The following is a 228,995-nucleotide window of genomic DNA, read 5'->3' as shown; positions in this document are numbered from 1 at the left end:
GCTACTGTTAGCTGGGAGGCTAGGAAGAGTTACTATTAGTTGGGAGGCTAGGAAGCTAGGAGGAGCTACTGTTAGCTGGGAGGCTAGGAAGCTAGGAAGAGCTTTATGTGGAATCATTTCATTTAATCCAGTTATCCTTTTGAGAACCTGCCACTCCAGCCTAAGCATTAGCATTAGCATCTAGTTCTTGGTCAGTCTACTGTTGATTTGAACGTTCATTTCATGTTTTTTGTTTTTTTATTTTTGTCACTTCCTGTTTCTCTTCTTGTGCTCCGGTTCTTTGAGCTGATCAGCCAATCAGAGCACAGTACATGTAGCATGTGAACGAATTAGCTTTGTTACTCCACTGATTGATTTGTTGCTCTGAACTAAAACACTGAACTCAGCGACCTTGGAAAGACTCCAGCGCCCGCTCACATCCACCCTGACATGCTAACGTAGCTAACCCAATAGCCTGGCTCTCTCCTCGAGTTTCATTTTCCACTGTAGCCGACAGACATCGCTGTATTCATACCGAGCCGAGTGTCTGGCTTCAAAACAAAAAGCCAGACGGGCCGAGAACACGGAGTACAAATGGTTATTGGGTTTCATGTCTTCCTGTCTGGGTCCATATGGGCCCTCGGCAGGAGGAGACCTGGGCTCAGGAAGTGATCAGCGGCTCAGGTGTAAATAAAAAACAATGAGTTTGGACTTTCTCTCTGCTCCTCACGCTGGACGCTGGAGTTCCTCAGAGTGTTCGGTTCCCTTCATGGATCGTATTAAGTTATAAAATATTCACATTTTCTTGAGAGCGGTGCCACTGTTATAGCGATGGGTCCGTAAGACGAGACGAGGACGATCTAAAGATCTCCAGGGTTTAACAGCTGGAGGAGACCAAAGCAGAGCTGCAAGACTTTCATAAGTCAGGGAATCAAAACTAAATCAGTCACAGAGAAGAAAGGGATTCATCAGGGAAAAAATGGTATTTATTCACCTCAAATGTGTATGTTTGTATATATTCAGGTTCATTCATCTCTACCCCCCAGTGCTTCAGTTATTACTTAAACATGATCAAAAATGTTTGAATGTGCTTTTATTTGTTAAAAATATTTTAATAATGTGGACATATTATAAATAAATACCATAGCATCGTTTCTTCCCCATATGACATGAATTATAACTATGGAAACCAATGCAGTTCCTCTATTGTCCACTAGAGGCTCCATAGATGTTAAACCAACATGTTTACAGGCTCATACTGATTCTTATTCACATGTTTAAATCAAATCAAGACTTAAAGTCCTACTTTGACCTTCCTCATGACCTCCCTCCATGTCTCCAGAGTCTTTGTGCTGCTCCCTGTCAGACTGGAGCCTTTTTTCCTGGTTGTCCTCCCTGATTAGTGGTTTTCTGTTTGGTCCCAGTCCCTTGAGTTCCCTTCACATTGACCAAACGTTTCTCCATCAATCAGGATTTCATCAGTTGGTCTTAAAGAACTTATTGAAGATGATCACCATGAACTAATGATCCACCAGGAGGCGCTGGACTATGAGCTTAGTTAAATGTAAAGTGAATAAAAGCCTTTCGGGTTCCGTCCTCCATCCTTTCGCTGGTGTCACCTCGGTGGTCAGTCTTTGGGTTTTTCGCCCTCCCTCTTCTCACATTAGATTAGTGCAGCTGAGAGGGGATTTGGGACGCTGCACTTCGTTAAGGCGACCCATTGACAGCACATCGCGCTTATCACCAGGGGTAATGTAAAAACGTGTCATCTGCATCGCTATTTTAAGGCCTCGCCACACAAATATTTATCCACACGCAGGAGGGGAACATGAGTGGAGAGCGTGGAACTGGAGCGTTTTTAAAAAGGCAGCAACAAATCTGAGGAGAGGAGATAAAAGTCAGAGGGAAAGAAATAATGAATTAATGGAAGAGACAGAAAACTGTCTATTTAAAGCTGGAATCACAACGTTTCTAATATTCACCAGAAAAAAAGTTGTTGGAGGATTTAACATTTTAAATCTCAGAAGTTCAAATATTTCCTCAACAACAAGATGATCCTGAATAAATAAAGTGGAGTTCAACTAACGAGATGATTCAGGAGAGACCAGCTCTTCCTAGCCTCCGGCTAATAGTAGCTCCTCCTAGCCTCCGGCTAATAGTAGCTCTTCATAGAATTCAAGCTAATAGTAGCCCTTCCTAGCCTCCCAGCTAATAGTAGCACTTCCTAACCTCGCAGCTAACATTTGCTCTTCCTAGCCTCTCAGCTAATAGTAGCACTTCCTAGCCTGATAGCTAATGGTAGCATTTCCAAACTTGTGAGCTAAAAGTTGCACTTCCGAGCCTACCAGATAATACTAGCATTTCTTAGCGTCCCAGCTAACAGCGTCTCTTCCTGTTTCTCATTTTAAATGATGAATCCAGACTACTGCCCCCTGCTGGTATGAAGGGTCCTTGGATTTAGTCTTTGTGGCACGTTCAAGTGTGACTCTTTGGTCCAGACACAGGAAACATCTCAATCTGCATCTGTTTTCACGTTTTGTTTTATCTCTGATCAGACGTTCATGTTCCTCTGCAGATGTTCCTACGTACATGTCCTTTTCTTTTAGTTTTTAGTTCAGTACTTTTCTCTCAGCAGCAGAACCTGAAGAACGTGTTGTTGTTGTCGAACGTAGGTCATGGTTTTAGTCCGGCAGGGATTTCCTGGTGTCAGCCGTCCTCCGTCCTCTGGCATGAGGACAACACGACTAAATGATTGATACCAAACAAAGCTCTCTAAAGCAGCCCTCTAAATGATGGATGATACAGAGCTGCAGAGAGGACTCTTCAGTTACAAGGTGCAAAGTGCTAAAGCCGACAGCTGATTCAGTCACCTGAGCCTGTGAGTGTGTTCAAGTGCACTTAAAAAAAACAAACAGGAAAACGAATCCAACAAACACACGGACGCAGAGGAACAAACAGTGGTTGGTAGGCAGTGATTATCAGGTCTGGAGTCATATCAATCCTGTTAAAGATACATAAATACATACATATATTTTATATTATATTTTATTTCTTCTTTCTGGAAAACACACCAAAGTCCAGGAAAGTGCAGTTCCTCTATTGTCCACTGGAGGCTCCAAAAGTCATTCCCCCATAGACATCCATGTTAAATCTTCCTCCATTCATGATGTTTGTGTCTAGAAGTCACCTGTTTAAATTAGGTCAGTAATTAGAGTTGTAATAATATAACTAGACTGCTAGCGTCTTTAGCATTAGCTCCACTCATGCTCCACCTCTCTGACATATTTCTGAATGAGCTGCCAAGATGGAGACGGCCGTGAACGTCACACTGAGCTTCAGATCCTCTCTCCATGATGGAGGAGGCTTCATCCGTCTTTTTAATTAAGGAATAATTGGGACGAACCAAACATCAGCAGCAATAACAGAGACAACAGAGACTCATCTCCTCATAATGGATTCATACTCTGAGGACATCATGGAGTATCTGATACATTCATGTAACTCCATCTCTCCTCTTTCCTCAAATAGAAATCCTATCAGTGTTTGGTTGTCTACCACCTCCTCCACCTCCTCCTCCACCTCCTCCTCCACCTCCTCCTGTTCAGCCTCCTTCTGTTTCTCTGGTGTTTGTTCCTCCTCTGGATCTCCCTCTGCATCCACCCACACTAACCTAACATGCACTCTGCCCCAGGCTTCCTCTCCGTCTCCATACATCTCCTCCTCGTTTTCAACACTCCATCGTGTGCTGTATGCCGCAGTGGTCTCCAGCTTCATTATGATTCATGCCGAGAAAACCAAAAAATAAAACGCAGCGTGTTATAAAAACAGGAATTAGTTCAGGATTTAACTTTCAGGATTTAAATCCACAGTCATGTAGCTGCTACTGTTTGTCTCACTGCAGACAGGACATGTGTCTGTCGGTCACATAGTCAGGATGTTCTGGTTTTGTTTTTTTAGCTTAGCATAGCTTAGCACAGAGACTGGAAATAAGTGGAAACTGTTAGCAAAGCTACATCAGAGCAGGAGGAAGATGTTTTTGAAAAAAATCAACCAATGATTTCCAGCATTTTCCTTCATGATACAAGAAAATTAGATGGGAAACATTATGCTAACTCCGTAGCTAACAGAGCTAGCTAGCTACACAGATTTGAGAAGGACAAGAAGAAAAAGAAAGGAAGTAAATGGAAAAGGAGTTGGAGAGAGTTCAGGAAGGACATGACAGAAATGTAAAGAAATTGAGAAAGACGACAAAAGAAAGTAAAAAGAAAAGAAAAACAATGGAAGTTGAGGACAAGAAAGAAAAACTAAGTAAAAGAACTAAGTGAAAACCAAGTAAAGAGGAGAGACAATGGGAGACAATAGTAATAGAAATGTAGAGAAATTAAGCAAAACGTGGGGAAGAAAAATATGATGGAAGTCAAGGTCAAAAAAAAGAGAAAGTGATTGGAAAGAAAAAGAAACACAACCTAACGAGAGACGCTAACACGACGGAGACTTTCTGGGGCTGGATGACGCAGGGTTTGACTCACGAGTCCTTTAGTCGACCTCGATGCTGAAGTCCACACGTGTCCACCAGAGTGGACGGTATGGACTCCATACTGTCCTCGGAGTATCTGCTCCGTGGGCTGCAGCCAACAATCTGAGTCAGAGAGGAGCTATTCTTACCGAGCTAAGAATACGACACAAACACTCTGTGGTGTAGCTACTACACAAACACTGAGGCTGAGCCACTGAACACGTCAAAACACAGAGGAAACGTTTAAGAAGTAGAAGAGACGCTGATCCCTCGTCCTCACGTCCTCTTTTCCTGTGTCACCTTTACTTTCTTTCCCATTTCTACAAAACCAGCTGCATTTTTAAAATGCTTTTTGGACTTTTACTTCCTCCTCTTCCTCCTGTTTCATAAATCACCTCAGTAGTTGTGGTTATGGTTTTCAGGCGCTGACAGAAACAGCTCAGGAAGCCGGTGACACTTCGACCAGCGTTGACCTTGGTTTCATTTTCATTGACTTGGGTCTGATGTAACGTGATGTACGTTAATGTTGTTCAGTGGGATCACTGTGTTCGGACTCTCTGACGACACTCTGAGCTGCTTCACATGCCCGACTATTTTAGAGCGCTCTGGGCCACATGTGCTGCTGCCCAACGCCAACATTTGTTTGCTCCTGAAGTTTGACTTTGCTCGTGCTAATCCTGTTCTCAAGCGTTATTTTCTCCCGGCCATTAAAAGGATATTCAGTTACAACCTCTCTTTACTCTACATGTAGTATCTACCTTATCAACTGGAGCGTCTCCAACTTTACATTTTCTTTTTAGTGAATGAATCATTTCTATGCAAAGAATAACATGCTGAGGTTACACATGTATTCCTGCTGCAGCTTCACAAAAATGCTTTTAAAATACTAGAAAACTGTTAAAAGACAACAAACACAACCAGAAGGACGATGTAGGTCACTGGTCTCTGGCCCGGGGGTTAAAATAGAACAATACAATAATAAACGTCCAGTTAAAGGTTATGGAACGGTCAAATGATTCAAGTGTCCAATGCCCTGTCGTCCCATCTATCAACCCAAACCTCCTCCTATAACATGGACCCTTGAACCTTTTGTTTAATTCGGTCTCTGTTATGAAGCTGACGTCTGTGGACTTTTATTATTATAAATAAAAATGCAAAAAAATGTCACAATGTGACGTCAGCAGCACAAATATCCTTTTGATTTGTTCATGGACAAATTTAACTCTAATCTACGTCCTCTTTACTTTAAACCACCAACAGTGACTCTGTGATGTTGTTCAGCATTAAACAGGAACGAGACGTAAAGCTGTGAATCATCTGCAGAGATGATTCACAGAAGCTGTTAAATAAACGCAGTGAGGAAAAAAGATGGAAATACTGAAGTAAACAACATGTGATGTCAGCAGCAACAATAAATAAAAGAGCCGTCTGTCATCTTTCAAAATTTATTGAATCTGTTGTAATATGATGAAATCAGAATGGACATAAACGTCGGACTAACCTTGCATAGGTTACAGACTATGCTTCACCAACTAAATGACAAACACTGCTAACTGCAGCAAGAGAAACCGTTAAAAAAATAACAAACCAAGAAAATTAAAGCTGACATACTGCAACGCTAATGACGCCGGGGTTCAGCGGAGCTCATCAGCCCAGAGGACGGGGATCTCGTTTATTTTAATGCTGAGTCCTGTCGGGACCAGACTTTGGCTTCTGACTCAGAGGGAACAGACGTATTAAAGCTAAACGGCAAAATGAACCTAATTCATCCTAAAACAACCAGCTGGAAACGTTTTCTAGTGACTTCCTGAAAGCAAAACAGAGTTAATAATAATTAATAATGATCAGCGTTAGTTTGGTTTGATGGTCATGAACCTTGTGGTCGCTCTGCGGCGCCACACGGTGACACTGTTCCAGAAATACATCAAACAAACTCTTCAATGCATCATCATCATCATCACCAACTATGATGCTCCAATGAAACACTGAAGCAGAGTTTCTCGACCTCAATAGTTTGATTTTATTTGGATTAGATGTCGTCTTTTATTTAGTCGTTTATTTATCTGAGTCTGTAAAACAAACACCTCATTTAGTCACTGAAAATGACTGAGAAGCTATTTAACTTGAAATCTGCTTCATCTACAATTTCCAAATTAAACACGGTCCAAGTTTTTGATTTTGGCAGCCGTTTCCAAAATGGCCGTCTTCAGGGACTTGATTGGAGAAACATGTGGTTACTGCATTTCAGTAAAATCAAATATGATGCAGCAACTATCTGTTCACTGAATTTTTTATTTAATAACATGAAATAAAAGATACATTTTAAAATATGCAATAACTTGTGGAAATGTCTTTAACTGTTTTTGTCTAAAGCTCTTAGAAGCAGTTACACTATATTTTAAATAAAAAAAACAGATTTTTCTGATTAATATTTCATACGTCAGACTTCACAGGGTTTAACAAACATCAGTATATTTAAATTTTTTAACTCTCCTCAAGGTTGAGAAAGTCTGCGTCTGTGGTTTGAGTTGATGGAAGCTGAATGAATAAGTTTTAAAACAGATGTGAAGACGCTGAGCGTTGAGCTCAGTCCTGTGGTCCTCTGCAGATGAATCTCTGATCAGTCTGGACTTGGCAGTTGGAAGCTTGTAAACTAAATCCTATGTACTGCGGTTCTAATAACTGGACTTTAGTCTGAAAGTCATCGGCCGTCGCTCTATAAAACCTCTCGTCCGACGTTGAGCTGCTCTGATGATAGAAAACTGGATTTGGTCCCTTCGGTGGTGTCTGGTGCAGATATGTCTCAAACTTTGGCAAAAACTACAAATATGGACGACAGAATAAACCACGAGAAGACGACCGACGATCCTGATGTTTGATTTCACTCTTAAACTGCTGAAAATAGACGTTCCTTTGAGATTTAATGTGGTTCAAAAAAGGAGAAAAGTAGCATTCGTTATTTTTGCTCCCTAAGACCTACTGCATGTTTAACACGTAGCACCTTCGTAGCGTTTCTTCATTTATCCGTCAGACTGAAACGTGGAGTTAAAGGGATTCTTTTTACTTGGTGAAACGGGCTTTAAACCAACGGGGCGACGACAAACAGCTGGAACACAACTGAACACAACTCATGGTTTATCTGAGACGGAGGCAGTGATTTAAACGCTGTTAGAGTCTGAGAGGTTTGAGGGAATAATTATTGTCCTGCACCAAAAAAAAGCTGCTTTGCTCCAGAAAACAATCTTCAATCAGCACCTTGAACGTAACATGACGAAGATTTATTCAATTAGTTTGGTACGAAACTTAAATAAAATTTTGAGCTCGAAACTTTTCAGTCAAGTTTTAAATTTGACTCCAGAAAAAGTCTCTTTTATCTGCAACTCTTTGTCTCAACAAACTCATTTTAATACGAATCGTCTTCTATCTCAATCAGTAAAAGATAATTTGCATAAAAGTGTAGAAGTTATTACCTGTAACCCTGTGAGAACAACAAATGAATCTTTAATCTCAAAATTAAAACTTATTTTTAGCACATTACGTTTTCCACTGACTGAAACTTTCAACTTAAACCTTGTGCAAATCATCATTAGAAGAATTATTGTGCGAACATGAACAATAATCTCGGTCACACAAGTGACTGATTATTAACTGGTCTCCAGTGGACATGAACGTTTGGACGTTTGGACGTTAGGACTGTGGCTTTCTGACACTAAATGTAAAGACTGTTTTAGACCAGAATACTGCAGTAACACTGGAGCCTGATCTAAATTTAAAGCCCCTCTGAATTTAAAGTAGGAGCCACAGGGTCGAGATGTTAACGTCACATTTCTGCTGTTGTCAGTTTTCAAAGCCGTGATAAAAATAGTTTTCTTTATTCCAAACGATAAAAGCTTCATTTATTCTTATATTTGAGTCACAGACACTTGAAGCTTCTCTGCTGTCAGAATAAAAACGGCTGCTACTGATGCTGACATTTGTTCAACTCGACTTCAGCGGAAAGTTTCAGTCTCTGTTTGTCGAAACTGAAGCAGGAAGTAGAAGCAAAAATTAACCCGAGTGGTAAAAAAGACACAGCGCCGCCTGGTGGTTACGGAGTGAACCAGACTGACGGGGTCTAAGTAGAAATGGTTCATATGTAGGTTACGTATGATACGTAGGTTACGTATGAACCACAGAACTACGCTGCAGCTTCAACAGAAACATTTATCTGTTATAAATACCTTCAATTAAACTGATGCTTTTTATTCTTAGAGATGCATTTGTATGAAAAACACAAACTGTAGGCGCTGGTGTCTGCCCTGCAGGGGGCGCTGGAAAGAGTAAAGACCAACTCTGATCTTCTTCTCTTCCTTAAACCTCCTGAGACCCGAGTTGTTGTTTGGGATCAGTACAACCTAAGAAAAAAAAAAAAACTAAGCGTCTGTATATTATATAATACAGTCACTAATAACTAATAAAACGTAAAACTGTTAATTCTCATGTCTGAACACTGTTGTGCAAAAACAGAATTGCAAATAATTAAGTCCCAACGTTGCTAATTATTGACGTTGTGACTTGTTACTATTGATAGAAGTTGTGTCATGTTCAACTAGAAAAGTTAATAATCAGAAATAATCAAGTTTCAACTGTAAAACTGAGGTTTTGTACCTGATCCACTTTTGTTACATGACCACTATGATGTTTTCAGACCAACTAGTATCTAGTCATGAGGATAAAAGTTTAAATGAAGCAGAGTAAGAAGCTGCCTAAAACCTTAAATTTAACGTCCCCGTACGAGGACGGAGGGTCTCAGGAGGTTAAAGTGTCAAACTCTCCTCATTAACACGTACGATGATCAACTACCTGCAGCCGTCACTGTCACTGTCACTGAAGTTTCTCTAGATGTTTGAGCTCAATAATTTAATAAAGATCTGAAGCATAATGCAGAAAAACACCTCCCTCACTCGGCCATGTGCTTGGCTCAGTAGCATCACTAGCATCAGTAGCATCACTAGCATCAGTAGCATCAGTAGCATCACTAGCGCCATTTTGCTGGCGTGCAGAGTGACTAATGCCTGTGGTAACGTTCAGACTGAGGCAGCTCTGCAGTGGAAACACTGAGTGCCTGCGCTGAGGTCAAATCCATCAGAGTCTCTCGCCACAAACGGCCTCGACGAAGCCCTGGATGGCAGCTTCATGTTCTCCCTGGTTTCTTAAACGTCTGAGAGCGAAGGCAGAGCAGGTTGTAGGAAACGCAGCGTTTCTCAGTTTTAAAAGAAGCTGCTGTCACATCCAGCAGAAGTTATTTTGGTCCTCGATATAAAAGTGTCGGCAGTGATTTTGCTGTAACGCTCTGGACGCAGACTTTGAGAGTTTGTGCTGCAGACCAGACCTTTATGATCTAAAAACTGAATGTAGCTCTCACAAACTACAGATTTCTGCTACAAACAGTGGGAAATTTGTTTGTTTCTCTGTGGTTTGCTAAATATTTTTATTCTGAAAGTAGCTCCCTTGCTTTTTAACTTCACATTTGTACAGTAACTCACTTCGGTCCTGTGTAGCTAGCTACAGTTAGCCTGGAAGTCAAGCTAATGCTAATTCTTTAGCTGACCTGTTGAACCAATCGGATCATCATCTTAAGGTTTTATTATTTTCATGCTAATAAAATAAATCTGAACCAACCTTAGCATGGAAGCTAGGTAGACGCTAACTTCTTTGGAGAGGAAAGTTGGTGTGGAGTTTCTAAGTAAGGAGCTAGCTAGTTAAAAAAACAGACAGCTACGTTTTGTTAGCAAACGATTAATGTTCATGTCGAGCTCCACTGGTGAATCCTAGAGGCTACTATCTATGTTGCATTAGCTTGGTTAGCTGGAAATAGCCGCATCAGTACATTTCCACACAGATAGCGTTTATAAATAACTGAGTATCTTTTTTAAATACAGACGTTTGAAAAGCTAATTAACGTTTTGTTTGCTGATTTATGGAGCAACTTTTGGTGTTTTCTTTCATTTGGACCCTGAAAATATATATGTCCCAAACGTTGTAGTTTCCCGTCGTTGGCAGTTTTGTGGCTCAAACAATCCGTGTCGTGTTTTTCTAGTTGTGTTCTACAGCCGCGTGTCATCGTCCCGAACAAACGTGTTTTCTTTTCTTTTTTTTTTGTTTTGTTTTAAAAGGCCCGATAGAATAAATTGGTGTCTCCGTCTGAACGTATTGGTCTGTCGGCCTCGTCAGATCCAGATGTGCAGGAGCTGCTGTGCGTCTCTATGGCAGGAAGTTAAGCTGCACATCGTTAACAATGAGCTCTTCGTTGTTTCTGTTGTAAAGGGGGGGGAGGCACTTCAGTCAATTCCAGAACGGGACGGGGTTCAAGGCACTAGAAACTAATTGTAGATATCTCTGTGAAATTTGTTAAATATTACTGCTTTCCTTCTGGTTTAAAAGACAAATGCAGAAAAATAAAACGGGGTCACAAATCACATAGAATGATCCCATGCACTTCCATCGTCAAAGATCAGAGCTTCAACGGATGAAAAACGAGGATGTCGTTTTTTAAAAAAAGAGAATATTTGAACTTCTCTTAGGACTTTTTCTCAGTTAGTTCGTATTTTTTGTTTTTTTTTCTAGCAGATTTGTCCCTTCTGGCAGTTTGCTCCGTCATGCACCGTTATCCTGAAGTTATCATCATCATCATCATCATCATCCTCCAGCTCCCGAGGTCCCGCCACAACTGCAAGCAATTTAATACTGACGTCATGCATTGAGTATATGTAGCTATACCGTAGCTAATTAGGCCATAATGCTTTAGTAGTTTTTTCTTTTTTTTTGACATGCCGTGATCTTCGTAAAAGAAGTGTTCCTGTTCCCTTAAACATTCAACACGTAAATGCTCCGAAAAACAACTGAAACCATAAGAAACAGCCAGTGCACTTTTGGTGAAAAACAAATGAGAGAAAAAATCCCAGGAGGAGGAGAAAGATGAGAGAAGAAGAAATAAAATGAGGTAACGTCTTGTGCATGCTGATATAAGAGAGAAGAGAGTCTCCACATGCTTTTATATAAAGGAGTGTTGCATGGCGTCGTACAGGGAACCTGCAGCAGATAATCCTCCACCAGCCTCCGCTTCCTTTCCTCTTTCTGATTCCTGGACGGAAAAAAAAAAAACTTTTATCTGGCGTTTGCTTCTTTTACTGATGTATTTTTCCCCAAACTTTCTCTGGAGGTGCTGCAGAAAAACTGTAATCCACTCAGAAATGTGTAGCTCCAGGTGGAACGTCGTCCTCGGGTCATTTCATCTCTTTTTTGGGCTTTATTGTTTCATTTTTTATTTGTTTTATCCTCAGAGTTGAGTCTATTGCACAAAGCCTGGCAGGTATCAGCTCCTTTTAACGAACCGGGACTTAAAATTCAAAACGTCTGTTGTGATTCTGTCAAGTTTCTCAAATCCTGCTTTTTTTCTTTTTTTTCTAAATCTGGTTTGAATGTGTTTAGGTGTCGGATGTAAAGTGCTGCGAATCGTCTCCTCATTGAAAAGTGCTGCACAAATAATCGTAAAATAACTTAAAGTGCCGTAAAATAACGATGGATAGTTAAACCTGAAGCCGGGGGACGGCTCTTAAAGGGACTCCGTCTATATTCTACGTCCTAAATGTCGGGGCACGGGGTTAAAAATTAATGCAGCACAAACTGAAAATATGCAGACTCTTCTTTTTTTCTTTTTTTAACTTTGAGGCAAATCTAAAACACTACATTTCCCAGAGTTCCCTTGATTGCCTCTCCTCTCCTGCCTCTTAGATATTTAAAACTTACTCTTTAAGTTGTTCAAATGTTAAGAATAATTTATCAAAAAACAACGTTTCACCAACACCTGCTCTTTTCACTATTGCCCAAAAGATCTGTGTTTTATTTATTTATCTCTTTTAATTTTAAATATATAACTATCTGAGTGTGTGTGTGTGTGTGTGTGTGTTAAAGTCTTTGAATAAGGAGAAGAAGAAGAAGAAGATTAAAATGCACCAATGGAGATAAAGCATCCAGACGTTTGTACATTATTTACAGCGGTGCATCGCGGCCTCACACGTCCGTCAGCAGCTTGGCCTTGATCACACAGTTCTGACTCGGCGCCGTGCAGTTGGCAGTCCTAAGGTTCGCCTCCCGGAAGTTGTCGATGCTGTTGTTCATGTCCTCGTCTATCTCCATGTACTCCGACTTGCTGACCACGGAGGAGCTGCGCCGGCTGGAGTTGGTGTCCGACGCCAGGTTCTGGTTGCTGACGTTGAGGAGCTGGGCCTGCTCCTCGCCCTCCGTCTCCCGGTGGTAGAAGTAGTTGAAGTTGGAGACGATGACCGGCACCGGCAGCGCGATGGTGAGGACGCCGGCGATGGCGCACAGCGAGCCCACGATCTTCCCCCCGATGGTGACGGGGTACATGTCCCCGTAGCCCACGGTGGTCATGGACACCACGGCCCACCAGAAGGCGTCCGGGATGCTGGTGAAGAAAGACTCCTTCTCCTCGGCCTCGGCGAAGTAGACGGCGCTGGAGAACAAAATCACTCCGATGAAGAGGAAGAAGATGAGCAGGCCCAGCTCGCGCATGCTCGCCTTCAGAGTCTGGCCCAGGATCTGGAGCCCCTTGGAGTGACGGGACAGTTTAAAGATCCTGAACACCCGGACCAGACGGATTACCCTGAGAATGGCCAGCGAGGTGGCCTGCTCCCCGCCCCCCTTCCCCTCCTTGCTGTCCGGGTCGTCGGCCAGCTCCGTGCCCAGCGTGATGAAGTACGGGATGATGGCCACGATGTCGATGGAGTTCATCATGTTCTTGAAGAACGCCGCCTTGCTGGGGCAGGCGAAGAAACGGACGATCAGCTCGAAGGAGAACCAGATGATGCAGAGCGTCTCCACCACGAAGAAGGGGTCGGTGAGGACGTTGGGTTTGTAGAAGGTGGTCGTGTTCCCGATCACCTGGACGCGGTAGTTGGGATCCTCCTTCAGCTCCGGCAACGTCTCCAGGCAGAAGATGACGATGGAGATGAGGATGACCATGACGGAGACGATGGCGATGCCCCGGGCCGGTCCAGAACTCTCCGGGTGCTCGAACAGGAGCCAGATCTGCCGCTGGAACTCCTTCTCCGGCAGCGGCCGCTCCTCCTCCCGAATGAAGCCCTCGTCCTCCCGGAACTTCTCCATGGCCTCGGCGCCCAGCTCGTAAAACTTTATCTCCTCCGAGAACATGTCCAGGGGCACGTTGACGGGTCTCCGGAGCCGACCCCCGGACTGGTAGTAGTAGAGGATGGCGTCGAAGCTGGGCCGGTTCCGGTCGAAGAAGTACTCGTTCCTGAGGGGGTCGAAGTAGCGCATCCTCTTCTTGGGGTTCCCGAGCAGCGTCTCCGGGAACTGGGCCAAGGTCTTGAGCTGGGTCTCGAAGCGCAGCCCCGAGATGTTGATGACGACGCGCTCGCAGCAGTCGTGGTCGTCGTCGTGGTCGTCGGGCAGGTAGGGGTCCTGGGGGTGGCCCGGCAGGGTGGAGGTCTCGTCCATGTTCTCTGTGGACACCACGGTCATCCTTCCTGGAGGCTGGAGGACAGGACAGGAAACGGGGACGAGGAGGGAGGGGGCAGTCGAAGTGGAGACGCTCCTAATGAGGCCAGCAGCTCTCCATCATCATCATCATCATCATCATCATCAGCAGCATCGTGGTCGTGGTCCCTGGGCTCCTGGACATCTGGTTCCTCCTGGAGGAGCAGGACACAAACATGAGGAGCTGGTCTCACATGGAGGACATTTCATTTCCCTCAGAGGACGCGGCAGCAGCACCAGAAATAAATAATTAATAAATGAAATAAATAAATAAAAATCATGCAGCAGCTCCAGGAGCCGCTGCATCTTTTTTTTTTTTTACTCACACGTTAAGTTTGCGCTGCGCTGCTTCTCTGCGCAAATAAATAACCTGCAGCTCTGAATAAACGGACGAATGCATGAATGTTTACCTGAGCCGAGCTGAGCGGGAGAGCAGCAGATGGAGCCTCGATGCGCGCACCTCTCCCCGGCCACCCACCTCCTCCACCACCTCCTCCACCTCCTCCTCCACCAGCAGCAGCAGCAACTTTAACAGTGAGCTCGCTTTACAGCAGCAGGTCTGAAATATTAATAGACTATGTTGTCTTGGTCAACATCCGTATCCTCTTGGTGTAGGCTTTCAGCGTCGAGGAGGAGGAGGAGGAGGAAGAGGAGCAGGAGGAGGTAGCGGCTGCTTCATGCGGCTCCGGACGGCGGCTCCGCGGCACAAATCCTGACTGACAATTTACTAAAATCATGTTGGAGAAGAAGAAGAAGAAGAAGGAGGTGCAGGAGGAGGAGGTGGAGGACGGAGAGGGAGGATGGAGGTCCCGGTGTGGAGGAGGGGAAGGAGGAGGAGGAGGAGGAGGAGGAGGAGGAGGACTGGACCCTGCAGCATCAACTCCTCAGTCCCTTCAGAAAAAAACAAAAATCAAAAAAAAAAAAAAAAATCCAGATAAGAAGCGCGGAGGCTCTAGAGGAGAGGAGGCTCATCTGGAAGCATGTTACAGGAGCAGAGGAGAAAGAGGAGGAGAAAGAGGAGGAGGAGGAGGAGGAGGGGAGAGAGAAAGAGAGAGGAGAGAGAGAGGAGGGGGTTTCGACGCAATGCAGGCAGACTGGAAAACGGAGAAAATGTCTCCGCAGAGCAGGAGTGGAGGAGGAGGAGCAGAGGAGGAGGAGCAGAGGAGGAGCAGAGGAGGAGCAGAGGGGCCTCAGCGGAGACACGGAGCAGCTCCGAGGACACGAGCCCGGGACCGGAGGACGAGGAGGACGAGGAGCGGAGATCCGAGCTCCATGTTCCCGCTGCAGGTGTCGGTGGATCCGCAGGAGGACCGGAGCCCCCCCCCCCCCCCCCCCCACTCACCCCCATGTAATTGGCCACTGAGCACTTTGCGACAGTCAGGCCTGCGTGTTGGTGTAACCCCCCCCCCCCCCCCCACCACCACTACCGTGTTGCTATGGTAACAGGGAGACAGAGCAGAGAGACACTCTACCAGACATATTTACATTAATTTAATAGTGTAATATAAAATACTTAGATAGATATAATATACAATAACACACATAATGTGTATATATTGTGTATATAAAATAAGAGATAAGATATATAATATCTAATTACAAATACAGTACAAACATGACAACACATATATACAACACATATGTACACACACATATATATACACTACATATATATACTATAAATATATGTGGTATATATTGTGTGTATATGTGATATATACCACATATATATATGTGTATATATATATGTGTGTATATATATGTGTGTATATATATGTGTATATATATATGTGTGTGTATATATGTGTATATATATATGTGTGTGTATATATATGTGTATATATATATGTATATATATTATATATATTCTTTTATATATATATTTTACTTCATTTCCGTTTTCTGCCAAACACGTTTTCTGTCGCTGATAAAAAAAATAGTTTCTGTAAAACCTTGAACTCTACTGAAATAAAAGTCTTTAATAAACTCAACGTTTCTCAAGATAAAGATCAGGACGGATCATGGACCAACTTTACATTTAGGAAAATCATTCAAGGAACAATAATTCCTCCACTTCTTCTTCTTCCTCATCAAACATGACTTGGTTGATGTCAAATCAAACTTAAAATCAAATCTAATTGATTGATTTATTGATATTTTAGTAAAATGTGAACATAAGAAGTCAAGTTAAAAGTGAGAGCAGCTCAAACTGAATTTGTTTTAGTCGTCGTCAGAATAAATGTTGCTCATCAAAGTGATAAAGTCCAAACAGCCAAACTGTTTAATCTGGACACAGACACACAACATCGATCAGACTTTATGGACGTCTGACGCTGCTGGTCTCAGAGTCTGGAGCTGTAACCTGGAGGAACCGAGAACCTGACTCTGGTCCCTGGTCCCTGGTCTCTGGTCCCTGGTCTCTGGTCCCTGGTCCCTGGTCCCTGGTCTCTGTGGTCTCTGTGGTCTCTGATCCCTGGTCTCTGGTCTCTGGTCTCTGGTCCGTGGTCCGTGATCTCTGGTCCGTGGTCTCTGGTCTCTGGTCTCTGTGGTCTCTGTGGTCTCTGATCCCTGGTCTCTGGTCCGTGGTCTCTGGTCTCTGGTCCGTGGTCTCTGGTCTCTGGTCTCTGGTCTCTGGTCCCTGGTCTCTGGTCTCTGGTCTCTGGTCCCTGGTCACTGGTCTCTGGTCTCTGGTCCTGGTCTCTGGTCCCTGTTCTCTGGTCTCTGGTCTCTGGTCCTGGTCTCTGGTCTCTGGTCTCTGGTCTCTGTCCTGTCTCTGGTCCGTGGTCTCTGGTCTCTGGTCCCTGGTCTCTGGTCTCTGGTCTCTGGTCCCTGGTCCCTGGTCTCTGGTCTCTGGTCTCTGGTCTCTGGTCCCTGTTCTCTGGTCTCTGGTCTCTGGTCTCTGGTCCCTGGTCTCTGGTCTCTGGTCTCTGGTCCGGTCCCTGGTCTCTGGTCTCTGGTCTCTGGTCCCTGGTCTTCCTGGTCTCTGGTCTGTCCCTGGTCTCTGGTCTCTGGTCTCTGGTCCCTGGTCTCTGGTCTCTGGTCTCTGGTCTCTGGTCCCTGGTCTCTGGTCTCTGGTCTCTGGTCTCTGGTCCCTGGTCTCTGGTCTCTGGTCTCTGGTCTCTGGTCCCTGGTCCCTGGTCTCTGGTCGGGACGGGGGTCATGTGACCAGCTGATCTGAATCCATCTTCCTCAAATTGCCAAGTTTGATCTATGGTGGAATTATCATTTAGTGAGAAACTGGACTGGTCTTACAGCGATGAACCCCCCCCCCCCCCCCCAGGAAACACTCATCTCTGTCGTCTTCTGCTTTCGTGACTGAATCAGGGGCAACTCACTCATTAAGCCTCCTCTCTCCTCTCGTCTCCTCCACAGGGCTCTTCATCGTCCTATCCACCCTCCCTCCGTCCTCCCCCCGTCCTCCCCCCGTCCTCCCCCCGTCCTCCCCCGTCCTCCCCCGTCCTCCCCCCGTCCTCCCCCGTCCTCCCCCCGTCCTCCCCCGTCCTCCCCCCATCTCGTCCTACTTCCCTCTTATCTCTTAGCTTAAAGCCTTTAGAGGAAGAGGAAGGTGAAGATGGAGACGGTGGAAAATCAGATGTGAGCTCATGAATAATTAATCTAATAAACTCAGCTTAAGTACGAGAGAAGAAGAAGAAGAAGAAGAAGAAGAAGAAGAAGAAGAAGAAGAAGGAGGCTGAGGGTCACTATTTAGCAAACAACATGTAGAAGTCACATGTATGGCTCAGTATTTGACAGAGTGAGGGGGGTGAAGCAGCAGCTGCAGGACTTATGAATGTACAGCCCCTCCCCCCCCCCACCATTCATAAACACACTGGATCCTTATATAACGCCCCCCCCCCCCATCCAGAGCTATTTATAGGCCTCATGCAGAGGCAGGATTCACAGTGCAGTGCCCTTCAAGACCAGCGCTCGGCCCTTGGGGGGGACCGCGGGGCCACGGGGCCCGACTTCAGGGGCTAATATTAGAGCCACGTCATGGGGGAGGGAGGAGGGGGGGTGACAGAGGGGGAGGGGGCGAGAGAGAGGACGGTTCAGACACGTTTATTATTTAAAACGAGGTAAATCATTGATTGATTAGGATTCAGTCTCACTGAGGTCATTCATGCTGGGACGCTACATTTCTGGTCTTTTAATAAAATGCTATGCTAAGCTATGCTAATGCTATGCTAATGCTAATGCTATGTGTGGTCAGATGTTGAATCTAACTCCAATCAGAGACATTTGACCTGATCAGGTGGTTTTAGACCCTCTGATGTGGGGACCTGAAGGTTTAGGTACAAGAGACAAAACCTCTTCAACTTTTACATCTGAAACTTGTTTATTTATGTTTATTAACTAATTTAATGTGACATTAAACTCTATCAGTAGTAACGAGCTACAGCGTCGCTAATGAGCAAGGACTCGTTCTGATCCGTGTTCAGGTCCTGAAATAAACCTTTTTCGTATGATACATGAAATAATCCCTGTTTTATTATTTTATCATAAACTACTTCCTGTTTTTCTTGGGTCGTATTAATTCTGAGTTAAAAACCCACAGCAAACACAAGCTCTGACCTCATTTCATTCCTTTATTTAAAAGTTAATATTCTGACTCGTGCTTTGATGTTTTTTAAATAGTTTCAGATTTAATTAAAAAGGAGCTGATACGTCTAAACTAAAAGCTGATCAGGACGACCTGGTGTTTAATCATTATTGTTCAGTGCTTTTTATTATTATTTATTAATAGATGAACTTAAATAAATCCACTACCTGAACTGAATTAGGATCATTTTATTAGAAATACACAGAATCACAGAAGTTATAATTCCTCTGTTTTAATACGATGGGCTGTGATCTAACGTGGTCGGTCTGAGGGATGAGACCTTCCCAGTTAATTCAGGCTTTGATGAGATGAGATCTCTGCTGGGTTAAATCCAGCCTGACAGACCGAGCGTCTGGACCTCAGAGATCCTTCAGCTCCTAAATCACAGCTGAGACGTGGAGACCATCCATCATGTGTCTCTGCTGACGGTTAAAGAGCTTATGAGTCCTCTGAGGGACATAAAAGGACAATCAGTCTGAAGGCTCCAGAGTAAATAAAGCAAAGACCGGACGACCCCCTTTATCATCCTCACATTGACCTGGACCAGGAAACACATCGATGGAAACACTCCAGCTGGCAGCGGGAGAAGGATGGAGGAGGGACGAACACAGGAGGGATGAAGGAGAGATGAAGAAGGGATGAAGGAGAGATGAAGGAGGGATGAAGGAAGGATGAAGGAGAGATGAAGGAGACGTTTGAGAGCAGAAAGATGGACAGATTCATGATGCATTCACTTGCTCTTCTGTAGCGTCATTTAAGACACTAAATCCTTCAAACATAAAGATTGACGTGTTTAAAATCCTTTAGGGACCTTGTTAAGTTTGTGCTTCTTTAGCCTTTAGCTTCTTTAGCCTTTAGCTCAGGTCATTAGTTTGATTGTTGAACTAACTGGAGCAAACTGAGAGTTTGAATCTTCTTCAGAAAATACACCAGCAAACATCAGCATCACCATCAAGAGTTGAACTTTTTTACTTTAACCAGCTTTAGCTTTAGCTTAGCACAACGACTGGATAACCCGTAAGAACATATTTAAGAGATAAATTCATTAAAAGTCTCTTATTTTCAAACATTGTTCTTCACTATCAGCTACATTAGCCTAAACAAGCTAATGTTAGCAACCATATTAGCCTAAACAAGACAATGGTAGCGACTGGATTAGCCTGAATGGTAAAAGGAAAAGCTGAAGCAGGTTAATGGACGTTGTTTATGTTGGAGATATTTCCTTCTCTTTATTTTCTTAATGATTTCCTTGTGATGATGATAATTTATGTATGAGAAACAAATTTCTTTCCTAATCTACTGCAAATGACTGGAAAACTAAAGCTAACCTAGCTAGCAGTAGATACCTGAATAGATCTCTCATGAATGTTTTATTTGTTGTATATTTCGTGTGAATTGGACTGCGTGTGTTTTGTAAATGTTATTTTTGTTATTTTATTTCATTCTTATGTCTCTGTCTTGTTCATTCATGTCTTGTTTCTTTCTTTTTTGTCTCCTTGGACTAAATCATTTCCCTGCAGTGAACCAGTGGAGTGATGTTGAATCTTGAAGCAGTTTTTCTGTCTTTGCGTTTCCGTGAACATATTGTGTGCGTCTTCTCTCCTCTTGCATCCAGCTTCCTGTTTGTTGAACATGTGAATGTGTAACGAGCTCCAGGGAATCCCTGCGTGCTTCTCCTTCGCCACCGCCGCCGCTCTGAGCGAGCTGCAGCTATTTTTGGAAAGCTCGTCTTTCTTTGAGGGGATCTAGAGTCTATTTCTGCTCAGGCTCCTGGTGGTCTGCACCATCCACATCCAGAGGGGGGGGAGGGCTGGGAGGGCTCTCTGACGCTGGGTCTGTTTCAACCGTCCTCCACCCTGCACTGATGGTACGACCCAAAATATTATAAAAATAAAATGAATGGTGTTAGAGAGGAGTCGACCTTCCTCTGCCCTCCAGCGCTCATCACTTTCTCCTTTATTTATTTATTTTTCTACAAACATCAGCTGATCAGAATAAAGCGTCGGGAGCAGCTGCTGTAAAACGAGCCTCCTTATTCCTGTTCTCATTTTATCAGCTGCTCATTTCACATCATTAACTTCTACGTGTCTTTATAATTAGAACACGACGTGGTCGACGTATTCAGGAAAGGAAACACGCTGCTCTCTGCTTCACCTTTACATTCATTTTAGTGACAATTCATTCTTAATTAATCCCAGATGCTGCAGGACTTTTCTGGAAATATATAAGTCTTGGAGTTAACTGATGGTAGCTAACGTTAGCATGCTAATTTACAATATAAATACATTTTAACCACAACTCACCTCTCCAAATACCATCTAATAACTGGCTAACGTTAGCATGTTCATAGCTTTAAGCTTTACAGTCAGAATATTTGTACGCAGGTCAAATTAGATAATTATCTGTAGATACGATGGGAGAATGTTTGTGCTAATAGTGAAATATCATCTGCTGCTTCTTATTTTTGTGACCCGTGAACAGAATGGAACGTCTTTATTGTCATTGTACTGGTTCTACAACTGTATCGGTCTGAACAATTGTTAGTAATTCAATTAAATAATGTTAGCTGCAGTTTTAGCCCAAAACAAGACGAAGTTAGCTGCTACATCAGCCTAAACAAGCTAATGTTAGAAAATGCTTTGGCCTAGACAACTAAGTGAGACAATGTTAGCTGCAATGTTAGCCTGATTAGGCTGACATTAGCTGCTACTTCAGCCTTAACAAGCTAGTGATAACAACTTAATTAGCCTAAACAATATAACGTTAGCTGCTACATTAGCCTAAACAAGCTAATGGAAGCCTGAGAGAGATCACAATTCTATTAGCCTAAAGAATCTAATATTAGCAGCAATGTTAGCCCCAATACGCAGCCATTAGCTGCTACATTAGCCTTAACAAGCTTATGATAAAAACTAAACTAGCTTAAACAAGCTAACGTTTGCAGGAGCTATAGAACTACTGGAATAGAAAAAATAAATAAAAGATAAAAAATTTAAAGGAAATGTAATGCTACTGTGCTACTATGCAATACTAAGAAAGTATATATATATACTTTTTTTGTACAAATATGTACAAAAAATAAAATACTCACATTCACACACAGTAAGAGTCAGTGTTATTGCACAGATGTGTTGCACATTGTTATGAGAATTATTCACATTGTTATTTCTTTATTGTTGAGTTGTTGAGTTGATCACAGCTTTAGCACAGAAGCTATTTCTCAGTCAGTTCTGGTTTTACAGCTGATCAGGAGCAGCTAACATCAGTGTGGTTGTGTCCTGGTCCGTCAGACAGTTCCTGTAAAGAGGAGCCGAACCAAACGGTCCTAACAGGACAGCAGTGTTTGTTCCTTAGAGCCGAGCTCTGTGACCACAGCGTAATGTGATGAGTCCGTCCGGCTCCAGATTAATGAGCCATCTTCAAATGGGCAGGACTGTCCTTGGATTACGGGCTAATCCCAGTTGAGATGTGAGAGATGAGAGAGGCCCCGATAAAACCCAGCGACGGCCGAGTGTGAAGCAAAGATTACGACCAACCTCTGTCAACATGACTCCTCCTGGGGACGTAAAATAAGACACCGACACGTCAAACTAAAATATACCACCCGTAACTTTTTAAGATCGGAATCAGCTTCATTGGCCAAGTATGTTCACAGGACTCAGGTCAAATAAAAGTGTGCAACATAAATTAGACTCAGGGAAATAATAATAATCACCTCATCTCTATAAATAACTTCTGTCTACGTTAAAAGTCTCTGCAGGGATCACAAATCAGTCTGCAGAGGACTCATGTGCAGTTAGCTGCTAATTCGCTAATGTCTGTGGAGGTTCTCAGCCATCCAGCTAATGTTAGCATGCTAATCGACAAGATGAAGACATTTTAACACCAACTCATGTCTGCAAATAGCTCCACATTACACCGTCCTGTTGTGTCTGTAGCTGTTATTAGTCCTACATGTTCATCAAGCATCGCGTGGCATCTAGTTGCATTGTGGGAAATGAAGGATACGGCATTTTCTGTTCAGAGTTCTGTTCTTATCAACAATATAAAACACTATTTAGGACACTACAGAGAAATGTTATGGTTTTTTAACATTATTTAGTTTTTAACTCTTGTTATTTTTTTAGCCTGGAAGCCATTAATAAAACAATTTATGTGGTTCAAAGGAATTTGTCCTTTATTAGAGTAATATCCTAAAAAAGATCTCACTCGGAGCTAAAAGCTAAAAGCTGCAGAGCCCTGCATATGTCTTCTACTGTCCAGATCAGGGGTCAAACTCGTTTTAGTCCAGGGGACATTCAGCCCAGTTTGTTCCAAAATAACAGAATAACAACCATTTATTTCCTTTAATGCAGAGAAGAACAAGTAAATTAGGAGAATCTTTACATTGAATAAGCTGTCGTATAAAATAAATAGATTGTAACACTGTTCTGTGTCGTGGGTGATTTAATAAATGAGGTTAGTGTAAATCACTGGATTACAGGTTAGGAATAGCTGCGTCCGTTTGACACCTGTGTTCCAGGTAACACCACGCCCCCTTCCACCTGAGGGAACTCCACCGCTCCACCTTTTATAACCGAGGCCGGGGCGGCTCACGAAGCTCGGTTCACCCATCGGCCCTCGGCCCTGATTCATCCAGGTCACCAGCAGGACGGTCACTTCCCGGAAACCGCTGCACTTCCCTCACATGGGAGACGACAAGTGAAACCGCCTCGGGCCCATCCATCAATTATTCAGCACAGAGTGGAGTTTCATAAGAACAAAGGCTCTGGACTCTCAGAGCAGCCGGTCACATGATGCTGCAATCAGAAGTCCAATAAAAATGGAGCCCTGTGGCTCCTGATTTTGTTAAAATGTTTATGTTAATAAATAACAGTTCATGAAGTGTAAATATGTTTAAAATGTTGGATTGTACTATGTTAAAATACAGTCATTTCATATACAGTTAAAGGTCAGAGACAGAAGTGTGGCTTTAGCCTTCATATAATATAAAAAACTATTCGGTTCGGGGGCAGTGAAGCGTCTTTTCATTACGTCATCTCTGTGCCGTTAGTCTTTAGCCAATCCGGTCCTCGCCTTGGTCAGATGGGCGGAGCTTAGCGCCACCAACGGTAGAACCTATTTTATCGGCGTCCGAGCAGGAGGATCTGTGACCCGTAAAAATAAAATAAACCCGCATAACCTCCGGGACTGACGCAGAGTCGCTCTGTGCTTCATGAGTGTGAACTCTGAGAACCTGCCAGAGGTAAATTCACGTGTTTGGTGCCGTTGTTTGAAACGTGTGAACAACGAGCCGAGTTTCTAATCGATGCTAACCTTTAGCTTAGCTTAGCCGCCTCATAAGCTTTCAGCTGTTAGTTCTGCATTGCAGCTAGCAGTTGCTAATTCTCACGCATATTGGGGGTTTTTCGCTATGAATTAGCCTTTAGCTCATTTACTAAGAGGAATTAAGTGATTCGGGGCCGGATATTTGCCGTTAGAGGGAGAATCCTGGACCATTGAGACCATTGAGAGGCTGTAGCTGCTGGACTTGACCCTGGGTCCTGCGCCGTGTGGCCGGAAGCTCCGGTCACCGCTGGAACTGCACCTGCTCTTTCCCCTTTTCCCCTTTTCGCCCCATCTTCATCTCTGACTGTGCTGGACTCGTAAGTACCTCATTAACACTTTTGCACTTTTTTGCACGTACTTTTGTTTGCGCTGGTTAAAGCCAGTGAAGCGGCCATTTCACTGTGTCTGCAGCGTGTTTATGTCCTGTAGCCCGGTGTGGACATGTGTGTGTGGGGGTGTGGACTGTGGACATTTGTGTTTTCCTGGTCATTTTAACTTATTTTACATTCTCCATTTGGGTTCATCGGGGACAGTGTTGTTGCTTAAAGGGCGACAGTGAACCAGGTAACTGACTAATTTCTAACTTTTTGATAAATAATTCTTTGTGTTTCTATTAAATCCTGTGTTGTAAATATTATTAAATATTACTTAAGTGTTATTGGAGGGAAACCGCCCAGTTAGTTTATATCATCATTTTCACAGGTACATCACCAGATAAACTCAGGCTCCTACAACAACACACTCCATGGTTTGTCTGTTCATTAGCTACATTAGTAGCACAGTACATTAGTTACACAAAGAAAAGTGACTGGACACATAGAGTTTAGAGGAGACGTTTCATCTGAGGAGCTTCTTCAGGTTTAAAGAGAAACTCTGAAACTTTCTGATGATTTTACCCTCAAAGTTTCCAGTTTACCTCAAACTTCCTCCCTTAGAGCTAAAGATGCTATAGACCAGGACCTGGACGAATGAGAACCTTCACACACATATGCAACCAAAAGGTGGCGCTAACATGAGTAGGAAAGAATCACTGCAGCAACAGCTAGCATAGGAGCTAGCTTAGGAGCTAGCATAGGAGCTAGGACAGGAGCTAGCATAGGAGCTAGCTTAGGAGCTAGGACAGGAACTAGCATAGGAGCTGGGACAGGAGCTAGCATAGGAGCTAGCATAGGAGCTAGCTTAGGAGCTAGGACAGGTCTGGTGTTTGATAAGGTGACAAACGCTACCAACATCAACTCATCCAATAAACTCAGCCTCTAATGATGAGTTCATATCTGACAGAGCTGTTAAATAATCTATTCTCCGTCTATAGACTAGAGGCTCAGTTCGCTGTCGTCTTGACGTGTGGGACGTTTTTTCCGTTTCCTGTTGGAGGAGTTTCCTCGGAGGTGGTTCCTTCATGTAACCGATCGGTTTCCCTGCAGCTCAGACTCATTATTTTTGAATGAAGGCAGCGTGGAGGGAGAAGCAGGGGAGCAGGTTTATCTGCTGCATCTACACGAGTCCGCAAACAGAAGTCAAGCAGCTCGGAGGCAACATGACACTGATACGGAGCCTCAGAGCGGACGGCGTTAAATCAGATGTAGAGATACAGAAAAACTAATGTATGAATAAAAACTCCTTTAAGCTAATTAAAGTAGCCTTACTTAAAAAGCCTTGTTGCCTGAAGCTTTAGCTGTTAGCAAGATGCAGCGACAGGATCCTGTAACTTTATCCCGTAGACCGTATATAAATGTGGACGTCTCCTCCAGCCACCGGGGGGCGCTCTACTAGCTTGACTTCACTTTAGAGGAGCTGCTCCATCTTATACAGTGTTTTATCCTGATTTAACCGACAGGAGCAGCACTAGCTAAACCATGTTAAAAGATGCTAAATGGCTCAGAAAGTTAATTAGGTTTAGAGATCGGGAGGAATTATTGTTTCATTTTTCTATTTTACAGATATTCTTGATAACATCTTGTCTTTTACCTGGGCTGAGGCATTAAAAGGTGTGTCGGGATATTTATTTGATCACAGTTTATTTCTTTATTAAACATAGGTGGTAGAAACATAAAGCCTCGTTAACTTTAATTAACATTATGTCATATTATACAAATCATTTACAACATTGCAGTACATGGAAGAGAAAGAAAAGGCCACATGAAACTTAGTCACAGCCAGTATTCAGAATGACTCCGTTGTGCATATAGAGTATGAACTAAGCCGTACATATATTAATTACATCGTTAAAAGTCGCATTATTTTCTGTTAATTGACTTTACACCCGTCACACACTGACACACAGACGCACTGTTTAACAAAAATAAAATCTATTGTAGATTTCTAACACTGAGGACACACGTTGAGGTTCAGCAGACGTTTTATATATATTTATATATTCATTAGTTATTTTAATTTATTTTCTAATGTTGAATCAGCAGGAAAACACCAGGACACAAACTCACAGTTCAGTGAGCGAAAACACGACCGACCTCAAATACAAACTGCAGCAGTTACACTCATGATGGGTATTTTAATTCAGCACTGTAAGAGCAAAATAAATGTTAAATTAAGTTCATATTACTGACGTTTGTCCAGACTAAACACTCAGTGGAGCATAAAACCAATGGATTGCATCAATATTGTTGAATAAGTGAGTTGCAGCCCATAGAATAAGTCGTTGTTAAATATTAATGGAAGCCGTGTTAATTGGTTTTACAACAAGATGCATATTTTGAGTCATGAGCTACGTGTTTAGCCTCCGCTCAAGATAAACGAGAAAAAATATTCCATTCAACTCTGAACTCAACGGCCACTAGTTCACGTTCTTTCCCCAAAGTTTTACATCTGATTCTCAATTTTTTCTTTCATGAGATACTTTTACAGCTGAACTAAACAGATGTGCAGGAGAAATCACTGATGTGTAGCTTAAAGCCAAAGAATTATTATTATTATTATTATTATTTTAAATCTTTAAATGAATAAAAAGGGCAGCGGGGCTTTGAATATATTAAATATTAAGAGAGGAGATTTTTTTGTAAAGAAAAATAATGCAGCAAATTCTGAACATGCCAAACGTACACATGCACGATGTCGCACTCCTGATAAAACTCGTTCTCTAAGACAAGACAACTAAACTACAGAGGCTCAGAGTGGGCGTGGCTGTCGGCCATCTTTGTTGTTTTTTTGTTGATTTCATTTGTTGTAATTTACATTCTAACATTTATTTTATTTTTTTTTTTTTTAAGATAATAATTTGTGTAAAGATTCACAACTAAATGAATAATTTGCGTTTAATAATTTGAGGTTTTGGCCTCTGAGCCTCCGTAGTTTTGATGGATATTACTTTGTTCTTCATCACTTTTGTCTCCTAAATCCAACCAGGAAGACTTGTTACTGTACATTCAACACATCAATCTACAATACGTTAGTTCTAAGAGCAACCAGACGCTGCGTTGCTACGCTGCTAGTACAAATACACACCTTCTTCTTCTATGGTTCTACAGATGCATCGCTAACAGAATCGGGTTATGGTTAAGGCACTATAACTCTTCATTTTTTATTTTACTGATGCACAGATACAAACAACCAGATAAATAATTCTTTGCTGATGATATTGTACTTTTCATGCATTATTGCTTCTTGATGAATGACGACGGTTTCTACATCACCTCCGCTGGTTTTTCTCTTATTTCTCAACAGTGACCAACAAACAGCAGAACCTCCACTCACAACTCATGATGAGAACTTAAAAGAATAAGAAACAGAAGAAACAAAAACTAGAACCAGAACATTAAAGGCTGTGGGTTTTATTTCAGGTGTAACATGTTCTGTCCCAGCTCCATGAATGAACTCAGATGAGTTGTGTGATATGTGGCGTCATTTATTTGTCAAAAAATTCAGGAAGAGAGGCTGAATTTATATGTTGGACACTTTTAAATGACATAAATAGATTATATCACAACTTTTTAGACCCTCAGATCATAGATGTACCATTAAAGTTCTCCTTGCTGTGTTTCTGTGTCTCAGGAGATAATTGTTTTATTGTGAATGTCTCCTGCTACTTTATCGGATAAAATTTAAGAAATGCAAAAACTGATTACGACAAGAAGACGTTTCTTCTTCTACCAAATAGTTTGATGCAGTTGTTTATAAGTCCCATTAAGGCTTCTTGCTTTAGTTTCTTTATTTAATATCAGACTTTTGAATTTAAAAGTTTTGAGTCTTAAGAATTCACGTTAGGTTTAGTTGCAACGAATAATGCGACATTTCTACAAACTGCATCGTGAGGACTCTGCAGGAGGAGGTTGGGGCGGATGGTGGGTGTTTAAAACAGTCGTCTGTGTACAACTTAGTGATGCGTTCAGTTAGCAACTTGCTAAAAATGCTAATTAACAGTTAACCACCTGAGACCTGAGCTTTTATTTGTTATGTGCTGTTAATTCTCTGAGCAGGACGTGTAATCCCAGTGTCCTCAAACGGGTACGTGCTAATTAGCGATGCTGTAGCTTTTTACTCGTCATATTTAAGAGATGTTAACAAGCATAGACAAGTTTCAGCCACAAAAATACAAGATTTTACTGGAATGCTGCATGTTTTTACACTGACTAGTGTATTGACCCTTTGCTACCACTAGATGGCAGATAAAAGCGTCCACTTATGAGGACAACAGGTCTGAATGAAGCAGAATAACAAGCTGCCACAAACCTAAAACCTAATGTCCCCATATGAGGACACAGGGTCTCAGGAGGTTAATAGAAAATATGGAAGTAATTTCTTATTTAAAGTGAATCTGCAGGCGACACTTAAAGTAAATGTCTTATTTATTTAGTGTCACTTTCTAGTGTTTTATTTTAGTTTTATTTTCTTGCTTCCTGTTTCTAGGTCGCGTCATGAAGCCTCAGGACAGATGAAGGTAATTCAGACAGAAACATCCTCTCACCATTCACACGTTAACGGACATGAAACACACAGAACAGAAAGTGAAACGTCAGCATGTGTCCTTGTGTGAAACACATGGATTTATTTTATCAAAAATAGATCACAATAGAAGATTGTCAAAAGAAACATGACAACAAAAACAGAACTGAAATCATAACTTATTTCCCCAGATTACAGGAGTCTATTGCTTTGTCTTATTGTTGCATGAACGTGATGAAGCGTCTGCAGCCGACGCCGAAGCTCGAACACACACGTTTGACGTGGTGAATTAAAGGCGTGAACTCTGACCGGACTGACTGTGGTGGTTATTCACAGCTGCATGCTGGGTAATTATTGCACATACAGCATGATGCAGCGCACATTAAAGCACAGTCACCGCTCATCAGCGCCTCCGTCACACACAAACCTCCCTCGGCTGTTTTTGTGCTTAAGCGAAGCAGAAATTAGACAAAACTGCAGAGTGGGACGTTCTCACTATGACCATCGACAGTTTTTTTGTTTTTTACCATCTTCCCCACAATCAGGTGAAAAGATGACGACACAGATTCATCCAGGACGTCTCCAGCACTAGTTTAGCTTCATCACATCGGACGACGTCACCTTCAGCAACGTTTTTAGGGGAATTAATCCAGTCAGATGGAAGATAATCTGGAAAATAATTGCTTCTTCCAGCTCCAAGGGAAACAGAAGTGACTCGAATGTCCAGTGAAGAGAGTAGACATTGAAAACTGGAGCGTCCTGGAGAAATAGCGCCACCTACTGCTCCAAACGGCTGCAGAATGATTATTAATTCATCTTTATTTTAAAACTGTGTCGCTCCTGTTTTCGTCTGATTCTGGAGAACTGGACTCTTTTCAGACTTCATCATGATGGAACATTTTTTTTTAAATTCTTTAGGTTTCTAACTCGTTAAGACCAGCTGAGCCGCTATGAATCACGGTTATTGCCCTTCAAATGAATAATTAATTCAAAATCAGTCACATTCGTTCACACACACTTTCAAAAAATCACAAATAAATTAACACATTGTGCAAAAAAACAAATCTTCTAAGCTGGTTGACTTAATTCAAAGTTCAGTACAAGCCTCATTAATATGTAATATGCTAATTAGCGACCCGGGACCCATTTAATTATTAATTATCTGGCAGTTTGTGGAGCTTTCGGGTTCATGTAGTTGCACCAGCTAATCCCAGGGGTGTGTTCAGGTACTGGAGGCGTTAAAGCTTCTGTGGTGAATGAGCGGACACTGAGGTAGGAGTTATTGATAGAACAGATGTACAGCATTCTGATCACAACCCAAACGCCATCACAAACATTCACAGAAATCCCGTCCGTCCGTCTCCTCCCTACAAAGACATTCCTCTGGTAGCGGCAGAGCTGCTTTGTTTTTACCAAGGCAAAAAAAAAAAAAAAAGAAGAATTAAATGTTAAAAAACTACAAAATAATTCAGCAACCAATAACCAATGCCCTTCATAGAAAACGTACAGTATGAAGCTTCAGAAATAAAAACTAGAGATTCAGCCACAGATTCACGTGATGACATCGATGAGCTGCTGATGCTTGTTCCCATGTTTCAGACTCTTGTGTTTGCATGCTCTACTTCCCCCGCATGCAGTAATATGATGCGGTTTGACTATGATATGCGACGCACAGACAGGACTTACAAGTGTCTCTACAGCAGGAGGACGAGGATCTGGTGGTGAGTTCACGGACTCTGCAGACGTCTTTACATACAGCGGGTTGATTCAAGTAACGTTTGTGTCGTACCTCAAAAAAACAAAAAAAATCAAGTCTCCGTACTCCGTATGTTTCGGATCAGAGCCAGAGTCTGGTTTTGTTTTCTTCATCAGCAGAAGGAGGAGGAGGAGGATGGAAGGAGGAGGTGGTGCAGCGACAGAGTCGTGACTCTTTTGGTTTGACAAGAATTATCATTCGTCCCCTGGAAAACAAATAAAAAGACAAATGATGAGTCATTTAAACATTTAGAGTTTTCTCCTGAAAATAAAAGTTAGTGAGTTTACGTCCTGAGTGTTAAATTAAACCATGAACTGCAGTTCCTCTAACGTCCACTAGAGGCGCCACCAGCAGACCTCCGTGTTAAATCAACATGTTTACATCCTGCTACTGAAACACTTCTGGTCTCTAGAGATAATTTCTCCGTTCATTATTTTTTCAAAGCTCAAAGTTGTGCAGAATTAAGGGGGCGTGGCTTCTTGGAGTGACAGGTGGGCGTCGGCTTGCTAGCTGTCTTTAGCTCCATTCATGCTCCTCTGATTTGACCATGTGGTTTGACTAATGGCATAATTGCCTATGTCATTTTTTGATTTACTGTTACAATATCCATAAAACGCTATGAGGCATCGATATGTGAACGGAGTCAGACGGAGTCAGGCCAAGATCAAACCAAGATCAAACCAAGGAAACACATCATTGTGAAGGTTAGCATAGCTAGCTAGAGTCGTGTAGACGGTTCATTAGGTTGAAGTTAGGACCCAATTAATAGAAAAAACATAAATGAAAAAATCAGCTTCTGCTACGTCTGAATATCCTTTTAGTTGTTTCATGACTTGTTGTTGTTGTTGTTGTTGTTGTTGTTGTGGAGGTCGAGTCCCCGTACGACTGCGTTCACACACACGTCCCCACAAGATGAGTAACACCAGTACACACACTTCAGGCCATCCAGTCACATGCTGAGGAAGCAGAGCCAAGGACAGGACGAAGCCGCATCACTTCCTCTTAATTCTGTCCTGACTGTGACACGTACGACAAAAACTACGTCTGGTTCCAGGACGATGGACAGGAAGCGATTTTCTCTCAGATCCTTCCTCCCTGACATCGTCTCTGTAGCTGCCACTAGATACACAACAGCTTCTTCTCTGTTGTGTCCTCTCTAATTTTACCATGTGTGAAACAGCGCCCTCTAAATGTTACCTAGTGGTATTACGACATTAAAATGACATTACACTGTTGTCCTCAAGGAGGCCAAGGAGAGAAAAGAAGAAGAATGATGAACCAATCAGGTGAGGCCAATGTCATGACACTGCTCACCTGTAATTGGCCAGGACTGTTTCAACTAAGCCACACCCACTCTCACCTCAGCCAATCAACACATAGTATCATAGTCACCATCATCATCATCATCAAGCCATTGAATGAATTAACGCCAGATTTTTGTTTAAGTTCAGAGGATTTAGTAAGAAACAAAACTTTTGATTTACAAAATTTTACAAAACTACCTCAACAGCAACAACGTAAGATAAAACCTATAAAACGGGAAAAACACCTGAACTAGAACTTTTCCTTCCAGACTAAATATCTGAGCCGTAACGTCCAGAAGTTGTTCATACAGACTCAGGATGTGAGAATTCACTCCATTAAATGAAAAATTGCTCCAGTCAAATTACTGAATTGTTCGTTCAGGTTTTTTGTAATTTGTTCACTTTAATTATTCAGTTCAAAGAATAATTAAAGATTAAATATTCATGCGTCTGAAATGACTCAGCCTGAGTCAAGCGGCCGATAACCACAGATATGACACATCCCTGATCTGGTTTATCCTGATTAAAGTCGTGAGTTGGTTTCGAGGTTGTTTTGAACGATGTCTTCACATCTGACCCGTCAACCTGCGGTGAATCAATCACGATCGCTCGATCACGATCAGAAAGAAGAAATAAGATGGATTTTTTGGTTATTTTTACATGTTTCTGTGTTTCTGTTTTTCTCTTATCTAAACATGTCTTTGTGCAACTTTGTCTGATCCAGTTATGAATTTATTTTGGTCGTCTGTCTTTTCATTTTAATAGTTTTGCATCTCTTGGTTGTTTTGTCACTTTTTCGTTCTTCTATGATGTTAGTTGTCAGGCACGACTTTTACTGTCATTTATTTAGTCATTTGTTTTTAGCTCCCAGTGGTTTTGACTGACTCTCCAAAAGAAGATGCTTGGACAGTCTCATCTTAGTTTCCTCCCAGCTAACAGCAGCTCTTCCTAGCCTCCCAGCTAACAGCAGCTCATCTTAGCCTCCCAGCTAACAGCAGCTCTTCCTAGCCTCCCAGCTAACAGCAGCTCTTCTTAGCCTCCCAGCTAACAGCAGCTCTTCTTAGCCTCCCAGCTAACAGCAGCTCTTCCTAGCCTCCCAGCTAACAGCAGCTCTTCTTAGCCTCCCAGCTAACAGCAGCTCTTCTTAGCCTCCCAGCTACCAGCAGCCCTTCTTAGCCTCCCAGCTAACAGCAGCTCTTCCTAGCCTCCCAGCTAACAGCAGCTCTTCCTAGCCTCCCAGCTAACAGCAGCTCTTCTTAGCCTCCCAGCTACCAGCAGCCCTTCTTAGCCTCCCAGCTAACAGCAGCTCTTCCTAGCCTCCCAGCTAACAGCAGCTCTTCCTAGCCTCCCAGCTAACAGCAGCTCTTCCTAGCCTCCCAGCTAACAGCAGCTCTTCTTAGCCTCCCAGCTAACAGCAGCTCTTTCTAGCCTCCCAGCTAACAGCAGCTCTTCTTAGCCTCCCAGCTAATAGTAGCTCTTCCTAGCCTCCCAGCTACCAGCAGCTCTTCCTAGCCTCCCAGCTACCAGCAGCTCTTCCTAGCTTCCTATTTGTTCTTGAGAATCTCCTTCCAGATGTTCCTGGAACACAGGGACCCACGGCCTGAAAACATCCACGTCTTGTGTGGGGGGATAAAAAGCAGTATTAGCTGTGAACACCTGCCTTGTTTCAGGCTTAAATCCTCAGAGATTAAACACCAAAAACCCCTCAGACTCAGACTGACTCTATCAGGACATAATCTGCACCCACAGAAAGCAGAAAAAAGCCTCTCCAGACAGGAAGTGATGAGTGGGAGCAGGACAAGCAAGCGGCCGGCGAGCTGGACCGTAAACAGAAGCGGTTGAACCAGCTGTGCACTGCATGTCATTTGTAAAATAATCCAGGGAAACTGCTCCCTGCGTTTTGTTGAGCTTCACTTCACTCCAGCAGATCCTCCAGGTATCATCAGCTGGCATCTTTGAGCATGGCTGCACATTTTCCACGGTGGTAGTGGCTAAAAATAGACGGTCCTCCAGGAAGAGGCCGAGCAGCATCAACGAGATCAATGAAGTCAGAGCTGAGCTTAGATTTACTGATCAGTTCAATACGGAACAATGACCTCAGAACAGCTGGAACGTCTGAACCGACTGAATGAACAGATCATGCCTCGTCTTTTTCAGGTATTTCAAATATCTGCTGGGCCAATCAGATCGTGTGGGCGGAGCTTTCTGCTTCTTTTTTTACTACGACCTCACTTTACATCCTGCTTGCTTTCCACCGCTACTGATTTCACACAAATACAGTTTGGACTGAGTCAGTGTTACCAGATGGGAAATCACTAATGATCTCACTAGAAGCTTAAAATTATTGCATGTTAAGGAAAATGATTTGATGCTCAGCACCATGATCTGCTGCAGTAAAACATCACCACAGAGCTAAATAAACTAACAGCACTGTCTGTGTTTGCTAACAGTCACGTACTGAACAGGTCACATTATCGTGTTATGGAGCTTTTGGAATGATTGATCGTACGGACGGTGAATATTAACGTACAAATATTATCGTACATCTGGCAGCGCTGGACTCACTGAGTAAAGACGAATCTGTGTCACGTGTTATTTTTATTAACGGAAACGTCTTTTATAAATGTGTCATTTCTCCTGTTTTTCAGTCTGCATGTTGTTAACCCTTTGTGAATTTTTTCAGGTCTAATGAATGTCTCATATCTGGTGTCATATCTGGTTCTGGTCTCATATCTGGTTCCTGGTTCCTGGTCTAATACCTGGTTCCTGGTCTCATATCTGGTTCCTGGTTCCTGGTCTCATATCTGGTTCCTGGTCTCATATCTGGTTCCTGGTTCCTGGTCTCATATCTGGTTCCTGGTCCTTAAACTAATGTAAACATGTATTTGTCACATTAGAACATCATCAACATCATCACATTAGAAACATCAGGACACTTGTTCTTCTTCATGGTTCCTGATAAACCAGTTCAGAGGGGGACCTTGTAGACCACATTAGACCCTGATTAGACCTGAGGATGTTTCCTGGATCTTCTCTGATTGGCTCAATGAAAACCACATGGCACTAAACCAGGAACCACGTTACCACACATGGACGCTTCAGACCGGTCGGTGTGATGTCATGTGATCTATAGTTTTAAGGCCTCGTGTCCGACAGGTGATGAGGTCACCTGATAACGAGGTCACCTGATAACGAGGTCACATGATGCCTTTATTCCACGCTGATCCCTGTCGTAGTGTTTTAGGTGCAGGTGAACTCTCCTCCGTCCGTCTGTTGTTGTCTGACTTGAAATCACGATGAGGCGTTCGAGGCCTCGGGACAGATTCCCTCAGAGCTGACGAAGACGCTAACAATAGCGGTCAGAGCGTCGGCCAGCGGGAGACCTGTTTACCTCCGCTCATAGGAGGAGGGGGAGGAGGGGGGAGGAAGGGATTGTGTCCAAAAAGCCAGTGAGTTAGCGCGATGCCTGTCACGTCCTCAGCCTTCAGCCCGACATGAGCGAGTTACGTAACATTCACGAGTCTCTGGACACGTTTTACTTCCTGTGAACAGGTCGAAACCATCGCTGCTCCTTTATTTACACAAGAAACTGGTTCAGTTCATTCAAATGATCAAAAATCTTCCTGTGGTTCCAACATTTTAAAGTCGGTTTTGTGTTTTTGGGTCATTTGGTTCATGTGTTAATTTAAAGTTGGTCTGTGAGTCTGAAGTCTAGAGTCTGTTTTTCTTTTTGAGTCACGTCTGAGAATCTTTCATTAAACCAGATGTTAGAGTCTAGTTTCTATCAGTGACTCCAGGTCTGACTCCTGTCTCCATGTTCATGAGTCCTGTTGTGTCTGTGTTGTCTGGTTGTGCAGAGAGCAGCTGCTGCCCCCTGGTGGTTTTAAAGGGGATGAGTTCATGTGTTCATCGGAGGTCGTTTTTATTTCATATCTGGTTATTTGTGCGTCTTTGTTGTCATTTTCACGTTGGTTTTGAATCTTTGTTTCCTTTGCTCACGTTCTACATTAAATACACAAAGTGTGTTTAGTTATTTTAAGGTGTTTTGTGCGTCTGGTCACACTGAGCTCTCTCTGGAGATCATTTAAACTTCTGTGTTCATGCCTTACGTCTCATCAGTCACGTCTTTATTTATACTGTATGTACATAAACACCGAACACTTTACCTTCAGTGGAGTAGAAACGATTTGGGAACCAGGCATCTGTGAAATATTAGTTAACAATGACTCTTAGGTTTTACTTTTAGTTCAGTCACACACAAAATACTAAACAACTCCTAAAAAAACATGATGAGATGATTCTCACCAGATACAGGACTGAAGAAGACGTATGTAAAACTCTTTAAATGTTGTTTAGCTGAGGAGGAAGTGACATGTAAACAGTGAGTAAAGGGGGCGGAGCCTGATCAGCATCTACATCACCAGTAACTTAAGTTACTAATTGGAAGTATTTTTATTTTTCTGTCCTTTGTTTCTTTGTCAGTTGTGTCTGAATGTGATACTTTTCTTTTGAATGTTTGAAATAAAACTAAAAACATAAAACTCAAAGTAGAACGGTTCCATAAATAAACATGAGAAGTCCAGTGTTTTGCTTCCAGTGATCCTCTAATTATTAATATTATATGTTATTATATAAAACCAAGACGTTTAAAAGCTGAGAAACGTCTAAAACCAGGAACCTGAAGGTTTATTCAGTTCTGAACTTATTCTCTGTTTGAGAACTGACACAATGAAACTGTCCAGAATTTAGTTTTGTTGTTTTTCTTGGAAACAAAATGAATTTAATTTGTATGTGTTTGTGTCTGATGCAGCCACAAAGATTTTTTACACTAATATTTGATGGTGATATTTGAGACGTATTTGCTGTGTGTTGTCATGTCTCTGTTTTTAGGCTGTTTAGTTCATACAGGATGTGTTTTATATTTTATATTATCTCAGCTTTAGAGGAAGTTCATCTCAATCATGTGTTTTGTTGCACATGTAAAGTTGACTCTGAATGTTTGTTGCATTGGTTTGATTGACAGGAGCCTGACTCTGACCTCTGACCTCTGATCATCCGACTACGTTTCAGACATTTCCTGATTCCTGCTGGTCACATCTTTAGCACATTAGTCAATAAAGAAGCTTCTTATTTTCCTCTTTTTATTCTGCATCTGTTTCTTTCAGGGTTCGTTCTCGAACTAGAAGCTAAACCTTCTTTTCTTTTCTTTTCTTTTAGCTCCTGGTTTTGAAGCAAAGACTCTGATGTTGATGCTCTGCTGCCTCCAAGTGGCCGAGGAGGGAATGAAGCAGCTGCTCATCAATGAATCAACTCAAATGTTGTGATGAACTGATGTATTTTACAGACTCACCTGCATCCGATGGACACAGCAGCAGAATCTGACGTCTGATCTGAAGATTCCTTCCTTTAAACATCCATCAGGTAATAATCCAGCGGCAGGACGTCCTCAGCTTTTATTCCATCACTTCTTTTTTTAAAACAACAACAAAAAAAAACTTTTCTTTTTTTCCAGCTGCTGGATGATCCAGAGTCCAGGGAGAGATTCACTGAGATGTTAATGGATGAAAAACAGGTGCCACAGTCTTTTAAATATAACGTAACATGAAATTAGGTTCATGAACCAGGCTGAGATTTAAAGTTTAGATTTAAAATTCATTAACTCTTTAGCTTTAACACACGATGCTCATTATTACTGGGAATAAATTATTTCTATCATCAATTCAGCAAATGTTTTCATTTTTGATTATTTTTTAAAATTAAACATTTTTAAAAAATTAAACAACAAGTTTTACTTCTAAAAAAAATCTTTAAAAAATCTTTAAAAAATAATAATGATGTAATCAGGACACATACGTCAGATTTTTCACTAAATTGAGAGTTTGATGTTTCATTGGCAGCAGCTCTAATAATAGATGAGTTAAATTTGTGCCACCAAACATAAAAGTTATGTTTCTGTTCAAATCTATAACCTCAAACATTATTTTATGTTTCATTTACATATTTATTTTAGTTATTACTTATTTATTTTTTGCTAATTCCAATTCCACAGATATTTAATAAAGATGAGTTCAGGGGAAAATGTTTGAAGACTTGGCTGAATATTTAAATCCTTCCTTTGGGGCTGAGGAGCGAGTTTATATCCTGGAAGGTAAATGATCTAGTTTGAGACGTGCTCTGTGTGAATGCGACGTCTTTACTTCCAACATGGAGGCTTCGACAACATGGAGGTTTGGAGGCCTCTCACTCTCATCCTTCCTCCTCTCACTCCTGTGGCAGACGACACAGAAAAGTCTGGAAGGTTGCTATAGAAACTGCATCCAGCCGGAGACGTGCAGGGTTGAAGGGGGGGTCTCCGGCCACGCGGGGGCGCTGTTGGTTTGGAGATTGACAAACAGGATCCTGGACTGAAACCTGCTCCTGGATCCCTGCGTTGTGTCTGACAGGCTGATCTAACGCGCTGAATGCGGCTGGTTTGCAGCTGTTTGGGGAGTTGGTCCTTGTCCTGCTTCAGAAAAACTAATGTAAACTTTAAAGCTGCTTCTCGAGGCCAGTGAATGAAGAATAAAGTGCTACCATTGGCTGATGCGCTCTGAGCCTGGCCCGTGGTGCGTAAAGGAAGACGGATGGGGGGGGGGGGTCTGGTGGTCTCATCATCCATCCTCTGTCTGTCTGAAATGATTCCTGTGATGGCACAAATAAGGAGCTGGAACTGAAACCGTTCTGGGGACACGAGGAGCGTCCGCTCAGCGCGTAACTGATGCGTAATGTGGTTCGTGGTTCGTGGTTCGCGCGCTGCGCTCAGACGTCGGTGAAGCCTTTGCTCGGGCTGCAGTTGGTGTATTTGATGGAATCCACGTCGTCGCTGTCCAGGAAGTCGGACTTGGACAGGGACGGTTTGCTGTCGCTCTTCTTGAACTCCCCGAACGGCCCCTGCTGCTGGCCGCAGGTCACGTGCGTGTACTGGAACTGCTCCTCGTGCTCCGTCTCCCGGTGGTAGAAGTAGTTGAAGTTGGAGACGATGACCGGCACCGGCAGCGCGATGGTGAGGACGCCGGCGATGGCGCACAGCGAGCCCACGATCTTCCCCCCGATGGTGACCGGACACATGTCCCCGTAGCCCACGGTGGTCATGGACACCACGGCCCACCAGAAGGCGTCCGGGATGCTGTTGAAGCCGGACTCCGGGTCGTCGGTCTCCGCGAAGTAGACGGCGCTGGAGAACAAAATCACTCCGATGAAGAGGAAGAAGATGAGCAGGCCCAGCTCCCTCATGCTGGCCTGGAGCGTCTTCCCCAGGATCTGCAGCCCCTTGGAGTGTCTGGAGAGCTTGAAGATGCGGAAGACCCGGACCAGGCGGATGACCCGGAGGATGGCCAGGGACATGGCCTGCTGGCCGTTCCCCTGGTGCTCCGCCAGCTCCAGACCCAGCGTGATGAAGTACGGCATGATGGCCACGATGTCGATGGTGTTCATGATGTTCTTGAAGAACGCGGGCTTACTGGGGCACGCCAGGAACCGGACCAGCAGCTCGAAGGAGAACCAGATGATGCAGAGCGTCTCCACGATGAAGAACGGGTCCGTGAACGGGTTCGGCTTCTTTGCGCGCACGGTTCCGTTGACGGGATGCAGCAGGTCGTCCAAGCCGCGGGCCTCCTCTCTGAACTCCGGTAAAGTCTCCAGGCAGAAGATGACGATGGAGATGAGGATGACCAGGACGGAGACGATGGCGATGCCCCGGGCCGGTCCGGAACTCTCCGGGTACTCGAACAGGAGCCAGACCTGCCGCTGGAACTCGTTGTCTGGCAGCGGCCGCTCCTCCTCCTTAATGAAGCCCTCGTCCTCCTTGAAATTCTCAATCACCTCGTCCCCCAGTTCGTAAAATTTAATCTCCTCCATGAAAATGTCCACTGGCACGTTGACGGGTCTCCGGAGCCGCCCCCCGGACTGGTAGTAGTAGAGGATGGCGTCGAAGCTGGGCCGGTTCCGGTCGAAGAAGTACTCGTTCCTGAGGGGGTCGAAGAAGCGCATCCTCTTGCGCGGGTCCCCCAGCAGAGTGCAGGGGAACTGGGCCAGAGTCTTCAGCTGCGTCTCGAAGCGCAGCCCCGAGATGTTGATGACCACCCGCTCGCAGCAGTCCTGGTTCTCCGCTCGCTCCGGGTCGTACACATCCTGCGCGGACAGCGCGGCCAGTGCCACAGTCTCATCCAGGTTCTCCGCGGGCACCACTGTCATCTTCCCCCCTCCCCCCCAGGCAAGGGCGACGCGTCCCGCACCTCAAGACCTCTCCGCTCCCGACACCTCGGCGCGTATTTTGGAAGAAAAGCAGCAGCTGCTCCGTGTCCGTCGGCGTCACGTCTGCGGGTGCGATGCTTCTGATGGCATGTTTGTGCCCCCCCGCCGCCTCCCACCTCCTCCCTCCGTCCACGCTCACCTTCTCCCGTCCACGCGCTGCTGTTGTCTGGGGCTGGCCGTCACGCCGCGCGCATTTAAAGCAGGCTTCGCCCTCCCCGAGCTGACGTGTGTGCGCGCGCTCTCTCTCTCGCTGAGGGGAAATAAAAACACACGTGAACGCACGTCTGGTCAGAAGAACCCGGTCCACGCAGTCTACACCCAAACATCCACCCCACCGCCCCCTCCTCTCCGGAGCAGACGTCTGGAGCTTTGGAGACTCGGTGCGTAATGAACCTGTGGCGCGGGCTCAAGGTTATCACATGACCCGCTGTCTACGCGGAGGCTTCACGTGTTCGCAGAATAACAACAATAATAATAAAAACCAGCCGCGTGCATCGATCCACACACACACAGTCAGAGGCGGATACCTGTGGCTCAGCGGGACGTGTGTCTCCATCCACTCGTGATCGCGCCGTGGAAAATAATCCGCTCCGCAATGTCACGCTGCAGCCGCGTCCTCATGAAATGAAACGTTTCCTCCTCGGTCCTGAAACCACGAGCGGACGGATCCGTCACGTCTCCGCTGCGTCTGAGAGGAACTGAACGGAGGGAAACACCGCGGCAACAAGTAGAGAGGGAGAGTAGAAAAGAAGAGAAAAGCTGGATGATGGAAATAAGGCAGAGTTTCTGGGCTGCAGCTCAAGGCGGTGACGTGTTTTCCTAAAATAGCTGGATTTCTCCCAGAGCCGCAGGAAAAAAGTTTCTTTTCCCATGGAATGACCCGAGGGATCTGCAGGGAAACACAAAAAATAATACGATTCAAACACGAGAAGGAAAAAAACTGATTTGCATCTTCAGGCTGCGGAGAGGAAGAAAGAGACACGAGAGTCATTGAGAAATAAAAGATTAACAGGAGGCGGAGGAGGTGAAGAGTCCAGAACAGGAAGAAATAAACAGATACATGAGCCAAACATCATTTATGGAGTTTCAGCTTCTTGTCTCAGTCACTTCCTGGTTTTACCTGAATTTCTCCACATCAGAGCAACAAGGAGCCACCAGATCAGCTCCTTCTTCCTCTTCTGTCACTTCCTCATCGCTCCGTGTTTCAGCCCAGAATCATTAAAAACTCATCTACAGTTCACAGTGTTGGCCATGAAAGCAGCAGCTTAGCTCCTCAGGCTAGCTAGCTAGCATTAGAACAGCGCCCCCCTGTGGTGTCCGGTTCCTCCAGGTGTTCTTTAATGGCTGATGGGTGTGAGGTAGCTTCTAGATGCTAACACACCTGGTTAACAGAAACAGAGACGTAGCCGCGATCTCATGACGCCTGAAGTCTCCTCAGGACTGAACCTGAAACCAGGAGAAGGTTCATGAATGAACCAGTTTCTGGGTTTGTTTGATCCAGGAAATGAGGTCAGACTGAAGTCAGGACCCAGCGTGAGTCAGACGATCAGACAAAGAACAAAAACAGTTCTTTATGTTACAGACTTTTATTTTACCGTCCCTGCAACAGCTCTAACCCATATCAATAAAACACAGAATAATAATGACATAAATATAAAGAATTCATCACCGCTAACACGTTAGCATGTAACACATTAGGCTGCATTAACTCAAGAGGAAGTAAAACTAAACTAAACTCAATCCAAGTCTTCACTGATCCACGGCCCAAACTAATCAAACATAAATGATTCTCATTTGAATTTAAACTGTTTCATAAACTTCAACAATTAAAACTGAGTTCAGACTCCAGAGAACAGGTCCACTAGCTAGCTCTGCTAACGTTAGCTAAGGTGCTTCTTAACGTTATGTTTACATCATAGACTGTATATAAATACAGAGGGAACAGTTCCTCTAAAGTCAGCCCAGAGCTAGCAGAGCTCCCCCTGGTGGCTGGAGGCTGCAGTATAAGTCATAAGCTCCACCCCCTCAGTGTTAGTGGGCGGGACTTGGATCAAATGAAAACACTAAAATACACGTAATTTCTTTTTTTTCTATCATTTCAGGTGGTCAATATAATGTTGATGAATGTTCAGGTGTCAATTTTTTAGAAACTTCAGTTTTAGTTTGTTATTTGACGTCACAGAAACAGGATGTGACATAAAAATGACCACCAGTTGCCATGACAACTGCTGCATAAAGACGTCCCGTGGGACCGTGAGCGTTGGTGTTCAGTGCTGGTGGAGGAAGAGCAGAGCGTAAGATTCATTAAACAAAAACCAGTCTTGAGGAAGTGTGGGCGGGGCATCTGTATCGTGGCTCCGCCCTCTGGACGTCCTGATCAGACTCTCTCTCCGTATCCCCGGGAAAAGAGCATCAGTTTGGACCAATGACAGGAAGTGGAGACGTAGCGTCCATATTTATATACGTTAAATCTGGAGCTATTAGTCAAAGCATGACTGAGCTAATGAGGCTGCTGTTGCTAACAAAAGCTAAAGGCTAGCAGTGAGAGCATTAAGCTTACAACTCTCCTGTCCATCCTCACATTAGGCTCCGCCCACATGATTGAATTTTCTCACCTTTCCCTCCAGGTAAACAAACTGATCCACAGGCTAAGTTGTTACTGTTGCGCCTCCTGGAAGAACCTGAGCAGCTCTGAGGCTTCTCTGGGAACGTGAGCGGTCGTTTTAGTTTTTGTCGGTCGGTCGGTTGTGGCTGGTTCACTGAGAGCCGACATGTCAGCACCGCGGGGATTTACTGCAGCCCTTCCTGTTCCCAGCTCCTCTCCTGGACCCTTCAGCTCTGGATCACTGACCAGAGCCGTTCACCTAAAATATCTGGAGCTGAAACATGTGATGTAACGTCTGGTCCGAGTTCCCTCCGGAGGTCGCGTGTTGATGTTGGGGGTCATCAGATGATTAATGAGGAACAATAGAAGAAACGTTATCTGCTGTTCATCTCAGAAGTTTAATGAGCTCAGGCTTCATCCATCAGCCAAACACAAATATAGATGCAAGAAAAAGAAAGAAGAGGAAGAGGTATGTCCTCCTCCATGTCCTCTTCCAGCCCTGAATGTCTAGAGAAGACGACAAAGACGCCTCCACGTCTCCATGGTCTCTGTCCTCATGGATTCCAGCTTTTTTTTTTATGTCCCTGATGATGGTTAGTGAACGTTGCCATGGTTACCACCACCAGAACAACCTCCGCTCCCTGAACTTGGTTTTCAGCAGCAGTTTAACTTCGTCCCTGTTTACGCGTCCGTTATCTCCTCCTGACGTTAATCTTTAATCGCTGATCTCTTAACGACCTTTGAACATCTCGTTAGTATCGTTAACCGCCCAGAAACAGGAAGAAAGAGAAACTTCCCTCTGTTATCAGCTTCAGGAGTTTCACCGAGGACGAGTCATTCTTCATTAATCATTTAATATCAAGCAGGAAACTAATTCTCTCTTTAGATTCATCAAGTAAATGAATAACTAACGAAGAAGTAAATATATTAGAGTTGGATAAAGACTCAACCAAAGCAGCTCATAGACGACCAGTTCTGAACCAGTTCTGAACCAGTTCTGAACCAGTTCTGAACCAGTTCTGAACCAGATCAAAGCAGATTTCAGAATAAACCCCAGACTGTTTCTCAGGGTGATCTTCTGTTACCATTGACTCCCATTAATCTGGGGCCAAGGTGGCGTCAGGATCCTGTCGATGCATTAGGAGATTAAACCATTTCACTGCAGCGTCTCCGGATAAAGAACCAAACCAGCTGATAAAAACCAGGACGGAAATGGACGGATGTGAACATGAGACTTTATTCCTCCGCTCTGAAAACCTGCAGCAGCTTCGAATTATAAATGTCAAAAACCTTTTCAATGAAGAACATTTGTCCAGAAGATACATTCAATCAAAATTAATTAAAGTGCCACCGAATGAGAACATGAGGTCGTCCGTCCATCGTCCTTTAATTAATCTTAAATATTAACTATTAAAATGAACGGATGGATCTAAATGTTCCCATGTGAAGCTGGTTGGAGGTTAATCTCCATCTCGTCCTGTTTGGTTTCTGTGGAATAATGAAGGTGATGTTTTATTTCAAGGTCACACTTTGATCTGTTTCGTTCAGAAAAAACCACGAGCTGCTCTGATAATATTCACTGATGTTTCGTTTCTTCCTCCCTCTGGTTCCTGGATTCATTAAGAGACTGAATGACTGTTCACAGTTCAGTTCACGTGTTGGCGGCCGCTAACGCTAACAGCTTATTTTCCTCTGTGTGCAGCCGTGGCCTCTCTGCAGACTCTATTAGCGAAGCTGATGAAACGTCCAGACTGACACGGGCTCTGAAAAACAGCGTCGATGCAGAATCCATCACATCACATCCTCCTGGTCTGGTTCAGGCTCCATCAGCTGCAGCCGCGACACAAACCGAGCGTTCAGACGTATGAAGGTCGGACGGTCTCTATCAGATTTAAGAACCAGGATGTGACGTTAGGACCATCTCAATGGTTACAGCTTGTTAAATGAGCTCATTAATAATTAAATGTCCCGCTGTAACACTGGGAGCCCTGACATCAGGGATTTAGTGGTTTTTGTGCTGATTGGACCTTTCAACAATGAATAAACAAACATATTTAGAACCAGTTCCACACAGGAATTTAGATCTGAGCAAGGAAACAGTGTTTTCATTGTATTTGAGGTTATTTCTGTTAGTTCTGTAGACATTTCTATAACCAGACTGAAACCAGTTTAAAAAACAGAACCTGGCATTAAGCATTTCAAACCAGTTCAAACCAGGATCCAAACCCAGTCTAAAACCAGCTCTAAAATCAGCTCTAAAACCAGTTAAAATAAAGGTGTAAAATCAGTCAAAACCCAGTTCAAAAGGTCATAAAACCAGCATAAACAAATATAAAACTGAAACCAATCTAAACCAGTTCAAACTGATCCAAAAACGAGTCTAAAACCATTTTAAAAGACTGAAAAACCAGGTCCTGAACCGTAAACCCCGTGTGAACCTCCTTTGTTTCCCTCCTCCTCCACTCGTCTCATCGGTCGGTCTGAGCCTCACTTCAGTAACTTTTATCCACAGCAGCAGCCGCCGACGCTAATGTGACTAATTTGGGAGCAGTTGGGGGATCGAGGGGTCGAGGGGTGGTGGGGTATGGGGGGGGGGCTCCAGATTCCTGCTCCCGTACTAAAGCAAACAATGAATGTCCTGAAAAGCCGGCTCTGGGTTTTATTTTTAGGGTCTGACTGGGCTTTACGTAACGGGTCACTGTCGTAAGAATAGCTCCATCCATCACTGGGCCAGCGGCGTCCAAACGCTCTGGGAACGCTGGGATCAGAAAACAGCTCGGCCCGACGGCCCCGACCACGCTCCGCTTCTCCAGATACAAATACTCCCAGCTGGTTCTGGACGTGAGGCAGCTGGAGCTCCAGTTACTGTAAAATGTTCACGTCAACAAACACATCACAGGTCGGACCAGAAAAGAGTTTATTAGGTCTGAGCATTAATTCATGCATCTGCAGCAGAACGACGTGAACGTGTCTCAGTTTGTCCAAGTAGCGTTAGCGTTAGCACCAGCTGATCCGGTAGTGACAGGCAGCAGAACCAACCCATAAAGATGGAAGACGCTAAACAGCACGTTGGTCCTCTCCATGGGACATTTGAGGACAAAGACACCAAGAGGGACCAGTGGAGACACATAAAGTATCATCACACTCTGCAGGAAGGAGTTTTCTTTCCAGCTTCAAACAGCACATGAACCAAGCCAAGCATACGTTAGCCGGGGATTCCTGCTAGCACTTGGGCTAACGCGGCTAACAGCTGGAGACAAACCAAGACAAACCAAGACAAAGACAAGCTGCCAATGCTGCTGCTAATATGTGTCCACTCCTGCAGCCACTGTTCACTGGGAGACACTGTTCTCAATAAGAAGCGTCAGCTCTGCTCTGGTTGGACAATGTCCACAAGTTAGTCTGTCTCCGTAGCAACAGGGACACATTCATGTGGACACATGGTGGACAATCGCTTAATCGCTTTCAATCAAAGTGAATCCACAGAAACGCTGAGATTAATCTGATTAAACATTTTAACCTTTTTATAGCTCTAGTTTTAATAACTCCTTCTTTAAACATTTTAACACGAGAAGCAGCAGAAACCAATGATCCGAAGTCTTAATAAGTCCTGAATCAGCATCGTCCCGTCCCAGAGCTCCGGTCTCCTCCGTCTGCTCCGTCTCCTCCGTTAGCATCAACCTGCCGACCTCTGGATGAGGACGTCATCGTCTGGTTCCTGCTGCTTTTTAAATTTAGTCCAGAAACATGAAGCAGGATCGACGTTCATATTAGATCAGATCTTCTCTTCAGGTCGTTATCAGACTCCACCAGATCTTTGGAGCTGAACACTTGGAGGAAACGTGTCCTGGTCCAGACGTGTTCGTCTCAGGAGACAAGTCACAGATTAAACGACGCTTAAACATAGAAAGCTGCTGTTTCTTCTTCTTTTTGGTTTAGTTTAAGGAAATGTTGCAGAGCTTCTGTTTTTTTATCTGCAGGCATCCATCCACTAATGAACAAGCTAACACAAGCTAACACACGCTAACACAAGCTAACACAAGCTAACTTTGGGAGAGAACATGAATAATCAGTGAAATGCAAAAGAGACAATGAGTGAAAGTTTAAGAAATAAATGAAAATCTCAGACTCTGGTCATATGAGTTTTTTTATATTATCTCGCTAACAAACATAAATAAATCCATGGTCAGTTCATCATGTGGCGCTGAGACTAAACCAGGCTATGATGGTGTCAGACGTCCATAAATGGTCATCACATTGTCCCCTGTGGTTCTTAACGTGTCTGTTTGTTGTTCCAGTCTCAAAGATTTGTAGATGACGGCGTCTTTGCTGATTCCAGCTGAGGATGATTCTCTTCCTGCTGCAGGAACCGTACGGGTTTATTATCCAGTCAGATCCACTCTGTGCATGTTTAACAGCGCTGACTACGAAGCGTTTTCCTCTCCTGTGCAGGTCTAACCATCCTGATGATGGGTCGGGATGAATGAGTGAGTGTTGGAGGCGGAGCTGGAGGCGGAGCTGGAGGATGAGGAGCATCGTTGGTTTCTCTCTGGCTGTAGAACTGAAGCGTCTCGGAGGTAATTCCTGCTGCGTTAGAGCCGTCAGCCTCGTCACCACCGATCACCGGCTCCATGAGCATGAAACGAGCTCTACGCCAGCCCCCCCCCTCCCTCCCTCCCTCCCTGGGGGGGGTGAGGAGGAGGAGGAGGAGGAGGTGGAGGGGTTACCTGCCTCCCCGTAGCCGTGGCAACCTGGCCCGGTCCTCTCAGCCTCCGGCAGCAGAGATTGAGCTGTCACATCCCATCACAGGGAGAATCCGTTCATTCAGGAGGTTCTGCTCGGCTCTGATCAGATGTGGTCCAACATGAGGAGGCGGCGCCGCAGGACGAGCAGTTTATCATGTTCTGTCTCCTCCGTTAGTCCTGGGGACGATACAGGGACGTGTATGGAAGGACAAAGAGGTCAAAACCCACCAGAACCGATCTTTACATGGAGGCAGCTGCTTGTTCTGTGGGCTGAATGCTAACAGCAGCATGCTAACCAGCAGGTGTAGTGTTAACCACCTTATCTTAGCGTGTTAGCATGCTAACACTAGCGTAAGCGGCTCCTTACAGTCTCCTCCTGAACTTTCAGTAAAGTGACATTAATTAATCAGAGGAAGAAACTTTCTGGTCCTTTGACCTCGTTCGTCTTCATGTTCAGATTAAATTAATTAAAGTTTTACCTCCAGACACGTAGACGCTGGACAATTCTCCACCGTCCTCCAAGAAAAGCTGCCGTCACTCAAACTCACCACAATGATAAAGGTTTTAGTCAAACACAGCGTGAACCTGCTTTAATTTACACCAGTTTGATCAGATAAGTTCCTGTAGACGCTGTGTCTGCACTGAAACAGAGACGCCCTCCTTATACACGGCTCTGTTCTATTCTATTCTATTCTATTCTAATCTATGTTGTATTTATCTTTAATAAGCAGAAGCAGCTGGAAATACTAAAGAGGAAACTAACAGTTCTGCCAGGACCAACAAACACTGTTGGAATCTTTTCTGTCGTTCTCGTTTCTATATTTTATGCCCTTGTGTTTGTGTTCTTTATTTCTATATTTGTGTGAGCGGCGTCTCTTGGTCTCTCAGGTCAAACCAGTCAGCTGCTGTTGTGTCTTGTTTTTATTTTGTCTCTTGTTAAAAACTCCCGGTAATAGAAGTGAAAGCACAGATCAGCTCCTGTGAGCTTTAAACTACCTGCACCAACTTTAACAGGAAGTAATTACAACCAGGAGAGACGAGTCTGGATGAGTCTGGATGAGTCTGGACGAGTCTGGACGGGACAGAGAGGACTTTGACCGTTACCGTCCATCTCGTGCTCACATAGCCGCCGTCTTCCAGACGATCAGTTTTAATAAAATGCTTTCAGACTGAATTAATTAGAAAACATCTGGTTCTGATTCTGTGTCTGTAAAGGAGCCTCAGTGGTTCTGATGACTCCATCAGACCCTGACCCCCCTGAGTCAGGACCAGGGTCAGCGCCCCCCAAGTCTGAAAACTGGTTCACGGTGAGTTCAGGTACAATATCACTTTGATTGTTTCTGTTTCTGCTTTGCCATGGAAACACGTTCATTCATGTCTGTGCTCTGTTCTGCAGATAATCTGAAGATAAACATCACGTCTGGAGACTCTCTGGGACCTCACTGTGATGTCCCTGTCTCTGATGTCTATGATGTCTCTGTCTCTGTCTCAGTCTCTGTCCCTGATGTCTCTGTCTCAGTCTCTGTCCCTGATGTCTCTGTCTCTGTCTCACACTGATGACGGGTGACGTCCTCCAGCCTCAGAGGTCAGAGGTCGAGCTTCCCCTTCCTTCCATAGGAACCACTGTAAACGCCCGGAGGAAGGAGATGATGCTGAGGAGACCAGCTCTCAGTCTGACGGGTAATGAAGTCGCCCCCTGGTGGCCGGTACAGAAACTAACATCAGTAGATAAAATTCAGAAGATGTTTCTGTTATTTTAGCTTCTCGCTCTGAATCAGTTATTTGATGCGAGAAGATGCTGAGACGCTGCAAACCTCTGCCCAGGAACTAAATGTCACATGAACATGTTGTTTGAAACCAGTAAAGGAGCTGCTAACTGTGACATTAGCATGTCCATGTAGCTGCTAACTGTGACATTAGCATGTCCATGTAGCTGCTAACTGTGACATTAGCATGTCCATGTAGCTGCTAACTGTGACATTAGCATGTCCATGTAGCTGCTAACTGTGACATTAGCATGTCCATGTAGCTGCTAACTGTGACATTAGCATGTCCATGTAGCGAGCTAACTGTACAGCTAACATTAATAAAACGTTTTTATCTGATTAACTATAAACACAAGCAAGTGTCCGCGACATTAAGATTCTGAAGGAGGACAGTCTCTGCATTCTCTCAGTAAGTCAAGCTTAATGCTAAGCTAATTAGCAAATTAATGCTAACATTAGCTTCTCTGTCAAAAAAAGTAGCAGATGAGTAGTTAGCTTACTCTTTTTTTGTTGGCAGGATTAAAGAGAACTGAAGGTTGTGTTTTGAAGGCTAGCTGGGTTAGCAACTTAATGCTAATGTCATAGCATCTAGCACCAGCACATTAGCATCAGTTTGTCTGGACAATTATTTAGATGAAAGACTCAAACTACAGCGGTTACTGATATTTATTTTTATAATTTTTCTAATATATACTTAATGCTACGTACTAAGTGTAACATCGGCTTCATCTTCAGAACTAAACCAAACATAAATCCGCTCTGAGAATGAGTCCGTCTCTGTTGCATCTGAAGCCTCCTGTGTTGGAGCATCAACCTCTGACTTCTGTTTGTGGCCTCGTGTCGTCCTTTCAGGATGTCAGAGCAGACGAGCTCTTAGAGCCTCTATTACCCATCACACGCCTGGTTCATCATCTACCTGAGATCAACTCATCACGATTCATCACGATCAAACTGGTCCTCGTCAATCATGTTCAGGTTGGAGGAGCCGAGGGACGATGACAACATGAAACACGACACTGATCACGAGTTTCCTTCTGCAGGGTCACAGGTACATTTAGACTTAACATTTAGCATTTAGATTTAACATGTAACATTCACATTTAACATTCACATTTAGATTTTACATTTAGTAAATGTGATAAAAAAGTGACTTTGTAAAATTCACACCTCATTTTTTAGTGTTTTGGAGCAAAATGTAGGATTTTCATTTTAACATGAGCAACTTTACAAACAACAAACCACCTCATGAGAGTGTAAAAATATTTTAGATATTTGAGAGGTTTTTAGAAATGTAGGTGTTTCCATTATCAGCTTATTATTGAGATAGAACAGAAACACAGCAGCTGGGGAACTGTTTTCTGGAGGTTTTCATGATTTTCCTGCACAAAGACTCAAACAACTGTGAAGTAAAATTATTCATGATTTAAATGTTTTGCCACATGTTCGTTTACCTGGAGGCAACTTGTGTGGACACGGGACTACGAGGTTTCCCAGAATGCATTTCTAGGTCTCTTCCATTTCCAGAATGAGTCAAACGTGCGTTGGAGGAACTGATCATCTCTAGGAACCAGTCAGACTTTGAGCAGCTCAGATTTCCTGGAGTCACTTCCTGTTGAGGTTCAGGTGGATTCGATGGATTTAAGCTCTGTTCCCTTGGTTGGATGTGTTGAACGTAGCTGGTGTAGATGTGAGGGTGTAGTTCACGTTTCATGGTGTCGTACGAGGAGCAGCAGCTGCTCGTTGAGATAAGACCGAGTGTTTTCTGTGGAGCCTCCGACCAAATCAATGAAGGAGAGTTTCCTCCTCACGAATCAAAAACCTAAACCTGACGAAAAGAAAAGACTCAGGGATGAAGGGTTGTGGATGGATCCTGCAGAGATTCATCCACCGTAGATTCTCACCAGGTTCATGTTTGAGGCTTTAATGTGACTTTATCTGGGCACCAACATTATTACAGCGACTGTTTTACCACTAAAACTATTCAAAGCAACAACAGAGAGAATGAAAACAAGACGAACTCAAACACGAGGACTCACGTTTCTAAGCAGTTTCCTTCTTCTACATCCAGCAGAAATGTTTCTACTGGCTGAGAGAAGATTTACTGCAGAACATTGACTTTATCTCATTGTCGTGATGAGTGAATATTGTAGAATAATTCCACTCTGGTGGTAAAACAGGTTAAATAATGATCTACTCATGATTCTAACGAGGAATCAGAATGAAAAATACTTTTACTGAGCAGATTTAACAAACATGGAACATTTATATCATAAGGAAAACATGTACCAGTGTCTAGTATGAATCGGTAACACTCAGCCAACTGTCTCCCTGTCTCCTTGTCTCGTTGCCCTGTCTCTCTGGTCTATAGCATCTGATTTTGGTTGGATCTGACCTGGTTTCTAAACTGTCCTGAGCGTCCATCGGATCCATTCAGCCGATGGCCCATGGATCCAGACCTGCAGAGCTCAGTGAGGTGGATCATTCCTGCACAGCTGGTTGTTGTTGTCTTTCTTAAACACTGAGTCCAAGGAGGAAACTGTGGAAGCAGAACAGCTGCTGACGGCTCCACAAATATCCTGCTGGATCCTGATTACAGTTTATCGAGCGGTGGCGATAACGCGTTGACCGGCCGCCGCTCTGCAGAGGTCATGGAGAGGAGAAGCCTCGGCCTCAGGTTTCTCCTGGGCCCTGGACTCCAGCAGGAAACCGTCTGAAACCGAAGCCCTGTGTCTCCTACAGGTCCGGACTGGACCATCTGAGACGCTGCTGCTCCTCAGGTAAACTCTACAAGGTTTCACCTGTTTCACCTGTTTCCTGCTCTGGAAGGACGTCTGCTAAACGTTCTTCTAACTTCAGACCAGTAACACGATGTCATCATAATTTACGTACGTGATGTCACAGGAAGATTGTGATCGTGGAGATTAGCAGCATTAGCTTGAACCACAGACTTTAATAGAGTCTGAACTTTAAAATGAATTAAATGCAGTGAAGATCTGTTTGATTAACTGAACCAACACATTTAAAAAGCAGTCAGACATATTTTATAGATAAATGTTTCACTGAGTTAGAATCCAGACACAGAAACCTGGAGATGTCGTTCATTTAGTGTCAGTTATTGTTACTGATGAAGTCAAAGCTTAAGTTACGTCTCCGGTTCTGTCACATCAGATTGTGGATGTTGTTGTTGTGTCGTAGTTACAGTAACTATTTCAGTTCCAACAATAAATAACAATAAAACAATAAAGTGAATATTTGTGATCAGTGCTCGTCCTTTAAACGCCACAGTTTTATATGGCTAACGTTACTTCTCAGTAGCTCTCAGCATTAGCGTCTTTTATTTAACTCCATTTATCAGAACTGAACCTGAGGCTGATCCACTTTGAATAATAAATTGTCCTGTAGATCTGAGCTGTGTTGTATAAAGTACTAAAGGTCATTCTTGAGTATCGGGAATGAGCTCCATATAAATATCAGGAGACCTGGTTCCTGGTTCGCTTCTTATCTGCTAGTTATGTTTTATTTCCTGCTACATGTCGCCATGTTTTTACCACTCAGGGGGCGTGGCCTCAGGAGGAAGTGAAGTCGGTGCATAGCCTGTATAAAACAATGACAACTCCAGATTTTTGAATAGAGATAACAGTAAATAAAGAGAATGTTTCTATGTAATTTCCATTGAATGTAATTTTCACACTTTGCAGACCCAGGCTGTGGGTCAGACTAGACTCTGGTTCACCTTATGTTTGAGCTTCGTGTCTCAAGTGCTAATGTAAAGCTTGAAGCTTCATGTCCTCCAGAGAATCCTCGGTTCTTCTATTAAACCTCCAGATGCTCGTATTCAGCCTCTTTACTCCGTCTTTAAAGCTGCATTTCTGTCTGACTCCGGCTGCAGAGATGAGAGGGAAACAAAGGTCGAGCTGAAGGCAACAATTAAACAGGCCGACCTCCGTCTTCCTGTCCAGAGGGCGATAATTACCGGAGACAGAGCGTCTCTGTGCAGCCGAACGCCGAGTCATTTCACCGAGTGTGAACGGGGCCACGACATCAGGAGAAGGTGAGAAAACACGAGGCTGAAGGGAATAAAGCTCGGCCTCGGGAGGAAGGAGCGTCTCCACGTTAGCCGTCACTCACAGATGTAAATAAGTGGATGTCAGACGAGGCCAGTTAACGCTGGAGGTGAAGCACTAGGGAGGGAAATCCTCCACGAGAGGTTTGGGTTTCCCTCGTCTGAAAATAGAACGGACAAATATGTGCAGAGGGATAGCGCTCATACCGCTGCTGGAGTAAAACTCAGATCACATGTCAACGCTTTAAGAATGAACTCATTAAAAGCATGAAGATGCTGAGGGATGAACCTTCCTCGTGTCTGGCTGACTCCACCAACTCCTGGCTGACTCAACAGTGTCAAAGGGGAGGAGCTAGAGACTGTCAGCACGGGAATGGCCACACCCCTTAGTTCTGAATATTGTTTAAGCTGGAAACATATTGATTCAACTTTGAGGTCTATTAAAAGTGAAGCAAGAGCAAGTAGAGCTCCCCCTGGTGGCTGGAGATTACAGTATAAGTCATAAGCTCCACCCCCTTCACATTAGTGGGCGGGACTTGGGTTTAAACATCAATGTAGTCGATGATGTAGAATATGGACTCTTATTTTAATCAGCTGCAGATGATTGACAGCTGACCACGCCCCCTGCAGCTCAGAGGGTGGAGCCTGACATGTTGATGGATAAATAAATGGTTTGTAATAAAACGTAAAGCTCTGAGTTAGTAACAGAAAACCAACACTGATGGTGGTTCTGTTTCAGGAACCGAGGAGATGGAGGCTGACAGAGGCCGGTGGAGGCTGACGGAGGCCGGTGGAGGCTGGTGGAGGCTGGTGGAGGCCGGTGGAGACTGACGGAGGCCGGTGGAGGCTGGTGGAGGCTGGTGGAGGCTGACGGAGGCTGACGGAGGCCGGTGGAGACTGACGGAGGCCGGTGGAGGCTGGTGGAGGCTGGTGGAGGCTGACGGAGGCTGACGGAGGCCGGTGGAGACGTTTCTTGGCAGGTAAAAGTCAAGGTTGGGGACGTATTTTTATTACAACGTGCTTTTATTTGAGGTTTGAAACCTGTTCAGACTTTTAGTTTAGAGGTTACAGTCGGGTCAGGGAATGCATTATGTCAATGGAAAGTCCTTTCAAAGATAGAAACGTGACTTTGTGTGTGGGGGGGTTGGGGGGGTGGTGGCTGAGGGGGGGAGTCCTCCATGTCCTTGTCAAAGACCTGATTACAAGCAGCCAGAGTGGAGGGGATGGAATAAACCAAAGAGCTCATATTGTTATTTCCTGGATCGATGCTGCAGCCTGAGGCCGTTTCAGACCTTCATTCAGATCAAAGTATCAACTCTCAGGTCACATCCACCTTTATTTGTCCCTGTGTGGTAAGAACTGTCCCCTCAAATGTATTAGTACTTTATTATTTAAAATCAAAGATTAACGTAAATTCTTTTTTGTTTCTTATAAAGACAAATCTAATCCAACTCATCCTCATTAAAACACATTAAACATTTCATATCATTAATCTTAATCTTAATTCTAGATATTTAGATATTTATGCAGCCAGTGGTTTAACCTCCTGAGACCCTGCGTCCTCGTACGGGGACGTTAAGTTTTAGGTTTGTTGCAGCTTCTTATTCTGCGTCATTTAAACTTTTATCCTCATAACTGCATTCGTTCTGCAGCCGAGCACGTAACAAAAGTACAAAACCTCATCAAATCTCACAGTTGAAACGTTTCTAGTTTAATATGACACAAATTCCATCAGCAGTAACGAGCTATAACGTCACTAATTAGCAAGAACTCGATCGAGGACATTGGGACTTCATTAATGTTACATATTAGTGACTTTATTATGGTATTGAGTGAAATAATCCCCGTGTCCACACATGAGGACATAACTTTTTTCCAAAAACCACTTCCCGTGGCCAAGATTAAAGTCGATGTTTAGTTTTTATGGTTCTTAATGAAATGGAGAAATTGACAATGCAAACCAAATGTCAGTAGGAGACTAAGATTAACATGGGACTGACTAAACGAATAAACAATAAATAAATAAACACGTATGGACCCAGTGGGTTGTCGGTTCATCACCTGTCTTCTAGGAGGCGTCCATCACAACAAAGATTTCTCGGGGGCGGGGGGCTATAAAACAGAACTCCAGCTCCATCACGTTTAGTTATTTGTTTGGTCGGTTGGTTTCCGGGACCTGGAGGCGTGAGCGTCCCGGTGATGGCTGCAGCACAGGTGCAGCCTCCAGTCATCCCTCTAAGTTTAGACCCTCCAGCATTCCTGCCGCGCCTCCCGCCGCCGAGATAACAATACAGCAGCTCGGGTGGCGACGCTGTCACGCTGCCAAGGTATCATCTGATCCCTGACTCCATTAAAATCAAAAAATCCTCCTCGCGCTGGTCGGTGCCATCGTCGCGGCGAACACCCGAGGGATTAATACCTGACTGATTAGATTACGATCACATGCTCCGCACTGGGGAAGCTTCAGATATCTCCCACCAAATCTAATTAAACTACATTTCATTCATATTATTGTTTGTCCTCAACCTTCCTCCACCTTCACCTCTAATAAATCCCAAAAAATAAAAATACAACTCCCCAAACATACAGGCCTGTACCAGAAAACCATAAATATAAATTCTTATGATGAACATCATGTGAAACGCATCGATATCAAACAGGACGTCCGGCTGGAGGTCGTCCCTCGTGCCCTCTGCTGCTCCCGGACGAGATTTTATCTAAAGAGCTCGTGTGTCGCTTCTTCTTCTTTTATCTGAGCAGCTTGTCACATCTTTTTAGGACGACTCAAACAGACGAGACCTGGAGCTGGGCTGCAAACCAAATCCAACCTGACTGAGGTAAAACACCCACCACCAATAAGACGAGCTGCTGCCTCAGAAACCAGGGCCGCTGTTTATTTGCTTGTTTGTTTGCTATGCTTTAATTTGTGTGATTGTTTAGAGGAATCGATTGAGAATAATGGACGATGGTGAAGACATGAGCAGAGCTTCTAAATGTAAACCACAGTGGATGAGGTCTTTTAGAGTTTGCATCGGCTCCTGGAAGTCGTGGCTCATCTTTGACTTTCAACCAATGAAGGTTTGTGAGATTTTCTGGATTTAAAGGAAAACCAGAAGACGAGATCCATCATATGTACAATTTGTAATATAAATCAGAGTATCATCTGCGTATAAGTTTACTTTTACCTTAATCATCACAGAGCGCCATGCTCAGGGGTAGAATGACTTCAGGTCTTTTAAAGATCTAGGGATGGGAACCATGACGGCCCTGGTGCCAGTGAGTTAGCTTAATTAGCTTAGCCTCCTTAGCTCTATTGCTGCAGTTTGTCTAAAGTTTGTCTGAACTTCACCTCTAAAGATGCAACAAGGAGGAAACACCTGGAATTATATTCAACATCTGACCACACATAGTATTAGCATTAGCATTAGCATTTTATTAAAAGACCAGAGTTGTAGCATATCTGATGCCTGACAGACCCCACAACACTGGTTTATTATTTATTTCATATTGGTTCATTTATTTCTTAGTCTTAGTTGTATTTATATTATTTACATTAATATTCTACTAAACACATTCAAGATAAAAAGACACTGTTTCTGGATAAAGTTTGTTTGTCCAGTGAAAGATCAGCTCCATCCTGACTTCCAGGAGAGTGAATCTTCTGTTTTTTAAATAAAAGCAAAAAAATGCATCATGAACTGAAACATTATTCATTGATTAATAATCAGTTATTTAAGTTTAAATCTGATTTACAGACACTTGATCTGGAGTCAGTAGCCGTGTTTCTGTTCCTCCTAGAAACTTAAATATCTCAATAATAAACTGGTGACGTGTGGAAACATTTCTAAAAACATTTCTACTCTCTCTACGTATCGATATAAGTTTTTTTCTTGTCGTTTCCGTGGAGATGATGCAGGAGGTCATGTGACCTGTTCATCTGAATCCATCTTCCTCAAAGTGACGAGGATTTAAGAGAATTATGGGATGTGACGTAAAGATTAGACTTTACCAGAGTTACACACATTTCAATGGAAACAAAGAGACACCGGACTTCATTGGAATTTCAGAAATATCATTTTTATTTTGAGAAGAACTTTAATTGTCTTAATCCTCAGTGCGCTGCCACGTCTCAACAGCTCTACAGTGTATATGGGTGAGAGTGGGTTTGTTCTTGATTTATTTCTTGTAATGTTTTATGTTTGTATTTGCGAAGCACTTTGTGTTGCAGTGTGTGTTTGCATGAATGGTGCTATTTAAATAACGTGTGATTCAATTTGATTTGAATGGAAACGGAGCTATAGATCTAAGGAGGGGGGAGGAGGGGGGAGGAGGAGGAGGAGGAGGGGGAGGTGGGGGAGACCGGTGAAAGACTCCACAGTGACGTGATTTATGGGCGTTTAGATTGAAAGTGAGATCCTGAGGCTGCACATAGAACATACATGTGCTGGAGGACACGTGGTCGACTGCAGTGATGCGGTGAAGCGTTGAAGAGACACCGTCCTTGTCTCTCTGTGGGGGGGGCAGGGGGGGGGGGTTATAAACCGTGGAGTCAATTAACCAGGAGGAATCTGAATAAAGGCTCAGACCGTGGGTCACGTTCAGGCTGCAGAGTCATTCTGCTCCACATCCTGCATTTAAGAGCTAAACGAGGATCCTTCCTTCCTTCATTCATTCATTCATTCATTCATTCATTCATTCATTCATTCATTCATTCATTCATTCCTTCCCTCCTTCCAGGTGTATCAGCTGTATCTAGATGTCAATAAAAGACGTGGTTTCCTTTCAGTCAAAGTAAAAACTAAACAATGTTTCTTTCTGTCCTGTAGAGTTTAAAGACACGTTCATTAGAGAAGAGCAGGTTCAGACCAGCGGAGGAAGAGGATGCAGATAAAGCCAGTGATGATCCTCAGTGAACGTTATGACGTCTGCTTGATCAATGGAGGCGTGTTATGTTCTGTTTATTGCACTAAGTACAGCACTGGTTTCATTTGGGCCGTGTTATGTTCTGCACTGAGTTTCTTCTGAAGGTGCTTTAGTTTATCACGTTTACAGCAGAAACTAATGCAGCTGCCTGGGTCACAGTTAATTCCCTCCTCCCTCCTTCCTTCTCCCACAGAAAGGTCGGATGGAGTCTTGTTATGATGCTGGAGTGGAAGCATCAAACCTGCCGACATGAAGCAGAGAAGGTCTCAGTGATCTGGTCCAGGCCTGACCAGGTTCATGGTTCCTGTGGGAAGTTCCTGTGGATCTGCTGATAGGAACCAGATGAACCAGGATGGTCTCACAGCTTCACTTCCTCTGCCATGTTGCAGGCGATGCTTCACCGTGCTGCTGCTTTAGTAGGTTTTATGGCCCCTGATGAGCAGCTGGTCTGGGCCCAAACAGAGGCGTTCACCTCTTATCACATGGCTGTAAAGGAATATGCAAAGCAAACAGGGAACAGGACACAACGCGCCGCTTTGTCAGGATGCCGTTAATAATTTGAATGTGCAGCTGTGGCATGCAAAGCTAATCAGACGATCTAGTAAATGATTCACGGCTTTATTGATCGGCCAACGTCGGGATTCTCAGAAACAGACGCAGATGTTTGTCCTTCAGATGGACAACGTCAACTTTACAGCGACGAAAGACACAGTTCGATTCTTCACTTTATGAGACCAGAGGCTCCACATGTGTTTGAGTGCAGGTATAAAGCAGATAACACTTCTAATCGCTCCAAGAATTAAAATAACATCTCTAATAGTAGCGCTTCCTATCTTACTAGCCTCCCTAGCTAATAGTAGCGCTCCCTATCTTACTAGCCTCCCTAGCTAATAGTAGCACTTCCTATCTTACTAGCCTCCCTAGCTAACAGTAGCTCTTCCTATCTTACTAGCCTCCCTAGCTAATAGTAGCGCTCCCTATCTTACTAGCCTCCCTAGCTAATAGTAGCACTTCCTATCTTACTAGCCTCCCTAGCTAACAGTAGCTCTTCCTATCTTACTAGCCTCCCTAGCTAATAGTAGCGCTCCCTATCTTACTAGCCTCCCTAGCTAATAGTAGCGCTCCCTATCTTACTAGCCTCCCTAGCTAATAGTAGCACTTCCTATCTTACTAGCCTCCCTAGCTAATAGTAGCGCTCCCTATTTTACTAGCCTCCCTAGCTAACAGTAGCTCTTCCTATCTTACTAGCCTCCCTAGCTAATAGTAGCGCTCCCTATCTTACTAGCCTCCCTAGCTAATAGTAGCGCTCCCTATCTTACTAGCCTCCCTAGCTAATAGTAGCTCTTCCTATCTTACTAGCCTCCCTAGCTAACAGTAGCTCTTCCTATCTTACTAGCCTCCCTAGCTAATAGTAGCGCTTCTTAGATTGTAGTATCCCTTCTTAGCATCTTAAGCTCCCTTGCTAACAGTAGCTCTTTGTAGCTTCCTAACCTCCCTAGCTAGTAGTAGCGCTTATTAGCCTCCCAGTTAACAGTAGCTCTTCCTAGCGTCCCTAGCCAATAGTACCTCCTCCTAGCATCCTAGCCTCCCAGCTAACATCCCTAGCTAACAGTAGCGCTTCTTAGATTGTAGTATCTCTTCTTAGCATCTTGAGCTCCCTTGCTAACGGTAGCTCTTTGTAGCTTCCTAACCTCCCTAGCTAGTAGTAGTGTTTTCTGCTACGTGTTACTTTCTCAAACCCAGAGTGAAATCCAAATCTACATATTCATAATTATTTGCTTTAATAGCAGCTCTTCCTATCTAACTAGCCTCGCTAGCTAACAGTTGCGCTTCTTAGCCTCCCAGTTAACAGTAGCTCTTCCTAGCGTGCCTAGCCAATAGTACCTCCTCCTAGCATCCTAGCCTCCCAGCTAACATCCCTAGCTAATAGTGGTGTTTTCTGCTACATATCAGGTGAAAATCCAGTTTTATATCTTTATAATTATTTGCTTTAACCTGAGTTCAGTCTTTTTTTCCAGATTGTTCCAGTAGAATCTGACCCACCTGCTCTGATCAGCACCAATACTGCATCTCTCCTCCTTTAACTCGGCTTCATTTCCTCTGGATGTGGCTGTGGAGCAGTAAACTGTTTGCCCTCTTTGTCCTTTACTTGAGCCCCATTGTGATAAATGCCCCCCCCCCCCCCCCCCCCCCCGCAGCCAAACCGAGCCGTGAAAATGTCCCATTAGACACAGAGCGGTTAGAGAAAGGTTTCCAAACACATGCACACTGATCCTCCTCTCTCGGCGCCGTGGCTTTGTCATCGTGTTTGGCTCACGACGGTGACGTCTTCCTCCGGTCGCAGCAAGAAAAATCCCTCGCAAGGTTCTGAATCCTCATCAAAGCCGAGACACGGAGAGAAAAGCTCTTCTGCTGAGGAAGGAGCTCAGACTCTGCTGCTTCTCTTTATCTGAGGCCTCAGCAGCGAAGCTGTGGAGGTAAATCCAGAGGCCGACTCGTACTGTACATGAGGAAATACATCTGGAAATAATTAGTAGTCAAGTCAACCCCCCCCCCAAGATGAGTAATAAGCCTGTTTAATGTTGGAAATATGCTTACGTTCAGTATTAGTGTTTGATGGTTCACTGAGCACAAACACGCTAACATCGAGGGGGCGGGGCTTACACAGGGGCGGGGCCTGATTAACAAACCTCAACTCATACGTTTTGGCTTCATTTCATCAATTATAACAAAAGAAACACAGAAGCTTCAGAGACATGTAGTTCCTCTGCCGTCCACTAGAGGCTCCACCAGTGAGTCAGACCCCACAGATAAACAGGCTCTGCCTAGCTTCCTAGCGTCTCCAGCTAACAGTAGCTCTGCCTAGCTTTCAAGCTAACAGCAGCTCTGCCTAGCTTCCTAGCGTCTCCAGCTAACAGTAGCTCTGCCTAGCCTCCCAGCTAACAGTAGCTCTGCCTAGCTTCCTAGCCTCCCTAGCTAATAGTAGCTCTGCCTAGCCTCCCTAGCTAATAGTAGCTCTGCCTAGCCTCCCTAGCTAATAGTAGCTCTCCCTAGCCTTCCAGCTAATAGTAGCTCTCCCTAGCCTCCCAGCTAACAGTAGCTCTGCCTAGCTTCCTAGATCCATATTTAATAGTAGCTGCTATTAAAAAAAGTTTGTCCTCCAGTCCTAATTGCTTCATTTTCTAAATTCCTTACTAATTTAACTTCTTAATTTAATTTCTTAATTATCTAGAAAATATTCTAGAACTCATTTATGTGTCAGATTCTTGATATTTGTTAAATTAGCTGTTAGCTTGGTGGAGGCGGCCAGAGACACGTCACTGATCTTCCATTAATAAGACGTTAAATAGGCTGTTTAGGTACCAGGCCACACAAATCTGCCATCAGGTCGTGAATAACCGCAGAGCTCCACGGTTTTTCCATGAGCAGACATATGATCAGCAGTCCTTTCACATAAACTCACGTCATGTTTTCTCTGCAGGTCAGAAGTTTAGCGCTAGCGTTTCTGCCTTGTCCCTCTTCATTTCCTCACATTCTCCTCGTATGAGCTGAAGAGTCTCGTCTTTCTGGGTCACCACGCGGCCTCAACATCCCCAAATGTCAGTGATTATCCTCCGCGCTCGTATCTCCCAGGAAACTAAACTAAACGCTCAGTCTCCAGACGCTTCTTACACAACAGCCTCCACATTCATTTACACTCAGAAACATTCTGATGAAAACATAATTAAAACAGATGTTTAACCTACCGGCAGGATTTATGTTTTCACACACTTGTATCCTAAAAACTATAATAATAAATATAATATCAGTGTAAATATTCAGATTTAACCACTATTTTCAGTAAAATGAAGGTTTCACACTGACATATATCCATGTGTGCAGGTGGTGTTGCAGACGCACAATAAATCACAAAAGCTAACATAAGCTAGGCTAGTAGCTGACGTCATGTCACAGTTTAGGGCTAACGTAGCGGCTAACATTTTATATAAGGCTAACATTGTAGCTGATGTCAAAGTTGTCTCCTTATCCTTATTTTCTCATTTCAAGCTAACACAGTGGCTGATGTTAGCTTGTTGAGGCTAATGTAGCATGTAGATGTGTTATTTAAGGCTAATGCAGAAGCTGGCATCTTGCTCAAGGCTAACATAGCAATAGCTTTAAATGTGATGGACGCTGGAATTGCTCCTCTAAAGTGAAGCCAAAGCAAGCAGAGCGCCCCCTGGTGTCTGGAGGCTGCAGTAGAGGTGATGAGCTCCATGTTAGTGGGCGGGGCTTGGGCTGAAATAAAACACTACAATACACGTCAATTTATTTATTTATTTTTCAAGGATGGTTTCTGTCATTTTAGGTCGTTCATATAATGTTGGTGAATGGTCAAGTGTCAATTTTTGGGATTTTGTTTGAGTTGTTATTTGTCGCTATAGAAACAGGATGTGACATCATGGCGGGAGGGAGAGAAGTTGAAGTTCAGTGTATAATCCTACATGTCCTTGTAGCTGGTGCAGGCAGAGCAGAGCGTAGGATTAATTCAATGAAAAGTGTGGGCGGGGCATCAATATCATGGCTCCGCCCTCAGACCGTACTGATCAGACTCCATACAGTCTATGGAGGAGAGGTGGCCTCCATGTTTATATACAGTCTGTGGGTGCACAGTGTGACTCCATCACAGCTACTGTGATTATTTTTTGGACCCAGTAATTATTAATAAAAGAGTTTATATGTAAAGCATGTATTGATTTGGAATCTTTTTGGTACTAACAGTTTGTATTTCTGCCCTAATGAAAGGAGTGTTGGGAGACGCCGCTGAGAGGAAACCTGCTGATGCTGTGAAAGTCACGGATGTCTTTAATCGGATCTGAACAACAGCTCGTGTTAAAGCCGTGACCGGAGGGAATGCTGGTCTCTGGGCAACACTCTCCCAAACTGGAGGCCGAGCAGGTGCTGAGGACTTGTGCTGGTGGGTGGCGGCCACGCTTGGCACCAGAGTCGCTCCTATTGGTCAGTGCTGCTATTTTTACCAGCGAACCCAACCCATGAAAAATATGGCCCGAAGAAAAGTTCCACACTGATGACAAATGAAACTTCACTGAGCCTCACAGAGACCGTTTCAGTTTAATGATGAACATTTTGAGCTAATTTCCATGGAAAACATGTACACCGTCCTTTATTTAGGTTAATTCGTTAAATTGCTGGATAATGACGGTTTCCATGGGCGACACTAAAAAAATACACCCAAACAAAGACTTGATGATGCTGGAGCCATAATAAACCAATTGGTACGGACAATTTATGTAAAATTAACAGCAGGCATCTTGTTTAAGGATAATGTAGCAGCTACTGCTAGCGCCGTTAACCCTCTATAGCACAGGTGTCAAACATATGGCCCGCGGGCCAGAAGCGGCCGCCAGAGGGTCCGATCTGGCCCACGGGATGAATTTGCAAAGTGCAAAAACTACACTGAAGATATTAACTGCAAATTTTCCGACAAAATGTTCTACTTCCTTTCACACAATTTTAGTAAGAGCTGTGGACATAACACAACATTGAGACACACAGAAATTGCACTTCTTTTTCTTAAGAAACATCTAGTTGTTCAAAGATTTCGTAATAGTGCAGGTCATTAAATGTGAACACTTTCGTAATGTTCTTCTTTTTGCTAAAACAAAGGGAAACATTTGAAGTTGTCATTATTTGAAGGTCTGGCCCCTTGAGATCATGTTGTTCTGTACGTGGCCCCTGAACTAACATGAGTTTGACGCCTCTGCTCTGTAGGAACCAGGAACCATGTGTGGTAACGTGGTTCCTGGTTCCTCTCAGTGAGGTTTAGTGTCATGTGGTTTTCATTGAGCCAATCAGAGAAGATCCAGGAAACATCCTCAGGTCTAATCAGGGTCTGATGTGGTCTACAAGGTCCCCCTCTCAAATACATGTTTACATTAGTTTAAGGTTTGCATTTGCTAATGATGCTAACTTAAATTTAATTCATTTAACACTCTGGGGTTGAAATTTACAATTTCCAAGTATTTCAATTAGTGCCCTATAAAGGCTAAATGCTAACGTAGCAACAGGCTTATCTTAGTAGCTAATGTTTGCTGTTTAGGCTAACGTAGCAACTAGCATCTTATTGAAGGCTGCTAGCTCGCCAAGTGGCCGATGAAAAACACGAGAAGGCGTCGTTGGTAAACACCTTTAAATTCAACAGCATCTTTTTACTGTGGGACTGAAATAAACGAGATATTATATAATTATGAAGAAACCAAAACGCAGAGCTAAAAGAGGCTAAAGAGCTGCAGAGATCTCAGCACAGAACACGTCTGTGTTGAAATGAACACGGTGTTTGTGCTTCAGGCTGAATTAAAGCAGTCTGAGGCTGAGGTGGAGCTCCTCCACTACCAGGTGGAGTAAATGTGGTTGAGATGTGCTGATAGAAGCTAATGGGTCTAATGAGCAAACAGCTGTTCGCTCACTCTGCTGCATCTCACACTGAGACCTGTTGTCCTAAATCTGGATTAACATCTGATAATGAATATTATGATGCGATGGTAATTTATGCCGAGCGTCGCTCTTTGATATGTTAATGTTGGTGTCACAGGTTTGTGTCGGGCTCCAGATGAAAGCGATTCAAGGAGGTTTGTGATTAAAAGAGGAAGAAAGAACCCGGAGTCTCCAGGTCTTTCAACATTTAAGAGATTCAGTGTTTCTTTATTATCATTTTCCCTGTTTTTCCTTCGCACAAAATGTACGGATTAAAAATCTAAATGAACAAAATGAGAAAGAAAAAAAATAGATTAAAACATTCTGATATAAAATCAAATAAATGAAATAAGCCGATATACAACATTTCTGAAACTGACAAACAACTTTAATTATTTAATTCTTCTTTTTATGCAACGTGTTGGAAATGTTGCCTCCGGTTCATATGATTAGTTTAGCCTCATTTTAAGGTACAAATAAAAACAAAGGTCATAAAACAACTGGATAAATCTTGGGAGTAATCTGAGATACTGGCGAGTAAACGCATTTTAACTGCTTTAGGAGTTTGGAATTTCATTGTTTTCTTGCTATTAAAAGCAAAACTTTCTATCTGCTCATCTGGAAACAAAGAAAATCTTACGGAGACGGTGCTAGAGACTGATGCTAATGGTGATGCTAGAGGTGATGCTAGAGACTGATGCTAGAGACTGATGCTAATGGTGATGCTAATGGTGATGCTAGAGACTGATGCTAATGGTGATGCTAGAGGTGATGCTAGAGACAATGCTAAAGGTGATGCTAGTGGCAATGTTAATAGTGATGCTAATAGTGATGATAATGGTGATGCTAGAGACAAATGCTAAAGGTGATGCTAAGAGCAATATGCTAAAGTTGATCTAGTGAGCAATGGTATCTAAGGTGATGCTAAGAATGCTAAGGAGATGCTAATGGGGATGCTAGAGGTGATGCTAATGTTGATACTAGAGGTGATGCTAGAGGAGATGCTAGAGGTGATGCTAGAGGTGATGCTATACTAAAAATAAAAATGAGATAAAAATAACAGCCCAGAATGAAATGTAATGGTGCTTATTAGAAACACATCATAAATTATTTAAACAGTAAATGAATGAGTGAATTGCCCCGTTCTCACTAAAGAATCTCTAAATATCTTTTTATTTAACAGCTGAAGGAATAAAGATCTTATGTAGCGACCTGAACATATGAGAATGAGTTTGATGACGGTTCGTTAGACTTTAGGTTTTTAATGACGAGCTTCTGTTTTTATGAGTAAACCTGGAGGTGGAACCATCCTGGCTCACGAGAGGCTCCTGGTCTATTTTTAGTGTTTCCTCGAGTGTATTTCAGGAGAAAGTATTCTGCTGTGGAAACGATCACAGACACCAGATGCTCATCCACAACACGAGTCCGTCTTTACACCTCGTAGGAGTAAATCCTCCTGAACCCGATCCAGGACAAAACCTTTAGCTGAAGCTGCAACAGTCCAAGAAACATTAATGTTTCGCTGAGCGACTGGTCCCCGACTGCTTCACTTCAACCCGAGAAACATCGTTGTGTTGCTGCTGTGTTTCATCTATAGACACATGTTCGTTAGTGTTTGTGGATTAAATCAGATCGTTATGTTATATGTGTCATCATACCATCCACAGCATCATCCTGTCACAGGCTGGTTTAATCTGCCATGTCACAAAGTAATAAAACAGAGCTAAAGCTAAGTTTATATTTTATCTTTATAGTCAGTTCATCATTTTTATCTTCTCAAAAAGTCTCTCACATGGTTGTTAGTGATGCAGAAAGAAACTGTGTCCACACTAGACAAGTCTCACATGTCCCAGGAACAGATGGACCATTAACCATGGTCACCAGTGGTTATGCTAAAGGTAATGCTAATGATGATGCAAGAAGCCATGCTAACGGTGATACTGAAAGTAAGGCTAATGATGATACTAGCAGTGATGCTAGAGGTGATGCTAATGATGATGCAAGAGGTAATGCTAATGGTGATACTAGAGCAATGCTAAAGGTAATGCTAACAATGATGCAAGAGGCGATGCTAATAGTGATGCTAGTCGTGATGCTAATGGCGATGCTAAGGCTAATGCGACCACATCTCTAGCTGGAAGCAGCACGACATAAATTCTAGGGTTAAAGTTTGTTAACATTCCAAAGAACATTAGCACCTAAAGCTAGCTCCATGCTAGGGTTAGCTTGCTAAGTATTTAGCTGCATATCATTTAAATATTTCAGTTTTTTGCTTTTATTCAGATAAAAACTAGTCACTGTTTCAGTTTCAGGCATTTTACAGTTTTATGTATTTTATTTATTTATTTTATTTTTCAGTGCAGCTCTTTGTGTTGCGTTTAATGCATGAATTAAAGTTCATTATTATAAATGAGCCAGATGTTAAAAGGCCTGAAACATCAGAGTATTAACGTTTAAAACCTGTTGCTCTGCAGACACTGAGCTGATGTTACTGAGGCTCTGAGCTCATGTGTGTTGCTCTTTGTGTAGCTGTAGTTGTGGATATAAACGGTGAAGCTGCAGCAGCGTTAGCTTCTCGGCGCTAAACGCTCGCTGTGTGTTCGCCCCTCAGGTGGAAACAAAGGCCGTTCTGTCCCGTCATGGCCGACAGGTGCTGAGACGAGCTGCCAACTGGAAGCAGGTCGGAGCTTTGGCAGCAACGCGGCTCTGGATGGAAAGAAACATAACGAGACACGGCTCTGCTGTTATTTCCTCATTCTACGTGTTGCTGCCTCTTCCTGAGTAAACAACATTAGGCCGGACACACCCTGCAGCTTGTTTCCTGTCAGCAATTACTGCAGAAAACAAGTAAATAAATAGAAAATCTAACTGTGCAGCTTCGTCTCCAGAGCTGAAACTAAAACGAGTCCAGTCCCAGGATCCAGAGGGTCCTCAAGGAAATATGAGGAGGGAAGGAAGGATGGTAGGATGGAAGGAAGGATAGAAGGATAGAAGGATGAAAGGAAGGAAGGAAGGATGAAAGGAAGGAAGCATGAAAGGAAGGAAAGAAGGATGGATAGAAGGATAAAAGGAAGGAAGGAAGGAAGGAAGGATGAAAGGAAAGAAGGATTGATATAAGGAATGAAGGAAGGAAGGATGGGTGGAAGGATGAAAGGAAGGAAGGGAAGAGAGAAGAAGAAGAAGATAATGAAGGAAGATGAAGTAAGGAAGATGGATGGAAGAGGATGATGAAGGAAGGAGAAGATGATGAAGGAAGGAAGGATGGAAGATGAAGAAGAAGGAGGAGGAAGAAGATGGATGATAGAGGAAGAAGGAAGAAGGAAGGATAGAAGGATGAAAGGAAGGAAGGATGAAAGGAAGGAAAGAAGGAGATAGAAGAAAAAGGAAGGAAGAAGATGAAAGAAAGAAGATTGATATAGAAGGAAGAAGAAGGATGGTGAAGGATGAAGGAAGGAGGAAAGAAGAAGGAAGGATAGATGAAGAAGATGAAGGAAGAAGAAGATGGTGAAGGATAAGAAGAGGAAGGAAGGAAGGATGGAGGAAGAAGAAGAAGATGGAAGGAAGGAAGAAGAGATGAAGAAGGAAGGAAGTGGATGAAGAAGAAGGAAGGATAGATGGAAGAAGGAAGAAGGATGGAAGAAGGAAGATGGAGGAAGGAAGAAGGAAGATGGAAAGAAGAAGGAAGGAAAGAAGGATGAGAAGAAGGAAGGATGAAGGAAGAGAGGATGGAAGAAGAAGGAAGGATGAGAAGGAAGAAGGAAGGAGGACGATAGAAGGAAAAGGAGGAGGAATGAGGATGAAGGAAGGAAGGATGGAAGGATAGTGAAGGAAGAAGAAGGAAGGAAGGAAGGAAGGAAGGAGAGGAAGGAAGAAGGAAGGAAGAAGGAAGGAAGGAAGGAAGAAGGGAAGAAGGAAGGAAGAAGGAAGAAGAAGGAAGATAGATGGAAGAAGGAAGGAAGAAGAAGGAAGTGAAAGGAAGGAAGGAAGGAAGAAGAAGGAAGGAAGGAAGGAAGAGAATGAAGAAGGAAGAAGAAGGAAGCAGGAAGGATAGGATGAAGTGAAGAAGGAGATGGAAGTACAGGTGAGGAGACGTGATAGGAAAGGCGTCGGAGAAGGACTGAGGAGAGAATAAGTGACATGAAGGATGCGTCCTTGAACTGATCAAATGTGTTTCAGTGAAAATCATGTTGATCTTCCAGCTTCATCCAGAGACGACGTGGAGCTACAGGGTCTTCATGTCCCTCTGTCCCTCTGGTCCAGGTCTCGTCTCCTGGTGTCAGATCTGTTAGTGGAGAAATAATGTGTCCAGATGAGACACTGATGCCGTCCATTAACGTCTCTATTGTCCTCTGAGGAACGTCCTGCTCCCGTGTTCCATCGTCCTCGTCTCCACTGATCATCATGAAGGAAACGTCTCCATGGCTTTGATAGATGGTCTGAGACGTCCCCCGTCCTCCACCTCACTGTCCTCCACCCTAACGTCCTCCACCCCACCGTCCTCCACCGTCCTCCACCGTCCTCCACCCCACCGTCCTCCACCTCACCGTCCTCCACCTCACTGTCCTCCACCGTCCTCCACCCCACCGTCCTCCACCTCACTGTCCTCCACCCTAACGTCCTCCACCCCACCGTCCTCCACCGTCCTCCACCCCACCGTCCTCCACCTCACTGTCCTCCACCCCACCGTCCTCCACCTCACTGTCCTCCACCCTAACGTCCTCCACCCCACCGTCCTCCACCGTCCTCCACCCCACTGTCCTCCACCTCACCGTCCTCCACCTCACCGTCCTCCACCCTAACGTCCTCCACCGTCCTCCACCCCACCGTCCTCCACCGTCCTCCACCGCACCGTCCTCCACCTCACCGTCCTCCACCCTAACGTCCTCCACCCCACCGTCCTCCACCCCACCGTCCTCCACCCCACTGTCCTCCACCTCACTGTCCTCCACCCCACCGTCCTCCACCTCACCATCCTCCACCCCACCGTCCTCCACCTCACCGTCCTCCACCTCACTGTCCTCCACCCTAACGTCCTCCACCTCACCGTCCTCCACCTCACCGTCCTCCACCTCACCGTCCTCCACCCTAACGTCCTCCACCTCACCGTCCTCCACCTCACCGTCCTCCACCTCACCGTCCTCCACCCTAACGTCCTCCACCTCACCGTCCTCCACCTCACCGTCCTCCACCTCACCGTCCTCCACCCCACCGTCCTCCACCTCACTGTCCTCCACCCTAACGTCCTCCACCTCACCGTCCTCCACCCAGCCGTCCATCATTGTCCCATCATCATCGATCACTGAGCTTTGCTGCCGTTATTGGACGTTAACAGGTCGCTGAGGTGAAGACACAGGAGGACAGAGGACAGAGGACAGTGGACAGAGGACAGTGGACAGTGGACGTTCTGGAGACAGACTGAGCTCAGTGAAAACATCACATACACGTAACTAAACCAAATATAATCCAGTTATGTCCTGATTATTATGTCGTCTCCTCACGGCTTCAGGATGAAGCAGAGACACAGATCTGGGCCTGAGGACGATTCGTCTCTTTCACCTCAGCCAGAAAAACTTTCCACCTTCAGCCGAGATGTGGAGGAAACTGGAGGAGAGTTGGCAGCGACGTCTCCGTGTGGGTTTAATGCTCAGAATAAAACTGACCTTCACCGGAGACGAGAGGACATGTTGCCTCCTCCACAGAGACGGAGACATTTTATTCATCCCTGGTCAAACACAATAACCAGGACTCTGGCTGCGTTATTAATAATTATTAATAATTATTAATAATTATTAATAATTATTAATAATTATTAATGAAGCAGCTCAGAGTGAAAACGCTGAAGACGACTCACGTGTTTTAAATCAGTTTCACTCACACAGAAACATCTGGTCCGTGTGGACGTGGACGTCCTGCTCCGACCGACTTAATAAACACCTGTTACTTCACAGCCGCACATGAAACTGAAAAACCAGTTGAACCAGGAAACTGCTCTGATCTGGATCTGGATCTAGATCTGCTGCCGTTATTGAAATAGGTGAAGAGGACAAACAGGACATGTTTGTCTTCAGTAGATGCTGCTGATGAATCTGAATCCAGAACCTCACGTCCTACAGCCTCAGCAGTTATTTAGTTTATATATATATATATATTTATATTTATATATATATATATATTTATATATATTTATATCTATATATCTATATTTATATCTATATATCTATGGGGGGAGTGCGTTCAGACTGTGTCTGATGTCTGATGCTGAGCTGGTTGTCGACCCCCCTCCTGCTGAGCTGAGACTTGGACCAAACCAGGACCCAGAGTTTAAAACCTGAATCAGTTAAGAGTCGAGTTGATTCTTCAGCTGATTATCAGAGAACAACACAACGATGCTGAGTCTCTGAGTGTGAGACGTTTCCTGGCCACATTATTAGGTACAGCTGTCCTGTTCTGATAAGTAGGTCTGTAAGTCCTGGTCCTGGTCCTGATGGGGGACTTTCAGGGCTTCAGGTCTGGACCTGGAGACGCTCTGAAGCAACGTTGACACCTGCTGGACAAAGACATGCAACACAGGACGAGTCTGAACGCAGCTCAGAGGAAGACCAGGACCAGGACCAGGACCAGGACCAGACCAGGACCAGGACCAGGACCAGGACCAGGACCAGACCAGGACCAGATCAGACCAGAACCAGAACCAGGACCAGACCAGGACCAGGACCAGGACCAGGACCAGGACCAGATCAGACCAGAACCAGAACCAGAACCAGATCAGACCAGGACCAGGACCAGAATCAGAACCGGTACATTAGGAAATGATCGGAGGGAATGAACTAAGGAAACGACTGAAGGAAACATGAGGATGTTTCAGGTTTGACAGACTGATAATAACCAGAAGAATCCAGTTTTATTTATTATTTGATGGAATCAAATTTGATTGGGATGAATGAATGATGAATGAATGATGGAGGGATGTTCTTCATTCTGAATGTTGTTTATTTCCTCCTCTCTTCCTATTTATAGTCAATTAAACACAATCTTTTATTGTGAAAAACTCTATTTTATTTATACTTAAATATGTAATATATGAATAATAATTAGTCTCAGTCTTAGTTGAGCCTGAGTGGTTTTATTTGTGAGACAGACGTGTTGTTGGATCCCAGCTCATCGTTATTCTCCATATTTGGGTCACATACTCCCAACGTACTTTCCTCATTTGCATAATCACAGAACACAACATCACGACGCTTCTATTTTTTCTCTCTTCATCCGTCCGCTGCTCCACGCGTGTTTTATTCACATTCATTGTCAGAATAAAAGCAGAGTTTTTATATATGAACAGTTTATCTTCAGAGGGAAGAAGCTGCTCTGAGCTGATAAGTAAAAGAAATAAATAAATAAAAGAATCTTTTCTAAATCATTATTCTGGTCCAGCAGCAAGAAAACTAACAGAAAATTAAAAAAAAAAAAAAAAAAAGTAAAGTTAAAAAAGACTAAAATCCAAATGTTGTGATCTAAAAGAATCTGATGAATTAATTACGTTATGACTTTATTTCACGTTTGATCCTGATGATCAGAACTGAAACAAAACAGCCGCGATAACAATGGAAATAGAATAATAAATAACTATGGATTAAATCTAATGAATGGATGAATGTTTAACTGGTCAAAGCTCAAAAATTCTAAATAAAACTAAATTATATCCGACACGTTTTAGCTGCTGATTCGTTCATGTGAAACATCAGAGGACCCAGAGTCGTGCCCTGAGGAACTCCACCCCCCAGAGCTACGTTATATAAGAAGACATCGCCCACAAGAGCCTGAACTTTCTCCTCATCGTGAGTTTATCACACATGACGCCTCAGCTTCTACGGTGACAGATGAAAGTTAAATTAGCCGCTGATCTGTGCTAATCCGTCCGAGCCGCTTTGTTTCCCTTCGCTCTGGTTCCATCCTCCATCGCGTCTTTGTTCGACCGTCGCTGGCTTCGCGCCAACAGGCTGAAGCTCCTTCTCTGAATATTCCCCCTCAGAGTCAGCGTCAGCTTTGCATCTGAATTTGTTTGTGAGTAAATCCTCCCCTCCAGGATTTATTCACTTTCTTTAGTCTGTCAGAATAAAAATTCACCCCTTTTCTCCCAAATATCTTCGATAGAGAAATAAAGACACAGGAGCTCATAGATGTTATAAGGTTCATATCTCACATGTGAACTTATTTCTAACAAAAATCAACATTTAAACTAAAGACTTTTCAGACGTTAGCCACTCGCTATGTGCTCTAGCTAGTTAGCATTCTGGACCACTTCTAATAAACTATTTAGCTGTAAAGGGTCAAATTATGTAATAAACCTGAAATATTCTGCTAAATATTATCTTATTCTTCCCACACAGTGAAAATGACCCAGAATGCAACATGATTTACAGCGTGTTACTGAAATGAATGAATGTGAAGCAACATAAACATTTAACATCTTCTCAGTTCACACGATTATCCTGCAGAACGTTATTCATGCTGCTGTTATTTAAATCTAATTTAAATCATAATGAAGCTCTGAAGACTCTAATAATAAGTTACAGTAAAAACTAATGGAGCTTTTGCAGCTTGTGTCCAGCAGGTGTCAGACTTTCACCGCTTTAATCTGACAATAAATTTAATCTCAAATAAAATGCAAATGTAAGATTTTGATTCATTTTATTCTGCTGGTTGAGTTGAGCCTCATAGAGATTCACACTGATTCTGATTCAGATTCAAAAGACTTTATTTGACGCTTTTAAAGAAGCAAAATAATAATAATAATATAAGAATAGAAAGAGTTTACAAAGTAAAGTGAATATAGTGTAAATGTTACTACAGAGGCCGTGTGTGTAATAAATGTGATAAATAATCAAAATAAAAAATAAAACCTAATGAAGTGGCTCCTGGAGCAGATTATTATTCCATATTTATTTTATTATTATTCTATATTTATTTTATTATTATTCTATATTTATTTTATTATTATATATTTATTTTATTCAGCAGTGGGAATGAATCAGTATTATTTTGTTGGGTTTCTCTGTTTTGTGTTATTCATTCTAATTACATTTTTTACTTTAAAATCTTTAATAAAACAAAAAAAAAAAAAAAAACAGAAATTAAATCAAATTTAAAGACTTTAAAGATCAAATGATTCAGTATTTTGTCTGAAACTAACCAGGATCTTCATGATATAAGCTTTAGTTAGTTTAGTTGTACCTGCCTGAGTTATTTTGTGTGTTTTTAAAGTGAGCAGAACAAATTAATCAGTAAATATTTTTTCCGTTGATTATATTTAAATGTTAATATTTGTTTAAAATGTTTAAATGCGCTTAAACAACGCGGAAGTTTGTTTCTTTATTCTCCGACAGCTTCTGAGCGATTCCTCTCTGAGCATGCGCAGTAGTGATGGGTAGTTCGGCTCTTTTCTGAGAACCGACTCTTTCGCAACGGCTCCCGAACGGCTCGTTATTTATTATTATTCTGAATATTTTAGCTAATAACACAGACGGTTCGTGAGTGGATGAGTTTTTCCTGGAGTCAATGTTTTAATGAGGAGAATAATAATCGTCTCTTTCTCTGCAGTTATTCTGTAATAAAACTTAATGTTTAATAGTTCAATAAAACTTTATCACTTTGTCCTACTTCCACTTTCACTTCACTGCATATTTTTGATGAGTTTAATATTTTTACTCTGCTGCTGCGTTACAGTGATTAAATGACCTGAGTCACTTCAGTGTCAAATTAAAGAACATTTCTACTTCTGCTCCAGTTACTTTTGTGTCTGAGTCTCTAGTTCTTCATCCGTGTCTGATCACATGGTTCAGCCATGAAAACAAAGTAAAAACTAAGTCCTGCCTCGTCCTCCTCTCACCAGACACAAACTAAAAGGGTTTATTTACTGTGTGTTTCATGTAAATTGAACCGTACGTTTTTGTTTTAGGTTTTACTACGACCTCATTCTTATTTTATTCTGATGTTCATGTTCTTTTGTATCTCGTGACTCTTGAACAGGTTCGTTTCTCTATGAACCAATAAACTGATCCTGGATCTTGAATGAACGAGTGAATGATAAAACCAGAGGAGTCGGTTCTCGCTCCGTGGGAATGACTCACTCTGCTGATTCACTACAGAGAATCGGCTCTTTTGCGCACGGCTCATCCCTCGCGCGCTCCCGGAGCGAACTGGAGGAAGTTTGGACCAACTTGTTCTCACCTGTCCCACTTCTGGCTCAAACCTGCGGCTTCAGGTGAGACTTTACCGAGTCCCGGCTCCTCAGCGGCTCCTCGCGGCTCCGGTACCGGGTCCCGGAGGGAGGAGGTTCCGACCGGAGGAGAATTCACCGAATTTTTATGTTACACGCTGTTTTTTTGTGGAGTTAATCAAACCGCTCAGGTGTTTGTTGGCTAATATGCTAAATGTAGCTTTATTGGTGTTAGCTGCTGGAGGTTAGCCGAGGCTAACACTCGTTCATGAGAATCAGCTGTTCATCAGAATCAGCTGTTCATGAGTTTCATTAGAGGAACGTGACTAAATGTTTTCTCCTCCTGCAGAGATGAACTCCTCCATGAACTCCTCCTCACACCTGGAGCAGCTGGCGGAGCGAGGTGAGTTCAAGAACAACCAGTTATTTAAGAGGAGGAGGAGAAGGGGGGGTTATATCTATATATATATCTATATATAGATAGATATATAGATAGATAGATAGATAGATATAACATTGTTTTATAATAATAATAATCTAGGGTCAGACTCTGAGGATGAGATGAGACTTGTTCTTCTTTTACCTCTTTTCCTTTATCATCTTCTTTTCTTCTTCTTCCCACTTTTCTTTTCATTGTCACTTCTTCTCCTCTGTCTTATTCTCTTCCTCCTCCTCATCTTTCCTCTCCTCCTTCTTATACCTCCTTTATAGTTTAGTTTTGTCCTGCTCTGGTGTTTTCATAGTTGTACATTTAAAATGAAGGAGCAGGAGAAGCAGTGAACTAGAAGATGATTTTTTATAAATGATTTTTTCCGTCTCATGAGTTTAAACGTCAGAATGTCTTTGTCTTTTGTCTCTGGTTTATTTGATCCTCTGATTTATTTAAAGATTTAATGATCAGGTTGTAAACTGGTTCCAGAGCAGAGATGGTTTGTGTTTGTGTTTGTGTTTGTTTCGTGGTGTAAAGCAGATGTGAGGAGGTGAACATGAGTCTCGTTAATGATCAACTCGTTCAGAACAAACCAACGTGTCAAATGAAAAGTGTTTGAATCGTGTGGAGTTTCTCTGTGACTCTTCGCTCCAGGAGCAGAGACTGTTTCCTGTGACTGTTGATCTGAACCAAAGAGTGTTTGTTCTTCAGTTTCCGTCTCTTATCAGCGACTGTGTTTATCACCAAACTTCCTCTGAGACAAACTTTAAATATTTAGAGTTTCCACCCAGTTCACTGGCTCCACCATCACAGGCGATAAGGAAGTCATTAGACCAGGGGGAGGAGCCTAACCATCACTAGTTTATGTGTTTGTAGTGCGTCATCCATGTTTGTAGTCCTTTATCCATGTTTGTAGTCCGTTATCCATTTATATGATCTCTGGTCTGAACTCATTCCTCCTTTAAACCGTCCAGGAGGAGGAGGAGGAGGAGGAGGAGTCCTCTCTGTCTGCCAATAACAACAACAACAATAATAATAAAAATAAAAATAACAACAACAACAACAACAACAACAATAATAATAAAAATAAAAATAACAACAACAACAACAACAACAATAATAATAAAAATAACAACAACAACAATAATAATAAAAATAACAACAACAACAACAACAACAATAATAACAACAATAATAACAACAATAATAATAATAACAACAACAACAACAATAATAACAACAATAATAATAATAACAACATCACATAAAAAGAAAAAAGACACAAAAATAAAAATAATAAAAGATTAATATCAGAAACAAACTTGTTTAAAGATAAAATCAATCTCCTGCTTTAATGTGACAGAACTTCAACAGAATGAAGACAGAAACGTCCCCGAGGCTCCATCAGGTCCTCAGACCTCCACCTCCAGCCCGGACCCGTCCCACCTGGACCCGTCCCACCCGTTCTACGACGTGGCCCGACACGGCATCATCCAGGTCTCAGGTCAGTCACAACGTCCAACTAAAGACATGAAGGTTTTATACTAAACCTGATCCCTGCAGCATCAGAGCTGCTGCTGCTTTAATGGAGCCAGAGAAAATAATGAAAATAATAATAATAATAATAATAATAATAAGACAGTAGATGTTTCCTTTACTGGACACAGTCAATCACTGGTTCTTATTTATGTCTCAGATCATAAACTCATTTAAATATTAGTCACAGACTCAGTTTTTCATTTAAAAGTTTGTTCTTGTTTTGATTATTTTTTTCTGTCTTTTTAAATAAATATAAACATCTTTAATGTGTTAAAGTGTCTGTTTCTTCTTCAGGTGACGACAACTACGGCAGGAAGTTAATCACCTTCAGCAGCTGTTGCCTCCCTCCGTCTCATCAGCTCGATCATCGACGTCTGCTGGAGTACGAGACCCTCTTGTCTGGTCCAGTCCTGCTTAGGTCCCGGTCTAGGTCCTAGCCTCGGCCTAGGCCTGTCCCTGGTCCGGCCTAGGTCTGTCCTGTCCCGCCCTGTCCGGTCCGCCTAGTCTGCTAGTCCTAGCCTGGTCCTAGGTCCTGGTCCTAGGTCTAGGTCCTGGTCCTAGGTCCTGGTCCAGGTCCAGGTCCTGGTCCTGTGTTTGACGTCCAGTTGTTGTGTCCTGCAGGTACCTGAAGTTCACTCTGGACCAGTACGTGGAGATGGACTACATCCTGGTTTACTTCCATCACGGTCTGAGCAGCAGAAACAAACCGTCGGTCAAATGGTTACGAGAAGCTTATAACGAGTTCGACCGCAAGTACGGACGCACATAAAGTCTGGACCTGGAAATATCAGACTGAACGAATGAATGAAATGTGACGCGTCTCCACAGATACAAGAAGAACCTGAAGACTCTGTACGTGGTTCATCCAACAAACTTCATCAGGATCATCTGGAACATCTTCAAACCTCTGATCAGGTACAAACGCCCGACATCTTCTTCTTCTACGCTCCTATTCCCACTCACACCTTCTTCTTCTACTCTTCTATTACCAGTCACATCTTCTTCTTCTACTCTTCTATTACCTGTCACACCTTCTTCTTCTACGCTCCTATTCCTGTCACACCTTCTTCTTCTACTCTATTACCTGTCACACCTTCTTTGTTGGTGTTGTTTCTCTTCACTCTTTTCTTCCTCTGTGGTTTTGTGTGCAGTCATAAGTTCGGACAGAAGCTGATGTATGTGAACTATCTGGCTGAACTGAAGGATCATCTGAACTATGAGCAGCTCATCATCCCTCCTCCCGTCCTCAGGTTCTTCCTCTTCTTCTTCTTCTCTGGTTCTGTTCTCGTAGCGTTCAGGTTCTGTAGTAAAACGTTAGTGTGAAGGTTCCTTTATTTAAATTAACAAACTGTCATGTGACCTGTTCCTCAGACATGATGAGAAGCTACGAGCCGACCAATCAGGAGCCCCCCGCCCCCCCGTCAACAAACCCCCCCCTCGACCACCTCTGCCCACCCAGCAGTTTGGAGTCAGTCTGCAGTAGTGAGTTACCCCCCCCCCCCCCCCCCCCCTCCATCTACCCCCCCATTAAACCCCCCCACCATTAACCAACCTCCTGTTTCCTCTCAGCATCAGAGAGAAGAACCGAGGAGCCGTGATTCCTCCGGTCGTTTCTCAGACGGTTTCCTTCCTCAAGCAGAACGGTGACCTTCATCTTCATCATCTTCATCTTCATCATCCTCCTCTTCATCATCTTCATCTTCATCATCCTCCTCCTCCTCCTGATGAAGGTGTCTCTCAGGTCTCTGACGTCCTCCTTCTGTTTCAGGTCTGAGGACAGAGGGACTCTTCAGACGCTCGGTCCGAGTCCAGATCATCAAGGACGTTCAGAAACTCTACAACCTGGGTGAGAGACATCGGCCTCCTCCTGCTCCTCCTGCTCCTGCTCCTCCTCCTCCTGCTCCTCCTCCTGCTGCTGCTGCTCCTCCTCCTCCTCCTCTAGCTCCTCATCTTCTTCTTCTTCTTCATCAGGTTTTTGGCTCCGTTTCTTCTTCTTCTTTGGTTTTATTCTGCGTTTCTTCTTCTTCTTTGGTGTTGTTGTGATCAGCTGTGTTGTGGTTCCAGGGAAACCCGTGGACTTCGCTCAGTACCAGGACGTCCACGTTCCTGCCGTGATCCTGAAGACGTTCCTCAGAGAACTTCCTGAGCCTCTTCTCACCTTCAGGGTCTATAACCAGGTCCAGGAGATCCTCAGTGAGTCTTCATCATCTCCTTCACCTTCATCATCAGGTTACAGGGCCTAACAGCTGTGATCTACCTGTCCAGGTGTGAACAGCAGTCTGAGGGTGACCAGGTGTAAACAGATCATGGAGAGTCTCCCTGAACACAACTTCATCGTAGCCAAATACCTGCTGAGCTTCCTCCACATGGTACGACCCCGATCCACGCTTCACTTCCTGTTCACACCAAACCTGGTCTCACCTGGTCTCACCTGGTCTCACCTGGACCAGCTTTAACTCACCTGGTCTTAACTCCAGGGAGGATTAGAATAGAAAAAGCCTCCGTTTGTTCCACAGTGGGAAAGTTTGAAACATCACAGATACAGAAACGTAACAAGAATAAAAAATAAGATTAAAGAACTGTAATAGAATCAAACAGAACAAAGTACAAAGTTCTGACAAATATACAAACAGGAATGAACTGAATTAGTTCTGTATTAAAACACATTTAAAACAAAATAATCAGGTTTGTTTTTTCTAAATCTTCATTTAACTCATAAAGTTTTCATTTCAGAATTAAAACCTTTGAGGCTGATTTTCTGCAGCGTCGCTGTTTTTTTAAATATATTTTATTTTGGACATGAAGCTAATTTCATCTGATGATGAACCACTGAGGACACCTTCAGGTCAACCAGGGAACTACATCTACATCTGATCAGCTGTTGTCTCCTTGTCTCCTTGTCTCAGGTGTCCCAGGAGAGCATCGCCAACAAGATGAGTGCGTCCAACTTGTCCTGTGTGTTTGGTGTGAACCTGGTTTGGCCTCGTCACTCGTCCATTTCTCTGTCGGCTCTGACGCCGCTGAACATCTTCACCGAGATCCTCATCGAACATTTCCCCACCGTCTTCGGCTCCCGCTGCCCCCCCGGCCAGGTAACACCCTGACTCCGCCCCCCCGCCCAGGTAACACCCTGACTCCGCCCCCCCGGTCAGGTAACACCCTGACTCCGCCCCTCTATGCCCCCACCCAGGTAACACCCTGACTCTGCCCCCTGTCTGCCCAGGTAACACCCTGACTCCGCCCCTCAAGGTAACACCCTGACTCCGCCCCCTCTTGCCCCACCCTGACTCCGCCCCTCTATGCCCCCACCCAGGTAACACCCTGACTCTGCCCCCTGTCTGCCCAGGTAACACCCTGACTCCGCCCCCTGCCCCGCCCCTCACTCCTCTGGGGATGGACCTTCTCTCAGGAGACGGATCCGTCTTCAGACAGAGACGATTGGACGCATTTAAAGACAGATTTATTTTTTATATATATTTTTATATTTAATTTGTTTGTTGTAAAACTTTTATATAAAATGTTCTTTGAGGTTTTTGCACATTTTCAATTATATTGTTTTGGATTCGTTTTAAAACACTAAAAAGAAACTGGACGAACCAGTTTATAAAATATTTACTGATAAAATGAATAATTATAATAATAATAAGCAGCTTCTGGTTCAATAAATTAAATAAAGTCTTTATTCAACTCAACTTTCTGTTTCTGCATTAAACTTTAAATATGAACTCAGAGGGAGGGGGGACGGGTGGGGGGGAGGGAGGGGAGGGAGGGGAGGGAGGATCAGCTGATGGTGAATAAAAACAAACCCTGGAATCGACTCGTTAGTTGTTGAACTTTGTTTATTAATGATTCATTTTTTGTAAGAACTTGGTACAAAAGGGTGAGACTACTTTCCTCCTTCCTTCACCTCGGTCGGTTTAATGCATCGTAAAGAAAAAGAAACTACGTTGGCATATTTATTTAAGACAAACACGTTCCTATACAGCACTACCCACTGGACACACACTTCAGTCCCACTCACACCAGCGCCTCCTTGTGGCAAAAGAACATCAACGTTAAGCTAGAGTCAGGATGTAGAACTGGAACCATGGAGAACCCAACGTTCTCCTCCTCCTCCTCCTCTTTTATTCATTTCTTTATTTTTTTGCTCCTTGATAAAAGAATATAAAAATGTTTCTTCTTTTTTGTTCAAATGTCGTGTCGTGTATTAAAATAGATCTGTTTACTGCACAGTTTCTCCCGGAGAAGATTTGTAGAAACGGATGAAGAGATGGAGGGAGGAGGGAGGAGGGGGGGATTTATTTAAAGGGGGGGTCTGTTATTTTCCTTCTGTTTTCTGGAGGCAGCGATATGAACTCGATATGCATCACATGGCACATTCAGCTTCATCTGATCATGACTGGATTCGTTTTAAAAGGCAAAGTCTGTTTAAACGTGATAGACGGGTTTGATCCGGGGGGCGGGGCATGGAGGGGGCGGGGCATGGAGGGGGCGGGGCCAAACCAACGAGACTAAACATGATCAATGATTCATCTGGTACCGTCACATTTAAATGATCCTAATTAATGATTTAACTCAAACGAACCCCGGAATCTGAATGAAGACGTGTTTAAACGGTTTCATATCGTCTCTTATTCTTGTTCAACATTTGGTATAAAAGTTTATTATCTAGAAGAAGAACATTTATTATTTCTGTGTCTGTTGTTATTATCATTATTATTATTGTGGTGGATTTAAATGAACGTTAGCATCCAGGCGTTAGCTACGTAGCTTCATGTTTTTTTAAAAAGTTTCTGTTCGTGACGTTTGTTTGAGTTTAGTCTCGATGGTGAAGAACCAGCCTCCCTCCTCTGTTACAGACGAGTCAGCGCCCGTCTGTCCTGCGCGCCCTGAACGCCTCCTCCTCTACAGTGAATGAATCAGGACGTTTTATTCTGTTTCTTTTTTCTTCAACGCGTTTGTAGCAGCCGAGCGTTGAACCTGAACGCGTCCGGTCCGACTTTAAATCGAGTGTTTTTGTCGTATTGCTCGTCTGGATGTGACCTGATATGACTCAAACTAAACCAGAACCAGAACCAGAACCACCTCCTCTCAGTCTGAACGCTTCTTTCTGCTCCTGATAAAAGGCGTTTATTCTTTTTTATTCTTTCCGACCGTTTGTTCATGTTTGTGCATCAGAAACCTGCACCTGGACCGACAGGTGACAACAGGTCAAAGAAAACCTACGCGACACTAAAATGGAACCTCTCTGGACCAGCAGGAAGACTAGTGAGACACGAGGAGCCGGACCAGAACCAGGACCGGGTCTGGACCGGCTCCAGCGACAGTCAGAGTTGTTGCAGTTTGACAGAGTCGTCCCATTTCTGATTCATTTAAAAACTAAAAATACAAAATAATAATTAGACGCAACAAAGAGCAGAACCTGGACGTGTTTGTACTTGAGGCAGTGTTCATGTGTTCATGTGTTCATGTGTCGGATTAAAAACATAGAAAAGAGGCGGGGACGGGGGGGGGGGGGGGCTCGACCCCCCAGCACAGACACACAGACGAAGGTTTTTGGCATATTTGTCCTGGTTAAAGGGGGAAAGGACGGAGAGAGGACGAGTGCAGCTGGAACTAAGGACGCTCCTTTAAACACGTCCTGTGATGGAAGCAAAACCACCTGAAGCCCCGCCCACAAACAGCTGATTGGCTCCGGCTAAACTAGCTTCACGGCTAACGGCTAAACTCTTCCTGCTCCACTAGTGTTTGTTTCCATCACAGAAACTTAAAGGAGGCGTCTCGGCTTCAGAGGTGTGACTCCGTAAAGTTAAAAACCGAACAAACCCGCGATGATGATGATGATGATGATGATGAAGATAATAATACAGCGTATGTACAGTGACCCCTCGAATACTCCAACATTTATCAACAGGCATCAGCATGAAAATACTAAAATCTCCACTAGAAATGCTAATTTCTGTACTTTTTTTTTATCTTAAATACTTTTTTTCTTTGACTTCTTCTTTAACTCTATTAATACTGAAAAAAGTTACTCTCTGTTTTTGTTTGAAGGCTCGTATGCGTTCACATACACGATGAAAAAACATTTCCTGAATTCTTATGGCAAAAAACATTGTTCGCAGGAGAATGAGAACAAACATCTACTCGATATATCGTCGCTGTACATCTACCTACGCTCGCTCTCAACGCACCACAACAATTAGACCTGGCTTTAAAAAAGGGAAACATCTGGTGGAGCAGCGCTGCTAACGCCGCTAACGCCGCTAACGCCGCTAACGCCGCTAACGCCGCCGCTAACTTCTTGTAATAAATACATTAAGGCCAAGAATAAATAGAAAAGAACTTAAAAAAAGAAATCTCGTAAGCACTGTAGGTGTTGGGTTTAAAAAATACTTGAATCGAGTGGAGCCTCTCGCTTCGTCCCGATCGATGGGTGGAAAAGATCATGGCTGCCCTAAGAACTCGGTTTGGGGGGCGGGGCTGAGTGGGCGGGGCTAGTTGTTGGCGTCGTCCTGGCTGTGGGCGTGGCTCGTCTGCAGGGTGGTGGTGGTGGTGGAGGAGGGGCCTGGGCCGGAGGCGGCGCTGCTGCTGCTGCTGCTGCTGCTGCTGCTGGGGGGGGGTTTGGTCCAGGGCGGGGGGAGCAGGGAGGAGGCGGCGGCGATGGTGGCGGTGGTCGTCATGGTGACCTGGATGAGCTGCTCCCGTTGGATGAGCTTGATGAGAGACTTGAGGCGGTCGAGTGAAGCTGTGGCGTCTCTCTGGCGACCCAGGAGGCGCTCCCTCACCTCCAGACATTGCTGCAGGAAACAGGAGGGCAACTTCCTGTTAGCTTTAAGGTAGCTGCTAGCGCTAAAGTAGCTGTTAGCTTTAAGGTAGCTGCTAGCGCTAAAGTAGCTGTTAGCTTTAAGGTAGCTGCTAGCGCTAAAGTGGCTGGTAGCTTTAAAGCAGCTGGTAGCGCTAAAGTAGCTGTTAGCACTGAAGTAGCTGTTAGCTTTAAAGTAGCTAGTAGCATTAAAGTAGCTGCTAGCATTAAAGTAGCTGGGAGCTATAAGATAGCTGTTCTTGTTAAATTAGCGTTAAAGTAGCTGCTAGCTTTAAGATAGCTGTTAGCGTTAAAGTAGCTGCTAGCGTTAAAGTAGCTGTTAGCTTTAAGTAGCTGCTAGCAATAAAGTAGCTGGGAGCTATAAGATAGCTGTTCTTGTTAAATTAGCGTTAAAGTAGCTGCTAGCTTTAAGATAGCTGTTAGTGTTAAAGTAGCTGTTAGCATTAAAGTAGCTGCTAGCTTTAAGATAGCTGTTAGCTTTGGCAGCTATTAGCTTTAAAATAGTTGTTAACTATAAGACAGCTGTTGGCGTTAAAGTAGCTGTTAGCGTTAAAGTAGCTGCTAGTGTTAAAGTAGCTGTTGCCGTTAAAGTAGCTGTTAGCGTTAAAGTAGCTGTTAGCATTAAAGAAGCTGCTAGTGTTAAAGTAGCTGCTAGCTTTAAAGTAGCTGTTAACTATAAGACAGCTGTTGGCATTAAAGTAGCTGCTAGAGTTAAAGTAGCTGTTGGCGTTAAAGAAGCTGTTAGCATTAAAGTAGCTGCTAGCTTTAAAGTAGCTGCTAGCTTTAAAGTAGCTAGTAGCATTAAAGTAGCTGCTAGCATTAAAGTAGCTGGGAGCTATAAGATAGCTGTTCTTGTTAAATTAGCGTTAAAGTAGCTGCTAGCTTTAAGATAGCTGTTAGCGTTAAAGTAGCTGCTAGCGTTAAAGTAGCTGTTAGCTTTAAGTAGCTGCTAGCAATAAAGTAGCTGGGAGCTATAAGATAGCTGTTCTTGTTAAATTAGCGTTAAAGTAGCTGCTAGCTTTAAGATAGCTGTTAGTGTTAAAGTAGCTGTTAGCTTTAAAGTAGCTGCTAGCTTTAAGATAGCTGTTAGCTTTGGCAGCTATTAGCTTTAAAATAGTTGTTAACTATAAGACAGCTGTTGGCGTTAAAGTAGCTGTTAGCGTTAAGTAGCTGCTAGTGTTAAGTAGCTGTTGCCGTTAAAGTAGCTGTTAGCGTTAAAGTAGCTGTTAGCATTAAAGAAGCTGCTAGTGTTAAAGTAGCTGCTAGCTTTAAAGTAGCTGTTAACTATAAGACAGCTGTTGGCATTAAAGTAGCTGCTAGTGTTAAAGTAGCTGTTAGCGTTAAAGTAGCTGCTAGTGTTAAAGTAGCTGCTAGCTTTAAAGTAGCTGCTAGCGTCTGAGTGTCGTGTACTTTGAGCGTCTGGTTGAGCTTCTCGTCCTGCTCCTCCAGGTGACCACACTCCTTCTTCAGCTCGTTGTTTCTCCTCAGCAGTCGTCTCTTCTCCTCCTCCCTCACTAGAAACAGAAGAAGCTGCTTTAACACAAACGTCTGACGTGTCATCGGTTGGTTCGTGGACTCGGTTTCTTACCCGTCTTGTGTGTAACGTAGGACTGGACGAAGTTCTGAGGCCACGACATGTTCTCCTTGTTCAGAACCTGCAGAACACAAACCAAACCCTTTAGTTCTTGGTCTTTAGCTGTGATTAGCAGCCTGACGCCTCCTGACGCCTCCTGACGCCTCCTGACGCCTCCTGGAGCTCCTACCTTCTTCTGGCACTTGGGGCAGTACCAGGGGCCTCTGGGGGGGGTTTTGAGGGGCGGGTGGAGGCAGTTGGGGTGGAAGGCCCGGGGGCAGTTGTGGCAGGGCTGCAGCTCTCCGTCCTCCTTACAGATGGCACAGTGGTCGTCATGCTCCACGTCCTCCTGACAACACACAGGACTCAGCGTCAGTTCAGGCGCATGGAGGCGTTTAGCGGCGTTTAGCTTAGCGGTTTAGGCGTCATGTGACCTACCTTCCAGCAGAAATCCTCAGAGTCTAGCGTGTAAATGGAAGCAGAGCAGAGGTTAGTGGCAGGTTAGAGCTGAAGCCGTGCAGGAGTTTCAATGTTTGGAGTCACACGGTGACTGGACTCGTTCAGTCTGATCCTGAGCTCAGGTTTTAAGGAGCGACATGAATCCTGACATGTAGCATGTGCTCTCAATGAAAGTTAGCTTAGCATTGATATGTAGCATGTACCCTTAATGGCAGTTAGCTTAGCATTGATATGTAGCATGTACCCTTAATGGCAGTTAGCTTAGCATTGATATGTAGCATGTACCCTTAGTGACAGTTAGCTTAGCATTGATATGTAGCATGTACTCTCAATGAAAGTTAGCTTAGCATTGATATGTAGCATGTACCCTCAATGGCAGTTAGCTTAGCATTGATATGTAGCATCTATCCTTAGTGGCTCTTAGCTTAGCATTGATATGTAGCATCTATCCTTAGTGGCTCTTAGCTTAGCATTGATATGTAGCATGTATCCTTAGTGGCTCTTAGCTTAGCATTGATATGTAGCATCTATCCTTAGTGGCTCTTAGCTTAGCATTGATATGTAGCATGTACCCTTAATGGCAGTTAGCTTAGCATTGATATGTAGCATGTACCCTTAGTGACAGTTAGCTTTGCATTGATATATAGCATGTACCCTTAGTGAGTTAGCTTTGCATTGATATGTAGCATGTACCCTTAGTGACAGTTAGCTTAGCATTGATATCTAGCATGTACCCTTAGTGACAGTTAGCTTAGCATTGATATGTAGCATGTACCCTTAATGACAGTTAGCTTAGCATTGATATGTAGTATGTACCCTTAGTGGCTGTTAGCTTAGCATTGATGTGTAGCATTCCTGGGTGATAGTTAGCTTAGCATTGATATGTAGCATGCCTGGGAGATAGTTAGCTTAGCATTGATGTGTAGCATGTACCCTTAGCGGCTGTTAGCTTAGCATTGATATTGTAGCTTCTGGATTGTACAATGAGCTCATTGGTAAATGTCATGATGTCCAGATGGAGAGAGGTCTAGGGGAGGGGAGGGGTTTGTGGGTCCAGGTCTAAGGGAGGGGGGGGGGGGAGGGGTTTGTGGGTCCAGGTCTAGGGGAGGGGGGGGGGGAGGGGTTTGTGGGTCCAGGTCTAAGGGAGGGGGGGGGGGGTTTGTGGGTGAGTTATCAGGTGACGTTACCTCGCGCTGACAGGAAGAGTGAACTGTTCAGGTAATGTGACGCCAGACGTTTACGCTGCAGAGACAAAGACACTGAATCAGAATGAGAAGAAGAAGAAGAAGAAGAAGAAGAAGAAGAGACGTGGGCGGAGCTCGGACCTCGGGTTCGAACAGGCCGCTGTAGGCCGGGTTGGCTGTGCTTCTCCTCTTCCTCTCCTGCCTCTTCGTCTGGATCTCTGCACAAACACAGAGTCCAGGAACAAGCAGCAGGACGTGAGTGTTTTTCAAATGTAACACGACAAAGTCACTGGAGAAAAACCCTTAGATGCTAAATCATACATTTCCCATAATGCAACAGGACAGTATTAGACTGACACTATAGAAGATGAAGCTGAACGTCTGAAAGGGGCTAAAGTTAGCTACTGTTAGCTACCGTTAGCTCACTGCAGATGAAGTGTTAATAAAGGGACGTGAGGAATAAAGACCTACAGTGACAAATATGCTGGTATTTAAGACTCTCTGAAGCTTTAAATAAAAGTTAAAGTAATAAAAGTTAAAGTGAGCCGACCTTCCAGGTGCTCTGTGGTGACGAGGCCGAGCGCCACCATGAAGGCGATTTTCTGTGGAAGAGAAGAAGAAGAAGAAGGTGAGGATGAGGATGAGTAAAGATGGCGTCTCTCCTGATGAAGATGAGTTGAGTCTCACCTCTGGATCCTCGTCTTTCTTCGGGGACTTGGGGGACTTGGGGGACTTGGGGGACTTGGGGGAGGGCGGCGCCTCCTGTGGTGGGAGGTCGGCCGTGGCCCCCGGGGACCCGTCAGTGCTGCTGGGGGCCTGAGGCTGGATTATTATCACCTGAGAACAGGACGAAATGAATCAACCCTGAGATGAATCTGATTGTTTTCCATCACTAGTTTAAATAAAGTTTTTTTTAAAATTGATTTTCACCTTGACGGCTTCGCTGACGGTCGACACGCCGTTGCCGGGGGCGGGGGAGGCGGCGATGATGGCGTACGCTACGCCGGGCCCCGCGGACGCGTGCTGGGCGGGGCCGCCGGCGTCCGGGGGGCCCGAGGGGGCGTCGCTCTGGCCGTTGGGCTGCTGGTCCGGGCTGAAGGTGCTGTTGGCGGTGGGCAGCGTGGGGCCCTGGCTCTTAGGACTCACCACGGCCGTGGCCCTCTGCAGGCCCAGCGGCTGCAGCTCCTGGCAGGGCCCGTGAGGAAGGCTGTCGGGGATCTGGGTCTTTGGCCTGACCTGGACGGGACAGAACCAGACCACACCCAGGGGGAGGAGCTTCAGAAATACATATACTACACTAAATGTACACGTCCAGACGTTTTTTAACCTTTTCTCTTTAACTCGGGTTTAGTTCATGTGTCTCTGCTGCCTCCTGCTGGACTCTGACTGACACAACCAGCGTTTACTTCCAGTAATTAAACTCTTAATTAACTTTATCTGGTCAAAGTTCAAATGATAAAACACATATATGTAAAACAGAAGAACTAAATGACTCAATGATTTAAATCAGTGTCTGATCTGAGCTGATTAAACCCATGAACTTGTGCTGGAGACCAATCAGGTTTGAGTCTGTCAGTCATGTGACCAAAGTAAATAATCTGCCCGGATACAGGAACATGATACCTGTCTATTATTTATCTGTTATTACGTACATTATATATATTTATCTGTTATGTATCCATTATTCGTTTACTACTTATTTCTTATTTATCTAGTTTATCTCATTATTTACCTGATTGGCTGCTTGTCCTGCCTGTTTATAGCTGTTTCTTATCTATTATTTTATCTGGTTTTATTCACCTGAGGTAGCAGAGTGGCGGCTTGTCCTGCCAGCCGATGCAGGGAGCTGACTTGAGGCACCTTGATGGGAACAGCAGTGAGAGTTCCCAACATCTGAAACACAGAGAAACCAGGAGGAGACTTTAGTTCATCAGAAAAAAAATCCACCATTTAACTCATTTCATCTGATTTAGAGCTGGAACGAAAATACATTTTAAAAGCTCAATAATCATCAAGTAGAAACCAGTTCCTGTTGTTGTTGTAGTAACAACATTCAGCCACGGGGGGCGCTGTTCTCCCACCAGTCCTCAGTGTGGCTCCAGTAAACGGACCAGGACCAGGACCAGGACCAGGACCAGGACCGGAGTCATTTCATGGACGCGTTTAAACAGAAACCATTTAAACTGGAACGAATGAATCGTCTATTTAAAGACTTCAAACATGGCGTCTGCTCTTCTTCTGCTGTTCATGAATCCGCTGCTGAGCTGTGATTGGTCGACACGCTCAGCGAGTCACTTCCTTTCAGTAACAAAAAAGAGAGAAAGTTTCCTCCTCCTCCTCTTTTCTTCTTCTGTGAAATCCCTTCGTTCTGTCGTACTGTGCTGCAGAGCGGGAGGAGGGAGGAGGGGGGGGGAGCAGGGAGGCTGAGGCTGGTTTCCATGGAAACTGCAGAGATGAAAATTCTTGCAGTGCTTTCATTTTGGTAATTGCTGCCTCTTTTCTCCAAACCTAAGCACCTTCTCTTTGGGGGGGGGGGGGGGGGGGGGGGGCTCTTCCTCTTTCTCCTCCACTTCCTCCTCTTCCTCCTTTTTCTCCTCCTCTTTCTTTCTCCTCCACTTCTTCTTCCTCTGCTCAGAAACCTCATGATGAGTCCACGCTAACAGTTAGCACACAGTGCTAAGCTAATGCTAGAGCCTGTGGCCAGTTTATTAGGTACAGCAGTGACGTCCTGACCTACAGATGAACTGATGCTTTAAGGCTTTAAGGCGTCAGTAAAACTCTGATACGGTTCCAGGTTAAAGGTGGGACAGTGTGTGTGTGGGGGGGGCGTCGCTCACCTGTGGGGGGGGCAGGTCTCTCCTGGTGAAGGGGTGGACTGTCTGGAGGTTGATGGGGGACGTCTGCAGTGGCTCCGCCTTCTGTCCGTTGATGTGAGCCGTCACCATGGAGACGGGGGCCTTGGCCGGTACCACGGAGATGGAGATGCTCTGAGGGGGGGGTTTGATGAGAGACAGAGGCTTGGCCCCCCCCACAGGACAGGTCCGGACCGCCAGCTTCTACAGAGACACACACGAGCGTCAACACAACTTTTCACACTCAGGATCATTTAAATGTTCGGTTCAGGAGAAGGAAAGAAATGTGGAACTGGAATCAGTCGATAAACTGCAGAGCGGGAACAAAAGACGCCCTGAGTTTATTCTGGTTAGTTATTTATTTAATTCCTCCTGAACAATGGCGGCTCAGGGGCCTCATTGTTTCAGGATCAATGGATCTGGACCCTCAGATCGTCCCAAAGGTCAGAGCGAAAAGACTCAGGAAACAACGGGACAGAGTCTAGAGACAGAAACTTAAAACCAGAGGAGCAGAGGCAGGATGAGTCCTGATACGCTGCTGATGCTAACGCTGCTGATGCTAACGCTGCTGATGCTAACGGTAGTAATCTATCATCTCTAGCATCTCAGAGTCTGGAAATAATTCATCATTAAACATCTTTATATTTAATCTTCACTGACGGCGTTTTATCAGAAAACAAAGATCATAAGTTTTTATAAAATGCTGATGATGAAGAAACAAAGAGAGATGTTAGTTTGGAGGCTAAAGATGAGAGGACAGAGTCTGTCTTTACTTCACACTGAGACGTTGCCATGGAGACGCATCACTACATCACAGGAGAGATGCTACGAGAACGACGGAGGAGAAGAAAGAGAGGAAGAAGAGGAGGAGGAGAATATCCCACTGGTCCTTTAACGTTTTACTATATTATATTTATTTATTCTGATTAAGTGAAGCTTCCTCCTGATCCAGATCTGGGTCCTGACAGGTGCCGGTTTAAACCTGGTTCTGGTTCTGGTTCAGTTCTGGAGAGGAGAACCTGTTGTTCATGTGTGAACTAGACTCTGGTGATGAGCTGTAGATAAAAGCTAAATAAATGAAAACAGCCTCAGATAAAACGGCCTTTTTGGCAGCGTGGATGAGCTGAGGCCTTAGACCAGGACCAGAGGGGGTCTGAGCGAGTCCAACGGGCCCGGGGGGAGGCTCCGAGGGTCCGGGAGGATCCGGGGAGGACAACAAGCGTTTAACACGTTGGATTAGCCGGGATTAAGGACGTTTTGAGCTAAACCTGACGCTGCTGCTGGTTTTACACCATAACCAGGACGTTAACACGTTAACAGTCAGGATCCGTTTTAAAACGGTTTCACTTCTAAAACGTCTGAGTTTCATCACTAAAGTTCCTCCACTTCTCTTAAATAAAGACACAGACTGGAAGGTTTAGAGCATTTATTTACTTCTGTCTCTCATTTGTTCATACGCTAATTTTGAAAGTTTTTTCTTTCACTATTTTATTTAGATTTTACTTTATTGTTTTATATTTTATTTGACCACATTTCTGTCATTTTGCTACATTTTTATTTACATGTTATTTTTATATTTTATTTTACGACAACATATTTTAGTTTAGTAGATTTTCACAGATTTTTTATTTTAGTCACAATGCTGATGATAAACTCTTTATTTATCTCGTGGTGTGAGACATTAAGGGTTTGATGTTTTGCAGCTTAATTCATTGATAAAGACGGTGGAAGATTTATTTAACTGTGATTAATGTTTTTCAGGTTTAAAACCAGCAGTTAATCATCACTTCACTGTTTTATCCTGTTAGTCATCAGCTGCTGGGACGTCACAGTCAATTAAATCAGTTATTATCACCAAATAGTAGTAAACACAGAAGCATTTTCAAAGGACTCATTTAGAATAACAGTCGTGTTTGGAGGTTTTTCTAAAGAACATCTGATAGTTCGTTATGTTACAACCACACAATATAATATAAATAATGATAAAACCACATTAAACCAGCTCAGCTCACACAAACAAACCTGAAACCAACGAACCAACGAACCAATGAACCAACGAACCAATGAACCACAGCGTCTCTAAGGTGACGCGCTGTGACATTAATTTGTCCCTGACAGGCTTCCATAGTTACTCAGAGCTAAACTCAGATACATATATTTCTGAGCTGTAACATCGATCCTTTCACTTTCTGCAGCTCTGGGATCAATACTCGGATATAAACCGTGGTCAGTTTGAGTTATTGATCTGAAACATAGCAGCACAGAGTCAGAGCTATTTTTACCCCCTAACGTTTACATTTTACCACCTTCATCACACACACGCTTTTTATGTGTTTAACTAGAAACACGTTCACAGCTTCAGATCAGGACAAAATAAACTGAGACCACAGAACAAACTCCTACAGACTAAATGAAAAGACGCGTTAAGACTAAAGGCAGGACAGCGGAGACGTCTGGTGATTCATCGATTAAACCGGTGAATAAATAGAAATGAAGGAACCTGCTGTTTAACTCTGAGCTGAGTGTAACGTCGCAGCTTTGCTGAGTTTCCTAAAGTGACGGCTGAGCTCTGAGGGTGGAGGGTTTGTGACTGAGGGGAGGGGTCAGGGAGAGGGGGGACAGCTGGCTCTCCTGGGGGGAGGAGGGGGGGGACGGGGGAGGACGGGGGAGGTTGGAGGCCAGCAGATGGACTCCCACTAACAATGGAGGAAGACAGATGCAGCCACAAAGAACAGAAACCACACAAAACCACCAACAGAGACGCGGTTCCTCCTCCGGCCACTAGAGGCTGTGACGCCGGAACAAACCAGGAAACAACTTCCTGCTCTGGAAGTTTCCTGCAGCTTCAAACGTCCATAAACCACCAATAAAATGACTTCACCTGCAGGTTTGTTCCTGAAAGCAGGAGAACTCATGTTTGACGTGTTGTAAAAACCTTTTAAATGTAACTGTTATTATCAAAGTCACTGAACCGAGAATTTAGTTTATGACACAACAGATTTTTACACTTTTATATTTTATTTTACCAGATGTCTACTTATTTTTTATGTTTTTCATTTATTCATTTTTAAACTAGATTTTTACTTGAATTTTGTTTTTATTTTATTTTACCAGATTTATACCTATATTTTATTTTTATTTACTTTATTTTTACTTATATTTTTTTCCAGATTTATACCTATATTTTATTTTTCTAATTTATTTATGGTTTTTATTCAGTATTTATTTTAGGTTACCAGATTCTTCTTTTTTTTGTATTTTATTTTTTAATTTTTTCTACATTTAGGACCAGAGTTCATCTTGGAAATGTCCCAATGACCCAACAGAACTAACAGTTTTATTCTGTCGTCTGTTCACATTGAATGAACCGAGTAATAACTGAACATCTGCTGCATTTCTACAGACATGTGAGAACTTCCTACAGTCGCCCGGAGGCTTTGAAGCAGGACAAAGGCTTTGTCCCCCCCCGTCCTCAGCCTGAGGCCCAGAGGACACATCCCAACACACTGCAGCTCCATGCGGGGGGGGGGGGGACATGACGCAAGGTGGAGATGGAACAGATCTAGATCCACTAACACTAAACACAAAGATCCATGAAACCAGAACGAACCAAAACAAACATCTGAATGTTTCCAGTGACAGACTCAAAAAAAAGAAAGAAAAAACACTTTTTAAAGAATTTCTTGTAACTTTGTCCAATTTGAGACTTTTTCAGTTGAACAAAGACATAAAAAGGCCTGAACCACAGGTTGACCCACAAACCATCTGAACTACAACTAACACATTTATAGCAGCTAGGCTAACAGTTACCACCTGTTTCCTGACTTTGTACTAAGCTAAGCTAAGCTAAGCTAAGTACCTAACAGTTCTTAACTTAAAAACAAACTTCCCTTGTAAAGAACAATGTCACTAGAACTTTCTGAACTCGTTCTCCATGTATTTAATATTTATTAGCTACAAGCTAAAAGCTAAAAGCTAAAAGCTGCCGTAGCACTGACCACATCCCACAATAACCTGGAGGCAGCCGATCCGACTGAGCGCGCTCAGTAGCAGGGAAACCTGGACATATGGAGTCATTAAACGCAACAGGACGTCCTGGTTCCACTGACCCCTGAACGCACCGTTCCTCCCACAGGTAACGTCCTCCTGTAAATGCTACAACTACAACACGCTGATCATCACACCTGGATTCTGCTCAGGTCTGAGTCTGTTCAGTATTCTGATTATTTCAGCTCCTGACTCTGATGAGATGTTTCTTAAACCAGAGTGTGTGTTTATATCAGGGGTGAGACTTTAATATGTTAATTACCATTTAGAAATTACAAAAAACAAATGGTTGATTAAGGAAAGAAGAAAGGAAAGAAGGAAAGGAAGGAAGGAAGGTGAAGAAAACTAATTCAGCCTCAACATCGAACAGGAAGTTCATCTTATTTCTTCTCAGTACAAAGTAAAGTCCCAGTGAGACCTGATTTATATTCATTCATTCATTCACTCATTCATTCACTCAGAGCTCCGCCCACTTTGCTCAACATGGTTTGATTTGATCATCAGTGAGTTTTAGGTTAAGTTGTTTGGTGGTTTCTGTATTTAGGGACATTGTGAGACATTATCTTCAGTGTCTAACGTGTTTCACAGAATCACATGAAATAAAAAGTTCAAAGATTATTTCATTCCAGCAAGAAACTCTCTAATTAAAAATCAACCTGGTAAAAACAAGAAGACGAGAATCCAGAGTTCAAGCAGTAAAATCCAGCTTGCAGTTTTCCCTCTACTGCCAGCCTCCGTGCTAAGCTATGCTAAGCTATGCTAAGCTATGCAAGGCTAACCAATGGGTAATTATTTTCATTAGGGATCGTTTGGAACTAAGTGTTCAGGCTGTAATTGTGAAATGAAAAATAGTGAAATAAAGTTTCACTCTAAATCTGAGATCATTTCATTCCAGCTACAAAACAATAAAACAATAAGCGTGTTTCATCCTGAGCCACACGGTGAAACACCAGCCTACCTGTCCGTTCTGCAGCTCATTGAGGCCTTTGCACAACGTCTGGTTCTGCAACAGAAAGAGACAGAAGAGATGAAATGAGTGCGATGGATGGAGATATTCAAACAGAAGCGTTTAGCATTCAGGAGGCAGAGCGTCCCAGCTGGGCCGGTCCCAGGCAGATCGGGATCTATTTGTCATCTGTAATCTAACGTTATTTATTTCCTCACTTCCCCGGCGGAGGCAGGTGGGGAGGGAGGGATCCCACGGATAAACAGAGGAGGATTCGCTCTTCACGCTGGGGAAATTTAGAACTGCAGATAGTTTCCAGATCAGCTGCTGCGACCGGGGAGTCGCAGGCGTAACTTCGCTTTACGACGTCCGCTCAGTTTCCCCGCGTTCAGATTTAATCAGGAAAAACAAAAAGCAAAGACCTGTAGCACGACAGCGTTAGCCTGGATGCTAACATGCATCATTATACAGAGTCTGACAGACATGGAGCTGATTCAGTTTCACTGCCGTTAGCTTCTTTAGGCTCGTTAAAGCTAATAAATGGCTAATATTATCTTTATGCTACGTATGTGGCTAACGCTACCATGTCGTGGTTAATGGAGGATCCTAAGCTGTTTTTCTTGTTTAGGCTAATTTAGTGGTTAAGGGAAGAGTTACTTTTAAAAGAAGAAGAAGAAGAAGGAGGAAGGAGTTTGAGAAGAAGTAGAAGAAGAGTTAGAAGAACGAGGAAAAGAAGGATGAAGAAGACGACCAAGATGTCTCCACGGTCTCCGTCCACATGGATCCAGTTTTGTTTCATCTTTGTTTTTCTACCTCCCGGGTGATGATTAGTGGGGGTTACCATGGTTACCACCCCTGACTCCTCTCACTGCTCTCCGTCCATCAGGCCTTTTAGTTCTGATGAAGATGCTGAGGTCATTGCATTGAGGCTGGATGTCATCAGGGAGTGAGACGCTGCTTCTTCACATCTTTTTATGTTTTATGTGAACAGCCTTGTTATATTTGGCATGTTGCTACGGAAACGAGCTTCCTCTTAAGAACCATCGTCTGAAGGGTGGAACAAACTGTGCCGAGGCTTTTTCTTCTCTTTCTCAGCCCGTGAAGTTTCAGAGCGGATTTCACTATCACTCTTTGCTCTTTCCAGGGTTTAGACTCAGCCAAGGATTCATCTCCCAGAAACACGGTGGTCAGAAATACCACGACGCCTGAAGGCAGCAGCTCCACATCAGCTGGCCCCAAATAAATCGGGTTAATTCCTGAGTTTAGTGCGATGACGCCGGAGGAAACGTGAAATAAAAATAAAATAAAGCTCTGACTCGGCGCCTTTTATCTGCTCCTCCTCCTCTGGCTCTAATGTCCAAACTCTCATTTATTATTTTTAATTGGTTTTGTCCCATCGCTGTTTACGTCTCTGCCTCCGACGATAAGAGACGGAATAATAGGAAATTAATTTGAATTCATTTACAGACGAAGCAGAAATGTCAGCTTTTACAATAAAACACTTTGCATCCTCTTCCTCCTCCTCTTCCTCCTCCAGAGGTTTTTTACTTCCTTCCACTGGAATCAGGTGCAGACTTCATGTTTAACACGTTTGTTTACATCCAGTCGGCTGCATGGCGTTGCCATAGAGACGGCGAAGCATCTCAAACATAAATCCTTCCTTCTGATCCATGTGCTGCTTCAATGGCCACAAAAATAATAATATATTAACATAGAAAGAAATAAAACTTAAATATTTGAGTATTTCCTGTCACCATGTGGAAGAAAAACTAATTAAAGTCTCATCTATCGTACGTCGCTCTTTGCTGGTTGTTAGCGACACCAGATCCAGCTTTTATTTAATCCTCATCCTTTTTTCTTCTTCTTTCTCTATTTTCAACCCATTCGTCAGCTCTGTGGTGACGAACAAATGAGTTTCCCTCCGTGAGGAACAGATCAGGTTATAGTAAAATCAGAAGAAAGAAATGAGTTGGCTGCAATCTCCCACCCGGCCACTAGATGGCTCTAACTTCTCCAGCCTGGTCTTTAATGGTTTTAGTGAATATCTTAGGGAAATATTTCCACAGCGTAATAATAAACCTTTTCTGCAGCTTGATCCTGTTCCTCATATGCATCTAAATGATCCCACGTAAATTTAAATAATATTTAATAATTTTAAACAGTGAAAAGCAGAAAGACTACTATATACTTATATAACTTATATGTCCAAACCCATTTCTCACTTATTTATAAATCAATAAAAACAAAACTAGTACAATTCTTATGAATGTTATCTTGATGCGCATTCAAATTACTTACACAAATATTTTCTCTGGATGTGATGATGTCAACAAACACGATATAGATGATTTAAATCAAAAGGTTCACGCTGGAGGTTTTCATTATATTAAGTCTTTCGGGCTGAGATGTAAATGTGAACGTTGGAGCTTTTCCTCCTGAATGTTTCATTTTATTTGGATAAATCTCATTGAATAAATACATAGAGGACGAGTCTGTGATCGTGACTTCATGACTCGATCGCGGCGTCGAGGCCGGTTCGAGGCCTTGAACATGAATATTCAAAGACGTTCTCCGGCTGCTTTTTGTTGCATTCTGATTCTTAAGTCGACTGTTTCCGCTCGGGTTTAGTTACCAGGCAACTTGGCTGCACATTTCACAGAGACGTGATGAAGCAAACATATTATTCTCTGCTCCGAGGGGGAAATATTTACATCCAGTCAGACGACGACGCTCTGGGAATCTGTCAGAAAGTCATAAAGGGAAAAAGGTGGCGCGTGTTCATCCTTAAATCTGAGCTCCAACCAGGAGAATCCCTCCTCTCAGCTTTAATCAGCATCCTCAGCCACTTACGCGGCGCTGAACACGTTGCTTTATGTTTGCACTGGAGGCTGTTTCAGAGCGAGTTCGTACAGTTGTGTTCGCTCCCAGTGAGCAGCGGTTTATTTACAGACGCTCTCACACATTTAAAAGCATGGCGGGTCTATTAATAGCGCGGCGGCCCTGATCTCTGCTTACGAACCGTGTCATCTTCAGGGACCGGCCACATCCAAGCAGCGTACGATAAGGAACCAGAGACGCCGTGTTCACAGAGTCAACGTCCTCAGCCCTGAACTCAGCACAATAAAACCAGAGACCAGAGACAAGCAGCAGCCGTCACTCAAATATCCAACGTAAACAAAGGAGTCGTCGGCGTATCGATAGTCACATGACGACGCAGCATCAAGATGCATCACAGTCTCAACTTTAGTAGAAAACTTCAGCCTATAGATGAGTTTTAAACCTGTGTAGATGAGGGATGGGCAGCGATGAGACGTCCAGAGCACGAGCTCTTATCTCTAGTTTAGAAACTCAATAAAATGTCTGTTGTTTACACAAAACCACTTCTTCTAGACCAAAGATTCACAGGAGGAACTGATCAGGGAATAAATAAAGAATCGGCTCGATGAGCAGAATCGATAACGACATCGGTATCAATAAAATCTGACAGGTCAAGTAAAACTAGACTGACTCTAAATAATTGTCGTCATGTTTGATGCACAGAGAAACGGTGAAAAGGAGAATGCTAGCAGGAGGGAGCACAGAGAAGAGAGGATGAGAAGAGGAGAAGCTAGCAAGGAGAGAGAGAGAAGCTAGCTGAGGAGGAGCTAGCAAGAGAGCTAGCTAGAGGAGAAAGCTAGCAGAGGAGAAGCTAGCTAAGAGGCAGGAGGAGAGCTAGCAGAGGAGAGAGCTAGCTAGAGGAGAGAGAAGTAGCTAGCAGGAGAGAGCTAGCAGAGGAGAGAGCTAGCTAGAGGAGAGCTAGAGGAGGAGAAGCTAGCAGGAGGAGAGCTAGCTAGAGGAGATGCTACAGGAGGAGAGGCTAGCAGGAGAGAGTAGTGAGGAGGTAGCAAGGAGAGAGCTGTGAGAAGAGTAGTAGGGAGAAGTAGCAGGGAGGTAGAGGGAGAATGTAGCAGGAGGAGAGAGCTGCTAAGAGAGAGCTGCAGAGGAGATCTAGAGGATGCTACAGGGGAGAGTGAGGGAGAGGCTAGCTAAGAAGTGCAGGAGAGAGCTGCTGAGGGCTAAGAGAGAGTGCTAGAGAGGTAGCTAGGAGGAGTAGAGAGGAGAGAGAGTAGGAGAATGCGCGGGGAGTAGCCAGCTACACACGATAGAAAGAATATAACACGACAGCTTCTTTCCTATCGGTCACAAAGTCAGAATCTCTCTGAGGTTTAGTTCTGGAGGAATCAAAGTTGGAACAACGTTAAAAAATGAGCTGAATTGTGTGTGTTGGTTAAATCCTATAATGACTTTTATCAATGAAACCAGAAGAAAATGACGTGTTGCATCATGCAGCATTTACTCAAACACAACTCGTGTCCAGGGCTCTGATTGGTTCATGAAGCTGCTGCTGTTTATTTTCAAGCCTCCGTGAATAATTAAATTGTCGGCTACCAACAACCAACAACCACACCACTAGGAGGCGCTAACCTCTACCCACTGGCCCTTTAACGGACTCACTGAAGACATTATAATATAAATCAGAGTCTTTATCCTGCGTTCTAATCAGATGAAATCTTTGTGGACTGATAAACGCTCTGTCCTCGGGTCTGAAGCCTGCTGGCGGCCATCTTGTTTGAGGCCTGTTGTGTTTGTGGTTCTGAGCCTCCTCCAGCCGCTCGTCCACGCTCGGCCGCCCTCGCTCTGCTCCGACTAACGTCCAAACGCCGGGAACGCCGGCTGCTTCCAAACCTTTCCAGCTGGAGCTCTGAGTCACGGGGTCGTGGAGGAACCAGAGAGAACTGGAGGAAATATGGCCGATATTTTTAGGTGAGTGACTCACAGACACACATCTCGCTTCTCTACATCTTAAACGAGCCAATAAAAAAATAAAAAAAGTTTCAGCTCAGTCACAATTAGAGGTGAAATTAAAATCAGCCGTTTCCTTTTTATTTTTATATTCTGTGTAAATGCCAGTGAAGCTGATTATTCTGTGAAATGCCAGGAGCCAGATTTAGAGGCTGATCCACACCTGCAGCAGCTCCAGGTGTTAGACAGGACACGGTGTGAAGCTCAAACCTCATCTGGACCTGAAGGGAAACATTCAGGCTTCATTCTGGATCAGATCACCAGGTTTCATCTTCTCTGGTTAATAACGTGAACGATGGAGACGCAAACACGACGTTACAACAAGAGACGACAGGAAACTACTTCTTAATAATTCATGATCTGAAACTAAAGTCACTTCATAACCAGACTCTGAGTTCAGCTGTTTAACGTCCTGATATCAGTTAATAATGTTCAGATCTGTTTAATATTCCTGTTATTTCCTGTATGTATTTCAGTTTAATTCCACGTTACTGTGACGAGGACACTTCCTGTACGTGGACTAAATAAACAGCGTCTCATGCTGAAGCTAATTAAATGGCTAACGTCGTTACGTATGTCATGTTTTCTTTATTCTAATGAATCAGCTGAACCGACTCTGAGGAATGAAAGAAAATAAGATTAACAGGCATTTTCTCTTCTCTCGTATCAGTTTAAAGACGCTTCTTAATGAAGTCGAGATGTTATCAGACTCTGGACATGTCACCTTAAACACAAACAGCTTCTCTAGACTTTGTGCTAAAATCATCAGCTGTTGTTCTGCTTGTTCTGCAGCTTCAACTCAGAGCGAAAACTACGCAGAAGATTTTCACTGAAAAGAACTTTTATCTAATTTATCTAATTTATCCACTGGTTTATTCAGAGAAGTGAAGGGAACACGACACTGAGACCAGGACCAGACAGAACCAGGACCAGACAGAACCAGGACCAGACAGAACCAGGACCAGTCAGAACCAGGACCAGACAGAACCAGGACCAGACAGACATGAGTCCAGGTTACACTGATTTTTCTTGTTTTTTTGAAGGGTAATTTATTAAATGTGATCATTCTCCTCATATATTTGTTCTTGAAACAAATGGTGAAGTCTGGAGTTACTTAGATGTTGTTGTTGTGTTGTGGTTGTTGTTGTTGTTGTTGTTGTTGTTGTTGGTGTTGTGTTGTGTTGTGTTGTGTTGTGTTGTGTTGTTGTTGTTGTTGTTGTTGTGTTGTGTTGTGTTGTTGTGTTGTTGTTGTGTTGTTGTTGTGTTGTTGTTGTGTTGTTGTTGTTGTGTTGTGGTGTTGTGTTGTTGTTGTGTTGTGTTGTTGTTGTGTTGTTGTGTTGTTGTGTTGTGTTACTGTCTGACTGTGTGTGTCTTGTTTGGGATCAGAAGCGACCGGAGAAGCTTCTGTGTTTTGATGGTTCTAATACTAACTCTCTGTGTCAGTATTAATTAGTGTTATTATCATAATTAAACCTTTGTTTCTACAGGTGAATCTCAGTGAGTGATTTCTGTTTGACCTGTGTTGTATTTGTAAATTGCTTTTTAAAGATATTTCTATAGTTTTCTTTCCCCTTTTTAACCTCGTACCTTGTATTTAACATTTACGATGCTCTTAATCTCAGTTAGCTTCATTAGCTACTGGCACCTTTTAGCTGATTAACAGGAACACGTCACATAAACTGCAGTGATCGGGTCAGAATGAGGCTCCAGAGCCAGAATCATCCTGAGATCATGTGACAGAATAAAAGTCTTGAGCGTCTGTGAACGTATCTTTGTGACCGGGTCCATTCTGGCTTCAAACACAGACGCTGTGGAGGCTGAATGTCCCCAACTTTGAAGATGATCAGGGTCTGGATGAAGCCCAGAGCCCCCTCCCTCCCTGGAGGCTCCTCCACCCCCACCACAGAAAACCTCTCGCTTCAGAGCACAGACTCCGACTAACGTCTGGAGCCAAACATCAGCCACGTTTGCCCTCTGACCTCTCAGGGCTCAGTCTTCTCTCTGTTCACTCTCACTACGATTATTACCGGAGGTCCAGATTAAACTAGTCCCCGTTATAAGAGGGGCCACGGACGCTGAGTTAGCCTGCACGCTAACACAAAGTCCCCTTCACCACAAATGTTTGCATTGTAAAGTTTCTCTTTGATACTAATCCACGGTGTGGGCGGGGCTTACTAAATGCCCCTCCCACACATTCTGACTGAATGTCTCTGATTGGTTGGAGGACTATCCAATCAGAATCAGGACATTTAGCTACTAACTGTGAAAATTGTTAAGCTAATTTACTGAATGTAAACGGCCATAGACGTATGCTAACTGGATTAGCATGTAGTTTCTGAGTGAAAAGGCTAAATAGCTAATTAAATATGAATGTAAATATGAATCATTGTTGTTGTTAGCACACGTTCCCACTGTGGGAACAATGAATTTAAACCAGTAGCTTAAAGGATAAAGTCACATCAGACATTTATCACGTTAAAATGAAACATTTTGTTTTAATACAGTTAAAATGAGGCAACATGTAAATAATTAGGAATCAATTTAAGATGTGATACTTCATTTTCTATTCAAGCCTCAGGGGTCAAAGTAAAAAACACAGTAATAAGTGATTAAATTAAATACAGACGTGTTCAGTAAATGAGGGTTTAAGACTGTGGTGATAGTTTTATTAACTCTTTCTAGTGTGAGATAAATAAGGTGCTTTTCTCTGTGAAGCTCCGTCTTTTCTCGGCCGTTTTCCAGGACGTTGTTTGTGTCGCTTGCTGCTTCGATTAAAGGGATTTTCTGAGCTTATATTCTCCCACAAACTAGAGGCATTATCAGCGTTAAGGCAGCGGCGCCCGGAGCTAAGATCTGGGATGAGATCAGGTCTGAGAGGGACGGTGGGATTAGACGCACAGAGGCGGCTCATCACAGCTTAACGCAGACATGATCCCAGACACCAGCGAATCTGGACCCAGAACCAGAACCAGAACCAGGTCTGACCCGGAGCAGAGACCGGCGACGCTGCTCGTTTTAGGACAAACAAATCCACCCACAAGAAAAAAGAAAGACGACACCAACAGCCAAACAAACGCTCCTGAACTTATTCAACAGAAACCAGACCGACAGTGTTCAGGTACGGAGACAATAACAAAGACACGTCTGCAGCCTCTGAGGCCTGAACGTCTCCGTTTGGTTCTGATATTTCAGGAAATCTGCTTTTATTGAATCGTGTTTACAGACTGTTAGAACAGAGGGAACCATTTAAAAAGATGGATGTTCCTCAAATAAACTTTACTAAACTAAACTAAGGACATTTCTCCTTGTTATGAATTAACATTTAAAACTATTCTGATTGTGGACTCTGGGCTTCAGTGATATTCACTCATTAATGTCTGACACACGCTATAAAAGTCTCACTATCAATAGAAACTTGTTTTCTCTGTGACTCAGGTTCCATCAGGCCAATGACGTGTGAAGCTCTTACATCATGGTGACTCCTCCAGAACAGGGTTAGCATTTAGCTACAGAGCTAAAACCACAGAGCACAGTCCAGATGCCCCCGACCTCCTCCTCCACTGTTGCCCCCTGCAGGTACAGGTCAGGTACTGCAGGCGCTCAAAGGTTAAAGCTACGCGGTGGTAAACAGTGATTTATGGACAACGGGGACTTTTAGCGTCTCTTTATTACCGTCACAGTGACATGATGGGATGTTCCACCCCGTGACCTTCCACACATAAAGGGAGGTGGTGGAGGAGGCGTCGCCGTGGCACCAGGCGTGGGCTGTCACTCAACAACAATGAACTGATGAGAGTCTCAGAGCAGATATTAACCCTCTGGTTAAAATCACACCACGTAGCATCAGGACGCTTCAGCTTCAGTACAAACTTCAGCCTATAGATCAGGTTCTAACTCGTGTTTCTAGACCAAGTAAAACTAGACTGGTTCTAAATAACTGAGGCTTTTTCATGATAATTGTCGTCATGTGTGGTTCACGGAGGAAAACGCTAACAAGAGGAGAGAGCTAGCAGCAGGAGAGAGCTAGCAGGAGGAGAGAGCTAGCAGGAGGAGAGAGCTAGCAAGAGGAGAGAGCTAGCAGGAGGAGAGAGCTAGCAGGAGGAGAGAGCTAGCAGGAGGAGAGAGCTAGCAGGAGGAGAGAGCTAGCCAGCTACACATGATAGTTGATAGTTTGAATGGAAATAGTTGTAAATAAGTAAATGTGTTGATCAGCTTTAGAAATGTCCAGGTTAGATTTACATTCTAAGTTCTAGAAATGGTTGGTTCAACATGTTTGTGGTTTTCTAACTTGTTCCTCCTGGATCTGATGGTTCTAGTCTTTAGCTCCAACGTGTTCACACAGTTTGTAAAGTTGATCTGAAAGAATGAAACCGAACCAGGACCAAGGTGAAACAGAACCAGAGTAAAGGACCATTAGACTCTGAGATCAGGTCTGGGACGGGGACAGAGGACGTCTGATGTCTTCTCATGTCAAACCTTTGTCTGAAATGAAACGATGACATGGAGCTAAGAGAAGAAGAGGCTCTAGTTAGCCTCCTAGCCTCCTAGCTTCCTAGCTTCCTAGCCTCCTAGCTTCCTAGCCTCCTAGCTTCCTAGCCTCCTAGCCTCCTAGCTTCCTAGCCTCCTAGCCTCCTAGCTTCCTAGCCTCCTAGCCTCCTAGCTTCCTAGCCTCCTAGCCTGCTAGCCTCCTAGCCTCCTAGCCTCCGAGCCTTAGAGATAAACTTTTAACAGTTTGAACCCTATTTCTACTTTTTTTCCAGACACAGTTAATCAAACTAAGTTATTCTGGCTCTGCTAAGGAAAACAAACATGTGATCTTCTTAAAGTGGTAGAAGCCGTGTTCCTGCGAGTTCTAACCTGATGAAAAGGCCTCGGCCTGAGATCTACTTTAGCTTCACCTGATCAATTTTTCAAAGGCTCTTTTGAAGTCGCCCTTGTTGAATATAGAGTCGTACTTCCTTTTATGGCGAGGCCTCTTCCCTTCTAAGCGTCCTCCACGAGGAGACTCAATAATGCATAAAAATAAGGAGCAGGGCATCGTGGGACGCCGGCCTGGAAGGAGAATGGAAATGAAGGCCACTCCCACTCACTGTTCTCATTTAAATACCAGATTAAAAAAAAACACATTTTCCTGCGGTTTGAAGTTTTTCTTTCTGTTTTGACGCAGCTGGAGGACGAGTAGCAGCAGCTCTGTCGGGACTAAATGTTCTCTCTCCGTCGCTCGGTGAAAAGAGGCTTCACATTTTAAAACGTGGGACGGCGGGAGACCAATCTCTCCCCCGACCGAGTTATGAAACGGTTTCCGTAACAAAGACTAATCAGACCAGCGCTGAGGTGTCTCTGCGTCTTCCTCGGTCCTTTCCCATAATTGACCTCTTTCTGCTGATGTCTGTTTAGCTGGATGACTGAGCCCATTGTTTGCTCCTAAAAAAGGCCGGACGAGTGAAGCACTTCCTCACACAACACAAAAAGCCGCTGTAATCAGGGAGCTGTGAATGAGCCTGGGCAGCAGGAGCTGAGGAGGAACCAGCTGCTCCGGCAACACAATAACATTCCTCCCTTTTCTCTGTTCTCTGGAGAAACTCTCTCTGCTTCAGGAGCAGTTTAAATAAGAAAAGCTTCCCTGGGTTTAACTCAAACGCCGACTCTGTCGACTCCAAAGCAACAAACACGAGGAAAAATGTTGGTTTATGCCTGAAATGAGACTGAAAGTACAGCCACCGCCTCCTGTCTGCTCCAGCACTCTGAGCTTTATACGCCTCTATTTTTATTAATAACATTCATTATTGTTTCAGGTCTATATTCTCCTCATACATGAGATAAATAAAAAGTCACAAAAATAATCAAACAGATAAATTAGAAACTTTTAAATTAAATGAGTGAAAGAAAAGAAAGTGAAAAGTAAAATGAGACTGAGCTTAATAAAGGAACTTTACTCTCAGTAGAGACGTCGTTCTAATCTAAATAATGTTAATAACTGAGACACATTTTAGAAGCAGCTACAGATTCAGTAGTTGAGTGAAAACCCAGACGAGTTATTAGAAACTAAAGCTGAAGCTTTTGGTGGAGATTTAGAGCAGGACTGAACATTTATTGGAGTTTTTAACAAAGAAAATCTCATTTGCAATTTGAACACGCACGACTTGTTCTGAAAAGCTGAAGCTCTGTTTGGGATGTTTCATGAAATTTAACAAAATACAGATCTGATCCCACCACCCAGCGTTTTATTTCATTTACTTTTCACCTGGAAATCTCTTCTTCTTTATCTCCTCCATGTTGGAGCAGAGCTAATAGCAGCTCCTCCTAGCCTCTCAGCTAATACTAGCTCCTCCTAGCCTCTCAGCTAATACTAGCTCCTCCTAGCCTCTCAGCTAATACTAGCTCCTCCTAGCCTCCCAGCTAATACTAGCTCCTCCTAGCCTCCCAGCTAATACTAGCTCCTCCTAGCCTCCCAGCTAATAGTAGTTCCTCCTAGCCTCCCAGCTAATACTAGCTCCTCCTAGCCTCCCAGCTAATACTAGCTCCTCCTAGCCTCCCAGCTAATACTAGCTCCTCCTAGCCTCCCAGCTAATAGTAGTTCCTCCTAGCCTCCCAGCTAATACTAGCTCCTCCTAGCCTCCCAGCTAATACTAGCTCCTCCTAGCCTCCCAGCTAATACTAGCTCCTCCTAGCCTCCCAGCTAATACTAGCTCCTCCTAGCCTCCCAGCTAATACTAGCTCCTCCTAGCCTCTCAGCTAATACTAGCTCCTCCTAGCCTCCCAGCTAACAGTAGCTCCTCCTAGCCTCTCAGCTAATAGTAGCTCCTCCTAGCCTCCCAGCTAACAGTAGCTCCTCCTAGCCTCCCAGCTAATACTAGCTCCTCCTAGCCTCCCAGCTAATACTAGCTCCTCCTAGCCTCCCAGCTAACAGTAGCTCCTCCTAGCCTCCCAGCTAATACTAGCTCCTCCTAGCCTCCCAGCTAACAGTAGCTCCTCCTAGCCTCCCAGCTAATAGTAGTTCCTCCTAGCCTCCCAGCTAATACTAGCTCCTCCTAGCCTCCCAGCTAATACTAGCTACTCCTAGCCTCCCAGTTAACAGTAGCTCCTCGTAGCCTCCCAGCTAACAGTAGCTCCTCCTACAGTAGTAGCTACATGTGATTGAATTAACCCACAGAGCAACGTGCTGACGGCTGCTGCTCCAATGATCCTCGTCAGCCTGATGTTGTTGCATCGGATTTTCATCAGCTGAGATTCCTGCAGCTGCTTTTCCTCCGAGCAGGAGGCTCCTTTCATCCATTCATAGAGCTACTATTAGGAAGCCTAAAAAGAGCTGTCGTTAGCTGGGAGGCTATGAAGAGCTACTGTTACCTAGGCGGTTACACAGAGCTACTATTAGCTAGGAAGCTAGGAACAGCTACTATTACCTGGGAGGCTAGGAGAATAAATATCTTCAGAACCAAAACGTCTGTTTAATTTATCCTCCGGGTGAATAAGTGTCTAATCTCATCTAATCTCATCTAATCTGCTCATAACTGGTGCGTTGGACTAAATATTTCATCTGATTAAATATTCATGAGCAGGTGAATCGAACCCTCTAAATGTTCCATCTTTACTGTGAAGACGTTCGTTCTGTCGTCCAAAGTTTCTGAGGACGTCTCTTTGCTGAAATCTCAGACGCTGCTGTCATGGTAACTGTCAAAATAATCTGCCACAAAGCGCTTCGAGACGCTGCGACGGCAGGAAAAACCTTATCAGGAGGAAAAAGTCAACAGGCCGCGTCTCCTGATGCTTTGGCCTTTACGGGAAGAAACGAGGTTCAACGAGGACCAGATTCTAATCTCTGTCCTCTCAGTCACGTCAAGGTGAAGACGTCTGAGACGTTTACGGCTTCATCTGAGCCCAGCGTCAAATTATTTCACTGAACACAGAACAAAACATGTCATGGAGGCGCTACACTTAGCTTCCTAGCTAACAGCAGCTCTCCCTAGCCTCCCAGCTAACAGTAGCTCTTTCTAGCCTCCCAGCTAACAGTAGCTCTCCCTAGCCTCCAAGCTAACAGTAGCTCTTTCTAGCCTCCTAGCTAACAGCAGCTCTTTCTAGCCTGCCAGCAACAGTTAACAGTAAGTTTGCTAAGCTTGAACGCACGTCTGTCAGCGCCTCAACTAACAGAAACAGGAACTTTTAGCAAACAAAACATGCTAGCAGGGTTAGCATTTAACGCTTTTATTATTTGACATGGTTGTTTCTACCATAGAGTAATGCTAGCACGTAGCTCCTCGTCTCGGTAAATCAACAAATAACCACTAAAGTTTCAAAATTCGTTGCTAGGCTAACATCGGCTAGCACACAAACTGTAGATAGTTAAACTCCCACATCTTTTGGTTTCATTAGCAACAAGGTGCATTACCACCACCTACTGGGCTGGAGGGCAAATCACATTAAACTCTGTTGTTCACTGATGAAACTTTAAGTGACTTGTTCAGACCCGATGTTTTTGCTCTTTACTGCGAAGCTGCATCTTAAACACATGTTTTCTGCTTTAATCCCTAGAATAACTAGAAAAACTGGCAGGAATTGTTTTACAAACAATAATTTAACGATTAATAATTTTATGATTTATTTTAAAAATCACTGAACCTAAAAATGACAAAGGACTAGATGAGAGATCTGAGCTTCTTATTTGTTGGACTGAGCTGTGATTTAAACCTGAAGCTAAACATCCTGCTTGAATATAAAAGATATTCTCCCCTCCGGTCGGCAGCAGAAAGAAACGAGTAGAAAACAGTGGTTTCCTGCAGAGAACGTCCTCCTTCAACCAGACAATTCAATCGATTTCACCAACTTCCACTTTTCCCTCGACAGGCTGAGTTTTTTTCCAAACCAGACTCTCGACCGTTTTTATTTCCCTGGAGGTTCAGCTCCACACAAACCAACTTTCCAGGAGAAGAGGAAGCTAAACGCAGCATCTTCATTTCTGGATGTGCAGAGAATTTAAAGTTGTTTCCGTGTTCTCAGATATTCAGGAGGAGAAGAAGCACTTTAAGTTCTCTATGTTGGGTTTAGTTCCCTCGTTAGGATTTAGTTGGGTTTAGTTAGTAGGTTAGGTTTAGTTAGTTCCCTCGTTAAAGTGTCGAATGATTCAGTGGATCTTCCTAAAAGCTGCGACTGCTCCGTTAGACGTTACCTTCCGTCTGAAAACAACCCTCAACCTTTTCAACCTGAATGGAGGCAGAAAGAATCAAAGTCTGACTCCGGTTGACAGACGTCCTCCCTGGGGAAGAGTCATCGCAGGATTTCCTGCCACGGAGCTGTTAATTAAAGCCGAGCGGTGCCTTCCAGTAACGATTAAAAGAAAGAACGAGACGATCGGCTGAGGACTAGAGACGGAGCTGAACTCCTGAGACTCAACATCCTCCACCAAGTCAACACCAAACATTCAAGTTAAAACCCGTCAGCCAATCAGAGAGATTCAGGAAGTGTCTCTGTGACATCGTCGTCTTCATCCTGGATGAATCAACTTAAAGAGTCACGTCATGTTTCAATTTAAAGACGTTTAAATAGAAACACTTGAAAATGACCCAAATAACCAGAGAAACGTTCCCTCATTTCCTTCCAAACCACCTAGAGATCCTTCAGATTCAGCTCTGGAACTGGATCCTGTGATTCATAATATGAACAGAGACTTGAAAGCGATGTCACAGATTTGGGGGTTGAGCTTTGTGAACATGTGAATCAGTGTTGTCTAGAACGTATTCAAACCTCCTCATTGTGTTTGCTTCAGTTTAAAGTCGTCTGCACCGCTCACGGGTTAAACTGACCGAACTCTGAGCGACTGCACTCGTATTTACTCGTCACAATATTAGAAACCCTCAAACCAATGTTTCATCCTTCACTTCTCTGCTTCTACAGACTCATACGTCTTATCTGGCTGCAGGAACCAGCTGTTCTACCTGAGAAGACATGTAAACCTGTACAAACCTGTGAATCTATGGGAGGTTTTACTTTAAATGAATCATCCTAACAGTCACAGCTACAGCTTCATATGATGAGGAGTTCATGTCTGACTAGTTTTTTAGTGGCTGGATATATTTGTTTTTGTGTCACATCAAGAATCTGGAAAAAAAATAAGTAAATAAATCCCGACTGAGACCAGAGGATGATAAAAATAATCATAAAACACGATCAGTCTGATGAATTTAGACCTTATGATAGGAAGGAAGGAAGGAAGGAAGGAAGGAAGGAAGGATCATTTTCTGAGTTGATTCTAGTTTAGATTTGTTTCCTTTTTCCTTTTGTTTCCTTCTTTTTTATTCCTTCCTTCCTTCGTCAGATGTCCAGTGCTGGTTTATGTGAACACTTTTAATTAACACCAGCTGAGTTAAAGATGGACAGGTGAGACCAGGTGAGACCGGGGGAGACCGGGGGAGACCGGGTGAGACCGGGGGAGACCGGGGGAGACCGGGGGAGACCAGGGGAGACCGGGGGAGACCGGGCATTGAGACACAAACAAACAGAAGTGAAGTGAAGCAGGAATGTGATTGTAAACCTGAACGTGAAGCAGGTCACCAGAGAAGACGCCGCCTGGTTCCTGAGACTAACCTGGTTCCTGAGACTAACCTGGTTCCTGAGACTAACCTGGTTCCTGAGACTAACCTGGTTCCTGAGAATAACCTGGTTCCTGAGAATAACCTGGTTCCTGAGAATAACCTGGTTCCTGAGAATAACCTGGTTCTGTAAACACGGAGACTCGAGTCCCACAGAGAAACACACAAAGGAAACAGAGCAGCTGCTCAGAGCCAGAGAAAAACAGAGCAATAACTGTTGAGCTCAGAAGAGACAATAACAGGATGAATATGAAGCAAGTAAAGCACAAACACAGAGTTTACAGCTGAAACACTAAAACTACATCAGTTCCTCTAAACCAGTATCAACACACTGTGTGGAACCAGGACGCACAACTCAGCCTGATGAACCACATCCACAACACAACACGTCTCATTAAGGCTGAAACAAACGGCTCAGGAACCGTAGGTAGTTGTTTTTCACCAAAGACGATACAAACTTCTTCTTTTCTCATCATCTTCTTAAAAATGTTATGTTACATAGTTGGACATAACTTTGTACATGTACATGGTTTTACATGTAAATACATGTTATGTGTAGTTTCCAGTCTCCCTTTACACTGTTGATTCTGTGGATTCTGTTGATTTGGTGTGTGTCTGTGTGTGTCTGTGTGTGTTTGTGTACAAGCTGCTGGATGCTTGACTTTCCTCATGGGATGAATGAAGTATTTTTCTCCTCTGTTGTAAATAATGAGCGGATTCAGCCAATCAGAGCTGAGTAAAAGCAGCTGTTACATATGGAAGCACAGAATCTACATCTCTGTACAGGTGGATTAACTTGAGGCTGGAGGAGCTGGAGGAAGCTGGCGTATCCATGGTTACACATTCTACTAGTCACCGTTCGACCCTGATCCATGTGATGACCCCAGCACGCCAGAAAACAAGGAACAAAAACAACTCCATCCGACAAGCGGGTTTAAAAATAAAGACAGAAATAAATAAAATAAAAACTAGAGCCATGACGCAACACAGAGCAAGTGGAGCAGAGACGGAGGATCAATGAATCCATTCTTCTTCTTCTTCTGCTCAGAGTTGACAGAGGACCTGGATGTACCGCAGTCACATCTCTCCCTTCATCGTGGGTTTATTATTACAGAAAATAAGACAAACAAAGTTCCTCTGTCTTCAGGCCTCAAACTGTGACCATGAAATGACCTCCAGCCGGACGTCCGTCCTCCAAGGACGTCGGCTCATTCACACTCAAACTTCACAGCAAACGCTGACACAATGACGCGTGTTAACGGGGCCTCGTTATTAAGCGCTGAATTAAAGAGTTGGATCATAGAAAGCTTCTCTGTGTCTCTGTGAAATGAAAGCATGGCTGTGCTGACTGGGCTCTGTCCCTGCCAAACCCCATCCCCCCTTCCTCCAAACCAAAAACACCATCAAAGCAATCAAAATGGTAATGTTAGGCATGAATGGGAGCCCATCCCCCTCCCCTCTTCCTCCTCCTCCTCCTCCTCCTCCTCCTCCTGCATGAAACTCTGCAGACTTTTTCCCCTCTCTCCATGTTGGAGGGGCCAGAAAACCACCACCCCCCTTCTCTCTCTCAAAATGGAAGCTTCCACAACCAAAGTGACGAAGAAGAAGAAGAAGAAAGATGGAAGAAAAATAATAATAATACAACAAAGATTCAGATCCTCATAAGTGTCTGGATTATTCTAATTATTATACTACTAATAATTAGAACAATAATTATCTTTTTTAGACAAGTTTAAACTGAACTCCACAGGAAATCAGATCAATTAAAGTCCGTCTCTAAGTTAAAACAACTAGATAAATAAATATCAACGTCTTTAGATTAGTGTTATTATTTTTATTCTTCTTCTTCTTTTCTCTTTTATCTACTTCTTCTTCTCTTTCTGTCTCCTTGTATGTAGAGTTGTGTGTGCTCCAGCTCCGGACCGGGACCGACCGGCGGGGCGGTGCATCCCGGAGCTAGCGAACCCCTCCCCCGGGCGGAGCTTGGAGGAACTGACCGTGGTGCTGAACACCAGCACTCGGCCTCCTCTGTCTCCCATCCTCCAAAGTTACCACCGGACCCCCCCCTCACCCCCCCACCCCCCAGCACATCCCCGCCCGCGCCCCCCACCGTTAAACTAGCTGCGAATAGAAAAAAAAGTGAAAACGTAAAAAAAAAAAGTGAACGAATCAAATGCACCGCTCACATCACGTGACCGCGAAGAAATAACACCAGCAGGACTTAAAGTGTAAAGTAATAATAAAATAAAACACCAAAAAACCACCGCTTCACATTAATCCAGCTCCTACAACTACAACGTAGTGATAATTATACGTTTAAGACAAATTGTCAGCTTTTATTTTTGATTCTTTTTAAAGAAAAAGCAGCTTTATTAGCCTCCGATGGTTACTCTCCAGAAACATGTCGACCCACTCAAAATGGACGCTAAACATTTTTTACACAACTTTCAGCGTCGAGACGAGACACAAGCCTGCTAGCATTTCAGCTAACACACAAGAACAGCTCGGTGAAATAAATGGAAAATCTACGAGCTTTAGCCGCTTTCTCCTGAGCATCCTGTAGCTTTCTGAGGCGAGTTAGTGTAGCCGGAGGAAAAGCTTCAACAAAGGGCATAAATAATAAAAAATAAATAAATAAATGAAAAAGGAGCTTACTTGTTTGTCGCTTATGGTTGTTATTCTTGTTTGCCTGTCGTGTAGCTGTCTCTTAAGCTCTCCATCCTACAATAGAATAGAAACAACAACAAAAAATACATTAAATTTAAAAGTTAGCAGCAAACATGAGCATGTGCTGGGTGGTGTTTGTGTTGGATTAAAGTGGTAAAAACGAGGAAAAAGAGGAGTGAGCCCGAGGAAGCACAGGAGCAGATTTATGCTGATAAAGTTTCTCGTTCACTCCCCGATGATCCGATGGGGGACGATTAGATTAGCCGAGGGAGGAGAGCGGCACAAATAACAAGAATACACACACATCACGGTGGAATATTTACCTGTGGGTCCTGCTTCATCTGTGCAACTAGTTTGTAAGCGAAATGTGAATAAAAAAAAAGCAAAGTGTCTCAAGTTTAAAGGGAGGAACAAAGCAGGAGAAGAAGAAGAAGGATGGGGATGATAGCCACGGAGAGCGAGCTCATAAATATTCAGGTCGCGTCCCGATCGCCGACCACCGCATTACAGCTCCAAATTCTAGTTGGAGAAGGGGGGAGGATGGACGAACTACCAACAATTAGTCCGAACAAAATAAATACAAATACAAGAAAAAGTAGTGGAGTTAATCAGACTTGGAAGTGGACGCCGCGTTAGCATCGGTCAGTAGCATCAGTAGTAGAAGAAGAAGAAGAAGAAGAAGAAGACATGTCGCATAGTTATTCCTCGGAGTGTTCACCTCCTTCTCCTTCCTCCACATTTCCACATTTTCCTCTCCTCCATCTTCCTCTCACTCTCTCCTCTCTCCCTCCCCCCTCGCCACCCAAACCCAAACCCGGAGACGATGCTTTCCATCTTTTCATTTACCTGATGACACTGGATCTCTACTTTCAGCGCCTCTTGCAGGCCTTGTAGTTCCATGTTCCGACCGGGAAACCACTTTTCTCCCACTTTCGACGCGGCCGAGACGAAGTTTAAAGTGAATTAAACAGATTTTTTTTATTTATTTATTTATTTTTCTTAAAGCGACAATAACAGTCGGAAAGAAGAACTACTCCGGGGCCGCAGAGCAAGTTCTCGCTTCTCCTCTTTTTTTTTTTTTTTTTTTTTTTTTTTTACAGGCTAGGACTCATCACCCACTTTCCGCCTCGTCTCCGAAAAAGTGCTCCAAACCCGGCTTAAAGAGCTCAGGCCTCGGTCGGATCCTCTCCGGAATTCGGCCGAACGTCGACGGGTCCGAGTCCGGTTCGGGTTCGCGTTTCTTTCGGTAATTTTAACTTGAAAAACGACGGACTATATTTTGTCCGAGTCCGCGGCTTGATTTCACTTTGCCTGGGGAAAAGTTGCGCTTCGGCTGTCAACGGTAATTCTGAAGTTCCCGGATGGAGCAGACCCCCCTCCTGACTGGGCATGCGCACTGAGCGAGGGGAGAAAACAGTCAATTGTATTTTCTGATAAAAAATAGTCATGTGTTTTTACTCACAAAACAACCACAACCACAGGTTATAAAGAGACATGAACAGACACGTACACGGACCACGAAGATAAATAAGACACGAAACTATTTTACATAAAAACTACAGAACAAAAAATAAAGAGACAAAAAACAACAGTGAAAAGACACAGAGAGACAACAAAGAGATGCAGCATGACTGTAACCGACACAAAGCTTCAAAATGATTACAAAGATACTTACAAACAGGAGAAAAATACAACAACCACCACAAAGACAAGCAGAATATAAAACATCTACAGGAAAATCCCAAAAGAGAAGAAATACAGATGTGGAAACTTGAAACAAGAGACAGAGAAACTTGCAACGTGTCTGTTAACCGACACAAATCTGACTCAAAGGATCCGTACAAACATGAAGAAACAACCACAACAAAGTACAAATTATCCAAAGTTATTCCAAATCTGACTCAATCAACCACAACAAAGGTGCATAAAACCACGATGGCAGAACACGAAACAAACCAAAAAAGAAATACAGGTGTAGAAAAAATACCAAGAAACAACACAGAGACAGAAACACAACACAAATGAATATAAAGCAAAAGAAGTACAAACAACCTCAGAGACACGACAACAAAAGTCTCACATTTAATCCAAATAAAACGAGCAGAGACGGGAAAATAAAATTATATAAAGTGAAGAAAGGACAATGAAACAGAGAGCGACACGACTACAAACACATGCAAAAGAACTAGAAAGGGAAACAAAGGGGACGTGTAGAAGATTAAAAAGATTAATATAGATAAAAGTTGTGTAAGTGTTAATTCTGTAGCTACATATTAAATGAACCGTATCCTCTCATCTAACCATGAATAATAAAACTTTACATCATTTCCTTTCAACCTCAGGATCAATTCTTTCTGTACTTTAACACATTTATGATTCTTAATAGAAACACAACTCGTTTAAACACAGAAACAATGAGATGATGTTAACGAGAAAAACACTATAGTTAGAAATTTAAAAGTAGGTTAAAAAAAAACAGAGTGGGACAAGTGTGAAATCCTCATTTCCACGTTCTGCTTTCATATAAGTTGATTATGTGTCATTAGTTCTGTTTTAATCCCTCCAGGCGCTCGGCCGGCACCAAAACAGAAGAAATAAATCCTCTAACATCTACTCCTTCATGATCATTTGAGTTTATGACAGAAACACTTTGATCAGCACCTGAAGCATAAAAAACACACAAATACTGGAAATAAATGCCATAAAATTTTAATAAAACCCAGAGTTTAAAGTGCTCCCGGGTGGATCCCAACATATTGATCCCTGAACACAGGACGTCATGTTTTAGAAAAGCTACTGAGACAGTTATTGACGCTGTAATAAAAATCAATCAAGAGATTAAAAGGTTATTTTAAGAGCTTGATCCAAACTATTTTTTCACAGAATGACTGGTGTGGACCGTGTGTTCTCCTCCGTTTATCCGGACGGAGCCTGAGCTGCTTTGTTTACTGCTCTGACAGATGATCTCTGTTCTGGAGCAGCACTTTTAAAAATGGCAGCTTCAACTACAACACTCTGAACTTCCTGAGACAGATGGAGGCCGAGGAAGAAGGAGCAGAGGAATATGTGGACTCGGTCTCTGAAGAGCCGTGGTCCGATCTGCCCAGCTGCAGTTTCCCCTTCTTCAAACACAAAGAGGCCAAATGAGTCAGTTTGTTCTCACATTCAGCCTCTTCTCCCCCATTTCTCTCCGCCTGACCCCCGACACCTTCCTCCTCCTCCTCCTCCTCCTCCAGCCCTGCGCTGGCAAGCGGAGTCCTGATTGGTCGAAGGGGCACGGTGGGCGGTAAACGCTGACCAATTAGGAGTTGCGAAAGTGGAGCGGCGGGAAGGAGAGCCAATGGGCGCTGGACAAGACGCAAACGGGGGCGTGGCTTCACGTGTGAGTATGTGATCAGAGAGTTGATGAAGATCAGAAATGGCAGTTTTTATTTATTTATTATTAACTCGACGCGAACAACAAGTTTAAAGCGCGAATTTCCCTCGAGATGCTCATAAAACGTGTCTTATTAGAGTTTTTAACACGGTTTAAACTTATTCACGGTAGAAACAGTGAGTGAGCAGCACCATGGACAGAGGCAGCGGGGCTGTGTGTTAATGTCGGCGGCATCGAGCCTCCTCCCCCCCGGCTCCGGCTCCGGCTCCGCTCCGCCCGGTCCCCGCACAGCAAACACGGGCCGAGCTCAGCCCAAAGCCCCGGTAAAGTTGGAGCTGGTCGGCGGCTCGGACCATCCCCCACCCCGACCCCCGGAGCTCCGCCCGCATCAGCTGCTACTTTTCATTTCACGGCTCAGCGGTGAAACTCTGCAAGTCCTGCCCGAGTGTCCCGCACTGCTGGTCCGCCTCAAAGCTGCACCCAGACCGGCCTCCATCTATAGACCCTCCATCTATAGACCCTCCATCTATAGAACCTCCACCCACAGAACCTCCACCTACAGACCCTCCATCTATAGACCCTCCATCTATAGACCCTCCATCCTCAGACTCCATCTAAAGGATTTAAAACACACACAGATTCCACAGCAGAGACTCAAAAGGCCTGAAAGCAGCTAAAAATAGACCAGAGAACAAAAAACAGCCACAAAGAGACAAACAATGAATCAACTACTACAAATAAATATGTAAATATGAAAATTAGACAGGAGGCAGATCAGTACTGCTGCTACGAGATGTAAAATAATAAATGAACTGATGCTGAACAAACACCAAATAGATGCTAAATACGACAAAGACACAGATGATTATTTCCAAACAACACGGAGGAGGCGTCGTCATGGTAACCAGGTGACCGGTGCTTTTTAACCTTCATCCTGAAACTTTTCTCCGTGGGGCCTTAGAGTTAAAGTGGAGGATGTTGTTTTCGTTCCTCCCGCTGCTCTCAGACTGTGACCCACTTCTCTCTCAGAGCTTCTTCATTTCACTGCCACAAATAAATAAATAAACTCACCGGACACCAGCCGAGCAGATAAAGAAAGAGAAGGAGGCGAACGGGAGGAGAAGGTGTGTTTACTGTTCGGCTGGAAGTTTTCACGCAGAGATAGAAGCTGGAGTAATGATGATTCACTCAGAGACAAGCAGAGCTCTCACAGGACTGAAGCTTCTGGTAAAAAATAAAATAAAAAGTGTCTGCAGAGAAAACAGCAGCAGCATGTGATCAGAGTTTATACCAGGAAGAAGTGAGGACAGAAACATGTCGGCCGTAACATTCAAACACCACGATTCTAAGAAAATCCTCCGAATCAGGATGGATGGATGGATGGATGGATGGATGGATGGATGGATGGAGAGATGGAGGGATGGATGGATGGATGGATGGAGAGATGGAGGGATGGATGGATGGATGGATGGAGAGATGGAGGGATGGATGGATGATAGATGGATGGATGGAGGGATGGATGGATGGAGAGATGGAGGGATGGATGGATGGATGGATGGATGGATGGATGGATGGATGGATGGATGGATGGATGGATGATGGGTGGATGGAGGGATGGATGGATGATGGATGGAGGATGATGGATGGATGGATGATGGATGATGATGGATGATGGATGATGGATGGATGGATGGATGGATGGATGGATGGATGGATGGATGGAGGGATGGATGGATGGATGATGGATGGATGATGGAATGATGGATGGATGGATGGATGGATGGATGGAGGATGATGGATGGATGATGGATGGATGATGGATGATGGATGGATGATGGATGGATGGATGGATGAAGGAATGATGGATGGATGGATGGATGGATGGATGGAGGGAGGGAGGGAGGGAGGGAGGGAGGGATGGATGGATGGATGGATGGATGGATGGATGGATGGATGGAGGGATGGATGGATGGATGGATGGATGGATGGATGGATGGATGGATGATGGATGATGGGTTGTTAGTTTATTTGTGCCACTAAAAGTCGCGGTTGTTTTGTGCAGAAGTCCATTTAAAAAGCAGAGGTTTTAAGCCCAAAGCAAAGGGAGCCTGTGTTGGAGGTTTCCTGCTAATTGCAGACGTTTGGGATCGTTAACAAACATCAGTTCTGCTTCCTCCTTAATTTGTCACCGGGCCAGTCAATTAATCCAACCTAATTACACGTCTCCATTTGCAGACGTCTAATTGATGCGTAGATCTATGAGCTGAACGGGTGATTAGAGAGGAAACGTGTGAAACATTAACCACATTAAATAAAATGATTTCATCCTCTCACATCCATCACAGCCACACCAGGGTCCATTCAGAAAAGACACGATTTTAGGTTCTGACCTACTCATTACAAAGAAGTGGATCTGTAAATAAACTAATGTCCAGCTCTGAGTCGGGGCGTCTCCTGTCCTCATCTAAATAACCTAACTGTAGAACTGAAGATGGATTCAATTTAAAATGAAATTCAAATCCTTGGTGATAATAATTGACGCTGAAATATAAAAAGGAGACGAAGGAAATTAAATCAGAACATGTAGAAAATACATGTTAGATTCAGTCAGTTCCATTAGATTCCACATTTAAATCATCAGAGAATAAATAAAGGGGCAGATGATGAAAGATAAATGGAGTAAAGTGTATATATCAGTATAAGTGGTGTCAAAAGATAAGAATTGTTAATCAGATTAATCTCAGGTTGGCTGTGGATTTATTTTGATAAGTTGCGATTAAATCTCATTATTATATTTTTTTATCTCTATTAATTTTGAAACAACTGAACAACTTTTTGTGTCTTTTTTTAACCAACATTTGTCCACATTACACGTTCACAGTCGTTCGTCACATTAATCATGATATATATATGTGTGTGTGTGTGTGTGTGTGGATGAAGTTGCTGAGAGAATTACTTCAGTTTACTTCAGTTTACTTCAGTTTATTTCGGTTTATTTCGGTTTATTTGGGTTTATTCGTGGCTATATTAGCGTTTTTAGTGCGTTCCACCTGTTTCCTGAAACTCTTCCAGAACGTGCTCTGCCTCCGTCGGTTCCTCTCGTTCTCTGGGCTTCCTCGTCCTCCTGCATTAAACAGGTTTTCTGTCTTTTCTGCTGCCAGCTCTCTGCACCGTCTCCTCGCCAGCTGGTCGGGGGTCTCCTGCTGCCTCCACCGGCCTCGGCTTCCTTCTCTCTGCAGCACCTGTTCCTGGTTGGCAGCGCCGGCTTGGAGACGAGCCATCTGCTGCCAACTCTGCACCATTTTACCCCCGATCCGTCCCCGCAGGCGTCCTGCTGGTCCTGGTTCCTACTGTCAGAGCCACGGACGGGAAACGGAAACTAAAAGGCTGAAGCAGGGAGGACGGTGGACGAATCAAAGCAGGAGCAAAAGACTCTGACTGACCTATACGATGACTCCCTGCTTAGTTTCAGCTGAAGACTTAGTTTGGACTCAATTCTTCTACTGAAGCATGAGAATAAATTAAAAGAATCCACTTATTTTACCTAGAATCTACTTTAATTTCAATGTTAAGTCACTTCTCATATTCGTAGCTCATTAGAATCCAACATATCTAGTCAGTGGACCACGTAGCATGGAAGCTAACCAATGAAAATGTAATATTAAGATAAAGTAAATGAATATGATTCTGTCTGAAACATCGTTAGCATGATAGCACAACTGCCTAAGTCATACCTGAATGTTTACATGGTTTAGCTAACGTACCAACGCTACAGAGACATGCTAACAGCTTCATTCACGGCTAATGTCAGAGCTAATGGATGAATGAATGAATGATTGAATGATTGCGTGGAATTAGTGAATTAATTAAATGATTAATGGGTAAGAAGGATATGTCCCATGAACGAATGAATGAATAAACGAACGAATGAATGTACAAAAAATGAAAGAATGAATGAATATGAAGGTGTGTGAAAATGGGTGGAAGTGTTGATACATATGAATGAATGAATGGATGAATATGCTTAGTTAAGTATATTTATGACCTGACTGAATGAATGAGTGAATGAGTAGATGGATGAATGGATGATTGATTATGTATAAGTAGCGGAGGAATGAAAGGATGAATGGATAAGGGGGTGAATATGTGGAAATTAATAAACGCATATTTACGCATATTAAAAATAAATAAATAAATCACTTCCGCTATGGACTACAACTCCCAGGGTGAGAGTCGCCGTGCCTGCTGCGCATGTCCGAGAAGCGGAGACACCGCTATGTAAAATGGCGGCTTGAACGGCTCGTTTGAAACTACACGCCGCCGTTACCCGTGAAGCTCGTTTTCTACCGATTCTGAGACGGTCTGTGTTTCCCGGAGCTCTCGAGGAGTCACTCGGAGGCAGAGGTTGGAATTTACGGTCCAAAAATCGTACGTTAACTTCACGTTTTACTAAAAAAATATCCAGAGCGGAAAGCTAGAGGAGCTAACTGCTAATGTTCGGGCCTCACCGGCTAAACACCTGAACACCGGAATAAACACGTTAGCAGGACGTTTAGCGTCAATAAACAGCTCGTTCACACACTTAGTCTAATTAATTAAACATTTAAAGGTTAATCATCTTTATCTGAGCGGAGGCTCTGGTTGTTGGTACCCGGAAAAGAAGCGCTAACTCCGTGAAGTTACCGAACCGCTGAGTAACTCACCTGGATTCATGTGTTCATGTGTTTGAATGGAGATAAATGAATCAATTAACAAGGAGCTGGGTTAATATCAACAGGTGTGTTTACTGTGTGTGTTAATAATCTAAAAACCAGGGTTCAGCTGTAAGAATGAAGCCACTGTTTCATTCTTTCATTTTGTAGTTGTCGTGTATTTGTTGATAAATTATTACTGTGATAGTGACTAAATATCTGCGTTTTATTAGGAAATAAAGTGAATTAAGTAGCAACATTGATTTATACTTCAACCCTGAGTCTTTACGTTTAAATTAATAAGTAAACCAATAAAAGTCACTGTAGAATGTGACGTTCACTGACTGTCAGTTCATTATTTACACCAGTTTCTGATGTAAATAAAGTAGAAACAGGATCATTAATCTGGTTTAACGGGACCTGGATCATGTCTGAGGTTCTACATACGGGACAGAGGAAACACAGTGACCTTAACACCACGCACGGCATGCTGGGAGAATTCCACACACACCTACTGCTCAACCAGTGGATCCACATTTAAGGTCCTGGTCTGGTCCTGGTCTGGTCCTGGTCCTGATCTGATCTGATCTGATCTGATCCTGATCCTGATCCTGGTCCTGGTCCTGGTCCTGATCCTGATCCTGATCCTGATCCTGATCTGATCTGATCTGATTCTGGTCCTGGTCCTGGTCCTGGTCCTGATCTGATCTTGATCCTGGTCTTGATCCTGGTCTTGATCCTGGTCTTGATCCTGGTCCTGATCTGATCTGATTCTGGTCCTGATCCTGGTCTGGTTGTGTTGCAGGGCTGGTCCTGATCCGGTCCGGTTGTGTTGCAGGGCTGGTCCTGATCCGGTCCGGTTGTGTTGCAGGGCTGGTCCTGATCCTGGTCCGGTTGTGTTGCAGGGCTGGTCCTGATCCTGGTCCGGTTGTGTTGCAGGGCTGGTCCTGATCCTGGTCCGGTTGTGTTGCAGGGCTGGTCCGGTTGTGTTGCAGGGCTGGTCCTGATCCGGTCCGGTTGTGTTGCAGGGCTGGTGGGATGGCGAAGAGGATCGCGGACAAAGAGCTGACGGACAGGAACTGGGATCAGGAGGAGGAGGGAGAGGAGGTGAGTCCTGAGGAACCTCCTTTATTCCGTGTGTTTAATGATGGAGATCAGCTGATGTTCCTCCTCCTCCTTCAGGCTGGAACGTTCTCACTAGCGAGTGAAGATGTTCTGAAGAACCGGGCGATAAAAAAGGCCAAACGCAGAAACACAGGAGCAGAGGTAGGAACCGGTTTACGTGTGATTAAATGAGTCCGTGTCCCTGACGCTGACACCAGGACTGTGTGTGTGTGTGTGTGTGTGTGTGTGTGTGTGTGTGTGTGTGTGTGTGTGTGTGTGTGTGTGTGTGTGTGTTCAGGGTGAGAGCGGAGCCGCGTTTAAAGGCTTTAAAGGTTTTTCTCTGGCTGCATCGAGCGGAGGATCTTCTCCCGCCTCCTTCTCAGGCTTCGGTAACGGAGGAGGAGGCTTCAAAGGCCTCGGAGGCATCGCCAACGGCAACAGCAGCAGCAGCAGCAGCAGCAGCAGCAGCGCTCCTTCATTCAGAGGCTTCGCTTCCCCCGGCATGACCACGCCGACGGGTGAGACACACACATAATACACACACATAACACACACATATATAACACAACACATAACACACACATATAACACAACACATAATACACACATATAACACACACATATATATAACACAACACATAATACACACATATAACACACACATATATAACACAACACATAATACACACATATAATACACACATATATATAACACACACATATATAACACAACACATAATACACACATATAACACACACATATATACAAACACACACAACAAATACACACATCAAACACACATTAGTAACTAATGTGACCTGAAAGAAGAAGTAAAACTCTTTTACGTCATATAAACATGTTTGTTTGAGGAAGTTGTTGTTCTAGTTGATGTTGAAGCTAATAAACACTGAACATCGTAGCTTCATCAGAGTCTCTGTGGTTTAGATTCAGTCTGTTATTAATTATTTCAGCTGTGATGAACCTAGAACTAGACTCATTATTATTCATATTCTCTGTGATGAAATAACCTGGATTTTCTCTCAGGATAAATAAACTGTTTCATCTTCTTTAGCGACGTGTTAGTTCAACAGAACATTGATTTAAATCATATAAATCAGAAATAAATGAATCCTGATCCTAATAAACCAGAGTCGTTGGGTCTGTCTCATCACAGATTCTACATCTCTGGTCCTTTAATAAAATGCTACGCTAATGCTAATGCTAATGCTATGTGTGGTCAGATGTTGAGTCTAATTCCAGGTGTTTCCATCTTGTTGCATCTTTAGAGGTGAAGTCCAGACAAACTTTAACAAACGTTTGGTCTCAGACGTGTTGAAGCTTCACTTCCATCCATGCAGCTATAGAGCTAAGGAGGCTAAGGTTGGTTTTTATTTTTCATGTCTAATCTTTCATCATCTTTGTCTCAGGTCTAACGTTCAACGGGCCTTCGTCATCATCCTCCTCCTCCAACACGGACGCCACCAAACAGACCAACGGCGCCTCCCTGAGCCTCAGCAGTACCAGTACTAGTACCAGTAGTAGTACTGGTAGTAGTAGTAGTAGTAGTAGTAGCAGCAGCAGCAGTAATAAGGAGTACAGCCGGCAGCTGACGGCGCTGAACTGCTCGGTGAGGGACTGGATCACCAAACACGTCAACGACAACCCTCTGTGCGACCTGAACCCCATCTTCAGGGACTACGAGCGCCACCTGTCCAGCATCGAGCAGCGCTACGGGGCCGCCGCCTCAGACGGAGGCTCGGACGACAAGAAGCCCACGGCCGCCCCCCCTCCTGCCCCGTCCTCCTCCTCCAGCTCCTCCTCAGCTCCTCCCGCCTCCTTCTCCTTCAGCAAGAAGCCCACAGACGACTCCGCCCCCGTCCCGCCCGCCGCCACCTTCAACTTCGGCCAGAAGGTGGACAGCTCGGTTCTGGGCTCCTTGGGGTCCAAGTCCACCCCCCCCAGCTTCTCCTTCTCCTCCTCCTCCTCCAGCCAGACCTCCTCCCTGTTCGGAGCTCCAGGTTCTGCTCCTGCGTTGTCCTTCGGTGGAACCAAAGCCCAGGACCCGAAGCCGGCAGGTCAGAGACCCGCTCACAAAACCTTTCACATTAGACACGATTAGATGTACGAGTTCAGATTTATAAAAGCTTGGTACCTGTTACATTCAGTTTATTACAGAAGTGATTGATTAACAGCTTCTGCTTAAATCTCTTGTTTTTTGAATGGACTCTGGTGAAGTGAACATTGATTCTTTATGTTCATATTCACTTTAGAAAAGCACCCGACTCTTAATAATAATAACTCTCTGAGTCCTTCATGATAATAAACAAGTTAAACCCTAAATACTTTCAAATTAAAAAAGATTTAGTTTTAATGATGAGACAGCAGGTTCCTTACAGACTTAAAGTCTTTCTGAATTTATTTAAACTGATTTTTCTCGTGGTGTTTCTAGATTATTTAAATTAAAAGTCGTATTTTCTGTAGATGAGAACGGAGACGAGGAGTCGGAGGAGCCGCCCAAACCTGAAGTCAAGGAGGTGAAGGAGGACGACGCGTTCTACTCCAAGAAGTAGGTCCCGTCCTCTCAGCCAGAGTCCATTGAGAAAACGTGTGATTTAAGGTCCTGACCAGCATTTTGTCTCAGGTGTAAACTGTTCTATAAGAAGGAGTCGGAGTTCAAAGAGAAAGGAGTTGGAACGCTGCACCTGAAAGAGACGAGCGACGGAAAGACTCAGCTGATCATCCGCGCCGACACCAACCTGGGTAAGGTGACCCGCTGGGGGCGGGGCAGGGGGCGGGGCTGTGTTAATTAGCGTGTTAATGGTCACTAACGAGCGTCCGTCCTGCAGGGAACATCCTGCTGAACGTCCTGGTGCCGTCCTCCATGCCGTGCTCTCGGGTCGGGAAGAACAACGTGATGGTCGTGTGCGTCCCGAACCCGCCCGTGGACGACAAGAACCCCAGCGCCCCCGTCCCCCTCCTGGTCCGGGTCAAGACGGCCGAGGACGCCGACGAGCTCCACCAGACGCTGGAGGACAAGAAGAAGAAAGGCTGAACCCCCTCATCCCATCGTCCTCGTCCCCTCGTCCTCGTCCTCACGTCGTCTCCACTCTGCTAGAATCTGGTCGTCATACTGTGAAAGATTTTAAACATTTACGTCTCCTCCGCCCCCCCACCAGCAGTCTGACGGTTTTAATTTAATCCTCCTCCTCCTCCTCACCCCCCAGCTCTGTTATTATTGTTTTTTTTTAAGGGGGGGTCAGAAACAGGGTCAGATGATTTGGTTTTACTGAGGAAACACTCGCGGTGGATCTGGACCCTGTGAACGAATCAAACGCACCCACTTCACTCTGTTGTCTTTTTCCAAGTGTCCTTTAGTGTGGCCCCCGGGTGGGTGGAGCCTCTGGGCGGGTGGGTGGAGCCTCTGGGTGGGGGGTGGAGCCTCTGGGCGGGTGGGTGGAGCCTCTGGGTGGGGGTGGGGGCAGCTGTCCCTGTCTCAAACATTTGTAAAAGACGTTTATTGGAGAATAAAAGGAAAGAAACAACGAAACAAAAACAACTGATCTCGTCTTTAACTCAGGACCAAGATCCAGAGGAGACCCCCCCCTCCCCCCTTCTCCCCCTCCCTCCCCCTTCTCTCCCTTCTCTCCCTCCTCCCCTCTTCTCTTCCTCCTCTCAGACATTAAATAATATAAATGAGTTGGAGGTGAATCCAGGTGAATCCAGCAGGTGGCGCCATACGACAGAAAACAGGAGGCTGTGTTTTAAAGTTTCCTGCTAACGTGTATTTGAATAAATAAATGTACAGAGAGTGAGAGTGAGCAACAGAAGGAAGAACATGCACAATAACAAAGCGTGAGGTTCACAGGAATCAGCTGATACATTCGACTGGAGATAGAAACACCGAGAATAGAAAAACACTTTGATCGACGACGGCTTCAACCAGAAAATATCCTCCAGGTTCTTCAGAGCAACTTTAAACGACTCGTCCAGAAATAAAATACTTTCATATTTGTTCCATCCAATAAGAATCAGCTCAGGAAATAAAAACTAATCACAATAAAACACAATAAAAAACAAATATTTAACCTCGAGTCAAAGCAAAATAAAAAAAAAAACTCTTGTCGTCACATTAGTTAAATTAAACATCAGAAACTTTTTATATGATGATAAATTAATGCATAAAAACAAAGTCTTTCTCTTTTAAACGGATGTTTCAGATGAGACTTAAGATTTAAACCTGATTCCCTTTAAAATCATCCTCACTTTTTATTTTCACGTCTGGAAACGACAGGAAGTCAATAAATGAATTAAAACTGTTTCCTGTTCGATATCACACGGAAAATATCTGAGAACAAAACTAAACGTGAACAAGACGTTTTCATTTTATGATTCTTGGTGAAAATAAATGAATCTGTTTTAGAATTAAATTGTGAAATACTTTAAATTTTTTGTTCATTTGATTCGAATCATTTGTAGTTTTATAAATAAATTATTGTCTCAGACGTTTAAACTGTGAAAGAATTTGTTTTTATTAAATGAATGAACTTTCACTCAGATTATTTCTTTTACTTGAATAAAGTTGAGATTTTTTAAATTAATTCCAAACCACCGACATTTTCTTTTATAAATGTTAAATTGTGAAAATAAAATTCACAACGTTGACAAAGTTTTCTTGTAAATTTACATTTTTTTATTGTAATTTCTGTGTTTTAGTGTTTCTAACAAATAAAACCAGATTTTTCTCAGTAATTCAGACTAAACTGGTTATAAACTGAGCTTCTTATTCTTCTGCTTCTACGACTAATTTAAAATGAGACATGAGATAAATGAACAGTTGTACATAAGTTAATATTTTCATATTTTATTGTGACTATAAATGAACTCATTAGTCGATCGTTTTCTGTTTTAAAATACAAAAACAAAGAAAGAAAGAAAGAAAGAAAAAACAGCTGATGTGACCCGACACTAAAACACAGAGCGGCTCTAAAACCTGACGGGGGGACGGGGACGGGGACGGGGGACGGGGGACAGGGACGGGGGGACGGGGACGGGGACAGGGGACAGGGGACGGGGACGGGGACGGGGGACGGGGGACGGGGACAGGACAGACGGACGTGTCTTTTTAAAAGCTCAACCTTGGGTCAAGGCGTCTCTGTGAGTAAAAAGCAGCAGAATATTTACAGGAAACAAACATTCTTCACTTCCCTCGACTTCCTGGTCAGAGTTCAGCCAAAAGGTCCGTGTGGTCCACGTTTCCGTGGAGACGACCTGGAGCAGAAGAGGAGGCACTTCTCGAATGGCTGGTTGGTTCTTGGTCTCTCTGACAGACGGACGGACGGACGGACGGATGGACAGGCAGCGCCTCCGTCTGGACACCGGGGGGCGCCGCTGGGGTCTCGGTGGCCTGATGCAGGAGGCACTTGGTTGTGGTGATGGTCTGAGGGAGTCCGGCTCTGCTATGTCATCAGGATCGGCTTCTGCCTCACCTCCACGATGTCTGTGCACGACCACGACAACAACAACAACAACAACAACAACAACAACACAACAACACAACACGTTAGAAACGAAACAACAAGACGAAGCCCAGCGCTGTAGACAGAGAACAGCAAAGGCCCCAGTCGGCTTCCCTGTGGTCCCCCCCCATACGGACCGTAACCACGGTAACAGTTTATTACTGGTGTTAGTCGTAGTTTAACCGTTGATGTTTTGGTGTTTGTGTGTCTTGTTTTGTCTTGTTTGTAAATATCCCTGTGATGTGATGTTTCCTTTGGTGGCGACTAATAAATAAATAACGGCTAGAAAATGAATAAACTCAACAACTACAACACTGAGGAACTGGTGTTCCCTCATGTGTAGTTTGTGTAGATGTTGTGTATATAATAATATGTTGTGTTCTATCTAGAGACGCTGCGTTTACTCATTGTTGTTGTTGTTAGTTTTCAGGTTGTTACTGATGTATAAAAACATGAATTTGAAGATGTAATATTTTGGTTCCTCAGTTTAATTCCTTTCTTCTTTTTTTCCCACATATGTAAATGAAGCAGCTGTTTAAAGTTAGCTAGCTTAGCATATGCTAATGGCTGCGGCCTACTCTGGTTTTTAATCACATGCTCGATTATTAATGTGAATAATAATGGAAATATAGTGAAAGACTAAGATACCATCTGGTGACCTCTGACCTGTAGTGACCTCTGACCTGTGGTGACCTGTAGTGACCTGTAGTGACCTGTAGTGACCTGTGTGACCTCTGACCTGTAGTGACCTGTAGTGACCTGTGTGACCTCTGACCTGTAGTGACCTGTAGTGACCTGTAGTGACCTCTGACCTGTGGTGACCTCTGACCTGTGGTGACCTGTGGGACCTCTGACCTGTGGTGACCTGTAGTGACCTGTAGTGACCTGTGTGACCTGTAGTGACCTCTGACCTGTAGTGACCTCTGACCTGTAGTGACCTCTGACCTGTGGTGACCTGTAGTGACCTGTGTGACCTCTGACCTGTAGTGACCTGTAGTGACCTGTGTGACCTCTGACCTGTAGTGACCTGTAGTGACCTCTGACCTGTGGTGACCTCTGACCTGAGGTGACCTGTGTGACCTCTGACCTGTGGTGATGCGATGCAGCGGCAGCGTGACGTAGGTCAGGTGAGAGTAGAGCAGGAAATAATCTTCAGCCCGGTTCAGTTTGAGCCACGATCCGACCAGAGAGCGTCCGGTTCCCGACAGCGAGCGGGAGCGAAGGTTGGTGGTCGTGTGGAGGTCTGAGAGGAAAACAGCATGAACACAACATGAACACAACATGAACACAACATGAACACAAACACAACGTGGAGGACGTAGTGGGTCCGTGCGTTACCCTCGTCCTCCTCCTCCCTGAAGAACTCCTCGCTGTCGTTGGCCGAGTGAGACTTCTTCATCTCTGCGATCCGGTTCCTGGGAACTTTGCGTCTGAGGGAGGGCGAGAAGAAGGAGGGCCGGTTCCTCTCGGGGGTGGGGGGGGTGCTGAACGACGTCACCTGGGAGACCACACCTGTTTTAGCCCCGGTCACATGGTAACGACGTCCCCAAGACAAGACACAAACGTCCTGCTACTGTCCATCTGAGACCTTTACGCCCAGAGTCAGGACCAACATCACGACCAATTAATACGGTGGATTTATAAGAAACACTCACACTCAAAGAATTAATTAATCAATTAATTAATCAATTAAGTGATTAATTAATTGAGGAAGGAAGAGGGAGGTTTTTGTTGCCTTGGACCAGATCCTGGACCGGATCCTGGACCGGGCCCTAAGCTGTCCTCACCCTCTCGTGCATGGGGGACGCCGGGTCTTCCTCGGTGCCGCAGGGGGACGTGTCCCCGGTGGGGACGCGGCTCACGGCCATCTCAGCGTGTCCCTTCCCCTGAGGCCCCTTCATCCGCACAAACTCCATGTTGTTGTACTTGTAGAAACCGAAGGACATTCTCTGAGCCATCTTAGCCGCTACGCTAACCTGCACCAGCAACACACACGAATACAGACCAATAGAAATATAGAAATATAGAATATGTAAAATAGAGAACCAGACCCTCCCCCCTCTCCTCCCCCTCCTCACCCGGTTGTCGTAGACCTTCTTCAGGGCCTCGTAGCGGATCGAGCCCTGGAAGATGACGCCCTGGAACGTTTTAGTTTTGTCGCTGGCGACGAGCTCCACACAAACCATCTCCCCCTCCCCAACCGTCATGTCACTGAACACCTGGACACGGACACAGGAGGACAGGGGGACAGGGGGACAGGGGGACAGGATGAATGACTACATGACAGGATGACTTTCATTCACTCATTCATTCTTCTTCTCTGTTAAACCATTGATCTCAGTTCTTTAGCTTCTGGTCGACAAGACGAGAGACATGTCTCTATCTGAGGGGGACATGTCTCTGTGAGGACATGTCTTTGGGGAAACATGTCTCTTTGGGGACATGTCTCTGAGGAGGACATGTCTCTGTGAGGACGTGTCTCTGAGGGGACGTGTCTCTGGGCGCTGAGTGTCTCACCTCCTCGAAGTTGTCGATCATGAAGAAGATGTTGGGGTAGCTCATCTTAGACTCCTCCCCTTTACTGTCCATGGCGTGTTTACTGGGGGACGCAAAGACTTCCTGTCGGGAGACACCAGAGAAGAAGACGAGGTGACCAAGACGAAGGGACTGAGAGGACGAGGGGGACGAGGAGAGGAAGACGGCGTCCTCCTACCTGACACTTCTTCTTGTGGATGTGGATGTCTCCTCCATCTGAGCGCGTGCAGACGGCACATGTGACCACGTAGTCCAGCTGTAGGAGACAGGGGACAGAGGGGACAGGTTAGACAGGGGAGACAGAGGACAGGTGAGACAGGTGGGACAGGTGGGACAGGTGAGACGTGGACCTTCTGCAGGATCAGGTTCAGGTAGACACTCTCCTCCCAGTCTATGTCGGGGTCTCCGAGTCCTGGAAGCTTCTTGGAGTCTCTCCTGTAGACTTCCACCTCCACCTGGACAGAGGACATCCGTTACCACGACAACGACCATACATACGTCACCACGACAACGACGACCACCACACATCCGTCACCACGACAACTACACATCTTCCTTTCAGGATCAGTAACAGTGGTATCAGTACTAGTACTAGTACCTTCTTGCCCTCGGAGGCGTCTGGTATTATTAGTAGTATTGGTAGTAGTAGCAGTGATATTATCAGTAGTAGTATTAGTAGTAGAAGTATTAGTACTAGTAGTAGTAGTACTAGTACTAGTACCTTCTTGCCCTCGGAGGCGTCCGGGCTGACGTAGGCCAGTTTCCTGCGGACGTAGAACAACATGTCGTCCTGACGCGGCGCCAACTTCTCCATGAAGTAGGTGGAGAACATCCAGGTCCAGAAGACGATGCGGTCGTCCTTAAAGCAGCCTGGAGGACGGGGACACAGGGAGACAGGGGGACACATCAGTATCCTCCATCACCTCACACCTGGACGACCGTAGCTTAGCGACGGTCGCCGGGGCGGCCGGGGGATGAACTGAGGAGGAGCTGAGGAGGAGCTGAGGAGGAGCTGAGGAGGAGCTGAGGAGGAGCTGAGGACCAGTTTAACTTCCCCTCAGAGTTTAATTTGTGTTTGTTTGTTTGTTCAGAGATAAAATGGATCAAAAGTCAGAACTTAATCAAACTGATCAGGACTGAAGAGAATTAAAAGATTTATGGAAAGAAAAGTAGAAAAAATACGAAGGTTCTCTGTTAATGGTGACGACGTAACTATTTAACATAGTTTTATTAATTAATAAAACCAGTTTAACTTCAACCTCATCAGCTTCAATCTAGACCTGATTAAATCATTTAATGATTTAATAATTTAATGATTTAATATCACGTAAAGAGTTAGAACCACTGAAACCTCCCAACGTTCTTCTACAACCTTCTCCATCACCACAAGAACCTAACGAGATGCTCTAAAAACTCGGCCAACAGAACCACCTAAAAACCTCTAGACACCCCTTTAAAATTCTTCCTATCACAAATTATAACCACAAAGAACCTCGTCACTTCTTTCATGACAAGAAGAACCTCCTGAAGTTCCACTAGAACCATCTAAAGGCCAAGGAAAGTAAAACCATGATCCAAGACATCACAACCTTCCTACTGAGCTTCAGAACCTTACAGAACCTAGTACCTTACAAGAACCTCCTAAAGAACCACAAGACCCTACAGACACACGGTTATGACCCGTGGATGTTCTATGTTCTAACCATGTGATCCAGACTCAGGGTGTTTTTTCTCCGTATGAAGGATTTAACTCTCTACAGGAACTCGTTTCCTCACGTCAGCACTGACTCATCCACGTTTCCTCTTTTTAATTCGAGTTCACGAAATAAAAGAAGAACCACAGAACCTGGAGTCCTTTAGCTCTGATCTACTGGAACATCTGAATCTGGACCTAAAAACAGCACATGGTGACGAATGTGAACGTGAACTAAAACAGGTCAGAACGTCGACCTCCTGGAAAACGTTCCTCAGTTTGGATCCGGGACTAAAAGATTAACTCTTTTATGTTGAGACACAGAAGCTTCTTCAGATTTTCTTTAACTAGAACTAAAGTCCAGGAACAAATAACATCAGTTCTCCAGTAGCTTCGCTCTGAGGACTAAAGGTTCCACTGATGGGACTCAGTGGTGAATAAATCCATCCTGATTATCATCGGCCTCAAACTACAACCAGTAAAACCTGTTCTCCGTCGCATGTTTGCAGCTTCGCCAAGAAAACAGAACCTGTGCATCAGTTCCTCTTCCTGCAAACATGTTGGCACAAGACGCTGCAGGAGGAAAACAGAACCATCCAAGAACCTTCATTAGTGACAAACACACCCACATTCACTCTTTAGTGAGTAGGAACCATCTAACGGCCGATTAGCGTCTGTGGGACTAAAGGAAACACAGACAAAGATCCTGGTTGGAACCTTTGTCAATTAAACAGAAACTTTTTGTGGAAATCGGTTCCTCTTTGAGATTTTCCCTGGAGGAACTAGGACGTAGATGAAGTTCCAGGTTCTAGTTTTATCTCTGAACCACTTCTTGCTCCGGGTGGATTAATGATTTCTGAAAACCTTCCTCTGACGGACGCATAGATTACAAAATTTTGGTAGAATACAAGTGAAATCTCTTAGAACAAACACACTGAATTTCGTCTTAGTTTACTTAGTGTTAAGTTCCAGCAGGTGACGGATCCACTGCCTCCATCAGGTCTGTGGAGACTTTCTGAAGACGTTTCACACAGTAAAACACGTTTTTGAAACTCGAAGGACAAACGTTCTCTGGGTTTTTAAAGTGTGATGGACACAGTTAGCCTAGCCTAGCCTAGCCTAGCCTAGCAGCCTTTTACACAATGGAGTCACTGACGCGTCGTGTTGAGGAGACGACGCCGTGAAAACACAGAGTTCTTCACCCTCGAGGTTCCTTCGTGTTTGATGATGTTTTCTCTGTAGAACTGAAATAATCTGGACCCTGAGCAGCCAAATCCACGAAGAACCACGGTTCTGGGTCCAACAAGGACCGACTGCAGTGGTGCAGCTTCGATGCTACTGGGTCGTTTTGGTGGAAGAACTGATAACCTGCCCTGACCCTGCATCAACCTGGAACCTTCCTCATGGACTCTAGAGACTAGAACCGTATTCACCAACAGAACCTCATCAGAGGCCTCTAGAACCTTATTCACCAACAGAACCTCATCAGAGGCCTCTAGAACCTCACTGGTTACCACTAGAATCTAAACACCAACAACAACTTCTAATAAGAACCTTGGGATTTATTTCTTTTGATCTGTTTCAGACGTTAAATAAGTTGTAACATATATTATATATATTAAATATATATTTCCGTGTATAAACTTGTGTGTTCGGAGCCACTTCCTCTCATTCATGTTAATTATGCGACGCTGAATGTAAACAGATGGGCGGCGTCCCGCTGAGACGTCCTTCTGTTGGAGACGTCCCGCGGTGGACGAACCGACACATATGTGCACGTAGACGACGCTGTGGTTAAACCAGACATTAAATATGGTCACATTAAATATTCAGCAGCGTTTGTAAAGAGGCCTCAGATCTGATCCACGAAGCCTCTTTATTTATAGCAGCAGGAGGTAATTAAACCTGAACCACTGCAGCGCAGAGAACGTTTCTACCAGGAATAAAACCTGCTCCTCAGATCACGGGAGGAAACAAGAGGCCGAAGCTTCAGTGAAATTTGTTTCCAGACGTTCGGCTTCATGTTTCGTTTCTGGGTTCAGAGTTTGAGCCGTGACCTTGGTGAGAACACGGATTATTACTGAGTCACTGCAGAGGAGCCGGCGCTCAGAGTCCAGCTCCCCCTGGTGGCTGGAGGCTGCAGTATAGGTCATAAGCTCCTCCCCCTCCATGTTAGTGGGCGGGACTTGGGCCAAACTAAAACACTGACAAACGCGTCAAATAGTTTTTCTTATAATGGAAATTTCAGGTTGTTAATATAATGTTGATGAACGTAGTTTAATTTCAGTTCCTTATTTGACGCTATAGAAACAGGATGTGACATCATGGAGACCACCAGTTGCCATGACAACCGCTTCGTGAAGACGTCCCACGGGACCGTGAGAGTCACGAAAACTATTTTAAAAAATGAGTTCAGTGTTTAATCCAACGTTTACCTGTAGCTGGTGCAGGTAAAGCAGAGAGAGGGACTAATTCAACGGAAACGAGGACAAACGTCCACCAATAAAAGATCATTATTAAAATAATGAGTCTTTACTGTTTTATTAAATGTCACAGCTCCTCAGAAATGAGCGTGAACAGAGATGGAGTCCAGTGGTTTCATTCTGCAGACGGATTTATTTATTCATTTATTATTATTATTTCATGGATGAACTAAAATAACGCGTCTATAAAATGAACGTCGTGTTTTATTTGGTCTGAATGTGACTGTGAAGCTCTGACACTTTAAAGGCGACGGAAAACAGAGGATCAGACTCTACACAGCGTCCAGAGGACACGTCCAGGGGGGACACGTCCAGAGGGGACGTCCAGGGGACACGTCCAGGGGGGACACGTCCAGAGGGGACGTCCAGAGGGGACACGTCCAGAGGGGACGTCCAGAGGGGACGTCCAGAGGGGACACGTCCAGAGGACACGTCCAGAGGACACGTCCAGAGGAGACACGTCCAGAGGAGACGTCCAGAGGGGACCAACGTCTCTGGACTCTGACCTACATAAACCTGGTTCATGGACCAGACTCAGACTTTAGGTTTAATTAAACCTGAGAACGAGGTTAAACCTCAGAAATCCAGTAAAATCTGTGAATGTGTCACAGATCTGTGTGTTTGGCCTGTGTGTTTCTGAAATATTTAAAGAGTCAAACATTCGTAGAATTATTTGTATTTTTAAACTGTTTAATCAGAAAACTCGTCCGTAGTAAATGAACGAACCTTTAATCTGATCTCAGGCTTTAGTTTGACACAGAATCAGTAACTTTGCTGCCTGATGAACTCCATTCACAAAAAGGCTGATTTAAGAAGAACAGTTCACATGTGTGAATACGAACAGATCAGAGACAGAGTTTAGTTTCTAAACCTCAGCAGAGTCTGACCATGAATTCTGCTCCTTTTATTTAATGTTGAACACGTCGGTTCAAACAGAACAAGAAGAAACTCATGAGACTTTGAGTTCAGATGTGACTGAGGGACGAACAGAAGGACACGTCTCACTTCATCTGTCTCCGTGTGGACTTTTCTCCCTTTAAACATGTTACAGGATAAATCAGCTAAAGTCCATTAACCCACTGGTCTCAGGTGAAACTGGTCTGAACCCGTCTGAGCTCTGGAACCGACTTCGTCTGAGACTCGGAGACAGAAACTTCTCGTCTTCAGAACGAGACCAGATCAGTTTAGTTTGAGCAGGTTTAACTTTTCATTTACTGGATTTATTTATATGATTTATTTATTCAGCCTGATTTATTAACTGGTGGATGTGAAGTCACTGGATTCAATCAGAAATATGCAGAACAATAAATAAATAGAATAAAAACAGAACAACTGAGATAAGAATTCACAGATGACGCGTTTTTCTGATAAAGATTCAAACTTTGAGGAACTTTGGTTTTATCAGCAGGAAACGGGTCAGATGAATATTTATCTTTATTTTAGTTCAGTTTGATTTAGATTCGTGTCTGAGCTGCTCCTGGTTCTAAGTCTGGTTCTAGGTCTGGGTCTGGTTCTAGGTCTAGGTCTGGTTCTGGTCTGGTTCTGGTTCAAGTCTGGTTCTAGGTCTGGGTCTGGTTCTGGGTCTGGTTCTAGGTCTAGGTCTGGTCCAGGTTCTAGGTCTGGGTCTGGTTCTAGGTCTGGGTCTAGGTTTAGGTCTAGATTTAGGTCTGGTCTAGATTTAGGTCTGGTTCTAGGTCTAGGTCTGGTTCATGTCTGGTTCTAGGTCTGGTCCAGGTTCTACGTCTGTTTCAGGTTCTGGACCAGGTCCTGGACCTGGTCCTGGTCCAGGTCCTGGTCCAGGTTCTAGTCCTGGTTCTGTCCCAGGTCCCGGTCCAGGTCCCTCCCCCAGGCTGCTCTGGATGCTCCAGGCCACTTGTCTAAAGAGTCTGAGACACTTTGTTTGGTTGTTGATGCTTTAAATCAAACCAGTGAATCAGTTTCTCAGGAACCAACGTGTCAGATAGAAAAGAAACGGGGACACGGACCCGGTGAAGACGTGTCCCCACGGACCCCTGAACCGGACCGGATCCCCCTTGGGTCCGGGTCCGGGACCGAGCCCCGGGACCGAGCCCCGGGCCTGGGCCGTAACTCACCGATGCCGCTGATCTCCTGGCGGCTGCTCAGGCGGCTCCGCTCGTCGGAAATGGCCTGAAGCATCTGGAGCAGGGACCCGTCCACGTCTCCGTTCTCCTCCTCCGACACTGGCCCGACGGCCTTACACAAACCGGGGAAGGACGCCATCTCCGCGCTGGGACCATGACAGTCCGGGCTGGTTCACGGCTAAACGGAGGAGGAGGCGGAGGAGGAGGAGGAGGAGGAGGAGGAGGAGGAGGAGGAGAGGACCCCCCCTCGGATCTTCCTCTGATTTATCCCGGGTTAAACTCCTGTAGAGCCGCTGTTCTGATCCGGGTCCGGGTCCGGGTCCAGATCCAGGGTAGAGGGAGACTCCGGTCCCTCTGTTGTGTGGATCAGCTGGAAACACCCCTCGCACTTCCGGGAACAACACGGAGCCTTAAAGGGCCAGAGCACCGCACCCCCCCCCCCCCCCCCCCCCCCCCCCCCCGCGGTAAATAATAAACACAAATAAACACAAATAAACTGCATTTTATCAGCTTCATGTCTGAAATAAAACCTGTATCTGAACAGTTTAACATTAACACTGAACGGAACATGTTAATAATGATGCATATTTATAAATAGCTCTGGGCTCAGTTTAATATAGAACATACGGGGGGAGAGAGGGGGAGAGAGGGGGAGAGAGGTCCTGCATCACCCTCCGTCAGTTTGGATCCAGGTTTTAAATATTAAACTGTTTGAAAAGTAAATAATACTTATTAATTACATAAACCCTGTATTTGTTTCCTCTCCGTCTTCATAAATGAGGTAAATCAACACATTAAAACTACGAGACATTTCTCTAATATGAAAGAAACTAAGACTCTGGATTTATAAACTCTTTGGAAAAACATTTGTGTTTTAAGAGACTCATTAATAGATGAAGTTGTGTGTTTCTTAATAAAGTTTGTACCCGCTTATCTTATCTTATCTTGTCCTCCGGGGCCACACGGCTTTATAAATCAGACGCACCCCTGTTAGCATAGCTGCTACGTGTTGTGTGAGAGGCGGAGAGTCCCCGCCCGCCCGGAGGAGGGAGGGTGGAGATTAGTAACCGTTTTACCGCCTCGGTTCGCCTGTTTTAAATGACGGAGGATCCCGCTGAGGATATTTAAACATAAAACACGGCTGCATCTGTATTTATGACCCAATAAACTGCGAATAAAATTGTAAATTCACTTAAATAAACATTGACAAGTTCACGCGATCGCATTTTTCTACCTGGTGACACAATCCCGCGTCACACAGCGGCGAACACTGCTCCGCCCATGCGGGATGTTCCCGCCGGTTTACACCGTGTTTACAAACTAGTGCACTCTTTGTTTAAGACAAAGGATGACGTAATCGTCTCTGTTCGGCGCCGCTCACACGAGGAGACCGGAAACCGGAAACTGACTTTATATCATTTAATTTTGTCTTTACATTTTCAGCGAAATGATTTCACCTTTTATTTTTTCTTACTTTTGTGATCCGTTCTATTTTTCAATGAAGTAAAAAAAATAATAATAATAAAATAAAATAAAGTAGATCGAAAACGTTCAAATTGCTTTTAGGTAGTTAAAGATTATAATTCAACAAAGCTTCGTTTTTATTATTATTCGTGTATTTGTAAAGTTATATGTGTTTGTGAGTGAGTTGTGTTTTATATATAAAAATTAAATTAAATTTAAAGAAGAACCAGCACGTTTACGGGAGACTGGAAACGTTGAGTTACATTTTTAATTTAAAATGTATTATTTATTTATTTATTTATTTATAGTGTTATGTATAATGTATGTAAATGTAAAGCTGTTTGCTTTTGTCACTTTTGTCACTGAGTTGTGAACCAGGAAGCTTAAAAAAAACTTCAGAATGTCCTACTACATAAATTACTTGTAGTTAGGAAACGTTTTTAATTTAATAAATATTTATTTATTAATTGTTTGTTTTGTGACTGGGCTGTGCTTCATATAAAGATTATTTATTTAAAAAAAAAAACGGAACGGAACCAGGAAGTGGAGACCGGAAGCTGAGCTCTAGAAGTCCCACACGTGGTCCGCACGTCTCGTCTCTGCTCAGAGAAGCGAGGAGCTCCAGAGGTTCGGTTTGTTTTTTCACTTCGCTTCAGAAAACATGAGGCCGGGATTCACTCCGCGTGGTGACCGGGGAGGACGAGGAGGCCGCGGCGGCCGAGGAGGCTTCGGAGACCGAGGAGGCTTCGGAGACCGGGGCGGACGAGGAGGCTTCAGAGGGGGGAGAGGAGGAAGCTTCAGGTCCCCGGACGGTGGAGGATTCCGGGGCCGAGGAGGCGGCAGAGGGACCCCGAGAGGCCGCGGCGGCGGCCGAGGCGGCGGCCGCGGAGGCTTCGGAGGAGGCAAGAAGGTCCTGATCGAGCCCCACAGACACGAGGGGGTGTTCATCTGCAGGGGGAAGGAGGACGCCCTGGTCACCAAGAACATGGTGGTGGGGGAGTCCGTGTACGGGGAGAAGCGGATGAGCGTGGAGGAGGGCGACACGAAGATCGAGTACAGAGCGTGGAACCCGTTCCGCTCCAAACTGGCCGCAGCCATCTTAGGGGGGGTGGACCAGATCCACATCAAGCCCGGGGCTAAGGTCATGTACCTGGGGGCCGCCTCCGGCACCACCGTGTCCCACGTGTCGGACATCGTGGGTCCGGACGGGCTCGTGTACGCCGTGGAGTTCTCGCACCGCTCGGGCCGCGACCTCCTCAACGTGGCCAAGAAACGCACCAACATCATCCCGATCATCGAGGACGCGCGGCACCCGCACAAGTACCGCATGCTGGTGGGCATGGTGGACGTGATCTTCGCCGACGTGGCGCAGCCGGACCAGACCAGGATCGTGGCGCTGAACGCCCACAACTTCCTGAAGAACGGGGGCCACTTCGTGATCTCCATCAAGGCGAACTGCATCGACTCCACCGCGGCCCCGGAGGCCGTGTTCGCCTCGGAGGTCAAGAAGATGGGGGCCGAGAACATGAAGCCGCAGGAGCAGCTGACGCTGGAGCCGTATGAGAGGGACCACGCGGTGGTGGTGGGCACCTACAGACCCGCACCCAAGACCAAGAAATGAGCCCCCACAGACTCCCCCCGGCCCCCCCTTAAACCCTGTACTGTCTTATTAATGCCCCCCTCCCTCCAGACAAACATTAGGCCCTGGACCACGTGGGGAGGCCCCCCAGGTCCAGGTCCAGGTCCAGGTCCAGGTCCAGGTGTCCCCCCTTCACTCTGATTGAAAGCTTTTATTTTTCTTTTTCTTTTAATTGTTTCTGACGGACTCGAGGCAGGAGACAGACTTTATTCCTGACTTTATTCCTGTGAAGCGTCCGTGTCTCAGATCTCATGTGTTTGTTGACATGAAGTTTGTTTTGATAAAAGATTCTTGTTTGTTGAAAAAAATAAAAAGAAAACAGGAAAAAAAAAGAGTTGATTTTATTTTGTTATGTTTTGAATTAAAAATGATTAAAACTGTTTTGAAAACTTATTTAAAAACTAGAACTTGTTTATTTTGCTTTTATCCAGAATCTGAACATGAAAATGTTTTTATAATTTAAATTCACCAAATGAACCTTTGTATTAATATATTTCATATAAATATATAAAGGACAGTTTAAAACGTTCTTATTGTTATAATTAATTTTTATTTAATTCAGTCTGTAGATTATTTCTGGAGTGAAGAATAATTTGTTCTAGTTTGATGTTTGAGCAGAAAAAAATAAAACTTAGTTTTTAATGATCTGAAAGTTTAAGAAAAACATCTTTAAATAATATAGCTTTAAAACACCAACTTTATATTAATAAAAATACATATTTTCCACATATAAGATGTTGATATAAGTTTACTGTTTATATTTCAATATTTTTTATTTAATTGAACCTGGAGAAAATTAATCTGTTCTACTTTGATTTGATTTGTAAAAGTTGAGCAGAAAAAAAAAATCTTAAATAAATAAATTTTTTTCTAAGGATCTGGACATGAAACATTCAACCTTTTATTGAATTTATAAAATTTTACCAAATGTTTTTTATAATAAAAAAAACTAATAAAACTGCATCTTATTAGTAAATATATAAAATATGTTTCCTATAATGATTTAGTATTTGTCTTAATATTTACATGTTTATAGTATTTCACCTTTTAAAGCTACATGATTATTTTAAATGTCTTTAATTTGAGGTGAAACTAAAACAATGAACAGAACAAACTGAATATTTGCACATAATTAATCTATTTATTACCTTTAGAATCAGACTAACCTCAGTTTGCTGCCAAACTAAATTCTGTGAAACAACAATAAAAAGTTTTTGTCTGAATCCAGAGCAGAGGGTGAAACATGCGGCCCGCGGCCCAAACCTGGTCCAGACGGTCTGAGCTGGTCCAGACTGAAACTTAATGAAAATGACTGGTGTTCATGATTAGTTTTATTCAGAGAAGTGAAAAAAAAACAACATGGAGACTAGAACCTGGACTAGACCCAGAACCAGGACCAGAACCAGGACCAGGACTAGAACCAGGACCAGAACCAGGACCAGGACCAACCAGCACAGACCTGAGTCCAGATCACTCTGATTATTATTAAATGATATTTTATTAAATATAAACATTCTCATCATTTTCTTCTTTGAACTAAAACTAATGGAAACATTGTTGTTACTGCAGGTTGTTATTGTGTTATTGTTGTTTTATTATTGTGTTGTCGTTGTGTCGTGTTATTATTATGTTATTATTGTGTCATTATCATGTTATCATCATGTTATCATTGTGTTGTCGGTGTGTTGTCGTTGTGTTATTATCATGTAATCGTTGTGTTATTGTGTTATTATCATGTTATTATCATGTTATCGTTGTGTTATCATCGTGTCATCGCTGTGTCACTGAGGAGGAACATGTGACTGAACATGTGACTGAACATGTGACTGATGAGGAGCGGGTGTTTATTTCAGATGAAGCCTCTGCGGACGTCCCCCGGCCTGAAGACGTCCCGCCGTGGCCTCCGGCCGGGGAGGGCCGGGGGGGGGCCGATGGGGTCGTAGCGGGGCAGGGGCAGCAGGCCGAAGGGGAGGGCGGGTCTCTGGTCGTACTCGCCCCCGATGATGCCCGGGGGCAGAGGGGGGGGGATGGAGGAGGCGGGGCCGAAGCCTCCTCTGGGCAGGAAGTGAGGAGGAGGAGGAGGACAACGAAGGCGCGACGCTCGTCTCAGAGCGCAGCGAGACTTAAAGCTCGTCTTATACAGCTGGAGACACAGAGACTCGTTACTACAGGACCCCCCCCCCCACACCCTGACCCCCCACCCCCTACCCCCTACGGCCCCCCCATAACCCCCCCACACCAACACCAACACCAACACAGAACCACAGCATTAGAACCACAGCATTAGAACCACAGCCAGGATGGAACATGTCACTGATCCAGGTTTTAATTTATCGTATCGTTGGAACTAAAACAGAACAAGAGTCAGTGTCGACTACTTTATTTTATTTTAATTTATTTTATTAATTTAAATTCTTTGTAAATTAAACTGTTAAAGGGGTAAAGAGGCAGATTCTATCAGATTCTTCTTTCTGTTCCAGTTTATTTATCAATCAAATAAATAAATGAGTAAATAAATAAAATGAACTTCATATTAATATATTTCAATTAATTAAAGTCAGTATATATTATAATATATATATTATTATAACTAGAACTTCACAATTTCTTTCATTTAAATGTTCTTTTTAAATATAATTCATTTATATTTAAAACATTTTAGAGCTAAAAACATCACATACACTAATGTTTAAACCTCTTTTAACTTCACAGCTGATTTTATACATTTCTCTCAGAATGTGTCTTTATGTTTGTGTTTTTCCTTTGTGTTGTTTTTATTATTTATATCTTCTTTATGATTTTTATCATTTCTATTATTGTGATTATTTCTATTATTTTTATTATTGTGATTATTTCTATTATTGTGATTATTTTTATTATTGTGATTATTTATATTTTTTCTATTGTTGTGGTTATTTTTATTATCGTGTTGTTTTTATTATTTCTATTATTGTGATTATTGTGATTATTTTTATTATTGTGATTATTTATTTAATTGTGATTATTTTTATCATTTTATTATTGTGATTATTGTGATTATTTATATTATTGTGATTATTTTTATTATTGTGATTATTTCTATTATTGTGATTATTTCTATTATTGTGATTATTTTTATTATTGTGATTATTTTTATTATTGTGATTATTTCTATTATTGTGATTATTGTGATTATTTTTATTATTGTGATTATTTCTATTATTGTGATTATTGTGTTTATTTTTATTATTTCTATTATTGTGATTATTTTTATTATTGTGATTATTGTGATTATTTCTATTATTGTGATTATTTCTATTATTGTGATTATTTCTATTATTGTGAATATTTTTATTATTGTGATTATTTTTATTATTTTGATTATTGTGATTATTTTTATTATTGTGATTATTGTGATTCTTTCTATTATTGTGATTATTTATTTAATTGTGATTATTTTGCTGTGGACACTGTGAGGAACCTGAATGTGAACCAGTAAAATGTGTAAATGAAGGTTTAAACGTGTCTCACCTCCTTCCAGTCCGTGTCTCTGGACCTGTTTCCGTCTGGATCTGAAGCAACAACAAACGGGTTTAGAGCAGGTTTTAAAGCAGGTCCTCACTACAGAGACGTGTCCTCACCCCTGAAGTCCCTCCGGTACAGGTGTCTCCACAGGGACGAGTCGGCCGTGGCCGCGTGGAGGAGGCGACTGACCGAGGACAGTCTGACCACGGACCGGACGTCCAGGAGACGCAGGACTCGGAGGAGCAGCTCTGGAGGGAGGACGGGGAGACCGAAGGCCACGGGGAGGGACATCGCTGGAGACACCGACGGAGACACAGATGGAGACAGATGGAGACAGATAGAGACACAGATAGAGACACAGATGGAGACACAAGTCCAGATCAGGAAGAGTTTAAAATAAAACAGCTTTTTAAAAGCGTCTCTGAGGCGTCCTCCGTCTTTATGTCCCCCCATCATCAGATGTGTCTTTCTAGGAAAACCTGAACCACGTCCAGCGTCTTCGAGTCTCTGTGTCTTGTGTCCTTGTGTCTTTGAGTCTTTGTCTATGAATCTTTGTGTCTTCGAGTCTTTGTGTCTTTGAGTCTTGTGTCTTTGAGTCTTTGTGTCATTGTGTCTTGTGTCTTGTGTCTTTGTGTCCTTGTGTCTTTTGTCTTTGAGTCTTTGTGTCTTGTGTCTTTGTGTCATTGTGTCATTGTGTCATTGTGTCTTTGAGTCTTGTGTCTTTGTCTTTGAGTCTTTGTGTCTTTGAGTCTTTGTGTCTTTGAGTCTTTGTGTCTTTGAGTCTCGTGTCTTTGTGTCTTGAGTCTTTGAGTCTTTGTGTCTTTGAGTCTCGTGTCTTTGTGTCTTTGAGTCTTTGAGTCTTTGTGTCTTTGTGTCTTTGTGTCTTTGTGTCTTTGTGTCTTTGAGTCTTTATGTCTTTGTGTCTTTGTGTCTTTGAGTCTTTGAGTCTTTATGTCTTTGTGTCTTTGTGTCTTTGTCTCTTCACCTTCTCTGGCTGCAGAGATCAGAGGATACGCCAGCTGGTCCTTGAACAGACGAGACAGTTTCCTGAGACGTCTGAAGGCGGCGGCAGCACTTTGACCTGAGACACAGGACGGAGACAGAGAGGTGGTAACCATGGTAACCGATGGACGGGGACACGGAGGAGGAGACGTGCAGTGTAGTTATGTACCGTTCCAGTGGAGGGTGGTGTATTCAGAGGGGTTCAGACTCAGCTTACAGACGGTGCTGACGCTGTCTTTCACCTTCAGAGACGCTGCAGAGACACAGAGACACAGAGACAGACAGAGAGACAGACACAGAGACACAGAGACAGACACAGAGACACAGACACAGAGACACAGACACAGAGACACACAGACAGAGAGAGACAGACACAGAGACACAGACACAGAGACACAGACACAGAGACACAGAGACAGACACAGAGACAGACAGAGACACAGTTTATTTCCAGCTCGGTCTCTCCCAGTATTTTAGTTTCTCAGTGTTTCAGCTCTGATCAGGTGGTTTTGTTACTTCATCTTTAATCTTTGATGAATATGTTGAAATGTGAAGCTTTGTCTGTTATTTGTGTTTAAACGGAGTCTGGACTCACTGTTGATGACGAGCATTGGTCCCATGCAAACGGCCACGACCGAGGCCAAGCTGCTCTCACACAGAGGGTGAGAGAACTGCAGCTTATAGACGCCAGACGTGGATTTCCATCCGACCGGCATCTGGTCTGTCCTCAGCCCACAGCCCTGGACACGCAGAGACACACGCTGAGGACACGAGACACACGCTGAGGACACGAGACACACGCTGAGGACACGTCACAGACACCGAGGACACATCACAGACACCGAGGACACGTCACAGACACCGAGGACACGTCACAGACACCGAGGACACGTCACAGACACCGAGGACACGAGACACACGCTGAGGACACGTCACAGACACCGAGGACACGTCACAGACACCGAGGACACGTCACAGACACCGAGGACACGAGACACACGCTGAGGACACGTCACAGACGCCGAGGACACGTCACACATCACAGACACTGAGGACATGTCACACACACCGAGGACACGTCACATGTCACAGACACAGAGGACACATCACAGACACTGAGGACACGTCACACACGCTGAGGACACGAGACACACGCTGAGGACACGTCACAGACACCGAGGACACGTCACAGACACCGAGGACACGTCCCAGACACCGAGGACACGTCACACGTCACAGACACAGAGGACACATCACAGACACTGAGGACACGTCACAGACGCTGAGGACACGTCACAGACGCCGAGGACACGTCACAGACACTGAGGACACGTCACAGACGCTGAGGACACGTCACAGACGCCGAGGACACGTCCCATCGGGGACGGCGTCCGTCCACGGCCTCACCTCAGGAATGAAGCCGGTCTCCAGCATCAGCAGGTGTCCGGCCGTTACCACGGCGTCGCTGGGGCAGCTGATCTGGGCCGAGTGGTAGAGACGCTCCAGGGACAGAGGAGCTTCTCCCTCCTCAGCCTCGTCACACAGCATCGGCTCCCAGACGGACGGAGCTTCAGCGTCCAGCGTCTCCAGCGTCTCCAGCGTCTCCAGCGTCTCCAGCGTCTGATCAGGACCTGCAGGACGGACGCTGCTGCTGCTGCTGCTGCTGCTCGGCTGATTAAAAACAACACAAACATCACAACAAGAACGTTCACACAATTCAACCTGTGGACATTTTATTTCTCCTGGACATCATCACCAAGGTAACATGCTACATAGCAATGCTAAGCTAACAGCCACCAAGGCTACATGCTACATAGCAATGCTAAGCTAACAGCCACCAAGGCTACATGCTACATAGCAATGCTAAGCTAACAGCCACCAAGGTAAAATGCTACATAGCGATGCTACGCTAACAGACACCAAGGCTACATGCTACGTATCTCTGCTGTGACATATCTATGCTATCTATGCTTATAATATATATATTATATTATGTTTATAATATATTTTTCCTGTACTAATAAACTATTTTATGGACTATATGTTTATTTTATTTTACCAGATTTTTGATTTATTTTTATTTATTTATATTTTAGCAGATTTTTACTTAATCTTTTATTTTTTGTTTTACTAGATATGAATTTATATTTTTATTGGATTTTATTATACATTTATTTATTTATTTTTTGAGCAGTTTGTTACTTATTTTTTATTTATTTTATTTTGCTAGATTTTAGCTATATATATATATACATATATATATTTTTATTGTATTTTTAAGGCATGCTACGTACCAGTGCTAAGCTAACCTTCACTACTAGATGGCTGCATTGTTTATTATCTGTAGTAGCACTATTAAACCACTAGATGGAGACAAATGCATGAACATACACATGTGTGATTCAGATTAAAGTCTCCATGTGGTTCATAGCTGATGTAGAATCATGTGTTAATAAAAACCAGATCAGATACATTTGTTGTTTTGGGGATTTGATGAAATATTGAGACAAAGAATAAATTCTGACATGATGCCTGTGACATTTAAAGTTTGTCTTAATGTTTAGCTTCTGTTAGCTGAGGCTCAGCAGGATTTACCACCGACTAATTTACTTTTAGTTTCCTGTGTGTCGAGTTTCAAGCTGTGGACGAACTTTCACTTTGCTGCTGTTTGATGGATGAACCTTTCTCACCTGGTCCGTGCTGGCGTCCGGCCGGCAGAGCCTCCGGTCTGTGGAGCTGGAGGTGGAGCTGGAGCTGGTGGTGGAGCTGGTGGTGGGGGTGGAGGTGGACACTGAGGCAGAGGGGGCGGGGCTGGAGGTGGAGGTGGCGATGGCGGAGGCTACAGACGGCGGCAGGACGACGCAGATCAAATCTCCAGAGACGATGCCGCAGGACGACAGAGTCTGACCCGAGTCCGTCAGGAGCTCAGAGCCGTTCAGAGACAAACTGAAATCTGTGTCTGAGCTGAAACACAAATATCAGACGTTATGAATCTACAGACACATAAAACAAGAGGAGGAAGAAGAAGAAGTGTGGAGGTCTGACCTGAGCCCATGTGACGACAGCAGAGAGTCCCTGATGTGATCGATGAGCTCCTTCAGACTCGGCTCCTCTCCATCTAACTCCACCCGGCTCGTCTGTCTGCTGATCCGAACTCGCAGCTTCATGCTGTGGACGAAACAAACATCCATCATCATCATCATCACTTCTACTCACATGAAGGAGGCACGGCTTCAAAGATGGAGACGTCGTCCGGCATCTTTGCACCAGACTCCATTGACTTTTTATCAATTTTAAGTAAAATCTGTTGCTGTATTTTTAAACAACACAATGCAAAAAATAAAACACTGAACCTGTAACATGCACACAAGCATGTAGACACTAAAAATATAAAACATTAAAAAATGCTCTCGTTGACTCTTTTCCACCAGACTCCGTCATGTTTTATCAGGTAAAACCATCATATAAATAAATACTGCAGCACCAATGTAAGAAACTTCATACATATCTGGAAATTCAAGATTTATTATTTTGTACTCACTCATTTACAGCTTCGCGACCCTGGTTGTTATGGCAACAACTAACAGTTAATGTTGGAGTTCACATCCCATCATCATTCCTGATCCATTTATTATTATTATTATTATTATTATTATTATTATTTTTAGCAGCATCTTCCTCAAACTGGAAGATATTTTCTAAAAGTTGATAGAAAGTGAATGGAGTCTGGTGGAGAGATGTCCACTTCCAAAGAGCAGCATCATTTAACGCAGATATATTTTATGATAAACTCTGACTTCGACTAATGCGAAATTAAAACGACACATGTGTCCATCACCGTGAACCAAGTTATTCTCTACATAACCTTTAATGCTTAATTCAACTTTAATTACTCACGTGCAGAACCTCATCAGGAATTTGACGCATTTAATTTTTGTTGAGTCATTAAGCTTTAGCTTCGCGTTAGCATCGTATTTAAGTAACTTTATTTAAAATTCAAAATCGTGTTATTTCAACGTTCGTGCCTGCAAAGACTAAAACGTTAAAACGACATTAGCACAAGAAAAGTTTCTCTTAAGCCACGAGTTTAGTTCAGTTAAATAAACTCTATGAGGCGGAACCGTAGCTTTTTATTTCTAAATAAGTTAAACGTTTCGTTTTCGTTTCAGGGTAAGTAGCGTTTCAGTTATGCTAGTTAGCTGTTAATGCTACCTAATGCTAACAGGTTATTCAGCGTTTCAAAGAAGCGTTTCGGGTCCTGGAAACAAACGAAGCTCCGCAGAAACAGAACCAAACTTACATGAGGAACCAATGTGTTGTTCTCCACAGAACTTCATCTTCATGTTCCAGAAAAAATATCAAAACAAACCAGAAAACTGTCAAACCGGCCGCGACCACTTCCGCTCTAGACTTTCAAAGTAAAATCAGATTAAGCGCTTCATAACGAACGCTTTAAAAATAACACTAATAATTTCCTGTTTTTATCCCTATTTATCCTCTGTTTTATTCAGAGAAGTGGATAAAACAGTATAATGACATGAGCCAAGATTATACATCTACATAGCTTTTTTTTCCCCACTTAACTACTTATTTAACTTTTAGTTGTTAGTTCGTTACTTTAGCTGGAAGCGGCGAATGTAAATATTTTATTGTGCCTAAGATTTTGTAATTAATTGATTAATTGTGTCTATGCTTTAAATTGCTTCGTCTTATGAGGCTGATACAGAGTTTAAAAAAAAATAATGCAGAATGCAGAAAAGTGCGAGAAATAGAAAACTTTACGTTGTTCCGTTTTTGTTCTGGTCAATATTTGCTAATTTGACAAACTGTTGTGTGACTACAAATACGGCAAGCGATCAGTTCAGTGCCTCGCTAGTACGTTATCTTGTGCAAGCGCACGATTAAATAATTAAATATATAAATAAATAAATCCTGAACGTCGCGTGTTTTTCGGGTTTGCCCGAATATTCTCGAAGTTTACTTCTTTAAATGCGTCAGTACACATTTATTATCGCGTTTCGTATTTCGAGGACCCGCAGGCTTCCGTAGCGCCGGGACTGCTGCGGAATAAAAGAACAGCCGGTGAAACGCATATTACACTTTAAACGTCTAAAAATAAACTGTGCGGATCAGAACCATGAGTCGCAGCTATAACGACGAGCTCCAGTATCTGGATAAATTATCCAGTAACTGCTGGAGGATTAAAAAGGGCTTCGTTCCCAACATGCAGGTGAGTCTCCAGCTAGCTGTTAGCTTAGCTGCTAACTTTTACACGCAGTCAATTAGCACATGTTCTCTAGTTCTACACAGTTTAACCAGATACAGTGAAAATGACAACAACACATTAGATTCAGCTTCAATTAGAAGAGAAACAGTTTATTAAATAATAAATAATTAGAGTTAGATTCTGCTGACGAAGCGCAGTGATGCAACAAGACGTAATCAGAAGAAGAAGGCGACTAATGCGAGAGAAAGATCTAAAAACTGTATTTATTATTTATTCATTTATTTATTTCAGAACCACTAAGACTAGGAATTAGCCACCAGGCTAAAGCTAAACCAAATACAGCGACCAGAACTTTACAGACAACATGTAGCTACGTGGCAGATTTTATCAACTTCAACATCTAATTATTTAATTTACAGATAAACAAAACAGTTTTAATGTTAAAATATTTCTTCTTCAAATCTAGAAAACGTTTGTTTCAAGTCTCAGATTCACCAGCTTCGTGTAGAGAAATAAACTGAAATGTATTTTAGTCATTTACTTTATTAATTACATTATTTCACAAAGTTTAATAGATGATTTCTGTCTTTTTAACAGTTTTAGAAATATTTAACTTAAGTATTTTATTTTACTTTTTAATATCAACAATCTCGAGAATTTGTGATATTTTAAACTGTGGGATTTAATTAGGAATTAAATAGTTTGAATATTACTGCAAATTAATTATATCGTGGCCATAATTTAGTTTAGCTTGATTTAATAGATTATTTCTCCTTAAGTATTAAATCTTAAACAGCGCTTCTCATCCTCCTCATCCTCATCCTCATCTCTGACTCTTTTCCTATTATTCTCTTTTTATTGTCGTGTCCTGTTTTTCTCTGGTCTCTCTCGTCAGGTTGAAGGAATCTTCTACGTGAACGATCCCCTGGAGAAGCTGATGTTTGAGGAGCTCCGTAACGCCTGTCGTGGAGGAGGTGAAGTCTCCGGTCCCTGAACATCGTGTCCTCCCGCGTCCTCGTCTCCTCCTCTGACGTCTCTGTGTCTCTGTGTCTCTGTGTCTCTCCTCAGGTGTGGGAGGATTCCTTCCGGCCATGAAACAGATTGGAAACGTGGCGGCGCTTCCCGGGATCGTACACGTGAGTGTTGGCCAGTTTCTACATTTATTTGAGTCCTGCACCGAAGGAAAACACTCGAACTGATGCACAGAAGAAACCGAATGCTTCCTTCAGCAACAACAGCAAAATATACAGACAGATGTTCCAACATATACAGACAATAGTAGATCCAGTGTTTTCTGTCTTAATGTCCAGACTTTAACCGTAAAACCTCCTTGAAGAACCAGCTCAACACATTGTTCTCAGACTTGAAGCTCAGGCTTCAGTGTTAAACGTGCGTCTTATTCGTCCACAGCGATCGATCGGACTCCCAGACGTTCACTCTGGATACGGGTTCGCTATCGGAAACATGGCGGCATTCGACATGAACGACCCCGAGGCCGTGGTGTCTCCAGGTAAGAAACTCCCTCCGTTTTATTCTGTCCAGAGTTCAGTCAGTCAGGGCCTCACGTGTCTGTGCGTCTGTCCTGCAGGGGGCGTCGGATTCGACATTAACTGTGGCGTCCGGCTGCTGAGGACCAACCTGGACGAGGGCGACGTTCAGCCCGTGAAGGAGCAGTTGGCTCAGTCGCTGTTCGACCACATTCCTGTGGGAGTCGGCTCCAAAGGAGTCATCCCCATGGGCGCCAAGTAAGGAGGAGGGAGGGAGGGAGGGAGGGATGGATGGATATATGAGTGTCTTTTTAGCTCAGTGTTAGCTCAGTGTTAGCTAGCTAGCAGTATAGCTTTAGCCTGTGCTAGCATTAGCTTGGAGCAGGCTTGTTTATGTTGTTGGGTACCTAGCGTCCGACCGCTTCACCATTTAGTTGGAGGTCGGAGCTTGTTCACGTAGTAACAGTTGCTAGGATGTGTGATTGGACCGTGACTGTTTGGGGGCGGGGCTTGACGTGTTTCCACCTGTCCCCCCCGTCTGTCCTCAGGGACCTGGAGGAGGCGCTGGAGATGGGCGTGGACTGGTCCCTGAGGGAGGGCTACGCGTGGGCCGAGGACAAGGAGCACTGTGAGGAGTACGGCAGGATGCTGCAGGCCGACCCCAACAAGGTCTCCTCCAAGGCCAAGAAGAGGGGCCTCCCCCAGGTACCGGCTCACCTGGACCACAAACCTCTAAATGTGTCAACGTGTCATGTGACGTCCCGTTAAAGCGTCTCCCGTGTCTCTGTGGGTTTGAAGCTGGGGACTCTGGGAGCTGGGAACCACTACGCTGAGATCCAGGTGGTGGACGAGATCTACAACGACTACGCCGCCAAGAAGATGGGCATCGACCACAAGGGCCAGGTGTGTGTGATGATCCACAGCGGCAGCAGAGGCCTCGGACACCAGGTCGCCACAGGTAAGAGCGCCCCCTATGTGTGGAGACCGGAAACATGAGAGAAATGTCACCACACGTCTTCTTCTTCTGGACGTCCCATAAAAACCGTCCGGTCTCCGTTTGTCTCCTGACGTGTTGTTGTTTCCAGACGCTCTGGTTGCCATGGAGAAGGCGATGAAGCGGGATAAGATCACGGTGAATGACCGGCAGCTGGCCTGCGCCCGCGTCACGTCTCAGGAGGGTCAGGATTACCTGAAGGGGATGGCGGCGGCAGGAAACTACGCCTGGGTCAACCGCTCCTCCATGACCTTCCTCACCAGACAGGTAGGCTCACCTGACCCGGCTCCACCCCAGCACCTCCCGCATGGACGAGCCACGAACAAGCTCCGTCCTCATGTCAACTGATGCCCAGGCTCCGGTCGCCTTGGTAACGCTCATACATACGTCTGTGTGGGCGGAGCTGGAGCTGCTTCTTCTTCTACGTCTTTGTCTCCAGCGTCATTAAACCAGAGTTTGGAGACGTTTTGTCACTTTTACATCAGAGCTAAAATAAATAAGAAGAAATGATTCTTCTTCTTCTCTAAACTCTTCTTCTCTTGTTTTTTTCCAGACTCTAAACTCTTCTTCTCTTGTTTCTTCCAGACTCTAAACTCTTCTTCTCTTGTTTTATTCCAGACTCTAAACTCTTCTTCTCTTGTTTTTTCCAGACTCTAAACTCTTCTTCTCTTGTTTTTTCCAGACTCTAAACTCTTCTTCTCTTGTTTTTTTCAGGCCTTCTCTAAACTCTTCTTCTCTTGTTTTATTCCAGGCTCTAAACTCTTCTTCTCTTGTTTTTTCAGGCCTTCTCTAAACTCTTCTTCTCTTGTTTTTTTCAGGCCTTCTCTAAACTCTTCTTTGTAATCTTCCAGGCCTAACTCCGTCATCTCCGTTTTGATCTAAACTCTTTTCTCTTGTTTTTTTCAGCCTTCTCTAAACTCTTCTTCTCTTGTTTTATTCCAGGCTCTAAACTCTTCTTCTCTTGTTTTATTCCAGGCTCTAAACTCTTCTTCTCTTGTTTTTTTCAGGCCTTCTCTAAAGTCTTCGGTACGACTCCAGACGACCTGGACATGCACGTCATCTACGACGTTTCTCACAACATCGCCAAAGTGGAGGAGCACATGGTGGACGGGAAGCAGAGGACGCTGCTGGTCCATCGTAAAGGCTCCACCCGGGCCTTCCCCCCCCACCACCCGCTCATCCCTGTGGACTACCAGGTACCACGTCCTGTAACGGGGACGGTGTCTCATTAAACGGTTAAAGGGCGTCTCCGTCTGAACGCGGTGTCCTTCCTTCCAGCTCACGGGTCAACCCGTCCTCATCGGGGGGACGATGGGGACCTGCAGCTACGTCCTGACGGGGACAGAACAGGGGATGACGGAGACGTTTGGGACGACCTGTCACGGAGCGGTACGTCTCCACCCTCTTATTTACCCTCAGGGACGTTTATACGACGCTGTGAAAGTTAACGTCTGCAGACAAAACACAGGGTTTTAAGATGTGAAAGTTTAAAAAAGTCTTAAATATGAGAATGTTACATTTAGTCGACTCTTTCATCCTTAAACCATTTATCACGTTACGTATTAATTCTGCAGGTCTCTGATTTTGCTTATTCTTCATACTTAAACTTTACTTACTTAAGGTCTTTAAAGGAGGTTGTTAAGTCACTTCCTGTCTGTGTTTCAGGGTCGAGCTCTGTCTCGAGCAAAGTCTCGCAGGAACCTGGACTTCCAGGACGTTCTGGACAAACTGGCCGACATGGGCATCGCCATCAGAGTAGCTTCACCCAAACTGGTCATGGAGGAGGTGACGCGTCCTCATCACTGCTTTAAACTGTGTCTCTGAAGACTAATGTCTCCTTTTACATCAGACCTAAACTAATGCGATGAATCCCTGAACGCTGTGTCTCTGTCTCGTCTCAGGCTCCTGAATCGTATAAAAACGTGACGGACGTGGTGAACACGTGTCACGACGCTGGGATCAGTAAGAAGGCGATAAAGCTGAGGCCCATCGCCGTCATTAAAGGATGAAGACGCTCTGACCGGACTCAGGCCTCAGACTTCACCGCTCTGGTTTCTGGTTTCTGGTTTCTGGTTTGATGCTCAGTCTGTGATCCAAATAAACACGATCACTGAAAAATAGACTTTGGATTTTCCATCACAGACGTCTGAAACTGATCAGCCACAACATTAAAACCCGCGGCAGGTCAGGTGGTTTCTACCTGCTGGAACACGCAGCGTGAAGCTAATCCTCAGAGCTAATCGTTAGCAGAATAGCATCTTCATTTTTTTACTGATAAATACAGATGTGCTGCTAAAAATTGTGTTTTTCTTGTTTTCCAGAAACATTTGATTTTGCTTTGAGTCTCTACAGGAAGCTGCTGTTAAAATGCACGATTATGTTTTGAAGAATAATTTAAGGAATTAAACTTCAATAAATGAATCAAACGTTCAGCACAGAAATAAATGTCCCTGGTTTTAATGAATGAGGAGCAGGAAGACGTGAGTTAGTGAAACACTTTATTGGTTCTAACAGAAGATTCATCAAAAACAAAAAGTTTCACCATAAATGAACTAATTTTTTCATTTGGCAACTTCTCAGTTCTCTGAATATTTAAAGTCCGATGATCATTTTTATTTTAACGTGAATAAAAACACTTGGTTCAGTTTTAGTGGATTTCTTTGTAAACATGAGGATGAACTTGTAACGTGTCGACATTTCTACGAACACAAACACAGAAGGTGAAATGAGTCGATGTGGGTTCAGACGGTTTAGTGTTGTGACCGTGTACGGAGGCCTAACGGGGCCAAAACTAAACACAGCGTCAGTGTTTGGTCTGCGTTAAATATGGTTATCCTAGCATAGCATAGCATAGCATAGCCTAGCATAGCATAGCTCACACCACTGTCATCCAGCGATTTACAGTGTGAAGAATCAGATTTGTGTCATTTCCTTAAACTTTGGACAGACTGTTTATGCTAAGCTAACGTGAATGTACAGACCGTTTATGCTAAGCTAACATGAATGTACAGACCGTTTATGCTAAGCTAACGTGAACACACAGACCGTTGTTAGCTTGTTTTTGTTGCTACACTTGTTAAGGCAAAGCAGCGGAAACGCGGTAGCAACAAATTTTAATTTCCATTTTCTATGTTTTATGGAAAACTGGTGGTTTTAGCCAGTTAGCATTGATAGCTAAGATACAACATACAGATCAGTGAGACCGAGGTAGCAGTTCCTTCTTTTCTTTTTGATGGTTTTGTGTTAAGCTAAGCTAATATTGATAATGATAAAATGAATTGTGCTAAATGTGTTGAAACTGCAGTGGTTGTGCTAAGCTAGGCTAAACATTTTTGTCTTTTACGGGGGTAAACTAGCTCTTTTAAGACATATCAAGCTAACTTTAGCACATTAGCTAGTACCGTTAGCCTATAGCATAACTGCCCGAGTCATTTTTTTGACTTACTGATAAAATACCAATAAAAATGCCGCCGTGCTGATAAACGTTCAAATATGACTTAGGCAACTATGCTATGAGGCTAACAATCAACGCTAACATTAAACAACATGTCCGACTAAATCCAAACGTGTGTTAATCCATTGAAAAAAAGCTAAATTAAGTAATTTTCTGAACCACTTTAAGAAATGAAAATACGTTTTGTTGTTTTGAACATTTACGTCAAGTTCATCAGGAATTAATTTGAGTTTAAGAGCCACAAAAAGTACTGAGAGATTTTCACTGTTTATTTCTTGACAGAATATTTCACGTCATGCGCCCGTTTGAAGTTTTGTGAATTGAAAGCAACAAATTCAGGCACTTCCTCCGGAGTTTCTGTCAAAGGCAACGAAATTTAACTGAAGGCAAACGAACCAAATTATGAGAAACGACCTGAAAATATTTTCTGGATAAAACAAAACGTGTTTAAAGATGAAAAGCATCTGAAAACTGATTGACTCTTTTTTTTTTCTCGTTCACAGTATCACGCGCGTCAAAGCGTTTGCATAATCAAACCGTCGGTCGCACTGAATCAATGAAGCTGCGTCTGTTCACGGGAAAATTCATGTGTTTACAGGATCAGGCTGAACATGAATTAATCCTGTGAATGAGATCACGTGTTCACTGAAGCCCATCGATGCCCAGAAAAATCGCATTCTCGTCAAAATTGGGAGATGAAACAGAATCTGAAATCTATAACATAGCTCAGTCACATTATAGTAAAAAATAAAAACAGATTAATACCGAGACAATTTCAATAAATAAAAAAAATCCTTTTTTCAGTCATAAATGTCAAACCTTTAAGTGTCGAAATACAAAAAATGTTCAATGCAAAACTCAATTAAAAACGTCTGAGTGACGACTGTAAATGCAGACTTTTATTTTTAGGTTTTCATTTTTTTCCTCACGGCATAAATGGGCTCCTGACTCAACTTCCAGATGGGATGAATTAAAAAAAACTAAACCAAGGAACTTATTTACATTTGTCGGGTGTTTTTCTAACATCTTATTCTCTTATTTACACTTTGTTCCTCCACTTTCAGTTCATTTCCATCTGAAATTAAAAAGAAACTGAACTTTTCCCGAATGTGAATCTGGAGGCGGCGGCGGCGACACTTCAAACCTAAAACCAAACTTCCTCAACACATAAAAAAGAAACGATTCAATGCCACATTTTAAATAAAAGAAATAATAATAATCACTTCAGCCCTTTATTCTCGTCCTCTGTGGCAGCAAACAGTAAATGTTGGACCAGGATAAAGCTTCAGTTCATGGATCCAAACCCAGACTTTACCAAACGTGTCCCGTCGCGTCGCGTCCTCCTGCAGATCCGACCTCGTCTTCTTCTTCTTCTCGTGTTTTCTGGTCAGAAGTGGAGCTCGTCTCTGGGACAGCTCGTCTCAGGTCGTGTGGTCGGAGGCCGGAGGTTCTTCACCGGGCTTTGTTTCGCATTTAACTTTATTTAAGTGCCAAAGCAGCTGCTATGCTAAGTCCCATGTCCTTACAGAGTCCTTCCAGTCCAGCCAGCGTCCAGTGTCCAGCGTCCAGTGTCTGTCCTACAGCTTCGCCCGCTGGAAAAACGCCTGAGGACACAGGACGGACGCCGGTCAGACACAGAGACAGACAGACGTGGACGGAGACAGAGACAGAGGGAGACGGACGGACGGAGACAGACGGACATGGACAGATGGACAGAGACAGATGGACAGAGACAGAGACAGACGGAGACGGAGACAGATGGACATGGACGTACCTTAATGTAGCTCTTCAGGACTTTGACGTCAGGCTGTTGAAGAACCTGACAAAGCTCCTGTCAAACAAAGACCAACAACACGTCTCTGAATAAATATCGTCAACGACTCCACAACAAAAACATAAAAAATACGTCTGGTAAAATAGTTTAAATAAATAAATAGAAACAAATAAACTATTAGAAACTATATGAATTTATATAAACAGACAGATTTTATATTAATATTTAAATAAATGGCAACAATTTAATAATCTGACACAAAACAACTTGAGACTTTTAGACTAAAGAGCAAAAATAAATTAAGTAAAATAAATAATTATTCATTATTTTAATTAACTACAGTAAAACTATTAAAATCAAATTATAAAAAGTGATTTTACATTAATATTAAATACAATTATTTTAATAATGTGACTTGCTCTCAGATAATTATTAAATTAAACCACAACATAACAATAACAAAACAATATCAAAATAAATTATAAGTAAGGAAATTTATTTTATATAAATGTGTTTATCTGCTTGTAAAAAGTGTGGTAGTTTCCTACCTGTGCGATCTCAGGTGAGACCTGCAGTGAGGGCAGATATTCCTGCTGCAGGAACTGGATGAACTCCGGCCCCTGAAACAAACAGAACCACAGAACGTTCTACGTTGTGAAACCAGAGCGGAGGAAACGTTCTCGTCCCGTAAAGCGATAAACGAGTTCTTACCCGTTTGAGATGAATCATTTTCAGGGTGAGCGCGCACTCCGACAGCGTCTGCAGGACAGAGAGGGTTTTACTGACAGATCTGCTTAAAACGCACGTTTTTCGGCTGGACTCTGGTTGAGGGACTCACCAGGACGGTCTGAGCGTCCGACAGGTCGAAGGTGGGTTTGAGCGGCGCCAGGAAACAGGCCGGGACGATGTGCTTGTAGATGAAGTCGGGGAAGCCCACCATGCCGTCTTTTCCTCCTGCAGGTTCCATCAGAACATGAGAACAAGCGTGAGAACAACCCTGAGAACATCACAGAACCCAAAGTAAAGCGAAGGTGGAGGAGAGCGCGCTGACCCCAGAGCTCCACCAGCTTGGACAGGATGATGAAGCAGGTCTTCTGAGCGATGGGGTCGGGAAAGTCCACGGCTCCCTGGATGATGGTGAACACCACCCGCTCCATGTTCTCCGCCCCTGGAACCACAAGAACCTCATAGAACCTGATCCTACAGGACAGGACGGGGGCGGGGACACCCGGCCTCAGACTCACCCTGATTGGCCATGACCTCGTTCATGCCGCTGCCCGTGATGGTCTGGATGAAGCTGAAGTAGCTCCTCCTCAGCATCTGCTTCTCCAGAGCGGCCGTCTGGTCGTTGTCCTCCGCCGGCCGCGCCAGCACCTCGAAGATGGCGAGGACCAGCGGCATGAAGACCTGCTGCAGGAAGGGGGACACCTGCCGCTGCCGTGGCAACGGGAGGACGGGGGCGGTGAGACCAGGACACACGGGGGACGTTCTGCCTGTTTCATGTAACATGTAAATGTTCGTCCTCGGTACCTTGAACTTGGCCGTGATCTGGCTGATGAGGGGGATGAACTCCTGCAGGTCTCGGGCCTCGCAGTCCTTCAGCATGTGCTCGGAGGCGGCGGGGACGAAGGGCAGCACCTCCTCCTCCAGGCAGATGATCATGCGGTGCAGGAAGGAGCGCACCGAGCTGCGCAGCACCCCCCGCTGGACGGGGCAGCTCAGCGCGGGCAGGAAGGTCTGCAGACAGTCCATGTAGACCTCGGTGCAGCCGCACTGCTTCACCGTCTGCTTGTTGCTGAACGCCTTGCTGGTCCGGCTGGAGGGGGGACAGGGTCAGAACAGAGTCCACCACAACCTGGACTAGAACCTGGACCGCCCTGGTATGGGGGGTCCCTCTAAAACCCGCCTCACCTGGCGAATCCCACGGCGTGGCTCAGGCAGTCGGCCAGCGCCGTCTGACGCTCGTCCTCCGTCTCCTGGGGCAGTTTGTCCAGCAGCAGGCGGAAAGCGTCCATCAGGGGGGTCAACAGGCTCCGCATCAGCGCCTGCTTCCTCTCCACGGGACTGTCCCCGTTCACAATCAGGACCCCGGCCGCCTCGAACATGAACAGCTGGTCGTCGCTGGTCAACAGAGCCGGGAAACCGTTCTCCTGCAGGGACCAGAGACCAGGATATAAACAGGGACCAGAGACCAGGATATAAACGGGGACCAGAGACCAGGACATAAACAGGGACCAGAGACCAGAGACCAGGACATAAACAGGGACCAGAGACCAGGACATAAACAGGGACCAGAGACCAGGATATAAACAGGGACCAGAGACCAGGATATAAACAGGGACCAGAGACCAGGGACCAGAGACCAGGACATAAACAGGGACCAGAGACCAGGATATAAACAGGGACAAGAGACCAGAGACCAGGATATAAACAGGGACCAGAGACCAGGGACCAGAGACCAGGACATAAACAGGGACCAGAGACCAGGACATAAACAGGGACCAGAGACCAGAGACAAGGACATAAACAGGGACCAGAGACCAGAGGACATAGAGACATAGAGACGTTGGGACTCGAGGACATAAATGAGAAGCTGAGACTTACGGGGGGAGCTAGTTCCAGGAGGTCCTGGATCCTGGTCAGGATGTCCTCGATGAAGGAGTTCATGTGTTTGCTGAGGACAGAGACAGAGACACAGTCAGAGACAGAGACAGAGTCAGAGTCAGAGACAGAGTCAGAGACAGAGACAGAGACAGAGACAGAGTCAGAGACAGAGACAGAGACAGAGACAGAGACAGAGTCAGAGACAGAGTCAGAGACAGAGACAGAGACAGAGACAGAGTCAGAGTCAGAGTCAGAGACAGAGACAGAGACAGAGACAGAGACAGAGTCAGAGTCAGAGACAGAGTCAGAGACAGAGTCAGAGTCAGAGACAGAGTCAGAGACAGAGACAGAGACAGAGTCAGAGTCAGAGACAGAGTCAGAGACAGAGACAGAGACAGAGTCAGAGTCAGAGACAGAGACAGAGACAGAGTGAAGCTGTGACTCTGGTCCTCGTTGAAGCTTGAATGAAGCAGAGCTGGATGAACTCACTGCAGCGTCTTGATGAACCTGGAGAAGAGGTAGGCTACTCTGCTACGGACCTTAGGGCTGCTGTGCCTCAGTCCTCTGTGGTCCACGAAGGCCATCTGAGACAACACGACAACAACAACACACCGTTAACACACCAGCGCTAACAGGCCAGCGCTAACAGCGCTAACAGCGCTAACAGTCCTGGGCTCGTCCTCGGAGACTCACCAGGACGTTGGGGATGTGCTGAGGCTCCACCAGGAAGTATTTGTCGTATCTGACGACCGTCTCAAAGAACTCGAGGGACACGGACGAGTGCTGGTAGCTGCTCACGCCGCAGGAAACCAGCTGAGGACACAGAGTCAACGCTCAGGAAATATTCTAGGAAACTGAACGTTAACCTGAGAGTCAAACCATGGACCCACCGTCCTCATCATGTCCTGCAGGGCGCTGGTCTTCGCCGTGTCCCCGGTGAAGTGGGCGCCGTGAGACGCCGGCAGAGCTTCACCCAACATGTAGAGCAGCCGGATGGCAACCTCCACCTCCATGAAGGCAGCGCTCTGCCAGTTCCTGACGGACACGGGGCGGGTTAACAGGAAGTTACCAGGAAGTTACCAGGAAGTTAACAGGAAGTTAACAGGAAGTTACCAGGAAGTTACCAGGAAGTTACCAGGAAGTTAACAGGAAGTTAACAGGAAGTTACCAGGAAGTTACCGGGAAGTTAACAGGAAGTTACCAGGAAGTTACCAGGAAGTTAACAGGAAGTTAACGGGAAGTTAACGGGAAGTTACCAGGAAGTTACCGGGAAGTTAACAGGAAGTTAACAGGAAGTTACCGGGAAGTTACCGGGAAGCATCCTGCACTAATGTCCTCTGGTTTTAGTCTGTGTCAGGTCTTAATGGTTTAATTAAAGACCTGACCAGGGACGAGCTGATCAGCTGGATGACGTCTGTTTTACATTTATATGAAATAATGTTTGATGCAATAAAATTAAATAAAAATAAAACGCTCAGTCTACTTCAGTCTCTACGTCCTGTTTAAAACCTTAAAATGTGAAATAAATAAACCATGAGTCTCTAACAGGAGACGTGCGCCCCCTGGAGGATCTGAGGAGGTACTGCAGGAGTTTAATGAGACACTTTATTCTAATTTCTCCTTTTAAATACACGTTAACATGAATACAACATAATAACAATAATAATAATAATAATAATAACAATAATAATAATGATGATGATACCTCATGGTGTTCGGTGTGTTTGTGTGTAGGAGCTGGACTAACGTGAACTCACTGCATTGTGTTGGTGAAAACTCTGCGAACGGCCTCCAGCAGCAGCTCAGGAGAAACCTGAGCCAGTCGGTCCAGCAGCATCTTCAGCTGCTTCCTGTACTCGACAAACATGGCCTCGTCCTCGCCCTGAACAACACAAACACAAACACACACACACAAACACAAACACACAACGCTCAGCGTCGGCTCCTCAGCACGTTCTCTAAGGTTCAACACAAACAAAACAAACCAAACCCACCTCGTTCTCAAAGTTGTACTCGTCGTCGTACGTGAGTTTCTTCATGACGGCGAGCATGACGGCCTGACGGGGGGAGGAGGGAGGAGGATGGGGGAGGAGGGGGGAGAGTTTTAACTCTTTTTAACCCTCTGGTAAACACACAAACACCTGAGACACTCTCTCGCTGACAGACTCACCTCGATGTTTGCTTTCTGCTGGTCGGTGAGCTGAGGCAGCTAGAACAGAAACCACTTTACTCATTAATCCATCATCATTAATGGAGCCTCTGCAGCAGAACCATTGCTAACGCCGGGCTAACGCCGGGCTAGCGCCGGGCTAGCGCCGGGCTAACGCCGGGCTAACGCCGGGCTAGCGCCGGGCTAACTCGGCTAACGCGCTAACAGCTGCTCTCACCTGTTTGAGCACGTGCAGGTACTCGTAGCAGAAGCCCACGATGTTGGCCGAGATGTCGTCGTCCTCGTGCACCAGCAGCTGCAGCAGCAGAGGGACCTTGGACTCGACGGCCTGAAGCGTCTCCGCCGCGTCCTTCACGTTTCCAGCTTTGGCCAGTTTGGTCCAGCTCAGCACCAGACTCTGACCCATCCCGTTCACCAGCCGAGAGAACTTGGCCAGGAAGTCCACGTCCTCCTCCTGAAGGGGGGCGGCAAGAACAGTTTCAGGAAACGCCCGAGACCCGTCCCCCGTCCCCCGTCCCCCGTCCCCCTCCGAGGGTCACATGGTTAGAAGACAATAAATATGAGACAGAGACACCGTGGAGACAACAAGACAATGAAACAACGTGGAGACGTGGAGACAACGTGGAGACACTGTGGAGACACGAGACACAGAAATATCTGAGCAGACGAAGGTTAAATCGCTACAGGAGGCGACTACACACAGTCCAGGAATAACTGTTGTTCACACATGGAACTCACCGTGCTAAGCTACATTAGCATGGTCCGTTAGCATGGTCCGTTAGCATGGTCTAATAACATTCTCAACCAGCTTTACAACAACTCTCACTTCTCTAACAGATACTAATAATAATAATAATAATAATAATAATAATATAACATATATAATAATAATCCGTCCTACGCTTTAATACATAATGTTTTTGCTTGTACCGTTTTCTATTATGAGTTTATTTCATGTCACTAGATTATTTTACCAGATTTTTATTTTATTTCATGTTACTAGTTTTATTTCTATTTTATTTTGATTGAGACTTTTATGTCTATTTTATGTTACCAGATCTTTTCTTTATTTTATTTTATGTGACTGTTATTTTATCTGACTGTTATTTTCTTTATTTTATTTTATTAGATGTTATTATATTTTATATTTATTTTTTCATGCTGTATGTCTGTAATTTTATTTTATTTTATTAGATGTTATTTTATGTGATGGTGTTTTAAATGTTGTATGACTGTTATTTTATTTTATTGTATATTTATTTCTAAATGCTGTGTGTCTGTTATTTTCTTTATTTTATTTTATTAGATGTTATTTTATTTTATTTTTTGTTTTATTAGATGTTATTTTATTTTATTAGATGTTATTTTATTACATGTTATTTTATTAGATGTTATTTTATTAGATGTTATTTTATTTTATTAGATGTTATTTTATTTTATTTGATGTTATTTTATTTTATTTGATGTTATTTTATTTTATTAGATGTTATTTTCTTTATGTTATTTTATTACATGTTATTTTATTTATTAGATGTTATTTTATTTATTACATGTTATTTTATTACATGTTATTTTTTACATGTTATTTTATTACATGTTATTTTATTACATGTTATTTTATTAGATGTTATTTTATTTATTACATGTTATTTTATTTTATTAGATGTTATTTTATTAATGTTATTTTTATTAATGTTATTTTATTACATGTTATTTTTATTTTATTAGTGAGTTATTTTATTTTATTAGATGTTATTTTATTTTATTAGATGTTATTTTATTTTATTAGATGTTATTTTATTTTATCAGATGTTATTTTATTAGATGTTATTTTATTTTATTAGATGTTATTTTATTTTATCAGATGTTATTTTATTTTATTAGATGTTATTTTATTAGATGTTATTTTATTAGATGTTATTTTATTAGATGTTATTTTATTTTATTAGATGTTATTTTATTAGATGTTATTTTATTAGATGTTATTTTATTTTATTTTATTTTATGTTATTTTATTAGATGTTATTTTATTAGATGTTATTTTATTAGATGTTATTTTATTTTATTAGATGTTATTTTATTAGATGTTATTATATTTTATATTTATTTTTTCATGCTGTATGTCTGTAATTTTATTTTATTTTATTAGATGTTATCCCCCTTGTCTCCGTCTCTGACCTGCTCCACGTTGAAGAAACCGGCCGACTGCAGCACTTGGCACAGAGACTCCACCAGCTTGGTTTTGTCCACGGGGTCCATCCCTTTGTTGATGATTTCAAACAGGCAGTCGCAGGCCTCCTCTCTGAGCTCCTCCACGGACATTTGGCTGAGCAGCAGATTCACGAACCTGAACAAACGACGACAAACATCAGGTCTGGTGAACTCAGACCCAAACAGAATCAGGCTGTTATCTGAGTCCGTACCGGTCGTTGGCGATGAGGTTCAGGTCGATCCAGGACACGAAGGCGCCCACCACCTCCAGGCACTGGCAGGTGAGCTCGGGGTGGGACAGCTGGTAGGTCTGCAGGATCTGGAACCAGGACTCCACCAGGCTGGGGATGCACTGCTCCCGCATGGAGTCTTTGATCAGGGTGTTTCTCCGAGTCTCCTGGAGGAAACGTGAGACTCTGTTCACCTCTGATCAGGTTTAACTGAACCGGAAACACGTTGTTATGGCAACAAGCAGCTCAGCCTCCTCCTTCTATTTAAACCAGATTCTCCATCGTTATAAAACCTCAGAGCTTTTTATCAGCTTCAGTCTGAACATTTAACACTTTAAACCCGACAGAAGTTTCTATGTTTAAGGTTCTTCCCTCTGACTCCGGGTCTCAAACACACGACGTTCTGTTTCCTCTCACCTCTGGAGAGTGCATGATGTCTCTGTCCACCACCTCGGCGTCAATGGCCATCAGCGTCCTCAGGTAGATGTCCACCCCGTGCGGGTTCAGACCCACCAGGGACAGGATGTCAAAGAAGAACTTGGGCCACAGGGTCAGATACTCCATGATGAAGACGAGGGCGAAGACCTGAGCCGCCTTGTTCCTGATGAAGGGCTTCTCTGGACGGGCGCTCATCAGCTGGAGGACAGGGACAGGGGGAAGGGAGCGACAGGGGGGACAGGGGGGGACAGGGAGCAGGGGAGGGACGGGGGGACAGGGAGGGGACAGGGGGAGGGGGACAGGAGGACAGAGGAGCAGGGAAGGGGGACAGGGGGAAGGGGGGACAGGGGGGACAGGGAGGGGGAGGCAGGGGGGGACGGACAGGGGGACGGGGACAGGGGGACAGGGAGGACAGGGGGGGGACAGGGGGAGGAGGGGACAGGGAGGACAGGGGGGAGGACAGGGGGGAGGACAGGGGGGGCAGGGGGACAGGGAGGACGGGGGGGACAGGGAGGACGGGGGGGACAGGGGGGACAGGGGGACAGGGGGGGACAGGGAGGACAGGGAGGACAGGGAGGAGGACAGGGAGGGCAAGGAGGAGGACAGGGGGGACAGGGAGGAGGACAGGGAAGAGGACAGGGAAGAGGACAGGGAAGAGGACAGGGAGGAGGACAGTTAAAAAGACGGTTCTACAGGTGTCCACATGAATCCGTCCCGCTCACGTGAGGACGAGGTTTTGTCTCCTACCTGACTCTGCAGCCACTTCATCAGCGTCTCCCTGATCAGCTGCTGCTGGACGACGCTCAGAGACGCGTGTCTGCAACACAAACACCGTCCAGGTGAGACACGCTCAGGTAACAGCTGATTAAACAAGACACGAGGACTCACCTGAACTTTATCTGATGCTCCAGCACCTGGAAGCAGAAGAACTTCACATGGTCGTCACTGAAACGACAAACACAAGCTCCAGTCAGAGGAGGAGGAGCAGGAGGAGGAGGAGGAGGAGGAGGAGGATGAAGAGGAGGAGCAGGAGGAGGAGGATGAGGAGGAGGAGGAGCAGGAGGAGCAGGAGGAGGAGGAAGAGGAGGAGGAGGAGGAGGAGGAGGAGGAGCAGGAGGAGGAGGAGGAGCAGGAGGAGAAGGAGGAGGAAGAAGAGGAGGAGGAGGAGGAGCAGGAGGAGGAGGAGGAGGAGGAGGAGGAGGAGCAGCTCACTTGTAGATCCCTTTAGCGAGCGCCTCGGCACAAACCTCCCACGCGTCCTGAGATTCCTTCAGCTGCTCAAAATAAGCCATAGCCTGAAAACACGAGCACAGAGAAACCGTCCATTCAGTTTAATTCAGGCTGATTAAACGATGACAGAGAATAAAACACAAACGAGTCAGAATCAATCAAGAGGCCGAATGTTCAAAGACAAACTAGAAACATCAAATACGGAGACAGACTGAAGACGCTACATGGACTCAAGTCACCAGACCAGAGACCACGACGCTAACGGTGCTGATGCTAACGGTGGTGATGCTAACGGTTCTGATGCTAACGGTGCTGATGCTAACGGTGCTGATGCTAACGGTGCTGATGCTAACAGTAGTAACCAGACTGATCCGGATGCTTCATTTGGTGCCAGTGAGTGTTTAATTAGCTTAGCCTCATTAGCTCTATAGCTGTGCCGGCGCTACACATGATAGACTCTGACAAACGGTTTTCATTCTTTAAGCTCCGGCACCGTTTCAAAAGGACCAGTTTGTCTCCGGTATCAGATAAAACCTGAACCAGACTCAGTCACAGACTTTGATAAATTCATGCTGCTGTTTATTTTATTCTGTGTTTACACTGTTCCTGTCTGGTATTTATTTATCATAGTTCCTTCTGAGACATGATCTGGGACCTGAGAACATTTTGTTCCATCTCATGCGTCTCTACGGCTGCAAATGACAAACAAAGATCCTTGAATCCCGACTGACACACGACAACACAAACACAACCTGCAGCAGCCAGAGGCTGAAGGATGCAAAGTATATTTAAAACTCGTCAGAGACTATTTCATCGCATAGTTTTATGTCTTCCTTGGTTATTTTACAGGACACGCTGGTCTCACCCTCTGCCTGTAGCGGGCGTCGGCGTTCGGGTTGAGCCCCAGCAGGGCCTGCTCGTCCATGACTGCAGCGACAGACTGGCAGGCCATTCGTGGGTTAGCTTTCCTCCAGCGAAGCTTCACTCCTCTCTGCAGGCGTCGGGCAGATTTCTCTCATCTGGTCGGAAGAAAACAAATCATCAGTTCATACGGAAGCAGAAAGGAGGCGACTGAGTTTTACAGATTAAAACACACTAATATAATATGAGAAATACGTTAGAAAAAACATGTACAGAGAACATGTGAATAATGTAATGATGTTTATTATTATTATTATTCTAATGAGCTGGATTAATAACACAGTTAAATCTCTGTTATTAGAAACTAAAGCTCAACAGCTGAAACTTCAGGGAGGTTCAGAGAAAACCGGTGCTTTACTACTGGACCTAATGAAGTGGCCACTGAGTGCAGATACATCTGGTTTATATTTAGTGACAGGACTCATCACTATATTTAGTAATGAGTGACAGGTAATAAAGCAGCTGATTTTAGATGGAGGCCTCTGGTAATAATGTGGAATAATGTTGGAGGTCGTCTGTGATTTTAAGCCTGAATCGTCCATGTCTGTGATTAATAAAGTCAGTATTAGACCATGAATGAGCTGAACCCTGGTCCTGGTACCACAGAGGTCCTGAGATAAACCTGGTCCACAGAGAACCAGACTCTCTGGGTCTTTGTTCTGTATCTTGTCTCGTCCTGAAGACGTTTAATGAATCAAAGTGTGGACGGATGTTAGGGAGCAAAGACCCGTTCAGCCATTCAGACCAGGATGAACCCGTTAACTCCACCATTCATGTGTTCATCAGGTCCCTGGATCAACAGACTCTAATATAGAGTTAACGGACATGACGATGGACAATAGAGGACAACACAGGACCAGGTCCCAGGTAGAACTGGTCCTGTGAGAAGAGCAGCAAACATATACCCATCCTCTTTACCACCAGATATGAACATGATTAAAGATACTAATGAAACAGTCTCGTTTCAGAGGCGTGAGCTGCAGATATTTGACGGTGGTTCCTTAAATCGATGGTGGTTCTTTAAATCGATGGCGTGAGCTGGAGCAGCAGGTTTCTGTGTCATCGCTCTGTGACAGATTAACCTGTGACCCGGCTCCACGGTGTCACACAAGCCTCCAAACAGCGACAACTTATCCTGGCTTCATGCAGGACGCTCCACTAACGAGGACCAGGAACATAAAGGTCGGGGGCCGAGGGGCTTTTTCAGACCTCGGACCGATGACAACAACACGATGCAACACAGCATCAACAGCTCCAGCCACGACGTCCTGGTTAAACTGCTTTATTAGGATTTTACTAAAGAAACGAGCTTTTCTTCTTATGTAAAACTGAAACTGGTGAAATGGGCTTTTTTACTGGTTTATTGATCTGCTGTAAATAAATTCATCCCTTCTGTCCTCACATGTTGGACAGTGTGTATCATGATTTATTCCAGACTCAGTTCTCTCATCCTTCCCTGTTTCTCTCCACTAAAGTGAATGACTCATGTTCATTTATAAAATCATTCTTCTAATTAAAATATAAGATTCAATCCGAACTGCATCTGGTAAACTTCACACCGTGACTGAACTTAAAACTCAGCAGAAGCTGTGTGGATGGAAGTGTTTTAGTTAAGAATGCGCTGATGTATTTGTTGTGTGTTTCTGTTTTCTGATTGTAGCCGTGTTGCTGCTAGCTTGGCCAGGTCCCCTTATAAAACAGGTCTCAACGGGACTAACCTGGTTAAATAAAGGCGAGAAGAAAAAACGGCGAAGCTCTGCGGCTCGTTTCGTGGTTAAATACCGAGTTTAGCGTCCTGTCGTGATGATGAACCCAACATTAGGGCCACTCCTACAGGAAAAGTTAGCGCTAAAGGCTAACAACTTCACCCCAAACTAGCTGCTAAGTCAATTAGCCGGCTAGCCGCAGAGCTAGCTGCCGGAGATGCTATAACCCTGACACTTAAAATACAATATAACACAGATAATCTACATTTAAATTTCAGATAACATTCGCCCAGTGAGTGTGGGATGCGCATAATAAGTTTTAGTGTGTTTTTATCCCGGTTTATCGCGGTCCGGTACCGCTACCTGCTCACGATGACAAACTCCGCGAGCCTTAGCAGTTTACTCTCGTCATTTGCTTATTTAAATCCAGATTTTGAAGGGAAAATAAGAGGCAGAGATCACCTTAAAGAAACCCAATCCGGTTCGGTGTGTTTTTCTCTCCGTGCTCAGCTCATCGCGGAGCCGCAGGATCCAGCAGAAATCAGGCGCATGTCGGTTCGGACTCGACGTGTCCGCTCCCTTCACTTCCGGGTCATAAACCCCGGAAGAGCTTCAGGACGTCTTAATAAAGTTTATTAAAAAAGATTCACGCGTCTTAAGGACGTTTATTTTAACAAAACTATTCAGACCATATTAAAAAAGTTTATAAAAAAAAAAGATAAATAGAACAGAAAAGAATAGAATAGAATGCCCTTTATTGTCATTATACAGTGTATAACGAGATTAGAGAGCTTCTGCTTTTAAGTACAAAGTATGTACAAAATAGTGCAAAAGGTACAAGAGAGTTAAAATACTTAATACTAAAAATGTTAAAAAAAAAAATGTTTTATATTTTACTATTATTAATAAAGTTTATTGAACAAAGATTCAGACCATAATTTATTGTTAACATTTGACTTGTAAAAATTCCCTTTGTATAATGTTTATGTACGTACTTGACTTATTTATTTATTAATTTATTATTTTATTCTCTAATATTGTATAATAAAGTTCATTTTTTAAAAAAGTTTCCCGCTATAGTCCCCCTCCTCCTCGTGCTTCTGACATGCGCAATCTCCGCCCTTCGTTCTTTTGACATGCGCAGTCTGCGCCCTACTGCTTCCTCTTTTACTGTGGCAGTGAGCGAGAGACACCATGAAGGCGTCCGGCACAGTACGTAAAATCCTTTATTTACACATATAACGTGTACGTAGACGGCCGCTGAAGGCAAATATACAAATATAAGATCAATTTATCTTAATTCGTGAAGTAATGTTTCCGAAAAGTCCGTCTTAAAAGTCAGAATTTGGGTCTTTTTCATCCCGTTGCGTTTGCGGCTACAACATGGCGTCCGTCTTACCATGTGGACGGCGGCGTCTTGAGTTGGGATGATGTCTATTATAGTTGGGTAGAATTAAACGTAATAACTTATAAAATGACACCAGTTACAACTCCGGATTGCGCCACAGTTGTATTGGAAGTCGAGTTAAAGGGTTTAATTTATTGTCCCGCTTGGTTTATCTGGAGCTAACTGAGCTTTTATGGAAGCTAGCGTTAGCTGCTAATCTGTGTCTGTCCACAGCGTGTGTCCAAACGTGGCTTTAAAAGGTTCATAAGTTAAGATATTATATCCTGTACATAAATCCTCTCAGTCTGGTCACATGTGATCATTTAGAATAGTTGGTGCAAAATTCACCGCAGTGTTAACAGACTTTAGAAACCAGAGAATATGCAGGCTGCAGAACTCCCCTGAAAATAATGACAGTTTAAAGTTTACTACGGTGTAACAGTGATTCAGTGACCGATGTGAGGAAGGAGGTGTTTGCATTACACTCAGGCGATGATAAAAGATAATTCGGCCACTTTAATTGGAATCGTTTTGACTCAATACTTAAATTAAAAGCTACATCAATATTAGAATTAAACGTAAGAAAACAGTACATTGTGTGAAATACATCAGTGAGGTTTCATAAACTCTACACTAGATGATATTGTATTGAAAATATAATAGCAGCCTATTATTTATTAGTTAATTTGCACCCAAACCCAAAGGTCACATCCTCTCAGTGTTGTGATTTTGTCTGGTGTGCGAACAGAAATCTGATCCTTGTCGCCTTTCTCTGACGCTGCCGTGTTTTTGAAAGTGAATTCAAGGTTCAACAGACCTTTCTACACATATTTTCATATATAAACAGGTACCGAGTCACGTGTGAGATGCCCTGACGTGTTCTGTGTTTTCCAGCTTAGGGAGTATAAAGTCATTGGGCGTCTGCTGCCCTCGGCCAAGAACCCGGCGCCTCCTCTGTATCGCATGAGGATCTTCGCCCCCAACCACGTCGTGGCCAAGTCTCGTTTCTGGTACTTCGTCTCCCAGCTGAGGAAGATGAAGAAGGCGTCTGGAGAGACCGTCTACTGCGGCCTGGTACGTCGCTGCTGCAGCTGGAGCCGGTTATAAAATCCTCATTCAGTGTCCACGTGTTTTATTTCTCCATTAGTTCATCAGGAAAACTGAACCTGGATATTTGGTAGAAAGTAGAACAGACGCAGCTTTTATCCCCGGGGATAAAATAGTGTTTGTATCAGTTAAAAGTAGAAAGGAATCAAATGTGGACAGAAGTGAGAGGAACATTTAAATGATGGCATGAAATAAACTATTATTATAGTATCAGATGGTCGAGACCAAGCGTCTGCTGTAGATGATAGAAGTTAACTCACCTCATTCATCTTTTATTTATATCTGCTTTATCGTTCTTTCATTCCTCTGATGTTTTTTCTCACCATCATTCCTACATTTTATTTTTCTGAACGTTGTGGTTCTGTCCTTTCTCTACGTACATGGCTATAAATACTTTATTTCAGCACCACAGCCATAGAAAACGAATATCTTTATATTCAAGGGGCAGTGAGGGTGAAGGTGTCTGACCTCGTGTCCATCATCACTGTGAAATAAGAGTTTAAAGGATGAACATGTGTGATCTGATGGAAAGTGAACGTTTGAGGGACGACAGGCTCTGATAGGTTTAGGGTTCTCACATCAGACCATGTACCTGGAGCTGGAGGACGCGTTCGTGACGTTTAATCGTTGTTTCATCCTCCAGGTCCACGAGAAGACGCCCCTGAAGGTGAAGAACTTCGGGATCTGGCTGCGTTATGACTCTCGTAGCGGCACCCACAACATGTACAGAGAGTACAGAGACCTGACCACCTCAGGAGCCGTCACTCAGTGCTGTGAGTGTCATTCATCCATTCACTCATTCATTCATCCATTCATTCACTCATTCATTCACTCATTCAGGGTTCATTTACCGTTAGAGATGTGGGTCGAGGAGAAAAGGCCGCTGACATTAATAAAGCATCTATTCACATAGGAGATGATCCTTCCGTTTTAAACCAAGCTACAGTTCATGAACACTTCTATAAATCAACAGCTCTGAGTTCCTGGAACCTAAAGCTGAATAAACCTAAACCAGAACCTTCATGGAGCTTTAGAGTTTTACTGCTGTACCTAATGAAGTGGCCATTTGCACCCAAACCCAAAGGTCACATCCTGTCAGTGTTGTGATTTTGTCTGGAGTGCGAACAGGAACTGATCCTTGTCGCCTTTCTCTGACGCTGCCGTGTTTTTGAAAGTGAATTCAAGGCTCGACAGACCGGTCTGATATTAACCGGGTTTGACCCGTGTACCTAATGAAGTGGCCGGAGTCTGGTTTGTGACGCAGGACGTGTCTTTCTTCCAGATCGGGACATGGGAGCTCGCCATCGCGCTCGCGCCCACTCCATCCAGATCATGAAGGTCCAGGTGATCGCAGCCAACAAGTGTCGCAGACCGGCCATCAAGCAGTTCCACGTGAGTCTCTTTCACCTGCCTTTAATATTCACCGTGGCCACCGGGCGGCGCTCTCTCTGGACCGACGCCTCCTCCGTCGGCTCCAGCTTCAAAACCCGCCAGACTCAGAGCCAGACTCCTCTTCCAGGGCTCCGGCTTCATCGGACGGCCTGGCGGTTTTAACACTGGCGACATTTAATGACAATAAGACGTTTATTTATCACACGTATGAGAAATGTCTATATATACAAGAAACAATGGGAATATTATAATAAAATATACAAGAAATGGCTGCTATTCCTTATTTATATTAAAGATTAATCAAATTTCTCATAGTCCTTCTCCAGTAATGTTGCAAACACCTTAACAGCTTTAGCTTCATGGTCTGAGTGTCTAATAATAATAATAATAGTGGTTTGTACGAAGATAAAAAGCAGATTTATGTATTAGTGCTGATAATCGTATTAACTGTTCATTCCTCCTTCAGGACTCCAAGATCAAGTTCCCACTTCCTCACCGGGTTCTGCGTCGCCAGCACAAACCTCGCTTCACCACCAAGAGACCCAACACCTTCTTCTAGAGCGACGCTTTGTGTCTGTGTGGGAAATAAAAATAAAAAGAATCCAAGGGACGAGCAGGCGTCTGGTTTCTCTTTGTTCTTCTCATTCAATAGAAACTACGAGAAAACGGGATGAAAATATCAGAAACGAAGCATTTAAAGGGAGAAAGGAGTGAACGGCAAATAAAACAACTTGGGAAGAATAAAATACTTTACTGAATGTTAAGTCAAAAACAATGAACTAGAAAACTGGACAGATATAAATATTAACTAATTATACATTAAAATGGTAAAACCTGAACTGACATTAAAAGCAGCATTTATTGAAAGCAATTAAAACATTTTACTATGAAAAAGAGTTTATTTTGCTGTTAAATGTTCACATTAGTCTCATTTATGGTTTTATTTTTAATATATTTATCCCCAATTTCTATTTTAACTTTATTCCTGTTAAGCCAGACATGTTTTCTCATGTCTATTAGTTTAGTGTTTGTCCACATGGTGGCGCTGTTCTCCAACACATGAGGGCAAAGCCTCTGAAACTACAAATAAACGTGAGTTCAGGCTCTTTGAATATTTCGGTTTTTACTTTGTGCTGCAGGTTGAGTTTTTAAATGTGTTTTTAAATGTTCGAAGGTTCAAAGACGTTTTAAAAGGTGATAAGTTCACGTATAAAACACATTAATGACAAAGGTGAGAGTTCTGCTTTGTGGGTTCTTGTGGATATTCATGAATAAATGTATAAAGATGTTATTTTTATTTTTTAACAGTTCAATAATAGAATATAAAGAGCAGGAAGAGGCTGATTTAACGTTTCTATACTAAATATTTAAATGAACTTAAGATAACAATAATAGTGACTTCATGGAGCCATAATAAACTAAAGTGTAGTCCACAGTTTATACACAGATAACTAATAAAAACAGTTTATTTACTGGCTGGTGAATATTTCGTTAACATCTTTATTCATTCAGTGTCTTTTAGCTCTGATCCCAGTAACATCGTGGAGAATTAGCATGAACTCTTCTTTCTGAATATGAATTTATTTTCTCTTTGTCCAGAATAAAGTCACAGGAAGAATTAAAACGCTGAATTAAGAAAATCTGAAGGTTGCCTTTAGAAAATTCAGATTTAAATCCATTAAATGATTCATAATATAAATGTCTTCATCACTGACTTTTCCTTTTCCTCCGACTCCTAAAGTGTCTCTTAACAGCGACAGACCAACTCTTTAAAATCCTTAAACTGAAATGCGTCTTGTTCCATGTGGGGTTTCTGGGTGGAGTTCCACAGGGCTGTAGTCTTGGACCGTTACTATTCCTCATTTATGTAAAAGATTTATCAAGTCAGTCAAATATTATTTCTCCAGTAATGTTTGTACATTACATCACCCTTGATACAGCGTTAGCTTCATGCTAATAATAATACATTTTATTTATTGGTGCCTTTCAAAACACCCAAAGAGGAAACGCGTAGATGACGGTTAAAATAAGAACTGAGCATCAGGGACTGATGTGATCACATGAAGTCGTTCCAGGTGTGAAGAGTTTTATTTCACATGGATCAAATTTCTGACTTGTCCTCAAACACCTGAAAGAGACGACTGGAAAATAGTTTTGTGTTTTTTAACAGCGACAGAAACAAACCTTTTGAAACCCTCAAACTGAAATCACCCACATTATTTTGGGCGGTGTTCCACAGGGCTCTAGTCTTGGTCCTCTACCATTCCCCATTTATAGAAACGATTTATCAAGTCTCTCAGATATTTGTTTTTCCGGTAATGTTCACATACACCACCACCCTTAATACAGCTTCAGCTTCGTGCTCTATATGATTAAATGTGTATTTCCTGGTTCTGAGCCGTTAGCTGGCTAGCTGGCTAGCTTAGTTAGCGGCTGGCTGCAGGAGAGACCTCACTCACTGATGGAAAACCTTCCTCTGAGTCACAAACATGTAAAATCATTACAGACTCACCAGAGAGGAAACCGCAGCCAAAGCAAACGGCAGAAAAATGGTGATTCTGACGGTGAATTAAATTCTTAACTTACGTTTAAATCACGTTTACGAGCCGGAGCCGAGCGGCGGCGCTCACTTAGCAGCAACAGTTTTTCCAGGAAGCAGCTTCACAGATGAACAGCACACAAAGGAGCTCAGTATGTTTTTATTGTCATGATTAAAAGAGCGTCTAGTTCTCGGTTCTCGGGTCCAGTTAGTTCTTCCCAGCGGAGCTCATTGTGGACGAGGAGCAGCCAAGAACCCAGAAACGTCTCTGGTGACGGTTCCCACACACAGAACAGACATTAATTCACCTGAGATCAAGAAACGTTTAAAGATGAATTAATGAAATCAGCTGCAGATCAAATGGCTCTGAGGCCTGGACGTGACCACAGTCTGGTCCGGTCTGTGCCAGGGTCCCTGCTCTGTGGTCTGAGGCTCCGTGGATCCACATCAGGCCAAGAACTGAAAGCCACAAACTCCACGGGACAACATGGCCGACACCATGTCAGGATTTATTAAGACAAATATCAGATTAAACCAGAGACTGTAAATAGAGATGGAGCAGGAACAGCTCCTTTAAACTAAAGCCAGAGCTGGTAGAGCGCCCCCTGGTGGCTGGAGGCTGCAGCATAGGTCATTTCTCCTGGACATCATCACATTCTCCAGAAGAAGATGGAGATTTAAAGAACTTCAGGACATTAAAGATCAGAGCAGAACCTGCAGGAGCTGATTTTAGTTTACAAAACATTTAAAAAGTTGAATTCTTCTGATGTGACAGTCAATCAGTGACCAACAGGTGCAGTCGTCTAGCGCCACCTTCAGGTTCAACCTCCTCGTTGTGTACGTCCTCTTCCAGGATTCTCCACCTTGTCCTCGTCCTTCTGTCTCCAGCTCAGCTCAGACTTCACGTCCCTGTGATGATGATGTGGAAGAGCAGCTGTCAGCACGAGGCTGTCATGTTTGTTTCTTTCTATCATGTGTAGCTGGCTAGCTTTCTCCTGCTGCTAGCTCTCTCCTCCTGCTAGCTCTCTCCTCCTGTTAGTTCTCTCCTCCTGCTAGCTCTCTCCTCCTGCTAGCTCTCTCCTCTTACTAGCTCTCTCCTCCTGCTAGCTCTCTCCTCCTGCTAGCTCTCTCCTCTTGCTAGCTCTCTCCTCTTGTTAGCGTTTTCCTCCGTGAACCAAACATGACGACAATATTCAGGAAAAAGCCTCAGTTATTTAGAACCAGTCTAGTTTTACTTGGTCTAGAAACACTAGTTAAAAACTGATCTATAGGCTGAAGTTTCTACTAAACTTGATGCTACGTTGACTTTAACTGGTCGTGGGGTTTGGACGCAAAAAGAAAGAAAAAGTGGATGTAAAACACTACTTATTGTCTTTAAAGCTTCCATCCAGGGCGTTTGTCTCCCCCTGCTGCCGGCCAGAGGAAAGACACAGACAGTTTCTTGAAGAAAATCAAAAGTATAAAAGTCCATCGCTGTGGCCTAGTTTTACCCACAATGCAACAGTTACCTCCAGTCTTCTCTCCGTCCGTTGATGCTGGAGAATTTATCTAAACTATATTTGGTTCCAGGCTTTAAAAAGTTGATGCAGTAATTAAAGACGTTATAGAATAAAACATTTAGAAAGTGTTTACTGTTGATAGAGGAGCAGCAGTTTATTTATAAAGATAAAAGCCAGAGGTCACGGTGTAAATATGTGATTAAAGAGGAGGTTAAAAATAGAAGAATGAGCCGGGAACTCGTTAGGAGGATAAATTTAGACGTGAAGAGCTTCGGATGTTTTGGGTGGAATCGTTTTCTGAGTTTCTCAATCTCTGTTTTTATCTTTGAAATAATCAGTCACAGATAAACGTGGTTATTTCTGTCATTCAGTGGTTTATTTTCCACATGTACAGAACATACACGAGCAAATAAAACTGCAGTGATGGTTCAAAGAAAGTACATTCAACCTTATAAAATAAATTAAGATTTATTTAGGTTTTACCTGTTTTATTATGTTTGTAACTTCTGTTTAATTCTCTGTTCTCAGAGTTTTATTTGTATTTAATATCTTTGACTCCTCTGTCTCCTGTCTCCTGTCTCCTGTCCCCTGTCTCCTGTCCCCTGTCCCCTGTCCTCTGTCCTCTGTCCCCTGTCTCCTGTCCCCTGTCTCCTGTCCCCTGTCCCCTGTCCCCTGTCTCCCGTCCCCTGTCCCCTGTCTCCTGTCCCCTGTCCTCTACGTGCGTCCCACTCCGTCCTCGCTGGGCGTGTGATCTCAGCTTTAATCAGACGCTGATGAACGGATGAACTCATCGACTCCTTATCACCTCATCAACCAATCAGATCAGACTGTTTACCGTGATGTCAGCGGGTTATTAATAAAGTTTTTTCAAACATCCGGTACCGGAGCCCGTCTGGGCGGGTGATAGATGGACCTGATGACCTGAATGGGTTCAGGTCCAGATCAACCAGAGGTTCAGTCAGAGCTGGAGCAGACGGAACGTAAGGGGGACGGGACAGACCGGTTTATGTATTTACACATGGACACTAGGGACAGGTGAGACAGGGGAGACAGGTGAGATAGGGGAGACAGGTGAGACAGGTGAGACAGGGGAGACAGGTGAGACAGGGGAGACAGGTGAGACAGGGGAGACAGGTGAGACAGGGGAGACGGGTGAGACATACTGTTTAAACAGGACAGAGATCATCATCTACACAACGACTGACTGAACATATTCTACAGATTAAACGTTAGTCGACTATAAACAGGAAGTAGAACATGATTCACACCAGAGGAGATGAACAGATGAACAGATGAACAGATGAACGGATGAAAGGATGAACAGATGAACGGATGTTAGTGAACTAGTGCAAAGAAGGAAACTATTTAAAGATGTTTTTAGAGCAGAACAGGATGAGAATCAGCCTTTAAGATGCTAATAGCGTTAGCTGAGCTCTTAGCTTCTTGTCTGTTAGCGAGAAAAAGTCTAAACAGGAACTAAAAGATGATTTAGTTCAAACTAAAGAGAACGAGTCTGTTCACATTAACAGAACTTTTCACTGTCATGTATCAGTTTCCTGTTTTATTTTGGTACAGTCCTTGGTTTCCTGTTTCCTGCCCCCCCCCTGATTGCTTTATTGGTTTGTCCCTGTGAGCTCCACCCTCATTAGCTTCACCTGTGTCTTTCTGTCCTCTGTGTATTTATAGCTCAGCCGCTCCCTTTGTTTCCTGTCGCCTCGTCTCCGTCATCACGTCGTGTTTTTGTCTAGATTCACGTCTATGTCACAAAGAAGAACGTAGAACATTTAAACACGTTCTCTACTCTCCATGTTCTACCTGCCGTCTCTGCTCTTCTATTGTCAATGTTCTGCTTGTTTCGGGGGGGGGGGGCGGGGGGGCTCTGGTTCTCAACCGGTGGCTCGAGGACCTTTGTCTAAGACCAAGTTTGTTTACATCCACTAGTTTATCGGCTACGACTCTTTGCTACGAAGCTGTTTGTGTTTAGTGCAGAGATTGTTCAGTATTTACCTCCTGATGAAGGAGAAGAAGAAACGTTCATCCTGTAAATCAGAGTAAAATCATTTAGGTTTAATTTATTTAGTGATTGTGGATAAAACGTCAAGAAGCTGGATGCCTCCATTCAGCAGAGTTAATATGATTTTTTATTTCATGATGATAAAATGTGTTTGTTCATTGAAGCTCTGTTAAAAAAAGGCTGAAGTTCCTGAAGTGAAGAGTTCTGTTCTGAATGTAAACGCAGATAATTTGGTGTAAAAGGGAACAGATCCGTCCCATTAGTTCTTTTTTTATTCTACTGTCTCAGGTTCAAACTGAACAATCTGTTCATTCAATACGTTTGACACGTTGAACGTTTTCTTTCACCGAAGTCGTTTCGAGGAGCCGCTGGGTCCTGAACCCGGATCATTTGAGACCCAGCGATCAGCTGGTTGGAGATGAAGGAACGCGTGTTGAGTTCTGGTTCCATTAGTGAGAACGCTGTGTTTTATTGTTGCTGCTCAGGTCTCGTTGGGCCGTGACGTCGGAGCCGAGGATCCCCCCCTCGCTGCAGCTCCTGCTCAATGAACGAGTGTTTCATGTGGAAATTGTTATTCTAACCGCGTACAGAAGAGTTTCAGGGGCTGTTATGGAAAAGTAATTGGCGCAATTACAGAGTGGGGGTGGAGGGGTGGGGGTTATGTGTCAGAGGGTCGGGGGCTTTCCCAGAACTTTCCTCTGCACAGATCGGCTGGAAACTGACTTCATGTGGAACTGAAGGACGGCGGCGATAAACTCAGCTCCTAAAGACCTGGATCTGCTTCCAAACGGTTCCTCGGGACAATAAAAGAGATTAAAAGAACATTAACCTCCCGAGACCATACGTCCTCATACGGGGACGTTCAGTTTCAGGTTTTATTGCAGCTTTTAAACCTGACGTCCTCATAACTAGATACTAGTTGGTGTAAAAACATCAGCAGCCGATCGCAGGACAAACGTGCAAAAATGTGCAAAACCTCGTTAAATTTTACAGTTGAAACTTGTTTATTTGTGATTATTAACTTTTCTAGTTTAATATGAAACACAAACGTAACAAACTCAAATTAAATCCTTAATGTTCAACACAATGAATGTTTTTTTTATTTTTGGCACAAAAATCTGATTTAGATTAAGAGAGAATCTGTTCATTCAAAACCAGTTTCAAATAGACGATAATTCCTCATTTGAAACAGACAATCAACATTTCTATGTGATAAAACCAGACATGTGTCATCAGCAAATAATAAAAAACCTGGCAAATCATTTATATGAATCTAAAATAAGAGAGATCCGGGGATAGAACCTTGGGGAACACCACAAACAATCCTCACTCTGCAAGAAGAAAACCCAGAAACTTTGTTAATTAGCAAAAACTTGTTTTAGGATGTTGGGAATTCATCATTTGTAATTCTGTCTTTTCATGGCCGTGTTCAGTTTTATATTTTATATTATAGAATATATAATATATTAGTGATTTTATTATAATATACAGTGAAATAATCCCAGTTTCCACGTATGAGGACGTAACATTTTCCAAAAACGACTTCCTGTTCAAAGATGATGTTTAGTTTTAGTATTTCTTAGGTCGCACTGACATCAAACTGAAACTGCATCGAACTAAAGCATCATTCATTCATTTATTCCTTCATTTATTCATTTATTTATTTATTTTGAGGGTAAATTATCAGGTTTTGCTTCAGTTTCTGATCAGTTTCCTGCTTTTAAATCAGATGATTTTCATACTCTGGGTTTAACGTTGGGACACGTTGTCGGAGCTGAAGTGATTCCAGATGTTTCTCATCATAGGTTTAGTAAGAACATCTGTTTGGATCAGTTCTCCCTGACAAGGCGAGAAAAATAAAGAAATATAAACCTACAAAGAACGAGTATAAAAATCAAACATTTCTGTTCTGACTGGATGAATGAGTTGGTTCTAAATAATAAAGTAATAAACCGTTTGGACGGTGCAGCAGTTCTCAGTGACCTGCAGTCAACACATGTTGGTTCGGTTTATTTTTAGGCTTCTCAGAGGTCAAAGGTCGACTCACCAGCTCCAGCATCTGTCAAAAAAAGAAAAAGAAAGATGATGATACGTGACTTTAACTCCATTTATTCTCTAATGACTGAAGATTCAAGACTCTGCTCAGTTTTTTAACATAATTCTGTTAAAAATCTGAACTGATTAATTCATTAATCGATTAATTGATTGAAACCGTCCAAAGGACACGATGACAGAATGAATTAAATCTGTTGTTTCTTCTCAGCCTCAGACACCAACATGTGCAATAACGGATGAATGAATGAATGAATGAATGGTTTGTCCAGTTCTCAGATTTGAGATTAAAGATCAGACTTTATCTCTGTGTTGACAGTAAAATATAAAAAGATACATGAAACAGCACAAGAGAAAACTACATTAAAGTAAACATGTTAAGGTATAAAATAAGGCTGAAGATAAATCCTGACAAATATAGAAACGTTGACTCAGAGAATAATCTTAGTAATAATCTCATCGTGTTATCGTCTGAACGGACACATGTGATTTCACACCGAGGCCCGTCCGAAGCCATTAACCCGTCCTAACCAGGGACCAGGACCGAGGGGGGGGGGTTAAAGTGGCTCCCAATTAGCCGAGTCAGAGGAAATAAAAGTGGAGAGGACTGGAGCCGGCGGCCAAGCCAAACATGGAGCCAGCGCCCAAATCAGAACCACATGCAGGTGAAGCACAAAGACGCTAATCATCAGGAGGTTCTCTTCCTGTCAGCTGATTGGACGAGGGGTCCACCAATCAACTGAGGCGCAGTCACGCTAACGAGAAAAGAACCCGTAAATGGAGCAAATGAAGAAGGTTTTAATACTTAAACAGTGGAGCCTCTAACGTTAAAGGAGAATTCTGAGGAGACTCGGTTAAATTTAGCTCCGTGTTGATTGATGACGCTCGTTTTGACCTTTTCCTCCAGGTTTGTGATGAGCCGTGAAGAAGAGGAGGACGAGGAGGAAGTGACCTGGACTCGTCCTCCGTCCTGCTGCTTCACGTCCATTAACTTTAACAGCTTCATTACGTTAATGGATCTGACAGCGTTCATGGTTTCACCAACACACAATGATACGTTGAACTGTGATGAACTGATTAATTAATCTCTGGGTTTTAAAAACATCACACAGACAATGAGAATACTCAAAAACTGGTTTTCTATAAGATACATCTAATATTTGACAATTAGTTGATTAATCATTAAGTTGAAAACATCAGAAAACATTTATTATTATTTTATTCAAGACTAAGACGAGTGTTAAATGTGAGAAAATCTTTAAATTCAATGCTATGACTTTTCTTTCTTTTCGTTTTTGCTTCATAGACCAATCCATTAATCAGTTGATCTAGCGATTAATCGATTAATCGATTAATCGTGCTATGATTCATGGTTTTTGAGAATTTATTCATTTTCTTTCTCTTATATTCCAGTAAAAATAATATTTCCTTTGTTTTTCTGTTTTTCTAAATCATCACCTCGATGTTTTCACTATTTTAAACTGAACGATGACTCAGTTGATCCAGCGATTAATCGATTAATCGTTCTGTGACTCAAGGTTTTTGAGTTTTTATTCATTTTGTTTCCCTTATATTTTAGTCAATAGAATATTTATTTTGCTTGATTGTTTTTCTCGATTGTCAGCTTGATATTTTGTCTTTTTGTCTCATAAACCAAATAATTAATCATTTGATGCCACGATTAATTGATTAATTGATTAATTGAACTACGCCTCCTCACGAACATCTGAGTTTCTGTCCTTTCCTTCATCAAATGTCCGTTTCAGACTCGGTGAGGAGCTAAATGAGAGGATTCTCACAGTCTTTATGTGTCCAGGGTGGGAGGTTCTGTCCTGGGACGGGATGAAGACGATGATGACTGTAATGTGAAAAGCAGCGGCGTGGGCGACTGGAGACGACGCTGTGTCTCTGAAAGTGAAAGGAAATAAAGAGGTGTGACCGTCCATCAGCAGCGTCTGGGAAGTGTCACCTCACACTCACTTACTGGCTTCGGCCTTTCATCCTGATCCGACTACCTGTCCACTCGCTCGTATATTATCTGGGTGGGGGGACGGAGGCTCCCGTCTGTCTGCAGGGACGTCCCAGGACATGAGGGGAAGATCCAGATTTAAGAGACAACTGATAAATCTGTCGGGGAACCGTCGTATACGAGCTGCAGCAGATGAAGAGCAGACGAATGACAGAAGGAAACATCGGAGTCAGTGACACCACTTTTATTTTACACTTTCTGTTTTGCAGATTTGAATCCACATCTTTGTAAAACGACCAAATCACAGAAAGAGAAAAGACAAAATGAAGACGCTTCAAAGAAAAGCGATAATAATATGAAAGCATCTTCTCTGTTCTTATGATGTGAACGATAAAATAAAATGATGTGAACGTTGCCTCCTGTAGTGAATCAGTAGCATTTTGGAGCCAGATTCACTTTAAGAGGTAAAAACCCAACGTGGACCTGGTTCTATTTCACTAGAACCTTTGGAGAACATGTGAGCTCTGTGGTGTTTCTAGAGACTCTGGGTCCAGGTCTAGTCCAGGTCTGGTCCTGGGGTTGATGGATGAGTTCAGGATGATTCCAGGGTCCATGGACACCAGGGTTAGGACCGTGCCTGGACCTGGACCTGGACCTGGACCTGGACCTGGACCTGGAGGATGAAGCGGAGGATGAAGCGGAGGATGAAGCAGAGGATGAAGTGGAGGGTGAAGTGGAGGATGAAGTGGAGGATAAGGTGGAGGATGGAGGATGAAGTGGAGGATGAAGCGGAGGATGAAGCAGAGGATGAAGCGGAGGATGAAGTGGAGGATGGAGGATGAAGCGGAGGATGAAGTGGAGGATGAAGCGGAGGATGAAGTGGAGGATGAAGCGGAGGATGGAGGATGAAGTGGAGGATGAAGTGGAGGATGAAGCGGAGGATGAAGTGGAGGATGAAGCGGAGGATGGAGGATGAAGTGGAGGATGAAGCGGAGGATGAAGTGAAGGATGAAGTGGAGGATGAAACGGAGGATGAAGTGGAGGATGAAGCGGAGGATGAAGTGGAGGATGAAACGGAGGATGAAGTGGAGGATGAAGCGGAGGATGAAGTGGAGGATGAAGCAGAGGATGAAGTGGAGGATGAAGCGGAGGATGGAGGATGAAGTGGAGGATGAAACGGAGGATGGAGGATGAAGTGGAGGATGGAGGATGAAGTGGAGCGTGTTGGGCTGAAGTGCTGTCGTGAAACCCGAGCTCTTAATTTCAACAGTTCTCGGTAATAAAAGGGAGCATTAGTTCTCGCTCCACCGTCGGTTCTCCGATGGTTCTGCGGTGGTTTTTCCAGTCTGACCAGACTTTCCCTGCAGCCGGCCAACCTGCGATGGGAAGTTCATCTCTTTCTGAGAGTCGACTCCTTCGACTCCAGCAGCTCTTTATTTAGCAGAATAAGAATAAAAAGTGTCTGGTACGATACCAGAATAATAACCTTTAAATGATCCATTTGTTTTAGAGCAAAGAAGAACAAGGAAATTAGGAGGATGATTATATTTAATAAAATATCCTTAAAAAAAATGAAATTTCTTAAGAAAAAGTAGAATTTGAACACATTTTGGTGCAAACTGAGGTAACTGAATAGAGGTAACAACGTGTACGGAGGGTATTTATTAATCTGACACCACAGATCTGCGCATGTCATTTAGAAACATGGGCCAAACTATTTATTCTATATGTCAGTGACATGATGAATCAGAAACACTGAGAATCATGTTATTGACTGACGACACAAAAATCCTTTGGAATTAACTACTGGAGATGATCACATCAGAAATGTAATATAATATAATATAATATAATATAATATAATATAATATAATATAATATAATATAATATAATATAAATTATACATAATATCATGATTGATGATGTAAACATGGAGACTGACAATAAAACCAGCTGGAAACCTCATATAACACATGGACGTAATCAATTAGAGGAATGTGAGAGTTACACTGACCATGAAACATCACTGATCACTGATATTACCATATTTTATTACTGGGTGGAGGTCTGAGGAAACACTGAAGAAATCCACAAGCAATAAGTACACTGCAAAAAAATCAGAATGAGAAAAAACTTTCTTTATTATTTAGTTATGACAATAAAAAATTTTTTTATACGATGACATTAAATACATCTGAATTAATTTCACATGGAGTCTGTTTACTCATGCAGAATGAAATGAATAGAGATTAAACATGGATGATATTTAATCGCGAAATTAATCCACATGAAGCCTGAGATTAATCTGATTAATCTTTTAATGGTGTAACAGTCCTCACATCATTAATCACACGGAGCCTTATAAAATCTACGTTCTATGAGATGTAGAAGGAAACTAACTGACTGGAGGGAATCAGCTCCTGATTCTCCACGAGTCTCGGCTCCTGGATCGTGACACATCAGCAGCGTTCGGTGACTGAACCCAGATGAAGCCGCCCGAGGCTCCAGCTTCGGCCCAAATGCTTTTATCAGCTGCTAAATGGGACTCGGCCAAATGACCTAATGCGCCACCGAGGGGTCTGTTTACTGTACCACTACGACTCAGATGAAGAAGCCAGGGTGAGATTTTATGGGGCTTCTGGACGAATAAGTCTTTTCCATCGACTGCTGCCTTTCTCACTCACGTCCAGGTTTTTATCGTGATTCCAGAACATGAGACACATGAAAGGGAAGAAAATGAGCTCCAGTCCCAGAACAACACAAAGATCAGATGAAATAAAATAAAATAAAATAAGATTAGATTCCATAGTGTATTAATCCCATGGGAAACATAGTATCATCATTACACACAGTCAATAAACAGGGCAAGAGATTTATAAAGATTTATAAAGATTTAAAACAATATACCAAAACACGTTAAGAAACAACTGATACATCTGAGTCATTTTATTTATAACCTTTCTATGAGCTATATAGAAAAATATACAAAGAAAATATAAAATATACAGAAATATCTACATAAAACAGGAGAAGAAGAAAAACTGTAATGTAATGTAAAACTAAATGGCAGCTGGGCATTAATAGATATTAACAGATATTAATAGATATGTGAGTGTGAAGCTGCTTTTAATCTAATTATCATTAAACCAGCTGATCAAGGAGCTTCTTCTAAATCTGTCTCCTCTGGAACATTCAACAACATTCAGAACAAACTTTCTGATTATTTCCAGCGTTCAGTGAAGACATGACAGATCCTCCTCCTCCTCCTCCTCCTCGTCCTCTCAGACTAAACCGGATCATTTCATTTCCCCCACAGCTCGTCTGACGTCCAGCAAACAGAGTAGAGATAATGTGTGAACACATGAATGAGCCAGCGTTGGTAATGAAGATGAACGTCTGCTTCCTGGAGATGAACTAACACAGCTCAGCGCGATTTAAAAATCATCCTCGCGTCTCATTTATAGAGAAACCAACAGAATAAACAACGCAGCCACGTCCTCTGCTCGTCCTCGTCCCTCTGGAGGACGGTCGGTCTCCAGTGGACGTCCCACGCTCCGGTTGCCGCGGTAACCCTCTTGTCTATTAACCAGCAAAACAAACAGAACTTTATAAATATCATCAGAGAACATCGTCTCCATGGTGAAGCATGGAGGTAACAGCATCATGTCCTGGAGGCAGCCATCTTGGATCAGTTTGGGACTCTTCTGAGGCAAAAAGTGATTTTTTTGGAGACTTTAGCTTTGACACCAGCCACCTCTTCTGTCTTAGGCTCAGGTAAACCCCTCATGTGCGATACGTGTGATATCTTGGTGTCACTCGCTCATCCTGCAGCAGCGTATCGGCCGCTACGTTTGCAGCTTTCAGGCCTGTGGAGGGTTTGTGTTTAACATATATGTGAACGTTGAAGGTAATAAATATGGATCACAGCCCATAACTGATCTTTTCCAAATATCTCTGTCTCTCTGTCCTGTTCAATGTAGAAAACTCAACTACCCATGAATCAACATGTCTAGTGTGTGTGGGCGGAGCTTAGCCCGGTTTTCTGGATGCTGTTTTAATGTAAATGTAAAGTTCTTCTGTAACTAATTAATTTGTTGTGTGTTTCTATCTGGGCCAAGTCTGAACCTGGTTGAATAAAGACTAAATATGATATTTGTTGGAATATAGAAACAACCTCCCAGAAACGGTTACACAACATCATTATAGTTTGAACACAATGAATATGATTGGTTGCCTGCAGGTGGGGAGGGGGCGTGGTTTAGACGTAGCTCTCTCTTCATTGGTGGACAGACTAGTCCTAGAAGTCCTTCCTACTTTTATCGTCCTTTTAATACGACTACGACCAACAGAACAGGGGAGAAACTCTATAGTTTGTGTTCGTGGGATGTTGAACAAAAGGATGATGCACAGGTTACAGTCTGCAGTATTTTCCCATCAGCCACCAGTGCTGATCAATACACCCGCAAATAAGAGTTTAAGCACACGTCTGTCTAAGCCTTTAAAATAAACCCCAACACTCAGAGGATTGTGTATTTGCAGGATTTACTTGAGCGATTGTGGAGTGGAAACGTTCAGCCTCTCATTTCCTGAGCGTTCACTCTGCGCAGTGTTTGAGAGAAGCTTCCGTGTTCCATTGATCAGCTGTGACAGGCAGCTTCCCCCGCTAATGGAGGCCGCGAAGAGCCGGCGATGAAAAGAGCAGTGTTTGGCAGCTCCGACTGTACCTGACATTTACTGCACACAAACAAACCTTTTGGATCTGAGGTGGATTTCCCAGCTCTGGAGGAGATGGTGGAGGGGAAGGAAACATGGAGGGAGTCACTGAAGGCATGAATGGAATATTTGACCCTGCTCTAATTGAAAACACACGTCCACATCAGGACAGTTGTTTGTTTTCAGCGTATAGATTCATGTGGAGTTCATTCCTGCTAAAACCTTGAATACCAGCGCGGCATATTTTTACTAACTGTTGGGAAAACTCACAACAATAAAACTTTAGCTGCAGTACCACAAGCGACCACTGAGGCCAAATCAGCAGTGAAGGAGTGAAGCCAAACTGTCTCAAACCTGGGAGCAGCCATCTTGTTTTTGGGCCCATCTTCCTGAAAAGTCTCCTCATTTAGCTCCTGAATCAGAATAAAAGTCTGAGCTTAGGATGGTTCTGATTTAAATAAGATCAAGGATTATGCACAGAAGTAAGAGGGCGTAGCCTTTTTAATTGACAGGGAGTAGCCTAGCCTCCCAGCTAACAGCAGCTCTTCCTAGCCTCCTAGCTAACAGCAGCTCTTCCTACTGAAGTTACCAGATATGGTTCCTTGACCCATGAAGGGTTAATCTGCTTACATGAAAGTTCTTTTCATGAACTTCGTCTCTGACTCCGGCTCCATGTTGAGACTCACGTTAACTGTGAAGGTCACCAGCCAACAGGACGTTAATGACCCCAGCGAAGCTTCCTAAAGCGTTAAAGTCACGTCTCTCCAGGTGTCTGCCAGGACTCGTCCTCGCCTCCAGACAGGAATCTGAACCGAGGTCAGTTAGCGGTGAATGATCAGCGCTGATTCGGTGGGAGGCGGCTCGGTGCTAATTTGGCCCTGAGGGAACGTTGTGTTTTCTTTTTTTAATCTCTGATGAAGATGTGGTGTGAAAAGATGTTTGCATGAGGAGGATGCTGCTGGGAGGGAACGCTGATTACTGCTGATGGCTTCGGGTAAACAGGATGAGTCTCTTTTATTAACCCTCCATAGGTTCCAGGAACCATATGTGGTAACGTGGTTCCTGGTTCCTCTCAGTGAGGTTTATTGTCATGTAGTTTTCATTGAGCCAATCAGAGAAGATCAAGGAAACATTGTCAGGTCTAATCAGGGTCTAATATGGTCTACAAGGTCCCCCTCTGACCTGGTTTATTAGGAACCATGAAGAAGAACAAGTGTCCTAATGTTTCTAATGTGTTGGTGTTTCTCTATATATTTCACAGTGTTGCTGTTAAATTAGTTATTGTATCTTGTATATTCTATTCAATACAATTTAAAACGTTCTGAAGTTACCACATATGGTTCCTCGCCCCATAAAGGGATAAAGACGGACCGGCCTGGTGGAGGTGAAGGTGTGAAGGGTTAAATACGACCCTGGTCCTGGTCTCAGGTGATTTCATTGGTCGTGTCCGACTCCAGGTGAAGAGGAGGAATCCGTCTTATCCCGTCTTATCTGGTTGCTTGTTGTTGGACTTGTGCACCTGCAGCCTGTTGTTGCTGCTAAGACCCGTGGGAGGCCGGCGGGGGCCCGGGCCAGCCGGTCCCACCCAGGACTTTCCAGCAGTTGATCCAGATGTCAGCGCATACCAGCCCTACAACAAAGAGAGGAGGGTTTACCTTCAATCCCCCGACCTGTTGACAGTAGCTGCTGTGGGAATGTGCTGCGTTAGGACGGAGCCCCTCGGGCCCCCCACACTTTACATTCACTGCTTCATAAGAACAGACAAATACAACGCAACAGCTCAGGATGCTCCCACGGGCTCTTTAGGATTTGATTTAAAAATGATTTTAAATGCATCTGAAGTCCATCACGTTAACAACAGGGTGAGAGGAGATTCTAGACTTTACTGGGACGATAAAGATAAAATGTTCCAGTTAGCCTTAATTTCCTTTAGTGATGGATAAAACTCACTCAGACTAGGAAGAGCTACTATTAGCTAGAAGGTTAGGAAGTTGGGAGGCTATTAGCTGAGAGGCTAGGAACAGATACTGTTAGCTGGGAGGCTAGGAAGCTCTACTATTAGAGCTATTATAATAATATACTATTATCTAGGATGCTAAGAAGGACTAGTATTAGCTGGGAGGCTAGGAGGAGCTACCATTAGCCCTGAGGCTTTTCTGTCCTCCTGATCATAAACACCTCATGTTCTGTGTTGTGGTTTAACCTGAGGTAAAAAGGTAAAATCGATCTTCACGCCACTAATGCTGGGATGCTCCAGGTGTTCAGATGGGGGGTGGGGGTGTTGGGGGTTTCTGTCCTGGGAACTCCAGGCAGCGATCTGCCGGCTTTAGGGGGCTTAGCTCCTCTAATGTAGTCCAGACCGGTGGCCCCGCCCGGCTCAGATGGCCCCGTCAGCACATCCATGATCCTGGATACGGTCCAGCTCCTGCACTCTCTCCACCTCAGGTTATTTACTCAGCGGCGCCCTCTCCAGCTGCTGACAGCTGCTCACACCTTCACCGATCAGAGACCACGGGGGTCCGGGTTCAGCTCTGGACCCTGAGAACTCCTCGACCTTATCAGACCACCTCCATGACGGGAAGACAAGAGGAGGAACATCAGCTGGAGGAGATGCACCAGGCACTCTGGAGGAAGAGCTACTGTTAGCTAGGAGGCTAGGAGGAGTTACTATTAGCTAGGAGGCTAGGAGGAGCTACGGTTAGCTGGGAGGCTAGGAGGAGCTACAGTGAGCTGGGAGGCTAGGGGGAGCTATGGTTAGCTAGAAGGCTAGGAGGAGTTACTATTAGCTGGGAGGCTAGGAGGAGCTACGGTTAGCTAGGAGGCTAGGAGGAGTTACTGTTAGCTAGGAGGAGCTACGGTTAGCTAGGAGGCTAGGAGGAGCTACTATTAGCTGGGAGGCTAGGAGGAGCTACTATTAGCTGGGAGGCTAGGAGGAGCTACTGTTAGCTAGGAGGAGCTACGGTTAGCTAGGAGGCTAGGAGGAGCTACTGTTAGCTGGGAGGCTAGGAGGAGCTACTGTTAGCTGGGAGGATACCGTCATTGGAAACTTGTTTGTTATATGTGAGCATGCTAATGTTGCTAATGCTGGCGTAAACCATATTCTGAGACGTGGGCGGAGCTTAGAGGAATAATCACTCATTAACCTGTGATCATGTGTCTGAGTCTGGAGACGTTTCATCATCTCCACCAAAAATAAAATGACCATTTATTCTTAGTTTAAATTAAATAATTTCAAGGCTCCGCTGTTAAAGGGTTAAATTAAATCTCTTCAGAAAGAAAACGGACAAAAATGCATCAGGTTCAGTTTTAAAAGTAAAATAAAATTCACTAGGAGTCAAATCAGTCTGAACACAACTTTAATTAGTAGATGATGATCAGCATTGAGACCAGGTGTGAGTTTTCCTCTCGGTAAAACATCTAACCTGAAAGGTTTTCTGTGGTAGAAGCCAGGACCTGGTCTACACTGGTCTCCTCCTCAGAGGAGGATTTGTTTACGGAGGTTTAAAGTGAAGCGAGCGAGCGGAGGCCGGGTCCAGAGGGCGGCCGGTGATCTGGGCGTGGAGATGTCCTGATGAACACTCACCTAACAGCTGCTCTGTTTATTGGTCTTGGAGAACCACCCCGGAGTCCTTGAAGCGCTTCCAGGTGCTTGGATCAGATCAGGTCTGACGGGGAAACGGAGCCGGGACCAGAGAACCAGGCTTTAGCAAAAACTGATGACACAGCTTCAAGGTGGGAAAGTTTATCCTCCACATTTATCTGAATGAACTCCTGGAGGACGGACACACAGAGTTCACAGACAAAGAGACAGATAGGTAGGTAGGTAGATAGATAGATAGATAGATAGATAGATAGATAGATAGATAGATAGATAGATAGATAGATAGATCAGACATAATATAAAACAATAAATAAATTAACAATTAAAATATCAATGAATCAATGGAGGACGACATTTGTTTTTTTTTCTCTCTTTCCTGCTTTTATTTTGTAAAGTTCTTTGTGTTTCATGTTCTGTTTTACTTCCTGTCTTTCCTCTGGTTGATTGATTGGTTGATTGGTTGCTCCGCCCTCATTAGTCTCACCTGTGTCTCGTTAGCTCCTCCCCCAGGTGTATTTAAAGCCTCTGTCATCAGTTTCTTTTACTTGTTGTCCTCTCGCTCCTAAACCTGCTTCATTCTGTCTCCACCGGCTTCTTCACACCACATATACACACATATAGTCACATATAATCACATATAGTTATATTTAGTCACATATAGTCACATATAGTTCTGTTATTCTATAACTTAAATATGGTTCATTTCTGTTTCAATGTGATGAAGCTACTGGATCAATCCTCCTCCTCCTGCTTCTTCTTCTTCTTCTGTTCTGTTTCCAGTAGATGTGATGTTCTGATGTAATTCACATGGTTTTTAGTCTGTCTCCATGGAAACGCCTCATCCCTCTGATCGTCATTGATCAGGATGACGCGTTTCCTGTTTGTGTTTTTATTCCTCGACCAGTTTTTATTCTTCTCAACGTTGAACTCGTGTGCGGTCGATGTTCTGGGAGGTCTCTCCTTCTTCTTCTTCTCCTTCTTCTTGTGTTTTAACTGAATTTAAATGATTAATTACGAGCAGCACAAAAGCCTGAGCGGCTCCAGCTCCTGCATCAATGGCCCCTTTTATTCAGACAGTGGCTCTTTATGAGGCAGAGCCACTAACAGATACTGTTCCTCAATAAAAAGGAAATGTTTGCGTTGGCCCGACTCCCTCTTCCTCCTCCGACAGCCTCCCAGGGAACGTCCTCGGTTACAGGACACGAGTGGAGATCTGAGGGCCGGTTTGTTCTGGAGACGCTGCCTCGGCCGAGCGGATGCAGAGAAAGGAGGCTTCAAAGAGTCGGCGTCAGAAAGCGAGGAGGAGAAAGTGGCCACCCGCAGCCGAGCTGACCCCGACCTGCTGAGCAAACAGCCGAATTACTTCACCCTGCACTTAGACCAGGAGCCGTGAGCTGGATTATTACCCAGAGAGGAGAATAAATGAGTCCGGTATCAGGTCACATCGTCTGATTACCCGTCCGGCTCCAGGTATTCGCTCCGTATACGTTTCTGTGTAATGGTTCCCATGCAGCCATGAACACGTTTCCCTGCTCTTATCTGAGATCTGCAGCTCGGCCTCATTCACCACACAGCAACTAAAACAACACGGCTCAAGGTTTTCCACCGTAATCCAGTTTCATGTTCATGAGCTCTGCAGCGTTTACACAAAGAAACACTTTAACGTAAAAAAACGACAGTTTTACAAGTCAGAGTCAGGACGAGCTCCGGTTCGACGTCACAGACTGAGACGCAAACAGCAAAATAATCAGTTCAGTCCAATTAAATGGAGAACGAGGTTAATTATTTACACAGAGGAAATAATCACCTCCCAGCTAATAGTAGCATAGCCTCATAGCCTATTAGCTTCATAGCCTATTATCTAACAGTAGCGCCTCCTAGCTTTCTAGACTACTAGCTAATAGTAGCATGCCCCAGCTTCCCAGCCTGTTAGCTTTCTAACCTGTTAGCTTCACAGCCTATTAGCTTACCAGCCCGTGTGCTTCCTAGCCTGTTAGCTTCCTAGCCTATTAGCTTCCTAGCCTGTTAGCTTCCTAGCCTATTAGCTTCCTAGCCTGTTAGCTGTATTTCGCTGGGTTTCATGCTGTTTAAATGTTTTCAGGGAGTGAAGCTAATTTTACCCAAACGAGCGTTTAACCTTTCAGACCGAAATAATCCGTCATCGTCTTAAACTCTCGTCACTTCGAGGGAGATGGATTCAGATGAACTGGTCACATGACCCTCTGCATCATCTCCATGGAAACGACAAGAAGTGTTTCCATTGCACTTTAGAGATGAACTTTTATATGGATGCATCTGAAAAACCTCCTCATGAGAGCAGAGATGTTTCAGCTGTAGATGTTTGAAGATGTTTCAGTTTATTATTGAGATAAACTGAAGCTCAGGATTCAGATCTGACGTTACCTGGTGACCTGAGCCTTGGTCATGTGACCAGACTCTTCCTCACCTCCACCTCAGCGCTTAGAAGGAACCAAACGGAGGAAACCAGAAACACAAACAATGAACAGAATCCGAGGATTTGACCTACTTTGAGATTTTCCTGGCAGCAGCTTTATCGTCTGAGAGGAGTCGATCCACTTCAAGAACAGTGGATGGAACGGAAACAGAGAAACAGAACGTCTTCGCTCTGAATGAGTGGACGTCAGTGCTGGAAGTCTGGGCGACTTCCTGAGGGAATGTGCTGCTCAAGTGGTGGGTCGTGACCCAAATATGGGTCAGAATAATCCTACGGAGCTGTGATCTATAGATTATAAGGGAGGATGAGGTCTCAGGAACTAGTGAACTAGTGATGGAGTCACAGCAGAACATGAACCAGCTCCTCACATGTTTTATTTTGTGGATTTCTTATTACGTGTCAGGACGTGACTCGTTTGTTTCCTCTGAAGCTCAGAGTCTCCATCATCGACTCTATAGAAATATGAGTCTGATCAGTACAGTCTGAGGGCGGAGCCACAATATCGATGCCCCGCCCACATTTCCTCCAGACTCGTTATCGTTTAATTAAATCCTCCACTCGGCTTCACCTCCACCTGGTACAAGGACATGTTGGATGTTACACTGAACTTATTTTTAAAAGTATTTTTTACAACTCTCACGGTCCTACACGACATAATGATGATGTCACATCCTGTTTCCATAGCATCAAATAATGAACTAAATACTGACACTTTGAAAATCCATCAGCATTATGTTAATTACCTGAAATGACTGGAACCTTGAAAATGTATTTAGTGTTTTTGTTTGGCCTAAATCCCGCCCACTAACATGGAGGGGGTGGAGCTTATAGCCTATACTGCAGCCAGTCAGCAGGGAATAATCCCACCATGCATCTGTTCCCAGCTGATCGCCAAAGAGCTGGACACAAGACTTCCCCCAGTGGCCACGTGTGGTACTGCAAATAAAATGCAGAAGAAGTTTTATTCACAGAAGTTTTGCAAAATTTCCCCAGATCCCAGAAAAGTGAGTTTATATTTACACGATGGCGTCTCAAAGGAAAACTACCAAAATAAAAACTAGTTTGCATGGAGCCTCTAGTGGATGTTAGAGGAACTGCAGCATCGGAGGCTAAAACCGCTAAAACAAAGAGTCGAATTATTTGAACGTACAGAAGGTGAAAAGAAGAAGAAGTGAAGCTTTTTATTGTCTTTGATCAAACTAGCGTTTAACCGGCTGCAGATTTACTGAGTTTATACATAATGAACTTGAAATAAATATTTGTTAATGGTTCGTTTTCATTCATGTTCAGGTTGGTGCAGAGGTCAATTCATTCAAACCTTGTTTTCTGGAAAAAATAAAAAGTGAAGTAGAAGGAGGCTGAAATCAGCTTTTGTCCTGAAACAGAAAAGCTCTTTGTGGGCGTCAGACGGAGATGCTGCAGAGCTGCAGAGTGAAATGTTTGTGGATGTGATTCAGAGATTGTGAGAGCAGCTCTTGGCGGCCGAGCCGCTCTGTGAGGCTGCATGCATCAATGTATTTACTGTTCTCCTGTGTCAGCTTGGAACAGCGAGGCCACCAGCGACTCGCCAATTTACTGACATCACCGGCTAAATAATACCACTTATGAGAATACAGGCCCCGCCCTGAAGCTGGAGACGGCTTCCCTGAGCTTAATTTAGCTCTGAGTCACTGCAGCCATTATGAAAAACTCTCAAAAGTGCATTCATGCCTTGCTCGCCTCCAGCATCTTACCTCCTTTTTCCACACGAGTCCTGTCTTCAGCTCAGGCCTCAGATCGTCAGGAGGGCGTTGTCCTGTAGGGGGCAGTGTCCTGCAGGGGGCAGTGTCCTGATGAGGCCAGTGTCCTGTAGGGGGCGCTGTCCTTTAGGGGGCTTTGTCCTGTAGGGGGCGGTGTCCTGATGAGGGCGTTGTCCTGATGAGGGCGTTGTCCTGTAGGGGGCGTTGTCCTGTAGGGGGCGGTGTCCTGCAGGGGGCGGTGTCCTGATGAGGGCGTTGTCCTGTAGGGGGCGGTGTCCTGCAGGGGGCGTTGTCCTGTAGGGGGCAGTGTCCTGTTGGGGGCGGCGTCCTGTTGGGGGCGGCGTCCTGTAGTGGGCGGCGTCCTTTAGGGGGCGGTGTCCTGTAGTGGGTGGCGTCCTTTAGGGGGCGGTGTCCTGTAGGGGGCAGTGTCCTGTAGGGGACGGTGTCCTGTAGTGGACGTTGTCCTGTAGGGGACGGTGTCCTGTAGTGGACGTTGTCCTGTAGGGGGTGGTGTCCTGTAGGGGGTGGTGTCCTGTAGGGGGCAGTGTCCTTATGAGGGCGTTGTCCTGTAGTGGGCGGCGTCCTGTAGTGGACGTTGTCCTGTAGGGGACGGTGTCCTATAGTGAACGTTGTCCTGTAGGGGGTGGTGTCCTGTAGGGGGCGGTGTCCTGTAGTGGGCGGCGTCCTGTAGGGGGCGGTGTCCTGATGATGGCGGCGCTACAGGACGAGAACGACTTGTTCCCGAGTGAAGATTTACTCTTCGTGCAGCGTCACTTTGTCACTATTTCATTTAATCTACATTCACATTATTTATTGCTGCTCTGACTCTGTCGCATCATATTTGTCATATATTATCGTGTTTCTCCTCTTTAATTCTCTTTGTCTTCCTCCTGTTTCTGGTTCAACTTTTCCTTTTTCCCACAGTTCTTCCTCCTCTCAGACCGTTATTCTGTCACCATCATCTCCACCCTCATCTTCATCACAGCTCGTCTTCATCAGAGCTCGTCTTCATCCTCCCACTTCATCTTCTCACGTTCATGTTTCAGAGAATCAGCCTGATGAACATGAACCTGTCCAGCTTCTTTATTCTCTTTGAAACGTTCGTGTAGATTAGTTTTATGATGGTGGAGCAGATTTCACAGACATGACACTGATTCATCATCTTAACTTCATTAACTTTGTTGATGAACAGATTGAATTATGAGTTTTTCATCTGGTTTAAATTTATACAAATTTAAATTTATGAAAACTTGGTTCAGTTTGGTTTCAAAGTAATTCTCTTCATCTGATTTCTGTGTTTCCTTAAAGGTTCTAAACCTGCAGCGATAAATAAAATAAGAGTTTATTTAATTCCTAAATAAACAGTGACTCATAAATAACTGATCATTTCCAGAACCAGAACCTTTAAAAAGAACCTGCAGTGAGGAGCAGTAGAAATGAAACTGTTTTATAATGTTCTGTTTTAATGTATGTGGCCACAGTGTCGCCAGTTTGATTTTTCTTCTTTATTTATTAGTTATTCTTTCTTTCTGTTCTTCTTTGTTCTTCACACGTTGAGTTTGATCGATGTAGAACGTGATGAACTTGTAAGTGTTGACGTGTGATGTGGTTCAGCTGTTTGTGTGTCAGGTCCCAGGAGCTGATCAGCTAATAAATACATAAAGAAACAGGCGACAGTTCAGTTTGTGCAGGGAAAAATGAAATGTGCCAAACATTTAGTTGTGTAATCTGTGTGATTTGCACAACAAAATGATTTGAACATTTTATTTTTCTTTTCACAAACTTTCACAACTCATGCTGCTCTGTTTTTATTTAGATTTTTATTTGCATCCAAACTGTTTGTAGTCACAAATAAAAATGAACCCTTGAAACCGAATGTTCTCATAAAGCATCAGATAAAGACGTGTTTTCAGATAAAGTCTAAATGAACCGGACCAGTTTCAGACCTGGATCCAGGTGGATCCTGGTCTGGTCTCATCTTTGAGGCAGATGTGACCCTGGATGTTTTTCCGTGGGGAACATTCAGGTGGAAAAGAACATTCTTGGAAGTCACAAACTGAGGAGGCGCGAGGGCCGGAGGGCGCTCCAGCAGCGGCATTGTGGGTAACCGAGGTTTATTTAGACTGGGTCTGTAGGCCGTTACAGAGCAGGAGCAGAACCAGACCACGATGATGACGAGCTGGTAAAGAGAGGCAGTAAAACACCTGAGACAGGAAAAGAAACTCACCTGAGGACCTGGATTAGCATTTAGCATGTAGCTACAGCTCTCCATAGATGTAGTTCCTGGTACGAGTCCAGATATAAAGTAATAAACCACTGAAGCTGTGACTCATTGTGTGATGAAGTTATTCTTCTTCATGTGTTCACTCTTCATTGAACTTACGCAGAACATTTCATTTAATTCACTATAGTTTAAAGTTTCACTAAATACGTGTCGTGTTTGTCTAAAGGCGACACATAGATTAAATGTTTGGTTCTAAATCAGCCTTTATGAATGAATGTCTTCTTCTGTGGTTGCTCTGCAGGATTAGCGCCCCCTGCTGCCTCCCTGCGTCTCTTCCTTTAAATGAGGAGAACATGAGACGGATCTCTGAGGAACCCGGAGCAGCTGCAGCCTTTGAAGTGGAGGAAATAAAAGTGAGCCGAGTGTTTCCACGTCCGCGGCTGTTTGTCTTCTCACCGCATTAATCCCGACTCGTTCTTCATCTCTGATCCTTGGAACAACAGCCGCTCTGAGAACCAATAAATGAACGGGTTTGATTTCCGCCGCCGGAGCCAAACGCTACAGACTCACCTTCACGGTGCAGAGGTCAGGGCCCGCGGCCCAGGGCCCGGCCCCCCGGGGGCCCGGGCCGACTGTTTACCCACGGGGTGTTCCCTTATTGATCTAAGACATCAGCGCAGGGCGGAGAACCCGAACAGATCAGCACCGCGCTAGAACACAGATCGTATCAAATCGATGTCCTGAGAGTCATCACTGAGTCAGACAGACACAGGACACAGGGAGGTGAACAACAGACTGACCTCCAGTAGAACCCGGAGAACGTCACTTTACACAACATCAGTCCAGAGAACGTCAATCTAAAGAACAATAATCTGTAGAAAGTCTGAATGTCAGTCTTTAGAAGATCAGCCCGTAGAACGTCATTCTACAGAATGTCAGTTTGAAGAACATCAATCTAAAGAACGTCAATTTGAAGAACGTCAGCCTTGAGAATGTTAGTTTGAAGAAGATCAATCTGAAGAACGTCAGCCTTGAGAACATTAGTTTGAAGGTCTGCCCATAGAACATTAGCCTTAAGAACATCTTTCTAAAGAATGTCAGTCTGAAGAAACATTAGTCTGTAGAACGTCAGTTTGAAGAACATCAGTCTCGAGAACGTTAGTTTGAAGAAGATTTGCTTGTAGAACGTCAGTCTGGAAAATGTCAGTTTAAGGAACGTCATTCTAAAGATCGTCAGTCTGCAGAACATCAGTCTGCAGAACACCTGTCTGGAGAACGTGATAGAACCCGTGGGTCAGTGCACCCTTCAGCCGTTGGTGTGTTGGTCAGAACAGAACGTTCTGCTCAGAAAGTCGTGCTGACTCGTGGGTTCTGATCAATAAATAAGCGATGATTTAGTGAGAACGGTTCCGTCTCTCAGACTGAACCAATGAATCAGGGAAACAATGAAAGCGACGGAGCTGCAGCTGAGTTTTATTTCTGTTCCTCATATTTCATCCTTTAACGTTCTCCAGAGACTCTGAGCGCGTCGGAGCGTGAGAACAGCGATGGACGGGTCCATCAAACACCGGCTCCGGTTCTGCTCTGATCCGCTGAGTTCCTGGGAGTCCGGCGGACACAAGGCAGGAAAACAAACGTCCATTAGCGAGGAGCTTTGTCCCGGGGCAGGTGGAACCTTATCGGAGCCCATCTCCCTCTGAAGGCCTTTCCCTTGAAGCCCGTTTGTTTTCGCTCGGAAGAACATCAACAGCGGCCCTGGCGCTGACGTCGGAACGGTTGCGTAACGTCTTTGTGTGAACGAGCCGTGAGAACGAAGAACGTAAACACATAAATCAGCCGGGTTAGTTCCCGCTGATGGTCGCGTCCTGACGCCTCATCAACAGCTCGGGACTCGAACCGCGTCCTGGTCCAGATGTCGGGTATTTTTAGAGACACCTTGTTTAAAGTTCTCCGCCTCACGTGTGTTTGTCTCAGAGAACCAGACCAGAGACCACAGCTGATGTTTAATCCGTCCGTTCTCTGAAGCTTTAAACACGGTTAAAAACAGATTTATTAAAAGCTCCAGACCTGAGGGAGACCAGAACCTCGTCCTAGTTCAAGGGCCACATTCAGACCAGGCCTGGTCCCAAGGGACCGGACCAGGACCGGACCAGGAACTCAACAGAACTGTGGATAAAAACTGTGTGAACACGAGGAACAGAACTCAATGTCTTCAGTGTCACTTTAGACCAAACTGGTCCCGAGGGTCAAATTATTGTTTATTGTTAAATTTCATCTCAAACATAAAAGAACGAAACAAACATGAGAATAAAAACGACGTCAAACACAAACTGAAGCTGTTTGTTCTAGAGGAGAACAAGCAGAAGTTCTTCTATTGTTCACGTCAAATGTTCTTGTTACATTTGATGAACAGAAACGTTTCTATAATGTTCTGTTTCAGACCGTGAGGCCGTATGTTTGACATCGGTGTGTGAGGGTCTGATTTAATAAAGGTTTAATCATGAAAAAATAAAATCGATTCTCACACCAACACGTCGATACTTGTGATACTTCAAAGACCTTAAACCACAACACAGAACACAAGGTCACAGTTAACATTTATGGTGGTTATTAATAGTCAAACATCATTCATCTTAATGGTCTTATTATTTCACTCATGGTTTGAAACAGCATATTTTGGTTTGGATTCATCAGTATATAAATAATTCTGGGCAGAGAAGATTCAAACGGTGGCTATGCTAATGGTGATGCTAACCGCGTTGCTAGCAGTTATGCTGAAATTGGATGGAGATGCTAAATAAACCATCTGAGTAATGTTCTAATGTGACAAATACATGTTTACATTAGTTTAAGAACCAGGAACCAGATATGAGGGATTCATTCATCTGGATTTAACTCTGGAACATTAAAAGTAAAACAGTCCTAAAATAAAACTAAGGTTGAACTTTATTATTTCTAAGTATTTTACTGTAAAGGGTTAATGATGATAATGACTGTGTCTCCAGTGATTGTCTCTTTGTGTCTCCAGTGATTGTGTCTTTGTGTCTCCAGTGATTGTGTGTCCTTGTGTCCTTGTGTCTTTGTGTCTCCGTCCACATCTGCTGAAGAACCGATAAAAACCAACGTCTCCTCTCGCTGGAATTTTCCTGAGCTTCTTTCCAGAGAATCCATTTATTTGGAAAAGACACATCAGGAAGTGTGAGTCCAAACAAAGACCAGCGATGGTGAATCTGAATGTGGGTCCAGGCTGCAGGTCTGTGGGCTTCCTGGTCCATCCGAGTCCAGACAGAGTCTGAGTCACGTGGAGGTCAACAACAGACTCTTTAAAGTACGATGTGTCACCATGTATCACCGCTTATGATTCCACACAGATACCATACAGATATCGTACAGATACTGTACAGATACCACACAGATACCAGACAGATACCAGACAGATACCGTACAGAATCAGACCGTGGTTTTACTTGTTGTGAGGATGTTTTATTTGTAGGTGACAGGCGTCACTGGGTCTTAAGGACGGGGAGGTGAACATGATGTCAGTGAACGCAGCACGGATCAAAGAAAGACTGAGAATTAATTATTATTTTAAACACATTAACTATTAATTATTAATTATTAACTGATCAACTTACATCAACACATTTACTGTTTGCTCTCAGATATTATTCGCTCAGATACAAATGTGACTGAAACATGTGATGTGATTAACTGAATTAAATTAATATTAATGAGCGCTCTGGACACTATGAGGTGAAGGGAAACAGATTCATATTTAAATAGTCATGAATTTAAAATGTATGTATTTTACTTCCAGACAAAAGCGACAGTTCAATCAGTGACTGAAGATCCTTCGATCCTACAGCTAAATGTTATTTAGTGCAATGATTATGAATAAATATAATTTATTTTTTGTTAAAATGTCCCTAATTTCTCCGTGTGATCCCTTTATTTGTTTAATGAGACGTTTTATTGTTTAGTTTTTATTGGGTCAAATCTAATTCTAAGGAAGCTGGAGTCAGAGGGTTCCCTCCTTCGTTGATGAGAATATTTCACATATTTTCCTCTTTAACGTTCTCCTGGGACCCCCCCGCCTCATTAAACCTCCGGACCCCCACATTCCTGCAGAGCTTCTATTTCTGGAGCTGTTACAGGGTCGTCTTCACCTCACAGCTGCACAGATGTGTTTCCCATCCAGGGTCCAGCAGACGCCTCGGTCACGTCCTGTTTTCTATTTAAAGGAACGTGTCTTCGCCGCAGACCTCAGACACCTGTTTGTTTGACCGCGGCCCCCCAGGACCAGACGCATGGAAACACCGAGGTTTGATGGAGGCCACAGTTTCCACGCTGAGCATCGAGTCTTAAACAGTCGTAGTGGTGGAGGTTTAGATTCTCTCCTCAATCAAACCGCGTTGGTTCTGTTCAGTCAAAAACATGATTTAAAAAGAGATGTTCAGAATATTCACCTGGAAATCTAATTTATTGCATATTTAAGTAGGTAGGGAACTCCTCATTTGCATATTTAATGACTGTATTTATGTCAGTAATCAGAGAAGTTTCATGGTGACGTCTGTGGTATCTGCCTGTTATTCTCCAGGTCCTGGTCCAGGTTCTGGTCCAGGTTCTGGTCCAGGTTCTGGTCCTGGTCCTGGTGTTTCAGGCTGGTTCTGGTTCTGGTATCTGGCTTTGGACTGAACCATTATTTCAGTTTACACTCATGGTTCAACCAAAGACTAACGAGAACGAGAACAGTGTCTGAACCACAGCAACAATCTGCTGTTCCACTGTGTTTCTGCACTGTTCTCTACTGTTCTCCTGTGTTCTACTGTTCTCCTGTGTTTTACTGTTCTGCTGTGTTCTACTGTTCTCCCATGTTCTGCTGTGTTTCCTTATGAGCGGTGATTAGTTGATTAATTGACTTCCTGTTTCCTCTCCTGACCTCATGGTTCAACCTCTTCTGATGAATCTTTCTGCAAAAACAAACTCATCACAGAACAGTTTTCAGTCTGAGCTGCAGAACTTTAAATGAAAACAGTGACGTCACAAACAGGAAACTGAGGTTTATTTTAGAAAATGTAACTTCAGGGAAAAGTCGTCAGATAGAAAGTGAAGGAATGACCTCATCCCTTCATCATCCGGGAGATTTACTGAAGGACACGGCAAAACATTTACAACTAACACGATGTCAGATCAGTATGCAAATAAATGAAGTAAAACGAAATTAAAATGTAATAAATAAAATAATCATAAAATAAAGTTGTATGGAAGTCAGTCATAAAATAAAATAAATACTGATAAAATAAAAAAACAAAGATTAAGACTGAAAACAGCTAAAAATGAGCTGGTGTGGAATAAATAATGAAATGACATCTAATAATCAGACGCCTGCTGTTACGGCCTTCCTCCATCAGGGGGCGGTGTGCAGAGGGAGCTGGAGCTCTGGGCCTCCTCATGAAATTACATAATTCCTGGAAAGTTTTGTTCAGTGTTGGAAAAATTAATGCAGTTATTTCAGGACATGCTCAATCAGAGCGGAGGTATTTTCCCTGAGAGATAGAAACCTCCTTCACGGTCCGGAGGCTGAACTCTGGGACACGTTCAGAATAAATTACCACCTCCGAGCAAACAAGTCAAACCTCGGACGGACACGGCTTCAGGCTGCACGGAAAGAAATGTAGGAACGGTTCTAGAGCCGCAGGCCGATGGTGGAACGCAACAACAACCACAACGACAACGACAACGACAACAACAACAACAACAACAACAACAACAACAGAAACACTGAATATTTCTGCTGTAAAACCTCCTGCGAACATCTCAACTCCTCCTCCTCCTCCTCCTCCTCTCCTTCCTCCTCTGCTCTGAGCTGATTCATCATCATCAAGTTTCTTCATCAACACCTGAATCTGCAGCGTTTGCATATTTGAATTTCATGTGTTATAATAAAGGAAAACCAAACATATTGAATGTTGACACACAAAGAGCCAGTCGACTGTTAGCTAGGAGGCTAGGAGGCTAAGAGGCTAAGAGGCTTAGAGGCTAAAAGGCTAAGAGGCTAAGAGGCTAGGAGGCTAGGAGGCTAAGAGGCTAGGAGGCTAGGAGGCTAAGAGGCTAAGAGGCTAACAGGCTAAAAGGCTAGGAGGCTAGGAGGAGACGCAGAGCGGGAGAAAAAATCCATTCACACAAGTATTTTTCCTGATTTAATGCTGCACTTTTGTCTGTTATTTATAATTTATAATTATTTATTATTGTTTATTGTTTATAAGTTGTGCCTGAAATAAAAGTTACAGCTTCTCTCCAGCAGAGGGCGAAATGTTTTTCTTCCACTATCATAAGACGTGAGAAAATATCTGGAAAAAAAAAACTTAAAACATGAAGCGGAGAACGGAGATAATGTTCTCTAATGTTCTTTAATGTTCTCTAATGTTTCTAAACTGTTCTTTAATGTTCTCTAATGTTCTTTAATGTTTCTAAACTGTTCTTTAATGTTCTTTAATGTTTCTAAACTATTAAATATATGAAGATCTCGAGTTAATGAGATAAAAAACTCGAGATCTTGAGAAAACAGAGGAAATAAACTCGTTATCACAGGAAAACGGAGAAACTAATAAGTGAACGCGTGGCTCCGTAGATCCACATGTATCTACTGTAGCTGCCGTCGTGGCTTTGGAAGGAGACTTTAAGTTCATCATTTGTGTTAAGGTTTTGTGTTTTTCATTCATTCTGTTGTTAAAGTGTCAGATGTGTAAAGAAGAACCTCCAGTAAAGTATTTTATATGAAGTCAGACATTTAAAGCAAAGAATAGAAACCCGTGAAGAGGAGCAGAGAGTCCACTCAGCGTCGCTCTCTGTCAGGAAACAAACACATGACCGCATGCAGGTGGAATCCTGGGCCGTGATTGGCTGACGGGGGCGTCCAGGTATGTGTGATGCATTCAGACCACACAGAACCACCGAGTCCTCCGGCTTCCTGCTGGAAATATTTAGGCTGCCGCCTCAGGACACGTTTAATGACACCGACAGAGGCTTTGATGTGGTTCATACCTGTCTGCAGGTATTTCTGGGGGGGGGGGGCTTTACGAGCAGCTCAGCCTGGAATGAATCTGCTCCTGGAACATGTTCAATAAACATCTTTAATAAAGAGCTGAGTTTAAAACTTTGAAAAACATCAATGACTTCAGTTCAACTGGACCATTAACTACAGACAATAAAAACAACCAATCACAGGCAGGTTGATGCCCCACATGATCTGACAGGTCCTCACAGGAGACACTCCAGGTCCCCTGACCCCCCAGATCCTCCTCCAGGTCCAGATCCTCCTCCAGATCCTCCTCCAGGTCCTCCTCCAGATCCAGGTCCTCCTCCAGGTCCTCCTCCAGATCCAGGTCCTCCTCCAGGTCCAGGTCCTCCTCCAAATCCTCCTCCAGGTCCTCCTACAAATCCTCCTCCAGGTCCTCCTCCAGGTCCTCCTCCAGGTCCAGGTCCAGGTCCTCCTCCGGATCCTCCTCCAGGTCCAGGTCCAGGTCCAGGTCCTCCTCCAGGTCCTCTGGTGTAGCTCCTAGCTGAGCCTAAAGGAGTCTCTGTGAATCTCTATAAGACTGAAGAGAAATAAATAGTAGGTCTACTTTAAAACCATTGTTGCTCTTCATCCATGTGGTATTAACCAGGTTCCACCATGTTCTCCTCTTTAAGCCTCTTAAAGTTCTCCTCCCTGCTCTCAGCACATCTCACTGCAGAACCTTCTTTAGGAACCTTTCATCTCTACCTCCATCCAGGAACAACCTGGAGGGAAACTCTGAGAAAACTTCAGGATTATGATTTAATTCTGGTAGATTCATCCAGGAGGAGCAGCTCTTTAGAATATGATCCCAGATTTACAGCGTCACCACCTCCTTTGAATGGAGCTTTTGTCCTGTCAGATATTTACTTAGCTTTACTATAATAGATTCGTCATTGTAGGAGTTGAGGTGGAGCTTTGAAAACATGAGCTCCTGCAGGTAACATCACATCTGATTCATTCCTGCTCGTCAGCGTCCATGAAGAAGACGCCACGCCTCGGTTTGAGCTTAAGATTCAGGGGAGCGTTTGTTTCACTGATCATCGTCTTTGTTGATGATGTTTGGAAAGATTAAAGCTCATCAGACTGGAGACGACTCAGGAACCTGCATCTGGAAACATGTTTTCACTCATCGTGCTTTGACGACCTGGAGATAATAATAATAAGAATAAAACAAAACACGCTTCAACTCCTTAAAGGTTTTTCTTTTTCAACTTCCGCTTCCTACTCAATTTGCTGCAGACGCCTCGACTCCTTTCAGTTCACCTTTCACCACAGAAGATAAAACATAGATTCACTTATACTCTGACACTTCAACTCCAATCAGTATTTTCACTCCAACCCATAGACAATTAAACTAACATTTCAGTTCCTTTCCTGGTTTCCTCGTTATGTCAATGAAGTAAAAACTTTTAACTATATTTTAAGGATTCAACTCCTTTCAGTTCTTAAACGTAATGTGAAGTGAAGCGTATCACATAAACTATGAACTCACGCTTTCACTCCTTTCGTTGATGTTTAACAGATTAAACACTTCACTTATTTACTTCACACAGCTCCGACACTTCAACTCCTTTCATTCTGATGAAGCCGATGTTAATATTTAAATGTCTTTAACGCGTCTCTTGCTTTTACTTTTACAAACGTTTTTGTAAATTTGAGGGAATCAACGAGTTTAGTTTCATTTTGTGTTTTAAAAAATAATAATAATAATGTTTATCTGTCCGGGACGGCCTGGACGTACCTTCAGTCGTACCTTCAGCACAGCCTTGTGTTCTATAGATTTAACCTGAACACTTATAAAACCGTTTTAATCCTCTAACGTTCTCTGGGTGGTACGAGGTGTGTTTCAGTAAATGCTTCATGATGTAATGTGTCATTTTTTCTGGTTCCTTTGATAAAAGTCATTATAGGATTCAGCTGTGGGGGATTTAACAGGATTTAACTCTGTGCCAACTTCCTCCAGAACTAAACCACTTAGAGCGATTCTGACTTTTGTGACAGAAAGTTCAGAGTGTTGTTATAAAAAGAGGCCGAGTCCATGAATGAAGAGACGGGAACGATGAGAAGTTGGTGAACTTTTAGCTCTGTGGGTCAAACAGACGCAGCAGAAACATGAACAACTCTGTCCTGACTTGTCCTTAATGTTCAACAAACCGACGTCCTGAGACCTCAGGTCAAATAACGATGAAGTGGAGCTGGATGCGTTTCCTCCGCTGAAGCCGGTGACTGATGGACGGTGACTGGAGGACGGTGACTGGTGGACGGTGACTGGAGGACGGTGACTGGAGGACGGTGACTGGAGGACGGTGACTGGTGGACGGTGACTGATGGACGGTGACTGGAGGACGGTGACTGATGGACGGTGACTGGAGGACGGTGACTGGAGGACGGTGACTGGAGGATGGTGACTGATGGACGGTGACTGGAGGACGGTGACTGATGGACGGTGACTGGTGGACGGTGACTGATGGACGGTGACTGGTGGACGGTGACTGGTGGACGGTGACTGGTGGACGGTGACTGGTGGAGGGCGAATGGAGGAGGACAGGGACCGACCACAGACTCAGCACCACAGACCAAAACGACCCAGGTCATTAAAGCTGCTTTTCCAGCTCCTGACGTCTCCTCCACTTCCACTGCTTTCATTCTGGACCTGGATCAGATCTGGACCTGAGATTATTTCCTTAGTTGTGAACTTGAGTCGACTGTTGATGTGACGTCCGTGTTATTTTATATTCTGCCTGTTATTCTGTTTCTAGTGTTGACATTCAGGCAAACAAGATTTCCATTGTGCAGAGAAACATGTTTCTGCTCTGAGCTCATGACCAGAACCTCCCTGAATCCTGAATGTTAGTGTGACGTATTTATACGATGTTGATTCGTTTATTCAGAAGCTGGAGGGAATTTAGGGCCAACACGAGGAAGTCCAGTCTGGATGGAAAGAAAATGCATTTAAATAAAAAGCAAAATAAAACCAAAACCATGTAGTTTAGCACAGAGGTCCAAAAGGTGAAGAAAGTTGTCCTGCAGCTTTAGCTGCTGCTAGCTCCCTGCTAACTCTGTGCTAGCCTCCTGCTAGCTGCTAAATGCTGAAATGTTCGGCCTCGTGTTTTTCACCGTGAATCTGGAAGTTTTTTCTCCTCTTTGATTTCCAGATATTCAGCACAGATTCCATCAAGAGTCTCACTGCAAGACAAGCAAATATACCTGCCCCCCCACCCCCCCCGGGCCTGGTTCAGATCCAGAGGCCCATAGTGGGGGGGTGTAGGGACCGTGGAGCTCTGGTTTACAGGCTGATGAGTGGAGGAGCCTCCTCTGGGGCTGAGAGCAGATTACTTTCTACCAGGAGTGTTTCTGTAATTAGGCTCTTGTGTAGCGGGCGGCTCGATCCGCTGGGACGCGTAATTTACTGATGTGAGACCTCGACCGGAGCCAACGGTGGAGACACAACGAACACGAAGAAGAAGAAAAAACTATTTAGTGGTTTTCATAACTTTGGCGCGTGTGGTGAAATCTCATAATCATAACCAGAACGTTAAAGCTCTAGTCTCTCGTCTCAGAGTTCATCCAGAACGAGCTCAGAGCAAAACATATCTGCATAGTTAGCATGCTAGCAAACAGGCGCTAGCTTCCACATCCTGACTTCATGCTAAGCTAGGCTAAACACTTTTCAGTTTAATACAAGTTGGACATAAAGAACTACAGCAGGTAGCTGTGTTTACTGCTGTGTGGCTATGCTAACTAGCTTTCCTGTTGGTTTAGTACAGGTTCTGAAAGGAGTTAAAGTGTTCGTTTCTATTGCATGTGACATTTTCACTTCACATTAAGTATTTAAGTCTTTATTAAAGATGTTTATTCAACATGTTCCAGCTCCTCAAAATATACTTGATAGATTTTACTTAAACTTTTACCTGAAAGGAGCTGAAGTGTTAATTTAATTGTCTATGGGTTGGAGTCAAAATACAAAAAATAAAGATTATTTTATTGATTTTAGTTTAATTATATTCACTGCAATAGTTTAATGACTGAAAAGAGTTGAAGCCAATAGAACCAGATGAAGTTGAAGCGTCAGTTTAATGTTCAGAGCTGAGTGAAGTGGGTTCACTGTAATAACAGTATGACTTGGAAGGAAAACGCTGAAAGGAGCTGAAGAGTATATATGAATCTTATTTTAGTTTCTGTGGTGAAAAGCGAACTGAAAGGAGCTGAAGTGTTTGCATTAAACTGAGTAGGAAGTGAAAGCTGAAGAGTCGGTGGCCTGGGTCGACGCTGTGTTTTGGGATTGTGCTGTTTTGTGGCTACATTAGCCATCCTTGTATTTAGCCTTTGTGCTAAGCTAAGTTTAGCTGCTATTGTGCTAATTTAAGTAGAGTGAGTGTGAATGATGCAGAACCCTGATGCTCCTCAGGCCTGTGGTTCGTCTCCAGCTTCGTTCAGGAGGTTTTCATCAGACCTGTGATTCCAGCTGAGAGATAACGGCGGCTTCAATGAATGCACCTCTGTCTCTGAAACGTTTTTCTCGTTAGCGCTGCAGCTGTGTAGCTCTCTGTGTGGGCTGTGACTCGTCTTGTTTTGGAGTTTACTGTTGAACCGCCGCCTCTTTCTCTCTGTTTGCTTTGGACTCTTCAGTGTTTAACCTCGTTTACTTTGCGTGGAGTCGAGCTCCTGAACGCAGCTCAGCTTCACCTGCATGTGATGAAACGTGTTTGGTCCCCAGACCTGGACCAGGACCAGGACCTGGACCTGGACCTGGAGCTGGAGCTACGGGACTCGAACCCATCTCTGCAGCGTCTCCAGCTTCAGGGCTCGGTCTCCGTCTGGTTCGTGGCCTGTGGCGATGCTGATGACACTGAGGCATCCAGTGGAAACTCCCAGCGACGGAGTCGTGTTTAGCCACAAATAGACGGAGTCTGAGCGAACTGCAGAAACACGTCCAAAGAAAATATTGATAATGTTTCTAGAGAAGATGAGTCAGGCTGAATTTCCCCGCGTATAGAGGCGTTAGAGGACACCTGAAGAGACTGAACCTTAATGTGGAGGTTGTGAGAGTTTCAATTTAAACTGAAGCAGAGTCACGTCGTCCAGTTTAATCTAAATCATCAACAACAACTCAACACGTCGTGTACCTGAACGCATCACGTGGACAGTGAATAGGAGTGAGAATATAAAAAGGCCTAGAACGGTTTTTACATGGAAGAATAAAAATACAGCTGAAGATAAGTTTAGACTTCTATATATTCTTTTTAATTCAGTTTCACTCAAATCTGTTTTATTTTTTCATCCCAGTTCATTCTGCTTTATTTTCATAATTTAATTTCCTTTCATTTCATTTTTTATTTAATTTTAAAATTATATTTCACTTTAATTTATAATTTATTTTGCATTTTCTTCTCATTCGTTTTAAGTAAATACACTTTAATTATAATTGTTTCATTTCATTTCAGTAGACTTAATTTTATAATTTATTTCATTTTAATGCATTTTATTTTTTCATTATTTTCATTAGATTTTCATAATTTCATTTTTTTATTTAAACTTGTTTTTGATGTCATTTAATTTAATACACTCTATTGCATTTAATTATCGTTTCATTTCATTTCACCTATTTTTTTTTTTTTTTTTTTTTCATTTGCATGATGCGTTTGTATTTTACTGTATTTTATTTTCCTGGCATTCAAAGGCCTCGTACTTAACTGTGACTGTTTTCTTTGTGTAGCTGCTCGGCCTCTTGCATGTTATATGAATTAAGTCTCAGCTGAAGTCCTGCAGGAACTCCAGGCGCAGATTTGCGGTTCTAATCCCGTCGACCACACACTCCGGACCCACGCCGTCCTGGCGGCCGTCCAGGCTCGGCCCGGCGAACTGGGAGCTCTGGGAGTTGGAAGGAGTTTCCCAGCGAAGTGCGTCAGCCGGTGTCCAGAGAGGACGCCGCCCTTCAGCAGCGACGGTTGCATCACGGCTGCAGCTTCAAACGAGACGCCGCCTGTAACTCGGCTGCAGGCGTGGGCGGCGGCCTGCGCTACATGACACATCCAAAACATCCAGTCAGACTCATTCCAGCTCCACGCAGAGCTCCACAGGCCACAAACCAAACAAAGCCTTCACATTTCTGACACCAGGGAAGAAACAGCTGCAGTATATTTAGAGCAGAGGCCATTAAAAATAGATGCATGGCCTTCTCCGGCACAGCGGCCTGCGTCAGTCGCAGAGGAAGCCCTGCAGCTCCGGAGGCCCACTCAGGAAAGTGTTCACCTCTGTAATCCCCGTCCCTGCTCCTTCCCACCAATGAGCTCTGGCTGCTGCAGTGGCTGATGGGATACCTGGCGGCGCCGCAGGAGTCGAGTTTGCTCCGAGAGAAATGTTCGAACCGCAAGGTAATGGGCATTCCTGGGAGCTGAGCGCAGAGCCAGGCTTTGAAGAGGCTCCGACCACAACAGAGCAGACCCCAGGGCCCGATCCAATCAGACCTTCACGGGGGTAACGAAAAAAAAACAAAAAAAACAGCCCAGTCCGATTATCCGGCCCGGAAACTCTCAAAGCGGGGGGTGAAAGGTACATTAATGCTGCCCTCATGCAGCTTGTTGGACTGGAACAGACTCCGGTTTGTGTCACTGAGCTTTTCTTGTTCATGGATCCCAGAGGTCCAGAGATCGGGTTTTAATTCAGGAACAGGAAAAAAGAGGAAAGCCTGAGTGGCCCCAGTGACGAACTCCGTGGAACTCCACAGACGCCATTTAACTTTTAGTCACTTAAACACTTTTATTTTATTTTTTCATGCAGTTCTATTTCATTTCTCATCATTATTTTTTATGCAGTTCTACTTAATTTCTCATTATTAGTTTATTTTATTTTTTATGTCATTTTATTTAATTTCTCATTGTTATTTTATTTAGCTTTTATGTAATTTTATTTCATTTCTGATCATTATTTTATTTTATTTTTTATGTCATTGGTATTTATTATTTATACATTTTCTTTCCTCTGATGCTTCGTCCATGGGACAGTTTGAGTTCATCTGAAGTTGTTATTGCTGATATTTTTGAGTCGATGTGAAGATGTAAACAAACATTGAACTCAATGTTCTCCAGCGTCTCCGTGTGAAATATTTCTTCCTTTAAATAAATCACGCTGTAAACAAAAGATCCATAAATCCACAGTTTGTCAAGTTATTGCTCAACACAGAAACACAAACAGAAACTCTAAGCACATCAGATCCGTCTGTATTAATCACTTCCATCTGTGTTCATTGACGTTCTTTGATAAAACAACATTTTATAGTAAGAGTTTGAATGGAGCCCATGTTTCCTCTGGTCCACGTTCAGGTTTTAAAGCGCTGAGCTGAAAGAAAAGAAAAGAAAAGTGAAGCAGAGATTTATTTATTTCTTCAGACAGCTCCGTATGAGTTCACTGCAGCTTTAACCTCAACCAGTTTAACTATTAGAGCCGGTGGGAGGGATGAGGAATGAGGTGGCGGTGGTGGTTTGGGGGGGGGGGGTGTTGCTCCACGCTGCCAAACATGTCGACAGGCTTTTAAAGATCCAGATGGAAACGCTTTGATCCACATTCATGAGCTTCACCTTCACAGATGATCAGGTTTATTCATCTTCATGTTTCACTCATGCACCAAAGAATCCATCTGATCTAATCCTCTGCAGCTCCTCCAACCAATCAGAGACATTTAAACCGATCACATGACGTTTATGACTAAAACAGAATTGGTTCTTAGCAGAGAAGCTGCAGATGTTACTTCTTTTAAAAGCCAAATCAGAGTCCGTCAGGTATGTAGCATTGGCCGGTTTGGTTTCACGTGTGTGACTGTGATTTCTCTTCATCCACGTTCAGGACTTTATGAAGAAGCTCTGCATACGATCTGGAAAGAATGCAATTTAAAATATAAATGCAGAATTTCCCTTTGTATTTAAGGGGCTGATTTTGCTGCTTTAATTAAAAAAGAAGAGGGGACCCAGCACGGACCCCTGGGGAACTCCAGACCTAATTTTAACCAGTGGAATCACAAAATTGTTCACGGTTTGTTTGTGAGTTTCCAGGAAGTCATTAGTGTTTAGATGTTCAGAGAAATGAAAGACACAACTTCAAAAAGCTTCTCCAGATCCTTCAGGTTCAGATGCAGCATCGATCGACATTAAACTACACCTACAGCTAGAGAATCAGTTCACATTCAGTTTATTTTTATTCTTTCTCTCCCTGACGACTAAAAATAGAATAGAAGTAAATAATAGAAGACATTTATTATCCGACTGTTTCAGGTCAAGATTTGGTTTCATTGCGACTCTGAAAGACTCGTCTGATCTGATCTTTTTATTGTTTCTGATTAAATCAATCACCAATGAAAAATAAAACGTGTCAGAGTCGAATCGAGGTTGAGGTCACGCCCTCCATCGTTCTAACCTACAACAAATGGGTTCCCTTTAAATGCTGATCTGAGGAACGTTGACAACAATGACGGGTAAACTGCTGCAACATGTTCTTTTATAAGAGCCTGTGTACTCTGCAGCTTTGTGAAGGTTCGTCTTTTATCCTGCGAGTGTTTCCTGTAAAGTTTCAGGGCGTCGCCGCCGCCTTCATTCACCCTGGGATCAAACAGAAACGGCCACCTCCGTCCAGAGTCGTCTCATTCGTCATTTGCCATCCCAATTTGTTCTGAGGCCTCTTAGGCATGTCTTTGGTTTGCCTCAGTGAAGCTGTTAACACATAGCACATTTTTACATGCTGCCATTAAAAGCCACACTCTTTAAAAAAGGCCCAGTTTTATTTTTAGCGCGTCTCAGTCGAGAAAGAAAAGGAAACGTAGCTTTGGACCGGCTGCCAGTGCTCAGCTCAGACTGCGTCTTTAGAGCCGAGGAGCCAAATCCTGCTCTGAGCGGGACAATCCCCCCTTTTTGATGCCCACCTCCCACAGCTTCAACCCCCCAGCCTGAAAACCCTCCAGCTCTGCACAGCGAGACAATGTAATTATGAGAACATGCCTGTGAAAAGTTAAAGCAGACGGGCTTTTTATTTTTTCATCGGCTGGCAGCACTCCGAGGCCCAGATCCAGATCCACCCACCAACCACCAGAAAAACCCCCAACCCTCCACCCAGGACCATCATCTGACACCCAGATCCTGATCCAGTGTCGTGGGAGCATCAGCAGTCTAACATGTGGTGGGGGGGGGAATGTGGCTTCGACCACAGACTGTGTGAACCAACATATTCCCCCGTTTAACATCTGACACCAGAAGATAAACAGTCGACTGAACTTTCCATATAAACGCGTCCCCAGTGGCCTGTTAGCGGCGTCTTTGTCACACACTTTAAAAACGGCTTTTGTTGAAACTGTTCTGCGGCCTTTTAACACTCGATGAAGCACGATGTCAAGCTGTGGAGACGCTTTCAGAAACATTTGAATCCTGACCTCATATACAAGGCTCAGAGATTCAGAGAACTGCCCCAGGAGCTGAAGATATTTATATGAACTGACACGAGTCTGTTGGATGTGTATTTACTGAAGGATGACAGTCAGCCATCTTGAAGCGAGGTCATAGATAGAAGTCGCCTCGCAAAGAAATATTTTTGAGATTTTACGTGGACTCAGCTCCATGAACCTGTTTTGTCTTCTTGAGTTTAGCTCAGTTTAGCTCAGTAACTAGTAGGACAAGTTAAAACAGGCCGATACCTAACATTACTTTTTTTCTTTTTTTTCCACAAAAAATATCTACATTTTATTTGAAAGAACCAGTCAAAGCATCATGGAGAAATACTTTCATGCATCTAAAGGTCTGTGGTTTCCTGGAGAGGTTTTGTTTGTGAGATAAATGTGGAAAAATAAATTCTGTGTTTAATCAATTTTATAATTTCACTCGTTGAAATTCGGTCCCCAGGGAAAGAAATAAATAAGAAATAAAATTGGTCCCTTAACACAAAGGGAAAAGTCTTATTTTAATCTAAAAGCTTAAGTTTTCTACATAAAAAACAACTGAAAACTTCAGCAGATTTTTGTGCCTTTGTTTGTGAGATAAACAACAATTTTGCGATTAAGTCTGGAGTTCCTCAGGGATCCGTGCTGAGTCCTCCTCTCTTCTTTTAATTCACTTATAGACATAAAATTGTCCCCGTAAACATAAATCGAAAAGCTGCTTTTTTATTTTTACAGCACTGTTCCTAATTAAAAGTTTTAGCATCTTTCAGAATTGAATACATTTCTTCATGAAAATGACTCAAAAACATCAACAGATTTTCAGTCCTGTGTCATGATCTGTTTCCTGTTTTATTTTCTTAAGTTCTGTGTTTCCTGTCTCTGCGTCCTTGTCCCTTGATTCTTCATTGGTCTCACCTGTGTTGATTGTCCTCATGCGTCTCACCTGTGTCCTGTCGACCCTCAGCCCTCTTGTGTATATAAAGCTCTGCCTTCCCTTTGTTCCTTTTCGTGTCTGTAATGTCTTCACACCATGTCCCATGTTCTCATGCCATGTCGATTATTTCTTTTGATTTTTGTGTTTTCCTGCCTTGTGCAGTGATTTTTGTTGATCATTAAATACCTTTTGTTTGAATTCCCTGCCTGTCTCATCTAAAGTCCTGCATCCAGGTCCTCACCTCCCATCCCACCTGACACTAGAGCCCATCAGACATGTAACACTGGCTCATTTTCCTGAATAAATGTAGAATACGTCTGTTTCATTAATTTTATTGCGTCCTTTGTTTACTTTCATACGTTGTTTTTTTGAAGAAATATAGAAAATCTCTGAACAAAAAGAATTTTAAGCATCTCTGTAGATGATCAGGAACGATGCAACTTAAAACATAAAGGCAGAATTTCCCTTTGTCTTTAAACAGACTTCTACGCGTGAATTAAAAGAAGAAAAGAGGGCCCAGCACGGATCCCTGAGGAACCCCAGACCTAATTTTAACCAGTGAAATCACAAAATTGTTCACAGTTTGTGAGTTTCCAGGATGCTTAGAGGAAATGAAAGACACGACTTCAGAAAGTCTGTAGAGTAACTCGATTTAAAGGCGTCTAATAGACGTAATGAAAGCTCCGTCCACCGTCCTGCTTCTTAGACTCAATATTGGATGTGAAAACCCTCTGAGAACTGATGTCAGTGTTGCTGGATACCCCAGTGTCCAGAGACAATAGGCCAGTTATTGATGAGAAAACCATAAACAAGGAGTCTGTCTGTAATAATACTTTGGGTCTGGATCGCTTTGACTGACTCATGGAAACAGTTTGGGTATGGATGGGAAAAATAACACACAACAAAGGGACTAATTCACAATATAAGATGGAGCGAAAAAAAAATAAAAAATGCTGTGAAAACGCACAACAGATGGCGACTGTAATCAATACTGAAGCTGAGTTTCACATCTGCACCAGCCTGCAGCGTCTCTCCGTCCGAGCGGTGGCCGTGAGTAGAACCAGAAATCGCCACTTTTATGCTGATTCTCGTCTGGATGTCGGCGTCTGTTCGTGGGAAAGGACGGACGCGTGAGATAAGACGTTAAAAAGACAGTAATAACGATGGACACTAGCAGAGTTCCCAGGCCAAACGTCTGCTACGACTTTAAATGTGGTCGTGTTCACGTGAACGGCGCCATCTAGAGGTGTTTGTTTCAGATATGTTGGAGGTGGATGTTAAATTAACACATGTTAATGTCTGAGAAAAAACAAACAGCCATAGCTTAGCTTGCTAACTGTTAGCGTACTTCTAACACATTAACAATAAATATTTTGTCTGCACGACTTCTTGTGTCACAGCTGCAACTCACAAGTTTATCTGAATGCAGCATAAGCCGAATTAGCTCCTCAAGCTAGCTAGCGTGAATAAAGTCACGTTCACAGCTTCCAGGCTGCTGTTCAATAAGGAGCTAATTTAAAACACTGTTTTCTGTAGGAGGTATTTTGGAGACGGTTCCAGTTAACAGTTAGCTGAGGGTCTTTCTTTGTTCTGGAGCTCATTAGACAGACTTGATATAAATCTGAATTAGCGTCCTGATCCGATGCACCTGTCTGCGTCTAATCAGCAGAACTAACTCGACGCTGGATGTCTGACCTCTTGCGTTTAGCTTTGTGTGATCCGCGGCCGTAACGAAGTGAAAGCATCGTTTTAACGTGAGCTGAGTTAAAGCGTGGAGTCGGTCTGAACCTCGGAGACATATGGAGAACAGCTGAACACGCTTCCTTCCTCCTCTCCGGGCCCTCAGAGGTCCGGCAGGACTTCGCTGCCCTTCCTGAAGACATTTTAAAACCATTTACAACCACACAGTCACAACAAGGAAGCGAGAAGCTGCACTTGCGTATCTATTACACACCGCACTCAGCATGGTTTTGCCATTAGAAGAAAAGAAAAGAATGATTTTGTGCAAACAGCGCTGACCCGTGTGAAGAGAAGCTGCTTCATAAAGCTCCACCAGCAGAATGTCTTTAAACACAGATGAGCTGCAGAGATCACAGCCGCTCTCCTGGACCAAGCCACAGTTAAATTGATCCACATGAGGAAAGAGCTGGAATATTGTCCTGAAAATCAAATTAGGAAACTATCAGAGGAGTTTAGGGCAGTAAATCAGTCCTCCCCGTTAAATAAATATGTGCACTTGGAGACCCGGACGACTTTAGTGTCCAGGAACTTCAGGGAAAATAATATGTGCACGTTCAGAAAACCTCTAAAAATAGGACGAAGCAGTGAAGGGTCTGAGAGGACAGACACCTCTGACTTCAGTTAGATTTCACTAAGATTTCCAATAATTTCACAGACACACGTCAGCGGAGCTGATGAAGATGACGACTGAGACTGTCACCAACGAGGACTGAATCCTGGACGTTGGTGCAGCCGATATGTCGCCGTCCACACACTTTTGGCCGTGCCTCGTGGTGGGTGTGGCCTGCAGATGCTCAGGTGTTGCTCATTCACAGGTGAGTTAACGGCGGCTGGACTGAGCCTCAGAGGAGGATGTTTCCATGACGACACTGCAGAGAAGATGAGACTAATTAAGAGTTGGAGTCAAGTTTTTACTCTGTGGGTCTGAACCTCAGGACCTGAACTCCTCCAGGTCCTCCTCCAGGTCCAGGTCCTCCTCTAGGTCCTCCAGGTCCTCCTCCAGGTCCTCCTCCAGATCCACCAGGTCCAGGTCCTCCCCCAGGTCCAGATCCTCCAGGTCCTCCTCTAGGTCCTCCAGATCCTCCTCCAGGTCCAGGTCCTCCTCCACGTCCTCCTCCAGGTCCTCTGGTGTAGCTCCTAGCCTGAAGGAGTCTGGTCTGAGGAGTGACTCCAGGACAGGAGCTGTGATGTTAGTGAGGAGCTGTGATGTTAGTGAGGAGGTCCACTGGTCCAGGAAGTATCTAACATCCTCTGACCTTCCTGCAGCTTCACCGTGTCCGATCTGTTCTGTTCCTTTTCTGTTTTAAAGAGTTTCTACTTCATTTGAATAAAGCAGCAAGATAAATTCATTAATAAACATGAAAGTGAAAATTATTGTCATTGTTTGGTCACAGTGAAGCTCGTCAGAGAAACAAATCACCAACATACTCACTAACCATATGATCCACAGAGTCCAGAATAAATATTAGATAAAAGACTCAAGAATTTTAAATATTCAGGTGGTTTCATGGTTAAATTTGCTCCCGTACGACGTGAATAAAGAACCAGTCAGAATAGAATCTGCAGCTCTTTGTGTCTCACATGTTTTTACGGGTTTTCCCAGCATGCATTGCCCTCAACCAGGAGTCATGGGGATTTCTTTGCGTTTGGCTAGAGATGGGTGGGGGGGTTATGGGGGTGGGGGGGCTGTCAACACTCCCTCGGTTTCCACGGAGACGCCCAAATAACAGAGAAAGAAACGGGAGGAGAGGGAGGACAAAGATTCTTCTCCCAACCAAAGAGTCATCGAGTTAAAAGAGTCGACACTTTGTTTCTGTCCAGAGGAAAATAAATGAAATATATAAAGATATAAATATATTAAGATATAAACATATGAAGATACAAATATCTAAATAGACGCTGATAGAGATCAACACAGATGGAAACAGCTTCACATGAGCTCTGGCTCCAAACCTTTTATTTATTACATGATAAAAACATCCTTCAAACACTGAATCTTTATTTATTTACTGGTCGTACAAACACAGACGATGAAAGGATCAATGGAGGAGTTTCAACTCAAAAACAGAAATAATCTGTGAATAAACCGACTTTAAAGTCACTGGTCGACAGATTTTTATACGAGGATAAAAAACCAAAGCATCTCTCTGGATCTTCTAATGAATTCCTGCAATGCATGCTGGGAAGTTAATTTTAATGTTTAACTAAATGGCCTAAATTACACATGAACTGGACTGAAGGCGTGAACGTGACTGAACAAATGTTTTAAATCAGATTTTATGGAACAAGAAAAAGTTCTTTAAGTGTTTTTGTGAAGCCAGACGACTCAGAGTCAGTTCATTATGTCGAACGTTTTCATTTAACTTTCTGGAACGAACCAGAGACATGGAGGTTAAAGAGAGAAGCCTCGTTCAGATTTATCTTTACCTTCATCCCTCCTCTCAGGAAATAAAGCGACACATCGAGGCCACACAGATTTCTCATTTCCCATTTTTCATTGACACGGTAGAAAGTTTATAGATGTGTTCTTTTTTATTGGAATAAAAGCCGGCGACAGTCGAGTCGACCACTTCAGAACCTTCAGAGTAAATGAGCTCAGATTTACAACATGAGTCTTAAATCTGATAATGAACTCCTCCCTGGAGGTCTGCCCGTCCTCAGCAGGACGTCACCCTTCGTTTAATTAGTCGACATGTAGGAGGATATCGGTTTTATGTTCACGTTGTTTTACTGGTGAGGAACTGTCTCTGATCTTCTTCTTTAAAGCACAACATTAAAAATATTACTTTGTGCTTGGAGCAGAATCAGCTCAGCTCATCTTCCATGGTGAAGCATGGAGGTAACAGCATCATGTCCTGGAGGCGGCCATATTGGATCGGTTGGGTGGTGACAACGTTCAGACGTCTCTTCTGAGGTGAAAAGTTAATTTTTGGAGACTTTAGCTTCAGCAGCTGTTTGACTCGATGAAGTTAGTGGAGACTATGGAGCTAACGTTGTTAGCAGGAGCTAGTTTTAAGAACTAAACTGAGATAAGTGTGAGATTTTGTGTGGAAGCATCAGTTCATGTGAGGAAACATCTCAGAACTGAAGTGGTTCTGTTCTGAGAAATGGGATCAGATTAGAGCCTGATCAGCTGTTACCACAAACATTTAGTTACAAGGAGCTCACAGACTCACACACTGGACACTAGCATAGCATCATCACCTAAGTCATATTTGAATGTTTTTGGAAAACAAGAAAGAAAAAAAAGAAACTATTTTTAGCACCCCATTGGTATTGTTATTGATATTGTAACAATAAATCAAAAAAATGACTTGGGAAATTATGCTATTAGGGTAACGACATGTAACATTTTACTCTAATTTTCAATTTCAGTTTCATTATTTGTGAGGGATAACACACATTAACCAACATTTTGATAATGTAAATGCTCCCAGGTTAGTGGAGAGGCAAATTTCCATCCCAAGTCCCTTTGCCAGGTTTTTTGTGGTAATTAAGAATGAATCGTTAGCCTAATAGCATAAATGCTAAAGTCATTTGTTTGACCGACTGTAACAGTATCAACAAAATACCCAAGTGCTGCTAAAAATTGTGTTTTTTCTTGTTTTCCAAAATTGTTCAAATATGATACAGGCTAATTATGCTATTAGGCTAACGATATATAAATACAGCACGTTTCTGTTCATGCTCCGATGACGAAATGTTAGCATGTGGTTTAATGTAGCTCAATAAACTGGTGAAATTGACATTTGTCCTCTAGATTGTTGTGTTCTACCTCCCTACACGTGGACTTTCAGTCGATATAGATTGAATACAGCACTGAGAACATCCTCTTCAGGAACAAATACAACACGTTTCTGTTCCATGTGTCTGGCTGGTTCTCTTCGTCTGAAACCTGTTGATGTTTGGAGACATATTTCTGGTCTGAATCGGTCCAGGAGGTCGGTGTCCTAACGTCCCTGTCCCGTTGTCTTTAGTCTTTGCGGTCTTTTAGGTGTGAGTCTGGTTTATTTTGTGCTGTTGTGTCGTCTTCCAGCCTCCAGACCGCCGTCTGCCAGGGGATTTTCAGACTCAGCTCGGCTACTCCTCTCTTTTTACTGTGCGGTCGAGTAATCCGATCCAAACCTCAGGGACAAGACAAGGCTAATAAGTGGAGGCTGTACAGTAGCACCTTCTGTAGCTTTAGCAGCGCCAGATGTTTGGTGAAGTCTGGATAAATATAGACTGTGTCAGGAGCTGTGAGGCCCGGCCGGCTCCTGTAAACAAGTTCCTCAACCCAGTTTGACTTTTATTATAAACTCAGAGTCTAACAAGCAGCAATAAACAAGAGAACAGCTCCAGAACATCAAGACACCAGCTCAGCGGCTGTAAGAGGAGACTGCTTAGAACCAACAACACCCTGCTCAGAACCAACAACAACCTGCTCAGAACCAACAACACCCTGCTCCGAACCAACAACAACCTGCTCAGAACCGACAACGACCTGCTCAGAACCAACAACACCCTGCTCAGAACCAACAACACCCTGCTCAGAACCAACAACAACCTGCTCAGAACCAACAACACCCTGCTCCGAACCAACAACAACCTGCTCAGAACCGACAACGACCTGCTCAGAACCAACAACACCCTGCTCAGAACCAACAACACCCTGCTCAGAACCAACAACAACCTGCTCAAAACCAATAACACCCTGCTCAAAACCAATAACACCCTGCTCAGAACCAACAACGACCTGCTCAAAACCAATAACACACTGCTCAGAACCAACAACAACCTGCTCAGAACCAACAACACTCCGCTCAGAACCAACAACGATCTGTTCAGAACCAACAACAAGTTTCAAAACCAATAACACCCTGCTCAGAACCAACAACACCCTGATTAGAACCAACAACACCCTGCTCAAAATCAACAACAACCTGATTAGATCCAACAACACCCTGCTCAGAACCAACAACAACCTGCTCAGAACCAACAACACCCTGCTCAGAATCAACAACGATCTGTTCAGAACCAACAACAAGTTTCAAAACCAATAACACCCTGCTCAAAACCAACAACAACCTGATTAGAACCAACAACACTCCGCTCAGAACCAACAACAACCTGCTCAGAACCAACAACACTCTGCTCAGAACCAACAACACCCTGCTCAAAACCAATAACACTCCGCTCAGAACCAACAACAACCTGCTCAGAACCAATAACACCCTGCTCAGAACCAACAACGACCTGCTCAAAACCAATAACACACTGCTCAGAACCAACAACAACCTGCTCAGAACCAACAACACCCTGCTCAGAATCAACAACGATCTGTTCAGAACCAACAACAAGCTTCAAAACCAATAACACCCTGCTCAGAACCAACAACAACCTGCTCAAAACCAACAACACCCTGCTCAAAACCAACAACAACCTGCTCAGAACCAACAACACCCTGCTCAGAACCAACAACACCCTGCTCAGAACCAATAACACCCTGCTCAAAACCAACAACAACCTGATTAGAACCAACAACACCCTGCTCAGAACCAACAACAACCTGCTCAGAACCAACAACAGCAGCCATGTTGGGTCTTTTTATTGTAAATCTTTTTTTGGTTTTAAGTTGTTTTTGAGATAAAAAGATTTTTGTCTTTTTGCAACTTCAGACCAGATGAAAGTCTTATTTTCCTTTAAATGCGTCTTCTTTATTGTGTTTAATTGTTGCATCTAAGTCCACTCATCTTAATAATAAAGTCTGTGTTTCATCTGAACGTGAAGCGGTCGACCATCAACGATGTCTGCAGAACAAATTAATTATTATTATTATTATTATTATTATTATTATTATTATTATTAAAGGAGTGTGACATGAATCAGACCCTGCAGCTCGTACGGGTTTTTATTGATATCCGGAACAAAGTGTCAGATAAATGGCGTGAACAGCGTCTCCTCCTGAAAGCGTCTCTCAGAGTGGAAACCCAGTAAAAGCTGCAGCAGAGAAGTGGAGGAAACGTTCTTTATGACATTACTTTCTGTGTCTACTGCTGCACATTTACACATTTTCCTATGGAGATATGAGGTCAGTCGGGATGATGAGGGCTTCTTCTTTAATCGCTCTTGGACCCATCAAACATTCCTCCTCCAGGTTTTTAAGAGCTGTCTGACTTTTACAACCTGAAGCCGTGAGCCCGGACTCGGCTGCAGGTTTCTGTGGAAAGAGAGCGGAGGCGAGGGAGGTCGCGTTATTAAAAAACCAAATCCACTACTGCTTATTATCTGCTGTCAGGCTGAGGCCTGTGTTTTTCGGGAGGTGTGGACATGGGAGTATTTACGAGCTCTGGTTTTAATAGACTCTTTCTTTTTAGGCTCAAACAAATGCCTCTCATTATATTCGCCCGCCTGGATCCGCTGGGTAATAACCGGTGGCTACACAGCACATTAACATGAGAGAGGACGAGTGTTAATCTCTAGCACCACGTTCCCCAGCGTCTGGATGGAGCCTCCTCACCTGGCCTTCACATCCAGCCCCCACCCCCACCCCCCATCCCACCATCCCTGGAGGAGCCGGAGGAGCTGGAGGGAGGATACCTCCGAGCTCCAAGGCCCAACAAACAGCGAGCTGCCATGTTTGGAATAAAAGGAAAAGAAATGTTGTTTCTGAAGGGACAAGGTTGGAGAGAACGGCTTCGGTTTATTTTCCATAATCAGGACTTTTTGGAAAGTGTAAAGGTCTCAGTCTGAGAGATCGGTCTCCTCGTTAGCCAAGGTATGATGAGAGGACTGGCGCGAATCCTCGGAGGCTGCACCGGCTCCAGAGATGAGTCACCTCCCAAACATCTGAGCTATTCTCAAAGAGAAGCTCGATGTTTGTTGAAGGTTTTCCTGCTTTTCTTTGACTCTCTCATGATCAGAAAAGTTTAAATGTTATGGTCCGTTATAATGAGTCTACTCGTTCCTGGGTCAAGATCAGATGAGAAAAAACTGTTTATTGAAGCTGGAGAAGAAAAGATCCAAACTAGAGTGACCCAGAAACACAAAACACTCAGTCCTTCTGTTAATTCAACATCTGCATCAAGCCCCACCCCCTCAGTGATCTGATTGGCCCGGCAGATCTTTGTAACACTTTCTTTTTGCTTGCATGAAAACGATGTGCAACTCTTTTGTTCTGGAGTCTTTACGCTGAGGAACTGTTTCTGTTCCTGCAAAGATCTGCCGGGGCAATCAGATCACTGTGGGTGGGCGGGGCTTAAAATGCTACTGAACTGAAGAGTAATAGTGTCCTGATTGGTTGGAGGACTATCCAGGTGATGTAGGGGGGTTTAATGAATGATTAGGATGGAGCCACTAGAATCTGAATAACCTGAAGTCCATTTATGTTCAGGGGCAACAAGTAAACAACTGAATTCAAAGTGCAGAGGAGGTTTAAATGTAGTGGATTATTTCCTGGTAGAGGTCGGTCCAGTAGATTAATGATAACTCGTCTGAATGACCCAGATTCTTTCCATCATTTACTCTGATAGTGTCCTCACTGAGCCAATATTGAACGTTGGTCTTTGTGCAAACACCAGTCACCACGTTTAGATCCTGCAGCTACGAAAACACCCCCATGACATCACACCACGGCAACACAAACTCTCCAACGGGGCCCGACACAAGTTGGCACAAAGAGGCTGAGAGAGGCTGCACACAAGCTACTTAGCTTCTAGCTAATAGCAACTCTCATTAGCTACTTAGCTTCTGGTTAATAGCAGCTAAAGAAAAACCACAAGGAAAAGATTTCCCAGTTTGTAGGTTGTATTCAGCACCTTTTATAAAAACTCATCCCAGAGAATCGTCTTTATTTGTGTTTTGTGTCTTTGTGGGTGTTGTGTGTTTATTTTTTTAAGTGTTTAGTCTCGGCGCTACGTCTGAGTCTGGTTCAGGTTTTATCTTCTGAAACGGTGCCGGTGCTCAAAGAATGAAAACATCCAAACTTTGCCTTTTTATTTTTAAGGCATTTTGTGACGGTAATGGAACAGAATATTAATAATAGTAATAATTAATAATATAAATAAAACTAATACTAGGAAATAACTGAACTAATATAATAATAATGATAAACCAGTGTTGTGGGGTCTGTCTTTTAATAAATGCTATGCTAATGCTAATGCTAATTCCAGGTGTTTCCTCCTTGTTGCATCTTTAGAGGTGAAGTCCAGACAAACTTTATACAAACGTTTGGTCTCAGACGTGTTGAAGTTTCACTTCCATCCATGCAGCTATAGAGCTAAGGATGCTAAGCTAATTAAACACTCACTAGAACCAGATGAAGCACCCAGATCAGTCTGGTTCCTACCATTAGCATCAGCACCGTTAGCATCACGGTAGCAGTATCAGTATCATCCCTACTTGCGCTGGTTCCTGGCTGGGTTCTGAGCCGGGCCTGGGGGCCTCGGGGGTTAAACCATTCACTGGTCCATGGTCCATGTCTGTGGGGGCAGGAGCTGTCTCTTAAATGTGAAACGTCCAGCGACACCAAACACAACAAATGACTTATTTGTGGGGAGTTCATTAAACTCGTCTCGTAACAATGAGCCGCTCCAGCTTCACTCCTCCTTTTAATGAATTTATTCTCCACTTCAGAGTGAGTTGTTGTTGACAGCTGTGGTCGGCTCGCCCCCCTCCGTCCTGAAACGGGACGTCCCCGCCCGCTGATTGTTTGAAAGGTCAGTTAATCAGCACAGACTGGAGCTGAATCATGTCATCTGGGGACGGGAGCCTCGGCGGGGTCCACCCTTCAGGGAGATGCTGCGCTCCACGTCCAGGAACAACCGCTCACTTTTTCCCCCCCAAAAAAACCAAAGCTAACATAATTATTGAAAGGTTGAGAGGCCGACACACGCCAGGCTGCACATACCGACCGGACAACCGACGGACGGACGGATGGACGGACGGACGGACGGACGGACGGATGGACGGACGGACGGATGGACGGACGGGCAGTGGAAAGCTCTACTTACTGACGCCTGGGTCGGGGTCGGACCCGCCGGGCCTCCTGGACGCGACCGTCCCACCCAGACGATAAACAACAACCTGCCAAACTCTACCTGGGCTGAGGAGCTGCTGCCTGTGAAAATCAACAGGCTTAATGACACCTTTATTAGTCATCTGCTCAGACACCCTGGTGGCAACGCTCTCCCCAACCAGCTCTGGAAACTCTGGATCACCGTGGCTCTGACTAACGCTCTGTTTACATACCAGAGAGGGCCAACACTGGGGGTGAGGGCTGCTGCTGCTGCACAGGACCACGACCTTTAGCTTTCTGTATAAACTCATGCACAGAGTCTCGTTTAGACACAACTTATCAGTCACCACAGGCGTCACAGCGGCTCAGGTCTGTTCCAGTTTTTCACCTGAGATGCAGCAACACAACAAGAAAGTGGAGAAGCAACACTGGCAATGAAATATACAACAATAAGAACAAACAGCCGTGACATTTGGAACCAATAATCTCAGACTAAATAACTGCAGCCTTTAGAGAGAGCCAATCAGACGCCGTGTTCTCTCTCTAAGCCAATAAACGTCCGACGGTCCGCAGCATTATTGCTTGTGACATTTCTTAGGGGCATTTCTGTGTTTTCGGGTGGAGTTTCTATTTCAGAAAACATGATTTTAATGTGCAGTCATGTCAGGTTATGAAATAATGTAAAATGTTTGGCAGAGTGTAACGTAATTAGCAGAAGAGGGGAGGTTGTGGAAATGCAACATGTGAAGTTTCCATGATTCCACCACAAACAGACGGTGTGAGCAGTATCCTCGCCGGCCTCGGCTCTGCTCGGCAATCAGCAGCAGGGCGGCCGGCCAGGCCCCGTTACACATTTATAAGCAATTAAAAAGCAATTTATCATCCTCTTCTCAAAGGTGCCTAACCACAGCCGCACAGTCGCCTGGTCTGCGGTGGAGTTTCTAAATGTGCTGTGCAGAGTGGCCCAGGTTTTAATGAAGAGGAGAGAGAAGTGAGCTGACAGACAGAAACATCACCGCAGAACAGTAACGCTGGTTAAACCCGAGCCCTCCTGAGTACACAGTCATGTCCAGACATGCACGGGAACATTACGCTGGAATTATTACCAGTGTTCAGGGCATTAGCGCTGCCTGCCTCCACAGTCTGGGTCAGAGCAGCAGACGGTTTAACTCATGCTGAAATGTTTCAACATCACTCTGGTAGAGAAAAGTCTGCTGGACTTTCCTCATTTACAGGCCGCGATAAACCAGCATGTACCACCCGGCCCTGTTGTTTGTCCCACTGCACATGCTCAGTAGAAGTTTTAATGTTGCAATACCACGAGTGTCCACTGGGAGATAAACTAGCTTCATGTCTGAGAGCCGGCGTGTTTCTCTTGGTTCCTTCGTGAGCTGCTAGAGTTTAGATCAACGTGTTGACTAGTTAGTTCCTTCATGATCTGATGAAGGGGTGACTGGGTTCGGGAACGTTTAGCACCCTTCCTCCTCCTCCTCCTCCTCCTCCTCCTCCTCTTCCTCCTCCTCTTCCTCCCAGTAGCCACCAGCAGCTACGCAGCGGTTTGTTAAACCAGAGCTCATTTAGTGTTTTACACACTCCTTTAAACGACTTCGGGCATGGCCGGTTTCCTGAGAGCGACCAAACACACCCATGGAGGCGACAGCTTTGCCCTGCGCCTGTTACCACAACACCACAACAGCAGCATGAGTCACGGTCGGCCTGCCAATACGAGTCCGCTCGACATGAGAGCTCATAAATGTGATTAAAAACAACACTTGACATGCAGTTCTTCTGATTATGGTGGAGACAGGTTCTCCAACTACCCATAAAGTTTGTCGTGGGGAAGAAATGTCCTCGGTGCCCAGATGAAAGCAGCTGAACTCCAGTAACTATTAATTACTAGAAATGAACCCATTTAATCCTGTACAAGGTCATTTCAGCTAATAATTTTCAACATATTTATTACATGAGGACTCAGGACTTATTGGTCTTTTTGAGGCTTAGTTGTGACGTATAAAATAATAACTTCTGAAATAATTTTGAAAGTCACATGTTTCTTAAATCTTGGCTGGAGAATCTGGTTGTTGTTTTTTAATTCATGCATATTCAATTTTTATTTATTTTTTTAGTTCGTTGAGCTGTAAATGAGTAAAATACACTCTTTTCTATATGAAATAAAGGAAACAGCAGAGGATCTAATGTTGAGCCTTGTGGAACACCTTCACCACAATTTTGAGGAAGTTGATTAAAGCCTGTAACTCAACTGGTATCACAGCATCTGGATTTCATTATAGAGTTTGTTTCAACCAATACAGAGAAAACAACAACAACAACCTGCTTTAATCACTGTTTCACTGTCAATATCTTTTATGACAAATTCTTCTAACAAACTCTTAAAAACCTGTGTCTCTGGTCGCAGCCATTTTCATTCAAATCTTTGCAGGATAAATTTCCCTGCACAAAAAATAAAAATAAATAAATAAATCGTGTTTGGTCTAATTTTTAACCAAACATCTAGAAACTGCAGAGACACATATGTGCAGCAGCAGAATCTGTTCTTATCTGAGAGACTCCAGATAAAGAAATGAGGACGTTTGTTCCAGTTTGACTTTTCATGCACAGATTCAAAATGTTCATAAAAGAGGAGAAAGCATCACACATGCAACCAAGGAAATAAATTCAGATTTTAAAAACAGTATTTAAAATTATTTCTCTGTCTCTGGTTCTGGTTCTGGTTCTGATTCTGATCAAGGGTTCTTGCCACTGTCACTTTCATCTCTCTGCAGCTCTGGAGGTTTCTAGAAAACGTCTTGAGACAATTAATTTTGTTACTGACGCTATAGAAATAAAACTGAATTGAAAACGCATGTTAATTCAATGTGTGTGATAATATAAATCAACTTGATCATTAACAATATAACATATAATATAATATAATATAATATAATATAATATAATATAATATAATATAATATAATATAAGTGATTTGGTTCAAGGAGTCATGAGATAAGAAAAACACATGACAGACATAAACATAAGAATAAAATAAAATGAGAATAAAAATGTACAAACAATGTACAGGAAATAAAATAAACAATAAAATAATACTATTAATAATAATAATAATAATAATAATAATAATAATAATAATAATAATAATAATAATAATGATGATGTATAACATAGAGCAGGCTCCGTGTCCTGTGGAGGAAATGAAAGTGGTGCGGAGCGTCCAGATGTGGACAGTGTCTCAGTGTGAGCGTCCAGTGCAGGTGTGGCGCTCGCTGTTTGTTTCTCGGAGGCCATGTGGGGGAAATGCCCCATTTGTAAAGTGACCATCAGTCATAGTGACGGGGCTCAGACGAGCTGAGTGAGGCCATTCACCGACACACAACCATCTCTGTCTGAAGACCTGCATAAACAAGACGCCATCGGTCAGACCTCACGCACCAACAGAAATACCTCAGAGAAGCAGAGCTCAGCTTCAGCTTTTATTAGTGATTATTCTGCCCATTAGTTCCCGGACTGGACCTGCTCTCACACTCAGCTGGTTTAAGCTTTAATCCTTTTCATTGTCTTTGAGTCGTGTCTTTTAATCTGGGAATAAACATGTTAAATCTTGGTGGATTAGTT

The 228,995-nt window shown here is 43.8% G+C and overlaps 11 protein-coding genes, 4 long non-coding RNA genes and 2 other non-coding genes across 23 annotated transcripts; 11 read left to right on the top strand and 6 right to left on the bottom strand.

Moving 5' to 3' along the window:
• Window positions 1–5,926: 5,926 nt before the first annotated feature.
• Window positions 5,927–15,367, bottom strand: kcna1b (potassium voltage-gated channel, shaker-related subfamily, member 1b). Its single transcript, XM_047575479.1, has 2 exons — window positions 14,464–15,367; window positions 5,927–14,208 (listed from the first exon to the last, which is right to left on the bottom strand). The coding sequence occupies exon 2, from the start codon at window positions 14,036–14,038 to the stop codon at window positions 12,548–12,550; it is 1,491 nt and encodes a 496-aa protein (XP_047431435.1). The 5' UTR covers window positions 14,039–14,208; window positions 14,464–15,367; the 3' UTR covers window positions 5,927–12,547.
• Window positions 15,368–23,793: 8,426 nt separating this feature from the next.
• Window positions 23,794–45,344, top strand: LOC125000170. 3 transcript variants are annotated; one of them, XR_007111279.1, is made up of 4 exons: window positions 23,794–23,898; window positions 24,134–24,298; window positions 28,845–28,875; window positions 37,158–37,425. It is a non-coding gene; the product is annotated as an uncharacterized LOC125000170 (long non-coding RNA). The 3 variants fall into 3 exon arrangements; XR_007111281.1 differs by adding an exon at window positions 44,540–45,344 and having other exon boundaries at window positions 23,798–24,298; window positions 37,158–37,512; XR_007111280.1 differs by adding an exon at window positions 37,453–37,573 and having other exon boundaries at window positions 23,798–24,298; window positions 37,158–37,361.
• On the bottom strand, window positions 25,983–41,538 carry LOC125000169 (shaker-related potassium channel tsha2-like). Its single transcript, XM_047575564.1, has 3 exons — window positions 40,760–41,538; window positions 37,291–40,482; window positions 25,983–30,841 (listed from the first exon to the last, which is right to left on the bottom strand). The coding sequence occupies exon 2, from the start codon at window positions 40,170–40,172 to the stop codon at window positions 38,739–38,741; it is 1,434 nt and encodes a 477-aa protein (XP_047431520.1). The 5' UTR covers window positions 40,173–40,482; window positions 40,760–41,538; the 3' UTR covers window positions 25,983–30,841; window positions 37,291–38,738.
• A 1,198-nt stretch (window positions 45,345–46,542) lies between the features above and the next one.
• On the top strand, window positions 46,543–58,353 carry LOC125000179. Of its 2 annotated transcripts, none has more exons than XR_007111285.1 (8): window positions 46,543–48,889; window positions 48,979–49,262; window positions 50,201–50,396; window positions 51,717–52,125; window positions 53,238–53,399; window positions 54,151–54,391; window positions 56,190–56,248; window positions 58,238–58,353. It is a non-coding gene; the product is annotated as an uncharacterized LOC125000179 (long non-coding RNA). The 2 variants fall into 2 exon arrangements; XR_007111286.1 differs by lacking the exon at window positions 58,238–58,353 and adding an exon at window positions 56,352–56,804.
• A 2,181-nt stretch (window positions 58,354–60,534) lies between these two features.
• On the top strand, window positions 60,535–64,062 carry LOC125000183. The gene is made up of 3 exons (XR_007111287.1): window positions 60,535–60,811; window positions 61,816–61,933; window positions 63,120–64,062. It is a non-coding gene; the product is annotated as an uncharacterized LOC125000183 (long non-coding RNA).
• An 8,246-nt stretch (window positions 64,063–72,308) lies between these two features.
• On the top strand, window positions 72,309–80,228 carry LOC125000142 (rho GTPase-activating protein 8-like). Its single transcript, XM_047575534.1, has 14 exons — window positions 72,309–72,640; window positions 74,951–75,066; window positions 75,371–75,424; window positions 76,815–76,955; window positions 77,285–77,372; window positions 77,612–77,743; window positions 77,819–77,905; window positions 78,142–78,240; window positions 78,362–78,472; window positions 78,560–78,633; window positions 78,759–78,836; window positions 79,055–79,183; window positions 79,256–79,359; window positions 79,897–80,228. The coding sequence occupies exons 3-14, from the start codon at window positions 75,373–75,375 to the stop codon at window positions 80,092–80,094; spliced, it is 1,293 nt and encodes a 430-aa protein (XP_047431490.1). The 5' UTR covers window positions 72,309–72,640; window positions 74,951–75,066; window positions 75,371–75,372; the 3' UTR covers window positions 80,095–80,228.
• Window positions 80,229–80,811: 583 nt separating this feature from the next.
• Window positions 80,812–114,232, bottom strand: phf21b (PHD finger protein 21B). 2 transcript variants are annotated; one of them, XM_047575659.1, is made up of 15 exons: window positions 113,816–114,232; window positions 112,958–113,023; window positions 94,890–94,934; window positions 89,870–90,088; window positions 88,833–88,925; window positions 87,963–88,268; window positions 87,720–87,869; window positions 87,583–87,634; window positions 87,174–87,250; window positions 87,036–87,090; window positions 85,828–85,850; window positions 85,580–85,738; window positions 85,405–85,471; window positions 85,227–85,330; window positions 80,812–83,790 (listed from the first exon to the last, which is right to left on the bottom strand). In XM_047575659.1, exons 1-15 carry the CDS (start codon window positions 113,867–113,869, stop codon window positions 83,488–83,490), a joined length of 1,773 nt encoding a protein of 590 aa, XP_047431615.1. In that variant the 5' UTR covers window positions 113,870–114,232; the 3' UTR covers window positions 80,812–83,487. The 2 variants fall into 2 exon arrangements, with proteins under 2 accessions (XP_047431615.1, XP_047431616.1); XM_047575660.1 differs by lacking the exon at window positions 113,816–114,232 and adding an exon at window positions 113,293–113,786.
• A 6,368-nt stretch (window positions 114,233–120,600) lies between these two features.
• On the top strand, window positions 120,601–125,694 carry nup50 (nucleoporin 50). 2 transcript variants are annotated; one of them, XM_047574899.1, is made up of 8 exons: window positions 120,601–120,773; window positions 122,065–122,143; window positions 122,219–122,302; window positions 122,439–122,658; window positions 123,569–124,216; window positions 124,623–124,707; window positions 124,783–124,901; window positions 124,988–125,694. In XM_047574899.1, exons 2-8 carry the CDS (start codon window positions 122,075–122,077, stop codon window positions 125,191–125,193), a joined length of 1,431 nt encoding a protein of 476 aa, XP_047430855.1. In that variant the 5' UTR covers window positions 120,601–120,773; window positions 122,065–122,074; the 3' UTR covers window positions 125,194–125,694. The 2 variants fall into 2 exon arrangements, with proteins under 2 accessions (XP_047430855.1, XP_047430857.1); XM_047574901.1 differs by having other exon boundaries at window positions 122,032–122,143.
• A 206-nt stretch (window positions 125,695–125,900) lies between these two features.
• On the bottom strand, window positions 125,901–136,609 carry kiaa0930 (uncharacterized protein KIAA0930 homolog). The gene is made up of 10 exons (XM_047574902.1): window positions 136,462–136,609; window positions 130,914–131,062; window positions 130,543–130,647; window positions 130,371–130,448; window positions 130,175–130,276; window positions 129,736–129,876; window positions 129,445–129,633; window positions 128,996–129,155; window positions 128,745–128,900; window positions 125,901–127,638 (listed from the first exon to the last, which is right to left on the bottom strand). Exons 1-10 carry the CDS (start codon window positions 136,607–136,609, stop codon window positions 127,598–127,600), a joined length of 1,269 nt encoding a protein of 422 aa, XP_047430858.1. The 3' UTR covers window positions 125,901–127,597.
• Window positions 136,610–136,624: 15 nt separating this feature from the next.
• On the top strand, window positions 136,625–139,907 carry LOC124999816 (rRNA 2'-O-methyltransferase fibrillarin-like). Its single transcript, XM_047574903.1, has 2 exons — window positions 136,625–136,700; window positions 138,636–139,907. The coding sequence occupies exons 1-2, from the start codon at window positions 136,625–136,627 to the stop codon at window positions 139,553–139,555; spliced, it is 996 nt and encodes a 331-aa protein (XP_047430859.1). The 3' UTR covers window positions 139,556–139,907.
• A 1,320-nt stretch (window positions 139,908–141,227) lies between these two features.
• On the bottom strand, window positions 141,228–148,529 carry fbxo7 (F-box protein 7). Of its 2 annotated transcripts, none has more exons than XM_047574838.1 (10): window positions 148,380–148,529; window positions 147,125–147,247; window positions 146,770–147,043; window positions 145,487–145,750; window positions 144,675–144,819; window positions 144,249–144,332; window positions 144,063–144,158; window positions 143,194–143,370; window positions 143,084–143,124; window positions 141,228–141,716 (listed from the first exon to the last, which is right to left on the bottom strand). In XM_047574838.1, the coding sequence occupies exons 2-10, from the start codon at window positions 147,244–147,246 to the stop codon at window positions 141,423–141,425; spliced, it is 1,497 nt and encodes a 498-aa protein (XP_047430794.1). In that variant the 5' UTR covers window position 147,247; window positions 148,380–148,529; the 3' UTR covers window positions 141,228–141,422. The 2 variants fall into 2 exon arrangements, with proteins under 2 accessions (XP_047430794.1, XP_047430793.1); XM_047574837.1 differs by lacking the exon at window positions 148,380–148,529 and adding an exon at window positions 147,977–148,221.
• A 509-nt stretch (window positions 148,530–149,038) lies between these two features.
• rtcb (RNA 2',3'-cyclic phosphate and 5'-OH ligase) lies at window positions 149,039–154,220 on the top strand. Its single transcript, XM_047574836.1, has 12 exons — window positions 149,039–149,309; window positions 150,202–150,280; window positions 150,375–150,442; window positions 150,717–150,816; window positions 150,895–151,051; window positions 151,342–151,498; window positions 151,592–151,751; window positions 151,879–152,054; window positions 152,795–152,983; window positions 153,066–153,176; window positions 153,453–153,572; window positions 153,689–154,220. Exons 1-12 carry the CDS (start codon window positions 149,217–149,219, stop codon window positions 153,794–153,796), a joined length of 1,518 nt encoding a protein of 505 aa, XP_047430792.1. The 5' UTR covers window positions 149,039–149,216; the 3' UTR covers window positions 153,797–154,220.
• Window positions 154,221–154,272: 52 nt separating this feature from the next.
• On the bottom strand, window positions 154,273–169,122 carry xpot (exportin, tRNA (nuclear export receptor for tRNAs)). Its single transcript, XM_047574835.1, has 25 exons — window positions 168,988–169,122; window positions 166,764–166,917; window positions 165,881–165,963; window positions 165,557–165,613; window positions 165,416–165,485; window positions 164,648–164,866; window positions 164,213–164,397; window positions 163,968–164,136; window positions 162,007–162,243; window positions 161,790–161,828; window positions 161,614–161,676; window positions 161,377–161,501; window positions 160,510–160,654; window positions 160,313–160,432; window positions 160,109–160,203; window positions 159,620–159,689; window positions 158,927–159,165; window positions 158,546–158,831; window positions 158,260–158,449; window positions 158,067–158,183; window positions 157,854–157,969; window positions 157,727–157,774; window positions 157,564–157,635; window positions 157,016–157,072; window positions 154,273–156,845 (listed from the first exon to the last, which is right to left on the bottom strand). The coding sequence occupies exons 2-25, from the start codon at window positions 166,848–166,850 to the stop codon at window positions 156,819–156,821; spliced, it is 2,916 nt and encodes a 971-aa protein (XP_047430791.1). The 5' UTR covers window positions 166,851–166,917; window positions 168,988–169,122; the 3' UTR covers window positions 154,273–156,818.
• Window positions 169,123–169,605: 483 nt separating this feature from the next.
• rpl18a (ribosomal protein L18a) lies at window positions 169,606–173,021 on the top strand. Its single transcript, XM_047574575.1, has 5 exons — window positions 169,606–169,737; window positions 170,807–170,986; window positions 171,663–171,792; window positions 172,302–172,411; window positions 172,878–173,021. Exons 1-5 carry the CDS (start codon window positions 169,720–169,722, stop codon window positions 172,968–172,970), a joined length of 531 nt encoding a protein of 176 aa, XP_047430531.1. The 5' UTR covers window positions 169,606–169,719; the 3' UTR covers window positions 172,971–173,021.
• LOC125000467 lies at window positions 170,598–170,729 on the top strand. Its single transcript, XR_007111332.1, has one exon. It is a non-coding gene; the product is annotated as a small nucleolar RNA SNORA68 (small nucleolar RNA).
• LOC125000466 lies at window positions 172,085–172,215 on the top strand. The gene has a single exon (XR_007111331.1). It is a non-coding gene; the product is annotated as a small nucleolar RNA SNORA68 (small nucleolar RNA).
• A 17,488-nt stretch (window positions 173,022–190,509) lies between the features above and the next one.
• Window positions 190,510–201,147, top strand: LOC125000189. The gene is made up of 3 exons (XR_007111289.1): window positions 190,510–190,930; window positions 200,325–200,545; window positions 201,035–201,147. It is a non-coding gene; the product is annotated as an uncharacterized LOC125000189 (long non-coding RNA).
• Window positions 201,148–228,995: the final 27,848 nt, after the last annotated feature.

The sequence above is a fragment of the Mugil cephalus genome, chromosome 22 (genome assembly GCF_022458985.1).
Source record: "Mugil cephalus isolate CIBA_MC_2020 chromosome 22, CIBA_Mcephalus_1.1, whole genome shotgun sequence".
Taxonomy (NCBI): Eukaryota; Metazoa; Chordata; class Actinopteri; order Mugiliformes; family Mugilidae; genus Mugil; species Mugil cephalus.
Note: the sequence above shows the minus strand (reverse complement) of the source record. Positions and strands in the feature narration are given on the sequence as shown.

Excerpts from the sequence above, each read along its gene's own strand:
- kcna1b (XM_047575479.1), bottom strand. The coding sequence starts at position 14,038 with ATGACCGTGGTGTCCACAGAGAACATGGACGAGACCTCCACCCTGCCG.
- LOC125000169 (XM_047575564.1), bottom strand. The coding sequence starts at position 40,172 with ATGACAGTGGTGCCCGCGGAGAACCTGGATGAGACTGTGGCACTGGCC.
- LOC125000142 (XM_047575534.1), top strand. The coding sequence starts at position 75,373 with ATGAACTCCTCCATGAACTCCTCCTCACACCTGGAGCAGCTGGCGGAG. Across the intron at positions 78,634-78,758 it reads TTCCTTCCTCAAGCAGAACG|GTCTGAGGACAGAGGGACTC; the intron begins GTGACCTTCATC and ends CTTCTGTTTCAG. Across the intron at positions 79,184-79,255 it reads CCAGGTCCAGGAGATCCTCA|GTGTGAACAGCAGTCTGAGG; the intron begins GTGAGTCTTCAT and ends CTACCTGTCCAG.
- phf21b (XM_047575659.1), bottom strand. The coding sequence starts at position 113,869 with ATGGAACTACAAGGCCTGCAAGAGGCGCTGAAAGTAGAGATCCAGTGT. Across the intron at positions 113,024-113,815 it reads TAGAGATCCAGTGTCATCAG|GATGGAGAGCTTAAGAGACA; the intron begins GTAAATGAAAAG and ends ATTCTATTGTAG. Across the intron at positions 85,851-87,035 it reads ACTCTTCCTGTCAGCGCGAG|ACTCTGAGGATTTCTGCTGG; the intron begins GTAACGTCACCT and ends TTTACACGCTAG.
- nup50 (XM_047574899.1), top strand. The coding sequence starts at position 122,075 with ATGGCGAAGAGGATCGCGGACAAAGAGCTGACGGACAGGAACTGGGAT. Across the intron at positions 122,659-123,568 it reads CGGCATGACCACGCCGACGG|GTCTAACGTTCAACGGGCCT; the intron begins GTGAGACACACA and ends TCTTTGTCTCAG. Across the intron at positions 124,708-124,782 it reads GACGCGTTCTACTCCAAGAA|GTGTAAACTGTTCTATAAGA; the intron begins GTAGGTCCCGTC and ends ATTTTGTCTCAG.
- kiaa0930 (XM_047574902.1), bottom strand. The coding sequence starts at position 136,609 with ATGGCGTCCTTCCCCGGTTTGTGTAAGGCCGTCGGGCCAGTGTCGGAG. Across the intron at positions 130,648-130,913 it reads ACGCCTCCGAGGGCAAGAAG|GTGGAGGTGGAAGTCTACAG; the intron begins GTACTAGTACTA and ends TCCTCTGTCCAG. Across the intron at positions 129,634-129,735 it reads AGAAGGTCTACGACAACCGG|GTTAGCGTAGCGGCTAAGAT; the intron begins GTGAGGAGGGGG and ends TTGCTGGTGCAG.
- LOC124999816 (XM_047574903.1), top strand. The coding sequence starts at position 136,625 with ATGACAGTCCGGGCTGGTTCACGGCTAAACGGAGGAGGAGGCGGAGGA. Across the intron at positions 136,701-138,635 it reads AGGAGGAGGAGGAGGAGGAG|GAGGAGGCCGCGGCGGCCGA; the intron begins GAGGAGAGGACC and ends ACCGGGGAGGAC.
- fbxo7 (XM_047574837.1), bottom strand. Across the intron at positions 144,820-145,486 it reads AGACCGGCTTCATTCCTGAG|GGCTGTGGGCTGAGGACAGA; the intron begins GTGAGGCCGTGG and ends CTGCGTGTCCAG. Across the intron at positions 144,333-144,674 it reads ACCAATGCTCGTCATCAACA|CGTCTCTGAAGGTGAAAGAC; the intron begins GTGAGTCCAGAC and ends GTGTCTCTGCAG.
- rtcb (XM_047574836.1), top strand. The coding sequence starts at position 149,217 with ATGAGTCGCAGCTATAACGACGAGCTCCAGTATCTGGATAAATTATCC. Across the intron at positions 151,052-151,341 it reads GTCATCCCCATGGGCGCCAA|GGACCTGGAGGAGGCGCTGG; the intron begins GTAAGGAGGAGG and ends GTCTGTCCTCAG. Across the intron at positions 152,984-153,065 it reads TCATCCCTGTGGACTACCAG|CTCACGGGTCAACCCGTCCT; the intron begins GTACCACGTCCT and ends CCTTCCTTCCAG.
- xpot (XM_047574835.1), bottom strand. The coding sequence starts at position 166,850 with ATGGCCTGCCAGTCTGTCGCTGCAGTCATGGACGAGCAGGCCCTGCTG. Across the intron at positions 161,502-161,613 it reads AGTACAACTTTGAGAACGAG|GGCGAGGACGAGGCCATGTT; the intron begins GTGGGTTTGGTT and ends TGTGTTGTTCAG. Across the intron at positions 157,636-157,726 it reads AAATGATTCATCTCAAACGG|GGGCCGGAGTTCATCCAGTT; the intron begins GTAAGAACTCGT and ends TGTTTGTTTCAG.
- rpl18a (XM_047574575.1), top strand. Across the intron at positions 171,793-172,301 it reads AGGAGCCGTCACTCAGTGCT|ATCGGGACATGGGAGCTCGC; the intron begins GTGAGTGTCATT and ends TCTTTCTTCCAG. Across the intron at positions 172,412-172,877 it reads CGGCCATCAAGCAGTTCCAC|GACTCCAAGATCAAGTTCCC; the intron begins GTGAGTCTCTTT and ends TTCCTCCTTCAG.